Below are 288,358 nucleotides of genomic sequence, written 5' to 3'. Positions count from 1 at the left end.
AACGTACTCGGGCTCCACCTGGATACCACGGCCGAACCCTTACGGAACACGCCGAAGATTTCCGAACGGCGCACTGGCTTTGAGTTGACAATGCAAAAGAACGAACTGTAGGAGATCTGCTGAACGAACGAACGAACTATAGTATAGTGTTTATGAGGTACACTACGAATAGATACGAAGAGAACCGGGCAGTGACGATTTCGTGTTGACAGCAGGAAAGTGTATTTATTGTACGAGTGGTTTGAGAAGAAAATTACGTGTGTATATTTTCGAATATCTACTTGTGCATAGTGTTCGTTACTGTACCTGTGGGATTAGTGTATTTCGTTTGGTGTGCCCAGCTATAGTGTGCATTTAGTTACGTGCCGCGTGTTTATTTAGTTTTTCTTCAGTTTAGGTAGGCCTATTTACATAGCGTTATAATGAGCAACGTTAAGCAATACTCGTGTTCTGAATGTGGTAAAAGCTATGAGTATAATAAAAATCTTAGGAAACATGTTTTTAAGGCCCATCCAGAGAAACTAGATGAAACTGCGCCTTGTTTAAAGGGCGAGACATCTCTTCCGCACCAGTGTAAATTTTGTGATAAACAGTTCACGCACAGTTATAATTTAAAACGGCACGAGCGTCAGTGCCACACAAACTTAATTGGAGGACCTGAGACAGAGGATAAAAAATTTCCTTCTTTCTCAAGCTTTCTAGAGTGGAAACAGCACATTGAAAGCGAAACATATTCACAGTATGTAAAGAAAAGGGGTCTTACACTGCAACAGATAACACTAAGAGACATTACTATGCGTGTCATCGAACAGATAACACGAAGAGACATTACTATGTGTGTCATCGATCAGGCTTTTTTGTGTCTGAAAGTAAAGGCATCAGGCACTTGAAGCTTCCGGGAAGCAACAAAATTGATGAGATCTGTCCAGCAAGTATTCGACTAATTGAACACGAAAATGGAATGATCTAAGCCATCTTGCCCTCACAAATGTAGAGAGGAAAACATTAGCAACAGATATTGTCCCTTTCAAGCTATTCTGGACAAAATTCGCGAATCTGTGACAGACTCGAAGCTTGAAAGAATTCATTTAATCACAAAACAGGATTTGTATAATATTGAGCGTAGTTTTAACTTGAGCTCTAAATCTGTCAAACATCAGGAGGATGGTACAAGTGTTGAGGCCTGGGTCAATGAAGTTAATTCAGGTCACAGTCTCTGTGTATTATTCTATAAACCTCAGGGGACCACCAGTGAAAAGCATCCAAACCTCAGAAGTGATGACTTTATTTTAATTATTATGAACAGTGCTCAGAGTGAAATATTAAAGAAATATGGTAGTGACTGTATATGCACTGATGGAACACATGGGCTTAATAGCTACGGGTTTCAGTTAATAACGCTTTTAGTTCTGGATGACTTGAGACAGGGCTTTCCTCGTGTTTTTCTGATTTCCAATAGAAGTGACCAGGAAATATTGTCTCTATTTTTCACCTACATTAAGAATGAGGTTGGTTGTGTATCCCCAAAGGTCTTCATGCATGTTGACAGAGCATGGAGGAAGAATATTCAGACCAAAGTAAATGGGAAGGAAAAACAAGGAAATGTTTATAAAATTCTGAGAACAATAATGCAATAATATGTAGATTTTTGTGAATTAAATAGGGGTGGTCTTGCACACCTAGTAGCTATGTCAGTGAGTGTATAGTATCATGCAACATTTGATTTAAAGTGACTATGAACATTGTGCTTTGAGTGTTTCAGATCAAAAGCAGTTGTTATTTCAGTTAGTAATGAGTAGTTTGGATTGTTGTGATATGATGATGATGATGCTTGTTTAAAGGGCCCTAACATCTAGGTCATCAGCCCCAAATGTTGTGATATCAGTGTTAGATGAGATATGGGTTTGTGGCCTGTTGTAAAGAAAAGGGTTTAGAATGTTTTGAAATATATAGTCAGTATGTAGGTAAATAATACACAGAATTAAGCAATCACTGTTTTCAGGATTTTAATGCAAAAAGTAGGAAGTTATAAGCATCACTGTAAAACTCTCGTTTGTAACATTGATAATTAATCCTATATGGACTACACACACACAAAAAGAAAAGAAAGAAAAAAAGGAACATGTGATACAGATTTGAGGTTCTTTATTTAATCATGAATAAACACATTTAGGCATATACAAACTACTATTTATTTCTTCCTGAATTGAAATCTTCAGAAGTACTGTTCTGAAGGATCACTAGACATTATGATGGAGGTGGTGCATAACTTGGTGGGTATAATTATTTTTAACTTACTTGCTTTATAGTTGACCTTTCATAGGGCAGAAGGTTGCGAGTTGAAAAAGAGGTAAAGCTTTTTTGTGAGATCTACTTAAGATTGGACCTTTTACGATAGATAACTCGTGGGCTGTACCACTGTCTGTTTAGAGCAAGAGATTATATTCAGGGTGCTGTAGTACAGTACTGTACCACCTTCCTCTACCAAAGTCTTTCTCATCAAAATCAACTGCAATATATCCTATTATGAATACCTAAGTAATTTAGAATAGGTATGCTAGTTAAGAGAAATATAAGTGATGTTTACATTTGTTGAAAGAATCATACAAGGAACAGTATCAGAGTCATGATGGAGGAAATTCAGGAGACAGAACACTTTAAGTCACTTAATAAACTACAGCAGTCGTACTTGGCAGAGGAAGGAAAAACTTATCAGCAGCTCACTGTCGGACCTGTGTCTGGAAGTGGGTGAATAATCTGTACAAAACTCAAGGCTGCCACTCGGTATTGATATACTATTTTTTTTCTAAAATAAAACGAAAAGAAACACATTGCATATCTTCTTTACAAAACGATCTTTACATCACCTCTTACAGCAATCTGTCATTTGCCCTCAATTTCTAATTTTTATCAGAATACTACCATAATACAATAAAAAAGAAGTACTATAATATGAATATTAGATCAATAACTAAAAAGGTTTACTATGAACCATTAAATTGCTATTTTTTCTGGAAAATGTTTGTTATAAGATAAGACATCCATCTAAGTTCTTCTGCATGCATTCTACTTCTTTATATACAAGCTTTCTCTTGTTTCAAAGTTATCATTCCATGAAATTCATTCCCTGAGCAACCTTTATATTGCCAAGACCATTTATTACACAGCTTTCTTTAACTTCAATTTTACTTCTTCAAAAAGCTTGTCACTAGTTGCCATTTCTTCACTTTTATTTCTAAAGTTTCTTGAAATCTTCAAATTCTTCAGTATTTAAGTTGCATTTCTTATTTACTTTTCCAATTTTGATGCACTTTTCTTCCTCTCCATCAAGTTCATTTGGTGCCCATTCTTTCCTTTCTGGATGAGCAGTGTAGCAAGAGTGAGCAGATCTTGTCATTGTCAGTTGCTTCGTTGTGACCAGATCAATTGTGGTTTGTTTTACTGCAGTAATTTTTAAAAGCATCCTGAATATCTATTCTTGTATTTAATATTCCTGGTGACATGGGCGATGCTTTGTCATTGGTCAAATCTTGGCTCATCTGAGAGAAAGCTCCCTACATCTGCACTCCTATAGGGTAGAGTGAAACATATCTTAATTGTATCTGCTACTTCAGGATATTTCCTTTTCAAACATGGAAGTTTTAGGTTGATATGAGGTTTCTGGTTCTTTTAACTTACAGATTTTTAATTTGCCTTAACTTTCTCAAAGTTAAATATCTTCCATTCATCTTGAAGGATAATACTATCCATGGAGGAAGACAGTAGGATTGACTTAATTGGAGACGGCGAACAAATTCGTTATCTTGGAACTAGGTTCAGGGATACTCTAGTGTTCGACGAGACTGCTGGAATGAAAAACCTTCACAATAAGCTCCAACTTCTAACATCGTCGCCACTGCTTAAGCAAGACCAAAAACTCATAGTACAGAACTCCTCAATCTGTTCCACTCTGATGTACCCTTTCCTGACATGCAGTTTCAAGAAAATCGCACAGAAATTCTTATCTGATAGCGATAAAATGATTAAAAGTGCAACAAAGGAGATATTGCAGTTACCGACGGATACTCCAGATGGCATGCTGTACACCGAAAAGAAATACAAAGGACTCACTCTTTTTAAAACCTCGTGGGAAGTTTACCTTCAATGTATTAACGCCTGTAATATCTTGCTTAAGACTAAACACCCACTCGGCGTTGCTTCAAGGGATTCTCATGCGGAGAGTCGGGAATGCGTAGAACGTCTAAAACTAACAAACGCTGATATCCAGAAAATAAGCGCCAAGAACAGCTTGTACGATACTAAGAAGATCCGGCAAGAGCTACGAGAACGTGAATTCACCTCCTGTTGTTCACTGCCGCAAAAAGGACTCTGAGTACAACTGTACAAAGAGTACACACCAGCAAACTCTTGGGTGCGAGATCATACCGGACTGTCTTGTAACGAGTGGAGAGATGACTGCTAATGTTTCTGCGGTGTGCTCGGAGCCAGGAAGATCCCTGGGCAACAACCTCTGTCGGCATTGCCACGGAGAGAAAGAAACTCTTGGTTATGTCCTGGGATTCTGCACACGCGGGGAGCTCCTAAGAAACACGTGGCACCACCAGATCAGATCCCTCATTGTCGAAGAACTAAGAAAGAAGGGATTCAATGTATATGAGTAGATACACGGACTGGCCATAAACAGTAGTTTGCAGAGAATTGCCATCATAGCCTTTAAAAACAGCAGCTCTCAAGGATTCATATTAGATCCAACTGTCAGATTCGAGCACCATAGCGGTCAGCCAGAGGAGGTTAATCTTGAAAAGATTAACAAATACAAATCCACTATCCCTTACTACAAATCTAAATACTACCTTCAGGAAACAGAAATAATGGTCGAGTTCGTGGTACCGTACCTCGTCATTTCGTTGCCACATGGAAGCGCTTCGAACTTCCAATGAAGCTCATCCCTGAAATTGCTCCATCAAAATCCTGAGACACCTTTATAATTTAGAGTTTTCTTCAATTAATAGATCTGTACAGAAATTTGATTTGTTTTACCTTGTCCTTAATGGCAGCCTGTAAATACAGGACGTTGTTCCTAAATAAATGGAAATATTATTATTGTGAAGAATATAAGTCGAAATATCAATGGGAAGAACCTTTGCAACCTTCACCATATCTACACAGCAGTGATGTGAATTTTTCTCCTTAGGTTGTAAAAAACAGATATGTATTAGAAAATATGCAGAAGTAGATTCTCCCCCCCCCCCTTCCTCACAAGATGTTTGCAACTGGTGATATAGTGTTCCTGTACACTTTTCAGAAGAAAAAAGGGCTTCTTTTTCTGGCAAGTCTTTCACAAAGTAGTAACAAGTACTACTTAGCATTAAAGAAGGCTGCATAACAGAAATATCTCCTCCTTAATCCATGCTGTATTCAGCCTCCATAATACATCAGTCTTGCAAACCTACAAATGATATAGTAGCCAAGATTCTTCAGCTCATCATACAGAAACTTGAATAAACATTCTCTTTTTTTTGAAAGTCTCAGAGAGTAATCTAAACACCAAGCTTGATACCTGCAGTCGTTTAAGTGCGGCCAGTATTCAGGAGATATTGGGTTCGAAACCCCACTGTCGGCAGCCCTGAAGATGGTTTTCCGTGGTTTCCCATTTTTATACCAGGCAAATACTGGGGCTGTACCTTAATTAAGGCCACAGCCGCTTCCTTCCCATTCCTAATCCTTTCCCGTCCCATCATCGCTGTAAGACCTGTCTGTGTCGGTGCAGCGTAAAGCAACTTGTAAAAAAAACAAAAAAAACTAAACAAAGGTGCACTAGGCATAAAACTCAATTCACCCTTACATTAAGAAAAAGAAAGTATCGATTAATTTGTAGTTTTCCAGTTGATGTTATGGATCTACAAACTGTACTGGTATGATGTAGATGTTGATTCCCATAGGGAACCTAAAATATTTGTCCTGAATGAGTAAATTTATAATACCAATATAATGGTCCGTTATTGGACATTACAAATTTTCCAGCTAACTCATTCTTGGTTGCCTGCGTTTCGCCCTCGTGTGCTAAGTTAGGCTCGAAAGTTGGGACTTAGCACACCACCCAAGACGCAAGGCTAGTGCATACCGTGGAGGCTATCTATCTATCTATCAAATGCTTTCATTCCCCACCCTGAAGGGGTGGTGCGGGCCACCTAGAGGGTGTCGCCCTCTCTCTGGCCAAGAGATGCGGGCAGGTTGGGGAGATGTGAGGGAAGAAGGAGGTGGATAAGGACTTGAAGAAGTAGGAGATGGGAGAGGATTTGCGTCTTGTCTAAGTGCTTGTATATAAGACTTTATTGATATTTTAGTGAGTTTTACAATTCAGACTGATGGATGAGGTGATACAATTCTTAAGGATGAGTATGATGTGCCTAAGTCGGTCAGACGTAGGGTCCGGGGTAGCTATGGGAGGTTAGGAACTGGAGGGTGGTGGTGATGTTATGGAGAGATAGAATGAGGAGGCGAAGAAGGTCGTATGTTTGGAGAGGTAGAGGGATGGGTCCAGTTGGGAGAGGGAACGGAGTTTGTTGTAGATATGGGGGAACACAGGGGAGGGTTGGCTGGGGGCGGCGGTGTGAATTTTTCGATGGTTGGCGGTTTCGTGGGGGTAGGGGTGGGGAGTGGGAGGGCTCTACTCGATGGCGGCGACCATAGACTTGTGCGCCGGTACTGATGAGGTGCTGGGCGTCTTCTTTACTGGGCATCTGGAGGCGCATCATGAAAGTAGGTCCATGGCTGTTGTAAATTCTTATGGCTCTAAGTACATTGACTCCAGTTTTCCGTAGTTCTTGGATTATATCTTGCTCGGTGACTTCGGGAGATATCCCACGTAGTACGCAGCTGAAGACGGCTGGTGGGGGCGTCTGTTGTTGGTTTGCTGGTGGTGAGACTGCGGCGTCCGGCGGAAATTGCAGTGGTAGGGTGGCTGGGATCTGCTGGGATGATGATATCAGGCAGGATGATGACATTACTGGGGATGGGTGGGAAGTTGTGACGGTGGTGAATATGTCTGGGGAGGGGGTACAAGTTGACGGAGTTATGGTTGTGAGGGTAGGTGTTGTTGTTGTTGTTGTTGTGGGTAAGGTTGGTAGGGGCGATGGGGGCACCTGGATGATGGGGATGTGACAAGGATCGGCTTTTATTTGGTTCAGGATGCATGGGGGGGTTGGCACCACTGCGTAGGTTTTATTATAGATGTTTGCTCCGGTGGTGAACAGGCGGCGTTGGGCTTCTTCTCCTTCTAGTTGGACTAAAACGTGAGTAGATAGTGCTGCGGTCTGGCCGTCCTGTAGTCTGAAGGCGTTGAGAACTGGAACGTTGTCTGCTTGGAGGTCTTCATATATATGGTCTTCGGGAATGTTGAGTTCTACGCTAGGGATGAGGCAGTAGGTCATGATGAGGGTAGGCGACTGCCAACTAGGCGTCTGCCTGTTTGTGTTTATATTGCGCCGTTCCCGCGTCCAGGCGTGGACACAAGAGATCCTGACTAGCTCTAAATTCAAATAATCCGGTGACCAAGTTTTACGGGTGTGAGTTCCGTAATGGAAAAACGTCCAGGTAATGGTAGTTTCTAACTAACGCAGAAAGACGTCTCTAACTCGTAACTAGTTAGATACCATACTCTTATTAGCTCTTAGAGAAATTACCGTCGATTGAAACAACTACAGTCTTACCACTAATTCTTATTCTAAGAACACAGAGAAAGAATGTTTAGGTTTCACCATTCCATATTTTTTTTTTTTATATTAACTCAAACATTCAAGAAAATTATCTCAAACTTTGCCAATAAATTTTTTTGAAGTGAGTGACTCACTGTCATCCCTATAGTCTATATCCGTCAACAACATTTCAGAAAAATTACATCTTCCGAATTCATCCTAAATAAATGTCTTCTCGGATTACACTATTTCCTTTCATAAGTCCATTGATCTCAAAATTATAAATTATTAGAATAAATACTATGTAACATCTGGGAAACTTTTGAAAAAGACATGTTTTCCTTCGCATACAACTCACGAAGTTGGGCGACAATAAAATAAATTAATGTGAATGCAGTTAATTGTATTTACATGTGCCGTACTGGCAAGAAAATAAACATTAAAATCAAGTATACCAAGAATATAGGATGCATCCTCAAAGAAGAAAAATAAAAAATTGTATTAGTTACTATTTACAATATTCCTAGCGATACTCTCTTGAGAAAATAAAGAAACGCTTTTAGAATTGCCGAGTTAATGTTCAGTTCAGGATTGGAGTTCAAGTTGTCTGAATCAATTATTCTTGGAATAAGTAGGCCTATTAGATTCTGTTAGTTACCACCTATTCCTTACTCTTTAAACTGCCGCATTACTTAATTTTCACTGACTGTTTGTCTGGAAGCAGGTTTAAAAATTCTCAATAAAAGCTATCACAAAGTTCTTCTTCCTTTGATCTGACAAGTACTCTCTTGTATGTTTTACAGTTTAAAATATTCACTTCCGCATACTTAGTTGCCTCTTAGTTGCTCATATTTCCCTGTGTCACACACCATAAGCTAAGCTACGTCCATTGTAAGTCGTAATCACCCTTCAAGTAACGTTATTGTAAGATTTAGTTTATGAACTTAAGGTAATGTGGCCTTAGCTTATTGATATTAGACTACGTGCGTATTAGGTTGCAAGAAACGTCACCGCACATATCATACATAGTTATCATAACACATACTACCAATGGAAAATCTACTTGATCAGATGACACTATCTCCGACTAAAAAAAAATAATTCTCTTTTGAAAATCTATGTCACCAGTGATTAGCCTAGTAGGTTGAATTTTGTCCAGAATAATGTTATACACAGTGAGAGTTTTCAAGATCATCCTAAATAAATCAGTGAAGGCTCAAATCTCATCCTGCGTACATATATGATTCTCTAGGTAATCCTAACATGGACAAAAACATTGCACTACACGTCTCGAGATCATATCCTGAGCTAAGTAAAATGCGTAGGATCCAGAACTATTACAAGGAATTGGCGAGAATTCAGTGACACTCTCAGAAACATCATTTGCAATCACGAGATCTCACTTCGCACAACTATGACTATTTCTCTCTCGAAGAAAACAATAAATACAACCATCATAAATCATTAACAACCTTACATCATATCTATAACGCGTTAAATATACTCACATTTCATATATAACAACTCTTTCACTTCATCATATGTAAATCACTCCCTTAACTTGCACATCAACGTGCCGTGACATTCATAAAATGCCTACATTACTTACTACTGTCATAGTGCTAGACTTAACATGAACTCGGAGTAGTCTACTGCCTTATTCCTTCATAAAACACTTCCAATATACGATCTCGAACTGATTGACATTGATCAAATTAGGACACACAGGTATTAATGCCAACTTCACTCTTTACTCTTCACTGATAATAATAATAACTCTAGCTATCTCTCCTCACATATCACTGGAAAACATTACGATCGGAAAATCACTTGGTGACCACGCCTACAAATGGAATTGACATTTCCTTTGGATGAGTACTTACTTCCAATCATCTCAGCTAGACGTTTATCTACGCACTGTCTTCGCACAAAACATCAACATCAACAAACATCAACATACAATAAAGGAAATAATATACTCTTACTTACGAAAACGACTTGGATAATGGACTTAGCTTTGCTCAAGATGGTCTCGGTGTTTCCTCATCTCCGGTCATCTGAGATTAGGATCTCGTCATCTGGTTCCTCCACAAGTGGTCGGGTACATCGTAGCTTCTCAACACTGATTACGGGTCATCCGGGACAGCCAACATCGTATCGCCTCATCAGGATCCAAGTAGCGTTGCCTTGCTTCTTTACCGACTCATGGTTGAAACTCGAGCGTATGAAAGAGAACAATAATAAAATATTTGATTCATTGCTGACATCTTTCAATTAATATATCTCTTGTGTTGCTCAAGTGGTACAGATTTCGTTAGGGTACAGTTGATCCAACAAACTAGTTCCAAATCGACTAAGATAGATGTTCTGTAGGCTATATATTCCAATTTGAAAATAAATCTCTTTCCGCTATCTTTTTATTGGCGTAAATGCACTCAACAACTGATCAGTAGGTGTCCTTCAACATTAAACAGAATCGGGAAAATTTTATTGAGGCCCTGCGCCACTCCGTGACGTAGTTCTACTGTAGTCTATTTATCTCTTCTTTTTACGTATTTAATCTCCCGCGCGGCGTTTAAATCTTGATATCAGCAGATTGGCGTGTAGTCGCGAATTATCTTTCGTTTCCAATTTATAGTATTTAGCTCCGCTGGATAATCCCTTTCAAATCTAGTCTTGCGTCTTCTTAACACATCGAAGTCAGATTATATAATAAGTGATTGGCATTTTTTTTTGAATAATGGTTTTAAATAATGTCCATTTGTCATTTTTTCCTGCGCCTTCTATACGCGGTTATTTCCGTAACCGACCGACGAAAAGACTTACATTTCGGCCCGTACTGACGTTAAATGCATTTTATTTGACATTTTGATGGCAGAGACTCCATCTTTGTTACTACAGCTCTTATAAAGAACTGTGAAACGGCACAATATTGGGCCGACTGAGTGGGCGATTAAAGGTGATGGCCACCCAGCCGAAAAAGTTCGGGCGTGTGTTATGCGTTTTCCCTCTGCTGAGCTCTCTCGATCCCCCGTGGAGGCTGCTGCTGCTTAAATGCTTTCATTCCCCACCCTGAAGGGGTGGGGCGGGCCACCTAGAGGGCCGTGGAGGCCACTGCATAGGCTATTTGAAGCCAACAGCAGTGCCAATGCACTATGAGAGCTATGTCTCATTTCCAAAAATAGATGCCTGCCTGGCCATCAAATGATGTAGATGTTGATTCCCATAGGGAACCTAAACAATTTGTCCTGAATGAGTAAATTTATAATACCAATATAATGGTCCGTTATTGGACATTATAAATTTTCCAGCTAACTCATTCTTGGTTGCCTGCGTTTCGCACTCATGTGCTAAGTTAGGCTCGTCAGTTGGGACTTAGCATACCACCCAGGACGCAAGACTAGTGCATACCGTGGAGGCTGCTGCTGCTGGAGAGCTTTCATTCCCCGCCCGAAGGACGGGGCGGGCCCCCTAGATCGTGTCGCGATCTCTCGGGCCAAGGGAAGCGAAGAGAACTTTGAGGAACAAGGAATGAGTGAGATGGGAAGAGCGATGTGACAAATTTAATGAGGTGGGCTACGGATATGCGAATTTTAGGGGATTTTCGCTAGGATTGAAATTTAGAGAAGATTGCTAGGATAGCATTGAAAGGTGAGGAGATGCAAGGACGTAGTGAGATTATGAAGGGAAGATATTAAGTACCGGATGAGATAAAGTGGCGGAGGTGGGTAAGGAAAGAAGCTATATGGGTGAGGAGGTGGACTGACAGATTGACGAGGTGAGAAGTTGGCTGCCTGGGGGCGGCGGGGAGAATTGTTGGTGGGATGTCTGACAGAATTGGGGGGAGAGATGGACGGTTCTACTCTATGACGTTGGCCATATATGTAAGCTCCGAGGTCGATGAGGTGTTGAACATCTATGGGGCTCGGGACCTGGATGCGTACCATGAATGTTGGCCCTGTTGCATTCTTGATGCGGAAGACTCGGCGGACTGGGATGTCTTCAGCTTGTAGTTGCTGAAATATGGTCCTTTCGGAGAGAGCCGGGTCCACTCCACGGATGACACAGCTGGACATTCTGTGAGAAGTTGTTGGTGGCTGCGAGGGCGATGATGTTGCGGAGGCTGCTGTTCTGGGTGAAGCTGGCGAAGGCGGTGCGTCGACTGTGGTATTCGTTGTTCCAGGAAATACATAGTGATGTGAAGGGATGGGCGAAGTGAGGAGTGAAGAGGTCATTAGTGAAGGTGGGTGGCATGGGACAACTGTTGTAACAGCGATCTGGGAAGTACGGAGGGTAGATGTTGGAGTGGTCGAGGTGACAGTGGTGGTCGTGGTGGTGTAGGTGGTGGTAATGGGAGTGATGTAGAAATTTGACGAAGTCTGTAGTTGTGGTGGTTTCTGTGATGGCGTAGTTGCAGGCTAGGCTGTGGTATAGGCAGTTGGCTGGGCTGATGTAGATGTTACCGGAACTTCTTCTACTCGATGGAGCTACCTTGGATATAAACGCCATTATCAACAGCGTTCCAGAAGTCATCGGCAGATGGAGTATAGTTGATGGTCCTGGGCCAGCGGAAGATCGTATGGCATGGTGGATGCCAATCGTACGGAGTTCTGCTTCAATTTCTTCTTCGGGGATAGCTGGATTGACATTAATGGCGAGACAGACATACAGAGTGGAGAGGCCGACTTCCATCTTGGTGTCAGCCTGATATGCTTTTTTGGGTTCGGCGAGGCAGCAAAGTTAGAGTTGGTGAGCCACCAGGCCGAAGAAAAATTAATTGGAGATGCGCAGAGAATAAGGCAGTCAAGTTTCGAGTTGCGCGAGGAGGTTCCCATGGAGGCTTGCTTGAGAGGTTTTCATTCCCCGTCCGAAGGCGGGGCGGGCCCCCTAGATCGTGTCGCGATCTCTCGGGCCGGGAGAAGGGAAAAGAAGTAGAAGGTGTGATAGAAGAGGAAGATGGGTATAGCGATGTGAACATTCATGGTGAGGTAACGTTGGGTCTTCTTAGCTGGGGAGATGGGAATGATAGGAATTGTGCTCGAGGAGTAAAGTTTGAATGAATGTAGCAGGGTGGAAATGGAATGTGAGGAGTTGCAGAATTGTTGTGATATTGTTAAGGGAAGGGGTGAGGAGTCGGATGATATCTAGCGTTGGAGGTGGTGGGTGGAAGAAACTAGGTGGGGAAAGGCGTGGGCAAACGGGTGTACTAGGTTGGAAAGGAGGAGCTGGTCGGGGGCGGCAATATGGTGGGTTGAAATGTTGGCGAATAGGTTGAGGTGGGGAGAGAGAGGGTTCAACTTTATGACGATGGCGATAGATGATAGCTCCATTGGCAATAAGTCGTTGGACATCTTCGGCAGTTGGAAGGTGTACGCGGACCATATACGTCGGGCCGGAGGAGTTCTTGATCCGAAAGACGCGACGAACTGGGACGCCTGCGGCTTGAAGTTCCTGGAGAATCGTTCGAGCTGAGAGAGCAGGATCCACTCCGCGTATCACACAACTGTACATGGTGTGACAGGTCGATGAGGACTGCGTGGATGGTGGTGCGGCGGAGGCTGCTGCGTCGGCGGCGTGCGTAGATGGTGGTGACGAAGGCAGTGCTGCAGCTGTAGACGGAGATGTCTCAGTGGGTTGGTTCAGGTGTTGAGGTCCTTCAGGGGTAGGGCAGACAGGGAGGAAAGAAGTCATGAGAGGAGAAGGATGGCATGTTATAACAGTTGTGACCGGGACAGAAGGATAGAGAGGGATGGAGGGCGTGCTGGTCGTTGCGATGGTAGTGGTGATGGTGGTGGTGCTGGTGGTGGTGGTGGCGATGGGAGTTGTGTAGAAATGAGAGGAAGATGGTTGGGACGGAGTCCACTGTGGTGGTGTTTCTTTGGCAAAGTACGAAGGACAAGACGTCACTCGGTGGATTTGGCGGTCCAAGTAGATTCCGCTGGCGAGGAAATGTGAAACGGCGTCAGCTGAGTGGAGATGTAGCAGGACCCGACGTGTAGGAACGAAGTCTTGCACCATCCTTGAGACGCTTCGGGCTGGGACGTGTGCCAGTTGGAGTTTGGCAAGTAAGTCCTGGTCAGAGAGAGCGGGATCGATGTCATGGAGCACGCAGCTAGACATGGTGCTGGGGAGGCTGACTACCAACTAGGTGTCGGCCCAATATGCTGATTGAATCGGCGGGAAGCTAAGTTATAGATGGTGAGCCACCCGGCGAGCAAAAATGATTTGAAGGTGCGACGGAATTCGATGCAATCCAAATCAGAGATGTCTTCTTCCGGTGCCGTGGAGGCTTGCTTGCTTGCTTCAATGCTTTCATTCCCCACCCTGAAGGGGTGGGGCGGGCCACCTAGAGGGTGTCGCCCTCTCTCTGGCCAAGAGATGCGGGCGGGTTGGGGAGGTGTGATGGAAGAAGGAGGTGGGTAAAGGATGTGGAGAGTTAGGAGATGGGAGAGGATTTGCGTCTTGTCTAAGTGCTGGTATATAAGACTTTATTGATATTTTGGTGAGTTTTACAATGCAGACTGATGGATGAGGTGATACAATTCTTAAAGATGAGTATGATGTGCCTAAGTCGGTCGGACGTAGGGTCCGGGGTAGCTATGGGAGGTTAGGAACTGGAGGGTGGTGGTGATGTTATGGAGAGATAGAATGAGGAGGCGAAGAAGGTCGTATGTTTGGAGAGGTAGAGGGATGGATCCAGTTGGGAGAGGGAACGGAGTTTGTTGTAGATATGGGGGAACACAGGGGAGGGTTGGCTGGGGGCGGCGGTGTGAATTGATCGATGGTTGGCGGTTTCGTGGGGGTAGGGGTGGGGAGTGGGAGGGCTCTACTCGATGGCGGCGACCATAGACTTGTGCGCCGGTACTGATGAGGTGCTGGGCGTCTTCTTTACTGGGCATCTGGAGGCGCATCATGAAAGTAGGTCCATGGCTGTTGTAAATTCTGATGGCTCTAAGTACATTGGCTCCAGTTTTCCGTAGTTCTTGGATTATGTTTTGCTCGGTAACTTCTGGAGATATCCCACGTAGTACACAGCTGAAGACGGCTGGTGGGGGCGTCTGTTGTTGGTTTGCTGGTGGTGAGACTGCGGCGTCCGGCGGAAATTGCAGTGGTGGGGTGGCTGGGGTCTGCTGGGATGATGACATTACTGGGGATGGGTGGGAAGTTGTGACGGTGGTGAATATGTCTGGGGAGGGGGTACAAGTTGACGGAGTTATGGTTGTGAGGGTAGTTGTTGTTGTTGTTGTTGTTGTGGGTAAGGTTGGTAGGGGCGATGGGGGCACCTGGATGATGGGGATGTGATAAGGGTCGGCTTGTATTTGGTTCAGGATGCATGGGGGGGTTGGCACCACTGCGTAGGTTTTATTATGGATGTTTGCTCCGGTGGTGAACAGGCGGCGTTGGGCTGCTTCTCCTTCCAGTTGGACTAAAACGTGAGCAGATGGTGCTGCGGTCTGACCGTCCTGTAGTCTGAAGGCGTTGAGAACTGGAACGTCGTCTGCTTGGAGGTCTTCAAATATGTGATCTTCGGGAATGTGGAGTTCCACGCCAGGGATGAGGCAGTAGGTCATGATGAGGATAGGCGACTGCCAACTAGGCGTCTGCCTGTTTGTGTTTATAGTGGGCCGACTGAGTGAGCTATTAAAGATGATGGCCACCCAGCCGAAAAATTTCGGGCGTGTGTTATGTGTTTTCCCCTCTCCAACCAGAGCAGGTCTTGTTCCCCGTGGAGGCTGCTGCTGCTTCAATGCTTTCATTCCCCACCCTGAAGGGGTGGGGCGGGCCACCTAGAGGGTGTCGCCCTCTCTCTGGCCAGGAGAGATGACGGGGTTGAGAAGATGTGAGGAAAGAGGGAGGTGGGTAATTTGATGTATGGAATTAGGAGGTGTGTGCTGATAGTAGTGAATGATCGGAGATGTGTGCAAGGATTAAATATTTTGAGGAGAGTGCAATGATTGACAAGTTTTAGATGGGAGGGCTAGGATGGAATTGAAGAGTTAGAAGGTGTAATGTTGCGGTTATATTGCATAATGAGGTGGTGAGGAGTCTGAGGAGTTCAAGTTGCAGAGGAGGTTGATAGAAGAAGTTAGGTGGAGGTAGGGGTGGACGGACGGGTTGACAAGGTTGAAATGGAGGACTGGCTGGCCGGGGGCGACGAAAGGGAGTGTTGGAAGTATGGCGAAAAGGTTGGGGTGGGGAAAGTGAGGGCTCCACTTTGAAGCGACGTTGAAAGATGTAGGCACCAGTGTTGATAAGTTGTTCCACATCATTGGCGGTGGGAAGGTGAATTCGGACCATAAAAGTAGGCCCGGACGCGTTGTAAATCCTGAACGCCCGACGAGCGGGGATGCCTGCTTCCTGGAGGTCTTGGAGAATTTCCCGTTCTGAGATGGTAGGTTCTACGCCGCGGATGACACAGCTTGACATAGTGTCCAGAGGTGGTGGTTGCGACCGTTGCGAGGATGTTGCGGCGGCTGTTGCGGTGTCGTCTGGTGGTGACACGGCGGGGGAGGCTAGGATGTTGTCGGGAATTTGCTGGGGACGAGGTTGTGCAGAAGTCAGGATAGAAGAGAGGGAGGATACCATTACAGGGGAAGGATGGCATGACGTAACGGTAGTAACAGGAATATGGTGGCGAGTAGTGGCTGACATCGTAGTGGTCGCGGTGGTAGTAGTAGGTGGTGTGTGATGAGGGGGAAAAGAGGGCGATGTTTGTTGTAGCAGAGGCTTGTGGTGAGGCGCGTTGACGACAGGCAATGTGGTGGGATCTGCTGTAAGCTGGGCTAATATAGGCTGGCTGGTAGGCTCCACTAGGTAGTATCGGTCGTGAATAGACACTCCCGTGTCAAGGAGGCGCTTCCAGTCGTCCAACGTAGGTAGATAAAGAAGAACCTGCGATGATGGTGATGAAGTTGAGGCATCCAACATCCGGTGGGCATCGTGGACTGGGTAGCCAGCGGTGCGGAGGGCGTAGCAAATCTCTTCTTCGGATATGGCAGGATTAACATCGGGGATGACACAGGTGCGCATGGTGTGGGAACGGCCGACTTCCAACTCGGTGTCAGGCCTATATGCTTGAGAGTCCGGCGGGGAGCTGAGTTAAAGATGTAGAGCCACCCGGCCGGCAACAAAAATAATGAGGAGAGTCTTCGGAGATTTTGAAACCAGCGCTCCTCGAGAATGCAGAGGTAAGATGGATCCCGTGGAGGCCACTGCATAGGCTATTTGAAGCCACCAGCAGTGCCAATGCACTATGAGAGCTATGTCTCATTTCCAAAAATAGATGCCTACCTGGCCATCAAATGGTGTAGATGTTGATTCCCATAGGGAACCTAAAATATTTGTCCTGAATGAGTAAAATTATAATACCAATATAATGGTCCGTTATTGGACATTATAAATTTTCCAGCTAACTCATTCTTGGTTGCCTTCGTTTCGGTATGTTGGTGGTAAAACTCACAAAATATTTCTGAAGAGTGAGACTTAGTTCTCTCTGTTAGAACATGGTAGAAATTATTCAGTTCTCATGATGTTGTATGCAATTTTTATAATTTTTGAGTCAGTAGTTATCAAAGTTCAAAAGCAAAATAATTTTCAGAAAATTTCAGCACTTATACTTCCCATTGAATGTGGCTGTTGACAATCCCAGCGAAAACTTACCTTATTTAAAGTCCACCATTAATGGTACCACATCCAAGTGAAAAATATGTGGCTCAGTTAATGGGAAGTTTGTGTATGTACAGGAGAGTACAGTCTACACTGGAGGTGTGCTCAATGGGTTTGCTTAAATTATCAGCAGCAGCAGCAAATCTGTTGTGGCATCTTTAGTGCCTCTTCATTTACTTCACTTTTTTTTGTATCTGTCTCTTGGCACAGGCCAGAGTAAAGTGTAGCTTCTACCGAAGTTCCAATCTCATCCATGACTGTGACAATATGGAAGCTGCTGGGGTATGGGTCGTGCTGTGTAATGACATTTGGAGCACAACTAGTGTTTGAGTGTTATGAAAGATGTTGCTCATAGGATCAGTCGTGCTACACTAGCAACGTCTGGTCCAGTGAGGAAAGCAATGGCAATAACCACCATAGCAGAAGTAGAAACGGTAATACAAAAACTCCCTAACGAAATTCTGAATGACGTCAGACACGAGGTAAAAAAGTAAATTGCGAACTTAATAAAAGGTTTAAAAGTTTCTCATAATAGAAATAAACCTACTTCAAGCTTGTCACATAAAATAAAACAAGAAAAAATAGTAATTACCAAAGCGGACAAGGGAGGGACAATAGTAGTTTTAGATAAAGAGGAATACATAAAAAAAACAGAAACTTTCTTCAACAATAGCACTTTTTCGGAAATAGAACGAGACCCTACAACTAAAACTCAGAAAGAGTTAAAAACATTATTAAGAAACGCAACTTTTATTTTGAATGAACAGGACGTCCAAAAATTGATAAACATGAATCCCGGCCTTCCAACAGCAAAAGCTTTACCCAAGTTACATAAAGAAGGAAATCCCATAAGACCAATAATAAACTTCCGCAACAGTCCTACTTATAAAACATCGCAATACGTACACACTTTCCTAACCAAACATTACGTTTTTCACAACAAGACATCAATAAAAAATTCCATAGATTTTTGCAAAGTACTCAAAAACTTTAAGTTAACACCACATCAAGTAACATGTTCCTTCGATATCAAAGACATGTACACAAACATTCCAGTGGACGAAACATTAAAAATTATCAGAAAGAATCTCATGGAACATAATCAACTCGGCATTCCAGAAGTAGAGGATTTCATTAACATACTCAAATTCATTACGAAACACAACTACTTCACTTTCAATAACAAAATATATAAACAAGAAGGCCTCCCAATCGGTGCACGCGCTTCGGGCATTTTAGCCAATATTTATCTCGACTACCTAGAACATACCAAAATAATAGGACAAATAGAAGGTCTTAATTTATGGATACGCTTCGTAGACGACATTTTTGCCGTAATAGATCAAAAAGAGAATAACAGTGACGATATCCTCAATAAATTAAATACACTTGATTCCAGAATAAAGTTCACACTAGAAAAAGAAAAAGAAAACTCAATAAATATTTTAGACATAAATGTAACACGAAAAAAGGAAGAGTTCGTCTTCAAGATACATAGAAAACCTACTTTCACTCCCATCACAATAAAAAAAACTACTCATTGAACCCAGAATCGCAAAAAAGGTCAGCTTATTACAGTTACATATACAGAGCGTTTAACATACCCCTTACACGCACAGAAAGAGAAAAAGAACTGCTCTTTATTCGCAAACAAGCCCAATATAACGGTTTCGAACCAAAGATAATAAACAAAATAATCGGTAAATTCAAACAAAAATTACAAACCAATCTAACACCCGAAAAAAAGAAAGATAAATACGCTAAGTTCACATTCAACAACCCCAACCTATACACAGTAGTAGTATAATTGGACAGTTCAGCGGCCGCCTCCGCCTCAGGGCTCCCAGAGGCCCCCTCCGACTCCGCCTCACGGGTGGAACTCCCAGAGGCCGCCTCCGCCTCCCGAGGGGCCTTCCCAGAGGCCTCCTCCGCCTCCCGCGGGAAATTTGAATTGGTAAACAAAGCCACGTGCTTTTTGACAGCTGTCATCGACAACAACACATCGCTAACCTCACTGCTGCAATCTTGACGGGCCTAAACCTCAGTGGTACCAACTTAACCTAACTAGCGCGAGATTTGAATAGGTAAACAAAGCCACGCGCTTTTTGACAGCCACGTGCTTTTTGACAGACAACACATCGCTAACCTCAGTACTGCCATCTTGACGGCCCTAAACCTCAGTAGTACCAACTTAACCTAACTAGCGCGAGATTGGAATCGGTAAACAAAGCCACGTGCTTCTTTAACAACCACATGCTTTTTGACAGCTATCATCGACAACAACGCATCGCTAACTTCAGCGTTAATATCTTGGCGGACCTAAACCTTAGTGGTACCAACTTAACCTAACTAGCGCGAGATTTGAATCGGTAAAGAAATCCACGTGCTTTTTGACAGCTGACATCCGCTATCTTTTATCAACAGAGCACCGTGCTGCCCTCTTTAGCTACTTACCTTTGAAATGTGGTGGCGGATAATTTGAAAAATGCTTTTTGATAGCAGCCATCTCTAATCGAAAGAGCACCGTGCTGCATTCTGGTGACAGACAATTCCACGTGACAGCAGCCATCTTTAATCAAGAGAACACAGGGCTGCACTCTATGTGGTGGCGGCAATTTGAAAAATTCTATGTGCTCTTGTTTGGAAACAAAGCCAGGTGCTTTTTTGACAGCTACCATCCGCCATCTTTAATCAAGAGAGCATCGTGCTGCACTCTTTAGTTGAAATGTGGTGGCGGCAATTTGAAAAATTCCACGTGCTCTTGTTTGGAAACAATGCTACATGCTTATTTGACAACTACCATCCGCCATGTTTAATCAAGAGAGCACCGTGCTGCACTCTCTAGTTGAAATGTGGTGGCGTCATTTTGAAAAAATCCACGTGCTCTTGTTTGGAAACAATGCCACATGCTTATTTGACAGCTGCCATCCGCCATCTTTAATATATAGAGCACAGTGCTGCCCTCTTTAGCTGAAATGTGGTGGCGGATAATTTGAAAAATGCTTTTTGACAGCAGCCATCTTTAATCAAGAGCGCACTGTGCTGCCCTCTTCAGCTAGATACCTGTGGTGGCAGGCAATTCCACGAGACAGCAGCCATTTTTAATCAAGAGAGCACCGTGCTGCCCTCTTTGTGGCGGTGGCACGTGCTTTACAAACTCTCGTGCGTTTTTCTGACAGCTGTCATCCACCATCTTGCATCACAAACCTCAGTGCTGCACTCATTTGCTAGATACCTTTGAAATGTGCTGGCGACAATTTGAAAAATTCTATGTGCTCTTGTTTGGAAACAAAGCCACGTGCTTTTCTGACAGCTGTCATCCACTATCTTTAATCAATAGAGCACCGTGCTGCTATCATGCGGGCAATTTCGTCAGCTGTCATCCGCCATCTTTAATCAAGAGAGCACCGTGCTGCCCTCTTTAGCTAGATACGTTTGAAAAGTGGTGGTGGCAAATTGAAAAATTCCACGTGCTCTTGTTTAGTAAACAAACTCACGCGCTTTTTGTCAGCTGTCATCCGCCATCTTACATCGCAAACCTCAGTGCTGCGCTCTTTAGTTGAAATATGGTGGCGGATAATTTAAAAAGAAAAATTCTACAGCAGAAATTTCTCGACGCTAATTGCGCAAGATGGTGGCTATACATGACTCCTTAAAGGTGCATATGCATGATGGCCGCTATACATAGGTTCTTATGAGACTCCCTTGGGATGCTTGCGCAAGATGGCGGTTATACAAGGCTCCTTAAGAGACGCCCTAGGGATGCTTGCGCAAGATAGCGGTTGCTCTTATGAGGTGGCTTAAGGGTCCTTGCACAAGATGACTAGAGACGCCGTAAGGATGCTTGCGCAAGATGTCGGACGCAAGATGGCGGCTCTACACGACTCCTTATGAGATTCCTTATGGGTGCTTGCGCAAGATGGCTACTGCTCTTAGCTTAGAGGCTAACGTGTCATGCTAGTTCGATTCATTAAATTTGGGGCTTAAATGCAAAATGTTAAATATCTCGAAAACGGTGCATCGTAGAGCAAAACGGACAAAAGTTTTCTGCCCAATACCTCGGTTCGCAGTACGAGGAACATGATAGCATAACAAAAACATAGTCTAATGATGAGATCAACTGTTCGGTTCCTACTTGGGCCCTTTGGCATTCGCTCTGTTTTAGTTTGTATTGAAGAAAGTCTTCGTAACATGATCAGGTCTAGCTATGGTAGAGAGTATAACGTGCCGTGCAGGTTCGATTCATTAAATTTGGGGCTTAAATGCAAAATGTTAAATATCTCGAAAACGGACAAAATGTTTTCCACCGAATACCCAGGTTTGCAGTATCAGGAACATGATAGCATAAGAAAAACATAGTCTAATGATGAGATCGACGGTTCGATCCCTACTTAGGCCCTTTGGCATTGGCAGCTATCTAATTCTACAAGATGGCGGCTATACAAAACTTCTTATGAGGCAGCTTAAGAGCGCTTGCACCAGATGGCTGCTGCTCATATGAGACTCCCTAGGGGTGCTTGCGCAAGGAAGCAGCGACAAGACGGTGACTATACACAGCTCCTTATCATACGGCCTAGAGGTGCTCACACAAGATGGTGGCTGCTCTGATGAAGAAAGCTAGCTTTGCATCGTGCAGGTATCTTTACAGCACTAAACCTCAACCTTTGAAATGTGGTGGCGCGTAATTTGAAAAATTCTACGTGCTTTTCTCTTAACAGCAGCTATCTTTAAACAATAGCGGCTATACATAAGCTGTTAAGACCTCTTCTTATGTCAAGGCATAGCTCTATCGAACAAGTTTAAACCTGCATCGGGATAGCTAGAGTAAGCACGTGCTGCAGTGATGACGTCATTATGCATGTTTAGACTTGCAAATCACTAAAGAAACATAACAAGACTAGAATCGAACACTGCACTCTATGCCGTTAACTTTATCATGTGATCGGAACATTGATTGAAGTGTTTAGAACACTAAATAAGTGATCAAGACTAAAATAGAACACTGTACTCGATACATGTGTTTAGAACATGTCAGGGGATACCTTTGTTCTAAGAAGATTAGGTTACCGCACATTCCCTGTAGGGCTAATAGGCTAAAGGGCTAATGGGAAAAAGGGCTAATGGGCTAATGGGCAAAAGGGCTAAAGGGCTAATGGGCTAAAGGGCTAGGGTGCCTCTCCTCTCTTTATCCGGGCTTGAGACCGGCTCTACAACTAGAGGCGGAGTTAACACTCTAAGGAAGGGAAATTTTGAGAAATAATCTATACGAATATAGCAACTCGATCGACTATATACTACAGATGGATGACTTAGGTGAGGGTAAGCGCTTCCTTAAAATACCTGCACGACGTATTTCATGCTCTATTTCAAAAATATCTTCTTTGTACTGTGTGTAACCAGCATCATGATAGGCTCTTAGCAATTGTAAACGTTTTACGAGTACGTTGGGGTCTTTACAGTATCTTATATCTACATAGGGTAACAGAGGCTTGTTGTGAACTTTGAGTCTATATGCAGACAGTTGATGTGTAGGGACTTGTTTTTGCTGTAATACGTGCTTCAGCAGTAGCGTTTCTAGGTACAAACTTAACTTGTTTCGATAGCGATGAAGCGTTGAAATTTCCTTCTTCTTTACATTGCATCTCTTCTTGAGATGTTTGCACTGCGACAGAACGTGTAGTAGGCTTAGGAAATGAAGTAAAATCATCAAGCTGTAATGGCAGTGAAACATTAAGATTTTCTTCTTCTTCTACTTTCCCTTTACTACTGTTTTGATCAACATCATTATCCTTATTATCATAATCATGATCTTGCCTCTCTTTATCTTGAAGTTTGTGCTTAGTAACAGAACTTGTACCAGGCCTAGACAACAAGGGAGAATTAAAAATCTCTCGCAGAGGTGTACTTTTAAACATAAATCAGCGTTCGCTTGAATATGGTTGAGCTCTTTGTATTTTGTTCCCGATGAAGCTACATTACACGCGGCTTCATGACGTTGAGCGTTGTATGCGTTCTTGAACTCTCTTCTACAATGTTTGCATTGAAAAATTGTCCTACATGATATCTCATGACGTCTCTTGTGATAGTTTCGGGAAAATGCTTTTCCACACTCTTCGCAAATGTACCTAGGAATAGGTTTTTCCATGACGGACTTTCATCTTCTGCTAACAGATTCTTCTTTAAATCTACTTGACATTTGTTACTCTCTACTTCGATGATGCGAACAGCTTAGCGATTAACAGTAAACTAACACAAAAGCGTATAACCAAGGTAGAAACAGTAAGGTTTAAGCCCATCAAGATGGCAAGAGTGAGGTTAGCGACGTTCTGTTGTTGGATTTTAAATTCCGCGCTATAACATGCATAAGGTGGCAGCCTTGAGGTTTACCGCCGTAAAGATGGCAGCAGTGAGGTTAGCGACACTCTATTGTCCTTCAATGTGAGGTTAGGGTCCGTCAAGAAGACAGCTGTCAAAAAAGCACGTGGCTTGGTTTACTAAACAAGAGCACGTGGCTGTGACGTCACGGTCACGTAGTATGCTGCTTCAGGTTTAGGCCCGTCAAAATGGCAGCAGTGAGGTTAGCGATGTGTTGTTGTCGATAACAGCTGTCAAAAAGCACGTGGCTTTGTTTACCAATTCAAATTTCCCGCGGGAGGCGGAGGAGGCCTCTGGAAAGGCCCCTCGGGAGGCGGAGGCGGAGGAGGCCTCTGGGAGGGCCACCCGTGTGGCGGAGGCGGAGGGGGCCTCTGGGAGCCCTGAGGCGGAGGCCGACGCTGAACTGTCCAATTATACTACTCACAGTAACCAATTTATTTAGAAAGCATAATTATAAGATCGCATTTTCAACCAGCAACAACACGAAGCAAATTTTTTTAATCACAACAGTGATTCGTATTTATTTTTTAAATGAATCAATGTATTTGTAAATCTATGCATTTAAATCTTAACCATTCACCTAAGCCACTATTACAGCTGAGGATGTTCCTCAATAAGGAACGAAACATGTACTGTTGACTTATAAATATAAATTTGCCAAAAGGCAAAATAAAGTATCAAAACGATGGAAGAATCTCAATAGTGTAAAATTTAGTAAGTGGTATGTTCCGAGACGCTTGCTCCTTGGGAGGAAGGCAATGGCCAACCTTGATACCGTTTTCAAGAGTAGAGACGTAACTTTAAAAACGAAGATTCGTATAGTGAAGGCTATGGTCTTCCCAGTAGCAATGTACGGAAGCGAAACCTGGACAGTAAGAAAGGCTGAGCGCCGAAGAATAGATGCATTTGAACTATGGTGTTGGAGAAAACTCCTTAGAGCTCCGTGGACTGCGAAGAGATCTAATAAGTCCATATTACAGGAAATCAACCCAGGCTGTTCACTGGAAGGTCAAATACTCAGGCAAAAACTAAAGTACTTCGGTCATATCATGAGAAAACATGATTCACTGGAAAAGACCTTAATGCTGGGGAAGACTGATGGTAACAGGAGAAGAGGGCGACAACGGATGAGGTGGATTGATGACATCAAGGAAGCCAAGGCTCTCAATTTAGAAAGACTTCGGAAAATAGTATACGACAGGAAGAAATGGCGCACTTCGGTCTATGGGGTCACGGAGAGTCGAAAGCGACTAAACGACTAACAACAACAATAACAACAACAATGTTCCGAGCTGTCAGCGGAGAGATGGCATGGAATGACATTAGTAGACGAATAAGTTTGAATGGCGTTTATAAAAGTAGGAAAGATCACAATATGAAGATAAAGTTGGAATTCAAGAGGACAAACTGGGGCAAATATTCATTTATAGGAAGGGGAGTTAGGGATTGGAATAACTTACCAAGGGAGATGTTCAATAAATTTCCAATTTCTTTGAAATCATTTAGGAAAAGGCTATGAAAGCAACTGATAGGGAATCTGCCACCTGGGCGACTGCCCTAAATGCAGATCAGTATTGATTGATTGATTGATTGATTGATTGAACTATACAATCAACCGGTGGTCACTGCCTCCTATAGGAGAGATTCTCACTGTGACTATGTGTAAGTAAGGCAGCATCCTGCTTCACAGAATGTACCAAGCTCAGAATATCTTAAACATGCCTTGAACCTATGGGAGTAACTCAGTCCCACTTCTATTTGACAGGGGAGGGACTCCTTTTAAACTTACGTACTTAGTTATGTCCTTTTACTCTTTCGGAGAGCGTAGGGCTTTGACAACGGAGCGCCAAAGTATCCTAATTTGAGCTAGGGTCTTCAGTTCTCCAAAGGTCTTCCCTTCTTGTTTTGCCTCCTCCATCACACTGTCTCTCCATGACTTTCTGGGTCTACCTCTCTTCCGTTATCCTTGGGGGTTCCAAAACAGAGCCTTTCTCTCCACTGCATCTTGCTGCTTCTGCAGTGTGTGGTCGAACCATTTCAATTTCCTCCGCTTTATTTGTATGCCAATGGGCTCTTCTTCTGTTTGTTTCCAGAGATCTTCTTTTGAAATTACTTTTGGCCAAAAATGCATTTAATTCTCATTTAAAATCTATTTATAAATACCTGTTGTTAATGAGTGATCTCTGATGTAAATTTCCCGGTTTCACCACCATGTAACAGTACTGTTTTTACATTTGTTCGAAAAATGCGAAGTTTGGTTTTCATTGAGATTTCTCTGGCCCTCCACATCGGATAGAGTTGTATGAATGCCACATTTGCTTCGTGGATTCTCATTTTGACATCAGCAGCTGCTCCTCCATCCTGCGTAACCACACTGCCAAGGTATGTAAACTCTTCGACTTCTTGAATGTCTTCATCACTGACAATGAATTTCTGTTTGCTTTTCACGTTGATATTCATTGCTTTTGTTTTCTGGGCATTTACCTTAGAAACTACTTGGGAAATAAAATGGAATTCAATGCGGATCCATCAATATGAATGAGGCTTATGCAAGAAAGAAATTAGAACTGGCAGAGTCAGCAAAGAGTGTGCATCTGGGTGTGCTAGGAGTTAAAGATATTCAGGTAAGTGGAAATAATGAGGAAGAGATAGATTAGAAAGTGTTCTTAACAGGTGTTAAAATGGGAAGGACTGTTAATCAGGAGTTCTATTGTACACAACATAATTTTGGTTAGGCTCGTAAATGAGGAGATGACTTGGGTAGATTTAGCCGTTGGAGGAATTAGGATGAGAACTGTCGGCGTAAACCGTGGCAGCTAATCACACTAACCACTACGCCACAGAGGTGGTCAATTCAATACTATATCATACAATAAAACTTTCACCAAAGGAACAATATTACGGATTTAGTACAATTAAATAAAGTACGGTGTGATTATACAATTAAATCATTTAGTATTTGACTACACACTAAGAAACTAACAGGTACTAAAGAGACTGCCAGACTGAAGAATGCACGCGGCAAGCAGGTGAACCATACCTCAGTGCCCATGACCTTGGCAAAAAATATACCCTTGCTACCCTTCCTCATAGCACATGCAGTGTAGGGCCTACACTACTTGCTGTGGCGGTATACAAATCGATTATCCGGGGCGAACAACATTCTGTGCGTATTTCCTCTAATAATTTTGTTAATAATTAAATAAGATGGGGGAAAAATTAGCCAATAAGACAGGAGGGCTTGTACAAATTGCTTTGTTTAAAAATAATTTCTATAATTCCTAGTTTCAGCTGGCTAAAATGGAATAAAAATGTAATCTTTTATTCACAAAGTGAGGGGGCAACTGCCCCCTCCCCCACCACAATCGCCGCTACTGCCCTGTATAAAAAGGAAGACGGGAGGAAATGCAGAAATTATAGGGGCATCACTCAACTTTCTCAATCAAATTTTGAAGAAGATCATTTGAAAATGAATTAGGAATATAGTTGAACCATTATTGGAGGAGGAGCAACGCGGGTTCAGGAACAACTGAAGCACTACAAACCTGATATTTGCCATCAGAATGATAACGGAGAAGCACTGGGAATAGGCTATGTTAAGAACTTAGTGATGCCTAGAGAGATAATCTGGGAATACCTAGAAGGTATAGGTCTGCCAGACATCCTGATTGATAAAGTAAAGATGCTCTATCAAAAGTGCTTAACCTGTGTCCAAATATTGGATGGAAGATCAGATTGGTTTGAAACCAAAAGAGAAGTCCAGCAGGGAAGTGCCTTGTCACCACTCCTGTTTATCATTGGCATGGATTGGATCATAAAATCCAACAAAGAACATTGCAAAGAGGCTAACACTCTAATATTTGCAGATGATGTTCTGATCTGGGGAGAAAATGAAGCAGGCGTACAGGAGAACCTAAATCCCTGGAATAGCAATTTAAAGAATATGGACTAAAAATCAATAAAACAAAAGCTCTTTAAGTGACTATCAACAGTACAGGCACAGATTCAAACAACTTCCTGGAACCGAGCTCGATAGCTGCAGTCGCTTAAGTGCGGCCAGTATCCAGTATTTGGGAGATAGTAGGTTCGAACCCCACTGTCGGCAGCCCTGAAAATGGTTTTCTGTGGTTTCCCATTTTCACACCAGGCAAATGCTGGGGCTGTACCTTAATTAAGGCCACGGCCGCTTCCTTCCAACTCCTAGCCCTTCCCTGTCCCATCGTCGCCATAAGACCTATCTGTGTCGGTGCGACGTAAAGCAACTAGCAAAAAAAATTCCTGGAGGGAAGTCTATTGCAGTCTGGTTCTAACTTCAAATAGGCTACCTTGGAAGAATCACTTCAAAAGATAACACATTAAATTAAGAAATACTTAACAAGACTCAGAAATCTTCTCAATTTCATTTTCAAGTGAGAAACCTACTCTGGGATTATAAAATACCCCAGAAAGCAAAACTGACCATGTTTCATACCTACTTCATTCCATTTCTCACATATGGACTTGAAACATGTACCACGCATAACAAGGCAAATAGTAAAATCCGTCAACAGAAATGAAATTCACCAGAACAATGAACCAAAAGACCAGGAAGGACAAGATTAAAAATGAAGCAAATAGAAAGGAGGCTGGTATCAAAATGCCTGTTACCGAGCTTTTAGGAAGAGGCAGGCTACAATGGTTTGGACATGTTATGACGATGGACAGCAAGGAATTATTTTGACAGAGAAGTGAAAGGGGGAAGCCAAGGAATTGATGGATAGAGACAGTGAAATCGGAGGTCAGCAAGAGGAATGCCAAGTGGGAAGATATAGAGGAACAGAAACTAAACTTTAACAGGATGAAGTAGCATGCGCTTGTACTCCACACCTGGGAAACTGGAGCTTGAAGATGATGATGTATGGATGGAAGAAATTTGTAAAATTTACTTTGCACAGGAATCCTCTGGAAGCAAATTTCAGTTATGCAAATGACACCTCACTTTTCTTTCAAATTTCTGATCATGGCTTAACAGTTGCAGAACTCTTAATTTGAGCCATCACACACTGATGACTGACACTTTCAGCAGTACTACCATGTACCAACACGGAAGCTGCAAACCAACAATCTTGAGAACAGATTTAGCTGTTACCTACAGCTTTCAGGAAGGTAATTATCATATATCAGTCACACAGTTCATGGAGTGTGATAAAAAATCATACCATAGTACATCATGCTCGAAACTTTCATGTGATTTGACCTTTTTTACAATAGAAACAGGAGTGTACCACTGACCTTTTAGGGTGAGAGATTATCTTTAGTGCTGTCGCCCAGGTGGCAGATTATACTTTCACTAGAAATACTGTTATAAGTCTCAATACAGTATATGGTATTGATAACATTAGCCAAAAGATTAATTATAATACAAGGTAGTGGAACTGAGGCTGTACTTGTATTTTGGTTTTGCTGATCTTGAAGGATAGCGTATATCCATTATGGTAGTGGTTGGTGAATTTGCTTGAATCTTAGTATCTCATGCTTGGCAGAAAAAGAAAGAATACCCTTCAATATCAGCTCACTGTCAGTTCTGCCTATGGAATTACATAACCTCTTCTATAACCTAGAGGTACTGAGTTTGATGGGATTATATTCAACCTTCTCATTGTCACTTTCTTCTGACTTTCTGATATAGATTCAAGCAAATTCACCAACCACTAATGGATATACCCATCAAGGTCAGCAATACTGGAATAAAAGTACAGCCTTAGTTTCACTACCTTGTACTATAATTAATTATCTTTTGGCTAATTTTATCAATCCCGTAGGCCTATACTGTATTAGTTGAGACTTAAAGTGAAAGTATAATCTGCCACCTGGGCAACAGCACCTCATGCATATCACTGATTATTAGTGCAATTCTTATTGATTAATCAAACTGTATATCGGTATCTAAGATAAAATAGGGCATTCATTCCAATATATAATTTGAGGTTATAATACTCGATGCAATATTGAACTGAAATATACAATATAAACGTCAAATATAATATTAAAAGTACACAAAAACTTTTTTTCCACATTTATTTATGTAAAGCCTGTACATTTTAAAAGACTGGGCTTGCTTTAATAATAATAAGAAGAAATTGCGCACAAATGTGCATTACATTTTAGAGTAATCCAATAAGGAAACTGTTCTCTTACTGCATTCACTAAAATGGTACCGATCACATCGTCTGTCACATAACACGCACACGCACTGCACAGATGGGTCATGAAAACCAGGTCGTACGCACAGTTTGTGATGGAAGTCATGTATGGCCAATCTGTTCAGAGCACTCCTCAGTTCGTTGTTCGGCCCAGTCCAGCTTCGATTAATCATTGCGTCCGTCCGGTAGAATTCCAAGTCAATTTCCGCTCGTTTTCTTAGTCTAATATGAAGTAGTTCTTATTCTTGTCGTGTGGAGGGTAATTGTAGTCTCATTCTTATGTCTTCCATAAGGAAGGTTTCTCTGGCTAGCTCATAAGCAAGTCTTGATTGTGACATTTTGGAAATACCTAAAATTCTTTTCAAGAATCTAGCCTTGACATTCTCAATAACTCTAAGGTCAGATAGAGTTAGATGTTCCCAAATTAGCTCCAAACCGTATGTCACGGCAGGTAGAACCTTTGCATAGAACAGTGTCATGGCTGTATTTAGAGACAGTTTAGTGGGTTCCTTCATATCATACATATTTCTGATGGCTGCCAATGACCTTTCTCTTACATGAATTCTAAAAGAAGTAGAAGAGGGTTGGAGCGTAATCTCCAAGTATTTGAATGAATTCACAACTACCAGGGCTGTTTCACTACTTGTTATCCTGTCATTTGCTGCTATTCTCCCTCCTTTCCGGAAAATCATTTGGACTATTTTCTTTCTGTTGATTATGAGACTGTTCATGTCGGCATACTCATCGAGCTTAGCCATTACAGCTTGTAGGTCATCTCTGTTGTTCGATCCTATTGCTATGCCGTCTGCATACTGGTACATCACAACCGATGTGTTGTGGTTGATATTTGTGATATCTGCTAAGGCTATGTTAAATAGTATCGGACTAAGGGGTTCCCCTCGCAATACCCCGTTGCTTTGTATAATGGCTGCTGAGGATGCTTTGCCATCTTGTATCGTGACCCTGTTGTAAGCAAGTATGTTATTTATGGCTAAGGTTAGTGGGTTGTCTGCTCCAATCATATTCGCTAGTTTTCTAAGGAGTATTTCTCTGTTTAAGAGGTCAAAAGCCTTCTTAAAATCCACAAATATTACATAAAATTTCCCCTTTGACCACCTCATTGATTCACGTATATTGCCCAAGAGATTCTTGACTGCATGTAATGTTCCTCTTCCTTTCATGAAACCAAATTGCAGTTCGGGGATCATAGTTCCTGTTTCTGCAATTAGTCTGTTCTCTAGGATCTTGAAATTTTCATTGAAAACTCCATCTGGGCCAACTGCCTTCTTATTTTTCATGGACTGGATAGAAGTTTTGACTTCCTCCTGATCTATAGGTCTTGTTGTACAATATAGATTTTCTCGAAGTGGGATAGCTATGTCAAGATTTTGCTGATTAAGGATCTCCGAGAAATGTTTCTCCCATGTAGCCATTGGGAATTCGGGAGAAGGGCACGTAGCTCGTTGTTTGAGAGCAATGTAAGGGTCTTTCATAGCATCTCGGGCTTGCAACTTAGCTTTTTTTCTAGGTATTGCGCCTTCTTTTTTTGAGTAGATCCTTATATGTTTTCCTTTTCACTGCATACTCAGCATATGTGGATTCCCCACCTGTTTTCCGTGCCTTGTGTAAAAGGTCCAAAGTATCTTGTCTGGCCGTGAAGCACTCCTTGTCGAACCATGGCTTGGCGATCCTCGGAGTCTTCTTGATTTGTGCTTTCTTTATGAGGTCCAGAACACTATCCAGAGCAGCGTCAATCATTCCTTCATTTATCATCTGAGGTACTCGTTCCAAGTTTTCTTTTCCATCCTCTATGATAGACATACACACATTCCTTGTAATGCATAGATTAGGACTCTTCTTGGTTACTGGATTTTGATTTCCTAGCTCAACTTTAATAGCGACAGGTATGTGCTTCCTAAGAACTGCTGTCGGATGTGAGGCCATAACCTCTCGATCAAGAATTGTTAGGCTATGTCCTTTGACAAAAAAAAGATCAACAGTACTTTTACCATTTGGAGCCATGTAGGTTACTTCTTCTGCTTTATTTACTAGTTTATAGCCTTCATCTTGTAGGTAATCAAGAATAATGTTAGTTTTATGATCAGGTTTGTCTAAACGACAGTTAATGTCGCCCCCCAGAATCACATTTCTGTCATCTTTTACCGCTGTTATTGCCTTAACTATATGTTCCATTGCATCGTCTGCTGGCCTAGCTGGGCTAATGTAGATACCGATGATGGTTATTTCTTCCGTCTCAATTATTAGCATATTTTCGTCTTTATGGACTTCCCTTGGTGTGCCTATGCCTTCTCCATACAATATACTAACTTCTCCTTCGGGCCTTCCTCGCTCCTTTGGTGTGGCTAGAACATGTCTGCTGTAAAACTGTGGAAAACTTAGGTGTTCCAGAAGAAAAGTCTCAGTAAGTATGGCTATATCAAACTGTTGCCAGAAATTATCAGGAAGGGAAGAACAAAGAGATTTTAAACCTTCCACATTCCAAAGAATAATGCTCAAATTTAGTGTCTTAGACTTATCGTGTGATCTTATTTTAGACTTACAACTGTACACCGGCTCTTCCTCTTGAGAGACGAAAAGGCCGAACTAAGATTCCCTGAGGCCAGAAGTTTTCGTCCTGTAATGAATCAAGGTATCTCAAATCCACTCCTATTTTGAATGCCTTGTTTGATCCTTTTGTTTGTAATGACTCGCATTCGATATCTCCAAGGATACCATTTGTTCGGAGGAAGTTTATTATAGATTCCGACTCTGTTTCTTTGTGGAGCCTCCCCATATACATCCACGCTTTCTTGGGAGCTGCCTGTAGCTGTCCTAAGTTTGGTTTAGTTCCGATTATTGTGCCCCCTTTTGCATGCCCAATTCTATTCCGTAATGTTGTTGGTCTTCTTCTTTGATGGGTAATCCATGGTCCAGTATTGCTCTGATTGGCATCATCGTTTGTTTTTCCTGCCATATTAGTATTTTCTGTCATATTTTCGTTACAGTTGTCAAGAGAATTCTTGCTGCATTCTTCCTGAGTACCTCGTTTATGATTATGAGAGTGGTCTTCAATTATCGTGTTATCACCTGGTACCTGTAATCGTGGCTTCCCGTGCATTATAGTGCTTGGCACTTGGGAAATGGGAGATTTGGTTTGTTGGTCCGTGCTGCTTTGTGAGAGTTGTGATTCACTTTGACTACAGTATTGTAGTTGATCCCGATTGTGTGCAGAATTTTCATCTATTTTTGGAGTTACAGGATTTCGTATTTCTTTCTGTTTTCTCTTGTTTGGCAGTGAGGGCCAACTCGCACTTTCAGTGTTTTTGAGATGGTCTGCTAGAGTTTCAGATTGTTTCACTTGTACCTCAAATATTTGTGCTAGTTTCGTTAGTAATGTCTTATTTAGGGCATCAATAGAAGATTTAACATCTGCTATTGCACCTTTAATTTCCGATTTGTTCGGAATCATGTCCAGTCTCTGAGCCAGGCTCTCAATTTTGTCCCCTGACACTTGATTTTGTTAATTATCTCATGCTTGCACTTCTTACACATCCATAATAATTTGCAGTTTTTACGTTTCAACATTTCAAATTCACCTGAAGCTTAGCCTACAATGAATACAAGGCCTGCCCAATAGCCACTCATAGCTGTCTGCCCTGTGGATGCTATATTTGCCGCTAGAGGCGCTGCAATTCAACCTCACATGAACACCTCGGTTGGCGGTATTTCTACACGTTGTATGCTTCCTGGTGACGTTTACTACGAAAGTTGAATGCTAATACCGATAGAAATAATGAAACTCAATAATGATTTTGTTTAGTTCGAATCATTGGCTGAATGGTCAGCATTAAGGCCTTCGGTTCAGAAGGTCCCGGATTCGATTGCCGGCCAGATGGGTGATTATAATCACGTCTAAGTAATTCTTCTGGCTCGGGGACTGGTGTTTGTGCTTGTTCCAACACTTCTTCTTTCATATTCAGACAACACACCACACTTCTAACCAGCACAGGAACTTGATATAGTGATTACTAGACCTCGGACATTTAGGTGCTAAAATGTTATTTTAGCTGCCTAAAACAGACTTTCAAATAGGCTCTACAATATTTTTACGCAGCTGAAATTTTACGTACCTTAATATGCATTATTTAAAATACCTTGCTGATTTTGCTAAATTGATTATAATTCGTTACGGGGAAATATAAAACAAGTTTCCCTCTCCTCTTTGCTGCAAACGTCACAGAATATAATTTTACCATCCGATGTGAAATGGGGAAACTCTTGTAAATTGAGGACGACTTGGAACCTGACACTTTCGGCTTAATTCACACACTGACCAAACGGGAAAAATGTATTGTTAAAATACGTCAATTATATTACAATGGTGTACTGCTGTGTACCGTTTTTTAAACAAGGCTCTAGAAATAAAGTTCTCCATGAATTCCCTTGCCAAGAGCCAACTAGGGAATTGTGGATTAAAGCAATAAACAGACAGTGTATGGTACAGAAAATACACAGATCCTGTGACGGCAAAAATTAGGTTACTTATTATTATTGCTCCTGTTCTGATAATAATAATGTCCTTAATCTGTTGTGTAGGTGGTACCAAGTACCAAGGATAAGTTATGGAACACTAGTGACCGCTCCGTCGAGTGCTGCAATGGCATATATTGGAGGGTACTTGGTAAGAGTTGTCGAAGACCACATGCCATGTCAAGAGTGTGTTGATAAAATTAGTAGTATCCAGAATCCATCTCCACTAACGTCATTATTAAAAATCAAAGACAGAGGTGGTCTCACGTCTCAGGTATCCAAAGCCAAGTTTTGTTTCACTGCTGATGAAACTGAGGCAAATAAGGGACAAAATGTTATCGATAACACTGGAAAGTCCAAGAGTAGCACAAACATTAACGGAAATACTGTTGCCACGTGTTGCTAAAAATCCTATTCTACGGTGTAGGAAAAGTGATCATCCTGAGGAACTAAGCAGAATAATACTGCAGAAGTATCTACGCCCCTCTATCACTAACTACGCTAATGGTATCGCAGATGAGTATCGCCGAGAATACTTCTTGACAAAAAAACGATTTATGAGGAGAAAATATCAAGGAAAATGGTTAAAGTCGTTCATTTTCACTGAAAATCTATGGTGCGGCAGTAAAAATATCTAGTGTAGACCTTATGTTCTTTTAAATGCCAGACACAAATTTCGACAGTTAGGTGTGTTATCTGAAATGAAAATCCACAGCTAGGGGTAAAAGGTGAAAATGTATTATTTTCTACTTCATTCTGCTCAGTAACGTATATAATATACAGGAAGTATAGTGTAGAGGTAAATTTGTGCTAGTTTCAACTCCCGTTATCAATGCTAGTGAGTGCTGATGTGAGGTGGTATACTGGCGCTGCAGTGGTCAAGACGCGCACTGCCAGGCGGACACTGTTTCTGAAGAGTGCACTGCGAATGAGCAGGCTTTGTATTCCTTGTAGGCTAAGCCTGAAGTCATTAAAGTGCACTCCTTGTGATGCCATCTTTCGCAAATCCCGTCACACTGTATAGATATATGTTCCTCTCTTACTCTTTTGTTGAAAGTTCCGCAAGTTACCACTTCAACGCTGCACCCTGATGTGGCCATCACTTTCGTACTATCTAAGCTATAACTTCTTTGAATGCAAGATTCTGGTTTCTTGTTTTCACTCGTATGCGGAAATTTGTTACACGATTATCCTGACCATACACATAAATTAGCTCAAGGATAACACTTGTAGCACTTGTTGTATAGATTCTGATGTAATTGCTCTTATACAATACCTGAAAATTCACTTAAATTCACTATTATTCAATACAATTTATGACCATCCAAATTACCGTATCGATATCGCTCTTCTTCTTTTCTTTATAAGTCTGGGCTTGCTTTAAACGGGTTGTAGATCACATCGATACCTTAAAGCACACAAGTGCTATGTCCACATTTTTGGGATATCGACATATTGGTACCACCAGATTGGTCATGAGAAACGGCATTGAATGCACAGTTGTTCTTTGCCCATACCAAGTGAGAAATACGAGAAAAATCAAGAAACCTAAAATTACTATGTCCTCCCCTGTTTTCTTTACAAGCGCACACAAGTACTATGTCCTGATATCTTCCTTGTTGTCAGGTCTCACGTGCTCAGTTGTGCTATGTCCGGACATAGTATCAGTGTGCATTTACTTCACGAAACAAGAATGGACGTAGATCATGTTCTTGATTCATTATTGGCCTTGGCTCGTGTTGTTTCGACGGTCCTGTACAGCAATTTGTGACAGAAATTGCAATTGTTCTGGCTATCATAATAGCTGTAGGTGTTAATCGTGAATGAGTGGCATGGTGTCAATACTGACTGTGAAGACTGCTTTTATATTTGTTATACTACACACTAAATCGGTAAGTTATCATCTTATTAAACTCATTCTTTACCTATGAAAACAATCAAAACCTCATATTTGTACTGAAGGCTGTATTAATGTCTTTATTTTGCATATGATTAGAAATGAGAACAGAGGCAGATCAATTGTGCTGGTGGTTGGATGAGTTGGAATCTGAAAATATGACATTTTGTAGACCCTGCAAACTGGAAGAGAAACGTCAAAAAGGTAAATCGGCAGGCTGGCAAAAGTTACAGCGACGTCAATGGCCGAATTATTCCATCCAAGGCTGTGAAACTGTATGGCATTGCATGTAGGTTCAAATGCCTAACGAACATTACTCGAGAATACCAACAAACACTGTTCGACGAATGTTATGGTTTCGAAAATAACGAACGCCAAAAGAGTATGTTGTGCAACTATGTTAGTGAGCAACCTGTTCATCGGAAGAGGAAATGGCAACCTGATTCGGAATTCAATAAAGAAGTCAGTAGGAAGTATACGTTGCCAAATGTATCTGGAAATGCAGTTCGAGTATGTCAAAGATTTTTCTGAATACCTTTGCTACTTCAACGAGTGTGGTAAGCGCGGCTTTGCAGTATAAGAGCCCTCACGGATTCTACTTAGTGCGAGATCGGAGGGCTGGACGACCAGCTCGAAATGCAACTCCAGAATGAGTTGTTCGCCACGCTCGTGCCTTCATAACTCGTTTCCGAAAGTTCCTGCTCACTACTGTAGTAAGAAGAGCAATCGTCTCTACTTGACACCGGACATAAAAATACGAACCTTACATTACCCGTACAGCAAGGGTGCGAATCGCCCTCAGGTATCAGAATCTGTATTCCGGGCGATTTTTAATAAGTTCGAACCATCCTAAGCCATTTTCACCCCGAAGAAGGATCAATGCTCGATGTGCACCGAGGCGGAACGCACCAAGACAACTACCACCAACTCGGACTACTTGGAGCACATCACTCGTAAGCTTCAAATACGATAAATGAAGGAAGAAGATACCTAAACTGCGGATGACAATCCAAAGTTTGTGTGTGGAAGTTTTGACCTGCAAACGATACTCCAAATACTCTTTGCAGGGGACTTCCAAATTTACTATAAGATAAAACTCTCAGTTTTAACTTTATAGCTTATGATTCATTCAAGAATGGAACCTACTACTTGTGGAATGAGGCTCATGGTAGGAAAGGGAATGCAGAAATTGGCAGCTGCCTGCTGAGTTACATTAAGCAATTGCATCCAGAAATTGAGCATTTATTCCTGTATGTTGATACATGTGGTGGGCAGAACAGGAATTAAATGTACTTTCTGCTTTGCTCTACACAATGAATACCAAAATGCACTCTAACTTGATATGTATGGAGAGTGGCCATAGCTACCTTGAGGCTAACTCAATTCATGCCACAATAGAGAAATGTCGAAAACACAAAACTATTCATACTCCACACGAGTATAAACTTGTAATAGAAATGGCCAGAAAGAAGCCTCGGCCTTATACTGTCATTCAACCGAGCTACAACAGTGTGTACGACTTAGAACAGCTGACAAAACAAGTCATGAAGAATTGAACAAGTGATTCTATGAATGAGAAAGTGAATTGGCTTCACGTAAAGTGGTTTCGTTTCCAAGAAAATTGTTCGACAATTCACTTCAAGTATGGTGTGAAGGACGATTTCCACGAGATTGTGATGAATCCATGTAAAATTGATTGGGCAAACATTTCTCTGAAAGTAAAATACAGTGCTCAGCTGCCCATTTCAATTCAGAAAAAGAAAGATTTGTTGAATCTGGTGAAGAATGGTGTAATCTCATCTGATTAAAAGGGCTTCATCAAAAATTTGCCTTTTGAAAAGGATGTCTGTGTTGAAGCTGTATGGACACCGACAGCGGGCAAGGATGATTAGAACGTACCAAGTGGTGGTCTTTCTGTTCTGTGTCTTTTTTACATTTGATATTCCATTGAACATTTTATTGTATTCAAAGTATCGATATTAAGTGTATCGAGCTCCAAGCTGCAATTCTCGCAGTATCACAGGACAGGTTTTCAAATATCCCACTCATTCCAGATTTTGATCATGACTACTGTACTCATCCAGCATTCGAACAATTGTCCCCATTTGTGAGTGATGTAATGACATATATTGCTGGATTTGTGGTGAGGAAGGTGGAATGCCTTATCAAATGGTATAAATGTTTATCATTGCGGTTAAAATATTGTATTTGTTGAAAATATCCTGTTTACGCCTTTGTGACACATAATAAAACTGTTAGTACTATGTCCAAAAATGGTATACTTGTTAGTGCTCAGTTGTGCCATGTCCCGACTTGAGTGAAAAAAACACATTAAAATAAGAACATTTTGAGAATTTTCACTTAAATTCTTTAGAATTTCGGCTCAGATGCATCATGCTTCATAAAAAATCAGTGTAATAGCATATAGAAGCAATGGATTATAATGAAATATCAATTTCAAGTTTTGTTTTGCGATGTCCCACAACTTGTTAAAAGTGGACATAGAACTAGTGTGCTTTAAGGTATCGACATGTACCACTCGTAGGTATAACAACAGTGACAATCATTGAGCTCCAGAGACCGAAAGCACTATCCAATATCTTCTCACAAGCAACGGGCATTAGATCACATGTACCACTCGGAGATATAACAACAAACAGTAAAAATCATTGAGCTCCAGAGACGGAAAGCACTATCCAATATCTTCTCACAAGACATTCTCAACACACGAGTCACGTTTATATACACATAGCCTATGCTAATACTCTGAGCATAAAATAATAGAAATAGTGCAGTTCAGATCAGTTAGTTATCTGAACTACTCGATTCATGATGGCGGCGTACGCCATTCGGAAAGCTTCGGCTTGCTCCGTAAGGCTTCGGTAAAGCTTCAGAGTGGAGCCGTAATACGTCCCGTCAGGGGCTAACGTCAAGTGGTGATTCATCATATTTGTGTGGTATTCAGTGAGAGTGCTATAGTGGAATACAGTGGTGTGTGTCCCTGTCAATGAATCGGTTTTTCAAGGATTGAAGTGTTCATTTGTATCCAATGTTATTCAGCAAGTAAGGAAGTATAGAGTGATATAGTGGAATTCAGTGGTGTGTAGCTCTTTCAAGACATAAAAGCAGTTTTGCTAGAATTGAAGCGTTCAGTTGTACAAGTGTTACTCCGCACGTAAGGGATTATAGACTGGGTGAAATATCTTAGATAAAGCCCAAAAGCATCACCAACATTATAATTTTACCTTCCACAGCCCAGCACTCGCTACAATGACACAGTCCGTTCGTATGTCTCGTACGGTGCGGATCGTTCTTTGGTTGTAGTCTGGTGTTTGCCTGCGGTGACAAGTAGTGTGTGAACATTTGGCGAGTGTCTGTCTGTGTAAGCTTTGGCGATGGATACTGCTAGTGGAGGAGATGAGGCACCGGATCCCTCATTCAATGCCAATGTTGGTCGTGAAGAAACTGTGCCGATGCAAACCGATTTGATTAATCTCACTTCAAATATGAATTCATTACAGCAGCCTTTACAACCTCAACAGTCTAATGACGCTCAGCCACCTCCCCCACCTCCTGAAGAGTTGGAGGTTTATCAACAGGCTCATTTTGGTCCATTTATTGTCTTCGTTGAATCAACTAAGTCGAAAAATATTGGTGGGCTTCATCCCATGGCGCTTGGGCGCTTGTTTTACGATAATGATATTTTTGTGAAAGGTATAACGCCCAAAGGACGAAATAGATTATTGGTGGAATTTAGTTCCGCGATCCAAGCTAATTCATTTCTACGTCATTTAATACTTGCAACTCACTCTTTGAAAGCATATATTCCTAGTTCCAATATCTTTCGTGTAGGACTTATACGCGGTGTGGAAAAGAATGTTTCTGATTCTGACATTCTTAAATACCTCAAATCTGATGTTCGTGTCAAATCGGTCAAGCGGCTTAACCGTAAGGTTGTGGAGCCCAGTGGAGTGACCTACGTTCCTACTGGAACAGTCAAGATTGTTTTTCGCACTCAGACTCTTCCTCAATACGTCTCTTTGTTTCAAGTGCATTTAGAGGTTCACCCATTCATATTCTTTCCGATTAAATGTTCAAAATGTCAGCGATATGGACACACGATTAAAAACTGTCAGGCTAAGTCACCCCGATGTGGGCATTGTGCGTTACATCACCTTACATCTCAGTGTCAAGAAAATATTCGCCGATGTGTTCACTGTCATCAGGAACATTAACTGGCTCATCAAACTGCCGTACTCATCAACAGCAAACTGCCCTTAAAAAGCTTATGTGTACAGAAAATCTATCCTTTTCCGAGGCGTCTGCTAGACTACCCTCGACCCAATTTGACATGTCCAATGATACCCATCATTTTCCACCTCTTCCTTCTACCAGTTCCTCTTCACCTGTGAAAACCCCCAGGAAACGTAAATTTACTCAGGTGGTTATGAAAGAGCCCGTCCCATTCCAACACCTGGTTTTGATAAGTCTGGGTATCTTAATCTCATCAGACCCACTCCAGTGTCTTCACATACCTCGGTCTTTCCATCCACTTCATCTTCATCCTCCCCGTCCCCGATTCCTTCTACGTCTCGTAATTCTCAGTGTTTACCTTCAGCTCCTTCTCAGTCATCTAGTTCCCCTGTGCTACGCCAAAAGGCATATCTCCAAAGTGGTATTCATCAACTATTTCTACAACTTATTCAATTATTAGGGGACCAGCCACATGTTGCACATACACTTTATAAGCTTCGTGACTGTGTGCACACTATGTTCTCTTTAGATGCTACGTATCCTGCAGTGGAATGCTAGGAGTATTCCTTCTAAACGGTATGAGTTACAATTTTTGATAAACGAAATTTCTCCATTCATTATAGCAATACAGGAGACTTGGTTTTCTCCATCCTCTGAGTTTTATTTAAAGGGCTTTAATGTTGAGCGTTGTGATGGTGTTGGTTACGGTGGTGTTGCTTTATTTATTCACCATAGTTTATCCTATCAACGTCTTCATATCTCGTATTGTCTACCCCATACGTTTGTTATTGGTATCTCATATAATCGCCTTTCCATTATTAACCTTTACTGCCCTCCAGATCTTTCTATTTCTTATATTCCATGGTGTCGATTCTTGCACCAATTTTCTTCTCATAACGAGCTTCTCCTCTTAGGGGACTTCAATCTTCATCATTCTATGTGGGGAAGCAGTAGTGATACTTCCCTGGGTTCTTATTTCCTCACTGCTTCCCAATCGCATGACTTTGTCATTTTAAACGATGGTTCTCCCACGCGCCTCACTCCCCCCGGCTCTCCTCCCAGTGCTGTGGATTTATCATTATGTCGTCCTGCAATGGCTTCGGTTGTAACTTGGCACCGTCTTACTGATACACATTCTAGTGACCATTTCCCTATTATTCTTACGTATGGTCTTGGTAGGCTTCCTAGTTCTTCTTCCACACCTACATGTATCAGTAATGTTCACTCCCTCCGTCACTTTGATAGAGTATCTTTTATTTCTTATGTTACACATCGCATTGAGCTTATTTAGGATACTATTTTGTCCTTTTCTACTCTCTTACAATTTATACAAGATTATCTCGATCTTTACCATCCCTATAAACCTATTTCTTCTCACTCTGCTCGTCCCTCTTCCTTTTTTACGATGGTGGGACTCAGAGTGCCATAATCTGGTTCTTAAACGACGCCATTTATTCCGGATATACAGGAAAACATTAGCCCCCCATCATTATTTCCGTCTTAAACAACATATTGCTTACGCTAGACGAGTTTTTCTTTCTAAACGCCGTGCTGCATGGCGATCCTTTATTTCTTCCCTAAACGCTCATACTTCGTCTTCTCAATTATGGAGTGCAATTCGCTCACTTACCCGAGCTTCTCAATACATTCCACCCTCTGTCACCCCTCCACAGATTCTATCTATCTTTCTCAACTCACTCACTCCTGATTATGTCGTGCCCGACTTTACTATCCCCATGTCTCCATGCTCTTCCCGCTTTTCTGTATTACTCCAACCTATACACCTTTCTGAACTTGAGGCCACCTTGTGTAACGCAAAGAGTTCGTCTCCAGGCTCTGATTATATATCATATGATATGCTCCGGATCCTCCCTCTACGTGCTAAACAAGCTTTATTAGCTCTCTATAATAATGTACTTCTCACTACTTCTGTTCCTATCTCTTGGAATGATTTTTTTTTTTGGTGCCTATCCCCAAACCTGGTCAACTTCACACTGACGCTAACAGCTTTCGAGGGATTGTCCTTGGTTCGTGTATACGCAAGACGTTTTTAAAAATTCTCATTCAACGAATCCTGTGGTCTCTTGAATATTATAATTTGGTTCCCAAATATCAATTCGCCTACTTTAAAGGTCGTTGTGCTCAAGATGCTATTAACATTTTAATTATAGATATCCTATTAGCGCAAATTCGTAAGGATTGTCTTATTGCTATTTTTTGGACATACAAGGAACTTTTGACTCCATACCACTTCATCTTCTCTGGACTAATCTCGCACAGAAAGGTTTTCCTGCTCATTTTCTCCAAATCTTACGTAATTTGTTTACGTATCGGAAAATTTCACTTAAATCTGCTTATTCTTCTCTTCCTTGTCGTCTGTCATCTGTCGGTGTTCCTCAGGGAGACATTTTAAGTGGTCTGCTGTTCGCCCTGTATATGAGTAATCTTGAACAATTGGTTACACAAAAAGCTCGCATTCACTTCTATGCTGATGATATAGTTCTTTATTATTCTCATAGTAATGTCGATGTGTGTTGTCACCATATATATCAGCTAATGGAGCAAGTCATTACATGGCTTACTTTCCATGGTCTTCAACTTTCCACCTCCAAATGCTGTGCAATGTTTTTTACCTCTAAGCGTCGGTTTAACTCTGAGCCACTTGTTTTCGATTCTCATGTTATTCCTTTTTGTTCCTTCCATAAATACCTTGGTGTTATGCTAGACCGCTCGTTATCTTGGAAACATCATATTACTCAGTTACGTAATTCTTCTGATACGCATATTAAAATTCTCCAAGCGGTTACTAGACGATCATGGGGTGCTGACCCTGGCACAGCTCAGTTGTTATATTCCGCTACTATTCGCTCTAGACTCGACTACTGTGCGCATGTTATAGATACCGCGTCGAATTCTTTTCTTAACCACTTAAATACTTTACAATTTAAAGCCCTGAGAACTTGCGTTGGAGCATTGTTGTCTACCCCTACTAATGCTCTCCTTGTCGAGACCGGTGACCTCCCTCTTCCAATTCGCCGTAAAATGATAACATCTAAATATTTACTTAATAGATTTGCCCTGGCTCAACACTCATTGCTTCCTAAATTGCAGTTATTAGATGAATACTCTCTTCTTCCACAGGCCCGCCGTCGTAAGATGCCTGCTTTGTTGTATGCATATCAATTTCTTCTCTCCTATAAAAAAACTATCTTACGCACTGCTTCTTCCCCCTTTTATTCAGTACATTTTGACTGTTTATTTTTGTCCCTTCTATCATTATCTCCCCTAAATCTTCTTTTTCCTCTTCTATTCCTGGTTCTTCGTTGACTGGCCCTCCTTTTAAGAAGCCACGTTTTGCTCTCAGTGATTCTGTCGTCCACATATATACAGACGGCTCAAAAAACTCTTCTGGCGTTGGAGCAGCGTTCTATATTGTCAATACGGTACCAATGTTGCTGAACTCTATCGTTTACCCAGTGACTTTTCTATCTATACTGCGGAAATTTTTGCTATTCGTCAAGCACTCATGTACATTAAGCATCATTCTATATCTAAAGCAGCTATTTATACGGATTCTCTCAGTGCCGTTCAGTCGCTCATTTCCTCTCATCTTTCTTTTAACTGGTATTTGTATCATGTTAAAAGTCTCATTTATACCTTGCATCAATCTGGGGTGGTTCTCACTTTGTCTGGGTCCCTAGTCATATAGGTATCTATGGGAATGAACAAGCGGATTTATTCGCTAAGCGAGCTGCTCGTGATGGAAAATCCCTACTTAAACTTGCAGTTCCTCTACCCGATTTTTACCCTGTTCGTAAACATTCCGCTTATCGTCAGTGGCAAGAAAATTGGACTCGATCAGCTTCTTATAAAGGTCGCTATTATTACAATATCCAGCCTTGTATTCCTCCCTCTCCTTGGTATTTGAAGGGTAACTATTCTCGCCGTCACATTACCAACATTATTCGTCTTCGCTTTAATCATGCTCTTACTCCTCTGTATAAACATCGTTTTAACCTCTCCCCCCACTCCTCCTGTCTATGTGGTACTCTGAGTGCTGATGTAAATCATTTATTATTCCAATGCCCTGTGTATGATTCTTTTCGTCCGGCTTTTATTTGTCGTCTTCTAAGTCTTCAGAAAGCTCTCTCCACCAATGTCTCCTGCTTGCTTACCGATATGTCTCCTGCTCTAATACATGCTATCAATCAATATTTGGGTGACTCTCATATTCATTTGTAAATTACTGTCTTTTTATTGTTCGCACCGTTACATACTCCTGCTTCCACTGTTTTTTTGCTTCTACGCACTTCCTTTATGTTTCGCGTTACTTAAGATGTGTACATAGACCTGATGCTCAACTCTATTCTTGTGACCTTCGTAGTGAGATTCATTGCGTGTGACCTTCGTAGTGGACTAATTGCGTGTGATTTCGCATTATAAGTGTAATATCACGATAATAAGTGTAGTGGCTGGGTGAAATAATAGAGCCCATAACCTCTCCGTCAACAACAACAACAAGCTCTGAGTGATCAGCGGTCTTCGATAGTTAACAGTTGTCGCTCACAGCGGCAGTGATAGTGGTACGGTACACTACTCTACTTGTGCGAGTCAGAGGTGCACGGTAGTGGTAACCACTTGTGTTTTCGTTCAAGTGTGGTGTGGGAGTGACAAGCAATGGAGACCGACAGTGGAGGAACGTCGGCGGTAACCGGGAATTCCTTACGAGTGGAGCGTGAAATAGTAGTACCTATGGATGAGGAACCCATAACCAATTCATCCAGTAATACGACACGACAGCAAGGTTCTCAGTCAACTGAGTCTGATGAACAGAGGCGTAATACATAAGTGGTAGACCGTTCTAATTCCGAACAATCTAACAATCAATCCGAGGCGTCCCAAGTGGCTTCTACCCCGGAATATTATAATCGTTTTCATCATGGACCTTTCTTTGTCTTTGTTGAATCCATAAATGAGCAAAACATCGGCAATTTACACCCTATGGCACTTGGTCGCCGATTTTACGAAACTAAACTCAATGTCAAATCGATCCAACGTAAAGGGCGTATTCGACTACAAGTTACCTTCCATACGGCTTCTCAAGCAAACGCATTTTTGAGTAATCCTATGCTTGAAACCCTCAAAATTAAAGCTTACATTCCATCATCACAAGTGTTAAGAGTAGTCATTATTCGTGGAGTTGAAAAAGGTTTATCGAATGATGATATATTACAGTACCTGGAATCCGAGGCACCAGTTAAAAGCGTGCAATGACTTAATCGCCGTGCAATTCAAGATGGCGAAACCCAATACCTTCCTACGGGTTCAGTAAAAATTGTTTTCAGATCACAAACATTACCCTCCCATGTCGCCTTATACAAGGTGTACATGGAAGTTGAACCTTACATCTTTTCACCCATTCGCTGTCGCAAATGCCAGCGCTATGGGCATACAATTCGGCAATGTCAAGCGAAAAACGCTCGTTGTGGGAAATGTGCGCAACAACATGAAACCCAGGCGTGTACGGAGCAATTTACACAATGTGCGTACTGTAAGAAAAACCATGTCACAGGTTCCTCAATTTGTCCTGAACATAAGTATCAGGTCACCATTAAAAATTAATGAGTACTGAACACATATCTTTTCCCGAAGCTAAAGCACGAATCGCCCTTCCAATTTATCATTCCGAGCAACAAGAACTTCAGTTCCCTTCTCTATCGTCGAATCCCCCATCCTCTGCGACTCCCAACCCGCGTAAGCGTAAGTTCACCCAAGTGATCATGCAATCTCTCCCTCCTAAACCCGAACCTGGTTTCGACCGACAAGGATACATGGCCATTCTGCGAAACGAACCTTCGTTTCCAGTACATTCGATCCCGTCAACAAGTGCCATGCAACAACCTCTGCAACTAGCATATCCCTCAAGTGCGCCCACATCTGCTAGGCAGCAACCCTCTACAACCCTTCAAGATATACATTATCCTCCTTCCAAGGAACGCCTTCAACAAGAAATCCAGCAATTGCTGGTAATGTTAATCCAAAGTATGGGTCACGAACCTCAACACCATGTATTATATAAACTCCGAGACTCTATCATGAACATACTAGCATGATTACTTTACTCCAATGGAATTGTCGAAGTGCCGCCTCTAAAAGACATGAGTTGCTGAATGAAACACGAGCTCAATTTATCTGCTTACATGAAACGTGGTTTCAACCGCATTTCATTTTTCGATTACGAGGTTATCAAGTTTTCATACATGATGGTAACGGCTTTGATGGAGTTGCTACATGTGTTCATACTTCCTTATCAGTTACACATTTCTCTTTACAATATATCATCCCGCACACTTATGCTGTAGGAATAGTACACCATAACACTTGTTTCTTAAACATCTATTGCCCTCCCCACATTTACATTACTCAGAATCAATGGATGCATTTTATTCAACAATTTGACACATTTCCACATCTTTTTCTTCTCGGTGATTTTAAATGCCACCACACTGAATGGGAATGTATGGTGGATACAATCAAAGGTTCCAATTTACTTACTACTTCAACTCATCAGAATTTGTTTCTTTTAAATGACGGCTCCCCGACCCGTTTAACTCCGCCTGGATCTCCACCCAGCGCAGTAGACCTTACTTTCTGCCGCACAACTATGGCCCCTGTCACCACCTGGCATACATTATCTGATACTCACACTAGTGACCACTTCCCAATTCTCATCACATATGGTATTCACCCACCACATTCCCAGTTTCAGACATCCTCCTGTATAAGTAACGTCCAATCTTATAAAAATATCAATGTTTCTAACTATCAATCATACCTCAATTATATCTTGCAGCAGAAACACAAGTCCCCTATTTCCTTTTCCCTCTTACTCCCTTATTTAACCCAATATTTAAACATGTTTCATCCGTGTCGACCATTAAAAGTGACGACCCACCCACAGGAATATGAACTAAAATGGTGGGACAAAGAATGTCACGATCTTATTCATAAGCGCAAACAATTATTCAAACTATATCGCCAATCAATGACGCAGCAGCATTATTTTCAATTGCGAAATCATATTGCGAAAGCAAAGCTCGTCTTTAATGCAAAAAAGCGAAAAGCTTGGCAATCTTTTATTTCTCAATTAACTCCACAACTTCCAGCAACGAAATTTTGGAACGCGATCCGTATGATCACGAGAACTTTCCAATACCAAACTTCTTCTGCTTATCCGCGACAAGTTCTAGAAGATTTTTTATACACCCTTGCCCCTGTTACCGTAAATCCACTCTTTCTACCCACCTCACAGAATAATTCTTGTTCTTTTATTTCCCTTTTGAATCCAATTACATATAACGAATTACACTCTGAATTATGTACCGTCAATAACTCATCACCAGGACCTGATGCAATTACATATCAAATGCTCAAGGCCTTACCCCCCCATGTCCAAATTTATTTACTCAATAATAGTATTTTCGAGACATTACATGTACCAGCATCATGGAACGAGTTTTTCATCACACCCATTCTGAAACCAACAAAACGACCTACCGAACCTGAAAATTTCCGAGGCATAGTTCTGGGATCGTGTATACGCAAAGTCTTTTGTAAAATCCTTATGAAAGGAATGGCGTGGGTATTAGAATATCACTCGCTATTACCCAAGTATCAGTTTGCCTTTCGACGGGGTAATAGTACACAAGACCCTATCATTATTTTCTTACTCGACATCTTGTTAGCAAAATGGCGGAAACAATCTATCGTGGCAGTTTTTTGGATATTAAAGGGGCCTATGATGCTGTGTTATTGCATATCCTCTGGGAGAAGTTATTTAGTGCTGGATTCCCCATCCAATTCCTTTCTATCTTAAATCAACTATTTACTAACCGCCGGTTAACTATTAAATCTCCCCAACACACAATTGATAGCCGTTATACATCACAAGGTTTACCACAGGGTTCGATACTCAGTGGAATTTTGTTTGCCCTTTACATGAAAGAGCTCGAATCTCTTGTGCTACCACACGCTCGTATTCTAGCTTACGCGGATGATTATGTTATTTATTGTGCTGACTACCACATTGACCTTTGTAGAGCCACAATATCTCGGGTTTTAAGTTTAGTCTTTCAGTGGCTAACGGCCCATGGACTTTCCCTTTCTATACCTAAATGTGTAGCGATGATCTTTACACATAAACGAACCTTTGATAAAAGCCCTATTAACTTTGACACCTATAGCATTCCCTTGGTTTCACAACACTTATATTTAGGAATATATATCGATCAAAAACTCACATGGCGAACTCCTATACGACATCTTATTAGGAAATCTGATCGTTATATCACCATCCTACGAACGGTAACGAAACGTGCATGGGGTGCTGACCCCTTGTCAGCACTACAGCTATATCATGCAACCATTCGGTCCATACTTGATTATAGCGCCCACACTATTGATTTAACCTCTAAACATAGTTTATTAGCTTTGGATCGTCTCCAATTTTCCGCACTACGTATCAGTGTGGGTGCCCTCCGCACAACACCAACTAACGCTTTATTAGTAGAAACTACGGAAGAACCACTGTATATTCGCAGGATAAAACTTTCCAAAAAATTCCTACTTAAACGTATTAGTAGAACGAACTCCCTTATTGTCCCTAAATTACAATTATTATATGCATATTATCAACAGCGTCCTCCTCCCAATCATCGGTATCCAGCCATATATATGGCTTATGCTGAAATCACCATCTTACTGAGACTATACTTCGTACACCACGAGTTAATACGTATTCATACTACTATGACATTCAAACATTCCGTCCTTCTATTATCATTGCCCCTTCTGATGCATCAAACCAAGCAATGTCTGCACCTTATCCCACATTATCCGCTCATAAGAAATTTAAAAGTCCCATAACCTCACCAGATTACCACCTATTTACCGATGGGTCAAAATCAAATACTGGAGTCGGAGCAGCATTTTACGATCCACAATTACTCATCAGCTTTAAATATCCGTTACCTAATAATTTAACTATCTTTACCGCAGAATTATATGCCATATACCAAGCCCTCGTATATGTTCAACAGTTGCACTCCAAAAAAATAAATATATTCAGCGATTCTCAAAGTGTTTTACAAGCTCTGCAATCACTCGCCCCTCATACAAATACATATGTCTACGAAGTTAAGGCTCTTCTATTTCGACTTGAAACATCCGATTTTGTTATAACGCTAATATGGATTAAAGGGCATAATCGGCACGAAGGCAACGATATGGCCGATACAGCAGCGAAAGACGCCAGTGCAGATACTGCGAATATATTACAAATCAAAATTCCGATTCCCGACTTCTTTCCACATAAAAAAAACTGCAGCTCAACACACATGGTGCACACAATGGCGATTATCTGCTCGTACGAAAGGCCAACATTACTATCAAATTCAACCGAGTATTCCCACACTGCCGTGGTTTGCAAATGGTACGTATACACGACGTCACATTACCAATATCATCCGACTACGTTTTAATCATGCCTTAACCCCAGTATATTTAACTCGATTTCACATTACGAACGACCCAATTTGTTCCTGCGGAGAATCTGAGGGCGATAGTGATCACTTGTTTTTTCATTGCCCCCAATATGCACATCACCAGGCCATTTTAATGCAGAAATTACTTAAAGTTCAAGTATCTTTCCCTACACGACTTTCAGTTTTGTTGCACCAACCTTCGCCTACGATCATTACTATTTTAAACGAATACCTTGATAACACTCACATAAAATTGTAATTATGATCTAGTTTTTCAGTTGTTTTGTTCCGACATGTTTGTGAGGTGGCACTTCTATATGTTCCTGGTGAGTAGATACTGTATCAAGGTTTTTCTTAGTTTCCGATCTTGTACAGTGTAACACGTTACTCCTATTCCAGCTTACTAAGTTATTTGTGTCTCTGCTCAGTATAGAATGTAATACTTCCATGAACCTACTCATACCCGATAAAATTTTGCTTCTTTAAGTGCATCTATCTACGTGTGATCATGCTAAAATTGGGCATTAGTGATGTAACCGTGTGCTTTCGTGATATAAGTGTAATATATTAATTGTTTCGTGACTGGGAAAGAATTTGTTGAATCCCAAATAAAAATCCCAAGACAAGACAAGACAAGATCAGCGGTCTTCCATAAGAAGAGCATTGCGGAGTGTTCTTAAATCCCGATTTAAGCGTGCTCCTTATGATTAATTGATTTAAACTATTGAATATAGTGATAAATGCAATCCCCTAGGAATATTTCCATTCCTTTTTTGTATGAAAAATGTTAAGTATCATTTTATATGTGTGATATTCTGATGTGTTTATGTATCAGTTAAGCGATACGGTGACGCGAATAGGTCTCACGTTGTTAACCTATTTTAGTTCTCCTAATTTCACAAGTTTAATTTTTCTCCGTAATATTCGTCTGAAATAGTTATTTTTAAAATATTTTCACAGTGCTGCAAATAATAAACTCAACAAACATACCAATAACCTGCATTTCTAATAAGGCCGATTTAATGCTGGTTAAGCCTTATAAATCAAGAAACGTGACCGATAATAACGCAATCGTCCCCTCTGCACCTATAATAATTAGGGTCAAAGAAAGTTTGAAATTACCAATAATGCAGGTGATAACCTCAAGGTTCTGTTATTTAAAAAAACAGCTATCACCATCATCACACTTATTCACAGACCTTCACATTTAGTTTGCAGATGTACATTTAGGCATGATGATAATTATTGTTTTACATGGCCTAACATCTAGGTTATCAGCCGCTATCATGCATGAACGCACATAGAACAACCTAACATCTAGGTTATCAGCCACTATCAGATATGAAAAAGCACACACACACACACACACCAAATGTTGTTCAGCTGTTCTAAATACTCAGGCTATATCAAACTATAACTGAGTTAGTTAAGCCTAATTAGATGTAACATTCACAAAACTATCCTTAAAATGTACAATATGATGAAAGACAGGAAGTCATGTAGGCTACAAGTCACCAAAACAGCTGCAGACAGTTAATACACAAATGTGTGATAGAACACAAAACTATAACTGAGGTAGGCTAGTTAAGCCTAATGAGATGTAACATTCACAAAACTATCCTTAAAATGTACAATATGATGGAAGACAGGAAGTCATGTAGGCTACAAGTCACCAAAACAGCTGCAGACAGTTAATACCCAAATGGATGATAGAACGCAGGAAACAAATATTTACATGTAAGTTATTCACCATTATTCTCCAGGCTGCTGATCAGGAATGTTTTGAAAACCACAGAACTGCATGTCTTCACAATACTGTCCTAAATCACTGATGATTGAACAATATCTAATTTGTTCAATACACTTCTTACTTTTTTTCCTGTCTCTTTTCTCTTCTTCCTTAGCACATTCATGTCGCATTCTGGAATTGACATAACACTTCACAATTAACTTAACCAAGTCAATTTCATGGCTCTGTGCAAGTTCTTGCTCAAGTAAATGGTCCTTTATACAATAAAACAAGGTTCCATTCACTGACCTCAACAAACTTCTTTGCTCCTTAGCACATTTATATTTCTGAGTGCACTTTCAGTCACCTTACACAACACTATCACATCTTAGGAGGGCACGATTAATCCCTCATCTCCAGAGTACATCTTCTCCTTGATTAAAGCGTAGTCTGTGTAGTTCTCTGTGGCACTCCTCAGAGCACCCAAGCATAGTGCATTCCAAATCCAGCAATATACCGGTATGTCACATCACTCACATATGGGGACAACTGTTCAAATGCTGGATGAGTACAGTAGTCATGATCAAAACCTGGAATTAGTGGGATATCTGCAACCCTATCCTGTGATACTGCGAGAATTGCATGACACTGTAAATCTGAACTGGGCTCGGAGCTAGATGCACTCAATATATTAATTTGATCCAAGGCAATGCAGTTGCTTGAATCTGCTCCTTTAACCTCTTGGCGAACCAGCAATCTTTGGTACGCAGCTTTAAACTGAGCAGCAGTAGGGTTATTGATTTCACCACCTCTCCTTCTAATGGCAGAGAACAATACCTCCAAGTGGTCCTGACTGAATTTGTACAATAACAGGTATTTCAATTTATGCTGCTCACTGAGGACTAAATACTTATAGAGGCCAAGGCAACTTCTAATGCACACCAAAAATCCAAGAAATCCAGTCTTCTTCCTTGAGTGAAGAACAGAAGAGTCTAACGAACTTGATTTTAATAGCTGCATGATGTATGATTCTGCCTTGCTGAGGAAATCCTTTATAAAAACCTCTGTTTTGGGAGAGAATGCACACTTAAATCCCTTTTGTAATATATTCCTGCTGTTCAAACTGTCAAATATGTTATTAAAAATGTCTACAAATTCAGCTGTAGCTTCACAGTCTTCAAATAAATCATACCCTGAATTTTTCAAATACCTGAGTAACTGAACCACACTGTTACTCAAAGTTTGGGCTGCTAATTTGACTTTCATCTTTTCCGATTCCCAATTAATATGGCACTTACGAATCTTAGTAGCAAGTGTTAATCCACTACTCTAAGGATGGCCAGTCAGCACCGGAATTAGAACTTTCTATGTCCGGAAATCCGGTTCAGCCGCGTAGTCAGGGTGCTCGACTTACGACTGTGCTGTGAGGTCCAGAAATAAATTTAGGCTACCAAGTAAAACGATTATGTCAAAAAAGTTCAAAGTAAGATATGTCCACGATGTAGTTATAAGTCATAACTAAACTATATGTACCAGGGCCTAATATTTCATTTGGTCCGAACGGTACAAGTAAACATGTTAATATCTATGTATGGGAGAAGAGTACAAGTCATTTTCTGACTTATACTCGTTTTCTCTGGCACCCCAGATACTGTACGAAATCAAGACAGTGTCTTTTCAGTTACAGATTTTAATCTTTACCCGTGAAAAGATATCTTACTCCCCTTTTCAAATCTCCGACTGCAATTATAAGCAGAGCAAGAAGTGACTATTTTTGCTATATTCTTTCAGACTGGTGTAATTCACTTATCACATAAACGAAAATACGTGTTTTTTATGTTTGTAACACATCAAAATTGCATAGAAAAGGTCTGGTTTGTCGACAATGAATCCTTGAAATCTCCCCCCTTACACCGATGGCCCGCGCAATTTACGATACGTGCCCAACATCAGCTGATTTGTATCTTGGTGCCACGTTCTGCTGGCAGCGCCCCCTCTATTTATTTGTATCACCGCCGTCTCGATCCTCTTATACTGCCTGCTCTATACCATTAGTTTAACACAGGAAGGCGCGACTACCAACAGTTCTCCAAATCGCCGTAAGAGTGCAGCAGTAGACGCACAATCTTCGCTGTCAGTGTGGGTGTATAGTAGGGCCCACGAGAGTTGAAGTCTGACAGGTGAGCGGCGAAAGCTGTAACTACGAAGTACGCTGCGTTGTCATAGTTACCTCCATTTGCAGCCTACCACCCTTTCATACAGGCTGAGTGTTTAATAAAACATGTAGGCCTAGGCCTAATACAATTCGTTTACCTTAACCGGTTCCTAAGCTCGTGTTAATAATTCCAGCATTTAAGACAGAACACGACATTATCGATATATATATAAAAGATTTCATAATCACTAACAAAATCATCAGTTTCTGACAATAACCTCAACAAATGCACATGTTAATCACAGAATATAACAACACTACCCACATTGATAGTTTTTTATTATTTAACTTCGATTGTTAACGGTACCTGTACAATTAAAAAATAATCTACGGTATAATAAACACAATAGGAAGACGATACTTCATCGAGAAAAGAAATCAGTCAGAATATGAATGACAAAAGTGACTGAGAGCAAGCCAACCCACGTGGTGATAGCGTCCTAAAATGTTGCAACTCTGTTATCGTTGCCATAGCAACAGGCCATTTTCGAGCAGCGTTAGTCAACTTTTTCTCGCCGGTGGCGCTAAACGTCAGACTTCAACTCTCGTGGGCCCTACTTTAGCACTGTATTATTGGTGCATGAGTGTGTGTGAAAACCTGAGTTATTTTGTATAATGAGTAAACGTGTCTGGTCACTTTCGTTCGTACAAGATATATTTTGAATAGAACTGTGAAATGAATTAATCATGTTATGTTTATAGATATTTCAAAAGTGATTTTAAGGTGTTGGTACCTGTTTCTTTCCGTTCGTGCAAGGTATATTTGTCGTAGAACTGAAACTTCAGATTCTTTCCCCGAAATATTCAACTGTTGTATACCATGTTGCCAATCTCAGCAAGGTTGTTCGCAGCCAGAAAATATACGACTCCATGAAATACAGTCTAGAAGAGAATTGAGAGAAAAGCGGCTGTCGGCTTTATCTAGGCAAGGAAGTAATTGGATATCCTCAGATTACTCTCGCATCTGTGCCTTTACACCTTATTTCAGAATTTGATGGAGCCTCCGCGGCTCAGGCGGTAGACGCCGGCCTCTCACCGCTGCGTTCTGTGTTTCAAATACCGGTCATTCCATGTGAGATTTGTGCTGGACAAAGCGGAGGCGGGACAGGTTTTTCTCCGGATACTCCGATTTTCCCTGTGATATTTAATTCCAGAAACACTCTTGAATATAATTTCCTTTAATCTGTCATTCATTAATCATTGCCCCGGAGGGGTGCGACAGGCTTCGCCAACCGGCACAATTCCTATCCTCCCTGCTAGATGGGGGGCTTAATTCATTCCTTCCTGGCCCGGTCGAATGACTGGAAAGAGGCTGCGGATTTTTTTTCCAGAAGGTGATTAAAGCCGTTGTGGACAGTGGATTCCTTGCGATAAAAATTGTGACGGACAATCACTAAACGCCTTCATGTTTAGAAATTTTGGACAACCTCAGATATCCAGACGATAATATTCCAATCAAACTAGAAACAGGAAATCAAATCCTAGCTTGCGGGTACTAGGTTCGTGTTGTTGAAGGGAGGATGGAGTGTGGCATTTGTGTCAGCAACATCTCACTGCCTAGAGTTTCGACACCTCTAAATGGAACTGATTATACATCAGGAGAGAGGAGGAGTTCGATACCCAAAACCTAGTTTTGTTGCTCTGGTGAAGCATCTCCAGGAGTTCGTTTAAACTGATGTGCCCTATTGTCGAAGTCCTTCAAGCGCATGAGCGTAATACGAGGACTTGCGACGTCTTCCCTTTCAGAATACCGGGCGAGTTGGCCGTGCGGTTAGGAGCGCGCAGCTATGAGCTTGCATCCGGGAGATAGTGGGTTCGAACCCCACGGTTTGCAGCCCTGAAGTTGGTTTTCCGTGGTTTCCCATTTTCACTCCAGGCAAATTCTGGGCTGTACCTTAATTAAGACCACGGCCGCTTCCTTCCCATTCCTAGGCATTTACTATCCCATCATCGCCATAAGACCCATCTGTATCGGTGCGACGTAAAACAAATATTAAAAATCTTTCAGAATGTGTTTTGTTACAGTGTGAGGTCAAAGAACATCAGCAAAATGTTAGTGATATTATCCTAACCAAGTTCGTAAGACCTCTATTATTTGATATTGCGTTGGCAAGAACACAAAAAGTACGGTACCACTCCAAGCCTTCGTGCAGGAAAATCTTTAAATTGTGCATGAAGAGGCCAACTGCGACTTCGTGCAGGTAATATTGCCGATATTTAATATTACTGATGTATTTTACGAGCTTCAGTGAACATATGACCATACTGCATAGTGTTTTGTAGGCTGTCGTCATTAGAATAAGTTTAGACCATTGTGCGTATATGTCTGCCATCTAGCGGAGAAATTTTGTTGCAGCGTAGTCGCAAAAAGGCTCGCATAGAGCAGGCAGTATAGGAGGATCGAGACGGCGGTGATTTGTATGCTCGAAGTTTGCACGCTCCGGTAGAATGTTGTCGGGAGGCGATCGGGGCTGCCAACCTCTGTACATAGGAACTAATGAGTGTTCTTTCTTTCTTTCTTTCTTATAAGGAAGGAAGACAGAAAGAATGTAGAAGACCATTGGTCTGGACAGTTAGGATTCTTGCCGTGGACAAGACCATTGGTCTGGACAGTTAGGAATCTTGCCGTGGACAAGACCATTGGTCTGGATAGTTAGGATTCTTGCCGTGGACAAGACCATTGGTCTGGATAGTTAGGATTCTTGCCGTGGACAAGACCATTGGTCTGGGCGGTTAGAAGCCGCGAAGCGGCGTTAGGCAGCTAGTTTCGTGAGGAAACACAATTGCCGTGGACAAGACCATTGGTCTGGTAAGTATTAAATTAAATTAAATTACTGCTGTGTATTTCACATTGTTTCCTTTACACGGTGTTTTTTCTTTGTGCTTTTATTCAGCCGGGGTTGGTAACACAATGTACCTATCAGCATTGATGGCAATGACGTCACACTCCGTTCGCTTTCACCAATGAGAATGCGAGGAATGCGAGTAGTAACGCTAGCCATGGCCGATGCCGATGGCGACAAGGATCATGTAAGGGATTGCTTCTCTTATTAGGGTATAGTAAATGTACTCTGTGGGGGCGGGATGGTGGGTTCATAGACATCGCAATGAACACATCTCTCCTCTACAAGGTATTCCAAGTAAGATTTGCATTATTTTAGCTTCCTTATAATGTTATGAGCTCTGGGCTGCGGAAGGAAAATTTTGCCTCACCAACAGCAACAACAACAACAACAATCTTGCGTGATGTTTGTATTTTCTTGTATGATTTTGCCCCTTGCCATTTACCTGTTTTGAAGTTGCTTTGTGCTTCTTCTAATTTACCTTCTGTTCTATTGCGACTTGTGAGTTGAGGCCCCGTGATTACTCTATCTGGAATCTAGGTTATCCCTGACCTTGGCTAGAACTCCACGGTTAAAGTCCTTGCTTTAAGTCAAATATTATAAATTAATATTTTAAATAAAGTTATCGAATTTTATCTAGTTTGATGGGGCCTCCATCCATTAATTTAGATCATAGTTAATTCATGTTTTGCAGTGGTCGACCACAATATAGTGTTTAAACTTTTCCTTAGGATGTCATTTAAATTTGAGTTTTTCTTTTACATTTTCTCGTGTTGACGCTTCCCTGATAACTTTTCAAATATTTTAACTAAATAAAACTTATTACTTTTCCTTTTGAAGAAGTTGTTTTTCTTTTGAATAATTGGTAATTGACACCAGGTTTCGCCTTTTCGTTCCACAGTTCCTATATGTGATTCTTCTCATCCTATTAAGGTAAGCCTTTGCTCCTTGCTTGTGTTGTTCGTAAGTGTGTTTTGCCTTTTACGCTTCCTGTTGTTAATCTCCTTATTACCTTGTTCTTGTGTTCCTCCTTAGCTGTTTTAAAAGTGTTTGCTGCCTGTTACCGTAGTATTTTGTTTTTGACTACGTAACGGGACAGTAAAGTGGTAGCAGCTCTTTGGTTATTTGTTTGGGTGTTGTGGCATTAATGTAGGTTGTTTGCATCCTTTCTTGACCTTTATTTTTACCTGGTGTCAGATTCCAATTGATTGAAGGAAGGACATGGTGTTAAACTGGTGTAATATGGTCTTGTAAAAGAAATGCATTCGTCTTGTTTATTTTGAACGATTTTTGTTTCATGTAATGTCAACGCGGAGTTCTTTGCCTTTCCACTTCTTGCTGTTTTGGTGACTGTTTCGGGTCAAGTGTGTGCGGTTGGTAGCCCTGTTACCAGCTGTTTACTCTCGCTGTATGCTGCTGCCTTTGGGTTCTGCTTCTCAGGTGTTGTGTACCTTTTCCTCTCTTGTTTCTTCATAAGTTGGTGAGTACAGATAATTTTTGATATTTGGGATTGTGGTACGTAATTGTACCTTTTGAAATGGTGGTGGATATCTACTTTTGATATAAATCGATTAGCCTTGGGCCATTAGCATACTACAGTGTATCATGTGCTCTCTGTGTTTCATATGGCGTAACTGTTTTAACATTCTCTCTACGTACGCGTGTGTACTGTTTTTTGGATCGGTGTGCATTAATTTTAATTTTTACTTAGTGAGCTCGTGTGATGGGTCCGGTACACAAGCCGGCTATCTCCAGATCGGGTCTCAGGAATTTTTTAACCTAAAGGGCGAATTCTACTATGTCCAAAAAAGGAACTTAGATGCGGAAATTAAGAGTTTTTGCAATTTGTACGTAATTATTAAATGCCAATATGTGCCAAGCGCTACGGCTCTCTTGCCAGGGTAGCCATGTTGATGACGTCATAGTTCATCCCGTCAACCTCTGGAAGGTCAGCCATGATGAAACTATGACGGCACGAGGCAACATCTGACATTTAAATGTACATACAAACAAAACTAAGCATCCCATGGGTTACAGCAGAAAATGAGCACAGCAAATCACAGAATGCACACCTATGATAGAAAGGTACTGGGTAAAACTGTACATTCCGCATCCGAACGTTTATAACAGTATAAGGAAAGGAACACAATGCAAATAGCCGGCGTAAACACAACGCAAACAGCCGGCATACCTATGATAAACATTCACCTTTGGGACAAACTTTACCTTCTGCAGCCCACCCGGTATATAACATTATACGGACGTGAAACGAATATACATTGTACGTGGAATTCCTTGTAGAGCAGGAATGTAGGCCTAGGGCCGCCCCGCCGCTTCGAACCCGTATAAGGAAGGGAACACCATGCAAATAGCCTGCATAAACGCCATGCAACCTGCCGGCATACCTATGATATACATTTACATTTGGGCAAAACTTTACCTTCCGCAGCCCAATGGGTATAACATTATATGGAAGTGGAATTCCCTTTCGAGGAGAGATGTAGGCCTAGGGCCGCTCCGTGGCTTCGACCCCGCTACAGTACATGGCACATGCACACAGTACCAATAGGAAGTAGTGTGTTCTAACGGTACTCACCGATTAATACAGACGGTCCTTTTGGTATCCATTGCAGGTACGGCCGGCCATCGTCTACGAAGCCAGCTAGCATACGTTAATATAACAGCACTCACGAGGTTCGTTCCATCGCATGTTTCGACACAAGAACACACCTACAACACACATAAACCGCCACGGAATGTACGAATCAGTCGTTCCGGGGTTAAGTACACGATATCGCACAATGTGTATATACGAGCCATTAAGGAAATAAATATCCGAAACGTGCATTCACAGTACCGGCACAGGTTTCACGACCACGTGGTAATGGCGACTGGAGCTCCCGCGAATCACCGCCCCTCCACCTTCGATCTACATATCGTCAGAGACGTACCAACCTCCGGAACCTAACCACTTGGCGATAGAGGACATGCCGTGACGACGTATGGAACGGCTGCCTGTTTCAACAGCATTGAAGCAGAATGCACGACGTTCACATAATATAATAAGCAGCGTACTCACCTTCTACTCCTAACAGCACTACTTACCTGTTGATTGGCGACGAACGGACATCATATGATTATTGTTTCCCGAATAGTTTTAGGCCCACATCTCACCTCTACAAGGACTTCCAAGTAGGATTTTCATTATTTCCACTTCCTTATACTGTTATATACGTTGGGCTAGGGAATGTATAGTTTTACTTAAAGTAAATGTATACAATAGGTATGCATTCCCGAATAGTTGTACCTAAACTATTCACACGTTGTATACGCCATGATTATGCATTTTCTGCCATATTCCTTCATGTGCCATGGATATGTACCTATGTCGATGCACCCACACACATCGGGACAGCTGGTGTTTTACGCCCCCTTCGTTACGCGCGGAGGGGTTGGCGGCCCTGTGTGACGGCACAGCTCCCGTCGCCATTACCAGGTGTACCACATGAGTTATCTATAGAGGAACAGGGGAGCGTGACGTCATAATTATGACGTCACGATCATTTTTCTTGTCCACGGTGAAATGCTAAATAATTAAATTGGCGGCGCATGCGCAGTAGCAAAAATTCGGACTTAGTTTTCGGATATTAATTCCCTGTCTCTCTCTTACACCCTGTGACGTCAGGTATGACGTCATCACCCTTCCGTCACCAAGTAAACATGGTCGCCATGTGCTCTACCAGTCCTATATAGTGTCTTCTTCAGTGTTCTATATGGCAGGTAATAATACAAAAACCTAGTATTTTCGCACCTCTACTCCTTCCTTGTACCCTAATGGACATATTTAACAGCATATGTCGGCGCCTACGAGTGAACTGGCGATAGCCGGCTTGTGTACCGTAACCTGAATATTTATGTATAAAATTGACCTTTGGCTTGCTGGTACGGTTTTCATGCTAGCTCTGATTTTTCTAAATTAAGTGAAACCTAACGGTGGTGAACTATTCAAGCTGGTTTTGAATTTGATATGCACTGCGGTGTATGAGGAACCTTGGCCTTGTAGCCTTTTCTACTGTTAACATTTAACCTTTTTATGCAGTGACTTGTGGCCGGTCACGTTATTTACTGGTGTGGTAGCTTGGCAAGCCTGTATGCCTATATTAACCTGTATAGCATTTATTTTAGTCATCTATGGCTTGTGGATGTGATGACTCTGTCCTTGTTTTGTGTTTGCTGATCTGTGCTGACTGTGGGGTAGGTGTTTGCATGAATAGAGAATTCTATTTTTACCCTGTCTCGCGGTTAGTATTGGTTGGCGAATTGCTGGGAAGAAGTTTGAGCATTCACACAACTCATCCTTAATATTGTGTGTTATGGGGAAAGCATAGGCTACGATTGTCTATGGTTAACCTGTGAGCCTTTTACCTGCGTTGTACATCTATACGTGCGGCTGGTACTTGACCTTGGCCTAACTGATATCGTTCTCATGCGCCCTTTGCTTCTTTTAAAGTTTATTGAAATCTAACTGTTGAAAACTATTTAACTGGGTTACAGTTTTGATGTGAGCTGACAGTATTAGTAGCTTTTGAGTTATAATTATTTCTGAAATGGTTTAAATTGTGTATCCTTCAGTGGGAATTTGGGGTTCGGTCATGTTTACTGGTGGTGATATCTTAACTTGGTGTTTGGAATTATTTCTCCTGTATGTTTTACTCTGGTAATCTGGGGGTGTCATTGGTGTTGTGTTCGTGTCCCTGCTGGGCAATTGCTGGCCTATGCTGATTGTGAGACTGGTGTTCGCCTATGGCGTGAATATGTACTATTCTTACCCTGTCTCGCTGTTGGTGTGGGCTAGTGAGTTGGTGAGCGGTGACTCGAGTTATTTCACCAAGGATTCTGTTTGTGTGGGATTACTGGGTAGGCATTCGTTGTTGTTGAATTCTGTCAGGCGGTAACAGTGTGGATGCCTTGTTGACCCTGTGTCTGGACCTATTCAGGTCTTTACTAGTTCATCCGTACTGGTTATTGGTTGCTGGTAGTTTTCTATTTCTGATGGATCCTGTGCCCTCTAATTAATTTTACCTGTTCCCTGGTTATGGTGTAGTCGCCTGATGTGTGGTCTTCCTCGAGTTTCCAGCTCATGTATTTCCTGTCGTGCTTTTGAAACCTAACCTGTTGCATCTGTGAAATTCTGCCTGTTAAACCTCTTGCATTAGTTCTGGCTCATGTGTGGATATTCTTAGGTGACTAGTGATTTTCTTGTGTAGTTTGTGTGGTACTCTGCCGTGGTCATTGTGTTCATGGAATTCCTATGTCGAGGAAATTTCTAATCTATTTGTATTTAATTGCATTCCATTTTGAGTTGTGGATTCCATCGGCGTCCCTACCATATTGGAAATACCATATTGGAAATACTGTATTGGAAATACCCTTCGATGTGGGTCTATTGCTCTGATGGAATCATTTTAACTTGTGTTATGTAACTTGTTGGTTTTGTGTGTCCTGGTTTCTTCGCTTTTGGTCTCACTGCGTTACCTATTGATCTGACGTTATCTTGTGTTCTGTTGCTCTTGTAATGCTCAGTTAATGTTTACCTGTCACTCTTTGACATTTTTTTTCTGTTCAGTGGATCTTATTTGTCTTTTGACAAGGTTGTTTGGTCATCTTACCGTTCTGTGGTGTCATTAACTTGGTATGGGACTCGTTAATGGTCTTTAGGCGGTACCAAAGTCGCCCAACTGTTTGGGGTCTGTCTGTTGTGTTCCTTTATTCTTCATTATCTGTGAGCATTTTTCCAACGTCCTGCCATCTTTTCTGCCATTTATATTTTATTTTACCTTGTTTCCTGGTTGTATGGAAAGGTACCTGCTTAGCGGTAATGCGGTGGTGTGAATCTGCGGATGTCACCTATTATTAGTCCGGTTTCACGGAGGCCTTGTAAAAGGCAACCGGTAGATTATGTTGCGTAGGTCATTGCTCTAATTTCCTGATGGTCACTTAGTTTGAGGTGGATTTTATCGCCTTTTCTTATTTAATCAGGTGTCCTGTGTGAAAGCATATTGTAGTGAATTCAATGAAGTTAGAGGTTATGTGACTTTGGATTGGTTTTCCCTCCTGAATTTCTTTCATCCATTTTCTATTCCGTTATTCCTATGGTGTTAATGAAGGAAACATTATGGATTTATTATTTTCCATCCTTATATTATTCTTGGTTTGGTATTGTTGTTGGTTCGGATGTAGATGACAAACATTTAGCGCACCTCACCATCTTATTGAATCAGAAGTCTCCTTCCGTTCTGCCAACGTTATCTTGTCTCAAAGATTTTTACCTCTAACCCTAGGATATTTTCATTTTCCTAAACTTGCCGTAGGTGTGTGAGATATTCTTGAATTGAAGTACTGTTTCCTTTCAGTTTTCTTGTTCAATCAGGTAATGTGCTGTGATTGGGAATGTTGATCCAGTAATTGTTGCAAATTTTACTTGATGTTTCTGATAAAGTTTTGGAGATTTTGAACATGCATTTGTTTCTCACCGAGCCGCTATATGGAGATTGTTACGTCTAATAATTTGAAATTAATTGTGCTTTCGGAATGTCGGCATCTGTAATGTGTTATGGTTACGAAGGTGTACCTCTAGATATATGGGGGTTATGTTATCTTCACTGTGGTTGGTCTTGACCTAGTTTGGTAAGTACATATGATGTAGACCTTAACGTAGTGTGTTACCTAGTTAAGTGTTCTATGGTGGAACTGTTATTTAATTTGGGGATGTGGATTTTGCTATTGCGGTGATGTTGACTGGAGTCGGACTTGCACCGTGTGGTGAATCTGAACCTGATTATCGCGTTGCTGCGTGAAACGAGTGTCAAATGACCTTTTCCTTAAAACCTTGAATGTGTGCACGCACTTAAATTGTTCTTCATTCTGTGTCCGCGGTATATTTGGGCGTTACTGGAACTTGTGCAGTTTACTCTTGTACTACTCCGTTGGCAAACCATGTTCACATGTGGTATGCTTTAACCCAGGCTCAAACGATGTAAGTTTAATATTTAAATTTAATTGGATCTTTGTATCCGTTGGAATGTATTCACCAATTTAGCCTAACTTTCTTGTTTTCCTTCTTGCTCTTTGCGTCTTGATTTTGGGGTTATGCCTATTTTGATTTTGATTTTGGAACTGAGACAAGAGGCTGCATTTCTTAAAACCTGGAACCTGAAAATCATTGCTTACTATGAAAAGGTAATTTCTGTGTTTAGTGTTGAATGTACAGCCGAGAGAAATCGTTAGGTAAAAATTGCTTGCAAGAAAGAACTACTGTGGACGCGTTGTGTATAACCTTCCATGTAACTCTACAGGTGAATTTATATTCAGAGTGAAATCAACACCGTGTATCCTATAGCGTTCAAAATCCAAAACTATCGCAAATCAACTAAGTTGGAAAATCTGGTTTGAATTGGACTTTGTATTGTGTACTTCTTGGAACCTATTATCCTTCATGCTCAATTTTGAAAACAGAAACTGTAGTGTGTAATTCTTAAAATGGATGTTTAGCGGAAGCTCCTAATGTGGTGAAAAATGGTGAACTCTGTGTTGACGATAAGTAATGCTGTTGAACATGATTTTAATGTTGTGTACCAGGAAAAGTTCTTGGGTAAAGGGCATGAGTAGGACCTCAGGGAGTGGAACTTGGTTTTGGAGCCGATACAGAGTAGGATAGACTCGCAGAGCGAGTAATAGATGGTTACATTTTTTTTTAAAACAATTTATTAATTCTTCACCCTGCAATATGATTATTGGACTCAAATCTGGCATTGAAATTAAAAGTTTGAACGTAATCTTCCTGAATTCTGTTCATGAAAATTAAATGAATATCACTGATTCCAGAGTCGTTCATATGTGAGAATACGAGGTATTAGATTTCCACCTAAAGTCTTTCTAAATATGAGCACACACTTGTAATTGCAAATTGACATGAGAATTTAAATTTCTGTTAAAAGTTTTACAGTTTTTCAGTTTGTAAACCTTGATGTATAGCACACTTGAAAAGCCTAAAGTTCTTCTATGAGACATGAAAATTAAATTTGAAAATTAAATTAATCACAAGAGATGAACTTCTGAAAAATTATGAGAACTCTGAAATATTTGTTCACACGCGGCACTGAAGTTTCCACTGTTCAAAATTAATGAGAAAATTTTAGTCAGTTTGTTACTACTCACTTAATGAAAGAAATGTTGCTACAAATGTTGAAGGATGGACATCTGGAATGTTCCGTGGAGAATCAGGATCGGCGATGTTCCCTTAACACACCATGTTGACGTCCCCTGATGAGGTGATGATAGCTGGAACTGGATCGTGTAGAATTGCAGCTCGTTAAGGTTTTTTTTTCGCACACGGAGAATTCACTTGGTGCGAGTAGTTATCACTGACACTGTCATTTACTGTTGAACACAGTTTATGGCGTAATTTAACTTTAAGACGTTACGTGAATAATCACAGTCCGTCCTGTATGAAATACTATTTAAAGTCGTTACTGAAAACGTCCATAATTACACAGTTCACACTTGAAAAAGGCAAATCATAGTCTATAATCACAGTCTTTGAACACGGTCATTAAGTCACTAAGGATTATTTTCTGATTATCTTGTTATTATAACGTCATATTACCTCAGAAAAAGTTCTCAGTATTCACCCAGATTACTACTGTAAGTCGTATACTAACATGGCATGAACACTACGTGAATAAAGAAACACAGTTCAATACTCGAAAAGAAATGAGTCCTGGTAATTCTACACATTATTTTCTGTTCATTGTAAAAGTTCAATATTATGTGAAGTAAACTAAGTCTACACGTAATGATATATTCTGTGAACGTTAAATATTTGGTATTTGCACTTCAATAAGTTCACTCGTATTATATTCGCAAATGTCTGTAGAATTAGACTGTAGTCGCGACGCAGTGTACTAAATACAGTGCGACGTCCTTTATAATTTTGTCGGCGATATTACTTCGTATTCCGAAAAGCGACGGCAAGTACTTTCACCGTGACTGCGTGGACATACTGTACGAGGGTCGGTCTCTCCTCTATCTTACTCACACACATCTGTGTACTCGTCCTTGTACTGCGCTGCTCTGCTTGTTAGCCTTGACATATATACCGGCGCTGGGATGTGTGGTTTCTCTTGGCCATGTGACCGTGAGTGCATAATTTTCTTAGACTTTAAATTATTATAACTCAACAACCATGGGATGGATTAATTCGAAATTCACAGGGATTAACTTTTATGACATCCGCTACAATTCAGCGTTTGTCCCGTTGAAATTGGTTAAGGCGTTGAAAAGCTTGCGAAAAGAAAATTCTTTTCGAGAAATATCTCTAGGGGAGGTGAGCTTCGAGCGACAGGTGACGTCACTTGACTTTGCCTAGTGCACTCGTGAAGTCTGGCACATGCTGGAACATTCCTTTACTTAAATGTTTGTTCGTTGGACGGATATTTTATGCTGGAATAACGTTTCTTTTGATTGATATGGGCCAGGACCTAGGCTTTCCTGGTACAGTGGTAATAGACTTTAATCTACCTCCTGAAATGATTCTGTCTGATTGGATATTTACTACTTGGACATGTACTTGTGGTCGTTTCGATTTGGATTGAGACAAAAATTTAGTTTACTTCTGACCACAGTGCCGAGGATATGTACTAGATAAGCAAAGCTTCGGAGGGGGAGGCTGACACCGAGGTGTCACATTCATTCGCCTTCTCCCTCTTAACGTTTTTGGACCTGGGCTAATGCCAGTGGAAATTGGTACCTTACAACCTTGATTTTCATTGTTTTCACTTCGCCGCCTTTCCTAACTACTTCTAGTTTTATTTTTCGGTACTACTCTGTGTTGTCGCTCTGGTCTGAGCGGCAGTCTGGATCTAAGATAGGCTCCTTGTACGTACTGATATCTGTGCAGAGAGCTTGAACTACGATGCTCCGCTCCTTGACCAATGAGAGCTCGTCTCGGAGAGAACGATGCCTTGTTGAGCCTTGGGCAAGGCGAGAGAGTCATTCTTGTGCCTGCGACTAGTTGAAGATGGACGCGCGTTGCATGTGTCTCGTGAAGGTGAAGATGTCACCTGGAGCAATAGACTACGGCTAAAGAAAACTGTGAGAGGGCTCCTTCTCTCATGCCCTCAGTTCTTTTTTCGGTGTTATTCATCTTGGGAGCGTCACCAGACTGTATGTTATAAATATTTTATTACTTTTCAATCACTTATGGTAATATTAAAGTGGCGACTTCGCGTCGTTTCAAGTATGGTTTTAATTCTACGATAACGTGCAAAACATCTTCATTCGATTTGGATCTAACTTGAAAACTGAACTGAATATATTGGTTTAGGACTCCTGCTCTCGGCTCAATCTTTTTTTTTTTTTTTTTTTTTGAAAAGGAAATTGTATTTTAAGGTTTACTCGGGTTCCTTTTAGTGTGATGGTTTTAAGCGTGTGATGAAAGTTTTGTAATATTTATCTTGCGGTGAAGTTAAATTTAACAAATTAATCATGTTGTATTTTCTTTTAAAAAAGGGCCTTGTAACGTTCAAATTATTTAACTTTACTAAGTCATCGAAACTAGGCCGACTTTTGAACCATTGGAAGTTCTAACCAAGAGGATGGGTGTTTAATTTAATTTTTGGGGCGTTCTTATTTCATTTTCCTTGGTGATTTGATCTTTTTGTGGAATTTTATGTTTTTCTCCTGCCTTGTTTGGGCTTTAATTTCCGTGGTTACCCTTGTTGAGTGAGTACATGGTGTTGGGGTGTTACCATGCCAATCGGTGATTATTTGAGTTGTTGATTTTAGTTACGTGGGGTTGGATGATGTTTTCTGTATTCCCTGGGCTAGTTATCTTGCGTGATGTTTGTATTTTCTTGTATGATTTTGCCCCTTGCCATTTACCTGTTTTGAAGTTGCTTTGTGCTTCTTCTAATTTACCTTCTGTTCTATTGCGACTTGTGAGTTGAGGCCCCGTGATTATTCTATCTGGAATCTAGGTTATCCCTGACCTTGGCTAGAACTCCACGGTTAAAGTCCTTGCTTTAAGTCAAATATTATAAATTAGTATTTTAAATAAAATTATCCAATTTTATCTAGTTTGATGGGGCCTCCATCCATTAATTTAGATCATAGTTAATTCATGTTTTGCAGTGGTCGACCACAATATAGTGTTTAAACTTTTCCTTAGGATGTCATTTAAATTTGAGTTTTTCTTTTACATTTTCTTGTGTTGACGCTTCCCTGATAACTTTTCAAATATTTTAACTAAATAAAACTTATTACTTTTCCTTTTGAAGAAGTATATGTTGTTTTTCTTTTGAATAATTGGTAATTGACACCAGGTTTCGCCTTTTCGTTTCACAGTTCCTATATGTGATTCTTCTCATCCTATTAAGGTAAGCCTTTGCTCCTTGCTTGTGATGTTCGTAAGTGTGTTTTGCCTTTTACGCTTCCTGTTGTTAATCTCCTTATTACCTTGTTCTTGTGTTCCTCCTTGGCTGTTTTAAATGTGTTTGCTGCCTGTTACCGTAGTATCTTGGGTTTGACTATGTAACGGGACAGTGCCTACCGAGTGAGGTGGCTGCATTCAGTATTTGTGGGTCGCTTTATCTGAGGTTTCCTATTTGCAAAGCAAGCAAATGTTAGAGCCGTGCTTGTTTTCTTCCCAGTTCTAGACTTCCCCACAACATGAGCTGTCTGTGGTGGTCAAATAGCAAACCACGTACCATTGATTTTAGCCTCCATCTTCTCCGAACCTGCATGGAGGTGGCCTTCCTTTTCCCTTATAAGAGAGAATACACATTTTGAATGTATAACAAATACTGTCTATTCTTAATGAATAAATCTTTGGTACAAACTTGAAATAATGCTTTACGTCCATCAACATAACTGTTGATTTAGACAGAGATAAATCGTTTGAGAAATGCCATGATCTCATACTTGATGAAAGGAAAATTCTGACAGAGAAAAAACAGAACAATTGAGCGAGGAAGGGATCCAGTGGAGGCCAGAATGAACTTCCAGTTTCATCTTTATGGTGTAGCAGGGCACGCTCATTCCCTTGGAGTAAGAAAGCGCCCCTGCATAACGGTCAACGGCATGACAACACGGAAGGCAATGGGAAAGATTATGGATATGGTTCAGGATCAAATGATGATGGCCTGTAGTCCAGCAACCCCTTAAGTGGTGAGAGAGTTCGAAAAATTCCCTGGTTAAGAGAGAACAAGAAGGAACATGAGCAAATGTGGTGAAGGAATCTGTTGGTTGAGATGGCGAGGTACAGAAATAAATAAATAAATAAATAAACATACATACATAATCATTATAGACTGTTATGCCTTTCAGCGTTCAGTCTGCAAGCCTCTGTGAATTTACTAAACGTCGCCACAATCCTCGATTTGCAACTAGTGTTGTGGCCTCATTTAGTTCTATACCTCTTATCTTTAAATCGTTAGAAACCGAGTCTAACCATTGTCGTCTTGGTCTACCTCTACTTCTCTTACCCTCCATAGCAGAGTTCATTATTCTCCTAGGTAACCTGTCCTCCTCCATTCGCCTCACATGACCCCACCACCGAAGCCGGTTTATGCGTACAGCTTCATCCATCGAGTTCATTCCTAAATTAGCCTTTATCTCCTCATTCTGAGTACCCTCCTGCCATTGTTCCCACCTGTTTGTACCAGCAATCATTCTTGCTACTTTCATGTCTGTTACTTCTAACTTATGAATAAGATATCCTGAGTCCACCCAGCTTTCGCTCCCGTAAAGCAAAGTTGGTCTGAAAACAGACCGATGTAAAGATAGTTTCGTCTGGGAGCTGACTTCCTTCTTACAGAATACTGTAGATTGCAGCTGCGAGCTCACTGTATTAGCTTTACGACACCTTGATTCAATCTCATTTACTATATTACCATCCTGGGAGAACACACAACCTAAATACTTAAAATTATTGACCTGTTCTAGCTTTGTATCACCAATCTGACATTCAATTCTGTTGAATTTCCTACCTACTGACATCAGTTTAGTCTTCGAGAGGCTAATTTTCATACCATACTCATTGCACCTATTTTCAAGTTCCAAGATATTAGACTGTAGGCTTTCGGCACAATCTGCCATTAAGACCAAGTCGTCAGCATAGGCCAAACTGCTTACTACATTTCCACCTAACTGAATACCTCCCTGCCATTTTATACCTTCCAGCAAATGAGCCATGTAAACTACAAACAGCAAAGGTGAAAGTTTACAGCCTTGTGTAACCCCTGTAAGTACCCTGAACCAAGAACTCATTCTACCATCAATTCTCACTGAAGCCCAATTGTCAACATAAATGCATTTGATTGCTTTTAATAATCTACCTTTAATTCCATAGTCCCCCAGTATGGCGAACATCTTTTCCCTCGGTACCCTGTCATATGCCTTCTCTAGATCTACGAAACATAAAAACAAATCCCTATTCCTCTCGTAGCATTTTTCAATTACCTGGCGCATACTGAAAATCTGATCCTGACAGCCTCTCTGTGGTCTGAAACCGCACTGGTTTTCATCCAACTTCCTCTCAACGACTGATCGCACCCTCCATTCCAAAGATGCCAGTGAATGCTTTGCCTGGTATACTAATCAATGAGATACCTCGATAGTTGTTGCAATCCTTCCTGTTCCCTTGCTTATAGATAGGTGCAATTACTGCTTTTGCCCAATCTGAAGGTACCTTACTGTACCATTTCATTGCCCCGGTCATTTAGAATCGCGACATTGAAATCGTCATTTGCCGAGAATAGCGGTAAAGTTCCGTAAATCGTGCGGCAGAAAGTTCGAAGTAATGAAATACAGACTAATGGAATCCATGTGGCCGCTAACATAAGGGAAAATATACAGGCAAGCGGAATCCAGGTAACCGTGATATAAGAAAAGTTCACTATAAACCAACAGTATAGTAATGGGAAGGAGCAGTTCACCTGTGGGAACTAGTTCATTTACTCTCGCTCCCAAGAAAGAACTACTTCATGAACTACTTCACCAACTACTTCAAAATGTTTAACTTTCCCGCTAGACTACTCTGCAACCGCTGAAGTAGTTCGTCCGCGAACAAGTTCTTTCCAATTCCCTTCACACTCGTGAAGTTCTACAGTTCGAGAAGTAGTTCTCGAGAGACGAGTAAACACGTCACAGTTCATGGGAGTGAAGTAGTTCCCGAGAACTAGTTCGTTCGCGAACTACCCATCACTACAATAGTAGGAACATTCGAAGATCGTAAAAAGGAAGAATATACACAGAAGATTTCAAGAAGCTACTGTATAAAGAAATAGCAGATTTTAGAGAGAAGATACTAACATTATCGGAAGAATTAACAAAAAATACGAAGTCCAAATGTTATATTTCTCGTAAAGATATAGGGTCATAGGCAAATTACACTGCAATTCGTGTTGTTAAAACTGCAATAGTTGAATTTACGTCATCATATTCTCCTCATAAGATCCTAAAGAATATAAGAAGGCTTTATAACTATGGAGACCGTGGAATTAATGTTATATTTATCTATGTTTTTCATGCATGTACGTGAAAACGCTGTGATGGCCTGCTAAATGGAGATGGGATTGGCGACAGACGGGAATCGAACCGGCCTTGCCCGACAACACAAGTCCAGCGATCAAGACTCGGAGATGCCTCAGATATAAACCAGAGATGATCGCCACATAAGAGGACGAAATTACAGCAGTCCCAGCCCAAAACACAGGCAGAATAAGATAAGTTTAAAAGCTGTATTTTTCAAAAGTAGATATTTGTGTAGTATCATGTAGTAATTTGTTGGTTGTGTTGATGTAAGGAATGGATCGATGTATCTTCGAGAGATGACTTATAAAGATAGTTTCATCGCGAACGTATTGATAATGCTGTTCAGATGAAGGTGTTTGGTAATCTTCAAAAGCAGATAAGAACTTCCATATGTAGGAAATGTCGCATTCGCCAATGAAGCACTATAATAACGTCTTGTCAGTCGATTTTCAAAGAGTTATGCCATAATCAAGCCGTTCAAATGTACTTGGAGTAAGTAAATACCGGTAATGCAGATCGAATCGTAGGTTACCTAGATCATCATTAATACCAACTTATTGCCAAACGTGAATAAATATGGGTTATATTTATACATATATATTTTGACAAATCAAGTGCATATTGTCAAAAATAGATGTTGTCGATCCATAATATTGTAATTTCATTGGGATATGGAATTATTCAAATCGAGCGTTACATTGAATAGATCAAATGAAGTTTATGTATGCGGTGATGTAAGGATATGATGGAAATATGAGATAGGGAGTGCGAATAATAAATAATAGATATCCTTGAATATTTGTTTGGGGAATGATAATAAATGGAAGGTCGTTTGAGGAAAGAATCTCACGTATAAGTAATTAATGAGAGTGTATGTAACGTAGTGTAGAATTAAGGTTTTATTTAATGCTTAAAGCGACGTAACCTCGAATAATCTACATGTGACATATTGGCAAATTGAAGATGGGTTTACAGGATGTTAATGAAGTATGGTCATCGGAAATTAATATCAATTAACCTACAACTCAGGCTATTATGGCAACCTCAAAGAAAATTTCCACATCCTATTTGATATTTAAGTTGATTTAAGCTGAAACACTAGATTAGTGTCGGCAGGTATGAAATTAGTGTCATCGTAATGTTAGCTAATCACTATTAATGGCTTAGGAACTGTCATCTAAGGTATTCCTTGACTTATTGCAAACATATAATTGAATTCATTAAGCGGTGCGACATATTATAACCTGAATGCAAATGTGTTGAGTCTATCTTGAAGATTTTACAGGTTTCATAGGAATATTTTGATCACATCTAGTCATGAATAATGATATATATATGTGTGTGTTTATATATATATTAACGTAGGTAGCTATTACGAGCTACAATCATGAAACATTTCTTATTCTGCGTGTGTCTTCTGAAAGATAAAGTTAGTTGAAGAGCCCAGACAGATAATTAAGCTTACTTACCAAAAGTTAAAAAAAAATATTCTCGGATTTTTAAGTTTGAAACTTTGTAAAATATCAATAACCGAAACTGGATGTATGACAGAACTTGACTTTCTGCTGGAATTTCACGAGAATTTGACTTTATTCATGAAAGTTTCACTTTTATTTTACTCTTGTTGTGTCATTTACACAATTTCAAGCTAATTCATTAATCTAATTAATTTCTAAATGTCAATATAAAGAACTATACAATTATAATTTTTTTTCAATAAGAGAATGAGAATATGAAGATAGATTGTAATTCATGAAAAGTCAGGATGAATTCATCAAACAATCTTAATCCATGAAAAATTTTAGGAGAAGAATTATTTGGTAGGATGAGACCATAGGCAATAATGAGGCAGTTTTTTTTTTTTTTTTTGATTAATTATCATGGACTTCAAGGACTAGTTCAAGATTTTTTTGTTTGGATGAAATACCAATGTACATACAAAATATTTAGAAAACATTTAGCTCATCTGAAAATATGATATAATTTTGAATAAATATTAATAATTTAGAATTTAAGCGATTTTATATTATTTATAGATTATAAGATTAATTTAAGGTAATATCTTACCTGATGATGGTAACTAATTGAGTTTGAAACCGAGTCTTCGTGACTAAATATTCCAATCGATGTTCGCATATAATGAAAGGTAGAGAGGGTAATCCCAGTCGGATTCACGGTAAAAAAAAAAAAAAATGCTGATGTAACTTATTCCCTGAGATATTGTTTGAACATTGAAATTTCTTGATTGCTGAGGAGGACCGAAAGGTGAGATAGGCACTGTAGCACGGCTCAAGAAAAAAAATTGTCACCCACTCGTAGAGCTCGAAAGGAGAAAGACGCCGCGGGACTAAGCGTTCGATTCAGGAAAAAGGTAGTCGCCCACTCATGGCAAGAAAATTTTTCCCTAGCTCGGCTCATTACCAACACTCCATGCTAATTTTACTACTCTATGAAGCCATTTCATCCCTGCCTTCCCACTATATTTCACCATTAATTTCATCTATTCCTGCTGCCTTATGACAATGGAGTTTATTTACCATCCTTTCCACTTCCTCAAGCATAATTTCATCAACATCATTTTCCTCCTCCCCATAAGCTTGGCTGTTCACAACACCAGCAGGATGATTTCCTTTTACATTGAGAAGATGTTCAAAATATTCCCTCCACCTCTCCAGTGATTCCCTGGGATCTATTATGAGTTCACCTGAATTACTGAAAACACTGTTCATTTCCTTTTTCCCTCCCTTCCTAAGATTCTTTACTACTGTCCAGAAAGGTTTCCCTGCTGCTTGACCTAGCCTTTCCAGGTTGTTACCAAAATCTTCCCATGACTTCTTTTTGGATTCAACAACTATTTGTTTCGCTCTGTTTCTTTCATCTACATACAAATCCCTGTCTGCCTCGGCCCTTGTTTGGAGCCATTTCTGATAAGCCTTCTTTTTACGTTTACAAGCTGCTCTCACTTCATCATTCCACCAAGATGTTCGCCTTTTCCCATCTTTACACACAGTTGCTCCCAGGCATTCCCTTGCTGTTTCTACTACAGCATCCCTGTATGCCACCCATTCTCTTACTATATGCCGATCCTGCTTACTGTCCACTGTTCGGAACTTCTCCCTAATCATATCCATGTACTTCTGTCTAATTTCCTCATCCAGGAGATTTTCTACCCTTATTCGTTTGCAGATAGATTTCATTTTCTCTACCCTCGGCCTAGAGATACTTAGTTCACTACAGATCAGATAGTGGTCTGTATCATCGAAAAATCCCCCAAAAAACCCGTACATTCCTAACAGACTTCCTGAATTCGAAGTCGATTAAGATATAGTCTATTATGGATCAGGTACCCCTACTCTCCCATGTGTAGCGGTGAATAGCCTTATGCTTGAAGAATGTATTCGTAACAGCTAAACCCATACTAGCACAGAAGTCCAGCAAACGCTTCCCATTCCCATTAGCTTCCATATCTTCCCCACATTTACCAATCACCCTTTCGTATCCTTCAGTTCTATTCCCAACTCTCGCATTGAAATCGCCCATTAGCACTATTCTATCCTTGCTGTTGACCCTGACCACGATGTCACTCAATGCTTCATAAAACTTGTCAACTTCATCCTCATCTGCACCCTTACATGGTGAATACACGGACACAATTCTAGTCCTAATTCCTCCAGCTGACAAATCTACCCACATCAGTCACTCATTTACGTGCCTAACAGAAACTATGTTCCGTGCAATGGTATTCCTGATAAAGAGCCCTACCCCAGACTCTGCTCTTCCCTTTCTAACACCCGTCAAGTACACTTTATAATCTCCTATCTCTTCCTCGTTATCTCCCCTTACCCGAATATCACTTACTCCTAGCACATCCAGATGCATCCTCTTTGCTGACTCAGCCAGTTCTACTTTCTTTCTTCCATAAGCGCCATTAATATTGATAGCTCCCCATCGAATTCCATTTCGTTCGCCAAGTTGTTTCCAAGGAGTCCCTCGCCTGTCAAATGGGAGTGGGACTCCGTTACTCCCATAGCTCCGAGGTTTGCTTAAAATGTCCTGAGCTCGGTCGATTCGTGAAGCAGGATGCTACCCTACTTGCACATAGTCCAAGTGAGGATCTCTCCTCTAACGGGTTATGGACCACCGGTGGATTGTATAGTCCTAGCCGCCTGAGCACAAGGAGGGCCACGACTCAGAATATGTCCGAGATGTCCACTCCCATTCCATAGCAACTAGAACGTGAATAAATAAACAATATCAAAAAGACGGACAATGGTGGATAGTGCCAAGTGAACTGGAGCCCATCACAGATATGTTATGGAAGAAGAGGATCTCTTTCTTTGGTCACATTATGAGGGCACCATACACCAGATTACCAAGAAAAATTATAAAGAAACTCTGGAATCTGAAGCAACAAGTACGGTGGATTAAGGAAGTGACAGAGGATATGAAAGAACTACAAATAACTGGACAATTTGCCAAAAAAAAAAAACACCCAGAAAATTTAAAGAAACTGAAAAACATAAGATATAAACCAAAAATAGACAAACAACATACAATGAAAAGGGTATTTACAGATAAGGAATGGCAGAAAAGATCAGAATGAATGAAGAGCTACTGGGCAATTTGAAAAGAAACCCTATCAAAGAAGATGACCAGAACATGATTGACTGAAGAGGCCATAGAAATCAGTCTGAAGTCTGATAAGTGGTCTCCTGAATATCAGAGTAGAAATTTCTATTCAGTCATTAATTTTACATGCAAGATATTTTGTCATAAAACTTCATACACAGAGTAAGAGAAACATGTAATTTCATTATGTAACAATTTCTTTAATTTTAAAGTATTCCTGCCCTGAGTGAAAGGGTTGTAAGGGTAAGCACTTCTTAAGCTTATATTAGATCATAGTTGTTTCAGGGCTAAAGGCAGTTTATCAAACATCTTCAACCGCATGTGTTAACGCACTATGGCTGTCGAGCCAAGCTCTGAATAAAGGAGGAACCACCTAATGTGCTAGAAGTGTCACTCTCCACAGACAGAGAGAAGTTAAGGTCAAACTCTGGGAGAAAATACATCAAGTGGATACTCAGGACTTTGAAGAAGAAGAAAGGAGAAAATGTTAGAATGATGATGAAATACAATACAAGCAGATCAACTTTACAATTAGGAGAAAAATGAGAGGGGTAAAGGAAAGCTGATTAACAGAACAATGTAATTAATTAGCAAGTGTAAGGAGTGTCATCACAAACCATGAAGACTAAATTTTGCTCTATGTAGAAGACAGGGTATAAAGATGTGAAGGGTACATACAAGATGGGGTTGCAGATAAACAGAGAAATAGTAAGAGTGATCGATAGCACAATGGTTCACCCCATAAAAAGTGAAGAAACATGGTAGGCAGTAAAGCAGATAAAGAACTCTTTGGTCCCGATGAGCATGTTGTTGCTTTAGTCGACCTAATTAATCCTATGTATGATTCAGACAATAACCGAGCATTCAGGAAACGAGGGGGTTCAAGTCCCACTGTCGGCAGTCCCGATAATGGTTTTCTCTTGTTTCCCGTTTTCATTTTCGGGCAAATGCTCAGTTTCAATCACCATCACTAGTTCTTCAACTGAGGCTGAGGGCATTCAGCCATAGAACATGTGACATAATTTCACCTCACCTCATCTGACCCCATATCACCAATATGCCAGGTAATTGGTTGATGTCAACAAAGGGACTATTAGCTTCATGAGCCGTCTTTTAAAGATTTTCCTAAGAGTGATCCAGCCGGGCTGAGCGGCTCAGACCGTTAAGGCGCTGGCCTTCTGACCCCAACGTGGCAGGTTCGATCCTGGCTCAGTCCGGTGGTATTTGAAGGTGCTCAAATACGTCAGCCTCATGTCGGTAGATTTACGGGTGCGTAAAAGAACTCCTGGGGGCCTAAATTCCGGCACCACGGCGTCTTCGAAAACCGTAAAAGAGTAGTTAGTGGGACGTAAAACAAATAACATTATTAAGAGAGATCCATGCATTGTTTGTGTTTGTCCACCCCTTGTCCCGTTGTTCTACGAGGTCGGGTATGACGTGAGATGAATCTGTCGTGATCGGTTTTTATGACCGGGTGCACTTCCTGACGTCAACCTCATCAGAGGAGTTAATGAGATGAAATGAATGACATGATATATGATAGTAGGAAGGGAGAGGGTGAAACCTGGTGCTGGCACTCCTGTCAAATAGCACGAAGGGGTCTGCTCGAGGCTTAACGTCACCGTCCGACGGACGAATCACTGTCAACAGCGTCATATGTCATCACTCCATATGAGCACTGCATAGAGGTTTGGAATTTAAGCCAGGATATTGGCGCGCAATGTAGCGTTTAGAAATTGTATCCCACCACCTCCCCTACTGTGCTGGCCAACATACTGAGGTGAAATTTTTTCGACGAACGGGACTCGAAGCAGCTAACCTCAGTGTCAGACACCGCCTTAATGATCATGCCCACCAGGCAGACTTGATCCAGGAAGTTAGAAGAAAGAACGGGAGACATTTCAATTTAGTACTGATGATGATGATGATGATGTTTAAAGGCGGCCTGACATCTAGGTCATCGGTCCAAAGATGTAAGAATTATTGCTAATCTGTACTGACGTCAAAGAGCAAATCAAAAACAGAAGAAGAAAAGAGTTCGACAAGGGTGTGACGAGTTGCTCAAAGAGGCTCTGGAAGATGCAGAAGATGGCTAACAACTTAGATATGCTGATTTATTTACTTATTCTATGGGTATTAGAGTCCAACACACCCAAACCATATTCTAATTGAATCAGTTCATGCTGAAAGGGGCTTAATCCAAAACAGTCATTTTTTGGGAAAATAAAAATTGTACAGTAGCACCCCGCTTAAACGAAACCCAGCGTAACCGAAATGATCTGGCAAAATTGTTTTTTAATATTTTGTTTGCACCCTCTCGTTCTTAGCCGTCCATGTTATTAATTCTCTTGCTATATGTGCTGAGAGCTACAAGGCGAACCCTATTTTTATATTATGAGTTGTGCCAGAATATCAATCAATCAATACTGATCTGCATTTAGGGCAGTCGCCCAGGTGGCAGATTCCCTATCTGTTTATTTCCTAGCCTTTTCCTAAATGACTTCAAAGAAATTGGAAATTTATTGAACATCTCCCTTGGTTATTCCCATCCCTAACTCCCCTTCCTATAAATGAATATTTGCCCCAGTTTGTCCTCTTGAATTCCAACTTTATCTTCATATTGTGATTTTTCCTACCTTTATAAACGCCATTCGAACTTATTCATCTAGTAATGTCATTCCACGCCATCTCTCTGCTGACAGCTCGGAACATACCACTTAGTCGAGCAGCTCTTCTTCTTTCTCTCAATTCTTCCCAACCCAAACATTGCAACATTTTTGTAACGCTACTCTTTTGTTGGAAATCACCCAGAACAAATCGAGCTGCTTTTCTTTGGATTTTTTCTAGTTCTTGAATCAGGTAACCCTGGTGAGGGTCCCATATACTGGAACCATACTCTAGTTGGGGTCCTACCAGATATGCACTCTCCTATACATCCTTAAGACAACCCCTAAACACCCTCATAACCATGTGCACAGATCTGTACCCTTTATTTACAATCCCATGTATGTGATTACCCCAATAAAGATCTTTCTTATATTAACACCTAGATACTTACAATGATCCCCAAAACGAACTTTCACCCCATCAATGCAGTAATTAGAACTGAGAGGACTTCTCCTATTTGTGAAACTCTAATCTAAATTTTTGATCTGATTTTTGATATGCTCTATTGGTGGAAAAATATCTAATTCCCTCCATGGGAATTTAGAATTTCCATTTGGAATTGCTAGGCGGGCATTAATTCCATTGTGGAGTTTTATCTCCCGTATGCAGCTATCAGACTGTGCCTCATAAAAGGCTTCTGATAAGTTCACCTGCATACACCCCAGCATCAGTGGGTAGGGTCTGACACATCCCACTCTGACGAGTCTAGTGTCAGACCTAAGACGAAATGCTGGGTAATAGAGCAAATGCCTGAAAAGCCACACATCTAATTTTTTGATCTGATTATCCTTGTAACCAACAATCTTTACTTACTGCTGACTGAATACTTCTGCCTTTTGAAGATCCTCACATACACACTCCCCTTGTTCATTAATTATTCCTGGAATGTCCTTCTTGGAACCTGTTTCTGCCTTAAAATACCTATACATACCCTTCCATTTTTCACTAAAATTCGTGTGACTGCCAATTATGCTTGCCTTCATGTTATCCTTAGCTGCCTTCTTTGCTAGATTCAATTTTCTAGTAAGTTCCTTCAATTTCTCCTTACTTCCACAGCCATTTCTAACTCTTATTTCTTTCCAGTCTGCACCTGCTTCTTAGCCTCTTTATTTCTCTATTATAATAAGGTTAGTCTTTACCATTCCTTACCACCCTTAATGGTACAAACCTGTTTTCGCATTCCTCAACACTTTCTTTAAACCCATCTCAGAGTCTGTTTACATTTTTATTTACCGTTTTCCACCGATCTTAGTTACTTTTTAGAAACTGCCTCATGCCTGCTTTATCAGCCATATGGTACTGCATAACAGTCCTACTTTTAAGACCTTCCTTTCTATCACATTTATTTTTAACTACCACAAAAACAGCTTCATGATCACTAATACCATCTATTACTTCAGTTTCCCTATAGAGCTCATCTGGTTTTATCAGCACGATATCCAGGATATTTTTCCCTCTGGTTGGTTCCATCACTTTCTGAATCAGCTGTCCTTCCCATATTAACTTATTTGCCATTTGTTGGTCATGCTTCCTGTCGTTCGCATTTCCTTCCCAATTGACATCTGGCAAATTCAGATCTCCCGCTACAATCACATTTCTTTCCATGTTGTTTCCCACATAGCTGACTATCCTATCAAATAATTCCGAATCCGCGTCAGTGCTACCCTTTCCCGATCTGTACACTCCAAATATATCAAGTTGCCTATTATCTTTAGAAATGAGCCTTACACATAGAATTTCATGTGTCTCATCTTTAACTTTTTCGTAGCTTACAAATTCTTCTTTCACCAGAATGAACACTCCCCCTCCCACCCTTCCTACCCTATCACTACGATACACACTCCAGTGCCGTGAGAAAATTTCTGCATCCATTATATCATTTCTCAGCCATGATTCAACTCCTATTACAATATCTGGTACATATATATCTATTAAATTACTTAATTCTATACCTTTCCTTACAATACTTCTACAGTTCAACACTAACAATTTTATGTCATCCCTACTTGATTTCCAGTTCCCTGTTCCCTTATCACCGCTCCCTAGGCCATCCCGTTTCCCTGAATGTACCTCCCTATTACCCTTCCAAACAAATTTCCTAACTTATACGTACCACTGCGGTTTAAATGAAGGCCATCTGAGCACAGATCCCTATCTTCTACCCACCCATTAGGATCTAGAAATTTCACTCCCAGTTTCTCACATATTCACTCCATAGTCTCATTTAAATCCCCAATCACCCTCCAGTCAGTATCCCTTCTACACAGCATTCCACTAATAACAATCTCCGCTTTCTTAAACTTCACCCGTGCTGCATTTACCAGATCCCACACATCTCCAACTATGTTGGTACTTATACCTGCTTGTCTTACGTTGTTAGTACCAACGTGAAACACTACCACCTTCTCCTTTCCCTCCTCCTTCTCTTCTACTTTCCTCAACATCTGCCTTAAAATAATTCCTGGATAACACTCTAACCTGGTACCCTTTCCTCCACACACTTTCCCCACGTGTCTAACGATGGAATCCCCCATGATCAGAGCCTCAAACCTACCCACCTCATTTGATCCCCTCCCCTTCTGGTCAGCCCTATCTTTCCTGATAGCTGCAGAAGCTACTTCCTCCTCCCTTTTCTCATTCCCATGACCCTGTTCCACCTGTCTTTTCCTATCATCTACTCTACATTTTCCTTTCCTACCTTTTCCCTTCCTGCTACTTCCACACATCTCAGTAACAGTTCCCTGTCCCTCATCTTCCCTCTGTTGTTCTACCTGGAGTGACTCGTACCGATTTCGCACAGACACCTGTCCTGAATTCTGATCCTGAATAGAGCCCTTAGCATGCATTCTCCTTCCCCTTAGAACATTAGACCACCACACGTGTAGCATAGAACAGAACAGTTTCTTACCCTCTAGTTCGTTCCATGATACATTTTTTCTTGAACAAGCAGAAATTATTATTATTATTACTGTATTATTCGTCATGAAGATTATGCACACGACACCGACCTTGACAATAGCAGTTCTGAGAATCGAGTTAACATTAGATGATGGATTTAATGCATTGGAGGTAAGATTGATTTTGAATTTTTCTTAAAGTTCAGTAGCACACGCTTTAATTACAGTACTGTATTACAATTACTGTATACAGTATTCAGTTCAATAGTAACAAAGAAATATTTCATTATTTCAACTTTGCGCTTTGTTGAACGAAGCAATGAATCTACACCAGCTGATGTATAGTTGATTAAACTGTGGCGCGACATAGCTGAACGACTGCGCTGCACCAAGAAAATTCAGAAGAAAATCACTGATTTTATACTATTAGTGACATTATGTAAACATTTTAATGTTAATATACAGTATGCACCTTCGTTAACGAGTTTATGTATTTTGTTTTGACATTTAACTTCCAAAAGTATTCACCATGTGGTCATCCGAAAAAGCGCATCAACCGAAGTGGCTCCGCCCCCTTTATTTCGGATAAACGGGGTTCTATTGTATTTTGAACCAATATGTCACCCAAATCACACCTAAAATGTGTGATAGGTAGTTTCAGCTCAGAGCATGTACATGTTCAACTGCGTAATTTCCATTTAGGGGCAATAAAAATCTCTGGATGCACGCCCCTTCAGCATAGATCATAAATATTTTTACACACAATGAAAATATTGAAAGAATGTCAAGATTAACACAGTCATCTATTTTAAAATGCTAATAGGATATATTAAATTTGATTCACAGTTACAGTTGTTCATTATTGTGAGCTCTCAACTAGGATAGTGGTTCCACCCACAATTCAACGTTGTAAAAATATCACTTTAGAGCAACAATACATATACAGTTTATGTCTGTTTCTTCTATATTTCTGTCTATACGGTTCGTCTTTCGCTGTACCTTGCTTCCCTCGTTTTAATATTCATCTTACTAATTCTTCTTTTTCCTTCCAGATTTCATATCACTCAACATGACCTGATGGCAGTTCATTTATACTCAATGGCCTGGCTGGCATTTAAATGAATTTAATCTACATTTTAAAACTCTGACATTCTAGAAGTTGTTGTACGAAGCAGAACAACAATTTTAATGAACTAAATGTAAATATTTTTATGTGAAACGAATTTTAAGGAACGGAAGAAACTTTAAATTAATATTAATTAATCATCATTGTCATTTATTATCTAGAAGAGCTGACTTCTTCATACTACATCAAACGCTTCTAGAAGCTGGTGATGTTTCAGCATCCACCTATCATATGGATGTAAATGTTTTGCAACTTTCATTCCATGAATTTTAAGTTGAAGTTATTTGTAGACAGCTGAAGATGGCCTAACACAGCCAAAACACGTCATCTTGATCTGATATGATGTTTTTCCAGAGCGCTGAATTGTAAATAAGCTTAAAGCTATTGACTAGGTGGAGCGAATATAGCAGTTTTTCAACTTATATTACATAACTGTCAATACAGATCCATAATTAAATTTATTTCAAGCTCTCAACTGGACTGAGGCCTCTTCTGCAAAAATCACAAACATTCATAAGCAAACAAGTTGAAATATTACAAAAATGTCCACATTAACAGAATATTGTACAGGATGACCCAAAAATCTGCTAACATTTGACAAGACAGTACTTCACGGAGTATCGGAGGTAGAGAATTAATAATGGACACCCACGATTGGCATGACATGAGGTTTGATTGACACCAAAATAAAGCTTCATTAACCATGCCTTTTCTGGTAACGTCAACGTGCCGCGATTGCAGGTGAATATGACGCCTTTCCTCACGACAGGACCTTTAATACTCATGCAGCATCATTCACGTGTTGCTGACCACCGCCATCTGTTGGCCTGTTTGTGCACTCATTGTTGGTGTCAATAAAACCCCATGTCATGCGAATCATGCTGATATTCCGTGAAGTATTACGTGGTCAAATGTTTTGGGTCACAAGTCTAGACAGTGAGATTTATTAAAGAAATCATAAATTGTCCATCCTCCAATGAGGGTGACCGTTTACATCTAGTTACAGTTTCGATAGTACTTAAAAACATCAAAAGGTGGAAATTTATAATTGTTAATGTTGTTTATGTCTTCTTTTTCCAGCGGGGGGTTGCACGCTCTCAGGTAGAGATGTACAGTCCCTCAGAAACTGTATTTCTATTTTGCAGGATGGAATTTTCAAGTTTTGTAATAAGATCAATGGCTGACTAGGGAAGGTGCCTCTTGCTCTGAATAGCAGGCCTCTGAACGATCGATGGTTATTTTGTACTTTGCTGACAGGTAAGGCAAGCATGGTGCATGGTCCCCATCCTGAGCCTGATTTGAGTCTCTTTCAGAGCGAATGGCGGGATCTAGTGTATTTCTGCTGATGGCTATGATGTCACCGGTCCGATTAGGGTCTTTGGTGTAGATGCAGTGAATCTCCTATCCATGCTGTCTCAAGGCTTGGGCAATCAAGGTTCTTACATGCTGGTGGTTATTTTTGCACATTAGCTCAATGCTCCGGCAGAATCCCAGCACATGATGAAGAGTTTCTCCTCAGAGGGAAGGTGTCCCGTGCACAGCTATCAATAAATGAAGAATATCTGCTCTTAGTGAACAAAACATAATCAGTTACTGTTATGTGCATCTGCTGTTAGGTAGATACCAACACCTTTGTTTTATGGAGAACTGGCTCGAGTCTGTGACTGATGACCTTTTATCCTTGAATAGTCCTCATAGACTCTTGGTTTACTGACTGAGAGGAAGCCTTTTCAGCAAGAATACATGCATTTAGGAGTGTACAACATGTGGGCTTGAGGCCCTTTCTGCATGAAGCGGTACAATTGGTGTCTCACTAATCACTTTGTGCTTTGCTGCTCTTTTTTCTGCACGGACCTGGGTTTCATTCCAAGAGAAACAAAACCACCTGTATTTTATGTCACTTTAAAATAAAACTTTGTACAGTATTTTGTTACTACTTGCTAAAAGAGATGTTTGTTTGTTTCTGCAGATGTGAAACTCTATCACGTCTCGTTTGAAAGGTGCGAGGCCAGTTGCCCTTATCCTTAAGCATCTGGAACCTCCATAAACAGCCTCTTTCGTGATTAGTACAGTCTTCAGACTCAGTGGTATTTGACATATTTTAGCACCTATACGATAAAAGGCAGCACACAATTGTCCGAAAGGAATTTGAATTTTACGTTCAGTTTTTCAAAGATGATCTTTCCCTTCACAATGTCGCAGATTGTTTCAGACTGAGAGCTGAAGCACACGAGTATGAAGAAATGAAGTCATATAAAGCGAGATCGGATAAACACAATGATATGTCAGGATGGAAGAGGAGACGAGTACACTCCCCCGCATCAGACCCAGTTCTTCTTCATCCAGTTGCTGTCGGCCCTGAGAGACAAGCTCAGGGGTGTAATGAAAGCAATATGGACCCGCCTGCCAAAATAAAATTTCAGGACCTTAAATAAAATGTAACACCTATGATTAACTTGAAATAAATTTAATTACAGCAGGTAGAATTAATGCAATATATTGTCAAGTTATATGAATGAAAATATTATTTGCTACTGCAAGATTATTGAAAAATACTGTTTAATAGGTTTCATTTGACTGCCTCCGTGGTTTAACGGCTAAGCTGCTGAACTACTTACTTGTTCGTACTTAATGTTAATTGGTTTAATTTTTCACTATACTCTCTGTTACCGAACTCTCGCTTATGATAATTTATTTGATTACAACACAGAAAAATATACAAACAAAATAAAATCAAAAAGTGTCCAAGTAAAGTTTCAAAAATATGAAACCTTACAACTGATAGGTTCCTCGCAAAGAAAGCTCAATCGAAACCGAGTTGACTGATTGTTACTGCTTACCGGCTTTATACGCTGTTGTCGTGGCAAAAGCTAAGTGTTCTGCACAATCTGTAGAAAATACAATCCCCAACAAAAAATGTCATTTTCCAACTAAAATTTGATATTTTGGGATCAGTTTTCATTGCTGTACTGATTTGGTGCAGGTCTTCTCATAGAACCGCTTCACTGTGTTGCGAGAGATGGCTGTGCTGTGTTACACTCAACACAAAGAACTTCTGCTATGTGCAACAAAGTGACAGTTCCTCTACGTACAGACTGTATGTCGTATCGCTTATCAGGCACTCCCGCATTTCATAATTCGTGAGCGAGCAGTTCGAAAATAAATTCGAATGAATGAGTGAGCTTTAAGATAAGAAAGCACTACAGCTGTATTAGTAAACAGCAGAAGTAGATAAGACCTCACAAGCGAAACAAGGTCCGTGCGAGCCAGACCGGACACCCAATGTACACACGTTACCGAAACAGTAGAACTCAAACAGGTACCTCGTCCTTAGTTTTGAAAGGGACGGGATGATTTTGAACGGAACCTTCCTCGCCCGTAGCTGTAAGAAGGGCGAGATGAAATCAACATAAAACGGCACAGTAAACACAGAACTGCTGACTACTCATATTACAATCCATTACTGCCAAAAATACAGCTGAAACCATTAGCGATGGACAGTATTGCACCTGGGGATACCACGAGGATCCAAGACTGGATCTAGGACATAAGAGCGTAGTCTTATGGTACGATTCATTGCAGTAAGAATTCGTACTGGATACCAGTCAATGAACAAATCCTCTATCAGGACAGAAATGTCGATATTGACAGCAGCTATCTGATAACAAGACTCATAAGGAAACATTCTGGTACTTAAATTTACGGTGATGTTACTCGTGGAACGGAACAGCCGTCTTCCTTTTAGGATGTTGAGTACCAGAAGGTGAGCTACTCCTCGGCCGATAGCCACCACCTTAAGGGCCACCCAATATAACCCCTAAAGCTTTAGACTACCTAAAGGTATACCCTAAGTCCTATATCGGACACTGTATGATAAAAGCAGATCCTTCCACACCACAGGTTGTATGTCTCCACCTGACCACAAGACTCCTTAGTGTCATTTCTTCAATATTCCTAACAAGAGCACGGTAATAGATACCCACTCATGGTAATCTCCTGTGACCGTGAGTCACCACTCACGAATTAGTATTATAACGTACCCTTAAACATGCTGCTTAAAAACATACCCTAAGTGCCACAAGGCCGACCCCAGGGATATTGCACACATAAAATTAGTCGCTATACAAAAATTGGACACTGTCATAAGGAAGTGAGGCAAATTAAAACGATCACGCTTAAAAGGTACTGTACACATGTACTACTCACAAACGTTACAACGTAGCGAAGTACATTCTCTTTCTTACAAGTCTCTCTCACGGAACCTTCTAACCCTCGTACCATTAGTCTTGATGTACCCCATAATTATAGTTAATACACTCGATTACCAAGTCACCCCCTATGAAAAGACACCAGGCATTTATTTCAAGAATCAAGGATCTGGAACCTCCATCAACAGCCTGTTTCGTGATTAGCACAGTCTTCAGACTCAGTGGTATTTGACATAATTTAGTACCTATACGATTAAAGGCAGCACACAATTGTCCAAGGGGAATTTGAATTTTACGTTCAGTTATTCAAAGATGATTTTTCCCTTCACAATGTCGCAGATTGTTTCAGACTGAGAGGTGAAGCTCACGAGTATGGAGAAATGAAGTCATATAAAGCGAGATAGGATAAACACAATGATATGTCAGGATGGAAGAGGAGACGAGTACACTCCCCCGCATCAGACCCAGTTCTTCTTCATCCAGTTGCTGTCGGCCCTGAGAGGCAAGCTCAGGGGTGTAATGAAAGCAATATGGACCCGCCTGCCAAAATAAAATTTCAGGACCTTAAATAAAATGTAACACCTATGATTAACTTGATATAAATTTAATTACAGCAGGTAGAATTAATGCAATATATTGTCGAGTTATATGAATGAAAATATTATTTGCTACTGCAAGATTATTGAAAAATACTGTTTAATAGGTTTCATTTGACTGCCTCCGTGGTTTAACGGTTAAGCTGCTGAACTACTTACTTGTTCGTACTTAATGTTAATTGGTTTAATTTTTCACTATACTCTCTGTTACCGAACTCTCGCTTATGATAATTTATTTGTTTACAACACAGAAAAATATACAAACAAAATAAAATCAAAAAGTGTCCAAGTAAAGTTTCAAAAATATGAAACCTTACAACTGATAGGTTCGCGCAAAGAAAGCTCATTTGAAACCGAGTTGACTGATTGTTACTGCTTACCGGCCTTAGACGCTGTTGTCGTGTCAAAAGCTAAGTGTTCTGCACAATCTGTAGAAAATACAATCCCCAACAAAAATATGTAATTTTCCAACTAAAATTTGATATTTTGGGATCAGTTTTTATTGCTGTAATAATTTGGTGCAGGTCTTCTCATAGAACCGCGTCACTGTGTTGCGAGAGATGGCTGTGCTGTGTTACACTGAACACAAAAGAACTTCTGTTATGTGCAACAAAGTGATAGTTTCTCTACGTACATACTGTATGTCGTATCGCTTATCAGGCACTCCCGCATTTCATAATTCGACCGGGCGTGTTGGCCGTGCACGTAGAGGCGCGCGGCTATGAGCTTGCATCCGGGACATAGTAGGTTCGAATCCCACTATCGGCAGCGCTGAAGATGGTTTTCCGTGGTTTCCCATTTTCTCACCAGGCAAATGCTGGGCTGTACCTTAATTAAGGCTACGGCCACTTCCTTCCAACTCCTAGGCCTTTCCTATCCCATCGTCTTCATAAGATCTATCTGTGTCGGTGCGACGTAAAGCCCCTAGCAAAAAAAAAAAAAAAAATTTCATAATTCGTGAGCGAGCGGTTCGAAAATAAATTCGAATGAATGAGTGAGCTTTAAGATAAGAAAGCACTACAGCTGTGTTAGTAAACAGCGGAAGTAGATAAGACCTCACAAGCGAAACAAGGTCCGTGCGAGCCAGACCGGACACCCAATGTACACACGTTACCGAAACAGTAGAACTCAAACAGGTACCTCGTCCTTAGTTTTGAAAGGGACGGCATGATTTTGAACGGAACCTTCCTCGCCCGTAGCTGTAAGAAGGGCGAGATGAAATCAACATAAAACGGCACAGTAAACACAGAACTGCTGACTACTCATATTACAATCCATTACTGCCAAAAATACAGCTGAAACCATTAGCGATGGACAGTATTGCACCTGGGGATACCACGAGGATCCAAAACTGGATCTAGGCAATAAGAACGTAGTCTTATGGTACGATTCATTGCAGTAAGAATTCGTACTGGATACCAGTCAATGAACAAATCCTCTATCAGGAAAGAAATGTCGATATTGACAACAGCTATCTGATAACAAGACTCATAAGGTAACATTCTGGTACTTAAATTTACGGTGATGTTGCCCGTGGAACGGAACAGCCGTCTTCCTTTTAGGATGTTGAGTACCAGAAGGTGAGCTACTCCTCGGCCGATAGCCACCACCTTAAGGGCCACCCAATATAACCCCTAAAGCTTTAGACTACCTAAAGGTATACCCTAAGTCCTATATCGGACACTGTATGATAAAAGCAGATCCTTCCACACCACAGGTTGTATGTCTCCACCTGACCACAAGACTCCTTTGTGTCATTTCTTCAATATTCCTAACAAGAGCACGGTAATAGATACCCACTCATGGTACTCCCCTGTGACCGTGAGTCACCACGCAGGAATTAGTATTATAACGTACCCTTAAACATGCTGCTTAAAAACATACCCTAAGTGCCACAAGGCCGACCCGAGGGATATTACACACATAAAATTAGTCGCTATACAAAAATTGGACACTGTCATAAGGAAGTGAGGCAAATTAAAACGATCACGCTTAAAAGATACTGTACACATGTACTACTCACAAACGTTACAACGTAGCGAAGTACATTTTCTTTCTTACAATTCACTCTCACGGAACAAGATGGCGCAACCAACAGCAAAGGCAACCCACCTTCTAACCCTCGTACCATTAGTCTTGATGTACCACATAATTATAGTTAATACACTAGATTACCAAGTCACCCCCTATGAAAAGACTCCAGGCATTTATTTCAAGGATCAAGGATCTGGAACCTCCATCAACAGCCTCTTTCGTGATTAGCACAGTCTTCAGACTCAGTGGTATTTGACATATTAGAGCACCTATACGATTAAAGGCAGCACACAATTGTCCAAGGGGAATTTGAATTTTACGTTCAGTTTTTCAAAGATGATCTTTCCCTTCACAATGTCACAGATTGTTTCAGACTGAGAGCTGAAGCACACGAGTATGAAGAAATGAAGTCATATAAAGCGAGATAGGATAAACACAATGATATGTCAGGATGGAAGAGGAGACGAGTACACTCCCCCGCATCAGACCCAGTTCTTCTTCATCCAGTTGCTGTCGGCCCTGAGAGGCAAGCTCAGGGGTGTAATGAAAGCAATATGGACCCGCCTGCCAAAATAAAATTTCAGGACCTTAAATAAAATGTAACTCCTATGGTTAACTTGATATAAATTTAATTACAGCAGGTAGAATTAATGCAATATATTGTCAAGTTATATGAATGAAAATATTATTTGCTACTGCAAGATTATTGAAGAATACTGTTTAATAGGTTTCATTTGACTGCCTCCGTGGTTTAACGGCTAAGCTGCTGAACTACTTACTTGTTCGTACTTAATGTTAATTGGTTTAATTTGTCACTATACCCTCTGTTACCGAACTCTCGCTTATGATAATTTATTTGATTACAACACAGAAAAATATACAAACAAAATAAAATCAAAAAGTGTCGAAGTAAAGTTTCAAAAATATGAAACCTTACAACTGATAGGTTCGCGCAAAGAAAGCTCATTCGAAACCGAGTTGACTGATTGTTACTGCTTACCGGCTTTATACGCTGTTGTCGTGGCAAAAGCTAAGTGTTCTGCACAATCTGTAGAAAATACAATCCCCAACAAAAATATGTCATTTTCCAACTAAAATTTGATATTTTGGGATCAGTGTTCATTGCTGTAATAATTTGGTGCAGGTCTTCTCATAGAACCGCGTCACTGTGTTGCGAGAGATGGCTGTGCTGTGTTACACTCAACACAAAGAACTTCTGCTATGTGCAACAAAGTGACAGTTCCTCTACGTACAGACTGTATGTCGTATCGCTTATCAGGCACTCCCGCATTTCATAATTCTTGAGCGAGCGGTTCGAAATTAAATTCGAATGAATGAGTGAGCTTGAAGATAAGAAAGCACTACAGCTGTGTTAGTAAACAGCGGAAGTAGACAAGACCTCACAAGCGAAACAAGGTCCGTGCGAGCCAGACCGGACACCCAATGTACACACGTTACCGAAACAGTAGAACTCAAACAGGTACCTCGTCCTTAGTTTTGAAAGGGACGGGATGATTTTGAACGGAACCTTCCTCGCCCGTAGCTGTAAGAAGGGCGAGATGAAATCAACATAAAACGGCACAGTAAACACAGAACTGCTGACTACTCATATTACAATCCATTACTGCCAAAAATACAGCTGAAACCATTAGCGATGGACAGTATTGCACCTGGGGATACCACGAGGATCCAAAACTGGATCTAGGCAATAAGAACGTAGTCTTATGGTACGATTCATTGCAGTAAGAATTCGTACTGGATACCAGTCAATGAACAAATCCTCTATCAGGACAGAAATGTCGATATTGACAACAGCTATCTGATAACAAGACTCATAAGGTAACATTCTGGTACTTAAATTTACGGTGATGTTACCCGTGGAACGGAACAGCCGTCTTCTTTTTAGGATGTTGAGTACCAGAAGGTGAGCTACTCCTCGGCCGATAGCCACCACCTTAACGGCCACCCAATATAACCCCTAAAGCTTTAGACTACCTAAAGGTATACCCTAAGTCCTATATCGGACACTGTATAATAAAAGCAGATCCTTCCACACCACAGGTTGTATGTCTCCACCTGACCACAAGACTCCTTAGTGTCATTTCTTCAATATTCCTAACAAGAGCACGGTAATAGATACCCACTCATGGTACTCCCCTGTGACCATGAGTCACCACTCACGAATTAGTATTTTAACGTACCCTTAAACATGCTGCTTAAAAACATACCCTAAGTGCCACAAGGCCGACGCCAGGGATATTACACACATAAAATTAGTCGCTATACAAACATTGGACACTGTCATAAGGAAGTGAGGCAAATTAAAACGATCACGCTTAAAAGGTACTGTACACATGTACTACTCACAAACGTTACAACATAGCGAAATACATTCTCTTTCTTACAAGTCACTCTCACGGAACAAGATGGCGCAAGCAACAACAAAGGCAACCCACCTTCTAACCCTCGTACCATTAGTCTTGATGTACCACATAATTATAGTTAATACACTAGATTACCAAGTCACCCCCTATGAAAAGACACCAGGCATTTATATCAAGGATCTGGAACCTCCATCAACAGCCTCTTTCGTGATTTGCACAGTCTTCAGACTCAGTGGTATTTGACATATTTTAGCACCTATACGATTAAAGGCAGCACACAATTGTCCAAGGGGAATTTGAATTTTACGTTCAGTTTTTCAAAGATGATCTTTCCCTTCACAATGTCGCAGATTGTTTCAGACTGAGAGCTGAAGCACACGAGTATGAAGAAATGAAGTCATATAAAGCGAGATAGGATAAACACAATGATATGTCAGGATGGAAGAGGAGACGAGTACACTCCCCCGCATCAGACCCAGTTCTTCTTCATCCAGTTGCTGTCGGCCCTGAGAGGCAAGCTCAGGGGTGTAATGAAAGCAATATGGACCCGCCTGCCAAAATAAAATTTCAGGACCTTAAATAAAATGTAACTCCTATGGTTAACTTGATATAAATTTAATTACAGCAGGTAGAATTAATGCAATATATTGTCAAGTTATATGAATGAAAATATTATTTGCTACTGCAAGATTATCGAAATATACTGTTTAATAGGTTTCATTTGACTGCCTCCGTGGTTTAACGGTTAAGCTGCTGAACTACTTACTTGTTCGTACTTAATCTTAATTGGTTTAATTTTTCACTATACTCTCTGTTACCGAACTCTCGCTTATGATAATTTATTTGATTACAACACAGAAAAATATACAAACAAAATAAAATCAAAAAGTGTCCAAGTAAAGTTTCAAAAATATGAAACCTTACAACTGATAGCTTCGCGCAAAGAAAGCTCATTCGAAACCGAGTTGACTGATTGTTACTGCTTACCGGCTTTATACGCTGTTGTCGTGGCAAAAGCTAAGTGTTCTGCACAATCTGTACAAAATACAATCCCCAACAAAAATATGTCATTTTCCAACTAAAATTTGATATTTTGGGATCAGTTTTCATTGCTGTAATAATTTGGTGCAGGTCTTCTCATAGAACCGCGTCACTGTGTTGCGAGAGATGGCTGTGCTGTGTTACACTGAACACAAAAGAACTTCTGTTATGTGCAACAAAGTGATAGTTTCTCTACGTACATACTGTATGTCGTATCGCTTATCAGGCACTCCCGCATTTCATAATTCGACCGGGCGTGTTGGCCGTGCACGTAGAGGCGCGCGGCTATGAGCTTGCATCCGGGACATAGTAGGTTCGAATCCCACTATCGGCAGCGCTGAAGATGGTTTTCCGTGGTTTCCCATTTTCTCACCAGGCAAATGCTGGGCTGTACCTTAATTAAGGCTACGGCCACTTCCTTCCAACTCCTAGGCCTTTCCTATCCCATCGTCTTCATAAGATCTATCTGTGTCGGTGCGACGTAAAGCCCCTAGCAAAAAAAAAAAAAAAAAATTTCATAATTCGTGAGCGAGCGGTTCGAAAATAAATTCGAATGAATGAGTGAGCTTTAAGATAAGAAAGCACTACAGCTGTGTTAGTAAACAGCGGAAGTAGATAAGACCTCACAAGCGAAACAAGGTCCGTGCGAGCCAGACCGGACACCCAATGTACACACGTTACCGAAACAGTAGAACTCAAACAGGTACCTCGTCCTTAGTTTTGAAAGGGACGGCATGATTTTGAACGGAACCTTCCTCGCCCGTAGCTGTAAGAAGGGCGAGATGAAATCAACATAAAACGGCACAGTAAACACAGAACTGCTGACTACTCATATTACAATCCATTACTGCCAAAAATACAGCTGAAACCATTAGCGATGGACAGTATTGCACCTGGGGATACCACGAGGATCCAAAACTGGATCTAGGCAATAAGAACGTAGTCTTATGGTACGATTCATTGCAGTAAGAATTCGTACTGGATACCAGTCAATGAACAAATCCTCTATCAGGAAAGAAATGTCGATATTGACAACAGCTATCTGATAACAAGACTCATAAGGTAACATTCTGGTACTTAAATTTACGGTGATGTTGCCCGTGGAACGGAACAGCCGTCTTCCTTTTAGGATGTTGAGTACCAGAAGGTGAGCTACTCCTCGGCCGATAGCCACCACCTTAAGGGCCACCCAATATAACCCCTAAAGCTTTAGACTACCTAAAGGTATACCCTAAGTCCTATATCGGACACTGTATGATAAAAGCAGATCCTTCCACACCACAGGTTGTATGTCTCCACCTGACCACAAGACTCCTTTGTGTCATTTCTTCAATATTCCTAACAAGAGCACGGTAATAGATACCCACTCATGGTACTCCCCTGTGACCGTGAGTCACCACGCAGGAATTAGTATTATAACGTACCCTTAAACATGCTGCTTAAAAACATACCCTAAGTGCCACAAGGCCGACCCGAGGGATATTACACACATAAAATTAGTCGCTATACAAAAATTGGACACTGTCATAAGGAAGTGAGGCAAATTAAAACGATCACGCTTAAAAGATACTGTACACATGTACTACTCACAAACGTTACAACGTAGCGAAGTACATTTTCTTTCTTACAATTCACTCTCACGGAACAAGATGGCGCAACCAACAGCAAAGGCAACCCACCTTCTAACCCTCGTACCATTAGTCTTGATGTACCACATAATTATAGTTAATACACTAGATTACCAAGTCACCCCCTATGAAAAGACTCCAGGCATTTATTTCAAGGATCAAGGATCTGGAACCTCCATCAACAGCCTCTTTCGTGATTAGCACAGTCTTCAGACTCAGTGGTATTTGACATATTAGAGCACCTATACGATTAAAGGCAGCACACAATTGTCCAAGGGGAATTTGAATTTTACGTTCAGTTTTTCAAAGATGATCTTTCCCTTCACAATGTCACAGATTGTTTCAGACTGAGAGCTGAAGCACACGAGTATGAAGAAATGAAGTCATATAAAGCGAGATAGGATAAACACAATGATATGTCAGGATGGAAGAGGAGACGAGTACACTCCCCCGCATCAGACCCAGTTCTTCTTCATCCAGTTGCTGTCGGCCCTGAGAGGCAAGCTCAGGGGTGTAATGAAAGCAATATGGACCCGCCTGCCAAAATAAAATTTCAGGACCTTAAATAAAATGTAACTCCTATGGTTAACTTGATATAAATTTAATTACAGCAGGTAGAATTAATGCAATATATTGTCAAGTTATATGAATGAAAATATTATTTGCTACTGCAAGATTATTGAAGAATACTGTTTAATAGGTTTCATTTGACTGCCTCCGTGGTTTAACGGCTAAGCTGCTGAACTACTTACTTGTTCGTACTTAATGTTAATTGGTTTAATTTGTCACTATACCCTCTGTTACCGAACTCTCGCTTATGATAATTTATTTGATTACAACACAGAAAAATATACAAACAAAATAAAATCAAAAAGTGTCGAAGTAAAGTTTCAAAAATATGAAACCTTACAACTGATAGGTTCGCGCAAAGAAAGCTCATTCGAAACCGAGTTGACTGATTGTTACTGCTTACCGGCTTTATACGCTGTTGTCGTGGCAAAAGCTAAGTGTTCTGCACAATCTGTAGAAAATACAATCCCCAACAAAAATATGTCATTTTCCAACTAAAATTTGATATTTTGGGATCAGTGTTCATTGCTGTAATAATTTGGTGCAGGTCTTCTCATAGAACCGCGTCACTGTGTTGCGAGAGATGGCTGTGCTGTGTTACACTCAACACAAAGAACTTCTGCTATGTGCAACAAAGTGACAGTTCCTCTACGTACAGACTGTATGTCGTATCGCTTATCAGGCACTCCCGCATTTCATAATTCTTGAGCGAGCGGTTCGAAATTAAATTCGAATGAATGAGTGAGCTTGAAGATAAGAAAGCACTACAGCTGTGTTAGTAAACAGCGGAAGTAGACAAGACCTCACAAGCGAAACAAGGTCCGTGCGAGCCAGACCGGACACCCAATGTACACACGTTACCGAAACAGTAGAACTCAAACAGGTACCTCGTCCTTAGTTTTGAAAGGGACGGGATGATTTTGAACGGAACCTTCCTCGCCCGTAGCTGTAAGAAGGGCGAGATGAAATCAACATAAAACGGCACAGTAAACACAGAACTGCTGACTACTCATATTACAATCCATTACTGCCAAAAATACAGCTGAAACCATTAGCGATGGACAGTATTGCACCTGGGGATACCACGAGGATCCAAAACTGGATCTAGGCAATAAGAACGTAGTCTTATGGTACGATTCATTGCAGTAAGAATTCGTACTGGATACCAGTCAATGAACAAATCCTCTATCAGGACAGAAATGTCGATATTGACAACAGCTATCTGATAACAAGACTCATAAGGTAACATTCTGGTACTTAAATTTACGGTGATGTTACCCGTGGAACGGAACAGCCGTCTTCTTTTTAGGATGTTGAGTACCAGAAGGTGAGCTACTCCTCGGCCGATAGCCACCACCTTAACGGCCACCCAATATAACCCCTAAAGCTTTAGACTACCTAAAGGTATACCCTAAGTCCTATATCGGACACTGTATAATAAAAGCAGATCCTTCCACACCACAGGTTGTATGTCTCCACCTGACCACAAGACTCCTTAGTGTCATTTCTTCAATATTCCTAACAAGAGCACGGTAATAGATACCCACTCATGGTACTCCCCTGTGACCATGAGTCACCACTCACGAATTAGTATTTTAACGTACCCTTAAACATGCTGCTTAAAAACATACCCTAAGTGCCACAAGGCCGACGCCAGGGATATTACACACATAAAATTAGTCGCTATACAAACATTGGACACTGTCATAAGGAAGTGAGGCAAATTAAAACGATCACGCTTAAAAGGTACTGTACACATGTACTACTCACAAACGTTACAACATAGCGAAATACATTCTCTTTCTTACAAGTCACTCTCACGGAACAAGATGGCGCAAGCAACAACAAAGGCAACCCACCTTCTAACCCTCGTACCATTAGTCTTGATGTACCACATAATTATAGTTAATACACTAGATTACCAAGTCACCCCCTATGAAAAGACACCAGGCATTTATATCAAGGATCTGGAACCTCCATCAACAGCCTCTTTCGTGATTTGCACAGTCTTCAGACTCAGTGGTATTTGACATATTTTAGCACCTATACGATTAAAGGCAGCACACAATTGTCCAAGGGGAATTTGAATTTTACGTTCAGTTTTTCAAAGATGATCTTTCCCTTCACAATGTCGCAGATTGTTTCAGACTGAGAGCTGAAGCACACGAGTATGAAGAAATGAAGTCATATAAAGCGAGATAGGATAAACACAATGATATGTCAGGATGGAAGAGGAGACGAGTACACTCCCCCGCATCAGACCCAGTTCTTCTTCATCCAGTTGCTGTCGGCCCTGAGAGGCAAGCTCAGGGGTGTAATGAAAGCAATATGGACCCGCCTGCCAAAATAAAATTTCAGGACCTTAAATAAAATGTAACTCCTATGGTTAACTTGATATAAATTTAATTACAGCAGGTAGAATTAATGCAATATATTGTCAAGTTATATGAATGAAAATATTATTTGCTACTGCAAGATTATCGAAATATACTGTTTAATAGGTTTCATTTGACTGCCTCCGTGGTTTAACGGTTAAGCTGCTGAACTACTTACTTGTTCGTACTTAATCTTAATTGGTTTAATTTTTCACTATACTCTCTGTTACCGAACTCTCGCTTATGATAATTTATTTGATTACAACACAGAAAAATATACAAACAAAATAAAATCAAAAAGTGTCCAAGTAAAGTTTCAAAAATATGAAACCTTACAACTGATAGCTTCGCGCAAAGAAAGCTCATTCGAAACCGAGTTGACTGATTGTTACTGCTTACCGGCTTTATACGCTGTTGTCGTGGCAAAAGCTAAGTGTTCTGCACAATCTGTACAAAATACAATCCCCAACAAAAATATGTCATTTTCCAACTAAAATTTGATATTTTGGGATCAGTTTTCATTGCTGTAATAATTTGGTGCAGGTCTTCTCATAGAACCGCGTCACTGTGTTGCGAGAGATGGCTGTGCTGTGTTACACTCAACACAAAGAACTTCTGCTATGTGCAACAAAGTGACAGTTCCTCTATGTACAGACTGTACGTCGTATCGCTTATCAGGCACTCCCGCATTTCATAATTCTTGAGCGAGCGGTTCGAAAATAAATTCGAATGAATGAGTGAGCTTTAAGATAAGAAAGCACTACAGCTGTGTTAGTTAACAGCGGAAGTAGATAAGACCTCACAAGCGAAACAAGGTCCGTGCGAGCCAGACCGGACACCCAATGTACACACGTTACCGAAACAGTAGAACTCAAACAGGTACCTCGTCCTTAGTTTTGAAAGGGACGGGATGATTTTGAACGGAACCTTCCTCGCCCGTAGCTGTAAGAAAGGCGAGATGAAATCAACATAAAACGGCACAGTTAACACAGAACTGCTGACTACTCATATTACAATCCATTACTGCCAAAAATACAGCTGAAACCATTAGCGATGGACAGTATTGCACCTGGGGATACCACGAGGATCCAAAACTGGATCTAGGACATAAGAACGTAGTCTTATGGTACGATTCATTGCAGTAAGAATTCGTACTGGATACCAGTCGATGAACAAATCCTCTATCAGGACAGAAATATCGATATTGACAACAGCTATCTGATAACAAGACTCATAAGGTAACATTCTGGTACTTAAATTTACGGTGATGTTGCCCGTGGAACGGAACAGCCGTCTTCCTTTTAGGATGTTGAGTACCAGAAGGTGAGCTTCTCCTCGGCCGATAGCCACCACCTTAAGGGCCACCCAATATAACCCCTAAAGCTTTAGACTACCTAAAGGTATAACCTAAGTCCTATATCGGACACTGTATGATAAAAGCAGATTCTTCCCCACCACAGGTTGTATGTCTCCACCTGACCAGAAGACTCCTTAGTGTTATTTCTTCAATATTCCTAACAAGAGCAAAGTAATAGATACCCACTCATGGTACTCCCCTGTGACCGTGAGTCACCACTCACGAATTAGTATTATAACGTACCCTTAAACATGCTGCTTAAAAACATACCCTAAGTACTACAAGGCTGACCCGAGGGATATTACACACATAAAATTAGTCGCTATACAAAAATTGGACACTGTCATAAGGAAGTGAGGCAAATTAAAACAATCACGCTTAAAAGGTACTGTACACATGTACTACTCACAAACGTTACAACGTAGCGAAGTACATTCTCTTTCTTACAATTCACTCTCACGGAACAAGATGGCGCAACCAACAACCCTCGTACCATTAGTCTTGATGTACCACATAATTATAGTTAATACACTAGATTACCAAGTCACCCCCTATGAAAAGACACCAGGCATTTATATCAAGGATCTGGAACCTCCATCAACAGCCTCTTTCGTGATTTGCACAGTCTTCAGACTCAGTGGTATTTGACATATTTTAGCACCTATACGATTAAAGGCAGCACACAATTGTCCAAGGTGAATTTGAATTTTACGTTCAGTTATTCAAAGATGAACTTTCCCTTCACAATGTCGCAGATTGTTTCAGACTGAGAGCTGAAGCACACGAGTATGAAGAAAAGAAGTCATATAAAGCGAGATAGGATAAACACAATGATATGTCAGGATGGAAGAGGAGACGAGTACACTCCCCCGCATCAGACCCAGTTCTTCTTCATCCAGTTGCTGTCGGCCCTGAGAGGCAAGCTCAGGGGTGTAAAGAAAACAATATGGACCCGCCTGCCAAAATAAAATTTCAGGACCGTAAATAAAATGTAACTCCTATGATTAACTTGATATAAATTTAATTACAGCAGGTAGAATTTATGCAATATAATGTCAAGTTATATGAATGAAAATATTATTTGCTACTGCAAGATTATTGAAAAATACTGTTTAATAGGTTTCATTTGACTGCCTCCGTGGTTTAACGGTTAAACTGCTGAACTACTTACTTGTTCGTACTTAATCTTAATTGGTTTAATTTTTCACTATACTCTCTGTTACCGAACTCTCGCTTATGATAATTTATTTGATTACAACACAGAAAAATATACAAACAAAATAAAATCAAAAAGTGTCCAAGTAAAGTTTCAAAAATATGAAACCTTACAACTGATAGGTTCGCGCAAAGAAAGCTCATTCGAAACCGAGTTGACTGATTGTTACTGCTTACCGGCTTTATACGCTGTTGTCGTGGCAGAAGCTAAGTGTTCTGCACAATCTGTAGAAAATACAATCCCCAACAAAAATGTCATTTTCCAACTAAAATTTGATATTTTGGGATCAGTGTTCATTGCTGTAATAATTTGGTGCAGGTCTTCTCATAGAACCGCGTCACTGTGTTGCGAGAGATGGCTGTGCTGTGTTACACTCAACACAAAGAACTTCTGCTATGTGCAACAGAGTGACAGTTCCTCTACGTACAGACTGTAAGTCGTATCGCTTATCAGGCACTCCCGCATTTCATGATTCGTGAGCGAGCGGTTCGAAAATAAATTCGAATGAATGAGTGAGCTTTAAGATACGAAAGCACTACAGCTGTGTTAGTAAACAGCGGAAGTAGAGAAGACCTCACAAGCGAAACAAGGTCCGTGCGAGCCAGACCGGACACCCAATGTACACACGTTACCGAAACAGTAGAACTCAAACAGGTACCTCGTCCTTAGTTTTGAAAGGGACGGGATGATTTTGAACGGAACCTTCTTCGCCCGTAGCTGTAAGAAGGGCGAGATGAAATCAACATAAAACGGCACAGTAAACACAGAACTGCTGACTACTCATATTACAATCCATTACTGCCAAAAATACAGCTGAAACCATTAGCGATGGACAGTATTGCACCTGGGGATACCACGAGGATCCAAAACTGGATCTAGGCAATAAGAACGTAGTCTTATGGTACGATTCATTGCAGTAAGAATTCGTACTGGGTACCAGTCAATGAACAAATCCTCTATCAGGACAGAAATGTTGATATTGACAACAGCTATCTGATAACAAGACTCATAAGGTAACATTCTGGTACTTAAATTTACGGTGATGTTGCCCGTGGAACGGAACAGCCGTCTTCCTTTTAGGATGTTGAGTACCAGAAGGTGAGCTACTCCTCGGCCGATAGTCACCACCTTAAGGGCCACCCAATATAACCCCTAAAGCTTTAGACTACCTAAAGGTATACCCTAAGTCCTATATCGGACACTGTATGATAAAAGCAGATCCTTCCACACCACAGGTTGTATGTCCCCACCTGACCACAAGACTCCTTAGTGTCATTTCTTCAATATTCCTAACAAGAGCACGGTAATAGATACCCACTCATGGTAATCCCCTGTGACCGTGAGTCAGCACTCACGAATTAGTATTATAACGTACCCTTAAACATGCTGCTTAAAAACATACCCTAAGTGCCACAAGGCCGACCCGAGGGATATTACACACATAAAATTAGTCGCTATACAAAAATTGGACACTGTCATAAGGAAGTGAGGCAAATTAAAACGATCACGCTTAAAAGATACTGTACACATGTACTACTCACAAACGTTACAACGTAGCGAAGTACATTCTCTCTTACAATTCACTCTCACGGAACAAGATGGCGCAACCAACAACAAAGGCAACCCACCTTCTAACCCTCGTACCATTAGTCTTGATGTACCACATAATTATAGTTAATACACTAGATTACCAAGTCACCCCCTATGAAAAGACACCAGGCATTTATTTCAAGGATCGATGATCTGGAACCTCCCTCAACAGCCTCTTTCGTGATTAGCACAGTCTTCAGACTCAGTGGTATTTGACATATTTTAGCACCTATACGATTAAAGGCAGCACACAATTGTCCAAGGGGAATTTGAATTTTACGGTTAATAGAGCAAACGCCGGAAAAGCCGTCCATTTAATTTTTGATCTGATTTTTAATATGCTCTATTGGTGGAAAAGAATCTAATACCCTCCATGGGAACTTAGAATTTCCATTTATACGCTGTTGTCGTGGCAAAAGCTAAGTCTTCTGCACAATCTGTACAAAATACAATCCCCAACAAAAATATGTCATTTTCCAACTAAAATTTGATATTTTGGGGTCAGTGTTCATTGCTGTAATAATTTGGTGCAGGTCTTCTCAAAGAACCGCGTCACTGTGTTGCGAGAGATGGCTGTGCTGTGTTACACTCAACACAAAGAACTTCTGCTATGTGCAACAAAGTGACAGTTCCTCTACGTACAGACTGTATGTCGTATCGCTTATCAGGCACTCCCGCATTTCATAATTCGTGAGCGAGCGGTTCGAAAATAAATTCGAATGAATGAGTGAGCTTTAAGATAAGAAAGCACTACAGCTGTGTTAGTAAACAGCGGAAGTAGATAAGACCTCACAAGCGAAACAAGGTCCGTGCGAGCCAGACCGGACACCCAATGTACACACGTTACCGAAACAGTAGAACTCAAACAGGTACCTCGTCCTTAGTTTTGAAAGGGACGGGATGATTTTGAACGGAACCTTCCTCGCCCGTAGCTGTAAGAAGGGCGAGATGAAATCAACATAAAACGGCACAGTAAACACAGAACTGCTGACTACTCATATTACAATCCATTACTGCCAAAAATACAGCTGAAACCATTAGCGATGGACAGTATTGCACCTGGGGATACCACGAGGATCCAAAACTGGATCTAGGCAATAAGAACGTAGTCTTATGGTACGATTCATTGCAGTAAGAATTCGTACTGGGTACCAGTCAATGAACAAATCCTCTATCAGGACAGAAATGTCGATATTGACAACAGCTATCTGATAACAAGACTCATAAGGTAACATTCTGGTACTTAAATTTACGGTGATGTTGCCCGTGGAACGGAACAGCCGTCTTCCTTTTAGGATGTTGAGTACCAGAAGGTGAGCTACTCCTCGGCCGATAGCCACCACCTTAAGGGCCACCCAATATAACCCCTAAAGCTTTAGACTACCTAAAGGTATACCCTAAGTCCTATATCGGACACTGTATGATAAAAGCAGATCCACACCACAGGTTGTATGTCTCCACCTGACCACAAGACTCCTTAGTGTCATTTCTTCAATATTCCTAACAAGAGCACGGTAATAGATACCCACTCATGGTACTCCCCTGTGACCATGAGTCACCACTCACGAATTAGTATTTTAACGTACCCTTAAACATGCTGCTTAAAAACATACCCTAAGTGCCACAAGGCCGACCCCAGGGATATTACACACATAAAATTAGTCGCTATACAAACATTGGACACTGTCATAAGGAAGTGAGGCAAATTAAAACGATCACGCTTAAAAGGTACTGTACACATGTACTACTCACAAACGTTACAACATAGCGAAATACATTCTCTTTCTTACAAGTCACTCTCACGGAACAAGATGGCGCAAGCAACAACAAAGGCAACCCACCTTCTAACCCTCGTACCATTAGTCTTGATGTAACACATAATTATAGTTAATACACTAGATTACCAAGTCACCCCCTATGAAAAGACACCAGGCATTTATATCAAGGATCTGGAACCTCCATCAACAGCCTCTTTCGTGATTTGCACAGTCTTCAGACTCAGTGGTATTTGACATATTTTAGCACCTATACGATTAAAGGCAGCACACAATTGTCCAAGGGGAATTTGAATTTTACGTTCAGTTATTCAAAGATGATCTTTCCCTTCACAATGTCGCAGATTGTTTCAGACAGAGCTGAAGCACACGAGTATGAAGAAAAGAAGTCATATAAAGCGAGATAGGATAAACACAATGATATGTCAGGATGGAAGAGGAGACGAGTACACTCCCCCGCATCAGACCCAGTTCTTCTTCATCCAGTTGCTGTCGGCCCTGAGAGGCAAGCTCAGGGGTGTAAAGAAAACAATATGGACCCGCCTGCCAAAATAAAATTTCAGGACCTTAAATAAAATGTAACTCCTATGATTAACTTGATATAAATTTAATTACAGCAGGTAGAATTTATGCAATATAATGTCAAGTTATATGAATGAAAATATTATTTGCTACTGCAAGATTATTGAAAAATACTGTTTAATAGGTTTCATTTGACTGCCTCCGTGGTTTAACGGCTAAACTGCTGAACTACTTACTTGTTCGTACTTAATCTTAATTGGTTTAATTTTTCACTATACTCTCTGTTACCGAACTCTCGCTTATGATAATTTATTTGATTACAACACAGAAAAATATACAAACAAAATAAAATCAAAAAGTGTCCAAGTAAAGTTTCAAAAATATGAAACCTTACAACTGATAGGTTCGCGCAAAGAAAGCTCATTCGAAACCGAGTTGACTGATTGTTACTGCTTACCGGCTTTATACGCTGTTGTCGTGGCAAAAGCTAAGTGTTCTGCACAATCTGTACAAAATACAATCCCCAACAAAAATATGTCATTTTCCAACTAAAATTTGATATTTTGGGATCAGTTTTCATTGCTGTAATAATTTGGTGCAGGTCTTCTCATAGAACCGCGTCACTGTGTTGCGAGAGATGGCTGTGCTGTGTTACACTCAACACAAAGAACTTCTGCTATGTGCAACAAAGTGACAGTTCCTCTATGTACAGACTGTACGTCGTATCGCTTATCAGGCACTCCCGCATTTCATAATTCTTGAGCGAGCGGTTCGAAAATAAATTCGAATGAATGAGTGAGCTTTAAGATAAGAAAGCACTACAGCTGTGTTAGTTAACAGCGGAAGTAGATAAGACCTCACAAGCGAAACAAGGTCCGTGCGAGCCAGACCGGACACCCAATGTACACACGTTACCGAAACAGTAGAACTCAAACAGGTACCTCGTCCTTAGTTTTGAAAGGGACGGGATGATTTTGAACGGAACCTTCCTCGCCCGTAGCTGTAAGAAAGGCGAGATGAAATCAACATAAAACGGCACAGTTAACACAGAACTGCTGACTACTCATATTACAATCCATTACTGCCAAAAATACAGCTGAAACCATTAGCGATGGACAGTATTGCACCTGGGGATACCACGAGGATCCAAAACTGGATCTAGGACATAAGAACGTAGTCTTATGGTACGATTCATTGCAGTAAGAATTCGTACTGGATACCAGTCAATGAACAAATCCTCTATCAGGACAGAAATATCGATATTGACAACAGCTATCTGATAACAAGACTCATAAGGTAACATTCTGGTACTTAAATTTACGGTGATGTTGCCCGTGGAACGGAACAGCCGTCTTCCTTTTAGGATGTTGAGTACCAGAAGGTGAGCTACTCCTCGGCCGATAGCCACCACCTTAAGGGCCACCCAATATAACCCCTAAAGCTTTAGACTACCTAAAGGTATAACCTAAGTCCTATATCGGACACTGTATGATAAAAGCAGATTCTTCCCCACCACAGGTTGTATGTCTCCACCTGACCAGAAGACTCCTTAGTGTTATTTCTTCAATATTCCTAACAAGAGCACAGTAATAGATACCCACTCATGGTACTCCCCTGTGACCGTGAGTCACCACTCACGAATTAGTATTATAACGTACCCTTAAACATGCTGCTTAAAAACATACCCTAAGTACTACAAGGCTGACCCGAGGGATATTACACACATAAAATTAGTCGCTATACAAAAATTGGACACTGTCATAAGGAAGTGAGGCAAATTAAAACAATCACGCTTAAAAGGTACTGTACACATGTACTACTCACAAACGTTACAACGTAGCGAAGTACATTCTCTTTCTTACAATTCACTCTCACGGAACAAGATGGCGCAACCAACAACAAAGGCAACCCACCTTCTAACCCTCGTACCATTAGTCTTGATGTACCACATAATTATAGTTAATACACTAGATTACCAAGTCACCCCCTATGAAAAGACACCAGGCATTTATATCAAGGATCTGGAACCTCCATCAACAGCCTCTTTCGTGATTTGCACAGTCTTCAGACTCAGTGGTATTTGACATATTTTAGCACCTATACGATTAAAGGCAGCACACAATTGTCCAAGGGGAATTTGAATTTTACGTTCAGTTATTCAAAGATGATCTTTCCCTTCACAATGTCGCAGATTGTTTCAGACTGAGAGCTGAAGCACACGAGTATGAAGAAATGAAGTCATATAAAGCGAGATAGGATAAACACAATGATATGTCAGGATGGAAGAGGAGACGAGTACACTCCCCCGCATCAGACCCAGTTCTTCTTCATCCAGTTGCTGTCGGCCCTGAGAGGCAAGCTCAGGGGTGTAAAGAAAACAATATGGACCCGCCTGCCAAAATAAAATTTCAGGACCTTAAATAAAATGTAACTCCTATGATTAACTTGATATAAATTTAATTACAGCAGGTAGAATTTATGCAATATAATGTCAAGTTATATGAATGAAAATATTATTTGCTACTGCAAGATTATTGAAAAATACTGTTTAATAGGTTTCATTTGACTGCCTCCGTGGTTTAACGGTTAAACTGCTGAACTACTTACTTGTTCGTACTTGATCTTAATTGGTTTAATTTTTCACTATACTCTCTGTTACCGAACTCTCGCTTATGATAATTTATTTGATTACAACACAGAAAAATATACAAACAAAATAAAATCAAAAAGTGTCGAAGTAAAGTTTCAAAAATATGAAACCTTACAACTGATAGGTTCGCGCAAAGAAAGCTCATTCGAAACCGAGTTGACTGATTGTTACTGCTTACCGGCTTTATACGCTGTTGTCGTGGCAAAAGCTAAGTGTTCTGCACAATCTGTAGAAAATACAATCCCCAACAAAAATATGTCATTTTCCAACTAAAATTTGATATTTTGGGATCAGTGTTCATTGCTGTAATAATTTGGTGCAGGTCTTCTCATAGAACCGCGTCACTGTGTTGCGAGAGATGGCTGTGCTGTGTTACACTCAACACAAAGAACTTCTGCTATGTGCAACAAAGTGACAGTTCCTCTACGTACAGACTGTATGTCGTATCGCTTATCAGGCACTCCCGCATTTCATAATTCTTGAGCGAGCGGTTCGAAATTAAATTCGAATGAATGAGTGAGCTTTAAGATAAGAAAGCACTACAGCTGTGTTAGTAAACAGCGGAAGTAGACAAGACCTCACAAGCTAAACAAGGTCCGTGCGAGCCAGACCGGACACCCAATGTACACACGTTACCGAAACAGTAGAACTCAAACAGGTACCTCGTCCTTAGTTTTGAAAGGGACGGGATGATTTTGAACGGAACCTTCCTCGCCCGTAGCTGTAAGAAGGGCGAGATGAAATCAACATAAAACGGCACAGTAAACACAGAACTGCTGACTACTCATATTACAATCCATTACTGCCAAAAATACAGCTGAAACCATTAGCGATGGACAGTATTGCACCTGGGGATACCACGAGGATCCAAAACTGGATCTAGGCAATAAGAACGTAGTCTTATGGTACGATTCATTGCAGTAAGAATTCGTACTGGATACCAGTCAATGAACAAATCCTCTATCAGGACAGAAATGTCGATATTGACAACAGCTATCTGATAACAAGACTCATAAGGTAACATTCTGGTACTTAAATTTACGGTGATGTTACCCGTGGAACGGAACAGCCGTCTTCTTTTTAGGATGTTGAGTACCAGAAGGTGAGCTACTCCTCGGCCGATAGCCACCACCTTAACGGCGACCCAATATAACCCCTAAAGCTTTAGACTACCTAAAGGTATACCCTAAGTCCTATATCGGACACTGTATAATAAAAGCAGATCCTTCCACACCACAGGTTGTATGTCTCCACCTGACCACAAGACTCCTTAGTGTAATTTCTTCAATATTCCTAACAAGAGCACGGTAATAGATACCCACTCATGGTACTCCCCTGTGACCATGAGTCACCACTCACGAATTAGTATTTTAACGTACCCTTAAACATGCTGCTTAAAAACATACCCTAAGTGCCACAAGGCCGACCCCAGGGATATTACACACATAAAATTAGTCGCTATACAAACATTGGACACTGTCATAAGGAAGTGAGGCAAATTAAAACGATCACGCTTAAAAGGTACTGTACACATGTACTACTCACAAACGTTACAACATAGCGAAATACATTCTCTTTCGTACAAGTCACTCTCACGGAACAAGATGGCGCAAGCAACAACAAAGGCAACCCACCTTCTAACCCTCGTACCATTAGTCTTGATGTACCACATAATTATAGTTAATACACTAGATTACCAAGTCACCCCCTATGAAAAGACACCAGGCATTTATATCAAGGATCTGGAACCTCCATCAACAGCCTCTTTCGTGATTTGCACAGTCTTCAGACTCAGTGGTATTTGACATATTTTAGCACCTATACGATTAAAGGCAGCACACAATTGTCCAAGGGGAATTTGAATTTTACGTTCAGTTATTCAAAGATGATCTTTCCCTTCACAATGTCGCAGATTGTTTCAGACTGAGAGCTGAAGCACACGAGTATGAAGAAAAGAAGTCATATAAAGCGAGATAGGATAAACACAATGATATGTCAGGATGGAAGAGGAGACGAGTACACTCCCCCGCATCAGACCCAGTTCTTCTTCATCCAGTTGCTGTCGGCCCTGAGAGGCAAGCTCAGGGGTGTAAAGAAAACAATATGGACCCGCCTGCCAAAATAAAATTTCAGGACCTTAAATAAAATGTAACTCCTATGATTAACTTGATATAAATTTAATTACAGCAGGTAGAATTTATGCAATATAATGTCAAGTTATATGAATGAAAATATTATTTGCTACTGCAAGATTATTGAAAAATACTGTTTAATAGGTTTCATTTGACTGCCTCCGTGGTTTAACGGCTAAACTGCTGAACTACTTACTTGTTCGTACTTAATCTTAATTGGTTTAATTTTTCACTATACTCTCTGTTACCGAACTCTCGCTTATGATAATTTATTTGATTACAACACAGAAAAATATACAAACAAAATAAAATCAAAAAGTGTCCAAGTAAAGTTTCAAAAATATGAAACCTTACAACTGATAGGTTCGCGCAAAGAAAGCTCATTCGAAACCGAGTTGACTGATTGTTACTGCTTACCGGCTTTATACGCTGTTGTCGTGGCAAAAGCTAAGTGTTCTGCACAATCTGTAGAAAATACAATCCCCAACAAAAATGTCATTTTCCAACTAAAATTTGATATTTTGGGATCAGTGTTCATTGCTGTAATAATTTGGTGCAGGTCTTCTCATAGAACCGCGTCACTGTGTTGCGAGAGATGGCTGTGCTGTGTTACACTCAACACAAAGAACTTCTGCTATGTGCAACAAAGTGACAGTTCCTCTACGTACAGACTGTAAGTCGTATCGCTTATCAGGCACTCCCGCATTTCATGATTCGTGAGCGAGCGGTTCGAAAATAAATTCGAATGAATGAGTGAGCTTTAAGATAAGAAAGCACTACAGCTGTGTTAGTAAACAGCGGAAGTAGAGAAGACCTCACAAGCGAAACAAGGTCCGTGCGAGCCAGACCGGACACCCAATGTACACACGTTACCGAAACAGTAGAACTCAAACAGGTACCTCGTCCTTAGTTTTGAAAGGGACGGGATGATTTTGAACGGAACCTTCCTCGCCCGTAGCTGTAAGAAGGGCGAGATGAAATCAACATAAAACGGCACAGTAAACACAGAACTGCTGACTACTCATATTACAATCCATTACTGCCAAAAATACAGCTGAAACCATTAGCGATGGACAGTATTGCACCTGGGGATACCACGAGGATCCAAAACTGGATCTAGGCAATAAGAACGTAGTCTTATGGTACGATTCATTGCAGTAAGAATTCGTACTGGATACCAGTCAATGAACAAATCCTCTATCAGGACAGAAATGTCGATATTGACAACAGCTATCTGATAAGACTCAGAAGGTAACATTCTGGTACTTAAATTTACGGTGATGTTGCCCGTGGAACGGAACAGCCGTCTTCCTTTTAGGATGTTGAGTACGAGAAGGTGAGCTACTCCTCGGCCGATAGCCACCACCTTAAGGGCCACCCAATATAACCCCTAAAGCTTTAGACTACCTAAAGGTATACCCTAAGTCCTATATCGGACACTGTATGATAAAAGCAGATCCTTCCACACCACAGGTTGTATGTCTCCACCTGACCACAAGACTCCTTAGTGTCATTTCTTCAATATTCCTAACAAGAGCACGGTAATAGATACCCACTCATGGTACTCCCCTGTGACCATGAGTCACCACTCACGAATTAGTATTATAACTTACCCTTAAACATGCTGCTTAAAAACATACCCTAAGTGCCACAAGGCCGACCCGAGGGATATTACACACATAAAATTAGTCGCTATACAAAAATTGGACACTGTCATAAGGAAGTGAGGCAAATTAAAACGATCACGCTTAAAAGATACTGTACACATGTACTACTCACAAACGTTACAACGTAGCGAAGTACATTCTCTTTCTTACAATTCACTCTCACGGAACAAGATGGCGCAACCAACAACAAAGGCAACCCACCTTCTAACCCTCGTACCATTAGTCTTGATGTACCACATAATTATAGTTAATACACTAGATTACCAAGTCACCCCCTATGAAAAGACACCAGGCATTTATTTCAAGGATCAATGATCTGGAACCTCCCTCAACAGCCTCATTCGTGATTAGCACAGTCTTCAGACTCAGTGGTATTTGACATATTTTAGCACCTATACGATTAAAGGCAGCACACAATTGTCCAAGGGGAATTTGAATTTTACGGTTAATAGAGCAAATGCCGGAAAAGCCGTCCATTTAAATTTTGATCTGATTTTTAATATGCTCTATTGGTGGAAAAGAATCTAATACCCTCCATGGGAACTTAGAATTTCCATTTATACGCTGTTGTCCTGGCAAAAGCTAAGTCTTCTGCACAATCTGTACAAAATACAATCCCCAACAAAAATATGTCATTTTCCAACTAAAATTTGATATTTTGGGGTCAGTGTTCATTGCTGTAATAATTTGGTGCAGGTCTTCTCAAAGAACCGCGTCACTGTGTTGCGAGAGATGGCTGTGCTGTGTTACACTCAACACAAAGAACTTCTGCTATGTGCAACAAAGTGACAGTTCCTCTACGTACAGACTGTATGTCGTATCGCTTATCAGGCACTCCCGCATTTCATAATTCGTGAGCGAGCGGTTCGAAAATAAATTCGAATGAATGAGTGAGCTTTAAGATAAGAAAGCACTACAGCTGTGTTAGTAAACAGCGGAAGTAGATAAGACCTCACAAGCGAAACAAGGTCCGTGCGAGCCAGACCGGACACCCAATGTACACACGTTACCGAAACAGTAGAACTCAAACAGGTACCTCGTCCTTAGTTTTGAAAGGGACGGGATGATTTTGAACGGAACCTTCCTCGCCCGTAGCTGTAAGAAGGGCGAGATGAAATCAACATAAAACGGCACAGTAAACACAGAACTGCTGACTACTCATATTACAATCCATTACTGCCAAAAATACAGCTGAAACCATTAGCGATGGACAGTATTGCACCTGGGGATACCACGAGGATCCAAAACTGGATCTAGGCAATAAGAACGTAGTCTTATGGTACGATTCATTGCAGTAAGAATTCGTACTGGGTACCAGTCAATGAACAAATCCTCTATCAGGACAGAAATGTTGATATTGACAACAGCTATCTGATAACAAGACTCATAAGGTAACATTCTGGTACTTAAATTTACGGTGATGTTGCCCGTGGAACGGAACAGCCGTCTTCCTTTTAGGATGTTGAGTACCAGAAGGTGAGCTACTCCTCGGCCGATAGTCACCACCTTAAGGGCCACCCAATATAACCCCTAAAGCTTTAGACTACCTAAAGGTATACCCTAAGTCCTATATCGGACACTGTATGATAAAAGCAGATCCTTCCACACCACAGGTTGTATGTCTCCACCTGACCACAAGACTCCTTAGTGTCATTTCTTCAATATTCCTAACAAGAGCACGGTAATAGATACCCACTCATGGTAATCCCCTGTGACCGTGAGTCAGCACTCACGAATTAGTATTATAACGTACCCTTAAACATGCTGCTTAAAAACATACCCTAAGTGCCACAAGGCCGACCCGAGGGATATTACACACATAAAATTAGTCGCTATACAAAAATTGGACACTGTCATAAGGAAGTGAGGCAAATTAAAACGATCACGCTTAAAAGATACTGTACACATGTACTACTCACAAACGTTACAACGTAGCGAAGTACATTCTCTTTCTTACAATTCACTCTCACGGAACAAGATGGCGCAACCAACAACAAAGGCAACCCACCTTCTAACCCTCGTACCATTAGTCTTGATGTACCACATAATTATAGTTAATACACTAGATTACCAAGTCACCCCCTATGAAAAGACACCAGGCATTTATTTCAAGGATCAATGATCTGGAACCTCCATCAATAGCCTCTTTCGTGATTAGCACAGTCTTCAGACTCAGTGGTATTTGACATATTTTAGCACCTATACGATTAGAGGCAGCACACAATTGTCCAAGGGGAATTTGAATTTTACGGTTAATAGAGCAAACGCCGGAAAAGCCTTCCATCTAATTTTTGATCTGATTTTTAATATGCTCTATTGGTGGAAAAGAATCTAATACCCTCCATGGGAACTTAGAATTTCCATTTATACGCTGTTGTCGTGGCAAAAGCTAAGTCTTCTGCACAATCTGTACAAAATACAATCCCCAACAAAAATATGTCATTTTCCAACTAAAATTTGATATTTTGGGGTCAGTGTTCATTGCTGTAATAATTTGGTGCAGGTCTTCTCATAGAACCGCGTCACTGTGTTGCGAGAGATGGCTGTGCTGTGTTACACTCAACACAAAGAACTTCTGCTATGTGCAACAAAGTGACAGTTCCTCTACGTACAGACTGTATGTCGTATCGCTTATCAGGCACTCCCGCATTTCATAATTCGTGAGCGAGCGGTTCGAAAATAAATTCGAATGAATGAGTGAGCTTTAAGATAAGAAAGCACTACAGCTGTGTTAGTAAACAGCGGAAGTAGATAAGACCTCACAAGCGAAACAAGGTCCGTGCGAGCCAGACCGGACACCCAATGCACACACGTTACCGAAACAGTAGAACTCAAACAGGTACCTCGTCCTTAGTTTTGAAAGGGACGGGATGATTTTGAACGGAACGTTCCTCGCCCGTAGCTGTAAGAAGGGCGAGATGAAATCAACATAAAACGGCACACTAAACACAGAACTGCTGACTACTCATATTACAATCTATTACTGCCAAAAATACAGCTGAAACCATTAGCGATGGACAGTATTGCACCTGGGGATACCACGAGGATCCAAAACTGGATCTAGGCAATAAGAACGTAGTCTTATGGTACGATTCATTGCAGTAAGAATTCGTACTGGATACCAGTCAATGAACAAATCCTCTATCAGGACAGAAATGTCGATATTGACAACAGCTATCTGATAACAAGACTCATAAGGTAACATTCTGGTACTTAAATTTACGGTGATGTTGCCCGTGGAACGGAACAGCCGTCTTCCTTTTAGGATGTTGAGTACCAGAAGGTGAGCTACTCCTCGGCCGATAGCCACCACCTTAAGGGCCACCCAATATAACCCCTAAAGCTTTAGACTACCTAAAGGTATACCCTAAGTCCTATATCGGACACTGTATGATAAAAGCAGATCCACACCACAGGTTGTATGTCTCCACCTGACCACAAGACTCCTTAGTGTCATTTCTTCAATATTCCTAACAAGAGCACGGTAATAGATACCCACTCATGGTACTCCCCTGTGACCGTGAGTCAGCACTCACGAATTAGTATTATAACGTACCCTTAAACATGCTGCTTAAAAACATACCCTAAGTGCCACAAGGCCGACCCGAGGGATATTTCACACATAAAATTAGTCGCTATACAAAAATTGGACACTGTCATAAGGAAGTGAGGCAAATTAAAACGATCACGCTTAAAAGATACTGTACACATGTACTACTTACAAACGTTACAACGTAGCGAAGTACATTCTCTTTCTTACAATTCACTCTCACGGAACAAGATGGCGCAACCAACAACAAAGGCAACCCACCTTCTAACCCTCGTACCATTAGTCTTGATGTACCACATAATTATAGTTAATACACTAGATTACCAAGTCACCCCCTATGAAAAGACACCAGGCATTTATTTCAAGGATCAAGGACTGGAACCTCCATCAACAGCCTCTTTGGTGACTAGCACAGTCTTCAGACTCGGTGGTATTTGACATATTTTAGCACCTATGAGATTAAAGGCAGCACACAATTGTCCAAGGGGAATTTGAATTTTACGTTCAGTTTTTCAAAGATGATCTTTCCCTTCACAATGTCGCAGATTGTTTCAGACTGAGAGCTGAAGCACACGAGTATGAAGAAATGAAGTCATATAAAGCGAGATAGGATAAACACAATGATATGTCAGGATGGAAGAGGAGACGAGTACACTCCCTCGCATCAGACCCAGTTCTTCTTCATCCAGTTGCTGTCGGCCCTGAGAGGCAAGCTCAGGGGTGTAATGAAAGCAATATGGACCCGCCTGCCAAAATAAAATTTCAGGACCTTAAATAAAATGTAACTCCTATGGTTAACTTGATATAAATTTAATTACAGCAGGTAGAATTAATGCAATATATTGTCAAGTTATATGAATGAAAATATTATTTGCTACTGCAAGATTATTGAAGAATACTGTTTAATAGGTTTCATTTGACTGCCTCCGTGGTTTAACGGCTAAGCTGCTGAACTACTTACTTGTTCGTACTTAATGTTAATTGGTTTAATTTGTCACTATACCCTCTGTTACCGAACTCTCGCTTATGATAATTTATTTGATTACAACACAGAAAAATATACAAACAAAATAAAATCAAAAAGTGTCGAAGTAAAGTTTCAAAAATATGAAACCTTACAACTGATAGGTTCGCGCAAAGAAAGCTCATTCGAAACCGAGTTGACTGATTGTTACTGCTTACCGGCTTTATACGCTGTTGTCGTGGCAAAAGCTAAGTGTTCTGCACAATCTGTAGAAAATACAATCCCCAACAAAAATGTCATTTTCCAACTAAAATTTGATATTTTGGGATCAGTGTTCATTGCTGTAATAATTTGGTGCAGGTCTTCTCATAGAACCGCGTCACTGTGTTGCGAGAGATGGCTGTGCTGTGTTACACTCAACACAAAGAACTTCTGCTATGTGCAACAAAGTGACAGTTCCTCTACGTACAGACTGTATGTCGTATCGCTTATCAGGCACTCCCGCATTTCATAATTCTTGAGCGAGCGGTTCGAAATTAAATTCGAATGAATGAGTGAGCTTTAAGATAAGAAAGCACTACAGCTGTGTTAGTAAACAGCGGAAGTAGACAAGACCTCACAAGCTAAACAAGGTCCGTGCGAGCCAGACCGGACACCCAATGTACACACGTTACCGAAACAGTAGAACTCAAACAGGTACCTCGTCCTTAGTTTTGAAAGGGACGGGATGATTTTGAACGGAACCTTCCTCGCCCGTAGCTGTAAGAAGGGCGAGATGAAATCAACATAAAACGGCACAGTAAACACAGAACTGCTGACTACTCATATTACAATCCATTACTGCCAAAAATACAGCTGAAACCATTAGCGATGGACAGTATTGCACCTGGGGATACCACGAGGATCCAAAACTGGATCTAGGCAATAAGAACGTAGTCTTATGGTACGATTCATTGCAGTAAGAATTCGCACTGGGTACCAGTCAATGAACAAATCCTCTATCAGGACAGAAATGTCGATATTGACAACAGCTATCTGATAACAAGACTCATAAGGTAACATTCTGGTACTTAAATTTACGGTGATGTTACCCGTGGAACGGAACAGCCGTCTTCTTTTTAGGATGTTGAGTACCAGAAGGTGAGCTACTCCTCGGCCGATAGCCACCACCTTAAGGGCCACCCAATATAACCCCTAAAGCTTTAGACTACCTAAAGGTATACCCTAAGTCCTATATCGGACACTGTATAATAAAAGCAGATCCTTCCACACCACAGGTTGTATGTCTCCACCTGACCACAAGACTCCTTAGTGTAATTTCTTCAATATTCCTAACAAGAGCACGGTAATATATACCCACTCATGGTACTCCCCTGTGACCATGAGTCACCACTCACGAATTAGTATTTTAACGTACCCTTAAACATGCTGCTTAAAAACATACCCTAAGTGCCACAAGGCCGACCCCAGGGATATTACACACATAAAATTAGTCGCTATACAAACATTGGACACTGTCATAAGGAAGTGAGGCAAATTAAAACGATCACGCTTAAAAGGTACTGTACACATGTACTACTCACAAACGTTACAACATAGCGAAATACATTCTCTTTCTTACAAGTCACTCTCACGGAACAAGATGGCGCAAGCAACAACAAAGGCAACCCACCTTCTAACCCTCGTACCATTAGTCTTGATGTACCACATAATTATAGTTAATACACTAGATTACCAAGTCACCCCCTATGAAAAGACACCAGGCATTTATATCAAGGATCTGGAACCTCCATCAACAGCCTCTTTCGTGATTTGCACAGTCTTCAGACTCAGTGGTATTTGACATATTTTAGCACCTATACGATTAAAGGCAGCACACAATTGTCCAAGGGGAATTTGAATTTTACGTTCAGTTATTCAAAGATGATCTTTCCCTTCACAATGTCGCAGATTGTTTCAGACTGAGAGCTGAAGCACACGAGTATGAAGAAAAGAAGTCATATAAAGCGAGATAGGATAAACACAATGATATGTCAGGATGGAAGAGGAGACGAGTACACTCCCCCGCATCAGACCCAGTTCTTCTTCATCCAGTTGCTGTCGGCCCTGAGAGGCAAGCTCAGGGGTGTAAAGAAAACAATATGGACCCGCCTGCCAAAATAAAATTTCAGGACCTTAAATAAAATGTAACTCCTATGATTAACTTGATATAAATTTAATTACAGCAGGTAGAATTTATGCAATATAATGTCAAGTTATATGAATGAAAATATTATTTGCTACTGCAAGATTATTGAAAAATACTGTTTAATAGGTTTCATTTGACTGCCTCCGTGGTTTAACGGCTAAACTGCTGAACTACTTACTTGTTCGTACTTAATCTTAATTGGTTTAATTTTTCACTATACTCTCTGTTACCGAACTCTCGCTTATGATAATTTATTTGATTACAACACAGAAAAATATACAAACAAAATAAAATCAAAAAGTGTCCAAGTAAAGTTTCAAAAATATGAAACCTTACAACTGATAGGTTCGCGCAAAGAAAGCTCATTCGAAACCGAGTTGACTGATTGTTACTGCTTACCGGCTTTATACGCTGTTGTCGTGGCAAAAGCTAAGTGTTCTGCACAATCTGTACAAAATACAATCCCCAACAAAAATATGTCATTTTCCAACTAAAATTTGATATTTTGGGATCAGTTTTCATTGCTGTAATAATTTGGTGCAGGTCTTCTCATAGAACCGCGTCACTGTGTTGCGAGAGATGGCTGTGCTGTGTTACACTCAACACAAAGAACTTCTGCTATGTGCAACAAAGTGACAGTTCCTCTATGTACAGACTGTACGTCGTATCGCTTATCAGGCACTCCCGCATTTCATAATTCTTGAGCGAGCGGTTCGAAAATAAATTCGAATGAATGAGTGAGCTTTAAGATAAGAAAGCACTACAGCTGTGTTAGTTAACAGCGGAAGTAGATAAGACCTCACAAGCGAAACAAGGTCCGTGCGAGCCAGACCGGACACCCAATGTACACACGTTACCGAAACAGTAGAACTCAAACAGGTACCTTGTCCTTAGTTTTGAAAGGGACGGGATGATTTTGAACGGAACCTTCCTCGCCCGTAGCTGTAAGAAAGGCGAGATGAAATCAACATAAAACGGCACAGTTAACACAGAACTGCTGACTACTCATATTACAATCCATTACTGCCAAAAATACAGCTGAAACCATTAGCGATGGACAGTATTGCACCTGGGGATACCACGAGGATCCAAAACTGGATCTAGGACATAAGAACGTAGTCTTATGGTACGATTCATTGCAGTAAGAATTCGTACTGGATACCAGTCAATGAACAAATCCTCTATCAGGACAGAAATATCGATATTGACAACAGCTATCTGATAACAAGACTCATAAGGTAACATTCTGGTACTTAAATTTACGGTGATGTTGCCCGTGGAACGGAACAGCCGTCTTCCTTTTAGGATGTTGAGTACCAGAAGGTGAGCTTCTCCTCGGCCGATAGCCACCACCTTAAGGGCCACCCAATATAACCCCTAAAGCTTTAGACTACCTAAAGGTATACCCTAAGTCCTATATCGGACACTGTATGATAAAAGCAGATCCTTCCACACCACAGGTTGTATGTCTCCACCTGACCACAAGACTCCTTAGTGTCATTTCTTCAATATTCCTAACAAGAGCACGGTAATAGATACCCACTCATGGTAATCCCCTGTGACCGTGAGTCAGCACTCACGAATTAGTATTATAACGTACCCTTAAACATGCTGCTTAAAAACATACCCTAAGTGCCACAAGGCCGACCCGAGGGATATTACACACATAAAATTAGTCGCTATACAAAAATTGGACACTGTCATAAGGAAGTGAGGCAAATTAAAACGATCACGCTTAAAAGATACTGTACACATGTACTACTCACAAACGTTACAACGTAGCGAAGTACATTCTCTTTCTTACAATTCACTCTCACGGAACAAGATGGCGCAACCAACAACAAAGGCAACCCACCTTCTAACCCTCGTACCATTAGTCTTGATGTACCACATAATTATAGTTAATACACTAGATTACCAAGTCACCCCCTATGAAAAGACACCAGGCATTTATTTCAAGGATCAATGATCTGGAACCTCCATCAATAGCCTCTTTCGTGATTAGCACAGTCTTCAGACTCAGTGGTATTTGACATATTTTAGCACCTATACGATTAGAGGCAGCACACAATTGTCCAAGGGGAATTTGAATTTTACGGTTAATAGAGCAAACGCCGGAAAAGCCTTCCATCTAATTTTTGATCTGATTTTTAATATGCTCTATTGGTGGAAAAGAATCTAATACCCTCCATGGGAACTTAGAATTTCCATTTATATGCTGTTGTCGTGGCAAAAGCTAAGTCTTCTGCACAATCTGTACAAAATACAATCCCCAACAAAAATATGTCATTTTCCAACTAAAATTTGATATTTTGGGGTCAGTGTTCATTGCTGTAATAATTTGGTGCAGGTCTTCTCATAGAACCGCGTCACTGTGTTGCGAGAGATGGCTGTGCTGTGTTACACTCAACACAAAGAACTTCTGCTATGTGCAACAAAGTGACAGTTCCTCTACGTACAGACTGTATGTCGTATCGCTTATCAGGCACTCCCGCATTTCATAATTCGTGAGCGAGCGGTTCGAAAATAAATTCGAATGAATGAGTGAGCTTTAAGATAAGAAAGCACTACAGCTGTGTTAGTAAACAGCGGAAGTAGATAAGACCTCACAAGCGAAACAAGGTCCGTGCGAGCCAGACCGGACACCCAATGCACACACGTTACCGAAACAGTAGAACTCAAACAGGTACCTCGTCCTTAGTTTTGAAAGGGACGGGATGATTTTGAACGGAACGTTCCTCGCCCGTAGCTGTAAGAAGGGCGAGATGAAATCAACATAAAACGGCACACTAAACACAGAACTGCTGACTACTCATATTACAATCTATTACTGCCAAAAATACAGCTGAAATCATTAGCGATGGACAGTATTGAACCTGGGGATACCACGAGGATCCAAAACTGGATCTAGGCAATAAGAACGTAGTCTTATGGTACGATTCATTGCAGTAAGAATTCGTACTGGATACCAGTCAATGAACAAATCCTCTATCAGGACAGAAATGTCGATATTGACAACAGCTATCTGATAACAAGACTCATAAGGTAACATTCTGGTACTTAAATTTACGGTGATGTTGCCCGTGGAACGGAACAGCCGTCTTCCTTTTAGGATGTTGAGTACCAGAAGGTGAGCTACTCCTCGGCCGATAGCCACCACCTTAAGGGCCACCCAATATAACCCCTAAAGCTTTAGACTACCTAAAGGTATACCCTAAGTCCTATATCGGACACTGTATGATAAAAGCAGATCCACACCACAGGTTGTATGTCTCCACCTGACCACAAGACTCCTTAGTGTCATTTCTTCAATATTCCTAACAAGAGCACGGTAATAGATACCCACTCATGGTACTCCCCTGTGACCGTGAGTCAGCACTCACGAATTAGTATTATAACGTACCCTTAAACATGCTGCTTAAAAACATACCCTAAGTGCCACAAGGCCGACCCGAGGGATATTTCACACATAAAATTAGTCGCTATACAAAAATTGGACACTGTCATAAGGAAGTGAGGCAAATTAAAACGATCACGCTTAAAAGATACTGTACACATGTACTACTTACAAACGTTACAACGTAGCGAAGTACATTCTCTTTCTTACAATTCACTCTCACGGAACAAGATGGCGCAACCAACAACAAAGGCAACCCACCTTCTAACCCTCGTACCATTAGTCTTGATGTACCACATAATTATAGTTAATACACTAGATTACCAAGTCACCCCCTATGAAAAGACACCAGGCATTTATTTCAAGGATCAAGGACTGGAACCTCCATCAACAGCCTCTTTGGTGACTAGCACAGTCTTCAGACTCAGTGGTATTTGACATATTTTAGCACCTATGAGATTAAAGGCAGCACACAATTGTCCAAGGGGAATTTGAATTTTACGTTCAGTTTTTCAAAGATGATCTTTCCCTTCACAATGTCGCAGATTGTTTCAGACTGAGAGCTGAAGCACACGAGTATGAAGAAATGAAGTCATATAAAGCGAGATAGGATAAACACAAAGATATGTCAGGATGGAAGAGGAGACGAGTACACTCCCCCGCATCAGACCCAGTTCTTCTTCATCCAGTTGCTGTCGGCCTGAGAGGCAAGCTCAGGGGTGTAATGAAAGCAATATGGTCCCGCCTGCCAAAATAAAATTTCAGGACCTTAAATAAAATGTAACACCTATGATTAACTTGATATAAATTTAATTACAGCAGGTAGAATTAATGCAATATATTGTCAAGTTATATGAATGAAAATATTATTTGCTACTGCAAGATTATTGAAATATACTGTTTAATAGGTTTCATTTGACTGCCTCCGTGGTTTAACGGTTAAACTGTTGAACTACTTACTTGTTTGTACTTAATCTTAATTGGTTTAATTTTTCACTATACTCTCTGTTACCGAACTCTCGCTTATGATAATTTATTTGATTACAACACAGAAAAATATACAAACAAAATAAAATCAAAAAGTGTCCAAGTAAAGTTTCAAAAATATGAAACCTTACAACTGATAGGTTCGCGCAAAGAAAGCTCATTCGAAACCGAGTTGACTGATTGTTACTGCTTACCGGCTTTATACGCTGTTGTCGTGGCAAAAGCTAAGTGTTCTGCACAATCTGTAGAAAATACAATCCCCAACAAAAATGTCATTTTCCAACTAAAATTTGATATTTTGGGATCAGTGTTCATTGCTGTAATAATTTGGTGCAGGTCTTTTCATAGAACCGCGTCACTGTGTTGCGAGAGATGGCTGTGCTGTGTTACACTCAACACAAAGAACTTCTGCTATGTGCAACAAAGTGACAGTTCCTCTACGTACAGACTGTAAGTCGTATCGCTTATCAGGCACTCCCGCATTTCATGATTCGTGAGCGAGCGGTTCGAAAATAAATTCGAATGAATGAGTGAGCTTTAAGATAAGAAAGCACTACAGCTGTGTTAGTAAACAGCGGAAGTAGATAAGACCTCACAAGCGAAACAAGGTCCGTGCGAGCCAGACCGGACACCCAATGTACACACGTTACCGAAACAGTAGAACTCAAACAGGTACCTCGTCCTTAGTTTTGAAAGGGACGGGATGATTTTGAACGGAACCTTCCTCGCCCGTAGCTGTAAGAAGGGCGAGATGAAATCAACATAAAACGGCACAGTAAACACAGAACTGCTGACTACTCATATTACAATCCATTACTGCCAAAAATACAGCTGAAACCATTAGCGATGGACAGTATTGCACCTGGGGATACCACGAGGATCCAAAACTGTATCTAGGCAATAAGAACGTAGTCTTATGGTACGATTCATTGCAGTAAGAATTCGTACTGGATACCAGTCAATGAAAAAATCCTCTATCAGGACAGAAATGTTGATATTGACAACAGCTATCTGATAACAAGACTCATAAGGTAACATTCTGGTACTTAAATTTACGGTGATGTTGCCCGTGGAACGGAACAGCCGTCTTCCTTTTAGGATGTTGAGTACGAGAAGGTGAGCTACTCCTCGGCCGATAGCCACCACCTTAAGGGCCACCCAATATAACCCCTAAAGCTTTAGACTACCTAAAGGTATACCCTAAGTCCTATATCGGACACTGTATGATAAAAGCAGATCCTTCCACACCACAGGTTGTATGTCTCCACCTGACCACAAGACTCCTTAGTGTCATTTCTTCAATATTCCTAACAAGAGCACGGTAATAGATACCCACTCATGGTACTCCCCTGTGACCGTGAGTCACCACGCAGGAATTAGTATTATAACGTACCCTTAAACATGCTGCTTAAAAACATACCCTAAGTGCCACAAGGCCGACCCGAGGGATATTACACACATAAAATTAGTCGCTATACAAAAATTGGACACTGTCATAAGGAAGTGAGGCAAATTAAAACGATCACGCTTAAAAGATACTGTACACATGTACTACTCACAAACGTTACAACGTAGCGAAGTACATTCTCTTTCTTACAATTCACTCTCACGGAACAAGATGGCGCAACCAACAGCAAAGGCAACCCACCTTCTAACCCTCGTACCATTAGTCTTGATGTACCACATAATTATAGTTAATACACTAGATTACCAAGTCACCCCCTATGAAAAGACACCAGGCATTTATATCAAGGATCTGGAACCTCCATCAACAGCCTCTTTCGTGATTTGCACAGTCTTCAGACTCAGTGGTATTTGACATATTTTAGCACCTATACGATTAAAGGCAGCACACAATTGTCCAAGGGGAATTTGAATTTTACGTTCAGTTATTCAAAGATGATCTTTCCCTTCACAATGTCGCAGATTGTTTCAGACTGAGAGCTGAAGCACACGAGTATGAAGAAAAGAAGTCATATAAAGCGAGATAGGATAAACACAATGATATGTCAGGATGGAAGAGGAGACGAGTACACTCCCCCGCATCAGACCCAGTTCTTCTTCATCCAGTTGCTGTCGGCCCTGAGAGGCAAGCTCAGGGGTGTAAAGAAAACAATATGGACCCGCCTGCCAAAATAAAATTTCAGGACCTTAAATAAAATGTAACTCCTATGATTAACTTGATATAAATTTAATTACAGCAGGTAGAATTTATGCAATATAATGTCAAGTTATATGAATGAAAATATTATTTGCTACTGCAAGATTATTGAAAAATACTGTTTAATAGGTTTCATTTGACTGCCTCCGTGGTTTAACGGCTAAACTGCTGAACTACTTACTTGTTCGTACTTAATCTTAATTGGTTTAATTTTTCACTATACTCTCTGTTACCGAACTCTCGCTTATGATAATTTATTTGATTACAACACAGAAAAATATACAAACAAAATAAAATCAAAAAGTGTCCAAGTAAAGTTTCAAAAATATGAAACCTTACAACTGATAGGTTCGCGCAAAGAAAGCTCATTCGAAACCGAGTTGACTGATTGTTACTGCTTACCGGCTTTATACGCTGTTGTCGTGGCAAAAGCTAAGTGTTCTGCACAATCTGTACAAAATACAATCCCCAACAAAAATATGTCATTTTCCAACTAAAATTTGATATTTTGGGATCAGTTTTCATTGCTGTAATAATTTGGTGCAGGTCTTCTCATAGAACCGCGTCACTGTGTTGCGAGAGATGGCTGTGCTGTGTTACACTCAACACAAAGAACTTCTGCTATGTGCAACAAAGTGACAGTTCCTCTATGTACAGACTGTACGTCGTATCGCTTATCAGGCACTCCCGCATTTCATAATTCTTGAGCGAGCGGTTCGAAAATAAATTCGAATGAATGAGTGAGCTTTAAGATAAGAAAGCACTACAGCTGTGTTAGTTAACAGCGGAAGTAGATAAGACCTCACAAGCGAAACAAGGTCCGTGCGAGCCAGACCGGACACCCAATGTACACACGTTACCGAAACAGTAGAACTCAAACAGGTACCTCGTCCTTAGTTTTGAAAGGGACGGGATGATTTTGAACGGAACCTTCCTCGCCCGTAGCTGTAAGAAAGGCGAGATGAAATCAACATAAAACGGCACAGTTAACACAGAACTGCTGACTACTCATATTACAATCCATTACTGCCAAAAATACAGCTGAAACCATTAGCGATGGACAGTATTGCACCTGGGGATACCACGAGGATCCAAAACTGGATCTAGGACATAAGAACGTAGTCTTATGGTACGATTCATTGCAGTAAGAATTCGTACTGGATACCAGTCAATGAACAAATCCTCTATCAGGACAGAAATATCGATATTGACAACAGCTATCTGATAACAAGACTCATAAGGTAACATTCTGGTACTTAAATTTACGGTGATGTTGCCCGTGGAACGGAACAGCCGTCTTCCTTTTAGGATGTTGAGTACCAGAAGGTGAGCTTCTCCTCGGCCGATAGCCACCACCTTAAGGGCCACCCAATATAACCCCTAAAGCTTTAGACTACCTAAAGGTATAACCTAAGTCCTATATCGGACACTGTATGATAAAAGCAGATTCTTCCCCACCACAGGTTGTATGTCTCCACCTGACCAGAAGACTCCTTAGTGTTATTTCTTCAATATTCCTAACAAGAGCACAGTAATAGATACCCACTCATGGTACTCCCCTGTGACCGTGAGTCACCACTCACGAATTAGTATTATAACGTACCCTTAAACATGCTGCTTAAAAACATACCCTAAGTACGACAAGGCTGACCCGAGGGATATTACACACATAAAATTAGTCGCTATACAAAAATTGGACACTGTCATAAGGAAGTGAGGCAAATTAAAACAATCACGCTTAAAAGGTACTGTACACATGTACTACTCACAAACGTTACAACGTAGCGAAGTACATTCTCTTTCTTACAATTCACTCTCACGGAACAAGATGGCGCAACCAACAACAAAGGCAACCCACCTTCTAACCCTCGTACCATTAGTCTTGATGTACCACATAATTATAGTTAATACACTAGATTACCAAGTCACCCCCTATGAAAAGACACCAGGCATTTATATCAAGGATCTGGAACCTCCATCAACAGCCTCTTTCGTGATTTGCACAGTCTTCAGACTCAGTGGTATTTGACATATTTTAGCACCTATACGATTAAAGGCAGCACACAATTGTCCAAGGGGAATTTGAATTTTACGTTCAGTTATTCAAAGATGATCTTTCCCTTCACAATGTCGCAGATTGTTTCAGACTGAGAGCTGAAGCACACGAGTATGAAGAAATGAAGTCATATAAAGCGAGATAGGATAAACACAATGATATGTCAGGATGGAAGAGGAGACGAGTACACTCCCCCGCATCAGACCCAGTTCTTCTTCATCCAGTTGCTGTCGGCCCTGAGAGGCAAGCTCAGGGGTGTAAAGAAAACAATATGGACCCGCCTGCCAAAATAAAATTTCAGGACCTTAAATAAAATGTAACTCCTATGATTAACTTGATATAAATTTAATTACAGCAGGTAGAATTTATGCAATATAATGTCAAGTTATATGAATGAAAATATTATTTGCTACTGCAAGATTATTGAAAAATACTGTTTAATAGGTTTCATTTGACTGCCTCCGTGGTTTAACGGTTAAACTGCTGAACTACTTACTTGTTCGTACTTGATCTTAATTGGTTTAATTTTTCACTATACTCTCTGTTACCGAACTCTCGCTTATGATAATTTATTTGATTACAACACAGAAAAATATACAAACAAAATAAAATCAAAAAGTGTCGAAGTAAAGTTTCAAAAATATGAAACCTTACAACTGATAGGTTCGCGCAAAGAAAGCTCATTCGAAACCGAGTTGACTGATTGTTACTGCTTACCGGCTTTATACGCTGTTGTCGTGGCAAAAGCTAAGTGTTCTGCACAATCTGTAGAAAATACAATCCCCAACAAAAATATGTCATTTTCCAACTAAAATTTGATATTTTGGGATCAGTGTTCATTGCTGTAATAATTTGGTGCAGGTCTTCTCATAGAACCGCGTCACTGTGTTGCGAGAGATGGCTGTGCTGTGTTACACTCAACACAAAGAACTTCTGCTATGTGCAACAAAGTGACAGTTCCTCTACGTACAGACTGTATGTCGTATCGCTTATCAGGCACTCCCGCATTTCATAATTCTTGAGCGAGCGGTTCGAAATTAAATTCGAATGAATGAGTGAGCTTTAAGATAAGAAAGCACTACAGCTGTGTTAGTAAACAGCGGAAGTAGACAAGACCTCACAAGCTAAACAAGGTCCGTGCGAGCCAGACCGGACACCCAATGTACACACGTTACCGAAACAGTAGAACTCAAACAGGTACCTCGTCCTTAGTTTTGAAAGGGACGGGATGATTTTGAACGGAACCTTCCTCGCCCGTAGCTGTAAGAAGGGCGAGATGAAATCAACATAAAACGGCACAGTAAACACAGAACTGCTGACTACTCATATTACAATCCATTACTGCCAAAAATACAGCTGAAACCATTAGCGATGGACAGTATTGCACCTGGGGATACCACGAGGATCCAAAACTGGATCTAGGCAATAAGAACGTAGTCTTATGGTACGATTCATTGCAGTAAGAATTCGTACTGGGTACCAGTCAATGAACAAATCCTCTATCAGGACAGAAATGTTGATATTGACAACAGCTATCTGATAACAAGACTCATAAGGTAACATTCTGGTACTTAAATTTACGGTGATGTTGCCCGTGGAACGGAACAGCCGTCTTCCTTTTAGGATGTTGAGTACCAGAAGGTGAGCTACTCCTCGGCCGATAGTCACCACCTTAAGGGCCACCCAATATAACCCCTAAAGCTTTAGACTACCTAAAGGTATACCCTAAGTCCTATATCGGACACTGTATGATAAAAGCAGATCCTTCCACACCACAGGTTGTATGTCTCCACCTGACCACAAGACTCCTTAGTGTCATTTCTTCAATATTCCTAACAAGAGCACGGTAATAGATACCCACTCATGGTAATCCCCTGTGACCGTGAGTCAGCACTCACGAATTAGTATTATAACGTACCCTTAAACATGCTGCTTAAAAACATACCCTAAGTGCCACAAGGCCGACCCGAGGGATATTACACACATAAAATTAGTCGCTATACAAAAATTGGACACTGTCATAAGGAAGTGAGGCAAATTAAAACGATCACGCTTAAAAGATACTGTACACATGTACTACTCACAAACGTTACAACGTAGCGAAGTACATTCTCTTTCTTACAATTCACTCTCACGGAACAAGATGGCGCAACCAACAACAAAGGCAACCCACCTTCTAACCCTCGTACCATTAGTCTTGATGTACCACATAATTATAGTTAATACACTAGATTACCAAGTCACCCCCTATGAAAAGACACCAGGCATTTATTTCAAGGATCAATGATCTGGAACCTCCATCAATAGCCTCTTTCGTGATTAGCACAGTCTTCAGACTCAGTGGTATTTGACATATTTTAGCACCTATACGATTAGAGGCAGCACACAATTGTCCAAGGGGAATTTGAATTTTACGGTTAATAGAGCAAACGCCGGAAAAGCCTTCCATCTAATTTTTGATCTGATTTTTAATATGCTCTATTGGTGGAAAAGAATCTAATACCCTCCATGGGAACTTAGAATTTCCATTTATACGCTGTTGTCGTGGCAAAAGCTAAGTCTTCTGCACAATCTGTACAAAATACAATCCCCAACAAAAATATGTCATTTTCCAACTAAAATTTGATATTTTGGGGTCAGTGTTCATTGCTGTAATAATTTGGTGCAGGTCTTCTCATAGAACCGCGTCACTGTGTTGCGAGAGATGGCTGTGCTGTGTTACACTCAACACAAAGAACTTCTGCTATGTGCAACAAAGTGACAGTTCCTCTACGTACAGACTGTATGTCGTATCGCTTATCAGGCACTCCCGCATTTCATAATTCGTGAGCGAGCGGTTCGAAAATAAATTCGAATGAATGAGTGAGCTTTAAGATAAGAAAGCACTACAGCTGTGTTAGTAAACAGCGGAAGTAGATAAGACCTCACAAGCGAAACAAGGTCCGTGCGAGCCAGACCGGACACCCAATGCACACACGTTACCGAAACAGTAGAACTCAAACAGGTACCTCGTCCTTAGTTTTGAAAGGGACGGGATGATTTTGAACGGAACGTTCCTCGCCCGTAGCTGTAAGAAGGGCGAGATGAAATCAACATAAAACGGCACACTAAACACAGAACTGCTGACTACTCATATTACAATCTATTACTGCCAAAAATACAGCTGAAACCATTAGCGATGGACAGTATTGCACCTGGGGATACCACGAGGATCCAAAACTGGATCTAGGCAATAAGAACGTAGTCTTATGGTACGATTCATTGCAGTAAGAATTCGTACTGGATACCAGTCAATGAACAAATCCTCTATCAGGACAGAAATGTCGATATTGACAACAGCTATCTGATAACAAGACTCATAAGGTAACATTCTGGTACTTAAATTTACGGTGATGTTGCCCGTGGAACGGAACAGCCGTCTTCCTTTTAGGATGTTGAGTACGAGAAGGTGAGCTACTCCTCGGCCGATAGCCACCACCTTAAGGGCCACCCAATATAACCCCTAAAGCTTTAGACTACCTAAAGGTATACCCTAAGTCCTATATCGGACACTGTATGATAAAAGCAGATCCACACCACAGGTTGTATGTCTCCACCTGACCACAAGACTCCTTAGTGTCATTTCTTCAATATTCCTAACAAGAGCACGGTAATAGATACCCACTCATGGTACTCCCCTGTGACCGTGAGTCAGCACTCACGAATTAGTATTATAACGTACCCTTAAACATGCTGCTTAAAAACATACCCTAAGTGCCACAAGGCCGACCCGAGGGATATTTCACACATAAAATTAGTCGCTATACAAAAATTGGACACTGTCATAAGGAAGTGAGGCAAATTAAAACGATCACGCTTAAAAGATACTGTACACATGTACTACTTACAAACGTTACAACGTAGCGAAGTACATTCTCTTTCTTACAATTCACTCTCACGGAACAAGATGGCGCAACCAACAACAAAGGCAACCCACCTTCTAACCCTCGTACCATTAGTCTTGATGTACCACATAATTATAGTTAATACACTAGATTACCAAGTCACCCCCTATGAAAAGACACCAGGCATTTATTTCAAGGATCAAGGACTGGAACCTCCATCAACAGCCTCTTTGGTGACTAGCACAGTCTTCAGACTCAGTGGTATTTGACATATTTTAGCACCTATGAGATTAAAGGCAGCACACAATTGTCCAAGGGGAATTTGAATTTTACGTTCAGTTTTTCAAAGATGATCTTTCCCTTCACAATGTCGCAGATTGTTTCAGACTGAGAGCTGAAGCACACGAGTATGAAGAAATGAAGTCATATAAAGCGAGATAGGATAAACACAAAGATATGTCAGGATGGAAGAGGAGACGAGTACACTCCCCCGCATCAGACCCAGTTCTTCTTCATCCAGTTGCTGTCGGCCTGAGAGGCAAGCTCAGGGGTGTAATGAAAGCAATATGGTCCCGCCTGCCAAAATAAAATTTCAGGACCTTAAATAAAATGTAACACCTATGATTAACTTGATATAAATTTAATTACAGCAGGTAGAATTAATGCAATATATTGTCAAGTTATATGAATGAAAATATTATTTGCTACTGCAAGATTATTGAAATATACTGTTTAATAGGTTTCATTTGACTGCCTCCGTGGTTTAACGGTTAAACTGTTGAACTACTTACTTGTTTGTACTTAATCTTAATTGGTTTAATTTTTCACTATACTCTCTGTTACCGAACTCTCGCTTATGATAATTTATTTGATTACAACACAGAAAAATATACAAACAAAATAAAATCAAAAAGTGTCCAAGTAAAGTTTCAAAAATATGAAACCTTACAACTGATAGGTTCGCGCAAAGAAAGCTCATTCGAAACCGAGTTGACTGATTGTTACTGCTTACCGGCTTTATACGCTGTTGTCGTGGCAAAAGCTAAGTGTTCTGCACAATCTGTAGAAAATACAATCCCCAACAAAAATGTCATTTTCCAACTAAAATTTGATATTTTGGGATCAGTGTTCATTGCTGTAATAATTTGGTGCAGGTCTTTTCATAGAACCGCGTCACTGTGTTGCGAGAGATGGCTGTGCTGTGTTACACTCAACACAAAGAACTTCTGCTATGTGCAACAAAGTGACAGTTCCTCTACGTACAGACTGTAAGTCGTATCGCTTATCAGGCACTCCCGCATTTCATGATTCGTGAGCGAGCGGTTCGAAAATAAATTCGAATGAATGAGTGAGCTTTAAGATAAGAAAGCACTACAGCTGTGTTAGTAAACAGCGGAAGTAGATAAGACCTCACAAGCGAAACAAGGTCCGTGCGAGCCAGACCGGACACCCAATGTACACACGTTACCGAAACAGTAGAACTCAAACAGGTACCTCGTCCTTAGTTTTGAAAGGGACGGGATGATTTTGAACGGAACCTTCCTCGCCCGTAGCTGTAAGAAGGGCGAGATGAAATCAACATAAAACGGCACAGTAAACACAGAACTGCTGACTACTCATATTACAATCCATTACTGCCAAAAATACAGCTGAAACCATTAGCGATGGACAGTATTGCACCTGGGGATACCACGAGGATCCAAAACTGGATCTAGGACATAAGAACGTAGTCTTATGGTACGATTCATTGCAGTAAGAATTCGTACTGGATACCAGTCAATGAACAAATCCTCTATCAGGACAGAAATATCGATATTGACAACAGCTATCTGATAACAAGACTCATAAGGTAACATTCTGGTACTTAAATTTACGGTGATGTTGCCCGTGGAACGGAACAGCCGTCTTCCTTTTAGGATGTTGAGTACCAGAAGGTGAGCTTCTCCTCGGCCGATAGCCACCACCTTAAGGGCCACCCAATATAACCCCTAAAGCTTTAGACTACCTAAAGGTATAACCTAAGTCCTATATCGGACACTGTATGATAAAAGCAGATTCTTCCCCACCACAGGTTGTATGTCTCCACCTGACCAGAAGACTCCTTAGTGTTATTTCTTCAATATTCCTAACAAGAGCACAGTAATAGATACCCACTCATGGTACTCCCCTGTGACCGTGAGTCACCACTCACGAATTAGTATTATAACGTACCCTTAAACATGCTGCTTAAAAACATACCCTAAGTACGACAAGGCTGACCCGAGGGATATTACACACATAAAATTAGTCGCTATACAAAAATTGGACACTGTCATAAGGAAGTGAGGCAAATTAAAACAATCACGCTTAAAAGGTACTGTACACATGTACTACTCACAAACGTTACAACGTAGCGAAGTACATTCTCTTTCTTACAATTCACTCTCACGGAACAAGATGGCGCAACCAACAACAAAGGCAACCCACCTTCTAACCCTCGTACCATTAGTCTTGATGTACCACATAATTATAGTTAATACACTAGATTACCAAGTCACCCCCTATGAAAAGACACCAGGCATTTATATCAAGGATCTGGAACCTCCATCAACAGCCTCTTTCGTGATTTGCACAGTCTTCAGACTCAGTGGTATTTGACATATTTTAGCACCTATACGATTAAAGGCAGCACACAATTGTCCAAGGGGAATTTGAATTTTACGTTCAGTTATTCAAAGATGATCTTTCCCTTCACAATGTCGCAGATTGTTTCAGACTGAGAGCTGAAGCACACGAGTATGAAGAAATGAAGTCATATAAAGCGAGATAGGATAAACACAATGATATGTCAGGATGGAAGAGGAGACGAGTACACTCCCCCGCATCAGACCCAGTTCTTCTTCATCCAGTTGCTGTCGGCCCTGAGAGGCAAGCTCAGGGGTGTAAAGAAAACAATATGGACCCGCCTGCCAAAATAAAATTTCAGGACCTTAAATAAAATGTAACTCCTATGATTAACTTGATATAAATTTAATTACAGCAGGTAGAATTTATGCAATATAATGTCAAGTTATATGAATGAAAATATTATTTGCTACTGCAAGATTATTGAAAAATACTGTTTAATAGGTTTCATTTGACTGCCTCCGTGGTTTAACGGTTAAACTGCTGAACTACTTACTTGTTCGTACTTGATCTTAATTGGTTTAATTTTTCACTATACTCTCTGTTACCGAACTCTCGCTTATGATAATTTATTTGATTACAACACAGAAAAATATACAAACAAAATAAAATCAAAAAGTGTCGAAGTAAAGTTTCAAAAATATGAAACCTTACAACTGATAGGTTCGCGCAAAGAAAGCTCATTCGAAACCGAGTTGACTGATTGTTACTGCTTACCGGCTTTATACGCTGTTGTCGTGGCAAAAGCTAAGTGTTCTGCACAATCTGTAGAAAATACAATCCCCAACAAAAATATGTCATTTTCCAACTAAAATTTGATATTTTGGGATCAGTGTTCATTGCTGTAATAATTTGGTGCAGGTCTTCTCATAGAACCGCGTCACTGTGTTGCGAGAGATGGCTGTGCTGTGTTACACTCAACACAAAGAACTTCTGCTATGTGCAACAAAGTGACAGTTCCTCTACGTACAGACTGTATGTCGTATCGCTTATCAGGCACTCCCGCATTTCATAATTCTTGAGCGAGCGGTTCGAAATTAAATTCGAATGAATGAGTGAGCTTTAAGATAAGAAAGCACTACAGCTGTGTTAGTAAACAGCGGAAGTAGACAAGACCTCACAAGCTAAACAAGGTCCGTGCGAGCCAGACCGGACACCCAATGTACACACGTTACCGAAACAGTAGAACTCAAACAGGTACCTCGTCCTTAGTTTTGAAAGGGACGGGATGATTTTGAACGGAACCTTCCTCGCCCGTAGCTGTAAGAAGGGCGAGATGAAATCAACATAAAACGGCACAGTAAACACAGAACTGCTGACTACTCATATTACAATCCATTACTGCCAAAAATACAGCTGAAACCATTAGCGATGGACAGTATTGCACCTGGGGATACCACGAGGATCCAAAACTGGATCTAGGCAATAAGAACGTAGTCTTATGGTACGATTCATTGCAGTAAGAATTCGTACTGGGTACCAGTCAATGAACAAATCCTCTATCAGGACAGAAATGTTGATATTGACAACAGCTATCTGATAACAAGACTCATAAGGTAACATTCTGGTACTTAAATTTACGGTGATGTTGCCCGTGGAACGGAACAGCCGTCTTCCTTTTAGGATGTTGAGTACCAGAAGGTGAGCTACTCCTCGGCCGATAGTCACCACCTTAAGGGCCACCCAATATAACCCCTAAAGCTTTAGACTACCTAAAGGTATACCCTAAGTCCTATATCGGACACTGTATGATAAAAGCAGATCCTTCCACACCACAGGTTGTATGTCTCCACCTGACCACAAGACTCCTTAGTGTCATTTCTTCAATATTCCTAACAAGAGCACGGTAATAGATACCCACTCATGGTAATCCCCTGTGACCGTGAGTCAGCACTCACGAATTAGTATTATAACGTACCCTTAAACATGCTGCTTAAAAACATACCCTAAGTGCCACAAGGCCGACCCGAGGGATATTACACACATAAAATTAGTCGCTATACAAAAATTGGACACTGTCATAAGGAAGTGAGGCAAATTAAAACGATCACGCTTAAAAGATACTGTACACATGTACTACTCACAAACGTTACAACGTAGCGAAGTACATTCTCTTTCTTACAATTCACTCTCACGGAACAAGATGGCGCAACCAACAACAAAGGCAACCCACCTTCTAACCCTCGTACCATTAGTCTTGATGTACCACATAATTATAGTTAATACACTAGATTACCAAGTCACCCCCTATGAAAAGACACCAGGCATTTATTTCAAGGATCAATGATCTGGAACCTCCATCAATAGCCTCTTTCGTGATTAGCACAGTCTTCAGACTCAGTGGTATTTGACATATTTTAGCACCTATACGATTAGAGGCAGCACACAATTGTCCAAGGGGAATTTGAATTTTACGGTTAATAGAGCAAACGCCGGAAAAGCCTTCCATCTAATTTTTGATCTGATTTTTAATATGCTCTATTGGTGGAAAAGAATCTAATACCCTCCATGGGAACTTAGAATTTCCATTTATACGCTGTTGTCGTGGCAAAAGCTAAGTCTTCTGCACAATCTGTACAAAATACAATCCCCAACAAAAATATGTCATTTTCCAACTAAAATTTGATATTTTGGGGTCAGTGTTCATTGCTGTAATAATTTGGTGCAGGTCTTCTCATAGAACCGCGTCACTGTGTTGCGAGAGATGGCTGTGCTGTGTTACACTCAACACAAAGAACTTCTGCTATGTGCAACAAAGTGACAGTTCCTCTACGTACAGACTGTATGTCGTATCGCTTATCAGGCACTCCCGCATTTCATAATTCGTGAGCGAGCGGTTCGAAAATAAATTCGAATGAATGAGTGAGCTTTAAGATAAGAAAGCACTACAGCTGTGTTAGTAAACAGCGGAAGTAGATAAGACCTCACAAGCGAAACAAGGTCCGTGCGAGCCAGACCGGACACCCAATGCACACACGTTACCGAAACAGTAGAACTCAAACAGGTACCTCGTCCTTAGTTTTGAAAGGGACGGGATGATTTTGAACGGAACGTTCCTCGCCCGTAGCTGTAAGAAGGGCGAGATGAAATCAACATAAAACGGCACACTAAACACAGAACTGCTGACTACTCATATTACAATCTATTACTGCCAAAAATACAGCTGAAACCATTAGCGATGGACAGTATTGCACCTGGGGATACCACGAGGATCCAAAACTGGATCTAGGCAATAAGAACGTAGTCTTATGGTACGATTCATTGCAGTAAGAATTCGTACTGGATACCAGTCAATGAACAAATCCTCTATCAGGACAGAAATGTCGATATTGACAACAGCTATCTGATAACAAGACTCATAAGGTAACATTCTGGTACTTAAATTTACGGTGATGTTGCCCGTGGAACGGAACAGCCGTCTTCCTTTTAGGATGTTGAGTACGAGAAGGTGAGCTACTCCTCGGCCGATAGCCACCACCTTAAGGGCCACCCAATATAACCCCTAAAGCTTTAGACTACCTAAAGGTATACCCTAAGTCCTATATCGGACACTGTATGATAAAAGCAGATCCACACCACAGGTTGTATGTCTCCACCTGACCACAAGACTCCTTAGTGTCATTTCTTCAATATTCCTAACAAGAGCACGGTAATAGATACCCACTCATGGTACTCCCCTGTGACCGTGAGTCAGCACTCACGAATTAGTATTATAACGTACCCTTAAACATGCTGCTTAAAAACATACCCTAAGTGCCACAAGGCCGACCCGAGGGATATTTCACACATAAAATTAGTCGCTATACAAAAATTGGACACTGTCATAAGGAAGTGAGGCAAATTAAAACGATCACGCTTAAAAGATACTGTACACATGTACTACTTACAAACGTTACAACGTAGCGAAGTACATTCTCTTTCTTACAATTCACTCTCACGGAACAAGATGGCGCAACCAACAACAAAGGCAACCCACCTTCTAACCCTCGTACCATTAGTCTTGATGTACCACATAATTATAGTTAATACACTAGATTACCAAGTCACCCCCTATGAAAAGACACCAGGCATTTATTTCAAGGATCAAGGACTGGAACCTCCATCAACAGCCTCTTTGGTGACTAGCACAGTCTTCAGACTCAGTGGTATTTGACATATTTTAGCACCTATGAGATTAAAGGCAGCACACAATTGTCCAAGGGGAATTTGAATTTTACGTTCAGTTTTTCAAAGATGATCTTTCCCTTCACAATGTCGCAGATTGTTTCAGACTGAGAGCTGAAGCACACGAGTATGAAGAAATGAAGTCATATAAAGCGAGATAGGATAAACACAAAGATATGTCAGGATGGAAGAGGAGACGAGTACACTCCCCCGCATCAGACCCAGTTCTTCTTCATCCAGTTGCTGTCGGCCTGAGAGGCAAGCTCAGGGGTGTAATGAAAGCAATATGGTCCCGCCTGCCAAAATAAAATTTCAGGACCTTAAATAAAATGTAACACCTATGATTAACTTGATATAAATTTAATTACAGCAGGTAGAATTAATGCAATATATTGTCAAGTTATATGAATGAAAATATTATTTGCTACTGCAAGATTATTGAAATATACTGTTTAATAGGTTTCATTTGACTGCCTCCGTGGTTTAACGGTTAAACTGTTGAACTACTTACTTGTTTGTACTTAATCTTAATTGGTTTAATTTTTCACTATACTCTCTGTTACCGAACTCTCGCTTATGATAATTTATTTGATTACAACACAGAAAAATATACAAACAAAATAAAATCAAAAAGTGTCCAAGTAAAGTTTCAAAAATATGAAACCTTACAACTGATAGGTTCGCGCAAAGAAAGCTCATTCGAAACCGAGTTGACTGATTGTTACTGCTTACCGGCTTTATACGCTGTTGTCGTGGCAAAAGCTAAGTGTTCTGCACAATCTGTAGAAAATACAATCCCCAACAAAAATGTCATTTTCCAACTAAAATTTGATATTTTGGGATCAGTGTTCATTGCTGTAATAATTTGGTGCAGGTCTTTTCATAGAACCGCGTCACTGTGTTGCGAGAGATGGCTGTGCTGTGTTACACTCAACACAAAGAACTTCTGCTATGTGCAACAAAGTGACAGTTCCTCTACGTACAGACTGTAAGTCGTATCGCTTATCAGGCACTCCCGCATTTCATGATTCGTGAGCGAGCGGTTCGAAAATAAATTCGAATGAATGAGTGAGCTTTAAGATAAGAAAGCACTACAGCTGTGTTAGTAAACAGCGGAAGTAGATAAGACCTCACAAGCGAAACAAGGTCCGTGCGAGCCAGACCGGACACCCAATGTACACACGTTACCGAAACAGTAGAACTCAAACAGGTACCTCGTCCTTAGTTTTGAAAGGGACGGGATGATTTTGAACGGAACCTTCCTCGCCCGTAGCTGTAAGAAGGGCGAGATGAAATCAACATAAAACGGCACAGTAAACACAGAACTGCTGACTACTCATATTACAATCCATTACTGCCAAAAATACAGCTGAAACCATTAGCGATGGACAGTATTGCACCTGGGGATACCACGAGGATCCAAAACTGTATCTAGGCAATAAGAACGTAGTCTTATGGTACGATTCATTGCAGTAAGAATTCGTACTGGATACCAGTCAATGAAAAAATCCTCTATCAGGACAGAAATGTTGATATTGACAACAGCTATCTGATAACAAGACTCATAAGGTAACATTCTGGTACTTAAATTTACGGTGATGTTGCCCGTGGAACGGAACAGCCGTCTTCCTTTTAGGATGTTGAGTACGAGAAGGTGAGCTACTCCTCGGCCGATAGCCACCACCTTAAGGGCCACCCAATATAACCCCTAAAGCTTTAGACTACCTAAAGGTATACCCTAAGTCCTATATCGGACACTGTATGATAAAAGCAGATCCTTCCACACCACAGGTTGTATGTCTCCACCTGACCACAAGACTCCTTAGTGTCATTTCTTCAATATTCCTAACAAGAGCACGGTAATAGATACCCACTCATGGTACTCCCCTGTGACCGTGAGTCACCACGCAGGAATTAGTATTATAACGTACCCTTAAACATGCTGCTTAAAAACATACCCTAAGTGCCACAAGGCCGACCCGAGGGATATTACACACATAAAATTAGTCGCTATACAAAAATTGGACACTGTCATAAGGAAGTGAGGCAAATTAAAACGATCACGCTTAAAAGATACTGTACACATGTACTACTCACAAACGTTACAACGTAGCGAAGTACATTCTCTTTCTTACAATTCACTCTCACGGAACAAGATGGCGCAACCAACAGCAAAGGCAACCCACCTTCTAACCCTCGTACCATTAGTCTTGATGTACCACATAATTATAGTTAATACACTAGATTACCAAGTCACCCCCTATGAAAAGACACCAGGCATTTATATCAAGGATCTGGAACCTCCATCAACAGCCTCTTTCGTGATTTGCACAGTCTTCAGACTCAGTGGTATTTGACATATTTTAGCACCTATACGATTAAAGGCAGCACACAATTGTCCAAGGGGAATTTGAATTTTACGTTCAGTTATTCAAAGATGATCTTTCCCTTCACAATGTCGCAGATTGTTTCAGACTGAGAGCTGAAGCACACGAGTATGAAGAAAAGAAGTCATATAAAGCGAGATAGGATAAACACAATGATATGTCAGGATGGAAGAGGAGACGAGTACACTCCCCCGCATCAGACCCAGTTCTTCTTCATCCAGTTGCTGTCGGCCCTGAGAGGCAAGCTCAGGGGTGTAAAGAAAACAATATGGACCCGCCTGCCAAAATAAAATTTCAGGACCTTAAATAAAATGTAACTCCTATGATTAACTTGATATAAATTTAATTACAGCAGGTAGAATTTATGCAATATAATGTCAAGTTATATGAATGAAAATATTATTTGCTACTGCAAGATTATTGAAAAATACTGTTTAATAGGTTTCATTTGACTGCCTCCGTGGTTTAACGGCTAAACTGCTGAACTACTTACTTGTTCGTACTTAATCTTAATTGGTTTAATTTTTCACTATACTCTCTGTTACCGAACTCTCGCTTATGATAATTTATTTGATTACAACACAGAAAAATATACAAACAAAATAAAATCAAAAAGTGTCCAAGTAAAGTTTCAAAAATATGAAACCTTACAACTGATAGGTTCGCGCAAAGAAAGCTCATTCGAAACCGAGTTGACTGATTGTTACTGCTTACCGGCTTTATACGCTGTTGTCGTGGCAAAAGCTAAGTGTTCTGCACAATCTGTACAAAATACAATCCCCAACAAAAATATGTCATTTTCCAACTAAAATTTGATATTTTGGGATCAGTTTTCATTGCTGTAATAATTTGGTGCAGGTCTTCTCATAGAACCGCGTCACTGTGTTGCGAGAGATGGCTGTGCTGTGTTACACTCAACACAAAGAACTTCTGCTATGTGCAACAAAGTGACAGTTCCTCTATGTACAGACTGTACGTCGTATCGCTTATCAGGCACTCCCGCATTTCATAATTCTTGAGCGAGCGGTTCGAAAATAAATTCGAATGAATGAGTGAGCTTTAAGATAAGAAAGCACTACAGCTGTGTTAGTTAACAGCGGAAGTAGATAAGACCTCACAAGCGAAACAAGGTCCGTGCGAGCCAGACCGGACACCCAATGTACACACGTTACCGAAACAGTAGAACTCAAACAGGTACCTCGTCCTTAGTTTTGAAAGGGACGGGATGATTTTGAACGGAACCTTCCTCGCCCGTAGCTGTAAGAAAGGCGAGATGAAATCAACATAAAACGGCACAGTTAACACAGAACTGCTGACTACTCATATTACAATCCATTACTGCCAAAAATACAGCTGAAACCATTAGCGATGGACAGTATTGCACCTGGGGATACCACGAGGATCCAAAACTGGATCTAGGACATAAGAACGTAGTCTTATGGTACGATTCATTGCAGTAAGAATTCGTACTGGATACCAGTCAATGAACAAATCCTCTATCAGGACAGAAATATCGATATTGACAACAGCTATCTGATAACAAGACTCATAAGGTAACATTCTGGTACTTAAATTTACGGTGATGTTGCCCGTGGAACGGAACAGCCGTCTTCCTTTTAGGATGTTGAGTACCAGAAGGTGAGCTTCTCCTCGGCCGATAGCCACCACCTTAAGGGCCACCCAATATAACCCCTAAAGCTTTAGACTACCTAAAGGTATAACCTAAGTCCTATATCGGACACTGTATGATAAAAGCAGATTCTTCCCCACCACAGGTTGTATGTCTCCACCTGACCAGAAGACTCCTTAGTGTTATTTCTTCAATATTCCTAACAAGAGCACAGTAATAGATACCCACTCATGGTACTCCCCTGTGACCGTGAGTCACCACTCACGAATTAGTATTATAACGTACCCTTAAACATGCTGCTTAAAAACATACCCTAAGTACTACAAGGCTGACCCGAGGGATATTACACACATAAAATTAGTCGCTATACAAAAATTGGACACTGTCATAAGGAAGTGAGGCAAATTAAAACAATCACGCTTAAAAGGTACTGTACACATGTACTACTCACAAACGTTACAACGTAGCGAAGTACATTCTCTTTCTTACAATTCACTCTCACGGAACAAGATGGCGCAACCAACAACAAAGGCAACCCACCTTCTAACCCTCGTACCATTAGTCTTGATGTACCACATAATTATAGTTAATACACTAGATTACCAAGTCACCCCCTATGAAAAGACACCAGGCATTTATATCAAGGATCTGGAACCTCCATCAACAGCCTCTTTCGTGATTTGCACAGTCTTCAGACTCAGTGGTATTTGACATATTTTAGCACCTATACGATTAAAGGCAGCACACAATTGTCCAAGGGGAATTTGAATTTTACGTTCAGTTATTCAAAGATGATCTTTCCCTTCACAATGTCGCAGATTGTTTCAGACTGAGAGCTGAAGCACACGAGTATGAAGAAATGAAGTCATATAAAGCGAGATAGGATAAACACAATGATATGTCAGGATGGAAGAGGAGACGAGTACACTCCCCCGCATCAGACCCAGTTCTTCTTCATCCAGTTGCTGTCGGCCCTGAGAGGCAAGCTCAGGGGTGTAAAGAAAACAATATGGACCCGCCTGCCAAAATAAAATTTCAGGACCTTAAATAAAATGTAACTCCTATGATTAACTTGATATAAATTTAATTACAGCAGGTAGAATTTATGCAATATAATGTCAAGTTATATGAATGAAAATATTATTTGCTACTGCAAGATTATTGAAAAATACTGTTTAATAGGTTTCATTTGACTGCCTCCGTGGTTTAACGGTTAAACTGCTGAACTACTTACTTGTTCGTACTTGATCTTAATTGGTTTAATTTTTCACTATACTCTCTGTTACCGAACTCTCGCTTATGATAATTTATTTGATTACAACACAGAAAAATATACAAACAAAATAAAATCAAAAAGTGTCGAAGTAAAGTTTCAAAAATATGAAACCTTACAACTGATAGGTTCGCGCAAAGAAAGCTCATTCGAAACCGAGTTGACTGATTGTTACTGCTTACCGGCTTTATACGCTGTTGTCGTGGCAAAAGCTAAGTGTTCTGCACAATCTGTAGAAAATACAATCCCCAACAAAAATATGTCATTTTCCAACTAAAATTTGATATTTTGGGATCAGTGTTCATTGCTGTAATAATTTGGTGCAGGTCTTCTCATAGAACCGCGTCACTGTGTTGCGAGAGATGGCTGTGCTGTGTTACACTCAACACAAAGAACTTCTGCTATGTGCAACAAAGTGACAGTTCCTCTACGTACAGACTGTATGTCGTATCGCTTATCAGGCACTCCCGCATTTCATAATTCTTGAGCGAGCGGTTCGAAATTAAATTCGAATGAATGAGTGAGCTTTAAGATAAGAAAGCACTACAGCTGTGTTAGTAAACAGCGGAAGTAGACAAGACCTCACAAGCTAAACAAGGTCCGTGCGAGCCAGACCGGACACCCAATGTACACACGTTACCGAAACAGTAGAACTCAAACAGGTACTTCGTCCTTAGTTTTGAAAGGGACGGGATGATTTTGAACGGAACCTTCCTCGCCCGTAGCTGTAAGAAGGGCGAGATGAAATCAACATAAAACGGCACAGTAAACACAGAACTGCTGACTACTCATATTACAATCCATTACTGCCAAAAATACAGCTGAAACCATTAGCGATGGACAGTATTGCACCTGGGGATACCACGAGGATCCAAAACTGGATCTAGGCAATAAGAACGTAGTCTTATGGTACGATTCATTGCAGTAAGAATTCGTACTGGATACCAGTCAATGAACAAATCCTCTATCAGGACAGAAATGTCGATATTGACAACAGCTATCTGATAACAAGACTCATAAGGTAACATTCTGGTACTTAAATTTACGGTGATGTTACCCGTGGAACGGAACAGCCGTCTTCTTTTTAGGATGTTGAGTACCAGAAGGTGAGCTACTCCTCGGCCGATAGCCACCACCTTAACGGCCACCCAATATAACCCCTAAAGCTTTAGACTACCTAAAGGTATACCCTAAGTCCTATATCGGACACTGTATAATAAAAGCAGATCCTTCCACACCACAGGTTGTATGTCTCCACCTGACCACAAGACTCCTTAGTGTAATTTCTTCAATATTCCTAACAAGAGCACGGTAATAGATACCCACTCATGGTACTCCCCTGTGACCATGAGTCACCACTCACGAATTAGTATTTTAACGTACCCTTAAACATGCTGCTTAAAAACATACCCTAAGTGCCACAAGGCCGACCCCAGGGATATTACACACATAAAATTAGTCGCTATACAAACATTGGACACTGTCATAAGGAAGTGAGGCAAATTAAAACGATCACGCTTAAAAGGTACTGTACACATGTACTACTCACAAACGTTACAACATAGCGAAATACATTCTCTTTCGTACAAGTCACTCTCACGGAACAAGATGGCGCAAGCAACAACAAAGGCAACCCACCTTCTAACCCTCGTACCATTAGTCTTGATGTACCACATAATTATAGTTAATACACTAGATTACCAAGTCACCCCCTATGAAAAGACACCAGGCATTTATATCAAGGATCTGGAACCTCCATCAACAGCCTCTTTCGTGATTTGCACAGTCTTCAGACTCAGTGGTATTTGACATATTTTAGCACCTATACGATTAAAGGCAGCACACAATTGTCCAAGGGGAATTTGAATTTTACGTTCAGTTATTCAAAGATGATCTTTCCCTTCACAATGTCGCAGATTGTTTCAGACTGAGAGCTGAAGCACACGAGTATGAAGAAAAGAAGTCATATAAAGCGAGATAGGATAAACACAATGATATGTCAGGATGGAAGAGGAGACGAGTACACTCCCCCGCATCAGACCCAGTTCTTCTTCATCCAGTTGCTGTCGGCCCTGAGAGGCAAGCTCAGGGGTGTAAAGAAAACAATATGGACCCGCCTGCCAAAATAAAATTTCAGGACCTTAAATAAAATGTAACTCCTATGATTAACTTGATATAAATTTAATTACAGCAGGTAGAATTTATGCAATATAATGTCAAGTTATATGAATGAAAATATTATTTGCTACTGCAAGATTATTGAAAAATACTGTTTAATAGGTTTCATTTGACTGCCTCCGTGGTTTAACGGCTAAACTGCTGAACTACTTACTTGTTCGTACTTAATCTTAATTGGTTTAATTTTTCACTATACTCTCTGTTACCGAACTCTCGCTTATGATAATTTATTTGATTACAACACAGAAAAATATACAAACAAAATAAAATCAAAAAGTGTCCAAGTAAAGTTTCAAAAATATGAAACCTTACAACTGATAGGTTCGCGCAAAGAAAGCTCATTCGAAACCGAGTTGACTGATTGTTACTGCTTACCGGCTTTATACGCTGTTGTCGTGGCAAAAGCTAAGTGTTCTGCACAATCTGTACAAAATACAATCCCCAACAAAAATATGTCATTTTCCAACTAAAATTTGATATTTTGGGATCAGTGTTCATTGCTGTAATAATTTGGTGCAGGTCTTCTCATAGAACCGCGTCACTGTGTTGCGAGAGATGGCTGTGCTGTGTTACACTCAACACAAAGAACTTCTGCTATGTGCAACAAAGTGACAGTTCCTCTATGTACAGACTGTACGTCGTATCGCTTATCAGGCACTCCCGCATTTCATAATTCTTGAGCGAGCGGTTCGAAAATAAATTCGAATGAATGAGTGAGCTTTAAGATAAGAAAGCACTACAGCTGTGTTAGTTAACAGCGGAAGTAGATAAGACCTCACAAGCGAAACAAGGTCCGTGCGAGCCAGACCGGACACCCAATGTACACACGTTACCGAAACAGTAGAACTCAAACAGGTACCTCGTCCTTAGTTTTGAAAGGGACGGGATGATTTTGAACGGAACCTTCCTCGCCCGTAGCTGTAAGAAAGGCGAGATGAAATCAACATAAAACGGCACAGTTAACACAGAACTGCTGACTACTCATATTACAATCCATTACTGCCAAAAATACAGCTGAAACCATTAGCGATGGACAGTATTGCACCTGGGGATACCACGAGGATCCAAAACTGGATCTAGGACATAAGAACGTAGTCTTATGGTACGATTCATTGCAGTAAGAATTCGTACTGGATACCAGTCAATGAACAAATCCTCTATCAGGACAGAAATATCGATATTGACAACAGCTATCTGATAACAAGACTCATAAGGTAACATTCTGGTACTTAAATTTACGGTGATGTTGCCCGTGGAACGGAACAGCCGTCTTCCTTTTAGGATGTTGAGTACCAGAAGGTGAGCTTCTCCTCGGCCGATAGCCACCACCTTAAGGGCCACCCAATATAACCCCTAAAGCTTTAGACTACCTAAAGGTATAACCTAAGTCCTATATCGGACACTGTATGATAAAAAAAGATTCTTCCCCACCACAGGTTGTATGTCTCCACCTGACCAGAAGACTCCTTAGTGTTATTTCTTCAATATTCCTAACAAGAGCACAGTAATAGATACCCACTCATGGTACTCCCCTGTGACCGTGAGTCACCACTCACGAATTAGTATTATAACGTACCCTTAAACATGCTGCTTAAAAACATACCCTAAGTACTACAAGGCTGACCCGAGGGATATTACACACATAAAATTAGTCGCTATACAAAAATTGGACACTGTCATAAGGAAGTGAGGCAAATTAAAACAATCACGCTTAAAAGGTACTGTACACATGTACTACTCACAAACGTTACAACGTAGCGAAGTACATTCTCTTTCTTACAATTCACTCTCACGGAACAAGATGGCGCAACCAACAACAAAGGCAACCCACCTTCTAACCCTCGTACCATTAGTCTTGATGTACCACATAATTATAGTTAATACACTAGATTACCAAGTCACCCCCTATGAAAAGACACCAGGCATTTATATCAAGGATCTGGAACCTCCATCAACAGCCTCTTTCGTGATTTGCACAGTCTTCAGACTCAGTGGTATTTGACATATTTTAGCACCTATACGATTAAAGGCAGCACACAATTGTCCAAGGGGAATTTGAATTTTACGTTCAGTTATTCAAAGATGATCTTTCCCTTCACAATGTCGCAGATTGTTTCAGACTGAGAGCTGAAGCACACGAGTATGAAGAAATGAAGTCATATAAAGCGAGATAGGATAAACACAATGATATGTCAGGATGGAAGAGGAGACGAGTACACTCCCCCGCATCAGACCCAGTTCTTCTTCATCCAGTTGCTGTCGGCCCTGAGAGGCAAGCTCAGGGGTGTAAAGAAAACAATATGGACCCGCCTGCCAAAATAAAATTTCAGGACCTTAAATAAAATGTAACTCCTATGATTAACTTGATATAAATTTAATTACAGCAGGTAGAATTTATGCAATATAATGTCAAGTTATATGAATGAAAATATTATTTGCTACTGCAAGATTATTGAAAAATACTGTTTAATAGGTTTCATTTGACTGCCTCCGTGGTTTAACGGTTAAACTGCTGAACTACTTACTTGTTCGTACTTGATCTTAATTGGTTTAATTTTTCACTATACTCTCTGTTACCGAACTCTCGCTTATGATAATTTATTTGATTACAACACAGAAAAATATACAAACAAAATAAAATCAAAAAGTGTCCAAGTAAAGTTTCAAAAATATGAAACCTTACAACTGATAGGTTCGCGCAAAGAAAGCTCATTCGAAACCGAGTTGACTGATTGTTACTGCTTACCGGCTTTATACGCTGTTGTCGTGGCAAAAGCTAAGTGTTCTGCACAATCTGTAGAAAATACAATCCCCAACAAAAATGTCATTTTCCAACTAAAATTTGATATTTTGGGATCAGTGTTCATTGCTGTAATAATTTGGTGCAGGTCTTCTCATAGAACCGCGTCACTGTGTTGCGAGAGATGGCTGTGCTGTGTTACACTCAACACAAAGAACTTCTGCTATGTGCAACAGAGTGACAGTTCCTCTACGTACAGACTGTAAGTCGTATCGCTTATCAGGCACTCCCGCATTTCATGATTCGTGAGCGAGCGGTTCGAAAATAAATTCGAATGAATGAGTGAGCTTTAAGATAAGAAAGCACTACAGCTGTGTTAGTAAACAGCGGAAGTAGATAAGACCTCACAAGCGAAACAAGGTCCGTGCGAGCCAGACCGGACACCCAATGTACACACGTTACCGAAACAGTAGAACTCAAACAGGTACCTCGTCCTTAGTTTTGAAAGGGACGGGATGATTTTGAACGGAACCTTCCTCGCCCGTAGCTGTAAGAAGGGCGAGATGAAATCAACATAAAACGGCACAGTAAACACAGAACTGCTGACTACTCATATTACAATCCATTACTGCCAAAAATACAGCTGAAACCATTAGCGATGGACAGTATTGCACCTGGGGATACCACGAGGATCCAAAACTGGATCTAGGCAATAAGAACGTAGTCTTATGGTACGATTCATTGCAGTAAGAATTCGTACTGGATACCAGTCAATGAACAAATCCTCTATCAGGACAGAAATGTCGATATTGACAACAGCTATCTGATAAGACTCATAAGGTAACATTCTGGTACTTAAATTTACGGTGATGTTGCCCGTGGAACGGAACAGCCGTCTTCCTTTTAGGATGTTGAGTACCAGAAGGTGAGCTACTCCTCGGCCGATAGCCACCACCTTAAGGGCCACCCAATATAACCCCTAAAGCTTTAGACAACCTAAAAGTATACCCTAAGTCCTATATCGGACACTGTATGATAAAAGCAGATCCTTCCACACCACAGGTTGTATGTCTCCACCTGACCACAAGACTCCTTAGTGTCATTTCTTCAATATTCCTAACAAGAGCACGGTAATAGATACCCACTCATGGTACTCCCCTGTGACCGTGAGTCACCACACACGAATTAGTATTATAACTTACCCTTAAACATGCTGCTTAAAAACATACCCTAAGTGCCACAAGGCCGACCCGAGGGATATTACACACATACAATTAGTCGCTATACAAAAATTGGACACTGTCATAAGGAAGTGAGGCAAATTAAAACGATCACGCTTAAAAGATACTGTACACATGTACTACTCACAAACGTTACAACGTAGCGAAGTACATTCTCTTTCTTACAATTCACTCTCACGGAACAAGATGGCGCAACCAACAACAAAGGCAACCCACCTTCTAACCCTCGTACCATTAGTCTTGATGTACCACATAATTATAGTTAATACACTAGATTACCAAGTCACCCCCTATGAAAAGACACCAGGCATTTATTTCAAGGATCGATGATCTGGAACCTCCCTCAACAGCCTCTTTCGTGATTAGCACAGTCTTCAGACTCAGTGGTATTTGACATATTTTAGCACCTATACGATTAAAGGCAGCACACAATTGTCCAAGGGGAATTTGAATTTTACGGTTAATAGAGCAAACGCCGGAAAAGCCGTCCATTTAATTTTTGATCTGATTTTTAATATGCTCTATTGGTGGAAAAGAATCTAATACCCTCCATGGGAACTTAGAATTTCCATTTATACGCTGTTGTCGTGGCAAAAGCTAAGTCTTCTGCACAATCTGTACAAAATACAATCCCCAACAAAAATATGTCATTTTCCAACTAAAATTTGATATTTTGGGGTCAGTGTTCATTGCTGTAATAATTTGGTGCAGGTCTTCTCAAAGAACCGCGTCACTGTGTTGCGAGAGATGGCTGTGCTGTGTTACACTCAACACAAAGAACTTCTGCTATGTGCAACAAAGTGACAGTTCCTCTACGTACAGACTGTATGTCGTATCGCTTATCAGGCACTCCCGCATTTCATAATTCGTGAGCGAGCGGTTCGAAAATAAATTCGAATGAATGAGTGAGCTTTAAGATAAGAAAGCACTACAGCTGTGTTAGTAAACAGTGGAAGTAGATAAGACCTCACAAGCGAAACAAGGTCCGTGCGAGCCAGACCGGACACCCAATGTACACACGTTACCGAAACAGTAGAACTCAAACAGGTACCTCGTCCTTAGTTTTGAAAGGGACGGGATGATTTTGAACGGAACCTTCCTCGCCGTAGCTGTAAGAAGGGCGAGATGAAATCAACATAAAACGGCACAGTAAACACAGAACTGCTGACTACTCATATTACAATCCATTACTGCCAAAAATACAGCTGAAACCATTAGCGATGGACAGTATTGCACCTGGGGATACCACGAGGATCCAAAACTGGATCTAGGCAATAAGAACGTAGTCTTATGGTACGATTCATTGCAGTAAGAATTCGTACTGGGTACCAGTCAATGAACAAATCCTCTATCAGGACAGAAATGTCGATATTGACAACAGCTATCTGATAACAAGACTCATAAGGTAACATTCTGGTACTTAAATTTACGGTGATGTTGCCCGTGGAACGGAACAGCCGTCTTCCTTTTAGGATGTTGAGTACCAGAAGGTGAGCTACTCCTCGGCCGATAGCCACCACCTTAAGGGCCACCCAATATAACCCCTAAAGCTTTAGACTACCTAAAGGTATACCCTAAGTCCTATATCGGACACTGTATGATAAAAGCAGATCCACACCACAGGTTGTATGTCTCCACCTGACCACAAGACTCCTTAGTGTCATTTCTTCAATATTCCTAACAAGAGCACGGTAATAGACACCCACTCATGGTACTCCCCTGTGACCGTGAGTCAGCACTCACGAATTAGTATTATAATGTACCCTTAAACATGCTGCTTAAAAACATACCCTAAGTGCTACAAGGGCGACCCGAGGGATATTTCACACATAAAATTAGTCGCTATACAAAAATTGGACACTGTCATAAGGAAGTGAGGCAAATTAAAACGATCACGCTTAAAAGATACTGTACACATGTACTACTTACAAACGTTACAACGTAGCGAAGTACATTCTCTTTCTTACAATTCACTCTCACGGAACAAGATGGCGCAACCAACAACAAAGGCAACCCACCTTCTAACCCTCGTACCATTAGTCTTGATGTACCACATAATTATAGTTAATACACTAGATTACCAAGTCACCCCCTATGAAAAGACACCAGGCATTTATTTCAAGGATCAAGGACTGGAACCTCCATCAACAGCCTCTTTGGTGACTAGCACAGTCTTCAGACTCAGTGGTATTTGACATATTTTAGCACCTATGAGATTAAAGGCAGCACACAATTGTCCAAGGGGAATTTGAATTTTACGTTCAGTTTTTCAAAGATGATCTTTCCCTTCACAATGTCGCAGATTGTTTCAGACTGAGAGCTGAAGCACACGAGTATGAAGAAATGAAGTCATATAAAGCGAGATAGGATAAACACAAAGATATGTCAGGATGGAAGAGGAGACGAGTACACTCCCCCGCATCAGACCCAGTTCTTCTTCATCCAGTTGCTGTCGGCCTAAGAGGCAAGCTCAGGGGTGTAATGAAAGCAATATGGTCCCGCCTGCCAAAATAAAATTTCAGGACCTTAAATAAAATGTAACACCTATGATTAACTTGATATAAATTTAATTACAGCAGGTAGAATTAATGCAATATATTGTCAAGTTATATGAATGAAAATATTATTTGCTACTGCAAGATTATTGAAATATACTGTTTAATAGGTTTCATTTGACTGCCTCCGTGGTTTAACGGTTAAACTGCTGAACTACTTACTTGTTCGTACTTAATCTTAATTGGTTTAATTTTTCACTATACTCTCTGTTACCGAACTCTCGCTTATGATAATTTATTTGATTACAACACAGAAAAATATACAAACAAAATAAAATCAAAAAGTGTCCAAGTAAAGTTTCAAAAATATGAAACCTTACAACTGATAGGTTCGCGCAAAGAAAGCTCATTCGAAACCGAGTTGACTGATTGTTACTGCTTACCGGCTTTATACGCTGTTGTCGTGGCAAAAGCTAAGTGTTCTGCACAATCTGTAGAAAATACAATCCCCAACAAAAATGTCATTTTCCAACTAAAATTTGATATTTTGGGATCAGTGTTCATTGCTGTAATAATTTGGTGCAGGTCTTCTCATAGAACCGCGTCACTGTGTTGCGAGAGATGGCTGTGCTGTGTTACACTCAACACAAAGAACTTCTGCTATGTGCAACAAAGTGACAGTTCCTCTACGTACAGACTGTAAGTCGTATCGCTTATCAGGCACTCCCGCATTTCATGATTCGTGAGCGAGCGGTTCGAAAATAAATTCGAATGAATGAGTGAGCTTTAAGATAAGAAAGCACTACAGCTGTGTTAGTAAACAGCGGAAGTAGAGAAGACCTCACAAGCGAAACAAGGTCCGTGCGAGCCAGACCGGACACCCAATGTACACACGTTACCGAAACAGTAGAACTCAAACAGGTACCTCGTCCTTAGTTTTGAAAGGGACGGGATGATTTTGAACGGAACCTTCCTCGCCCGTAGCTGTAAGAAGGGCGAGATGAAATCAACATAAAACGGCACAGTAAACACAGAACTGCTGACTACTCATATTACAATCCATTACTGCCAAAAATACAGCTGAAACCATTAGCGATGGACAGTATTGCACCTGGGGATACCACGAGGATCCAAAACTGGATCTAGGCAATAAGAACGTAGTCTTATGGTACGATTCATTGCAGTAAGAATTCGTACTGGATACCAGTCAATGAACAAATCCTCTATCAGGACAGAAATGTCGATATTGACAACAGCTATCTGATAAGACTCAGAAGGTAACATTCTGGTACTTAAATTTACGGTGATGTTGCCCGTGGAACGGAACAGCCGTCTTCCTTTTAGGATGTTGAGTACGAGAAGGTGAGCTACTCCTCGGCCGATAGCCACCACCTTAAGGGCCACCCAATATAACCCCTAAAGCTTTAGACTACCTAAAGGTATACCCTAAGTCCTATATCGGACACTGTATGATAAAAGCAGATCCTTCCACACCACAGGTTGTATGTCTCCACCTGACCACAAGACTCCTTAGTGTCATTTCTTCAATATTCCTAACAAGAGCACGGTAATAGATACCCACTCATGGTACTCCCCTGTGACCGTGAGTCACCACTCACGAATTAGTATTATAACTTACCCTTAAACATGCTGCTTAAAAACATACCCTAAGTGCCACAAGGCCGACCCGAGGGATATTGCACACATAAAATTAGTCGCTATACAAAAATTGGACACTGTCATAAGGAAGTGAGGCAAATTAAAACGATCACGCTTAAAAGATACTGTACACATGTACTACTCACAAACGTTACAACGTAGCGAAGTACATTCTCTTTCTTACAATTCACTCTCACGGAACAAGATGGCGCAACCAATGACAAAGGCAACCCACCTTCTAACCCTCGTACCATTAGTCTTGATGTACCACATAATTATAGTTAATACACTAGATTACCAAGTCACCCCCTATGAAAAGACACCAGGCATTTATTTCAAGGATCAATGATCTGGAACCTCCCTCAACAGCCTCATTCGTGATTAGCACAGTCTTCAGACTCAGTGGTATTTGACATATTTTAGCACCTATACGATTAAAGGCAGCACACAATTGTCCAAGGGGAATTTGAATTTTACGGTTAATAGAGCAAACGCCGGAAAAGCCGTCCATTTAATTTTTGATCTGATTTTTAATATGCTCTATTGGTGGAAAAGAATCTAATACCCTCCATGGGAACTTAGAATTTCCATTTATACGCTGTTGTCGTGGCAAAAGCTAAGTCTTCTGCACAATCTGTACAAAATACAATCCCCAACAAAAATATGTCATTTTCCAACTAAAATTTGATATTTTGGGGTCAGTGTTCATTGCTGTAATAATTTGGTGCAGGTCTTCTCAAAGAACCGCGTCACTGTGTTGCGAGAGATGGCTGTGCTGTGTTACACTCAACACAAAGAACTTCTGCTATGTGCAACAAAGTGACAGTTCCTCTACGTACAGACTGTATGTCGTATCGCTTATCAGGCACTCCCGCATTTCATAATTCATGAGCGAGCGGTTCGAAAATAAATTCGAATGAATGAGTGAGCTTTAAGATAAGAAAGCACTACAGCTGTGTTAGTAAACAGCGGAAGTAGATAAGACCTCACAAGCGAAACAAGGTCCGTGCGAGCCAGACCGGACACCCAATGTACACACGTTACCGAAACAGTAGAACTCAAACAGGTACCTCGTCCTTAGTTTTGAAAGGGACGGTATGATTTTGAACGGAACCTTCCTCGCCCGTAGCTGTAAGAAGGGCGAGATGAAATCAACATAAAACGGCACAGTAAACACAGAACTGCTGACTACTCATATTACAATCCATTACTGCCAAAAATACAGCTGAAACCATTAGCGATGGACAGTATTGCACCTGGGGATACCACGAGGATCCAAAACTGGATCTAGGCAATAAGAACGTAGTCTTATGGTACGATTCATTGCAGTAAGAATTCGTACTGGGTACCAGTCAATGAACAAATCCTCTATCAGGACAGAAATGTTGATATTGACAACAGCTATCTGATAACAAGACTCATAAGGTAACATTCTGGTACTTAAATTTACGGTGATGTTGCCCGTGGAACGGAACAGCCGTCTTCCTTTTAGGATGTTGAGTACCAGAAGGTGAGCTACTCCTCGGCCGATAGTCACCACCTTAAGGGCCACCCAATATAACCCCTAAAGCTTTAGACTACCTAAAGGTATACCCTAAGTCCTATATCGGACACTGTATGATAAAAGCAGATCCTTCCACACCACAGGTTGTATGTCTCCACCTGACCACAAGACTCCTTAGTGTCATTTCTTCAATATTCCTAACAAGAGCACGGTAATAGATACCCACTCATGGTAATCCCCTGTGACCGTGAGTCAGCACTCACGAATTAGTATTATAACGTACCCTTAAACATGCTGCTTAAAAACATACCCTAAGTGCCACAAGGCCGACCCGAGGGATATTACACACATAAAATTAGTCGCTATACAAAAATTGGACACTGTCATAAGGAAGTGAGGCAAATTAAAACGATCACGCTTAAAAGATACTGTACACATGTACTACTCACAAACGTTACAACGTAGCGAAGTACATTCTCTTTCTTACAATTCACTCTCACGGAACAAGATGGCGCAACCAACAACAAAGGCAACCCACCTTCTAACCCTCGTACCATTAGTCTTGATGTACCACATAATTATAGTTAATACACTAGATTACCAAGTCACCCCCTATGAAAAGACACCAGGCATTTATTTCAAGGATCAATGATCTGGAACCTCCATCAATAGCCTCTTTCGTGATTAGCACAGTCTTCAGACTCAGTGGTATTTGACATATTTTAGCACCTATACGATTAGAGGCAGCACACAATTGTCCAAGGGGAATTTGAATTTTACGGTTAATAGAGCAAACGCCGGAAAAGCCTTCCATCTAATTTTTGATCTGATTTTTAATATGCTCTATTGGTGGAAAAGAATCTAATACCCTCCATGGGAACTTAGAATTTCCATTTATACGCTGTTGTCGTGGCAAAAGCTAAGTCTTCTGCACAATCTGTACAAAATACAATCCCCAACAAAAATATGTCATTTTCCAACTAAAATTTGATATTTTGGGGTCAGTGTTCATTGCTGTAATAATTTGGTGCAGGTCTTCTCATAGAACCGCGTCACTGTGTTGCGAGAGATGGCTGTGCTGTGTTACACTCAACACAAAGAACTTCTGCTATGTGCAACAAAGTGACAGTTCCTCTACGTACAGACTGTATGTCGTATCGCTTATCAGGCACTCCCGCATTTCATAATTCGTGAGCGAGCGGTTCGAAAATAAATTCGAATGAATGAGTGAGCTTTAAGATAAGAAAGCACTACAGCTGTGTTAGTAAACAGCGGAAGTAGATAAGACCTCACAAGCGAAACAAGGTCCGTGCGAGCCAGACCGGACACCCAATGCACACACGTTACCGAAACAGTAGAACTCAAACAGGTACCTCGTCCTTAGTTTTGAAAGGGACGGGATGATTTTGAACGGAACGTTCCTCGCCCGTAGCTGTAAGAAGGGCGAGATGAAATCAACATAAAACGGCACACTAAACACAGAACTGCTGACTACTCATATTACAATCTATTACTGCCAAAAATACAGCTGAAACCATTAGCGATGGACAGTATTGCACCTGGGGATACCACGAGGATCCAAAACTGGATCTAGGCAATAAGAACGTAGTCTTATGGTACGATTCATTGCAGTAAGAATTCGTACTGGATACCAGTCAATGAACAAATCCTCTATCAGGACAGAAATGTCGATATTGACAACAGCTATCTGATAACAAGACTCATAAGGTAACATTCTGGTACTTAAATTTACGGTGATGTTGCCCGTGGAACGGAACAGCCGTCTTCCTTTTAGGATGTTGAGTACCAGAAGGTGAGCTACTCCTCGGCCGATAGCCACCACCTTAAGGGCCACCCAATATAACCCCTAAAGCTTTAGACTACCTAAAGGTATACCCTAAGTCCTATATCGGACACTGTATGATAAAAGCAGATCCACACCACAGGTTGTATGTCTCCACCTGACCACAAGACTCCTTAGTGTCATTTCTTCAATATTCCTAACAAGAGCACGGTAATAGATACCCACTCATGGTACTCCCCTGTGACCGTGAGTCAGCACTCACGAATTAGTATTATAACGTACCCTTAAACATGCTGCTTAAAAACATACCCTAAGTGCCACAAGGCCGACCCGAGGGATATTTCACACATAAAATTAGTCGCTATACAAAAATTGGACACTGTCATAAGGAAGTGAGGCAAATTAAAACGATCACGCTTAAAAGATACTGTACACATGTACTACTTACAAACGTTACAACGTAGCGAAGTACATTCTCTTTCTTACAATTCACTCTCACGGAACAAGATGGCGCAACCAACAACAAAGGCAACCCACCTTCTAACCCTCGTACCATTAGTCTTGATGTACCACATAATTATAGTTAATACACTAGATTACCAAGTCACCCCCTATGAAAAGACACCAGGCATTTATTTCAAGGATCAAGGACTGGAACCTCCATCAACAGCCTCTTTGGTGACTAGCACAGTCTTCAGACTCAGTGGTATTTGACATATTTTAGCACCTATGAGATTAAAGGCAGCACACAATTGTCCAAGGGGAATTTGAATTTTACGTTCAGTTTTTCAAAGATGATCTTTCCCTTCACAATGTCGCAGATTGTTTCAGACTGAGAGCTGAAGCACACGAGTATGAAGAAATGAAGTCATATAAAGCGAGATAGGATAAACACAAAGATATGTCAGGATGGAAGAGGAGACGAGTACACTCCCCCGCATCAGACCCAGTTCTTCTTCATCCAGTTGCTGTCGGCCTGAGAGGCAAGCTCAGGGGTGTAATGAAAGCAATATGGTCCCGCCTGCCAAAATAAAATTTCAGGACCTTAAATAAAATGTAACACCTATGATTAACTTGATATAAATTTAATTACAGCAGGTAGAATTAATGCAATATATTGTCAAGTTATATGAATGAAAATATTATTTGCTACTGCAAGATTATTGAAATATACTGTTTAATAGGTTTCATTTGACTGCCTCCGTGGTTTAACGGTTAAACTGTTGAACTACTTACTTGTTTGTACTTAATCTTAATTGGTTTAATTTTTCACTATACTCTCTGTTACCGAACTCTCGCTTATGATAATTTATTTGATTACAACACAGAAAAATATACAAACAAAATAAAATCAAAAAGTGTCCAAGTAAAGTTTCAAAAATATGAAACCTTACAACTGATAGGTTCGCGCAAAGAAAGCTCATTCGAAACCGAGTTGACTGATTGTTACTGCTTACCGGCTTTATACGCTGTTGTCGTGGCAAAAGCCAAGTGTTCTGCACAATCTGTAGAAAATACAATCCCCAACAAAAATGTCATTTTCCAACTAAAATTTGATATTTTGGGATCAGTGTTCATTGCTGTAATAATTTGGTGCAGGTCTTTTCATAGAACCGCGTCACTGTGTTGCGAGAGATGGCTGTGCTGTGTTACACTCAACACAAAGAACTTCTGCTATGTGCAACAAAGTGACAGTTCCTCTACGTACAGACTGTAAGTCGTATCGCTTATCAGGCACTCCCGCATTTCATGATTCGTGAGCGAGCGGTTCGAAAATAAATTCGAATGAATGAGTGAGCTTTAAGATAAGAAAGCACTACAGCTGTGTTAGTAAACAGCGGAAGTAGAGAAGACCTCACAAGCGAAACAAGGTCCGTGCGAGCCAGACCGGACACCCAATGTACACACGTTACCGAAACAGTAGAACTCAAACAGGTACCTCGTCCTTAGTTTTGAAAGGGACGGGATGATTTTGAACGGAACCTTCCTCGCCCGTAGCTGTAAGAAGGGCGAGATGAAATCAACATAAAACGGCACAGTAAACACAGAACTGCTGACTACTCATATTACAATCCATTACTGCCAAAAATACAGCTGAAACCATTAGCGATGGACAGTATTGCACCTGGGGATACCACGAGGATCCAAAACTGGATCTAGGCAATAAGAACGTAGTCTTATGGTACGATTCATTGCAGTAAGAATTCGTACTGGATACCAGTCAATGAACAAATCCTCTATCAGGACAGAAATGTCGATATTGACAACAGCTATCTGATAAGACTCAGAAGGTAACATTCTGGTACTTAAATTTACGGTGATGTTGCCCGTGGAACGGAACAGCCGTCTTCCTTTTAGGATGTTGAGTACGAGAAGGTGAGCTACTCCTCGGCCGATAGCCACCACCTTAAGGGCCACCCAATATAACCCCTAAAGCTTTAGACTACCTAAAGGTATACCCTAAGTCCTATATCGGACACTGTATGATAAAAGCAGATCCTTCCACACCACAGGTTGTATGTCTCCACCTGACCACAAGACTCCTTAGTGTCATTTCTTCAATATTCCTAACAAGAGCACGGTAATAGATACCCACTCATGGTACTCCCCTGTGACCGTGAGTCACCACTCACGAATTAGTATTATAACTTACCCTTAAACATGCTGCTTAAAAACATACCCTAAGTGCCACAAGGCCGACCCGAGGGATATTGCACACATAAAATTAGTCGCTATACAAAAATTGGACACTGTCATAAGGAAGTGAGGCAAATTAAAACGATCACGCTTAAAAGATACTGTACACATGTACTACTCACAAACGTTACAACGTAGCGAAGTACATTCTCTTTCTTACAATTCACTCTCACGGAACAAGATGGCGCAACCAATGACAAAGGCAACCCACCTTCTAACCCTCGTACCATTAGTCTTGATGTACCACATAATTATAGTTAATACACTAGATTACCAAGTCACCCCCTATGAAAAGACACCAGGCATTTATTTCAAGGATCAATGATCTGGAACCTCCCTCAACAGCCTCATTCGTGATTAGCACAGTCTTCAGACTCAGTGGTATTTGACATATTTTAGCACCTATACGATTAAAGGCAGCACACAATTGTCCAAGGGGAATTTGAATTTTACGGTTAATAGAGCAAACGCCGGAAAAGCCGTCCATTTAATTTTTGATCTGATTTTTAATATGCTCTATTGGTGGAAAAGAATCTAATACCCTCCATGGGAACTTAGAATTTCCATTTATACGCTGTTGTCGTGGCAAAAGCTAAGTCTTCTGCACAATCTGTACAAAATACAATCCCCAACAAAAATATGTCATTTTCCAACTAAAATTTGATATTTTGGGGTCAGTGTTCATTGCTGTAATAATTTGGTGCAGGTCTTCTCAAAGAACCGCGTCACTGTGTTGCGAGAGATGGCTGTGCTGTGTTACACTCAACACAAAGAACTTCTGCTATGTGCAACAAAGTGACAGTTCCTCTACGTACAGACTGTATGTCGTATCGCTTATCAGGCACTCCCGCATTTCATAATTCGTGAGCGAGCGGTTCGAAAATAAATTCGAATGAATGAGTGAGCTTTAAGATAAGAAAGCACTACAGCTGTGTTAGTAAACAGCGGAAGTAGATAAGACCTCACAAGCGAAACAAGGTCCGTGCGAGCCAGACCGGACACCCAATGTACACACGTTACCGAAACAGTAGAACTCAAACAGGTACCTCGTCCTTAGTTTTGAAAGGGACGGTATGATTTTGAACGGAACCTTCCTCGCCCGTAGCTGTAAGAAGGGCGAGATGAAATCAACATAAAACGGCACAGTAAACACAGAACTGCTGACTACTCATATTACAATCCATTACTGCCAAAAATACAGCTGAAACCATTAGCGATGGACAGTATTGCACCTGGGGATACCACGAGGATCCAAAACTGGATCTAGGCAATAAGAACGTAGTCTTATGGTACGATTCATTGCAGTAAGAATTCGTACTGGGTACCAGTCAATGAACAAATCCTCTATCAGGACAGAAATGTTGATATTGACAACAGCTATCTGATAACAAGACTCATAAGGTAACATTCTGGTACTTAAATTTACGGTGATGTTGCCCGTGGAACGGAACAGCCGTCTTCCTTTTAGGATGTTGAGTACCAGAAGGTGAGCTACTCCTCGGCCGATAGTCACCACCTTAAGGGCCACCCAATATAACCCCTAAAGCTTTAGACTACCTAAAGGTATACCCTAAGTCCTATATCGGACACTGTATGATAAAAGCAGATCCTTCCACACCACAGGTTGTATGTCTCCACCTGACCACAAGACTCCTTAGTGTCATTTCTTCAATATTCCTAACAAGAGCACGGTAATAGATACCCACTCATGGTAATCCCCTGTGACCGTGAGTCAGCACTCACGAATTAGTTTTATAACGTACCCTTAAACATGCTGCTTAAAAACATACCCTAAGTGCCACAAGGCCGACCCGAGGGATATTACACACATAAAATTAGTCGCTATACAAAAATTGGACACTGTCATAAGGAAGTGAGGCAAATTAAAACGATCACGCTTAAAAGATACTGTACACATGTACTACTCACAAACGTTACAACGTAGCGAAGTACATTCTCTTTCTTACAATTCACTCTCACGGAACAAGATGGCGCAACCAACAACAAAGGCAACCCACCTTCTAACCCTCGTACCATTAGTCTTGATGTACCACATAATTATAGTTAATACACTAGATTACCAAGTCACCCCCTATGAAAAGACACCAGGCATTTATTTCAAGGATCAATGATCTGGAACCTCCATCAATAGCCTCTTTCGTGATTAGCACAGTCTTCAGACTCAGTGGTATTTGACATATTTTAGCACCTATACGATTAGAGGCAGCACACAATTGTCCAAGGGGAATTTGAATTTTACGGTTAATAGAGCAAACGCCGGAAAAGCCTTCCATCTAATTTTTGATCTGATTTTTAATATGCTCTATTGGTGGAAAAGAATCTAATACCCTCCATGGGAACTTAGAATTTCCATTTATACGCTGTTGTCGTGGCAAAAGCTAAGTCTTCTGCACAATCTGTACAAAATACAATCCCCAACAAAAATATGTCATTTTCCAACTAAAATTTGATATTTTGGGGTCAGTGTTCATTGCTGTAATAATTTGGTGCAGGTCTTCTCATAGAACCGCGTCACTGTGTTGCGAGAGATGGCTGTGCTGTGTTACACTCAACACAAAGAACTTCTGCTATGTGCAACAAAGTGACAGTTCCTCTACGTACAGACTGTATGTCGTATCGCTTATCAGGCACTCCCGCATTTCATAATTCGTGAGCGAGCGGTTCGAAAATAAATTCGAATGAATGAGTGAGCTTTAAGATAAGAAAGCACTACAGCTGTGTTAGTAAACAGCGGAAGTAGATAAGACCTCACAAGCGAAACAAGGTCCGTGCGAGCCAGACCGGACACCCAATGCACACACGTTACCGAAACAGTAGAACTCAAACAGGTACCTCGTCCTTAGTTTTGAAAGGGACGGGATGATTTTGAACGGAACGTTCCTCGCCCGTAGCTGTAAGAAGGGCGAGATGAAATCAACATAAAACGGCACACTAAACACAGAACTGCTGACTACTCATATTACAATCTATTACTGCCAAAAATACAGCTGAAACCATTAGCGATGGACAGTATTGCACCTGGGGATACCACGAGGATCCAAAACTGGATCTAGGCAATAAGAACGTAGTCTTATGGTACGATTCATTGCAGTAAGAATTCGTACTGGATACCAGTCAATGAACAAATCCTCTATCAGGACAGAAATGTCGATATTGACAACAGCTATCTGATAACAAGACTCATAAGGTAACATTCTGGTACTTAAATTTACGGTGATGTTGCCCGTGGAACGGAACAGCCGTCTTCCTTTTAGGATGTTGAGTACCAGAAGGTGAGCTACTCCTCGGCCGATAGCCACCACCTTAAGGGCCACCCAATATAACCCCTAAAGCTTTAGACTACCTAAAGGTATACCCTAAGTCCTATATCGGACACTGTATGATAAAAGCAGATCCACACCACAGGTTGTATGTCTCCACCTGACCACAAGACTCCTTAGTGTCATTTCTTCAATATTCCTAACAAGAGCACGGTAATAGATACCCACTCATGGTACTCCCCTGTGACCGTGAGTCAGCACTCACGAATTAGTATTATAACGTACCCTTAAACATGCTGCTTAAAAACATACCCTAAGTGCCACAAGGCCGACCCGAGGGATATTTCACACATAAAATTAGTCGCTATACAAAAATTGGACACTGTCATAAGGAAGTGAGGCAAATTAAAACGATCACGCTTAAAAGATACTGTACACATGTACTACTTACAAACGTTACAACGTAGCGAAGTACATTCTCTTTCTTACAATTCACTCTCACGGAACAAGATGGCGCAACCAACAACAAAGGCAACCCACCTTCTAACCCTCGTACCATTAGTCTTGATGTACCACATAATTATAGTTAATACACTAGATTACCAAGTCACCCCCTATGAAAAGACTCCAGGCATTTATTTCAAGGATCAAGGATCTGGAACCTCCATCAACAGCCTCTTTCGTGATTAGCACAGTCTTCAGACTCAGTGGTATTTGACATATTAGAGCACCTATACGATTAAAGGCAGCACACAATTGTCCAAGGGGAATTTGAATTTTACGTTCAGTTTTTCAAAGATGATCTTTCCCTTCACAATGTCGCAGATTGTTTCAGACTGAGAGCTGAAGCACACGAGTATGAAGAAATGAAGTCATATAAAGCGAGATAGGATAAACACAATGATATGTCAGGATGGAAGAGGAGACGAGTACACTCCCCCGCATCAGACCCAGTTCTTCTTCATCCAGTTGCTGTCGGCCCTGAGAGGCAAGCTCAGGGGTGTAATGAAAGCAATATGGACCCGCCTGCCAAAATAAAATTTCAGGACCTTAAATAAAATGTAACTCCTATGGTTAACTTGATATAAATTTAATTACACCAGGTAGAATTAATGCAATATATTGTCAAGTTATATGAATGAAAATATTATTTGCTACTGCAAGATTATTGAAGAATACTGTTTAATAGGTTTCATTTGACTGCCTCCGTGGTTTAACGGCTAAGCTGCTGAACTACTTACTTGTTCGTACTTAATGTTAATTGGTTTAATTTGTCACTATACCCTCTGTTACCGAACTCTCGCTTATGATAATTTATTTGATTACAACACAGAAAAATATACAAACAAAATAAAATCAAAAAGTGTCCAAGTAAAGTTTCAAAAATATGAAACCTTACAACTGATAGGTTCGCGCAAAGAAAGCTCATTCGAAACCGAGTTGACTGATTGTTACTGCTTACCGGCTTTATACGCTGTTGTCGTGGCAAAAGCTAAGTCTTCTGCACAATCTGTACAAAATACAATCCCCAACAAAAATATGTCATTTTCCAACTAAAATTTGATATTTTGGGATCAGTGTTCATTGCTGTAATAATTTGGTGCAGGTCTTCTCATAGAACCGCGTCACTGTGTTGCGAGAGATGGCTGTGCTGTGTTACACTCAACACAAAGAACTTCTGCTATGTGCAACAAAGTGACAGTTCCTCTACGTACAGACTGTATGTCGTATCGCTTGTCAGGCACTCCCGCATTTCATAATTCTTGAGCGAGCGGTTCGAAATTAAATTCGAATGAATGAGTGAGCTTTAAGATAAGAAAGCACTACAGCTGTGTTAGTAAACAGCGGAAGTAGACAAGACCTCACAAGCGAAACAAGGTCCGTGCGAGCCAGACCGGACACCCAATGTACACACGTTACCGAAACAGTAGAACTCAAACAGGTACCTCGTCCTTAGTTTTGAAAGGGACGGGATGATTTTGAACGGAACCTTCCTCGCCCGTAGCTGTAAGAAGGGCGAGATGAAATCAACATAAAACGGCACAGTAAACACAGAACTGCTGACTACTCATATTACAATCCATTACTGCCAAAAATACAGCTGAAACCATTAGCGATGGACAGTATTGCACCTGGGGATACCACGAGGATCCAAAACTGGATCTAGGCAATAAGAACGTAGTCTTATGGTACGATTCATTGCAGTAAGAATTCGTACTGGATACCAGTCAATGAACAAATCCTCTATCAGGACAGAAATGTCGATATTGACAACAGCTATCTGATAACAAGACTCATAAGGTAACATTCTGGTACTTAAATTTACGGTGATGTTACCCGTGGAACGGAACAGCCGTCTTCTTTTTAGGATGTTGAGTACCAGAAGGTGAGCTACTCCTCGGCCGATAGCCACCACCTTAACGGCCACCCAATATAACCCCTAAAGCTTTAGACTACCTAAAGGTATACCCTAAGTCCTATATCGGACACTGTATAATAAAAGCAGATCCTTCCACACCACAGGTTGTATGTCTCCACCTGACCACAAGACTCCTTAGTGTAATTTCTTCAATATTCCTAACAAGAGCACGGTAATAGATACCCACTCATGGTACTCCCCTGTGACCATGAGTCACCACTCACGAATTAGTATTTTAACGTACCCTTAAACATGCTGCTTAAAAACATACCCTAAGTGCCACAAGGCCGACCCCAGGGATATTACACACATAAAATTAGTCGCTATACAAACATTGGACACTGTCATAAGGAAGTGAGGCAAATTAAAACGATCACGCTTAAAAGGTACTGTACACATGTACTACTCACAAACGTTACAACATAGCGAAATACATTCTCTTTCTTACAAGTCACTCTCACGGAACAAGATGGCGCAAGCAACAACAAAGGCAACCCACCTTCTAACCCTCGTACCATTAGTCTTGATGTACCACATAATTATAGTTAATACACTAGATTACCAAGTCACCCCCTATGAAAAGACACCAGGCATTTATATCAAGGATCTGGAACCTCCATCAACAGCCTCTTTCGTGATTTGCACAGTCTTCAGACTCAGTGGTATTTGACATATTTTAGCACCTATACGATTAAAGGCAGCACACAATTGTCCAAGGGGAATTTGAATTTTACGTTCAGTTATTCAAAGATGATCTTTCCCTTCACAATGTCGCAGATTGTTTCAGACTGAGAGCTGAAGCACACGAGTATGAAGAAAAGAAGTCATATAAAGCGAGATAGGATAAACACAATGATATGTCAGGATGGAAGAGGAGACGAGTACACTCCCCCGCATCAGACCCAGTTCTTCTTCATCCAGTTGCTGTCGGCCCTGAGAGGCAAGCTCAGGGGTGTAAAGAAAACAATATGGACCCGCCTGCCAAAATAAAATTTCAGGACCTTAAATAAAATGTAACTCCTATGATTAACTTGATATAAATTTAATTACAGCAGGTAGAATTTATGCAATATAATGTCAAGTTATATGAATGAAAATATTATTTGCTACTGCAAGATTATTGAAAAATACTGTTTAATAGGTTTCATTTGACTGCCTCCGTGGTTTAACGGCTAAGCTGCTGAACTACTTACTTGTTCGTACTTAATGTTAATTGGTTTAATTTGTCACTATACTCTCTGTTTCGGAACTCTCGCTTATGATAATTTATTTGATTACAACACAGAAAAATATACAAACAAAATAAAATCAAAAAGTGTCCAAGTAAAGTTTCAAAAATATGAAACCTTACAACTGATAGGTTCGCGCAAATAAAGCTCATTCGAAACCGAGTTGACTGATTGTTACTGCTTATCGGCTTTATAGGCTGTTGTCGTGGCAAAAGCTCAGTGTTCTGCACAATCTGTAGAAAATACAATCCCCAACAAAAATATGTCATTTTCCAACTAAAATTTGATATTTTGGGGTCAGTGTTCATTGCTGTAATAATTTGGTGCAGGTCTTCTCATAGAACCGCGTCACTGTGTTGCGAGAGATGGCTGTGCTGTGTTACACTCAACACAAAGAAATTCTGCTATGTGCAACAAAGTGACAGTTCCTCTATGTACAGGCTGTACGTCGTATCGCTTATCAGGCACTCCCGCATTTCATAATTCGTGAGCGAGCGGTTCGAAAATAAATTCGAATGAATGAGTGAGCTTTAAGATAAGAAAGCACTACAGCTGTGTTAGTAAACAGCGGAAGTAGATAAGACCTCACAAGCGAAACAAGGTCCGTGCGAGCCAGACCGGACACCCAATGTACACACGTTACCGAAACAGTAGAACTCAAACAGGTACCTCGTCCTTAGTTTTGAAAGGGACGGGATGATTTTGAACGGAACCTTCCTCGCCCGTAGCTGTAAGAAGGGCGAGATGAAATCAACATAAAACGGCACAGTAAACACAGAACTGCTGACTACTCATATTACAATCCATTACTGCCAAAAATACAGCTGAAACCATTAGCGATGGACTGTATTGCACCTGGGGATACCACGAGGATCCAAAACTGGATCTAGGCAATAAGAACGTAGTCTTATGGTACGATTCATTGCAGTAAGAATTCGTACTGGATACCAGTCAATGAACAAATCCTCTATCAGGACAGAAATGTCGATATTGACAACAGCTATCTGATAACAAGACTCATAAGGTAACATTCTGGTACTTAAATTTACGGTGATGTTGCCCGTGGAACGGAACAGCCGTCTTCCTTTTAGGATGTTGAGTACGAGAAGGTGAGCTACTCCTCGGCCGATAGCCACCACCTTAAGGGCCACCCAATATAACCCCTAAAGCTTTAGACTACCTAAAGGTATACCCTAAGTCCTATATCGGACACTGTATGATAAAAGCAGATCCTTCCACACCACAGGTTGTATGTCTCCACCTGACCACAAGACTCCTTAGTGTCATTTCTTCAATATTCCTAACAAGAGCACGGTAATAGATACCCACTCATGGTACTCCCCTGTGACCGTGAGTCAGCACTCACGAATTAGTATTATAACGTACCCTTAAACATGCTGCTTAAAAACACACCCTAAGTGCCACAAGGCCGACCCGAGGGATATTTCACACATAAAATTAGTCGCTATACAAAAATTGGACACTGTCATAAGGAAGTGAGGCAAATTAAAACGATCACGCTTAAAAGATACTGTACACATGTACTATTCACAAACGTTACAACGTAGCGAAGTACATTCTCTTTCTTACAATTCACTCTCACGGAACAAGATGGCGCAACCAACAACAAAGGCAACCCACCTTCTAACCCTCGTACCATTAGTCTTGATGTACCACATAATTATAGTTAATACACTAGATTACCAAGTCACCCCCTATGAAAAGACACCAGGCATTTATTTCAAGGATCAAGGATCTGGAACCTCCATCAACAGCCTCTTTCGTGATTAGCACAGTCTTCAGACTCAGTGGTATTTGACATATTTTAGCACCTATACGATTAAAGGCAGCACACAATTGTCCAAGGGGAATTTGAATTTTACGTTCAGTTTTTCAAAGATGATCTTTCCCTTCACAATGTCGCAGATTGTTTCAGACTGAGAGCTGAAGCACACGAGTATGAAGAAATGAAGTCATATAAAGCGAGATAGGATAAACACAATGATATGTCAGGATGGAAGAGGAGACGAGTACACTCCCCCGCATCAGACCCAGTTCTTCTTCATCCAGTTGCTGTCGGCCCTGAGAGGCAAGCTCAGGGGTGTAATGAAAGCAATATGGACCCGCCTGCCAAAATAAAATTTCAGGACCTTAAATAAAATGTAACTCCTATGGTTAACTTGATATAAATTTAATTACAGCAGGTAGAATTAATGCAATATATTGTCAAGTTATATGAATGAAAATATTATTTGCTACTGCAAGATTATCGAAATATACTGTTTAATAGGTTTCATTTGACTGCCTCCGTGGTTTAACGGTTAAGCTGCTGAACTACTTACTTGTTCGTACTTAATCTTAATTGGTTTAATTTTTCACTATACTCTCTGTTACCGAACTCTCGCTTATGATAATTTATTTGATTACAACACAGAAAAATATACAAACAAAATAAAATCAAAAAGTGTCCAAGTAAAGTTTCAAAAATATGAAACCTTACAACTGATAGGTTCGCGCAAAGAAAGCTCATTCGAAACCGAGTTGACTGATTGTTACTGCTTACCGGCTTTATACGCTGTTGTCGTGGCAAAAGCTAAGTGTTCTGCACAATCTGTACAAAATACAATCCCCAACAAAAATATGTCATTTTCCAACTAAAATTTGATATTTTGGGATCAGTTTTCATTGCTGTAATAATTTGGTGCAGGTCTTCTCATAGAACCGCGTCACTGTGTTGCGAGAGATGGCTGTGCTGTGTTACACTCAACACAAAGAACTTCTGCTATGTGCAACAAAGTGACAGTTCCTCTATGTACAGACTGTACGTCGTATCGCTTATCAGGCACTCCCGCATTTCATAATTCTTGAGCGAGCGGTTCGAAAATAAATTCGAATGAATGAGTGAGCTTTAAGATAAGAAAGCACTACAGCTGTGTTAGTAAACAGCGGAAGTAGATAAGACCTCACAAGCGAAACAAGGTCCGTGCGAGCCAGACCGGACACCCAATGTACACACGTTACCGAAACAGTAGAACTCAAACAGGTACCTCGTCCTTAGTTTTGAAAGGGACGGGATGATTTTGAACGGAACTTTCCTCGCCCGTAGCTGTAAGAAAGGCGAGATGAAATCAACATAAAACGGCACAGTTAACACAGAACTGCTGACTACTCATATTACAATCCATTACTGCCAAAAATACAGCTGAAACCCCTAGCGATGGACAGTATTGCACCTGGGGATACCACGAGGATCCAAAACTGGATCTAGGACATAAGAACGTAGTCTTATGGTACGATTCATTGCAGTAAGAATTCGTACTGGATACCAGTCAATGAACAAATCCTCTATCAGGACAGAAATATCGATATTGACAACAGCTATCTGATAACAAGACTCATAAGGTAACATTCTGGTACTTAAATTTACGGTGATGTTGCCCGTGGAACGGAACAGCCGTCTTCCTTTTAGGATGTTGAGTACCAGAAGGTGAGCTTCTCCTCGGCCGATAGCCACCACCTTAAGGGCCACCCAATATAACCCCTAAAGCTTTAGACTACCTAAAGGTATAACCTAAGTCCTATATCGGACACTGTATGATAAAAGCAGATTCTTCCCCACCACAGCTTGTATGTCTCCACCTGACCAGAAGACTCCTTAGTGTTATTTCTTCAATATTCCTAACAAGAGCACAGTAATAGATACCCACTCATGGTACTCCCCTGTGACCGTGAGTCACCACTCACGAATTAGTATTATAACGTACCCTTAAACATGCTGCTTAAAAACATACCCTAAGTACTACAAGGCTGACCCGAGGGATATTACACACATAAAATTAGTCGCTATAAAAAAATTGCACACTGTCATAAGGAAGTGAGGCAAATTAAAACAATCACGCTTAAAAGGTACTGTACACATGTACTACTCACAAACGTTACAACGTAGCGAAGTACATTCTCTTTCTTACAATTCACTCTCACAGAACAAGATGGCGCAACCAACAACAAAGGCAACCCACCTTCTAACCCTCGTACCATTAGTCTTGATGTACCACATAATTATAGTTAATACACTAGATTACCAAGTCACCCCCTATGAAAAGACACCAGGCATTTATATCAAGGATCTGGAACCTCCATCAACAGCCTCTTTCGTGATTTGCACAGTCTTCAGACTCAGTGGTATTTGACATATTTTAGCACCTATACGATTAAAGGCAGCACACAATTGTCCAAGGGGAATTTGAATTTTACGTTCAGTTATTCAAAGATGATCTTTCCCTTCACAATGTCGCAGATTGTTTCAGACTGAGAGCTGAAGCACACGAGTATGAAGAAAAGAAGTCATATAAAGCGAGATAGGATAAACACAATGATATGTCAGGATGGAAGAGGAGACGAGTACACTCCCCCGCATCAGACCCAGTTCTTCTTCATCCAGTTGCTGTCGGCCCTGAGAGGCAAGCTCAGGGGTGTAAAGAAAACAATATGGACCCGCCTGCCAAAATAAAATTTCAGGACCTTAAATAAAATGTAACTCCTATGATTAACTTGATATAAATTTAATTACAGCAGGTAGAATTTATGCAATATAATGTCAAGTTATATGAATGAAAATATTATTTGCTACTGCAAGATTATTGAAAAATACTGTTTAATAGGTTTCATTTGACTGCCTCCGTGGTTTAACGGTTAAACTGCTGAACTACTTACTTGTTCGTACTTAATCTTAATTGGTTTAATTTTTCACTATACTCTCTGTTACCGAACTCTCGCTTATGATAATTTATTTGATTACAACACAGAAAAATATACAAACAAAATAAAATCAAAAAGTGTCCAAGTAAAGTTTCAAAAATATGAAACCTTACAACTGATAGGTTCGCGCAAAGAAAGCTCATTCGAAACCGAGTTGACTGATTGTTACTGCTTACCGGCTTTATACGCTGTTGTCGTGGCAAAAGCTAAGTGTTCTGCACAATCTGTAGAAAATACAATCCCCAACAAAAATGTCATTTTGCAACTAAAATTTGATATTTTGGGATCAGTGTTCATTGCTGTAATAATTTGGTGCAGGTCTTCTCATAGAACCGCGTCACTGTGTTGCGAGAGATGGCTGTGCTGTGTTACACTCAACACAAAGAACTTCTGCTATGTGCAACAGAGTGACAGTTCCTCTACGTACAGACTGTAAGTCGTATCGCTTATCAGGCACTCCCGCATTTCATGATTCGTGAGCGAGCGGTTCGAAAATAAATTCGAATGAATGAGTGAGCTTTAAGATAAGAAAGCACTACAGCTGTGTTAGTAAACAGCGGAAGTAGATAAGACCTCACAAGCGAAACAAGGTCCGTGCGAGCCAGACCGGACACCCAATGTACACACGTTACCGAAACAGTAGAACTCAAACAGGTACCTCGTCCTTAGTTTTGAAAGGGACGGGATGATTTTGAACGGAACCTTCCTCGCCCGTAGCTGTAAGAAGGGCGAGATGAAATCAACATAAAACGGCACAGTAAACACAGAACTGCTGACTACTCATATTACAATCCATTACTGCCAAAAATACAGCTGAAACCATTAGCGATGGACAGTATTGCACCTGGGGATACCACGAGGATCCAAAACTGGATCTAGGCAATAAGAACGTAGTCTTATGGTACGATTCATTGCAGTAAGAATTCGTACTGGATACCAGTCAATGAACAAATCCTCTATCAGGACAGAAATGTCGATATTGACAACAGCTATCTGATAAGACTCATAAGGTAACATTCTGGTACTTAAATTTACGGTGATGTTGCCCGTGGAACGGAACAGCCGTCTTCCTTTTAGGATGTTGAGTACCAGAAGGTGAGCTACTCCTCGGCCGATAGCCACCACCTTAAGGGCCACCCAATATAACCCCTAAAGCTTTAGACAACCTAAAAGTATACCCTAAGTCCTATATCGGACACTGTATGATAAAAGCAGATCCTTCCACACCACAGGTTGTATGTCTCCACCTGACCACAAGACTCCTTAGTGTCATTTCTTCAATATTCCTAACAAGAGCACGGTAATAGATACCCACTCATGGTACTCCCCTGTGACCGTGAGTCACCACACACGAATTAGTATTATAACTTACCCTTAAACATGCTGCTTAAAAACATACCCTAAGTGCCACAAGGCCGACCCGAGGGATATTACACACATAAAATTAGTCGCTATACAAAAATTGGACACTGTCATAAGGAAGTGAGGCAAATTAAAACGATCACGCTTAAAAGATACTGTACACATGTACTACTCACAAACGTTACAACGTAGCGAAGTACATTCTCTTTCTTACAATTCACTCTCACGGAACAAGATGGCGCAACCAACAACAAAGGCAACCCACCTTCTAACCCTCGTACCATTAGTCTTGATGTACCACATAATTATAGTTAATACACTAGATTACCAAGTCACCCCCTATGAAAAGACACCAGGCATTTATTTCAAGGATCGATGATCTGGAACCTCCCTCAACAGCCTCTTTCGTGATTAGCACAGTCTTCAGACTCAGTGGTATTTGACATATTTTAGCACCTATACGATTAAAGGCAGCACACAATTGTCCAAGGGGAATTTGAATTTTACGGTTAATAGAGCAAACGCCGGAAAAGCCGTCCATTTAATTTTTGATCTGATTTTTAATATGCTCTATTGGTGGAAAAGAATCTAATACCCTCCATGGGAACTTAGAATTTCCATTTATACGCTGTTGTCGTGGCAAAAGCTAAGTCTTCTGCACAATCTGTACAAAATACAATCCCCAACAAAAATATGTCATTTTCCAACTAAAATTTGATATTTTGGGGTCAGTGTTCATTGCTGTAATAATTTGGTGCAGGTCTTCTCAAAGAACCGCGTCACTGTGTTGCGAGAGGTGGCTGTGCTGTGTTACACTCAACACAAAGAACTTCTGCTATGTGCAACAAAGTGACAGTTCCTCTACGTACAGACTGTATGTCGTATCGCTTATCAGGCACTCCCGCATTTCATAATTCGTGAGCGAGCGGTTCGAAAATAAATTCGAATGAATGAGTGAGCTTTAAGATAAGAAAGCACTACAGCTGTGTTAGTAAACAGCGGAAGTAGATAAGACCTCACAAGCGAAACAAGGTCCGTGCGAGCCAGACCGGACACCCAATGTACACACGTTACCGAAACAGTAGAACTCAAACAGGTACCTCGTCCTTAGTTTTGAAAGGGACGGGATGATTTTGAACGGAACCTTCCTCGCCCGTAGCTGTAAGAAGGGCGAGATGAAATCAACATAAAACGGCACAGTAAACACAGAACTGCTGACTACTCATATTACAATCCATTACTGCCAAAAATACAGCTGAAACCAATAGCGATGGACAGTATTGCACCTGGGGATACCACGAGGATCCAAAACTGGATCTAGGCAATAAGAACGTAGTCTTATGGTACGATTCATTGCAGTAAGAATTCGTACTGGGTACCAGTCAATGAACAAATCCTCTATCAGGACAGAAATGTCGATATTGACAACAGCTATCTGATAACAAGACTCATAAGGTAACATTCTGGTACTTAAATTTACGGTGATGTTGCCCGTGGAACGGAACAGCCGTCTTCCTTTTAGGATGTTGAGTACCAGAAGGTGAGCTACTCCTCGGCCGATAGCCACCACCTTAAGGGCCACCCAATATAACCCCTAAAGCTTTAGACTACCTAAAGGTATACCCTAAGTCCTATATCGGACACTGTATGATAAAAGCAGATCCTTCCACACCACAGGTTGTATGTCTCCACCTGACCACAAGACTCCTTAGTGTCATTTCTTCAATATTCCTAACAAGAGCACGGTAATAGATACCCACTCATGGTACTCCCCTGTGACCGTGAGTCAGCACTCACGAATTAGTATTATAATGTACCCTTAAACATGCTGCTTAAAAACATACCCTAAGTGCTACAAGGGCGACCCGAGGGATATTTCACACATAAAATTAGTCGCTATACAAAAATTGGACACTGTCATAAGGAAGTGAGGCAAATTAAAACGATCACGCTTAAAAGATACTGTACACATGTACTACTTACAAACGTTACAACGTAGCGAAGTACATTCTCTTTCTTACAATTCACTCTCACGGAACAAGATGGCGCAACCAACAACAAAGGCAACCCACCTTCTAACCCTCGTACCATTAGTCTTGATGTACCACATAATTATAGTTAATACACTAGATTACCAAGTCACCCCCTATGAAAAGACACCAGGCATTTATATCAAGGATCTGGAACCTCCATCAACAGCCTCTTTCGTGATTTGCACAGTCTTCAGACTCAGTGGTATTTGACATATTTTAGCACCTATACGATTAAAGGCAGCACACAATTGTCCAAGGGGAATTTGAATTTTACGTTCAGTTATTCAAAGATGATCTTTCCCTTCACAATGTCGCAGATTGTTTCAGACTGAGAGCTGAAGCACACGAGTATGAAGAAAAGAAGTCATATAAAGCGAGATAGGATAAACACAATGATATGTCAGGATGGAAGAGGAGACGAGTACACTCCCCCGCATCAGACCCAGTTCTTCTTCATCCAGTTGCTGTCGGCCCTGAGAGGCAAGCTCAGGGGTGTAAAGAAAACAATATGGACCCGCCTGCCAAAATAAAATTTCAGGACCTTAAATAAAATGTAACTCCTATGATTAACTTGATATAAATTTAATTACAGCAGGTAGAATTTATGCAATATAATGTCAAGTTATATGAATGAAAATATTATTTGCTACTGCAAGATTATTGAAAAATACTGTTTAATAGGTTTCATTTGACTGCCTCCGTGGTTTAACGGTTAAACTGCTGAACTACTTACTTGTTCGTACTTAATCTTAATTGGTTTAATTTTTCACTATACTCTCTGTTACCGAACTCTCGCTTATGATAATTTATTTGATTACAACACAGAAAAATATACAAACAAAATAAAATCAAAAAGTGTCCAAGTAAAGTTTCAAAAATATGAAACCTTACAACTGATAGGTTCGCGCAAAGAAAGCTCATTCGAAACCGAGTTGACTGATTGTTACTGCTTACCGGCTTTATACGCTGTTGTCGTGGCAAAAGCTAAGTGTTCTGCACAATCTGTAGAAAATACAATCCCCAACAAAAATGTCATTTTCCAACTAAAATTTGATATTTTGGGATCAGTGTTCATTGCTGTAATAATTTGGTGCAGGTCTTCTCATAGAACCGCGTCACTGTGTTGCGAGAGATGGCTGTGCTGTGTTACACTCAACACAAAGAACTTCTGCTATGTGCAACAGAGTGACAGTTCCTCTACGTACAGACTGTAAGTCGTATCGCTTATCAGGCACTCCCGCATTTCATGATTCGTGAGCGAGCGGTTCGAAAATAAATTCGAATGAATGAGTGAGCTTTAAGATAAGAAAGCACTACAGCTGTGTTAGTAAACAGCGGAAGTAGATAAGACCTCACAAGCGAAACAAGGTCCGTGCGAGCCAGACCGGACACCCAATGTACACACGTTACCGAAACAGTAGAACTCAAACAGGTACCTCGTCCTTAGTTTTGAAAGGGACGGGATGATTTTGAACGGAACCTTCCTCGCCCGTAGCTGTAAGAAGGGCGAGATGAAATCAACATAAAACGGCACAGTAAACACAGAACTGCTGACTACTCATATTACAATCCATTACTGCCAAAAATACAGCTGAAACCATTAGCGATGGACAGTATTGCACCTGGGGATACCACGAGGATCCAAAACTGGATCTAGGCAATAAGAACGTAGTCTTATGGTACGATTCATTGCAGTAAGAATTCGTACTGGATACCAGTCAATGAACAAATCCTCTATCAGGACAGAAATGTCGATATTGACAACAGCTATCTGATAAGACTCATAAGGTAACATTCTGGTACTTAAATTTACGGTGATGTTGCCCGTGGAACGGAACAGCCGTCTTCCTTTTAGGATGTTGAGTACCAGAAGGTGAGCTACTCCTCGGCCTATAGCCACCACCTTAAGGGCCACCCAATATAACCCCTAAAGCTTTAGACAACCTAAAAGTATACCCTAAGTCCTATATCGGACACTGTATGATAAAAGCAGATCCTTCCACACCACAGGTTGTAGGTCTCCACCTGACCACAAGACTCCTTAGTGTCATTTCTTCAATATTCCTAACAAGAGCACGGTAATAGATACCCACTCATGGTACTCCCCTGTGACCGTGAGTCACCACACACGAATTAGTATTATAACTTACCCTTAAACATGCTGCTTAAAAACATACCCTAAGTGCCACAAGGCCGACCCGAGGGATATTACACACATAAAATTAGTCGCTATACAAAAATTGGACACTGTCATAAGGAAGTGAGGCAAATTAAAACGATCACGCTTAAAAGATACTGTACACATGTACTACTCACAAACGTTACAACGTAGCGAAGTACATTCTCTTTCTTACAATTCACTCTCACGGAACAAGATGGCGCAACCAACAACAAAGGCAACCCACCTTCTAACCCTCGTACCATTAGTCTTGATGTACCACATAATTATAGTTAATACACTAGATTACCAAGTCACCCCCTATGAAAAGACACCAGGCATTTATTTCAAGGATCGATGATCTGGAACCTCCCTCAACAGCCTCTTTCGTGATTAGCACAGTCTTCAGACTCAGTGGTATTTGACATATTTTAGCACCTATACGATTAAAGGCAGCACACAATTGTCCAAGGGGAATTTGAATTTTACGGTTAATAGAGCAAACGCCGGAAAAGCCGTCCATTTAATTTTTGATCTGATTTTTAATATGCTCTATTGGTGGAAAAGAATCTAATACCCTCCATGGGAACTTAGAATTTCCATTTATACGCTGTTGTCGTGGCAAAAGCTAAGTCTTCTGCACAATCTGTACAAAATACAATCCCCAACAAAAATATGTCATTTTCCAACTAAAATTTGATATTTTGGGGTCAGTGTTCATTGCTGTAATAATTTGGTGCAGGTCTTCTCAAAGAACCGCGTCACTGTGTTGCGAGAGATGGCTGTGCTGTGTTACACTCAACACAAAGAACTTCTGCTATGTGCAACAAAGTGACAGTTCCTCTACGTACAGACTGTATGTCGTATCGCTTATCAGGCACTCCCGCATTTCATAATTCGTGAGCGAGCGGTTCGAAAATAAATTCGAATGAATGAGTGAGCTTTAAGATAAGAAAGCACTACAGCTGTGTTAGTAAACAGCGGAAGTAGATAAGACCTCACAAGCGAAACAAGGTCCGTGCGAGCCAGACCGGACACCCAATGTACACACGTTACCGAAACAGTAGAACTCAAACAGGTACCTCGTCCTTAGTTTTGAAAGGGACGGGATGATTTTGAACGGAACCTTCCTCGCCCGTAGCTGTAAGAAGGGCGAGATGAAATCAACATAAAACGGCACAGTAAACACAGAACTGCTGACTACTCATATTACAATCCATTACTGCCAAAAATACAGCTGAAACCATTAGCGATGGACAGTATTGCACCTGGGGATTCCACGAGGATCCAAAACTGGATCTAGGCAATAAGAACGTAGTCTTATGGTACGATTCATTGCAGTAAGAATTCGTACTGGGTACCAGTCAATGAACAAATCCTCTATCAGGACAGAAATGTCGATATTGACAACAGCTATCTGATAACAAGACTCATAAGGTAACATTCTGGTACTTAAATTTACGGTGATGTTGCCCGTGGAACGGAACAGCCGTCTTCCTTTTAGGATGTTGAGTACCAGAAGGTGAGCTACTCCTCGGCCGATAGCCACCACCTTAAGGGCCACCCAATATAACCCCTAAAGCTTTAGACTACCTAAAGGTATACCCTAAGTCCTATATCGGACACTGTATGATAAAAGCAGATCCACACCACAGGTTGTATGTCTCCACCTGACCACAAGACTCCTTAGTGTCATTTCTTCAATATTCCTAACAAGAGCACGGTAATAGATACCCACTCATGGTACTCCCCTGTGACCGTGAGTCAGCACTCACGAATTAGTATTATAACGTACCCTTAAACATGCTGCTTAAAAGCATACCCTAAGTGCCACAAGGGCGACCCGAGGGATATTTCACACATAAAATTAGTCGCTATACAAAAATTGGACACTGTCATAAGGAAGTGAGGCAAATTAAAACGATCACGCTTAAAAGATACTGTACACATGTACTACTTACAAACGTTACAACGTAGCGAAGTACATTCTCTTTCTTACAATTCACTCTCACGGAACAAGATGGCGCAACCAACAACAAAGGCAACCCACCTTCTAACCCTCGTACCATTAGTCTTGATGTACCACATAATTATAGTTAATACACTAGATTACCAAGTCACCCCCTATGAAAAGACACCAGGCATTTATTTCAAGGATCAAGGACTGGAACCTCCATCAACAGCCTCTTTGGTGACTAGCACAGTCTTCAGACTCAGTGGTATTTGACATATTTTAGCACCTATGAGATTAAAGGCAGCACACAATTGTCCAAGGGGAATTTGAATTTTACGTTCAGTTTTTCAAAGATGATCTTTCCCTTCACAATGTCGCAGATTGTTTCAGACTGAGAGCTGAAGCACACGAGTATGAAGAAATGAAGTCATATAAAGCGAGATAGGATAAACACAAAGATATGTCAGGATGGAAGAGGAGACGAGTACACTCCCCCGCATCAGACCCAGTTCTTCTTCATCCAGTTGCTGTCGGCCTGAGAGGCAAGCTCAGGGGTGTAATGAAAGCAATATGGTCCCGCCTGCCAAAATAAAATTTCAGGACCTTAAATAAAATGTAACACCTATGATTAACTTGATATAAATTTAATTACAGCAGGTAGAATTAATGCAATATATTGTCAAGTTATATGAATGAAAATTTTATTTGCTACTGCAAGATTATTGAAATATACTGTTTAATAGGTTTCATTTGACTGCCTCCGTGGTTTAACGGTTAAACTGCTGAACTACTTACTTGTTCGTACTTAATGTTAATTGGTTTAATTTTTCACTATACTCTCTGTTACCGAACTCTCGCTTATGATAATTTATTTGATTACAACACAGAAAAATATACAAACAAAATAAAATCAAAAAGTGTCCAAGTAAAGTTTCAAAAATATGAAACCTTACAACTGATAGGTTCGCGCAAAGAAAGCTCATTCGAAACCGAGTTGACTGATTGTTACTGCTTACCGGCTTTATACGCTGTTGTCGTGGCAAAAGCTAAGTGTTCTGCACAATCTGTAGAAAATACAATCCCCAACAAAAATGTCATTTTCCAACTAAAATTTGATATTTTGGGATCAGTGTTCATTGCTGTAATAATTTGGTGCAGGTCTTCTCATAGAACCGCGTCACTGTGTTGCGAGAGATGGCTGTGCTGTGTTACACTCAACACAAAGAACTTCTGCTATGTGCAACAAAGTGACAGTTCCTCTACGTACAGACTGTAAGTCGTATCGCTTATCAGGCACTCCCGCATTTCATGATTCGTGAGCGAGCGGTTCGAAAATAAATTCGAATGAATGAGTGAGCTTTAAGATAAGAAAGCACTACAGCTGTGTTAGTAAACAGCGGAAGTAGAGAAGACCTCACAAGCGAAACAAGGTCCGTGCGAGCCAGACCGGACACCCAATGTACACACGTTACCGAAACAGTAGAACTCAAACAGGTACCTCGTCCTTAGTTTTGAAAGGGACGGGATGATTTTGAACGGAACCTTCCTCGCCCGTAGCTGTAAGAAGGGCGAGATGAAATCAACATAAAACGGCACAGTAAACACAGAACTGCTGACTACTCATATTACAATCCATTACTGCCAAAAATACAGCTGAAACCATTAGCGATGGACAGTATTGCACCTGGGGATACCACGAGGATCCAAAACTGGATCTAGGCAATAAGAACGTAGTCTTATGGTACGATTCATTGCAGTAAGAATTCGTACTGGATACCAGTCAATGAACAAATCCTCTATCAGGACAGAAATGTCGATATTGACAACAGCTATCTGATAAGACTCAGAAGGTAACATTCTGGTACTTAAATTTACGGTGATGTTGCCCGTGGAACGGAACAGCCGTCTTCCTTTTAGGATGTTGAGTACGAGAAGGTGAGCTACTCCTCGGCCGATAGCCACCACCTTAAGGGCCACCCAATATAACCCCTAAAGCTTTAGACTACCTAAAGGTATACCCTAAGTCCTATATCGGACACTGTATGATAAAAGCAGATCCTTCCACACCACAGGTTGTATGTCTCCACCTGACCACAAGACTCCTTAGTGTCATTTCTTCAATATTCCTAACAAGAGCACGGTAATAGATACCCACTCATGGTACTCCCCTGTGACCGTGAGTCACCACTCACGAATTAGTATTATAACTTACCCTTAAACATGCTGCTTAAAAACATACCCTAAGTGCCACAAGGCCGACCCGAGGGATATTGCACACATAAAATTAGTCGCTATACAAAAATTGGACACTGTCATAAGGAAGTGAGGCAAATTAAAACAATCACGCTTAAAAGATACTGTACACATGTACTACTCACAAACGTTACAACGTAGCGAAGTACATTCTCTTTCTTACAATTCACTCTCACGGAACAAGATGGCGCAACCAATGACAAAGGCAACCCACCTTCTAACCCTCGTACCATTAGTCTTGATGTACCACATAATTATAGTTAATACACTAGATTACCAAGTCACCCCCTATGAAAAGACACCAGGCATTTATTTCAAGGATCAATGATCTGGAACCTCCCTCAACAGCCTCATTCGTGATTAGCACAGTCTTCAGACTCAGTGGTATTTGACATATTTTAGCACCTATACGATTAAAGGCAGCACACAATTGTCCAAGGGGAATTTGAATTTTACGGTTAATAGAGCAAACGCCGGAAAAGCCGTCCATTTAATTTTTGATCTGATTTTTAATATGCTCTATTGGTGGAAAAGAATCTAATACCCTCCATGGGAACTTAGAATTTCCATTTATACGCTGTTGTCGTGGCAAAAGCTAAGTCTTCTGCACAATCTGTACAAAATACAATCCCCAACAAAAATATGTCATTTTCCAACTAAAATTTGATATTTTGGGGTCAGTGTTCATTGCTGTAATAATTTGGTGCAGGTCTTCTCAAAGAACCGCGTCACTGTGTTGCGAGAGATGGCTGTGCTGTGTTACACTCAACACAAAGAACTTCTGCTATGTGCAACAAAGTGACAGTTCCTCTACGTACAGACTGTATGTCGTATCGCTTATCAGGCACTCCCGCATTTCATAATTCGTGAGCGAGCGGTTCGAAAATAAATTCGAATGAATGAGTGAGCTTTAAGATAAGAAAGCACTACAGCTGTGTTAGTAAACAGCGGAAGTAGATAAGACCTCACAAGCGAAACAAGGTCCGTGCGAGCCAGACCGGACACCCAATGTACACACGTTACCGAAACAGTAGAACTCAAACAGGTACCTCGTCCTTAGTTTTGAAAGGGACGGTATGATTTTGAACGGAACCTTCCTCGCCCGTAGCTGTAAGAAGGGCGAGATGAAATCAACATAAAACGGCACAGTAAACACAGAACTGCTGACTACTCATATTACAATCCATTACTGCCAAAAATACAGCTGAAACCATTAGCGATGGACAGTATTGCACCTGGGGATACCACGAGGATCCAAAACTGGATCTAGGCAATAAGAACGTAGTCTTATGGTACGATTCATTGCAGTAAGAATTCGTACTGGGTACCAGTCAACGAACAAATCCTCTATCAGGACAGAAATGTTGATATTGACAACAGCTATCTGATAACAAGACTCATAAGGTAACATTCTGGTACTTAAATTTACGGTGATGTTGCCCGTGGAACGGAACAGCCGTCTTCCTTTTAGGATGTTGAGTACCAGAAGGTGAGCTACTCCTCGGCCGATAGTCACCACCTTAAGGGCCACCCAATATAACCCCTAAAGCTTTAGACTACCTAAAGGTATACCCTAAGTCCTATATCGGACACTGTATGATAAAAGCAGATCCTTCCACACCACAGGTTGTATGTCTCCACCTGACCACAAGACTCCTTAGTGTCATTTCTTCAATATTCCTAACAAGAGCACGGTAATAGATACCCACTCATGGTAATCCCCTGTGACCGTGAGTCAGCACTCACGAATTAGTATTATAACGTACCCTTAAACATGCTGCTTAAAAACATACCCTAAGTGCCACAAGGCCGACCCGAGGGATATTACACACATAAAATTAGTCGCTATACAAAAATTGGACACTGTCATAAGGAAGTGAGGCAAATTAAAACGATCACGCTTAAAAGATACTGTACACATGTACTACTCACAAACGTTACAACGTAGCGAAGTACATTCTCTTTCTTACAATTCACTCTCACGGAACAAGATGGCGCAACCAACAACAAAGGCAACCCACCTTCTAACCCTCGTACCATTAGTCTTGATGTACCACATAATTATAGTTAATACACTAGATTACCAAGTCACCCCCTATGAAAAGACACCAGGCATTTATTTCAAGGATCAATGATCTGGAACCTCCATCAATAGCCTCTTTCGTGATTAGCACAGTCTTCAGACTCAGTGGTATTTGACATATTTTAGCACCTATACGATTAGAGGCAGCACACAATTGTCCAAGGGGAATTTGAATTTTACGGTTAATAGAGCAAACGCCGGAAAAGCCTTCCATCTAATTTTTGATCTGATTTTTAATATGCTCTATTGGTGGAAAAGAATCTAATACCCTCCATGGGAACTTAGAATTTCCATTTATACGCTGTTGTCGTGGCAAAAGCTAAGTCTTCTGCACAATCTGTACAAAATACAATCCCCAACAAAAATATGTCATTTTCCAACTAAAATTTGATATTTTGGGGTCAGTGTTCATTGCTGTAATAATTTGGTGCAGGTCTTCTCATAGAACCGCGTCACTGTGTTGCGAGAGATGGCTGTGCTGTGTTACACTCAACACAAAGAACTTCTGCTATGTGCAACAAAGTGACAGTTCCTCTACGTACAGACTGTATGTCGTATCGCTTATCAGGCACTCCCGCATTTCATAATTCGTGAGCGAGCGGTTCGAAAATAAATTCGAATGAATGAGTGAGCTTTAAGATAAGAAAGCACTACAGCTGTGTTAGTAAACAGCGGAAGTAGATAAGACCTCACAAGCGAAACAAGGTCCGTGCGAGCCAGACCGGACACCCAATGCACACACGTTACCGAAACAGTAGAACTCAAACAGGTACCTCGTCCTTAGTTTTGAAAGGGACGGGATGATTTTGAACGGAACGTTCCTCGCCCGTAGCTGTAAGAAGGGCGAGATGAAATCAACATAAAACGGCACACTAAACACAGAACTGCTGACTACTCATATTACAATCTATTACTGCCAAAAATACAGCTGAAACCATTAGCGATGGACAGTATTGCACCTGGGGATACCACGAGGATCCAAAACTGGATCTAGGCAATAAGAACGTAGTCTTATGGTACGATTCATTGCAGTAAGAATTCGTACTGGATACCAGTCAATGAACAAATCCTCTATCAGGACAGAAATGTCGATATTGACAACAGCTATCTGATAACAAGACTCATAAGGTAACATTCTGGTACTTAAATTTACGGTGATGTTGCCCGTGGAACGGAACAGCCGTCTTCCTTTTAGGATGTTGAGTACGAGAAGGTGAGCTACTCCTCGGCCGATAGCCACCACCTTAAGGGCCACCCAATATAACCCCTAAAGCTTTAGACTACCTAAAGGTATACCCTAAGTCCTATATCGGACACTGTATGATAAAAGCAGATCCACACCACAGGTTGTATGTCTCCACCTGACCACAAGACTCCTTAGTGTCATTTCTTCAATATTCCTAACAAGAGCACGGTAATAGATACCCACTCATGGTACTCCCCTGTGACCGTGAGTCAGCACTCACGAATTAGTATTATAACGTACCCTTAAACATGCTGCTTAAAAACATACCCTAAGTGCCACAAGGCCGACCCGAGGGATATTTCACACATAAAATTAGTCGCTATACAAAAATTGGACACTGTCATAAGGAAGTGAGGCAAATTAAAACGATCACGCTTAAAAGATACTGTACACATGTACTACTTACAAACGTTACAACGTAGCGAAGTACATTCTCTTTCTTACAATTCACTCTCACGGAACAAGATGGCGCAACCAACAACAAAGGCAACCCACCTTCTAACCCTCGTACCATTAGTCTTGATGTACCACATAATTATAGTTAATACACTAGATTACCAAGTCACCCCCTATGAAAAGACACCAGGCATTTATTTCAAGGATCAAGGACTGGAACCTCCATCAACAGCCTCTTTGGTGACTAGCACAGTCTTCAGACTCAGTGGTATTTGACATATTTTAGCACCTATGAGATTAAAGGCAGCACACAATTGTCCAAGGGGAATTTGAATTTTACGTTCAGTTTTTCAAAGATGATCTTTCCCTTCACAATGTCGCAGATTGTTTCAGACTGAGAGCTGAAGCACACGAGTATGAAGAAATGAAGTCATATAAAGCGAGATAGGATAAACACAAAGATATGTCAGGATGGAAGAGGAGACGAGTACACTCCCCCGCATCAGACCCAGTTCTTCTTCATCCAGTTGCTGTCGGCCTGAGAGGCAAGCTCAGGGGTGTAATGAAAGCAATATGGTCCCGCCTGCCAAAATAAAATTTCAGGACCTTAAATAAAATGTAACACCTATGATTAACTTGATATAAATTTAATTACAGCAGGTAGAATTAATGCAATATATTGTCAAGTTATATGAATGAAAATATTATTTGCTACTGCAAGATTATTGAAATATACTGTTTAATAGGTTTCATTTGACTGCCTCCGTGGTTTAACGGTTAAACTGTTGAACTACTTACTTGTTTGTACTTAATCTTAATTGGTTTAATTTTTCACTATACTCTCTGTTACCGAACTCTCGCTTATGATAATTTATTTGATTACAACACAGAAAAATATACAAACAAAATAAAATCAAAAAGTGTCCAAGTAAAGTTTCAAAAATATGAAACCTTACAACTGATAGGTTCGCGCAAAGAAAGCTCATTCGAAACCGAGTTGACTGATTGTTACTGCTTACCGGCTTTATACGCTGTTGTCGTGGCAAAAGCTAAGTGTTCTGCACAATCTGTAGAAAATACAATCCCCAACAAAAATGTCATTTTCCAACTAAAATTTGATATTTTGGGATCAGTGTTCATTGCTGTAATAATTTGGTGCAGGTCTTTTCATAGAACCGCGTCACTGTGTTGCGAGAGATGGCTGTGCTGTGTTACACTCAACACAAAGAACTTCTGCTATGTGCAACAAAGTGACAGTTCCTCTACGTACAGACTGTAAGTCGTATCGCTTATCAGGCACTCCCGCATTTCATGATTCGTGAGCGAGCGGTTCGAAAATAAATTCGAATGAATGAGTGAGCTTTAAGATAAGAAAGCACTACAGCTGTGTTAGTAAACAGCGGAAGTAGATAAGACCTCACAAGCGAAACAAGGTCCGTGCGAGCCAGACCGGACACCCAATGTACACACGTTACCGAAACAGTAGAACTCAAACAGGTACCTCGTCCTTAGTTTTGAAAGGGACGGGATGATTTTGAACGGAACCTTCCTCGCCCGTAGCTGTAAGAAGGGCGAGATGAAATCAACATAAAACGGCACAGTAAACACAGAACTGCTGACTACTCATATTACAATCCATTACTGCCAAAAATACAGCTGAAACCATTAGCGATGGACAGTATTGCACCTGGGGATACCACGAGGATCCAAAACTGGATCTAGGCAATAAGAACGTAGTCTTATGTTACGATTCATTGCAGTAAGAATTCGTACTGGATACCAGTCAATGAAAAAATCCTCTATCAGGACAGAAATGTTGATATTGACAACAGCTATCTGATAACAAGACTCATAAGGTAACATTCTGGTACTTAAATTTACGGTGATGTTGCCCGTGGAACGGAACAGCCGTCTTCCTTTTAGGATGTTGAGTACGAGAAGGTGAGCTACTCCTCGGCCGATAGCCACCACCTTAAGGGCCACCCAATATAACCCCTAAAGCTTTAGACTACCTAAAGGTATACCCTAAGTCCTATATCGGACACTGTATGATAAAAGCAGATCCTTCCACACCACAGGTTGTATGTCTCCACCTGACCACAAGACTCCTTAGTGTCATTTCTTCAATATTCCTAACAAGAGCACGGTAATAGATACCCACTCATGGTACTCCCCTGTGACCGTGAGTCACCACGCAGGAATTAGTATTATAACGTACCCTTAAACATGCTGCTTAAAAACATACCCTAAGTGCCACAAGGCCGACCCGAGGGATATTACACACATAAAATTAGTCGCTATACAAAAATTGGACACTGTCATAAGGAAGTGAGGCAAATTAAAACGATCACGCTTAAAAGATACTGTACACATGTACTACTCACAAACGTTACAACGTAGCGAAGTACATTCTCTTTCTTACAATTCACTCTCACGGAACAAGATGGCGCAACCAACAGCAAAGGCAACCCACCTTCTAACCCTCGTACCATTAGTCTTGATGTACCACATAATTATAGTTAATACACTAGATTACCAAGTCACCCCCTATGAAAAGACTCCAGGCATTTATTTCAAGGATCAAGGATCTGGAACCTCCATCAACAGCCTCTTTCGTGATTAGCACAGTCTTCAGACTCAGTGGTATTTGACATATTAGAGCACCTATACGATTAAAGGCAGCACGCAATTGTCCAAGGGGAATTTGAATTTTACGTTCAGTTTTTCAAAGATGATCTTTCCCTTCACAATGTCGCAGATTGTTTCAGACTGAGAGCTGAAGCACACGAGTATGAAGAAATGAAGTCATATAAAGCGAGATAGGATAAACACAATGATATGTCAGGATGGAAGAGGAGACGAGTACACTCCCCCGCATCAGACCCAGTTCTTCTTCATCCAGTTGCTGTCGGCCCTGAGAGGCAAGCTCAGGGGTGTAATGAAAGCAATATGGACCCGCCTGCCAAAATAAAATTTCAGGACCTTAAATAAAATGTAACTCCTATGGTTAACTTGATATAAATTTAATTACAGCAGGTAGAATTAATGCAATATATTGTCAAGTTATATGAATGAAAATATTATTTGCTACTGCAAGATTATTGAAGAATACTGTTTAATAGGTTTCATTTGACTGCCTCCGTGGTTTAACGGCTAAGCTGCTGAACTACTTACTTGTTCGTACTTAATGTTAATTGGTTTAATTTGTCACTATACCCTCTGTTACCGAACTCTCGCTTATGATAATTTATTTGATTACAACACAGAAAAATATACAAACAAAATAAAATCAAAAAGTGTCCAAGTAAAGTTTCAAAAATATGAAACCTTACAACTGATAGGTTCGCGCAAAGAAAGCTCATTCGAAACCGAGTTGACTGATTGTTACTGCTTACCGGCTTTATACGCTGTTGTCGTGGCAAAAGCTAAGTGTTCTGCACAATCTGTAGAAAATACAATCCCCAACAAAAATGTCATTTTCCAACTAAAATTTGATATTTTGGGATCAGTGTTCATTGCTGTAATAATTTGGTGCAGGTCTTCTCATAGAACCGCGTCACTGTGTTGCGAGAGATGGCTGTGCTGTGTTACACTCAACACAAAGAACTTCTGCTATGTGCAACAAAGTGACAGTTCCTCTACGTACAGACTGTAAGTCGTATCGCTTATCAGGCACTCCCGCATTTCATGATTCGTGAGCGAGCGGTTCGAAAATAAATTCGAATGAATGAGTGAGCTTTAAGATAAGAAAGCACTACAGCTGTGTTAGTAAACAGCGGAAGTAGAGAAGACCTCACAAGCGAAACAAGGTCCGTGCAAGCCAGACCGGACACCCAATGTACACACGTTACCGAAACAGTAGAACTCAAACAGGTACCTCGTCCTTAGTTTTGAAAGGGACGGGATGATTTTGAACGGAACCTTCCTCGCCCGTAGCTGTAAGAAGGGCGAGATGAAATCAACATAAAACGGCACAGTAAACACAGAACTGCTGACTACTCATATTACAATCCATTACTGCCAAAAATACAGCTGAAACCATTAGCGATGGACAGTATTGCACCTGGGGATACCACGAGGATCCAAAACTGGATCTAGGCAATAAGAACGTAGTCTTATGGTACGATTCATTGCAGTAAGAATTCGTACTGGATACCAGTCAATGAACAAATCCTCTATCAGGACAGAAATGTCGATATTGACAACAGCTATCTGATAAGACTCAGAAGGTAACATTCTGGTACTTAAATTTACGGTGATGTTGCCCGTGGAACGGAACAGCCGTCTTCCTTTTAGGATGTTGAGTACGAGAAGGTGAGCTACTCCTCGGCCGATAGCCACCACCTTAAGGGCCACCCAATATAACCCCTAAAGCTTTAGACTACCTAAAGGTATACCCTAAGTCCTATATCGGACACTGTATGATAAAAGCAGATCCTTCCACACCACAGGTTGTATGTCTCCACCTGACCACAAGACTCCTTAGTGTCATTTCTTCAATATTCCTAACAAGAGCACGGTAATAGATACCCACTCATGGTACTCCCCTGTGACCGTGAGTCACCACTCACGAATTAGTATTATAACTTACCCTTAAACATGCTGCTTAAAAACATACCCTAAGTGCCACAAGGCCGACCCGAGGGATATTGCACACATAAAATTAGTCGCTATACAAAAATTGGACACTGTCATAAGGAAGTGAGGCAAATTAAAACGATCACGCTTAAAAGATACTGTACACATGTACTACTCACAAACGTTACAACGTAGCGAAGTACATTCTCTTTCTTACAATTCACTCTCACGGAACAAGATGGCGCAACCAATGACAAAGGCAACCCACCTTCTAACCCTCGTACCATTAGTCTTGATGTACCACATAATTATAGTTAATACACTAGATTACCAAGTCACCCCCTATGAAAAGACACCAGGCATTTATTTCAAGGATCAATGATCTGGAACCTCCCTCAACAGCCTCATTCGTGATTAGCACAGTCTTCAGACTCAGTGGTATTTGACATATTTTAGCACCTATACGATTAAAGGCAGCACACAATTGTCCAAGGGGAATTTGAATTTTACGGTTAATAGAGCAAACGCCGGAAAAGCCGTCCATTTAATTTTTGATCTGATTTTTAATATGCTCTATTGGTGGAAAAGAATCTAATACCCTCCATGGGAACTTAGAATTTCCATTTATACGCTGTTGTCGTGGCAAAAGCTAAGTCTTCTGCACAATCTGTACAAAATACAATCCCCAACAAAAATATGTCATTTTCCAACTAAAATTTGATATTTTGGGGTCAGTGTTCATTGCTGTAATAATTTGGTGCAGGTCTTCTCAAAGAACCGCGTCACTGTGTTGCGAGAGATGGCTGTGCTGTGTTACACTCAACACAAAGAACTTCTGCTATGTGCAACAAAGTGACAGTTCCTCTACGTACAGACTGTATGTCGTATCGCTTATCAGGCACTCCCGCATTTCATAATTCGTGAGCGAGCGGTTCGAAAATAAATTCGAATGAATGAGTGAGCTTTAAGATAAGAAAGCACTACAGCTGTGTTAGTAAACAGCGGAAGTAGATAAGACCTCACAAGCGAAACAAGGTCCGTGCGAGCCAGACCGGACACCCAATGTACACACGTTACCGAAACAGTAGAACTCAAACAGGTACCTCGTCCTTAGTTTTGAAAGGGACGGTATGATTTTGAACGGAACCTTCCTCGCCCGTAGCTGTAAGAAGGGCGAGATGAAATCAACATAAAACGGCACAGTAAACACAGAACTGCTGACTACTCATATTACAATCCATTACTGCCAAAAATACAGCTGAAACCATTAGCGATGGACAGTATTGCACCTGGGGATACCACGAGGATCCAAAACTGGATCTAGGCAATAAGAACGTAGTCTTATGGTACGATTCATTGCAGTAAGAATTCGTACTGGGTACCAGTCAATGAACAAATCCTCTATCAGGACAGAAATGTTGATATTGACAACAGCTATCTGATAACAAGACTCATAAGGTAACATTCTGGTACTTAAATTTACGGTGATGTTGCCCGTGGAACGGAACAGCCGTCTTCCTTTTAGGATGTTGAGTACCAGAAGGTGAGCTACTCCTCGGCCGATAGTCACCACCTTAAGGGCCACCCAATATAACCCCTAAAGCTTTAGACTACCTAAAGGTATACCCTAAGTCCTATATCGGACACTGTATGATAAAAGCAGATCCTTCCACACCACAGGTTGTATGTCTCCACCTGACCACAAGACTCCTTAGTGTCATTTCTTCAATATTCCTAACAAGAGCACGGTAATAGATACCCACTCATGGTAATCCCCTGTGACCGTGAGTCAGCACTCACGAATTAGTATTATAACGTACCCTTAAACATGCTGCTTAAAAACATACCCTAAGTGCCACAAGGCCGACCCGAGGGATATTACACACATAAAATTAGTCGCTATACAAAAATTGGACACTGTCATAAGGAAGTGAGGCAAATTAAAACGATCACGCATAAAAGATACTGTACACATGTACTACTCACAAACGTTACAACGTAGCGAAGTACATTCTCTTTCTTACAATTCACTCTCACGGAACAAGATGGCGCAACCAACAACAAAGGCAACCCACCTTCTAACCCTCGTACCATTAGTCTTGATGTACCACATAATTATAGTTAATACACTAGATTACCAAGTCACCCCCTATGAAAAGACACCAGGCATTTATTTCAAGGATCAATGATCTGGAACCTCCATCAATAGCCTCTTTCGTGATTAGCACAGTCTTCAGACTCAGTGGTATTTGACATATTTTAGCACCTATACGATTAGAGGCAGCACACAATTGTCCAAGGGGAATTTGAATTTTACGGTTAATAGAGCAAACGCCGGAAAAGCCTTCCATCTAATTTTTGATCTGATTTTTAATATGCTCTATTGGTGGAAAAGAATCTAATACCCTCCATGGGAACTTAGAATTTCCATTTATACGCTGTTGTCGTGGCAAAAGCTAAGTCTTCTGCACAATCTGTACAAAATACAATCCCCAACAAAAATATGTCATTTTCCAACTAAAATTTGATATTTTGGGGTCAGTGTTCATTGCTGTAATAATTTGGTGCAGGTCTTCTCATAGAACCGCGTCACTGTGTTGCGAGAGATGGCTGTGCTGTGTTACACTCAACACAAAGAACTTCTGCTATGTGCAACAAAGTGACAGTTCCTCTACGTACAGACTGTATGTCGTATCGCTTATCAGGCACTCCCGCATTTCATAATTCGTGAGCGAGCGGTTCGAAAATAAATTCGAATGAATGAGTGAGCTTTAAGATAAGAAAGCACTACAGCTGTGTTAGTAAACAGCGGAAGTAGATAAGACCTCACAAGCGAAACAAGGTCCGTGCGAGCCAGACCGGACACCCAATGCACACACGTTACCGAAACAGTAGAACTCAAACAGGTACCTCGTCCTTAGTTTTGAAAGGGACGGGATGATTTTGAACGGAACGTTCCTCGCCCGTAGCTGTAAGAAGGGCGAGATGAAATCAACATAAAACGGCACACTAAACACAGAACTGCTGACTACTCATATTACAATCCATTACTGCCAAAAATACAGCTGAAACCATTAGCGATGGACAGTATTGCACCTGGGGATACCACGAGGATCCAAAACTGGATCTAGGCAATAAGAACGTAGTCTTATGGTACGATTCATTGCAGTAAGAATTCGTACTGGATACCAGTCAATGAACAAATCCTCTATCAGGACAGAAATGTCGATATTGACAACAGCTATCTGATAACAAGACTCATAAGGTAACATTCTGGTACTTAAATTTACGGTGATGTTGCCCGTGGAACGGAACAGCCGTCTTCCTTTTAGGATGTTGAGTACGAGAAGGTGAGCTACTCCTCGGCCGATAGCCACCACCTTAAGGGCCACCCAATATAACCCCTAAAGCTTTAGACTACCTAAAGGTATACCCTAAGTCCTATATCGGACACTGTATGATAAAAGCAGATCCACACCACAGGTTGTATGTCTCCACCTGACCACAAGACTCCTTAGTGTCATTTCTTCAATATTCCTAACAAGAGCACGGTAATAGATACCCACTCATGGTACTCCCCTGTGACCGTGAGTCAGCACTCACGAATTAGTATTATAACGTACCCTTAAACATGCTGCTTAAAAACATACCCTAAGTGCCACAAGGCCGACCCGAGGGATATTTCACACATAAAATTAGTCGCTATACAAAAATTGGACACTGTCATAAGGAAGTGAGGCAAATTAAAACGATCACGCTTAAAAGATACTGTACACATGTACTACTTACAAACGTTACAACGTAGCGAAGTACATTCTCTTTCTTACAATTCACTCTCACGGAACAAGATGGCGCAACCAACAACAAAGGCAACCCACCTTCTAACCCTCGTACCATTAGTCTTGATGTACCACATAATTATAGTTAATACACTAGATTACCAAGTCACCCCCTATGAAAAGACACCAGGCATTTATTTCAAGGATCAAGGACTGGAACCTCCATCAACAGCCTCTTTGGTGACTAGCACAGTCTTCAGACTCAGTGGTATTTGACATATTTTAGCACCTATGAGATTAAAGGCAGCACACAATTGTCCAAGGGGAATTTGAATTTTACGTTCAGTTTTTCAAAGATGATCTTTCCCTTCACAATGTCGCAGATTGTTTCAGACTGAGAGCTGAAGCACACGAGTATGAAGAAATGAAGTCATATAAAGCGAGATAGGATAAACACAAAGATATGTCAGGATGGAAGAGGAGACGAGTACACTCCCCCGCATCAGACCCAGTTCTTCTTCATCCAGTTGCTGTCGGCCTGAGAGGCAAGCTCAGGGGTGTAATGAAAGCAATATGGTCCCGCCTGCCAAAATAAAATTTCAGGACCTTAAATAAAATGTAACACCTATGATTAACTTGATATAAATTTAATTACAGCAGGTAGAATTAATGCAATATATTGTCAAGTTATATGAATGAAAATATTATTTGCTACTGCAAGATTATTGAAATATACTGTTTAATAGGTTTCATTTGACTGCCTCCGTGGTTTAACGGTTAAACTGTTGAACTACTTACTTGTTTGTACTTAATCTTAATTGGTTTAATTTTTCACTATACTCTCTGTTACCGAACTCTCGCTTATGATAATTTATTTGATTACAACACAGAAAAATATACAAACAAAATAAAATCAAAAAGTGTCCAAGTAAAGTTTCAAAAATATGAAACCTTACAACTGATAGGTTCGCGCAAAGAAAGCTCATTCGAAACCGAGTTGACTGATTGTTACTGCTTACCGGCTTTATACGCTGTTGTCGTGGCAAAAGCTAAGTGTTCTGCACAATCTGTAGAAAATACAATCCCCAACAAAAATGTCATTTTCCAACTAAAATTTGATATTTTGGGATCAGTGTTCATTGCTGTAATAATTTGGTGCAGGTCTTTTCATAGAACCGCGTCACTGTGTTGCGAGAGATGGCTGTGCTGTGTTACACTCAACACAAAGAACTTCTGCTATGTGCAACAAAGTGACAGTTCCTCTACGTACAGACTGTAAGTCGTATCGCTTATCAGGCACTCCCGCATTTCATGATTCGTGAGCGAGCGGTTCGAAAATAAATTCGAATGAATGAGTGAGCTTTAAGATAAGAAAGCACTACAGCTGTGTTAGTAAACAGCGGAAGTAGATAAGACCTCACAAGCGAAACAAGGTCCGTGCGAGCCAGACCGGACACCCAATGTACACACGTTACCGAAACAGTAGAACTCAAACAGGTACCTCGTCCTTAGTTTTGAAAGGGACGGGATGATTTTGAACGGAACCTTCCTCGCCCGTAGCTGTAAGAAGGGCGAGATGAAATCAACATAAAACGGCACAGTAAACACAGAACTGCTGACTACTCATATTACAATCCATTACTGCCAAAAATACAGCTGAAACCATTAGCGATGGACAGTATTGCACCTGGGGATACCACGAGGATCCAAAACTGGATCTAGGCAATAAGAACGTAGTCTTATGTTACGATTCATTGCAGTAAGAATTCGTACTGGATACCAGTCAATGAAAAAATCCTCTATCAGGACAGAAATGTTGATATTGACAACAGCTATCTGATAACAAGACTCATAAGGTAACATTCTGGTACTTAAATTTACGGTGATGTTGCCCGTGGAACGGAACAGCCGTCTTCCTTTTAGGATGTTGAGTACGAGAAGGTGAGCTACTCCTCGGCCGATAGCCACCACCTTAAGGGCCACCCAATATAACCCCTAAAGCTTTAGACTACCTAAAGGTATACCCTAAGTCCTATATCGGACACTGTATGATAAAAGCAGATCCTTCCACACCACAGGTTGTATGTCTCCACCTGACCACAAGACTCCTTAGTGTCATTTCTTCAATATTCCTAACAAGAGCACGGTAATAGATACCCACTCATGGTACTCCCCTGTGACCGTGAGTCACCACGCAGGAATTAGTATTATAACGTACCCTTAAACATGCTGCTTAAAAACATACCCTAAGTGCCACAAGGCCGACCCGAGGGATATTACACACATAAAATTAGTCGCTATACAAAAATTGGACACTGTCATAAGGAAGTGAGGCAAATTAAAACGATCACGCTTAAAAGATACTGTACACATGTACTACTCACAAACGTTACAACGTAGCGAAGTACATTCTCTTTCTTACAATTCACTCTCACGGAACAAGATGGCGCAACCAACAGCAAAGGCAACCCACCTTCTAACCCTCGTACCATTAGTCTTGATGTACCACATAATTATAGTTAATACACTAGATTACCAAGTCACCCCCTATGAAAAGACTCCAGGCATTTATTTCAAGGATCAAGGATCTGGAACCTCCATCAACAGCCTCTTTCGTGATTAGCACAGTCTTCAGACTCAGTGGTATTTGACATATTAGGGCACCTATACGATTAAAGGCAGCACACAATTGTCCAAGGGGAATTTGAATTTTACGTTCAGTTTTTCAAAGATGATCTTTCCCTTCACAATGTCGCAGATTGTTTCAGACTGAGAGCTGAAGCACACGAGTATGAAGAAATGAAGTCATATAAAGCGAGATAGGATAAACACAATGATATGTCAGGATGGAGGAGGAGACGAGTACACTCCCCCGCATCAGACCCAGTTCTTCTTCATCCAGTTGCTGTCGGCCCTGAGAGGCAAGCTCAGGGGTGTAATGAAAGCAATATGGACCCGCCTGCCAAAATAAAATTTCAGGACCTTAAATAAAATGTAACTCCTATGGTTAACTTGATATAAATTTAATTACAGCAGGTAGAATTAATGCAATATATTGTCAAGTTATATGAATGAAAATATTATTTGCTACTGCAAGATTATTGAAGAATACTGTTTAATAGGTTTCATTTGACTGCCTCCGTGGTTTAACGGCTAAGCTGCTGAACTACTTACTTGTTCGTACTTAATGTTAATTGGTTTAATTTGTCACTATACCCTCTGTTACCGAACTCTCGCTTATGATAATTTATTTGATTACAACACAGAAAAATATACAAACAAAATAAAATCAAAAAGTGTCCAAGTAAAGTTTCAAAAATATGAAACCTTACAACTGATAGGTTCGCGCAAAGAAAGCTCATTCGAAACCGAGTTGACTGATTGTTACTGCTTACCGGCTTTATACGCTGTTGTCGTGGCAAAAGCTAAGTGTTCTGCACAATCTGTAGAAAATACAATCCCCAACAAAAATGTCATTTTCCAACTAAAATTTGATATTTTGGGATCAGTGTTCATTGCTGTAATAATTTGGTGCAGGTCTTCTCATAGAACCGCGTCACTGTGTTGCGAGAGATGGCTGTGCTGTGTTACACTCAACACAAAGAACTTCTGCTATGTGCAACAAAGTGACAGTTCCTCTACGTACAGACTGTAAGTCGTATCGCTTATCAGGCACTCCCGCATTTCATGATTCGTGAGCGAGCGGTTCGAAAATAAATTCGAATGAATGAGTGAGCTTTAAGATAAGAAAGCACTACAGCTGTGTTAGTAAACAGCGGAAGTAGAGAAGACCTCACAAGCGAAACAAGGTCCGTGCGAGCCAGACCGGACACCCAATGTACACACGTTACCGAAACAGTAGAACTCAAACAGGTACCTCGTCCTTAGTTTTGAAAGGGACGGGATGATTTTGAACGGAACCTTCCTCGCCCGTAGCTGTAAGAAGGGCGAGATGAAATCAACATAAAACGGCACAGTAAACACAGAACTGCTGACTACTCATATTACAATCCATTACTGCCAAAAATACAGCTGAAACCATTATCGATGGACAGTATTGCACCAGGGGATACCACGAGGATCCAAAACTGGATCTAGGCAATAAGAACGTAGTCTTATGGTACGATTCATTGCAGTAAGAATTCGTACTGGATACCAGTCAATGAACAAATCCTCTATCAGGACAGAAATGTCGATATTGACAACAGCTATCTGATAAGACTCAGAAGGTAACATTCTGGTACTTAAATTTACGGTGATGTTGCCCGTGGAACGGAACAGCCGTCTTCCTTTTGGGATGTTGAGTACGAGAAGGTGAGCTACTCCTCGGCCGATAGCCACCACCTTAAGGGCCACCCAATATAACCCCTAAAGCTTTAGACTACCTAAAGGTATACCCTAAGTCCTATATCGGACACTGTATGATAAAAGCAGATCCTTCCACACCACAGGTTGTATGTCTCCACCTGACCACAAGACTCCTTAGTGTCATTTCTTCAATATTCCTAACAAGAGCACGGTAATAGATACCCACTCATGGTACTCCCCTGTGACCGTGAGTCAGCACTCACGAATTAGTATTATAACGTACCCTTAAACATGCTGCTTAAAAACACACCCTAAGTGCCACAAGGCCGACCCGAGGGATATTTCACACATAAAATTAGTCGCTATACAAAAATTGGACACTGTCATAAGGAAGTGAGGCAAATTAAAACGATCACGCTTAAAAGATACTGTACACATGTACTACTCACAAACGTTACAACGTAGCGAAGTACATTCTCTTTCTTACAATTCACTCTCACGGAACAAGATGGCGCAACCAACAACAAAGGCAACCCACCTTCTAACCCTCGTACCATTAGTCTTGATGTACCACATAATTATAGTTAATACACTAGATTACCAAGTCACCCCCTATGAAAAGACACCAGGCATTTATTTCAAGGATCAAGGATCTGGAACCTCCATCAACAGCCTCTTTCGTGATTAGCACAGTCTTCAGACTCAGTGGTATTTGACATATTTTAGCACCTATACGATTAAAGGCAGCACACAATTGTCCAAGGGGAATTTGAATTTTACGTTCAGTTTTTCAAAGATGATCTTTCCCTTCACAATGTCGCAGATTGTTTCAGACTGAGAGCTGAAGCACACGAGTATGAAGAAATGAAGTCATATAAAGCGAGATAGGATAAACACAATGATATGTCAGGATGGAGGAGGAGACGAGTACACTCCCCCGCATCAGACCCAGTTCTTCTTCATCCAGTTGCTGTCGGCCCTGAGAGGCAAGCTCAGGGGTGTAAAGAAAACAATATGGACCCGCCTGCCAAAATAAAATTTCAGGACCTTAAATAAAATGTAACTCCTATGATTAACTTGATATAAATTTAATTACAGCAGGTAGAATTTATGCAATATAATGTCAAGTTATATGAATGAAAATATTATTTGCTACTGCAAGATTATCGAAATATACTGTTTAATAGGTTTCATTTGACTGCCTCCGTGGTTTAACGGTTAAGCTGCTGAACTACTTACTTGTTCGTACTTAATCTTAATTGGTTTAATTTTTCACTATACTCTCTGTTACCGAACTCTCGCTTATGATAATTTATTTGATTACAACACAGAAAAATATACAAACAAAATAAAATCAAAAAGTGTCCAAGTAAAGTTTCAAAAATATGAAACCTTACAACTGATAGGTTCGCGCAAATAAAGCTCATTCGAAACCGAGTTGACTGATTGTTACTGCTTATCGGCTTTATAGGCTGTTGTCGTGGCAAAAGCTCAGTGTTCTGCACAATCTGTAGAAAATACAATCCCCAACAAAAATATGTCATTTTCCAACTAAAATTTGATATTTTGGGGTCAGTGTTCATTGCTGTAATAATTTGGTGCAGGTCTTCTCATAGAACCGCGTCACTGTGTTGCGAGAGATGGCTGTGCTGTGTTACACTCAACACAAAGAACTTCTGCTATGTGCAACAAAGTGACAGTTCCTCTATGTACAGACTGTACGTCGTATCGCTTATCAGGCACTCCCGCATTTCATAATTCTTGAGCGAGCGGTTCGAAAATAAATTCGAATGAATGAGTGAGCTTTAAGATAAGAAAGCACTACAGCTGTGTTAGTTAACAGCGGAAGTAGATAAGACCTCACAAGCGAAACAAGGTCCGTGCGAGCCAGACCGGACACCCAATGTACACACGTTACCGAAACAGTAGAACTCAAACAGGTACCTCGTCCTTAGTTTTGAAAGGGACGGGATGATTTTGAACGGAACCTTCCTCGCCCGTAGCTGTAAGAAAGGCGAGATGAAATCAACATAAAACGGCACAGTTAACACAGAACTGCTGACTACTCATATTACAATCCATTACTGCCAAAAATACAGCTGAAGCCATTAGCGATGGACAGTATTGCACCTGGGGATACCACGAGGATCCAAAACTGGATCTAGGACATAAGAACGTAGTCTTATGGTACGATTCATTGCAGTAAGAATTCGTACTGGATACCAGTCAATGAACAAATCCTCTATCAGGACAGAAATATCGATATTGACAACAGCTATCTGATAACAAGACTCATAAGGTAACATTCTGGTACTTAAATTTACGGTGATGTTGCCCGTGGAACGGAACAGCCGTCTTCCTTTTAGGATGTTGAGTACCAGAAGGTGAGCTTCTCCTCGGCCGATAGCCACCACCTTAAGGGCCACCCAATATAACCCCTAAAGCTTTAGACTACCTAAAGGTATAACCTAAGTCCTATATCGGACACTGTATGATAAAAGCAGATTCTTCCCCACCACAAGTTGTATGTCTCCACCTGACCAGAAGACTCCTTAGTGTCATTTCTTCAATATTCCTAACAAGAGCACGGTAATAGATACCCACTCATGGTACTCCCCTGTGACCGTGAGTCACCACACACGAATTAGTATTATAACTTACCCTTAAACATGCTGCTTAAAAACATACCCTAAGTGCCACAAGGCCGACCCGAGGGATATTACACACATAAAATTAGTCGCTATACAAAAATTGGACACTGTCATAAGGAAGTGAGGCAAATTAAAACGATCACGCTTAAAAGATACTGTACACATGTACTACTCACAAACGTTACAACGTAGCGAAGTACATTCTCTTTCTTACAATTCACTCTCACGGAACAAGATGGCGCAACCAACAACAAAGGCAACCCACCTTCTAACCCTCGTACCATTAGTCTTGATGTACCACATAATTATAGTTAATACACTAGATTACCAAGTCACCCCCTATGAAAAGACACCAGGCATTTATTTCAAGGATCGATGATCTGGAACCTCCCTCAACAGCCTCTTTCGTGATTAGCACAGTCTTCAGACTCAGTGGTATTTGACATATTTTAGCACCTATACGATTAAAGGCAGCACACAATTGTCCAAGGGGAATTTGAATTTTACGGTTAATAGAGCAAACGCCGGAAAAGCCGTCCATTTAATTTTTGATCTGATTTTTAATATGCTCTATTGGTGGAAAAGAATCTAATACCCTCCATGGGAACTTAGAATTTCCATTTATACGCTGTTGTCGTGGCAAAAGCTAAGTCTTCTGCACAATCTGTACAAAATACAATCCCCAACAAAAATATGTCATTTTCCAACTAAAATTTGATATTTTGGGGTCAGTGTTCATTGCTGTAATAATTTGGTGCAGGTCTTCTCAAAGAACCGCGTCACTGTGTTGCGAGAGATGGCTGTGCTGTGTTACACTCAACACAAAGAACTTCTGCTATGTGCAACAAAGTGACAGTTCCTCTACGTACAGACTGTATGTCGTATCGCTTATCAGGCACTCCCGCATTTCATAATTCGTGAGCGAGCGGTTCGAAAATAAATTCGAATGAATGAGTGAGCTTTAAGATAAGAAAGCACTACAGCTGTGTTAGTAAACAGCGGAAGTAGATAAATCCTCACAAGCGAAACAAGGTCCGTGCGAGCCAGACCGGACACCCAATGTACACACGTTACCGAAACAGTAGAACTCAAACAGGTACCTCGTCCTTAGTTTTGAAAGGGACGGGATGATTTTGAACGGAACCTTCCTCGCCCGTAGCTGTAAGAAGGGCGAGATGAAATCAACATAAAACGGCACAGTAAACACAGAACTGCTGACTACTCATATTACAATCCATTACTGCCAAAAATACAGCTGAAACCATTAGCGATGGACAGTATTGCACCTGGGGATACCACGAGGATCCAAAACTGGATCTAGGCAATAAGAACGTAGTCTTATGGTACGATTCATTGCAGTAAGAATTCGTACTGGGTACCAGTCAATGAACAAATCCTCTATCAGGACAGAAATGTCGATATTGACAACAGCTATCTGATAACAAGACTCATAAGGTAACATTCTGGTACTTAAATTTACGGTGATGTTGCCCGTGGAACGGAACAGCCGTCTTCCTTTTAGGATGTTGAGTACCAGAAGGTGAGCTACTCCTCGGCCGATAGCCACCACCTTAAGGGCCACCCAATATAACCCCTAAAGCTTTAGACTACCTAAAGGTATACCCTAAGTCCTATATCGGACACTGTATGATAAAAGCAGATCCACACCACAGGTTGTATGTCTCCACCTGACCACAAGACTCCTTAGTGTCATTTCTTCAATATTCCTAACAAGAGCACGGTAATAGATACCCACTCATGGTACTCCCCTGTGACCGTGAGTCAGCACTCACGAATTAGTATTATAATGTACCCTTAAACATGCTGCTTAAAAACATACCCTAAGTGCTACAAGGGCGACCCGAGGGATATTTCACACATAAAATTAGTCGCTATACAAAAATTGGACACTGTCATAAGGAAGTGAGGCAAATTAAAACGATCACGCTTAAAAGATACTGTACACATGTACTACTTACAAACGTTACAACGTAGCGAAGTACATTCTCTTTCTTACAATTCACTCTCACGGAACAAGATGGCGCAACCAACAACAAAGACAACCCACCTTCTAACCCTCGTACCATTAGTCTTGATGTACCACATAATTATAGTTAATACACTAGATTACCAAGTCACCCCCTATGAAAAGACACCAGGCATTTATATCAAGGATCTGGAACCTCCATCAACAGCCTCTTTCGTGATTTGCACAGTCTTCAGACTCAGTGGTATTTGACATATTTTAGCACCTATACGATTAAAGGCAGCACACAATTGTCCAAGGGGAATTTGAATTTTACGTTCAGTTATTCAAAGATGATCTTTCCCTTCACAATGTCGCAGATTGTTTCAGACTGAGAGCTGAAGCACACGAGTATGAAGAAAAGAAGTCATATAATGCGAGATAGGATAAACACATTGATATGTCAGGATGGAAGAGGAGACGAGTACACTCCCCCGCATCAGACCCAGTTCTTCTTCATCCAGTTGCTGTCGGCCCTGAGAGGCAAGCTCAGGGGTGTAAAGAAAACAATATGGACCCGCCTGCCAAAATAAAATTTCAGGACCTTAAATAAAATGTAACTCCTATGATTAACTTGATATAAATTTAATTACAGCAGGTAGAATTAATGCAATATATTGTCAAGTTATATGAATGAAAATATTATTTGCTACTGCAAGATTATTGAAAAATACTGTTTAATAGGTTTCATTTGACTGCCTCCGTGGTTTAACGGCTAAGCTGCTGAACTACTTACTTGTTCGTACTTAATGTTAATTGGTTTAATTTGTCACTATACTCTCTGTTACGGAACTCTCGCTTATGATAATTTATTTTATTACAACACAGAAAAATATACAAACAAAATAAAATCAAAAAGTGTCCAAGTAAAGTTTCAAAAATATGAAACCTTACAACTGATAGGTTCGCGCAAAGAAAGCTCATTCGAAACCGTGTTGACTGATTGTTACTGCTTACCGGCTTTATACGCTGTTGTCGTGGCAAAAGCTAAGTGTTCTGCACAATCTGTACAAAATACATTCCCCAACAGAAATATGTCATTTTCCAACTAAAATTTGATATTTTGGGATCAGTTTTCATTGCTGTAATAATTTGGTGCAGGTCTTCTCATAGAACCGCATCACTGTGTTGCGAGAGATGGCTGTGCTGTGTTACACTCAACACAAAGAACTTCTGCTATGTGCAACAAAGTGACATTTCCTCTACGTACAGACTGTATGTCGTATCGCTTATCAGGCACTCCCGCATTTCATAATTCGACCGGGCGTGTTGGCCGTGCACGTAGAGGCGCGCGGCTATGAGCTTGCATCCGGGAGATAGTAGGTTTGATTCCCACTATCGGCAGCCCTGAAGATGGTTTTCCGTGGTTTCCCATTTTCTAACCAGGCAAATGCTGGGGCTGTACCTTAATTAAGGCCACGGCCGCTTCCTTCCAACTCCTAGGCCTTTCCTATCCCATCGTCTTCATAAGACCTATCTGTGTCGGTGCGACGTAAAGCCCCTAGCAAAAAAAAAAATAATAAATTCATAATTCGTGAGCGAGCGGTTCGAAAATAAATTCGAATGAATTAGTGAGCTTTAAGGTAAGAAAGCACTACAGCTGTGTTAGTAAACAGCGGAAGTAGATAAGACCTCACAAGCGAAACAAGGTCCGTGCGAGCCAGACCGGACACCCAATGTACACACGTTACCGAAACAGTAGAACTCAAACAGGTACCTCGTCCTTAGTTTTGAAAGGGACGGGATGATTTTGAACGGAACCTTCCTCGCCCGTAGCTGTAAGAAGGGCGAGATGAAATCAACATAAAACGGCACAGTAAACACAGAACTGCTGACTACTCATATTACAATCCATTACTGCCAAAAATACAGCTGAAACCATTAGCGATGGACAGTATTGCACCTGGGGATACCACGAGGATCCAAAACTTTATCTAGGCAATAAGAACGTAGTCTTATGGTACGATTTATTGCAGTAAGAATTCGTACTGGATACCAGTCAATGAACAAATCCTCTATCAGGACAGAAATGTCGATATTGACAACAGCTATCTGATAACAAGACTCATAAGGTAACATTCTGGTACTTAAATTTACGGTGATGTTACCCGTGGAACGGAACAGCTGTCTTCCTTTTAGGATGTTGAGTACCAGAAGGTGAGCTACTCCTCGGCCGATAGCCACCACCTTAAGGGCCACCCAATATAACCCCTAAAGCTTTAGACTACCTAAAGGTATACCCTAAGTCCTATATCGGACACTGTATGATAAAAGCAGATCCTTCCACACCACAGGTTGTATGTCTCCACCTGACCACAAGACTCCTTAGTGTCATTTCTTCTATATTCCTAACAAGAGCACGGTAATAGATACCCACTCATGGTACTCCCCTGTGACCGTGAGTCACCACTCACGAATTAGTATTATAACGTACCCTTAAACATGCTGCTTAAGAACATACCCTAAGTGCCACAAGGCCGACCCGAGGGATATTACACACATAAAATTAGTCGCTATACAAAAATTGGACACTGTCATAAGGAAGTGAGGCAAATTAAAACGATCACGCTTAAAAGGTACTGTACACATGTACTACTCACATACGTTACAACGTAGCGAAGTACATTCTCTTTCTTACAAGTCTCTCTCACGGAACAAGATGGCGCAACCAACAACAAAGGCAACCCACCTTCTAACCCTCGTACCATTAGTCTTGATGTACCACATAATTATAGTTAATACACCAGATTACCAAGTCACCCCCTATGAAAAGACACCAGGCATTTATTTCAAGGATCAGTGTGTAGTGCAACTTACCACTACCGAATGGAAATTAATTACCTACGTAAACCTAACGAAACTCCACACAGCACTTACAATCGTTTGAAAGAATATTCAGAAAACACAAACACTATGTTATCGATTACCACAATCATTAAACCATACGTGTCAACACAAGGTTCAATTAAAGTTAATTAGAATACAAAAGATTCAAAATCTCAAAAATATAATCAAATGATTTTCTAGAGGACAAAACCAGAGAACCAAGAGAGGTCTTTTCAATTTTATTGGCACAGTATTTAAATCATTATTTGGAACGATGGACCAAGACGATGCAGATTTTTATCAGGATAAAATATCCGAATTAGAAAAAGAACAGGTGTCAGTGATTAAAGTTGCGAAAGAGCAAATGCTGGTCGTACGTTCGACACTCCAATCAATGAATAATACACTATATGACGTCACTAACATTGAGCTTAGAGCAAATTAAAAGTTTTATTAAAAATGGAACCCTACAATTAGAACAAGCCTACAACCAACTTAGCAAGGAAGTTAACATTAATCAACATTTAATAGAAATTGAAGACTTATTAGTCCAAATACACGATCAGTATAATGTAATAACCTCAGCCATTACATATGCTGAACTAGGAATTATTCATATCCAAATATTAAGTCCTGCAGAAATAGTTAAGGCTTATAAAAAAGCATTAGGGCAACTCCCTCAGAAGATGACCCTACCATTTAAATTGGGCACAACTCATGAGTGCCTAATTTATAAGATAGCCAAGTTACAGGCTGTCATTAACCAAGAAGTCTTAGAATATGTACCCACAACTCCTCTCAGTGATGAAAAGAATTTTATGGTGTACAAAATTCTTCCTTTCCCCACACCAATGACAAATGAAGATCATCAGTTTATAATAATAAGACCAACATCAGAATTCATTATGATAAGTGAAGAACAACAATTGTAAACTTACGTGTCCAAGGACCAAATGCTTAAATGTAATACAATCTCTGAAAATACAAATGTAGCCTATGTCCAGTAGAATTTCCCGTGAAAATTACTCATGGAGAAAATGATTGTGTTTTAACTTTATTAACTGGTACTAGCTCCATACCATTAAACTGTCCTAAAGATATAGTGCAAGTGCAACAGTAATTTTGGATGTCAATTAATAGAAATAAATATATATATGTAGCTACAGAACCAACTAAATTAACAGTGGTATGTCATGAAACGAGTGATGTAACAATAAAAGGAGTAGGTATTCTTACCTTTTATGAAACTTTCACTGCCTGTGGGCCAAATATAAAATTAAAATCTTCAAATCAAGTGAATACTACTAATAAAAAGGACATAGTTTCTGATATCTTTTTAACATATGATTGTTGCGAACATTTGAATGTAAACTTAAAATTACCAGATTTAGATTTAAAAGAAGCTCCCTTACGTAACATACTAGTACAAGAAAATGACGTAAAATATGCCACTAGGAAAGTGGAAGATGTAAAAAAACTTATTACTGAAAAGGAAAAGGAATTGCAGTTTAATCAATTGTATTCACATTTCAATGTCTACAAGATTATAGTATGGACAGTTGTAGCAATAATAATACTGGTAGGAATTTTCACTTGTTGTAAATGTTGTCCCTGTTATTTAGGTTCAACATATAAAATGTGTTGGAAAAATACCGCAGGGTGTTGCACTAAAATCCGCCTAACCCAAAAGATTATAAATGAAAGTAAAGTTAAAGCTAAAATTTCAGATGATGACTTAGTAGTACACTTTGATAGAAGTAGACCTGTCACAGGTCGTGTCAGTATTCATGAAGTGGAAAGTGAGGATGACACTATTAGTCAGGTGCAACCACCCCTAGGTAAGAAGTCATGCACAAGAATATAAGAGTAAAATTAAACATGATTATTAAGAAAGAAATTTAGAAACATGAACGAGTATCCTATAAGCAATGTCCTTACAAACAAGGAGCGAGAAGAAGTGCCTGCGTCATGTGGACGCACACACTTCTTTTCCGAAGGGAGAGGTGTCGTATCACTGATGAGGCACTCCCCCATTTCATAATTCGTGAGCGAGCGGTTCGAAAATAAATTCGAACCACGACCTCACAATGCAGGAATAAAAGTAAATATAAGAAATTTCGAGTCAGAAAATTAATTAGAACTTCAAGGTGTCAAGATAAAATAATTATTGTGTAAGAAAATGAAAATCAAATATACATTGGGAATAATTAAAGAGATGCAGTTCTGAGCCGAAGAAGTCTTTCAGACATGCTGAAATATTTGAACAAACATAGGATATTTGTCATTTCTTATCACAGTATGTACATTGTCAAAAGAATGACAGGGCATAGCTTGAAGTGCACGTAGTCCAAGGAAATTTCCGATATTCGTCATTCTGGAACAATTGAGAAGGTTTAGAATTCCCTCAGGGAAGGGATGCTGCTAGCCAATGAGAATAGGACAAATCAGAAGTACACAGGGTTCAAAGTTCGGCAGGGCATAGCAACAGCGAAATACGAAATTAACTTAAGGGAATTCCTAACATTATGCTAACAGACATGGGTAGTAATTTTATGAGCCAAACATTCAAGAAAATGTGTAGAATGTTAAAAATAGAGAAAAGTGCACACAACTGCTTTTCACCCACAATCTAATGGTAGTATAGAGCGAGCACATCGCACCCTAGTAGAGTATTTAAGGCATTATATATGCCCAGAACAGAATGATTGGGATAAGTACCTCACTACTGCTACATTTGTGTACAACACCACTCCACATACAAACACAGGGTTCACACCCTATGAGTTAATTTTTGGTCGTAAGGTAAATATTCCGGGTATACTACAATGAAAACCAGAAGCTACTTATAATGAGTATCAGAATGTGATTGAAGAGCTAACGCATAGGTTACAAGAAAACCATGAAATAGCTAGGAAAACCCTTATTAGTTGTAAACAGAGAGAGAAGGAAAATTATGATCATAAATCACATGAGGTAACTTTTCAGATAGGAGATAGATTACTCCTTAGAGAGTCTTGACAAGCAGTTGGAGCACATAATCTCTACTGCTAGCAAGGACTTAAATTAAAGGGAGAACGGTAAAAGACTTGACCGTTCATTAATATGAGATGAAGGTCTCTGGAGGAGCCCACTCAATAGTCGCTAAACTACACGGGTGAGACTCAAGGGAATTCACCACAGTGTTGAGCAAGGATAAGAACTGTACAAGATTGGACCGGATAGTTGGGAAGAGGTAACCACGGTGCGGCAGGTTCCAGCATATCCTGTGAGATCAACATACATATTGGGGCTATAAGCAAGACGATGAAAATGGAACTAAGGTTTCAGAATGGGCTGAAGTAAACAATCTTGCACTGATATATGACCCCAAAGATAAGGGAACGTTTCACTCAGGCCGTTGGAAATGTGAACTCACACCAGACCTTTGCTTTGTTTCGCACAGTTTTATGTCACCATCTTGCCGTGTTAGGAGACAAGTGCTCAATAACTTCCCGCACAGCCAGCACAGACCCATAATCTACCAAATAGGAATTCAGATCCCAGTTATACGATCTGTACCCAGACCTCGCTGGAACTTTCAGAAAGCAGACTGGGTTGCTTATGCCAAGTCTACTGATGCCGACATCAGATGGATTAAACCTGTCCCAGAGAACTAATGAGGTTTGTTGGCTTAATAAAATCAGCAGCAAAAACATGTATTCCTAGAGGATTCCATAAGAACTATATACCGGGATGGAGTGAAGAGTCCAGCAGACTGAGTAAGGAATTCGAAGAAGATAGCAGTCACGAGAAAGCAAGAGATTTACTACAATCACTTGATCTTGCTAGAAAAGAGAAGTGGGTAAAGACTGTAAAAGACATGAATTTCACCCATTCTAGCAGAAAAGCATGGTCACTTATTCGGAAATTAGATTCCACATCCATACCACCAAAGCAACATTCCCCAGTCAAAGTAGAAGCAATAGCAAATCACCTTGTTTCTACCTCTAAAACAACAAAGAATAAACTGACCACAAAATGGGTTAAAACTGAGCTTAAACAGGCAAAACGAGAAACACTACCGAACGCGAACTATTCACAACCTTTCACATTACAAGAGGTTGATGAGGGATTAAAATCACTCCGAAATGGCAAAGCTGCAGGACTAGATGGAATCTACCCAGAGCTACTAAAAAGCTGTGGTCCAGCTACAAGAAGATGGCTCGCTGCATTCTTCAGCTCCATACTTCAGTCAGGAAGACTTCCCCCAATCTTCAAGAAGTCAAAAATTATTGCCCTTCTGAAACCAGGAAAGGATCCAACTCTCCCACAAAGCTATCGACCTATAGCTCTACTCTGCTTCACCTACAAGTTATTAGAAAGACTGATACTAAACCGAATAGCACCAGCCATCGAAGCATTCCTTCCAGTTGAGCAAGCAGGATTTCGACCCGGCCGTGACTGCAGTGACCAAGTACTGTCCTTGACCACATATCTGGAGGTTGGTTTTGAGAAGAAATTGGAAAGCGTCTCTGTCTTCTTAGATCTTACAGCTGCATATGACACAGTCTGGAGGGAAGGTCTTATGCTTAAACTGAGTAAAGCTGTTCCTTGCTTAAAAATCACTACACTAATTGACAGAATGTTAAGCAACTGACTATTTCAAGTTCACTCAGAACACAACATAAGCAAATTCCACAAAGTCAACAATGGTCTGCCTCAAGGGTCGATTCTATCTCCTACGCTCTTCAACTTATACATATACGACCTGCCTGAAACAGTGTCCCGAAAGTTCATATATGCAGACGATATTTGCCTTACAATTCAACGACCCAACTTTGCAGAAGCTGAAATACTTCTTAACCAAGACTTTGAACTGTTGGATGACTACTTTCGAAGATGGCATCTTCATCCCCACCCACAGAAAACAGTGACATCTACATTCCATCTGAACAACGCAGAAGCAAACTACCATCCAAGGGTATTCTTCAAGGGTCGTGAACTACAATATTGTGCCAATCCCAGTTACTTAGAAGTAACATTGGACAGGTCTCTTACGTACAAAAATCACCTGCAGAAAACCGCCAACAAACTAAAAAGTCGTAATAACATTCTCCAACGACTGGCTGGAACTTCTTGGGGAGCGGATGGAAACACATTAAGGACATCATCTCTGGCTTTGGTCTATTCTGCAGCAGAATACTGCTCTGGTGTCTGGCTTAACAGTGCTCACACACAGCTAGTAGATTCACAACTTCGTCAAACCATGAGGATCATAACTGGTACACTTCATGCTACACCAACCCAATGGTTACCGGTTCTCAGCAATATACTACCTCCACATATCAGGAGACAGAAGGCCCTTTTTCAGCTATGGACCAGAATGCTGAAGAATGAACATCTACCTGTTCATGAGGATATCAGACAGAAATGCACACGCCTTAAGTCTCGCCAGCCTGCTTTGAAGACTGCCGTGAAGATAACATCCAGTGACTTCAACCCCACCTCCAAATGGTTAACAGAGTGGTCTTTACCCCACCTCGGGCAATAGTGGATATTAATAACCCATCCACAAAACTGGCAGGCTTCGATCTGCCACGCTGCACCTGGAGTAGAGTAAATCGCATCAGATGTGGAGTAGGTAGAACAGCATCTACTTTACAGACCTGGGGCTGGTCAGTTTCTCCATACTGTGATTGTGGGGAGGTTCGACAAACAATGAAACATGTAGTGCAGGAATGTCCACTGCGTGCTTTCACTGGCACCATGGAAGATCTCAACTCAGCAACACCTGAAGCAGTGAAGTGGGTGGCGGGTTTGGACATTTACATTTAGTGAGATGTACATCATTCACACTCAATGTGTATATACAAACTGTTAGAGTTAATAGGTGGATAGTGATGTAGATATATTGTGTTTTCTTCTTAACTTTGTAAATTGTTTTCTTTGACTGTATAGATATGATAATTTGTATTTGCTTTGTACTCATCTTTCACTGGTTGTGTAAATAGTTTATAGGTTGTCATTATCCATCATACGCCAAATGAATAAATAAATAAATAAATAAACACTAAGGGAACCACAAAGGCAGTAGCACATAGAAGTAACAGAACTGCATCTCTTGGGAACTAGTGAAGGGAACCAGTGATTGAGCGTGTGTTAACTTGTACAAGTGGAATTAAGCTTTAAGAAAGAAGACGTCGTGGAAGTCCTCTTGGAAGATAAGTATTATCTAGTAATAACTGGACTAACTAGGGAACCAAGGACTCATTAGCTAGACAAGATATTGTGTAGAATATTAAGTTCCCTAAACTCAAGATCAATTTAACATTCAAGATGTGTATAAATGTATATACTTGTACAGTGAAATAATTTGGGAAATTCAATATAGTGATTCTTGGCATTAAGCCACCTTAACTTGGTGTTCTTATTATAGAGTTGAGTGCATTCTAGAACCCATTCCAGTCCCCAGCTTTCCATTATCCTTAGGATATGAGACGTAAATCTATACACACTGATCCTACAAAATACCCAGATCATTTCCGTACAGGGTGACATTAGGCTAGATATATATATTTCTTTTTACGATGAGTCTGTGGGGCCCCTTAAAGGCATTTCAGGCCTTGAGCAAGCTGAGAAACATCTACCAGCAGTGTATGAATATTGTCCTTCACCATTAGTGTTTTCATGTTTATTGTCTTCTCCTGTCTCTAATGCTCCCTATTCCCCCACTCGTCATGTTCCTGTCTCTCTCTCTATGACTGAATTTGTTTTATAATAATTTAAAATTTGTGAATAAATTGAGTTCTAATATGGGAAGGAGAAGTGAGTCAATGTTACTGCCCGGGAACTCAGAATGAAAGGTGGAGACAGACACTGTGGTGGTATCAGCAATACCGGCTGTAGTATTGTGCAGTAACATGACGACTGCAGAGCGCTTAGGAATGTGTCTCTCCTACATTCAGGGCAATAACGCGATAAGCGAGAGGAATATGAAAGTAATCTGGGGCTCTACGACTCATTCCATTCTTTTAAAGATTCTTTATACAACCAGCAGACTCTGTTGGGTTCCAGCTTCTCAAGCTGCTGCTTTGAAAGCTTTTTAGAGTTGCAGTTAAAGATATCGAAGCTCTTTCTCCTACCACATGTTTTAATTAATGAATAAACCTACCTTCCTGCTCACATTGGCTAGAAATAACTAAGACTGTTCTGTTGTGAGAATATGTGTTAAGTGTATAAAGACACAGGCTCTCTCAAAGTGTCCTTCATCTAGCATTTTTATGTGAAGCAAATTTTGAAAGAGGACAACTGTATTTTATTATGTTGCTAAAAATCAATGTGCAACCATTCAATGATTTCTTATGTGTTTACGTGTTGTCCCAGTTCTTATATTGTATATCGACGGCCCATTATTTGACAGTGCCAGTCCTATCCATTATATTATAACCATATCGACGACGCCCGTGGTTTTGACGCCAGGACATGTAAGTCCATGCTTAGGAAACGTCAAAACACAATACGTTCTTATAGTTTTGAACTTTTTGTTTATAAAAAAAAAACGAGCAAATCATATCACCTTATCATAGATTCACAGCTAAATTTACAGAGTCCAGGTTGGAAAATGAGGACGCCATCCCTATGGCGTCAGAGTGCAGGATGTCCCGTGATGATGAGCTCCTTCCCCTCACCATTGAACACCTCCCTGCACCATCAAACCGCTTAATCCCTCGGTGGTCGACGGCTCTGTAAGTTCTGGTAGAGAGGGTCGAACCAAGGATTCTGCTGACAGGTGAAGTGCAGCGTGTAATGTATAGTTATTGATTGAATTCCACTTAAGTCCCAAGAAGGGAATATAGAAGCGGGTAACACCAAACAGATTGTCAAAATCTGAACGACACTTCCTTACAGCACTGCACTGGAGATAATAGCACAAGACTGTTCATATGAGTTACGAGTTCCATTGTTTGTAAACTTTAGCACACATAAATAAGTTTCAAGCGATGCTTTCATCAAGGTGATTAAATCAGTTTTACAATCTATGACAAAAGGTAAATAAACATAGTTCAAAAGTGAAATAATAACTGTCCAATTCGTTCGTCAGAAAAGTAGAAATTAATGGAATAATGTAAAAAACACAGTTCTTAACCTTCTCCATCACTAAGGTTAATGCAATGAATTTAACACTGTGTTTTTTAAGCACAGTCTAATGAAAATCAAAGAATGTCATTGAGATGTAGTTTTATAGAACACTTGTAATGAAGTAGAGTCCTATTAACATAATACTGGCTCTGTTCATGAAAAGAGAACGATCGCTAAGACAAGAAAGTAAAGTTCTTTCTCGATACACCGTCTTTCGAAGTTTCTTAAAGCACACAGTCTTTCAAAGCACAATCTCATAAAATTAACACAGTTCTTTCATTGAGAATAGTCATTCAAAATTAAAACAGGTCTTTCATTTAGCAGTCCATCAGAACAGTTTTTATTGTGATCATTTTTCTATGCTATAGTGTAAATACATTATTCTGTAGGAGTGCATATATACGCCATTCAAACACCATTTCTACAGTACTATAGCTAGAGCCCTGCTAGTGCCTTGGCAGATGCGAAGTGCATGGCAGTGCGGATACTGTTGTTGATAATTTCTAAATAATGACGTTTATTGATTCTCTCTAAGGTGTACACTTGTGGTTAGGTGAGCCTTAACAGTGGTATGGGAGTATAGGGATGTATAAAGAACTTTGGGACAATAAAGCCTTAAATCTCCTAACTAGCTCCTACCCGCATTTAATGGAACGAAGGAGCAAAGGTCACTACGTCGCTCATAAACCTTTCACTGTAGGAGTTGTGGTGCCTATCGTGTAATATGCTGTTATTAAATGTTTACAATATCAATTCGTGGAAGCGGATGAAGGAAGTGAGGATGCGGAGCAGATAGTATTTTGTATATCCGCGGAGGGCTTTAACTATAGCATAGGAAAATGAACACAACAAAGATTGTTGTGGTGGACTGCATATCTAAATGTATGATCAATGTAAAGGGAAATAATGGATAGGAAGATCATTGTCAGATACTAGGCCGTCGATATATCTTCCGGCAGAGTAAGTCTACTAGGTACGTGTTTCACAGTCGACTGATGTATTGTCGGCTAGTTAACAATGTATGAGCAGTGCTCACACTTGTTTCCCATTGCAGGAATGCATGTTAGAACTATGAGAGATATTCGATGGTAATGCTTAACCAGCATGTTGGGTAGAAGTGTCACTGCTACTTAACACAAGACTTACAAGCATGTTTCTGTGCTGCCTATTTTACATCATTTAATGCAGGTCAATATGGGACATGTTGAATTCAATGATAATTCGAATTATTTCAATTTATGGTATTGCTTGTAATGTAACTTTGAGATCATTTCATGGATAATAAAACAATGATTTCTATTCACATATCATTTTATTGATCTTACAATTGACAGTAGCTTTCAAATGCATCAAGTGGATTTATATTGCTAGGGGCTACCTGCCCGTGCTCGGTTTGCCCAGAATGGTGTGGGTTCGTATCCCCATCAGGAAGTGAGAAAATTTAAGAAAGAAGATTTCTTCTTGTGGAGGGGTAGATGGTCCTGAGGTTCACTCACCCTACACCAAAAAATCAGTATGATGTTAATTTGTGGGGCAGAAGCACTCTACCTTCCACCCCACCCAGGGAGATAACTTTGCTTTTGGATTTGTATTGCTCCGGAAGGATATAACACGGTTGATAATCATGTTGAAAGTTTGTTATCAACATTTGCACCAATCCTCTCAGATGTTTGTGATAGAAATGGAGCTCATGGTCTCACAGGCACACTTTTCTTAGAAACTAATGAAACCTATAGACATAATATTTGTTGTGGGTATCCACAGGGATTGCCTTTCCATGCATGGCCATCATTATTGTTTTTTAGAGTTACTGTAGACGTTTCTTCTTAACTAAACAGACCGATTCTCACATGCAACATACTTGTTTGGGTTTCGTAGAGATTTCTTGTGTGTCATTTGGCCTTTTCACATGCACGCATAGTAGTAGAGAGCATGCGCGATCTTACCTTAAGACGAGCCTACCTTGTTGGAATGATAGTGGATAGGCATGACATATCAACACTGAGGATAAAGGAAGCTTTCAGAGGGTCTCTCTTTCTTCATCATTAATGAAGTGTGTCATTGTTGCAGTATATCGCTGTAATATCAGCTTGGATGTGTGCAATAAATGCAGGAAAAGGGAAAACAGAAGAAATAAAGATAAATACAGGTGGTGCACAAGCATATTGACCTGCGAAGAACTGCGATTCATGAGGTGAGAGAAGATCTGTGTGGAGATTGTCCTTGTTCCTATCTTTAACAGCCTGGGGAAAACGCTGACTTGTAGGACGTGTTCTTCACATTTCGTCAATCTAAACTTCACCGAAGAAGGGACAGACTCTTTCAGAGTATACAGAAAATGGAAATGGAACAGCCAAGGATAAAATAGGAAAGAGGATACTAGTGGTGACATCTTGATTTTCTTCTTCTTTACTGGACATATCTGCGTCTTTCAATTAGGTTCTCCCAAATCTACTTGGAGTCACCTTGTCTTTCTGTAAGTTGGATTCAAGCCGTCTGCTTTGATCAGTTCCTCCATGTCCAGTGAAACTGCTTCTTGCTGATACTAGTGACGCCACTAGACCCTCACAGTGTTTGCATCTCCATCACATGCACTTGTTGACTATGTTTTTAACTGTTTGGCCCATCATTCAGTGCTATAGAGAATAAAAAGCCAGATGGTAAATTTATAATTTTTTTGATAATAGATCCTAGATACCTTAATTTCTCTGTCAACACTAGCTATTTGTCAAGCAAGAAAATGGTCTTAACTTTAATGAGAAATAGGTGTCAGTTAATGTATCAAGCCACAGGAGCCTTGCTGCTGGGGTCAGATGTTCCAGGGGAGCATAAGTTGGCGACCACGGACTGCTTAGCTGAATCCTGGCACTGCTTCCACTTACTTGGGCTAGACTCCTCACTTGCATCTATCCTATCCAACCTCCCTTGGCCAACTCTTGTTCTCTTCCTACCTCGATGGTACTGTATTAGAGCATTCAAGGCCCAGGGGTCTTTTATTTTCTTGCCTTACTTTGACCGATACCTTCATTTTTCAAAATGTCGGCCCCCTCCATTTTTCTTTTTTCCTACTCTGATGAGTGTTAACAGAGGATGGTTGCCCAGTTGTACTTCCTCTTAAAAAAGTAATCACCACCACCTGGAGACAGAAACTCGGCTGCTGTAGACAACACGCTCTTGTTGTACTCCTTCATCCACACAGTGAGTAAGGACATGTTTCATACTGCTGTTGCGTTCTGTTCAGTCCCCTATGACGAACATTGTGTTGAACTACTTCACTCACTGACATGTTGGTAGAAGGTACATTTTGCTCTGGCCTGTGCCAAAAGACAGTATCCATCAAGAAAAGGCACCAGGCAGTTGTTGAGAGTAGTGCTAATTTAATTTTAAAAATATGTTGTGTCTTTCACAACAGAACACTAGACAAGAAATTTATTACACTTAAGTTCAACGCATTGTAAAGTTGGACCATCAAGAAAGCAGCCGATAAGCATAGCCATCTAGATAATCTAACCAAACAATTCCACCTTTCAGTCATGAACTTGTCGAAAATGCCATTAACAGAAGAGGAAAATGCAATACTTGCAAAAGGTCCAAAACACAACTGGCCAAATGTAAATAAAATGAATGCAGCCACCAATTTAGTTACAGAGTCAGAAATAGCCATTAAAAGTGCCCCTAGAATTACAAGATGAAATTAGATTAGATGTGAGAAGAAAATTAGATAAAATCCATACTTCAAAGGAAATCCAACAGCCACTAACAATATCAACAATGAACAACCTTTTGTCGAACGCGAACACATTATCAAACTCAGAAAGAAAATCAAGGACAGTAATCTTGTAATCACAAAAGCAGACAAAGGGAACACAACTGTGGTAAGGGGAAAAGCCGAATATATCGAAAACACTAAAAACTTTTTCAATAAGTGTTCCTTTTCTATAGTCAAGTAAGATCCGACTCGGCAGATCCAATGCCTCTTGAAGCAAACCCTGAAAAACACGTTTCTATTCACAGAACAGGAAAAAAAAACAAGACTAACCAGCACGAATCCTGGTCTGCCCGCCGCGAAAGCTTTACCTAAGATCCATATGACCGGTGTCCCCATCTGCCCCATCATTAACTACAGACCTAGCCTGTTATACAAACTAACACAATTTATTCAGAAATTTCTCGAGAAATAATATAAATTCTTGTCTAGTAAATCCATAAGAAACACTATTAAGCTAATTGAAAAACTAGATAAATTTGAAGTACCACCCTTTCACTCCCTTCACTCTTTTGATATAACTAATATGTATCCTAGCATTAACTCACAAAAACTTTTCCCATCATCCAAAATGATCTGAACACATATAGTGGTCTTAGTAAGCTTGAGATTCAAGACTTCATAACAATCTTAAAATTAGTAGTTAACAACAATTTCTTCTCCTTTGACAACTGTATATACCAAAAAGATGGTTTGGCTGTGGGGTCACCAGCCTCAGGGATCCTAGGGAGAATATACATTGACTCTTTAGAACACAAGGCTATTAATAACAACAACAGTTTTGCAAATGTACAGTTTTGGGCAGGTATGTAGACGATACCTTTGTTATCCTTGACGATAGAATCGCTGACACGAATTCCACTCTTAATAACTTAAATAATCTAGACCCCCATGTCAAATTTACCTTGGAATTGGAACCTAAAAAAGAAATATATTTTTTGGACCTCACGATAAACAGAATACCTTCCTTGTTAGATTATAATATATATAGGAAACCAACTCAAACAGCAACTACCATGAGAAAGGATTTTTCACATCCTAACGCACATAAATGTGCTACTTATAATAGCATGGTAGACCGAGCCTTTAAAATACCATTATCTAAAGAAAACCTAAACAAAGAATTGAACACTATCAACTCCATTGCCAAATTCAATGGATACGATAATTCGTTCATAGAATGAATCAATAAATTCAAACACCCACCAAAGTCAACGTTAGCAGAGGAAATATTTAACCCTGTTTCTTATTCAACCTTCACCTTCAACGAAGACATATAGTATTGTCATATTATTCATACCACTAAAATCTCATACTGTACCATAATAACAGGATCATGGAAATCAGGTCAATAAATAAAAAATAACATTGTTTAAAGTCAGATGTCTACCAATTCAAATGTAACAACTGTGATTCCTCGTACATCAAAGAGACGGGAAGGAACGTTAAAATTGGTAAATGGAGCATCTCCATGTCGTCAAATACAACAGGTTTTCGGCAGTTGGTCAACATTTCAACATTATAGATCAGCACATCAAAATTCTCAGAAATATAGGCAAAGACCAACCACACTCTTGACGTTCCGGAGAACTGCTTTATTCATTTGGGCCAGTTTTTTAATCCCAACTTTAACCTCAATGAAATTTCGGATAAAGCTAACATCCTCTTCGACTTTTTATTTAAATTATCCAGAAACATCAAAGTTCCCAACAGGCGTTCGATATTTCATGCTATGCGCAATACCCTATCACACTACAAACTCCCACCATATTGCCCACCTTATCTGCCTTAAGCACCTCCCTCTCCTGTTATCCCTCCCCTTCCCTCTCCACTCCCAATTACCTGCTCTGGCCAGGCCTACACACTTGTGTCTCGGGAACGCAGGATGAGGAACCATTCGGAACATCTCGGAACACTTCGGCTCTCTTCTGTTCCATGAACTTTTTTTTTTGCTAATTGCTTTACGTCGCACCGACACAGATAGGTCTTATGGCGACGATGGGACAAGGAAGGGCTAGGAGTGGGAAGGAAGCGGCCGTGGCCTTAATTAAGGTACAGCCCCAGCATTTGTCTGGTGTGAAAATGGGAAACCACGGAAAACCATTTTCAGGGCTGCCGATAGTGGGGTTCGAACCTACTATCTCCCGAATACTGGATGCCGGCCGCACTTAAGCGACTGCAGCTATCGAGCTCGGAACCACGAACTATAGCTGGGAGCGGCTCTCTTCGGTTCATGAACTAGGCTCTGTTCGGTTCCATTCGGGATGTGGCGCTTGCAGGTTGCTTAGCGCGGCATGTTTTTAAGTATGAGATTCTAATCCCGCATAATTATTTCTTCTGGCTCAGAGATTGGCTGTTAGCGTTTGTTCCGCCACTTTCCTCTTAATAATATTCAGACAACGCACTGCACTTCCAACCACCGCAGAAACATGCAATAGTGATTACTAGGCCTCGGATCTTTTGGTGTTAAAAGGTTATTTTAGCTGCCTAAAATACCCAAGTAGGTTCTAAAATACTTTTAGGCAGCTTCATTTGTACGTATTTTAATATGCATAAATTAAAATACCATACTTATTTTGCTAATTGATAATAACTCGTTAAGGGGATATAAACAACTTTACTCACCTCTTTGCTACAAACGTCACAGGAGCAACTCCTGTAACCACTTTTAATTAAAGACGAGTTGGAACCTGACACTTTCGGCATAATTCACACACTGAACAAACGAGAATACCAAAATGTGCTCACAAAATGAAATACAGTTCTTTTCTCCAGCAGATCAATGGCTACTGTCTCCTGCCTCTTGACAAACTATGGGAGTGTTGGAGGTTTTAAGGCATTTCAGGGAGTGTGGTTTACAGCTTCCCTTTTGTAATTTTGTTTAAGGTACTGAAAACGAGTCAGCAAATATTTTATTTTCTCGGAATATACTGAAATGCATTTTTAACCAATTTAGGGATAAAAATACGACTTATAGATTTTAACGCCAGTTTGGACCTTTTTAGGCACTATAGGACCACAGTTTCTAACCTTATAAATACATGAAATGTGTAAATACAACTTCATTTTAATTCGTTCCTTCAAGAACAAAATAGGTCTTTCTCTAAAATCCGAGGGCTGGTGATTACATCCCCCCATATAGAGTTGGCGTCAAGAAGGGCACTCAGTCGTAAATTAGGGTCAAATCCATGTGCGAGCCAGGTTGCACCCCCTACTCCACATATATGGGAAAAGCAGTAGGATGATGAGAAAATTAAGAATTTGGTTTGTTTTACGTATTTTATTTTAATTTTTTTATCAAATAATATATTAACACAAATTTCTTCATATTCACAAACAATAGGACAATAAAAATATGTATATCAGTAGCTAACACACAATTTGACCACCTAAAACAAAAAATCAAGGACAACTTACATAAAGGCAATACTACTGAACAGTAATCATGGATAAAACTGAAGACAGAGCATTTTTTCACAGATACTAACAGTAGTATAATAGGACAGTTCGGCGGCCACCTCCACCTCAGGCTCCCAGAGGCCTCCTCCACCACCACCACAGCCAGAGGCCTCCCAGGGGCCTCCACCACCACCACCACCCGGGAGCCTTCCCAGGGGCTTCCTCCACCTCCCGCGGGAAATTTGAATTTGTAAACAAAGCCACGAGCTTTTTGACAGCTGTCATCGACAACAACGCATCGCTAACCTCACTGCGACCATCTTGACGGGCCTAAACCTCAGTAGTACCAACTTAACCTAACTAGCGCGAGATTTGAATAGGTAAACAAATCCACGTGTTTTATGACAGCCACGTGCTTTTTGACAGACAACAACGTATCGCAAACCTCAGTGCAGCCATCTTGACGGACCTAAACCTCAGTGCTACCAACTTACCTCACTAGCGCGAGATTTGAATTTGTAAACAAATCCACGTGCTTTTTGACAGCTGTCATCCGCCATGTTTAAACTACAGAGCACCGTGCTGCCCTCTTTATCGCAGTAGCTGCAAATTCGTCACTTGTCATCGGCAGTGCTGCCATCTTGGCGGGTCTAAACCTTAGTGCTACCAACTTAACCTCACTAGCGCGAGATTTGAATCGGTAAACAAATCTACGTGCTTTTCTGACAGCTGTCATCCGCCATCTTCAATCTATAGAGCACAGTGCTGCCCTCTTTAGCTACTTACCTTTGAAATGTGGTGGCGGATAATTTGAAAAATGCTTTTTGACAGCAGCCATCTTTGAGCACCGTGCTTCCCTCCTTAGCTAGGTACCTTTGAAATGTGGTGGCAGACAATTCCACATGACAAGCAGCCATCTTTGAGCACAGTGCTGCCCTCTTTGTGCTGGCGGGAAATTCCACGTGCTCTTGTTTGGAAACAAACTCACGTGCTTTTTTCTGACAGTTGTCATCCGCCATCTTGCATCACAAACCTCAGTGCTGCACTCTTTAGCTAGATACCTTTGAAATGTGGTGGCGGCAATTTGAAAAATCTACATTCTCTTGTTTGGAAACAAAACTATGCGCTTTTTGACAGCTATCATCCGCCATCTTTCATCCAGAGAGCACCGTGCTGCCCTCTTTTGCTACTTACCTTTGAAATGTGGTGGCGGCAAATTCTACGCGCTCTTGTTTGGAAACAAAACCATGTGCTTTTCTGACAGCTGCCAACCGCCATCTTTAATCCAGAGAGGACAGAGCTGCACTCTTTAGTTGAAATGTGGCGGCAAATTCCACGTGCTCTTGTTTGGAAACAAATTCTACGTGCTCTTCAGCTGTCATCCACCATCTTTAATCAAGAGAGCACCGTGCTGCCCTCTTTGTGGTGGCGGATAATTTGAAAAATTCTTTTTGAAAAGCAGCCATCTTTAATCCAGAGAGAACAGTGCTGCACTCTTTAGCTACTTACCTTTGAGGCGGTTAATTTGAAAAATTCTATTTGACAAGCTGCCATCTTTAATGAAAAGAGCATCGTGCTGCTATCTTGCGGGTAATTTTTACGTCACAGCTGTCATCCACCATCTTGCATTGCTAACCTTAGTGCTCCCCTCTTTAGCTACTTACTTTTAAGGCGGACTATTTGAAAAAAATCTATTTGAGTGACAAGCTGTCATCCGCCATCTTGCATCGCAAACCTCAGTGCTGCACTCTTTAGTTGAAATGTGGTGGCGGATAATTTGAAAAAATCTTTTTGACAAGCAGCCATCTTTAATCGACAGAGCTCCGTGCTGCCATCTTTAGCTACTGCATCTTACATCGCCTACCTCGGTGCTACACTCTTTAGTTGAAATGTGGTGGCGGTAAATTCGAACAAGTTTAATCATACATCGGGGAAGCTAGAGTAAGCACGCGCTGCAGTGATGACGTCATCATGCAGGTTTAGACTTGCCCGTTTTCTTAAGAGTAAGTCGGTGTAAAGGAATGTGGTGGCGGTAAATTCGAACAAGTTTAAACATGCATCGGGAAAGCTAGAGTAAGCACGTGCTGCAGTGATGACGTCATTGTGCATGTTTAGACTTGATCGTTTTTCTTAAGAGTAAGTCGGTGTAAAGCAATGCAATTACAACATTTTTGAATGCGATCAAATATTTATTTACAAATGTACTACAACAGTGTTCGTTTTTGCTGCTGACAAGGTTGGTATGCTTCTTAACAACGTATGCTTCTGAAATGCCTCCTGCAACATTCATATTATACTAAGTATACTATTCGTTATACTAAGTATGTTATGCTTTACAGAGAAGATCATATACTTCTTACCTTGTTGTTATTCCTTTTCGGAATCATCATCATCATCATGAGGTACTAGAGAAAGTTCATTCATACACTGTGTACAGTATTCAATCGTCGGATTTGGTCCATCCCAATCATCATCACCATTTTCTCCTCGATGCTTGTAATGTCGTTGACAAGTTCTGCATAAAGCTACTTCGATCGACATCTTACTGTGTAGAGGAAGGATGCCCCAAAAATTATGTACGTAAGAGGCAGCGTACGTAGATAAAAATCCTGGTGGTAAGTATTGAATAAGATGTTTCGGGATCGACGATCTATGTTTATAGAACATCTTCATAGCCTCACTCACTCGTGTAAGATAAATAAGATGTTGCGTATGAGCATGCAAACAGCATGCACATTTGCAGTTTTGTTCCATAGCGTACGATGTCGAAGCACACACTAATGAAAATGATAAAAAGCTATTCTTATTTATAGTCTCGTAACAATATTCGTTAGCGGATGGTAGGTAACATCACTCATATGAATAATAAGACAATAGGCTGCTGTGTTAGCAGGAATGTTTTCAGATGTTTCAAATTCTAAACGAATATCAACTGGAGATTCGTTTATAGATTCTTCATGATAAGAGCAGTCTATAACTACAATCGGTGCTTTATTTTTAAATTCTTGAGGTGTAAATAGCGGACGATCTTCTTTCTGATAATACGATGATTGAAATTTACAAAACATGTCATAGAGCATCCCAAACTTATTTTTCTCAAAGTTAATGTCTATGTTTTCGTAGGGATACGTAATTCCGTTGAGATATAATCTAACGTGTCTTAATTTACAGTGATCAAACCGTGAGCTATCTTTTTCGTGATTGAATTTACGATTAGTTTGAAATCCAAAAATAATGTACAAGGGCTTCTCAGTAAAACGTGATGTTTTAACAGCCCAGCTATGCTTGTTTGTAGGTGGTAACACAGGATATTCATGCAGCTCCCAACTTCTAAAACGTATAGGTAATGGTGTATCATTTTCTACAATCTTGAGCAATAGAAGTTTTTCACGATCAGATAAGGTTACATGTGGAATCCTCCACAGTATACGATGCAGTGTTATTTTCGATTCTACTGGTGTTTCTACTGCTTTAAGAGAATTGTAATCACTTCGATCATGGATTAGAATAAGCTCTTGTTTTGCGTTGATTATAATACATGTAAAGTCTTCTGCGAATCCAAAAATATGTTTCAGTGATAACATACCCGTAAAAGTTCCATCCTCATTAATCATCCAGTTGTTAGTAACTTTTGGACACCATCCAGCCATCCGCAAAAGATTACTTTCTTCATCACAGAAAGAAGGGTAGAGTTTCATTGCACTTGTAATACCAACATTCTTCGTTCGATCTATTTCAACATTATTTACTTCATATCGCGCTTCAGAAAAGAGAAAATCTAGAGCATGGTTGTTTAGTTGTGAAGTGCTTGGTCCACTTCCATCCGACTTTTCTAGTCGTCCTTCAATATAGAGGTAGCTTTCGTGTTGTAAGGTGTATACATCTTGCTGATTAATAATAAAATGAATTTCATCATTGTTATTTAATCCAAACGTAAAAGGTTGATAGGAATGAAGCTCACTTCGTACTACACCTTCACGACTTTCTACTGTATTCGTAATGTTTAGCATTTCTTCCATTCTGTTGTAGTAGTGTATATCCTAAATCTTGGAGTATCTGCTTATGGGTATCTGTTAACTCGATGAGTCTCTGCACACATGTAGTATGTCTTCGGAATGTACACCGTGTTTTATAGATGGTTTTCATACTGGTTTAAGATGTAGTTTGTAAGCTACGTACGCGTGCTGATCTAAATGAATAAGCTGATTATGTTTATTTACAAGTCTAAGAGTAATGTTGCTAATGTGTTTTACAGACACAGGATGATAAAGAACTACTGCTGGTTTCTCACAAATAGTATATCCACGTTCTTCTGTAACACTAAAGTCGTGCAGGACGTGCGAAGGTTGTAGATTACTATTCAAGTCTGTAAAAATATTACAAGTAATGTTCACATTATAATCATCGAAGAGTTTTATAGGTTGATCAGACTCGTAACGTACGTTCGGTAGGAGCTTCCTCGATGAAAATCCAAGCAGTGGTCCAATCGAATCAGGTTGTGATTTGAAGTCAATTTTAAATGATGATTCATTAACACATTTATGTGTAATGTTGCTTATAGTGATTGAGAACTTGTAATTATGATTACTAAAACTATCTTCCCCAAACTGATCAATTAACGTACTTTCAATATAGTCGTGAATATCGTCTACTGTATAACTACCTGAGGGTAGTGTTAGCACATACTCATCATAATATAACTTGTTTACACCATCACGCACATTATAGATTTCATTGTAGCTTTCAAACGATACTAGTCCAAGACTATGCGGCTGATAACCAAGTTTGATTGGTGGATTAAAATAGACGATTTTTTGAGGTCCTTCTCCACGTACAGCAAACGTTCTTTCACTGTTCGTCATCACTAGGGCCCGGATTTATATGCACTAAAAAACCTGAAAATATGCATGCAAATATGCACTAAAAAGTTACAATATATGCACGGAAAATAAGGAAATATGCTCCTAAAAACATGCAATTTTATTCACTTACCTATTTACAGGTTTATTGCAAAAAGAAGCATCACAATAAGTAACTAGTAGTCTTTCAATGTTTTCTGGAGACAAACTATGTCTGTTGTCCGTCAAAATGAGTTTATAGGCTGAAAATGATCGTTCTACATCAACTGACGTAATTGGACAGTACTTATACATGGGCACCAACGTTTCGGAGCATACATCTGGCAAGGATACCCTAGTTACACTCAAGTATTGACTAATTAACTTAATCTTCTTCAGTCCTGGGTTCGAATTCAACACCTTTTCTAACTTGCATTTAATCTTCTCTCCAATTTCGCCTGGAGCGTAATTCAACGAAGATACAGCTTTTTCAACGAGATCAAGTGATTCATGGAGGGGAGTACCAGATGATTCTAAGCTCTCAATGGCTTTTGGAAGTTTAGAAAAATGTGCATGAATGAAATTCACATCTTAATAAACAGTAGCGGTTTCAAACACACCTTTTGCATCACAGACACACACAATATGCTCATCTTCAAGTTTTGTAACCACTTCTTTCACTTCACTAAATGTTCCTGATAAAATGATACTGCAGATAATCATGTCCCCCACCTAGTCAGGTCAGGTTCAGGTGGCAAAGGAACTTCAGGTAGACAATCTTTGTAGTGCTGGACACGAGCTGGTGCTTTCAGAAACAGTTTCTTCCCACATCCAATTAAATTGTTAACAGATGGAAACTGTGCGCGTATTTCTTCTGCAATGCGGTGTAATCCGTGCGCTAAACAGGTTACGTGTATGAGTTTTGGATAAAATACTTGGAGGGCCTTTGCTGCTTTCAACATATACGAAGCTGCATCTGTGAGTAGTGCAAGCACTTTACAACAATTAGTCTCAATTTCAGATGGCCACAATAGTCGCAGAGAATCATTTACAAATCTTGCTATTGTGCTATGGTTGGTTTTCTCTAGTACTTTACAAGCAAGAAGATGTGGCTTACCGGGAACGTCTGGATGTAATTTACCAACCACGTAATTTGCTATGTAACGGCCACACGAATCCGTTGCCTCATCCACCGATATCCACACACAGTTCCTTCCGATATCAGAACGGATCAATTCCAGGGTAGATTCATATAGCGGAGGTAGGTAATTTTTCCTAAGAGTTGATTCATCTGGGATTTTTTGATTTACGCAATATTTCTCGAGAAATGATCGCAGAACTGGATTGTTTAATTTATTCCATGGAATGTTGCTGCATACGAAAGCCCTACTAAGATCATTTGAAAATGTATTAAGACTACAGGACTTGGGCTTTACCTGTGTAAAAAGTAGTTGTTGTGGTGTGCTGTTCTTCTCCTCCTTTGCTTTAATATGTGCAGTTTTTGAATGCTGTTCAAGCTGAAATTTCTTTTCACATTTCACTTCCTTTGAGCAAACTTGACAGTACACGATAACACCATCTGTTGAATAGTCCCTATTACCCAACACCCACTGATTTAGTAAATCTCTTCTGCTGCTCTTTTCCTTAGGCATTTTTTAAAAACTAACACTTTTAGAAATGAGATGCAGGGCACTAAAATGGAACGTAACTAGTGAACTGAAGATACTTCTGTCCTGACCAAGTGCCCAGCCCCCTGAGATTATTATCTGCTGTGGTAGAGAAAGGAATTCAGGGAAGTCCAGCCTGCCTACTCACACCTAAGCTATCTGTTGCCATTGTCAGTTGTGAAAGTAAAGTGCCGTTACACAGACAGTCGAAAATACCAACTAGCGAGGGATGCACATAAAATAGGCAACTAGCTAGGGATGTATAAAACAGATTTATTTTAGTAGTTCTTGTAATTATCCTTAAATTCAGACATTATATACCGGAATATGCTGTTACGTCTAGAATATGCACTAACCCTCAAAACATGTCAAAATATGCAATTGCATATGCGCATATGCATTTTTAAAAAATCCGGGCCCTAGTCATCACGTAGACACTAATGCACTTTCTCTACTGTCTGGGATTGATATAAGAACATAAGACATAATCGTCCGCATATGCGTTTATTAAAGTTTTGCACACGGTTTTTATTGTAAACAATGTCTGCACTGCTTACGAAATAACGTATGAGCTCAAAAGGAGGAGGTAAGTCTCCATAGCTATCAAAATACCATACTTTAGATTTACGTTTTACATAAGCAACGTAATGAGTTCCAGGTCCACGACTGTAGTCCAAGTTAATTACGGCACTTTCACGTTCACGTGGGCGCGCTGGTAGTTGATCGCGCATATAGACTTCTCGAAAATAATTAATTCCTAGTTGTTTAGCAAACGTAAAAACTTCATCATGCGTTAGAGCTCGATGTGGCAGTGCATTCAGTAGACGTTTTTTGTAGAAATGTAGATACCAAGCCCTTTCTTGTATGGCGCTAGCTTCATGTTCACACCTTTGCCTCGTAACGCAATTGCCTCCATCGTCTTGTTATGACGTTCACTCTCTTTCAACTCTTGTTTCGCTTCTTCTACAGCTTTGACAGTTCTCGCTACAGCACTAGCACCACCTAGCAATGAGCCTAAAGCTGCTAAGCCAGCAAACAGCGCAGGAAGAAATCCTCCTCGTTTTGGTACAGGAATAATTCGTGCACGTTTACTAAATATTGCTCTGCACTTTGGAGAAATTCTCGCTCTTGCTGCGCGTACCGCCTTAGTAATAGCTACACGAAATTGTATTCCCCTCGAATAGCTTTTTGCGCAGCCTTTATAACATCTTTCCATCCAACAGTTTTTACTTTCTTCTTCTTCTTCATGTCGTTTGGATATCGTTGTTTCACCATGCTGTACACGACTTTACTAGTCAAGAGCAAATCATAAACTAACCGTTGCCTCTTGTTTCGTTTAATATATATATTACTATTACGTACTTTATGATTCAGTTATCATGAAGATTATAAAGCAGCAAGACACACTACCTGTTACCGACATTGTACCACATCTCTTACCTAGTTCTAATACAACTACAAAAAAACGTCATGGAACGTTGTTTCCTTTTACTGTTCGATGTATTATATCAGGTCCGTCGGGATGCGGGAAAACAAATCTTTTACTCACACTTATTACATCTGTAAATGGTGTACGCTTCGAGAATATTTACGTTTTCGCAAAGTCACTCTATCAGCCGCTATATACTATTCTACAAACTGTAATGCACGATCTAGTTAAAGATGGAATAAGATATTTTAAATTTAATTCGCATGAGCAAGTACCATCACCAGACGATGTGCTTCCTAATTCTCTTATGATCTTTGATGATGTCGCAACAGAACAGCAAAACGTTATTCGTGCATTCTTTAGTATGGGTCGGCATAAATATGTTGATTGCATCTATTTGTGTCAAACCTATTCTCGTGTGCCTAAGCAGTTGATACGCGACAACGCAAATGTTATTGTGCTTTTTCGACAAGATGAGCGCAACATGCGACTTGTGTATAACGATCATGTTAACACTGATATGACATTCGATGACTTTAAACGTATGTGTGCTAAATGTTGGTCATTACACCGTTACAGCTTTTTAGTTATTGATAAAGAAAGTAATGTTCAGCATGGACGATATCGCATGGGTTTCGATCATTTTATATGCATTAACACAGAATTACAGTAACTACTTGATTAAAAACCATCACCATGTTAACATCTAGCAAGGAGATTACAAAACATATCATCCAAGCTCGAAACAATATTCGACGAAAATTTAAAGAGCTTAAACGTATTCAAGCAGACACGGATTTATTTTTAAAAACACAACTAAGTACACCACTCAAAGAAATTTTTAATTCTACTTCATTACCGCAGTCTACTTCAAGTTTCGCTTCTATGCAAACATCATATCATAAAGAGAGGCATGAAGAAGAAGAAAAGCATGAACAAGATAAGGAAGAGAAGAAGCAGGATGTAGATCAAGAAGAGGAAGAGGAAGATAAGGAAGAAGAAGAAGAACTTAATGATACATCACCATCTAAGCGTGTCGAGTTTTTAACTACAGATGTTATTGCTGAAACACCTACTACATCGACGCAAAATCTACCATCTTTGTCTGAGGTTATAATTACACCAGAGTATCGCCAATCAGTTTAGAACTTTTATTCAAGATACCTATGGATCTCTCTTTGCACCTTATGTAGAAGAACGTTTTACAGGACAAACTGACACTACCTACGGGATTCGCTACGAAGATGATTGTTTCAGGATAGGAAATTCAAATGTTAAGATTAATAACAACAAACTCATTGTGAAAGGTGTTACCTATAAACCTACGAAAGGACTCTTAGAACTTCTTTTCTCACGAATACCTGACAAGGATATAATGTTACAAGATGATCTTAAAAAATATAAAGCAGTACTTTTCGCTACTGACGCAACACGACGTAATTACAAGAGAACAGAAGCTGTAAATGCGAATAAGAGTTACAAGTATCGTGAATTTATTTCTAAGCTGTTTCCGACTGCACGTAGTCTTGATGTTATCTACAAGCCTTTGTTGCCGTATTCGGATGTAAGATACTGGAATGACCCAAACTTACTCGTTGAACGATTACAACTTTTAAGAGCATCGCAAGAGGCTGGTCACACAGGTCACGGATCAGAAATTCTAAAAATAGAAAGAGAACTACGTTATGCCGGTATTATTTTGTAATGGCTCATCAAGAGAAGATCTCACCTGTAAAGGTAAACATCGCACATGAGTTACATAAACCAGCACGTCGCACCTACTGTCGCAGACGCGTTACTACACGAGTAAAAGATGATCTCTGGCAAGCAGACTTAGTAGAAATGATTCCATATGCCTCTAGTAATAAGGGGTATAAGTATCTACTTACTGTTATCGATGTATACTCGAAGTTTGCTTTTGCACAACCCGTGCGTTCTAAAACAGCAGCTCAAGTTAAAGAAGCATTTAAACATATTGTTGAAGAATCGAAACGCTGCCCAAGGCTTCTTCAAACTGATCAAGGTAAAGAGTTTTACAACAAGGATTTTTCTTCTTACCTCAAGTTACTTGGCATTCAACACTACTCCACGTTCAGCAATCTCAAGGCAAGTGTTGTAGAACGCTTTAATCGTACACTCAAAACAATGATGTGGCGAGAATTTACAGCACAAGGTTCATATCGTTGGATTGATATGCTACCTAGACTTTTATCTACCTACAACGATACACCTCATCGCACTATCGGAACAAAGCCACGTCTTGTTACAAAGAATACACCTCGTATAAATGCTATTCATCTTGTAATTAAAACAGCTGATCCACGTCGCCATCGCTTTAAAGAAGGTGATTTTGTTCGCACCAGCAAACACAAGTCTATCTTTGCAAAAGGGTACACACCTAACTGGAGCACTGAAATTTTTCAAATCAGAAGTGTTAAGCTTACTAATCCAGTTACGTATTTACTTCGCGATCTCAGAGGACAGCCTATTGAAGGAGGATTCTACATCGAAGAACTGCAGAAAAAAAAAATATCCTGATCACTATTTAGTTGAACGTGTTATTCGACGTAGTGGGAATAAACTGTATGTAAAATGGCTTGGTTTTAATAACAGCTTTAATTCATGGATTAATAAAGAGGATGTACTTTAAATGTTATGTGTGTTTTCTTTTAATCCTTTACGTTTCCTTTCTTCTAAGTCACTAGTACATGCTGTAGGATTAAACAACACCTGTAATATGTTTTGAAAATTCATATTTATTTTGGAATATATATACATTTTATCCTTTGTTTATTTTACTGTCTTTGTCACTCAGTTTTCGTTTTATTGCACCAACAACGACAAGTGGTGCTATCTTCTTCTGAGCAGCTGAAGCACTAGGTAATAACACACATACACACAGCATAACTTTACGAAGCAGATTTTAACAGCTACACGACATACTCTTTGCAGGCAGCATGTAACTGCGTGTCAGGCGAACGTGTTCTAGGGCCGCAGGGGAGATGAAGCACGAAGGAAAGAAGGTCAATCACTTTATTAATGAGTCCAAGCCCAACATGCTTCCTCATCTTTTTCCCAGCACGTTTCTTCACCTTTCCCTTGTTTACTCTCTCCACAGCCATGATAAGTGTTTATAAGCGAAGACAACTCGTTAGTTTTAGGTCCGTGATACAGTTTAATTAGTTGACATGTACGGCACTGTCTCACAGAAGGTCTTCTACCTAAACTCACGTGTTCATGATGTAAACTACACGTTTGAAGCTCTGACAAAACAGGATCTTGAGTCCACTCACGAGGCACCTTATCCCAAATCTTCTTTACAGCATTCGCAGCTACATTAACCAAAAATGCTTTTGGTAATGCATTTAACTCTTCTTCAGTAAAAGTGTTTAGTTTCTTTTTGCATGCATAAAACTTTACGATCGCCTTTTCAACTGCGTTACTCTTAGTATCTGTTAGAAATGACATGATGTCTTCACTCCACAAATGTTTCTTTTACACTAAGGTTATTTCGACACTGCAGTTTACATATGTTGTTCACTTCCCGGCATGCACTGCTACACAACCAATCAAAGAGCATGCATACATGTTGTAAAGACTTTTACTTGTTTTTCTACTATGCTCTTTCGGAAGTGTTTTAAATGATGGACACCCCAATTCATGCATGTCGATAATTTCACACGATGGTGGTAGATAATCACGCAACAATTCTTTCTTTTCACAACCCTTTAAAAGAACAAGATCCGCTCTTGACAAATGTGCATTCATCATTAAAGGTAGAAAACGATAAGGTATTCCTTTTTCTTCCCACTTCAAACCTAAATTGTTTTCAATCCATTGAGTCTGCTTTTTATCATCATCTGTTTGCAAACAGTAAGGGAACGGTGGGCTAAATACTAAACTAACAAGTTTTGGTGCCCACAACACACTGCAATCTAACACAGCCACCTCTTTAAACACAAATTTGTTGCCGTTTACTTTAAAGCCTTGCACATCAACTATTAATGTCTTCGTCATGTTTGCACTCCACTCTCTATCACTGCTTCTCGAAGACTAAAGCTTTTAGTCAACGAACGGGTTTAAACATGCACGCCTGCAATAACGTCATTGCTGCAGCACGTGTACACTCTTGCTTTTATGATGCATGTTTAAACTTGTTCGAATTTACCGCCACCACATTCCTTTACTCCGACTTACTCTTAAGAAAACGGACAAGTCTAAACATGCATGATGACGTCATCACTGCAGCGCGTGCTTACTCTAGCTTCCCCGATGTATGTTTGAACTTGTTCGAATTTACTGCCACCACACTTCAACTAAAGAGTGTAGCACCGAGGTAAGCGATGTAAGATGGCAGTAGCTAAAGATGGCAGCACGGTGCTCTGTCAATTAAAGATGGCTGCTTATCAACAAGAATTTTTCAAATTATCCGTCACCACACTTCAACTAAAGAGTGCAGCACTGAGGTTTGCGATGCAAGATGGCGGATGACAGCTGTTAGAAAAGCATCTAGATTTTAAATTGCTCGCTACTACGATAAAGATAGCAGCACGGTGTTCTGTTGATTAATGATGGTGGATGACAGCAGGTGGAATTACCCGCAAGATAGCAGCACGGTGTTCTGTAGTTTAAAGTTGGCTGCTTGTCAAAAAGAATTTTTCAAAATATCTGCTACCACATTTCAACTAAAGAGTGCAGCACTGAGGTTCGCGATGCAAGATGGCGGATGACAACTTGTCACTCAAATAGATTTTTTTTCAAATAGTCCGCCTCAAAAGTAAGTAGCTAAAGAGGGCAGCACTAAGGTTAGCAATGCAAGATGGTGGATGACAGCTGTGACTTAAAAATTACCCGCAAGATAGCAGCACGATGCTCTTTTCATTAAAGATGGCAGCTTGTCAAATATAATTTTTCAAATTAACCGCCTCAAAGGTAAGTAGCTAAAGAGTGCAGCACTGTTCTCTCTGGATTAAAGATGGCTGCTTTTCAAAAAGAATTTTTCAAATTATCCGCCACCACAAAGAGGGCAGCACGGTGCTCTCTTGATTAAAGATGGTGGATGACAGCTGAAGAGCACGTAGAATTTGTTTCCAAACAAGAGCACGTGGAATTTGCCGCCACCACATTTCAACTAAAGAGTGCAGCACTGTTGTCTCTGGATTAAAGATGGCGGTTGACAGCTGTCAGAAAAGCACATGGGTTTGTTTCCAAACAAGAGCGCGTAGAATTTACCGCCACCACATTTCAAAGGTAGTAGCAAAAGAGGGCAGCACGGTGCTCTCTGGATTAAAGATGGCGGATGATAGCTGTCAAAAAAAGCGCATAGGTTTGTTTCCAAACAAGAGAATGTAGATTTTTCAAATTGCCGCCACCACATTTCAAAGGTATCTAGCTAGAGAGTGCAGCACTGAGGTTTGTGATGCAAGATGGCGGATGACAGCTGTCAGAAAAAAGCACGTGAGTTTGTTTCCAAACAAGAACACGTGGAATTTCCCGCCACCACAAAGAGGGCAGCACTGTGCTCAAAGATGGCTGCTTGTCACGTGGAATTGTCTGCCACCACATTTCGAAGGTATCTAGCTAAAGAGGGCAGCACGGTGCTCAAAGATGGCTGCTGTCAAAAAGCATTTTTCAAATTATCCGCCACCACATTTCAAAGGTAAGTAGCTAAAGAGGGCAGCACTGTGCTCTATAGATTGAAGATGGCGGATGACAGCTGTCAGAAAAGCACGTAGATTTGTTTACCGATTCAAATCTCGCGCTAGTGAGGTTAAGTTGGTAGCACTAAGGTTTAGACCCGCCAAGATGGCAGCACTGCTGATGACAGGTGATTAATTTGCAGCTACTGCGATAAAGAGGGCAGCACCGTGCTCTGTAGTTTAAAGATGACGGATGACAGCTGTCAAAAAGCACGTGGATTTGTTTACAAATTCAAATCTCGCGCTAGTGAGGTTAAGTTGGTAGCACTGAGGTTTAGGTCCGTCAAGATGGCTGCACTGAGGTTTGCGATACGTTGTTGTCTGTCAAAAAGCACGTGGCTGTCAAAAAACACGTGGATTTGTTTACCTATTCAAATCTCGCGCTAGTTAGGTTAAGTTGGTACTACTGAGGTTTAGGCCCGTCAAGATGGTCGCAGTGAGGTTAGCGATGCGTTGTTGTCGATGACAGCTGTCAAAAAGCACGTGGCTTTGTTTACAAATTCAAATTTCCCGCGGGAGGTGGAGGAGGCCCCTGGCTGTGGTGGTGGTGGAGGAGGCCTCTGGGAGCCTGAGGTGGAGGTGGCCGCCGAACTGTCCTATTATACTACTACTAACTGCAAGAGGACTTCTTAAAATACACAGAATTAACATACTGGTACCTACGAGGCCCATTATCAGTTTTAGGAACAGTCCCACCTACAGAACTTCAATTTATTCAAAAACTTCTAATCATTTTGCAGTTACCTCATTTTTCCATTTATTACCACGATATCACCAACATGCATTTCAACGTGCCGATAGCTGAATCTCAATAATAATAGCAAACTGAGTAAAATCGAAAGAATTATTTTATGACTCCTTAAATTTGCTATTGACAACAACTACTTTTCTTTTACGAATACCATTTATGAACAGGATGGTCTTCGCATGGGATCCCTTTTCCAGCATATTAGCTGGTATTTATCTTCATAAATTGTTTTTCTTACAAGTTGCTGTACATTGCGTCGACACAGATAGGTAATGGCGACAATGGGGTAGGAAAGTGTGGGAAGGAAGCGGAATTGTCCCAGCATTTGCCTGGTGTGAAAATGGGAAACCATGGTAAGACATCTTCAGGGCTGGGAGCAGTGGGGATCGAACCCACTCTCTTCCGAATGCAAGCTCGCAGCTGAGTGCCCCTAACCACAGGCAAGTCACCCTTGGAAGCATTATTTTAAGAAGTAGTACAAGTACAACTGGGCAATTACCCCTTCTTAACACTAATCAGAAGGAAAATAAAGTAGTGGTTTGATTCTTCGAAAAATGAGCAAAAGAATTAGGATTGATTAAGGGGGGTGAGGGTAAAAATATACTCTGCGTATTCCAAGCGTGATAACATTACAAGGAATTAGAAATTATGCAAATGTTACGCGGAATTCCTTTCAGAGAACAGATGTGATAATTGCGATATCCAGGAACACATCAATACGCCCCCAGAAGTACATTTACTTTTTATTACATAATAAAGAGCAGCACTCGCCATTCTCCATTCCTTTAGAAGCTAGTAGCATTGGAGTATGAAATAATTCCCAGCAATGATAAGAATTACGTACCGTCATCAACCAGCGCATAATAAAAGCACAAGTAAATACACCCTGTAAAGGAGTATACTGTCCGCACGCCAAGACAGAAACGTCATTTAGTAACTGTAACCTAGTTTTGCACATCCAGGCCAATCTCTGTATGAGAACAGTGGCCCTTTTGGGGCCACACTCCCTTTGAGAGGATTTTTTCTATGGACGCGGTGGATAATCTCTGTACGGCAAGAAAAAGCAAAAACATAATTCTCTGCTTGTCTTAGTTCCCAAGTAGACAAGGTGGCAGTCTTGTGCACCACCCGATCACGCCGTCCATGAGAGGTCCGCCAACCCGCACGGATCAGTAAATATATACTCACCACAACACGAATACTTACCTTGTGGACTCTACAGGAACAGGCTGAAAACTGCCTGGATCTGAACTCGTGCCTCTTAAATTACAGGGAGGAAATGATAGAGGCATAACCACCAATAAAAGAAAAGTGATCCAATAAAAGGGTTTATTAACATAAAAATGAAATGAAATGAGTCAATGAACAAAAGCTGGGGATATAAATAACAAATCATTTACATATTCTGCCCAAGGAATAACATGTGCATAGTCAATTTCCTTTCAATTACAAACACTAACAGAGTTGTCATGGAAGCGTTGCGATGGGTGAGAATTACATCAATAAAACAAACTTTTTCACGAAACAGTAAGTCAAAATAGGAAGCACCCCCTTTCTCTCTGTGAAAAGTAGAACAGCTGCAAAAGAACACATATAACTCAGAAAGTTGCACAATGGAGTATACAGCAATGATAGGCTTCAACAGCCATGTCCATTCAAAAGATGCAGGCCACTATAACAATAGCTCCATTGAGACTCACATTCCTAGCTATCAGAAAGGCACCGAGAAGCAAAACCCCGGCCGGAAAAAAAACAAGAAAAAACTAGGAAAATGATAGATCGCCATAGTTACCGAGATCAATCAATATCTCAAACAATGAAACATGTTAACTGAAAGAAAATATTTTTAAAATAAGCCGAAAGAAATGCAATAAAGAAAATAAGGAAGGCACAAAAATAATATTGACGAGATGCGGAAACCAACACAAATCTCATCCATCAATGCACACACTCACACGCACACACAACCTAGAGACCAATATGAGCAAATCTAAATAAGTATAGGGGTCAAGCTAGGATACGAGAATGCTCGCACTGCATGACAAATAAAACCACAGGCTTGTGAGCTTGAACAAGATACACATATCACAATGTCGGATGGCCGCGCAGCAACCCAGGCTCACCCCAAATACAATAGTGATCCACACACATATAACGCATGATACATTCCATACTCATATCACCTCTCTTTTCGTGAACATGAGATGTGTATCATTAACGTCAAAACATATAAAAATTTATAATGTCCAATAATGGACCATTTATATTGGTATTACAAGCTCAGCCAGTCGTAGACTCGAAGAGAATTAAACAGGGTCTCAAATCAAGGTCACAGGTACACACATAATTTACACAGATCGGTGTCAATCTCCACTCTCGCATATAGTAAAGATACACACGGAACAAGCAATATGTAAATTAAAACATGAGGTCTGCAGCGAGCAAAAAGATAGGGGTCTGCAGAATAGAATCTCAGAACGCAAGATCACAATAACTATGACAAACCCAAAAGAAAAATGTAAATAAATACCTTAAAAGTTTTGTAGAATGAAATCTGCAGATTATGTAATAATCAACATTACCCCAGCGACAGTCATTCTGCGTGTAGATGTTTGCGATACAAGTGGTGACCCGGAGCACTAATGTTCAGGTGCACAAGATATAGTTTCAATGAATTCGGATAGGGAAGGAAACCTGTCGCAAATATCTTTTTCATTTACCTGTTATCTATGACGATATTAAATATGTTACATTATTTTAAAAAAGAAACACCTTTGTACCAATATCTTTGAACATACAGACACCACAAAAATTTACAGTAAGTGTGATTACTGAAAGTACTTTAAAGAACTCTGCAAACTGTGATGTGTTAGTCTCACACATATGTACATTCAGCTGAATAACTCCATATATAAAACAATGTCCTGAATGATTCATCTTCGTCGAGCCAAATATTTTTTATGCAATTATTTACATATGCATGATCTTCTTTGCTTTAATGTTTCTATCTCAATTCCCATTCCTTTTTTCATTTTCTTCATTCAGATAATATTTAATTAAAACATTTAATTCTTTATAAATGAACACATCTCTACAATTTACACATACAAGAGGGAGTGACACTTTTGTCTCGAGAACACGGCGTGTGGAGCCGCTCGGAACGTTTCAGCTCTCTTCGGTACATCACGCAGTGCGTGGAGCCACTTGGATTGTTTCAGCTCTCTTCGGTACAACATGAACCAGGCTAGACTTGGCTAGCATAAGGCGCCACTGCGAAGTAACGCGCGGGGGAAGGTTCACGCACAGTTGTGGTGTGTCTGTATTCATGTTTTCTAGGCTTTATTAAAGTTTTCCTGTGATTAAGGGTGCCGGGGGCCGATGACCTCGATGTTAGGCCCCTTCAAACAACAAGCATCGTCATCATCTAAGAGTGCCGTAGTGAGTTGAAGGTATTAATACTGAAGGGGTGGATAGGCGTAATTATCTTGTGTTTGTCTTCAGGTCCTCTAGGCATTTTACAGTTTTCCTGCGATTTATAAGTGTCGTAGTCAGTTGAAGGTATTATTACTGAAGGGGTGGATAGGCGTAATTATCTTGTGTTTGTCTTCAGGTCCTCTAGGCATTTTAAAGTTTTCCTGCGATTTATAAGTGTCGTAGTCAGTTGAAGGTATTAATACTGAAGGGGTGGATAGGCGTAATTATCTTGTGTTTATCTTCAGGTCCTCTAGGCATTTTAAAGTTTTCCTGCGATTTATAAGTGTCGTAGTCAGTTGAAGGTATTAATACTGAAGGGGTGGATAGGCGTAATTATCTTGTGTTTGTCTTCAGGTCCTCTAGGCATTTTAAAGTTTTCCTGTGATTTATAAGTGTCGTAGTCAGTTGAAGGTATTATTACTGAAGGGGTGGATAGGCGTAATTATCTTGTGTTTGTCTTCAGGTCCTCTAGGCATTTTAAAGTTTTCCTGTGATTTATAAGTGTCGTAGTCAGTTGAAGATATTATTACTGAACGGGTGGATAGTCGTAATTTATCTTGCAATAATGGATAGGTATAATTGTAATTTCTGCAGCGAGTCATTTAGTGTACATAAAAACTTACTGGAGGCACATCAGTACCAAACACCGTGGCAACCAAAATGAGAGTTTTAAGTGCAACTTGTGTGATTTCTCCACTGCAAGATGTGACAATCTTAAGCGGCATGCATTCAGCATGCATGAAAAGGTTTCCGCAAAATTTGGTTCAAAAATACTTTCCCCATTAGGTAAATATGACTGTGCATCACGAAGCGAGATGCTTCGGCATTACTCGTCGCAACATGATATAGACGTAGTTAATGAAACTGTGGAATTTTCTAGTGAGAGTGATTTCTATAACTGGAAATCTAAGGTCGAAAAAGATAATCTATGCGAGTTTGTATGCAGCAGGTGACGTTGGGTTAGAAATACAGATAACTGCTCAAAATTGTCATTTCACTGTCATCGTAATGGTGTTTATAAATCAAGAGGGCAAAACGAGCGCCACCAGAAAATATTGGGAAGTAACAAAATTGATGGATACTGCCCAGCTGGCATGGATGTCACATGTCATCCTTCTGGCAAAGTTGAGGTTTCATTCTGCAAAACGCATGTAGGTCATCAGGCTGAGCTAGGCGGGTTAAGACTTTCAAAATCAGAAAGGGACGAAATTGCAAGGAAAATATCACTGCAGATTCCCTTTGACTGCATTTTAGACTCTGTTAGGTCTTCAATTAAAAGCAGCGAATTAATATCAATAAAGATCTTCACAACATAGCGAGAGATTATAACTTAAAAGCCGATGCAGTTAGACATGCGAATGACAGCACGAGTGTGGACTCTTGGATGAAAGAAATGCAAGAAATAGATTCTGTAGTCCGATTCTACAAACCTAGGGGAGTTAGTTTGGAAGCCCATCCACAGCTGCGCGAAGAAGACTTTGTCTTAATTGTAATGAATGAGGCGCAGATTGAAATGTTACGCGATTATGGAAATAATTGTATTTTCATGGACAGCACACATGGGCTTAATTCTTACGGATTTGAACTGACAACTCTTCTTTTGTTGGACGAGTTATTTCAAGGCTTTCCTTGCTCGTTCATGTTTTCGAACAGAGGAGTTCTTCCGATTATTGAGATCTTCTTAACAGTTGTTCTGGATACTCTCCGTGCTCCACTTCAACCAAATGTACTTATGTCTGATATGGCAGAAGTATTTCATAATGCCTGGTTGAAAGTTTTGAAACCACCTCAACATCGACTGTTCTGCCCGTGGCATGTAGATCGAGTTTGGAGGAGAAATCTCTACAAGATTAAAGGACGTGAAAAACAAGCCGAAATCTATAAAACCATTAGAACGCTAATGCAGGAGAGAGATGAAGAGGCCTTTCGAAAGATGTTTGACGAGGCTCTACGTCTTCTGAAAGAAGACCCAGACACCTTAGAATTTGGTATATATTTTGAAAATAATTATCGGGCATCTGCTCCAAGCTGGGCGTATTGTTATCGTCAACACTCAGGTCTCAATACAAACATGCACTTGGAGAGAATGCATGGAGTAATCAAACATATATATCTAAAGGGAAACAAGCCCAAACGTTTAGATATTGCCATCCATGCTCTAATGAGGTATCTAAGGGACAAACTCTGTGATAGACTTATTCATCTGAATAAAGGTAAAGTGACCTCAAAGCTTTCGGTCATAAGACAACGCCACAAATCGTCATTTCAGCTCGACTCTGAAGATGCAATATATGACAATAATGTGTGGATAGTGCAGTCAAAACATTCCAACGAACTCTACGAAATAAGGCGAATGAGTGAAAGCTTGTGCAAGTGCGAATTGCTTTGTACTGAGTGCGAGACATGCCTCCACGCATTTACTTGCAGCTGTGCAGATTCATCAATCAAGTTCAACATGTGTAAACACATTCATTTGATATGCAGAATAGCAAGTAGAGAGCCTTCGAGTGCAACTGAATCTACAGACAGTAATTTAATCATCCACGAGGCATCCACTACAGATCGAAAACAACCTGCAATGATCCAAGAACTACAATGCCCTGGAGCAGCAAAGGCATGTGACAGTAAAGCGAAGAGGCGAGAAATGTTACTGGATAAATTCAGCCACATCCTAGATGAGGCTGAATCCGATGAAGACTTCGACATTATTGACAAACGTCTGCAAAATTTATTGCCAACCATTCAGGCCCGCAAATCTGCATCTTCACTACCTCCAGTTTCACCAGCAAAAAAATCTAAATTTGAACCTCAGAAAGATTTAAGCCAACCAAGAAATCTCATAAAAAGATGTCGTTATCCATCGCAAAGCCCACAGCCACAAAAGAGCAAGACATTGCAATAAAATTACTGTTACGTAAATCTGAACGGTAGTGATCAATCATGGGTCTTCTAAACACAGTAGATGGTGATAAATAGCAATATTTATATTATAATTATTGGCAGGAGTGTACTCCAAAAATAGTTCTCAATTATCTACTAATAGACTGGTAATTAAATTAGTGAAGTGTGTGATTTGTGAATTTAAAGCTCAAATTCATACATACATACATACATACATACATACATACATACATACATACATACATACATTATCATTATAGACTGTTATGCCTTTCAGCGTTCAGTCTGCAAGCCTCTGAGAATTTACTAAACGTCGCCACAATCCTCGACTTGCAACTAGTGTTGTGCCCTCATTTAGTTCTATACCTCTTATCTTTAAATCATTAGAAACCGAGTCTAACCATCGTCGTCTTGGTCTACCTCTACTTCTCTTACCCTCCATAACAGATTCCATTATTCTCCTAGGTAACCTATCCTCCTCCATTCGCCTCACATGACCCCACCACCGAAGCCGGTTTATGCGTACAGCTTCATCCATCGAGAGTTCAATCCTAAATTAGCCTTTATCTCCTCATTCCGAGTACCCTCCTGCCATTGTTCCCACCTTTTTGTACCAACAATCATTCTTGCTACCTTCATGTCTGTTACTTCTAACTTATGAATAAGATATCCTGAGTCCACCCAGCTTTCGCTCCCGTAAAGCAAAGTTGGTCTGAAAACAGACCGATGTAAAGATAGTTTCGTCTGGGAGCTGACTTCCTTCTCACAGAATACTGCTGATCGCAACTGCGAGCTCACTGCATTAGCTTTACTACACCTTGATTCAATCTCACTTACTATATTACCATCCTGGGAGAACACACAACCTAAATACTTGAAATTATCGACCTGTTCTAGCTTTGTATCACCAATATGACATTCAATTCTGTTGAATTTCTTACCTACTGACATCAATTTAGACTTCGAGAGGCTAATTTTCATACCATACTCATTGCACCTATTTTCAAGTTCCAAGATATTACACTGCAGGCTTTCGGCACAGTCTGCCATTAAGACCAAGTCGTCAGCATAGGTCAAACTGCTCACTACATTTCCACCAAACTGAATCCCTCCCTGCCATTTTATACCTTTCAGCGGATGATCCATGTAAACTACGAACAGCAAAGGTGAAAGATTACAGCCTTGTCTAACTCCTGTAAGTACCCTGAACCAAGAACTCATTCTACCATCAATTCTCACTGAAGCCCAATTGTCAACATAAATGCCTTTGATTGATTTTAATAATCTACCTTTAATTCCATAGTCCCCCAGTATGGCGAACATCTTTTCCCTCGGTACCCTGTCATATGCTTTCTCTAGATCTACGAAACATAAACACAACTGCCTATTCCTCTCGTAGCATTTTTCAATTACCTGGCGCATACTGAAAATCTGATCCTGACAGCCTCTCTGTGGTCTGAAACCACACTGGGTTTCATCCAACTTCCTCTCAACGACTGATCGCACCCTCCCTTCCAAGATGCCAGTGAATACTTTGCCTGGTATACTAATCAATGAGATACCTCGATAGTTGTTGCAATCCTTCCTGTTCCCTTGCTTATAGACAGGTGCAATTACTGCTTTTGTCCAATCTGAAGGTACCTTACCAACACTCCACGCTAATTTTACTACTCTATGGAGCCATTTCATCCCTGCCTTCCCACTATACTTCACCATTTCAGGTCTAATTTCATCTATTCCTGCTGCCTTATGACAATGGAGTTTATTTACCATCCTTTCCACTTCCTCAAGCATAATTTCACCAACATCATTTTCCTCCTCCCTATGAGCTTGGCTGTTTGCAACACCACCATGATGATTTCCTTTTACATTGAGAAGATGTTCAAAATATTCCCTCCACCTCTCCAGTGATTCCCTGGGATCTATTATGAGTTCACCTGAATTACTCAAAACACTGTTCATTTCCTTTTTCCCTCCCTTCCTAAGATTCTTTATTACTGTCCAGAAAGGTTTCCCTGCTGCTTGACCTAGCCTTTCCAGGTTATTACCAAAATCTTCCCATGACTTCTTTTTGGATTCAACAACTATTTGTTTCGCTCTGTTTCTTTCATCTACGTACAAATCCCTGTCTGCCTCGGCCCTTGTTTGGAGCCATTTCTGATAAGCCTTCTTTTTACGTTTACAGGCTGCTCTCACTTCATCATTTCACCAACATGTTCGCCTTTTCCCATCTTTACACACAGTTGTTCCTAGGCATTCCCTTGCTGTTTCTACTACAGCATCCCTGTATGCCACCCATTCACTTTCTATATCCTGAACTTGCTTACTGTCTACTGTTCGAAACTTTTCACTAATCATATCCATGTACTTCTGTCTAATTTCCTCGTCCTGGAGATTTTCTACCCTTATTCGTTTGCAGACACATTTCACTTTCTCTACTCTAGGCCTAGAGATACTTACTTCACTACATATCAGATAGTGGTCTGTATCATCGAAAAATCCGCGAAAAACTCGTACATTACTAACAGATTTCCTGAATTCAAAGTCTGTTAAGATATAGTCTATTATGGATCTGGTACTTAGCCTCCCATTTGTAGCGGTGAATAGCCTTATGCTTGAAGAATGTATTCGTAACAGCTAAACCCATACTAGCACAGAAGTCCAGCAAACGCTTCCCATTCCCATTAGCTTCCATATCTTCCCCACATTTACCAATCACCCTTTCGTATCCTTCAGTTCTATTCCCAACTCTCGCATTGAAATCGCCCATTAGCACTATTCTATCCTTGCTGTTGACCCTGACCACGATGTCACTCAATGCTTCATAAAACTTGTCAACTTCATCCTCATCTGCACCCTCACATGGTGAATACACGGACACAATTCTTGTCGCAATTCCTCCAACTGACAAATCTACCCACATCATTCGCTAATTTACGTGCCTAACAGAAACTGTGTTGCGTGCAATGGTATTCCTGATAAAGAGCCCTACCCCAGACTCTGTCCTTCCCTTTCTAACACCCGTCAAGTACACTTTATAATCTCCTATCTCTTCCTCATTATCTCCCCTTACCCGAATATCACTTACTCCTAGCACATACAGATGCATCCTCTTTGCTGACTCAGCCAGTTCTACCTTCTTTCTTCCATAAGCCCCATTAATATTGATAGCTCCCCATCGAATTCCATTTCGTTCGCCAAGTTGTTTCCAAGGAGTCCCTCGCCTGTCAAATGGGAGTGGGACTCCATTACTCCCATAGGTCCGAGGCTTGCTTAAAGTGTTCTGACCTCGGTAAATTCATGAAGCAGGATGCTACCCTACTTGCACATAGTCCAAGTGAGGATCTCTCCTCTATCGGGTTATGGACCACCGGTGAATTGGGAACATGCATCATTTTCAAAAATATTTTTTTTTAAAAGTACACCAATGAAATAGTACGTAAACGTATTACATTGTGGTATGTTGCCTTGTTTTCTACCATTAAAAAAATATTTAATAGTGCCTTTCCGCAAGGCGAGTGAAACGGCCTCTGACGTAAGCGGCGCGCTGTGACGTCACGATCCAGTACCGCATGGAGCTCTACCAGCCGTTGTGCATCAGCCGTTGCTAAAAGCCGATCGTTTATTATTCATGATCGCGAATAACTTCGAAATGACAGAAGAAAGGTTCAAAACAGCACAGTCAGACAATCTACCATGTGTAGATGTCATCATTCTTGAAAAATGTGACTTTTGTGGCCGCAGAAATTAGCGGATAACAAGCAAGTTTGTAAGTGGCGTCTTTTATATATGTGCAATGTACTGTAACCCATAGCATTAGGATAACAACGAACCTGGATAGATATCACATCACTTTCAATATTTCCTTCTGGACTGATTCCCCTATTAAAGAATAACATTACATTTTCGGGCTTTCAGCATTAGTAAAGTAAGAAATCGGATTTCAGCACTAACATAAACATATAGGTAGCATTATAGTACTAGTCCGCTTCTGTGGTGTAGTGGTTAATGTGTGCCACTTCCGGAGGCCCGGTTTCGATTCCCGGCTCTGCCATGAAAGTTGAAAACAAATAGTACGAGGGCTGGAACGGGGTCTACTCAGCCTCGGGAGGTCAACTGAGTAGAAGGGTTTCGAATCCCACCTCAGCCATCCTCGAAGTGGTTTTTCGTATTTTCCTACTTCTCCTCCAGGCACCTAAGGCCACGGCCGTTTCCTTCCCTCTTCCTTGTCTATCCCTTCCGATCCTCCCATCCTCCAACAAGGCCCCTGTTGAGCATAACAGGTGAGGCCGCCTGGGCGAGGTAATGGCCCTCCTCACCAGTTTCATCACCATACTCAAAGTCTCACGTTCCAGGACACTGCCCTTGAAGTGGTAGAGGTGAAATCCCTCGCTGAGTCCGAGAGAAAACCAACCCTGAAGGATAAACTGATTAAGAAAGAAAGAAAGAAAGAAAGAAAGAAAGAAAGAAAGAAAGAAAGAAAGATCATAGTACTGTAGGTCTATAACCTATCATTTCTAAAAAAATATATATTTATATGAAAGAGAATTAAATATCTTGGTGGAGGGAAAAAGTTAAACATGATGAAGATAAATATGACTTCATCTAGTTTTCACAAGTTGGGCTGAGTGGTTCAGACGGTTGAGGTGCTGGCCTTCTGACCCCAACTTGGCAGGTTCGATCCTGGTTCAGTCCGGTGGTAGTTGAAGGTGCTCAAATACGTCAGCCTCGTGTCGGTAGATTTACTGGCACGTAAAAGATCTCCTGCAGGACTAAATTCCTGCACATCGGCGTCTCCGAAAATCGTAGAAGTAGTTAGCGGGGCGTGAAGCCAATAACATTAATTACATTTGGCTTTTAACAAGCTGAGCATATCAGGAAAGAAAAGTGTCCTGGTGACATTTTAGTCGCTCAATACAGGAATGTCTTTGGGTGCTGTGACTTTTTTTTGTTTTTGCTGTCTGCTTTACGTCACACCGTCACACATAGGTCTTATGGCGACGATGGGACAGGAAAGGCCTAGGAATGGGAACAAAGCGGCCGTGGCCTTAGGTACAGCCTCAGCATTTGCCTGGTGTGAAAATGGGAAACCACGGAAAACCATCTTCAGGGCTGCCAGCAGTGGGGTTCAAAACCTTCTATCTCCCGGATGCGAGCTCACAGTTGCGCGCTCCTAACCGCACGGCCAACTCGCGCGGTATTTTTACCCTTCGGTTTATTGACTTGGCTTGTATAACCTAAAACTTAGGCCAAGTTGGATAATATTTTAAACACCTACATCACTATTTTCACCTGTGTGCAATTATGTTATTTATTTCATTAATATTATGATAATTATTATAATTGGGCATTGTTAACTTATAAGACCCCAACAAACAAGCATTGGTTTTGTGTAGAGTTATACATTTGTTAAATTCACGTTGTTTCCTTTCATGATGTACACGCCTATTCTTTGTTACATTATAGACTATTTAGATATAGCCTAAATTTCTTTACCAATTAAGCTCTTCAATAAAAAGACACACATAACTGTCCCATGCCAAGATATATTGGTAGAATTAGAGCTGTCAAAATGGTTCATAACCCCTTTGATTTATTATCTTGACATGGATCACCCAAACATAGGTTAGGTTTGGAGAATACTTTAATAATCAGCATTATTTAATGCACTGTTTATTACTTTCATATTCCAAGATGTAATTGAAGCATTTAAATAAAGCATCATACATTAAAATTTAAAGTTTTACCACTAGAACAGCTGACATGGAAAAATGATTTGAAAATTCAAACAAATTCATCTTACGTTAAAATCTTCAAAAAAATAAACTGTAGACTTTTCCGATATATCACCAGCATTTTTCCGGCTCGCCAAAATCCATTTCTCCCTAGTTTTAGCGTCTTTGGAACATGTATAAACAATTTGTTTGGTATGGTATGCGATGTGCTATTGCACATCGGAACTCTACACCATTTATAAGTTTTCTGCCTCACTGTCTGCGCAGGATTCATTTTAAGTCTAAAATATACCACTCAGATTATTATCCGATGTATAGACCTCGAATTTAATCATACTAGACACTAACGTAAAGTAGAAATACGCGAAGTGTATCCTGCTTCTCACAGCGCACTATGTGTTATTTCGTCTGCTAATTCAGTCAATCTGTACGATGACGTCAGACCAATGAGATCGCGTACTTGCGTGAGGTGACATTTTCGTAGATTTTTATCATGTTTGGAGTTATTATTTGTACATTCTGATCACATTTTTGAATTCTGCACGAAATTTTGAATCAGATTAGCATGTTTTTAATTAAAACCCCGGATCATGCATGTTCCCTATTGTATGGTCCTAGCCGCCTGAGCACAAGGAGGGCCACGACTCAGAATATGTCCGAGATGCCCACTCCCATTCCACAGCAACTGGTATCCCGACTCTCAGGACCACTTACTACGCCACTCAGCCGTTGCCCATGGTTCACGAACTAGGACGTGACTACAGTAACCCACAAACATGTTAACATTAATCAGAGGGGAAAATGGAAGGGATACAGCACTTCGAAAAGTGAAGATATCGACCGAAAAAAGGCAAGGGCCACGAAAGGCATGAAAATCGAATATTCTCTTGGCCTCCCATACCTAACACCGTCGGGACCAGAAAAGAACGAGAGTTGACCAAGGGAGGTCAGATAGAGTGAGGAGCTTGGTACAAGTAAGTGGAAGCCATGTCAGTACCCACCTAAAGGTCCCGTGGTCGCCAATCGACGGTCCTAAGAGCCCTGGGATCCCCTTTAGTTACCTCTTACGACAGGCAGGTGATACCGTATGTGCAATTCTACCACCCACAGCGAGGTGTACGTTGTCGCTATGTACATCATGGAATGTGCGAGTAAAACTAAAGTAGGATTGAGAGGTTATGGTTGTCTATGTGTACTTCAAAACGTCTACGGTAATAATAATTAGGGACCAAATACAAAAAAAAAATCTTAATTGCTCTTCAAACAATAATCACCACACCACCACCACCTTACTTATTGAATATTTGTAGTAATAATAAGTGTTACTTTCCTGCATACTGCCAGTTGCATGAAATCTTAGAGCAGTCAATAATTTGATAGGTTCTGGCAATGGCAGTCTTCCGCTGTTATGATATCCAACATGTTCAGGCATCACCAGCGGCGTTATAATGTTATTTACACATTCTTTAGAGAATCTATATCGTATTTTGAATTCACGATCTGTGAGAGTATCGAAGGGATTTACACCATTTCTCACATATATTCCGTGGTACCAGCAAATTATCTTCGTAAACGTAATCCATGAATTCTTGGAAATCATCGTCTTCGAAATCCATTTCAATCCTAATCGTACCGAACAGATGTTATTTAGGCAAGCTATAGCAAGAAAGTGATGTGTAAGGTTGGTCTTCAGCTGTCTTGAATCTCACTAACTTTTGGCTAAGTTAACACTTAAGTGTAAGTTAAGTTTGACCTCTGAATACCAACTCAGGCTTTCCTACACGTGAAAGTAAGATGCAAGTGAAAGTTAAGTTGAAGTGATGTCTCTGAATACGGCCCCTAAGTCTCGATTTTTCTCGGGATGTCTCGAGACTAGCGCACGCACTGTTTCTCGCGAGTAATTTCGAGAGATCTCGAGAGCGTTGCCCCGCATTGTGCGGCGAGCAGCGTGTCGTAGGCCTACAGGTAGTCGGAGCTGAACGTTGTTTGTGCCAAGTATGCGAATAGCCAACCACGGGCCTTCTACATTTCGTAAATACGTGTCAACAAGCGACTAAGGCGTTAAATTCTACCGAGGTCTATTTTGACGCAGTATGATATAATTGTGAAGGATACGCATTCTGACATTGTATGCACTGGTAGGTACACGAATGAGTGGTTTAAGTACAGAAGTTGACGGCTACTGTAGGAACGCGTACCTGGATAATAGAGGCGTGCATTATTCGAACTCGAGACGAGGCATTATGCGCATTGCTGCATATGCAACCACCATTACGCATGAGTGGAATGTGTAATCTAAAATGCTTCAGTTTGTTCCAATTCTTTCAACAGGTAGGGGTACATAGATATCAGACCCCACATTCAATATCATATTATAACCACTGCTTGTGTTTACCGATATTTTGGTGACGAAGAAATAGTTCCTTACAATGTTATAAGGTATTTGCGTCGTATGTAAAGTTAGCATAATTACACAACAACAACAACAACAACTAGAGTACAACAAGCAATTCCATGGAAAGGAAATATTACAAGAAATACTACTAATTTACCATTCTAAATCCAGCATCATCATACACAAATACAGTATTTCCAGTGCTCAACACACCGCTTACAATACTATAGGTTGAGCTTCCTACTAGCTGAACATTACAAGTGATAATAAAGTGAAGTTAAACCATTATTTCCAGCCCCGTGGTATACGGGTAGCATGCCTGCCTCTTACTCGGAGGCCCCGGCTTCGATTCCCGGCCAGGTCAGGGACTTTTACCTGGATATGAGGGCTGGTTCGAGGTTTACTCAGCCTACGTGATTAGAATTGAGGAGCTATCTGACGGTGAGATAGCGCCCCCGGTCTAGAAAGCCAAGAATAACGGCCGAGAGGATTCGTCGTGCTGACCACACGGCACCTCGTACTCTGCAGGCCTTCGGGATGAGCAGCGGTCGCTTGGTAGGCCAAGGATCTTCAGGGCTGTAGTGCCATGGGGTTAAACCGTCACTACCCTACAACTATAATGACAACAACAATGAAAGAAAATACGACAAGAAATACTAAGAGTTAAACTTTCTAAATCCAGCATAATTATACAGAAATTCACACACAACCTATGTTTTTTCATTACTTAACACTATGACTTACAATACTATAGGTTGAACGTACTACTAGCTTAACACTACAAGTGATGTTAAAGTTAAAACAAAACTACCCAACAACTACAAGAACAAGAGTACAACAAGCAATTCCTGAAGAGAAAATACAGTATTAGGAGAAATACTACTAGTTTAATGTTCTAAATCCAGCAGGAAATCACAAATTCAGTGTCCGTCGTTTACAGCTTTTACTTTTTCACTTTACACTAGCACTAATCATCCACAATGTTAAACGATTTGATATCGGAAGAGAATCTATCAAAGGCTGCTGCAGGTAATTTATTCCAATCCCTTATGGTCCTGTTTACGAAGGAAAACTTGCCCACATCAGTATGCTGGTTATTATTACACTACTGTAAGTGACAATTGCCAACGGGATATTTCCCATTTACGATGCATTTGTTAATAATAATAATAATAATAATAATAATAATAATAATAATTATAATATACTTCGGTATATGACAGTGCAATGTGTAATTGTGTCTACTGTAGTTGTACGCGACAACTTGAAGACGATGTTCGAAATGCAACGTAAGTCATGGATGTCGGTTATTTTGAAGAGATGCCACATAGCACAGCCCGCTGTGTTGTTTATTCAAAAGAAGTAAAATACGTCGGCAGAAAAACTTCTGGGATGATCCGACACATAAAACATATAGGCCTATTATAAATGTGGAATAGTCACAGAACACCTCTGGCCCGGTCTGAATCACAAGAAGCTATCCTGCAGACGATTGTGAGGCATCCAGGTAGGTCTACATCCTAATAACAGTTATTAACACATATACGGGTTATTCAGCTAAGAAGTCCACCTGAAATAACTCGTGAACAGTTTAAGATACTGGCATTCTGTCTTCACTTTCGTTAATGGTATTAATGAGCTCCTAGTTCAACATATGGTGCTTTCCTAGACTTTTGACAAAATTTAGCGTCACACACGTTTCCATATGAGAATTGCTGATGATAAGTATCAAGCTTACACTTGTAGTTACTGGGACGTCGCACAGCTCGCTGCACACGATAATCAGTGTCGAGAGCGTTGCCCATCTCCCCTGCCGAAAGAATTGGAGCAAAGTCGGGCATTTTAGATTACACGTTCCACTCATGTGTAACGGGGGTTGCATACGTAGCAAAGCACATCTTTCCCGTCTCAAGTTCGAGTAATGCACGCCCCTAATATCCAAGTAGGTGTACATCCTATCTACAGTTATTCACAAATTATGCAGTGTTATTCAGTTAAGATGTCCTCAAATAAGTCGTGAATAGTTTAAGATATTGAAATTCTATTTCAACTTTCGTTAATGGTATTAAGGGGGCCATTGCTGAACATGTAGTACTTTTCCAAGCTTTTGACAAAATTTATCGGCTTACACATTTCCATATGAAAACGTTATTTCACGCAATAACTGCTCATGGTATACTATAAAGTTTACACTCGCAGTTACTGGGACGTGGCACAGATTGCAACACAGGAGAATCGGTCTCGAGATTCTCGCGAGAGTCTCGAGATCCGTGACGTCAGTCTCGAGAGTATCGAGCGAGAGCGTTGCCCATCACTATTGTAAGGAATTATTTCCCCTGTCACCAAAATATCGGTAAACACAAGAGTGATCATATGTTATTGATTGTGGGGTCTGATAACGATATACACCTACCTGTCGAAAGAATTGGAGCAAACTAGCATTTTAGATTACACATTCCACCCATGCGTAATGGTGGTTGCATATGCAGCAAGGCGCATCTTGCCTCGTCTCGAGTTCGAATAATGCACGCCTCTAGTATCCAGGTACGTGTACCTGCAGTACCCGTCAGGTTCTGTACTTACACCACTCATTCGTGTACCTACCAGTGCATACAATGCCAGAATAGGTATCCTTTATAATTATGTTATACTGCTTCAAAATAGACCTCGGTAGAAATGAACGCCCTAGTCCCTTGTTGACACGTATTTACGAAATGGAGAAGGTCCTTGGTTGGCTATTCGCATACTCGGCGAAAACAACATTCAGCTCCCACTACCTGTAGTCCTACGACACGCTGCTCGCCGCGCAATGCGGGGACAACGCTCTCGAGATCTCTCGAAATTTTTCGCGAGAAATAGTGCCTGCGTTAGTCTCGAGAAATCCCGAGAAATCTCGAGACCTCTTCTCAGACTGCCCATCACTACTATTAGGCAGTGCCATATGGCTGATAAAGCAGACATGAGGCAGTTTTTAAAAGTAATTATGATCGGTGGAAAAGGGTAAATAGGAATGGAAACAGACTCTGGGATGGGTTTAAATAAATTTTTGAGGGATGGGAAAACAGGTTTGTACCTTTAAAGGTGGCAAGGAATGTTAAAGACTCACTTTGTTATAATAGAGAATAAAGTGACTAAGAAGGAGATGCATATTGGAAAGAAATAGAGTTAGAAATGGCTGTGGAAGTAAGGAAAAATTGAAGGAACTTACTAGGAAATTGAATCTAGCAAAGAAGGCAGCTAAGGATAACATGATGGCAAGCATAATTGGCAGTCATACAAATTGTAGTGGAAAATCGATTGGTATGTTTTGGTACTTTAAGGCAGAAACCGGTTCCAAGAAGGACATTCTAGGAATAATTAGTAAACAAGGAGAGTGCGTATGTGAGGATCTTCAAAACGCGGAGGTATTCAGTCAGCAGTATGTAAACATTGTTGGTTACAAGGATAATGGATGGCACCTGACTGCCGCTAACCGCTGAGGTCCTCTCCTGATTGGCTCCTTAGTCTACTGCTGTCCTGGGAGCAGTCCTGGGTTGCGGCTGGGTGGCCCGGTCCTGGCGGGCCTGCGTCGTCTTCCTTCTCCTGGTCCTGTGGCGGCGTCTTCTTTCCGGGGGTCTCTTCTCGGCAGGAGAAGATGCCTCGTCCTGATGGCCCTCCTCCCTTCCTGGTGGCCCCGGGGTACCTGCTGGTCCCGCTGTGTTTCCGTCTTCTTCCTCCTCCTGGCTGGTGGCGGTGGCATCGGTCGGTGCTGACACCCGACTGCGTTCCCTGTCGTGTGGGGCGCACGTCGATGTCTGCTGCTCGACAGACACGCTGGCAGGCTGGGCCTAGGTAGCACGCTCCGAACGCCAGGGGGCGTCCTGCTCTACTGGTGTGCTGCTGTCCGCCGTCGGGAGCGTCTTCCTGGATTGCGGACTAGTGATAGGCCTTCCTGGCAGGCCTTCGTCTGCGTGCACCTCCGGCAGGTGGTCCTTGGAGGAGCGGTCTGTGTCCACTTCAGTGCGCTGAGCCGCTCAGCCTGGGTCGCACAGTCGTGGCGCCAAGGGGCGGCATGCTCCACCTCCGTGGTGGCGTCGCTGGTCTCCGGCTGGGTGGCTTGGACTAGGTCGGTGTAAATCGCCCTATGCCTTAGCCTCCTTGGCGTCTGGGTGGTGGCCTCCCTGATCTCCATCTCGGCCCTCCTCCTGAGAGCGCCGGCGTTCACCCCTGGCACGCCGTCCCTTCCTGGTAGATGGATGGCATGGAACAGAGTAGAGAGCTCCTTCTCTGCGTCACGCATCCGCTCCTGGTCGTGATGCCTGATGATGAGGCCTCCTGGTAGAAAGCTCTCCACGGACATTGTCGTCAAGATGATCCTGCCTAGGACTAGGCCCCCGTTCAGAAGGTATTGGGCGCCGCGGCCTGTAGTAGACAAGCAGCGACTCGCACTCCGGGTCTTTGTAGCCCTCGAAGAAGAAAAAGCCATTAGGGGGGTCGCACCCTTCCCTGTAGAGCTCCGTCTTCACCTCGATCTCCGGCGCTTCCTGCTCCAGCTCCGGCTCGGGTTCTGGCGTCTGCAGCTCTGTGTTGCTCTCCGGCGCTGGTGGCACTTAGCGGAAGAGGCTTCGGACCATGAGCCCGAACTCTCTCGCCCATTTTTCGGGCGTCTTCGGTTCCATCTGGCTGCCCTCTCTGTTGTCCACCGTAGTCCTCCTGAAGTAAATCTCCTAAAATAGAAGGTGAGCACTGAGAAGTGCTCAGCTCAGGCAAAAGCTTTTTCGGAAGTGTTCCAACAAGTACAGGTGCCTGACTGGTACTGGGAAGTACCGACCGCCTGACGAGGAGAGATGAGTCAGCGGGAAGCGCATACGTCCTTTCGCTGCGACTGCCAAGCTCGTCCTCATGTTTTGCCTTGAGAAATGGCCCTCCTTATATATACTCAAATCTTGAAGAGAACAGCAATTGTATTACAATGAATATCTCCCTTGGTTTATGTTGGATCACGTCAAAATTGGTAGAATTGGAGATAAAAAGTCGGGCAACACGATGATGTTATTTCCATAATCTAATTATTCTTCAGAGAGAAGTTATTAAGCGTAGAACATTTCGAATGTTCTCTGGCTGATGCAATCTCTCAGCCACAAGGAGGGGTAGCTGTTATATCACTCGCCCTACGTCACATATGAACTGCATGCTGTCACTCGCTGTTGAGCCGGCGCGCAGCGCGGAATTCAAGTTCAAAGTGCGAGGATTTTAGCTTGGACCAGCGTTCCTGGTACATTATAATAGTCAATGCGTGTCTGTGCGTGTTATCTGTATTCAGTTATAACTCGAGATCAGCTAGACATGTTTTCAGTGTTGCGTGGAGGTAGAAATCCCATTTTTGAACTTAAAAGCCAGGAGATTTCCAGTGCAAGTTGTGTGGCCTCTTAGAATGTAGGAAACTGCAAGATTGAAATATTTTTAAAAATGTGATCAAATGGTATTTGTTTTACAAATACTAGAAATTTCGAGCGATTGCAATTTTTCTGCTTAGTTTACATAATTTTAGCCGGCCCGTAGTGTAGGGGCAGCTTGCCTGCCTCTCACCTAGAGGCCCCAAATTTTATTACCAGCCAGGTCATTAATTTTTACATGGATCTGAAGGCTGGTTCGAGATTTAATCAGCCTACATGATTACAATTGAGGAGGTATCTGACAGTGAGATGGCGGCCCCAGTCTAGAGAGCCAAGAATAACGGCTGAGAGGATTCGTCCTGCTGACCATACAACACCTCGAAATGTGCAGGCTTTCGAACTGAGCAGTGTTCGCTTGGTAAGTCATGACCCTTCGGGGCTGTTGCAAAATGGTTTTTTATTACATTATTTTACTTACCTAAAGTGCTTGCTTCCTCAACATGAATTTTCTTATGCACTTTGTGCAGCAGGGACACGTTTTGTACCATATCGTTAATATCCTATAGGAAGATTTAATTTTATTGCTTGAAACTTGGACAGATACTGCAGTTCTTATTGTTTTAATATTGTTTTATGCTGATAATTACCTGCACTCATTTTAGGCTGTTGTTACGATGGGGTTGCCGCTCCCAAGGGCATTTTAGAGCTCTTGCCAGCAATTACTCAGTCTTCCCTTTACATGGGGAACAGATGTCCTTGCAGCTGCAAAGAAAAGGATGTGGAATGCAATCAAGGGAATTAGTGAAAGCAGTGTATAAGAATTGTTCCAGTTGTGTCCAGACTCCGGCGGGGAGAACAGATTTGTTTAGAAACCAAAGTGGACTAAGACTGTCTCCACGTATGTTTATAATGGTTATGGATGAAATTCTAAAGGAAAGAAAGCCAAAAAAAGGAGGAGATATGAAAATATTGTTGTTTGCAGATGACGTAGTGATCTGGGGAGTGCAAATCCAAGTAGAGGCTTTAAATGACAATATTCAGATTCCCTGTCTGCCGCAACTTAAGTACTAATCAAGTACTTGAGAAGCTAAAACTCAAAACTTTCTGCTTGGTGGAAAGAATCCCCACACCACGTCGCATCCCGCAGACCCTATTCTACATTCCTTACTCCCGGCTTTCTCTCGCCCAAAGGTCCTTTTCTGCAAGTTTTCCAGAACACAGATATCTTCCTATTGTATTCTTCCTTCTGTCATAATATGTCTCACTTACTCACTCAGTGTATAGGCTTTTGAGGGACGTGAAGTTCCCGTGCCGATCTCACAATCCTATTCCATCCTTTGTGATCTTGAGCCTGCTCTTCCCAGTTATCAATTTGGAGGGTCTGGCATGCCTTGTTGATCTCCTTCTTCCAGGTGCTTCGGGGTCTTCCTGAAGGTATTTTCCCATTAAGAGATCCCTTGTATAGATCAACTGCTGCTCTGGTATTCTGCATCCTCAGTACATGTCCAGCCCAGCGTAGTCTGTTGGATTCTATCACACCCATTATAGTGTGTTGTTGAGAGAGGGTGTTAATCACATAATTAGATATTTTCTGCCAGCTTTGAGAGATAGGATCAAACCATGGGCCAAGTATTTTTCTATAAAGTTTATTCTCAAAGACTTGCAACTGCTGCTGCTCTTTCTTGGCTATACTCCATGTCTCGGAACCATACAGAAGTACTGGTCGAATGATTGCATTGTAGATAATAATTTATGCATTCTTTGTTAAAAACTTGGAGCCTAATTTAGGGCTCATAGAGTAAAATACATTATTTGCATTCTTATTTCTAGTTTGGTGTTCCTGCTGCCTTCGGTTTTGCTCATCGATTAATACACCAAGGAATTTAAACTACTCTACTCTTTTAAATATATATTTCCCAATCTTCAAAGGCAATCTGTCAACTTCCTCATGATTCGGTCTCTGTACAACCATGTAATGTGTCTTTTTATCATTTACCCGTACACCAATTTTTTCTGTCATTTCCTTTAGTTCCACAAATAACTGCTTAATTTCTAATTCATTGCAGCCAATAAGAACAATATCATTTGCATATGCAAGGACCTTATGTTGTCTCCCCAAAATGATGGCAACAGGTACAAGAGCTAATCTTCTCCAGTGCAATGCTGAATACAAGAGGAGAGAGTGCATCCACTTGTCTCAGGTATGCTCCGTAAGTTGTTATGGGTATATAATACATCTTGTACATAGATACTTTGCTTCCATTGGAACATCTTTTTCCCATAACATGTTTCTTATACTATGATAGAAACAGCTTAAAGCTTGAATCATCTTACTAATTTCAGCCTTCCTGTTAATCTTAAATTTCTACCAAGAGTTAAAACCTGGGCGTGGGCAGCTTATCACGCTAACAGTGCAGACAGAGTAGGAGAGATGATAGTGATGGTATTTTTTTTAAGTTGTTGTAAAACTTGACAACTGTCCCCTCTTAACCATTAAAAGCACAGCACTTCACATATGCAAATGATAATTTACTTAGTCGTACGTTCTCTTAGACAGTTGAGTATTGTTATTTCTGCTTTATTAGTTGGCAAAATTGTGCGTTTATATCTACCTTGCAGATGAACTCGCTAGGTACCGCTGGTGAGGGTGTTTAGGGGTTGTAGTAAGGATGTAAAGAAGAGGGCATATAAGTCTCTGGTAAGACCCCAACTAGAGTATGGTCTCAGTGTATGGGACACTCACCAGGATTACCTGATTCAAGAACTGGAAACAATGCAAAGAAAAGCAGCTCGATTTGTTCTGGGAGATTTCCGACAAAAGAGTAGCGTTACAAAAATGTTGCAAAGTCTGTGTTGGGAAGAACTGAGAGAAAGAAGAAGAGATGCTCGATCTAAGTGGTATGTTCCCAGCTGTCAGCGGAGAGATGGCGTGGAATGACATTAGTAGACGAATAAGTTTGAGTGGCGTTTATAGAAGTGGGAAAGATCACAATATGAAGATAAAATTGGAATTCAAGAGGACAAACTGGGGCAAATATTCATTTATAGGAAGGAGAGTTAGGGATTGGAATAACTTACTAAGGGAGACGTTCAATAAATTTCCAATTTCTTTGAAATCATTTAGGAAAAGGCTAGGAAAACAACAGATAGGAAATCTGCAACCTGGGTGACTGCCCTAAATGCAGATCAGTAGTGATTGATTGTGAAGTAGTGATGAGGATATTCAATTTTACTGAATCAACACATTAATCCGATTCGCCATTCCTATTACATCTGTGTACTGATGGACAACATCAACAGTATTCACTGCCCACTGCTGCCACCAGCTTTCAGATTCAGGTTTCTTCTGCATGGCCTATCCCCCACAGCGGCAACTCCATTAAATAAGATAGTATGCAGAATTAGATGAAACACAGTCATCAATGATCAGCATTTAGGGATGGCACCCAGATGGCAGAAGAGCTTGGAAATGCATCGAACGTTTCCCTTGATAGACTATTCCAGTCACGTATTCCTCATGGAATTCCAGCTTCATGTTTCTACTTTACTTTTAAGTTCCACTCAAGTTTAATTGTCTACTGGTGTTGTTTCATGCCATCTGTTTGGAACATACAACTTGTCTCCTTACTCCCAAGTCCTCCCAACTCTTCTGTTTGGCTGCTCTCAGGGATATGTTGGACTAAACTGATAATGATGAAACAGGAAAAATTATACAGATAGTAAGAAAAAATAATATTCTTAAAAATTCCCTCTGTGATAAATGTTTTTATTAATTGCTAATACACTGAATGTGTGCAATGTTACTTTGAGTGAAAATGTGTGAAAATATTTTTAAAGATCCCATATTCTTTCCGTAGTCTCTGTGTTGGCTTACGTTTCCCTCCAGGGACTGCCTGTGGGTGGCGGTGCTAGGAAACCTCCATGGTAGGCCTCTCCTGTGCCTGTCATGAGCAGTCATTGTTGGCGTTCATAGGTCTCTTGTAGGGTTGCCAGATATCTTTCTTAAAAGCTGGGAAATTCTGTAATCTTTTGCCAGAAATGAGGGTTACCACCACTTCATAGCAATGGAAATTTCGCATTGGTTGGTTCTGTTGTGAAAGACATAACATATTTTTAAAAATAAATTAGCACTACTCTTAACAAATGCCTGGTGCCTTTTCTTGATGGATACTGCCTTTTGGCACAGCCCAGAGCAAAATGTACCTTCTACCAACATGGCAGTGAGTGAAGTAGTACAGCACAATGTTCGTCATAGAGGACTGAGCAGAACGCAACAGCAGTATGAAACATGTCCTATCTCACTGTGTGGATGAAGGAGTACAACAAGAGCATGTTGTCTACAGCAGCCGAGTTTCCGTCTCCAGGTGGTAGTGATTACTTTTTTAAGGGGAAGTACAACTGGGCAACCATCCTCTGTTAACACTCATCAGAGTAGGAAAAAAGGAAAATGGAGAGGGCCGACATTTTGAAAAATGAAGGTATCGGTCAAAGTAAGGCAAGAAAATAAAAGACCCCTAGGCCTTGAATGCTCTAATACAGTACCATCGAGGTAGGAAAAGAACAAGAGTTGGCCAAGGGAGGTTGGATAGGATAGATGCCAGTGAGGAGTCTGGCCAAAGTAAGTGGAAGCAATGCCAGGATTCAGCTAAACGGTCCGTGGTCGCCAACATATGCTCCCCTGGAGCATCTGACCCCAGCAGCAAGGCTCCTCTGGCTTTACACCTTAATTGACACCCATTTCTCATTAAAGTTAAGACCATTTTCTTGCTTGAGAAATCGCTAGTAGCGACAGAGAAATTAAGGTAACTAGAATCTATTATCAATAACATTATAAATTTATCTTCTGGCTTTTTCTTCTCTATAGCACTGAATGATGCACCGAAATGTTAAAAACATAGTCAACAAGTGCATGTGATGGAGATGCAGACACTCACTAGTATCAGCAAGAAGCAGTTTCACTGAATGAGGCTGGACATGGAAGAACCTAATTGAAAGGCACAGATATGTCCAGTAAAGAAGGAGAAAATCAAGATGTCACCACTCGTATCCTCTTTCCTATATTATCCTTGGCTGTTTCATTTCTATTTTCTGTGTTCTCTGAAAGAGTCTGTCCTTCTTCGGTGAAGTTTAGATTGACGAAATGTGAAGAATACGTCCTACAAGTCAGCATTTTGCCCAGGCTGTTAAAGATAGGAACAAGGACAATCTCCACACAGATCTTCTCTCCCCTCATGAATTGCAGTTCTTCTCAGGTCAATATGCTTGTGCACCACCTGTATTTATCTTTATTTCTTCTGTTTTCCCATTTCCTGTGTTTATTGCACACATCCAAGCTGATAAAGCTCTTACTGTTACAGCGATATACTGCAACAATGACACACTTCATTAATAATTTGGTGGATGAAGCAACAGAAACCCTCTGAAAGCTTCCTTTATCCTCAGTGTTGATATGCCATGCCTATCCACTATCATTCCAACAAGGTAGGCTGGTCTTAAGGTAAGATCACGCCAAATGTGCTGCATGCTCTCTACTACTATGCGTGCATGTGAAAAGGCCAAAGGACAGACAAGAAATCTCTACGAAACCCAAACAAGTATGTTTCATATGAGAATCGTCCCGTTTAGTCAGGAAGGAACATGTATAGTAACTCTAAAAACCAATAATGGAAAGGCAATCCCTGTTTCATTAGTTTCTAAGACAAGTGTGCCTGTGAGAACATGAGCTCCATTTCTATCACAAACATCTGAGAGGATTGGTGCAAACAAACTTTCAACCGTGTTATATCCTTCCGCAGCAATACAAATCTAAAAGCAAAGTCATCTCCCTGGGTGGGTTGGAAGGTAGAGTGCTTCTGTTCCATAAATTAACATCATACTGATTTTTGGTGTGGGCTGAGTGAACCTCACGACCATCTACACCTCCACAAGAAGAACTCTTCTTTCTTAAATTTTCTCACTTCCTGACGGGGATACGAACCCACACCATTCTGGGCAAACTGAGCACGGGCAGGTAGCCCCTAGCAATATAAAACCACTTGATGCATTTGAAGGCTACTGGAAGGTGTCTGTCAATTGTAAGAGCAATAAAATGATAGGTGAATAGAAATCATTATTTTATTATGCATAAAATGATCCAGAGTTACATTATTACATTACAAGCAATTCCATAAATTGAAATGATTCGAATTATGATTGAATTCATCATGTCCCATATTGACGTGCATTAACTGATGTAAAATTGGCAGCGCAGATACAGGCTTGTAAGTCTTGTGTTAAGTACCAGTGAAACCCCAACCCAACATTACCATCCAATATGTCCCATAGTTCTAACATGCATTCCTGCAATGGGAAACTGCTCATACAGATGCTTAAGGATAAGGGCAATTGGCCTCGCACCTGTCAAACAAGACGTGATAGATTTTCACATGTCCGTAGATATATAGCCTTGAGATACATTCATATGGAATAACATGTCCAAAGTTCCAGCGGTGGACACCATTCACAGCAATCTGTAGAAGCAAACAAACATCTCTTTTAGCAAGTAGTAACAAAATACTGTACAAAGTTTTATTTTAAAGTGACATCAAATACAGGTGGTTTTGTTTCTCTTGGAATGAAACCCAGGTCAGTGCAGATAAAAAAAAGAGCACCAAAGCACAAGGTAATTAGTGAGACACCAATTGTACCGCTTCATGCAGAAAGGGCCTCAAGCCCACGTGTTGTACACTCCTAAATGCATGTATTCTTGCTGAAAAGGCTTCCTCTCAGTCAGTAAACCAGGAGTCAATGAGCACTATTGAAGGATAAAAGGTCATCAGTCACAGACTCGTGCCCGTTCTCCATAAAACAAAGGTGTTGGTATCTACCTAACAGCAGATGGACACAACAGTAACTAATTATGTATTGTTCACCAAGAACAGATATTCTTCATTTATTGATAGCTGTGCACGGCACACCTTCCCTCTGAGGAGAAACTCTTCAACATGTGCTGGGATTCTGCCGGAGCATTGAGCTAATGTGCAAAAATAACCACCAGCATGTAAGAACATTGATTGCTCAAGCTTTGAGACAGCAAGGATAGGAGATTCACTGCATCTACACCAAAGACCCTAATCGGACCGCTGACATCATAGCCATCATCAGAAATACAGTAGATCCCACCTTTCGCTCTGAAAGAGACTCAAATCAGGCTCAGGATGGGGACCATGCACCATGCTTGCCTTACCTGTCAGCAAAGTACAAAATAACCATCGAACGTTCAGAGGCCTGCTATTCATAGCAAGAGGCACCTTCCCTAGTCAGCCATTGATGTTATTACAAAACTTGAATATTCCATCCTGTGAAATAGAAATACAGTTTCTGAGGGACTCTACATCTCTACCTGAGAGCCTGCAACCCCCCGCTGGAAAGAGAAGTGAAAAACAACATTAACACTAATAAATTTACACCTTTTGATGTTTTTAAGTACTATCAAAACTGTAACTAGATGTAAACGGTCACCCTCATTGGAGGATGGACATTTTATTATTTCTTTAATAAATCTCTCTGTCTAGACTTGTGACCCAAAACTCTTTAACATTTGACCAGGTAATACTTCACGGAGTATCGGCGGTAAAGAGGTAATAATTGACACACATGATTCGCATGACATGGGGTTTTATTGACACCAACAATGAGCGCACAAACAGGCGGTGGTCAGCAACACGTCAATGATGCTGCATGAGTATTAAAGGTCCTGTCGTGTGGAAGGGCGTCATATTCACCTCGAATCACAGCATGTTGACGTTACCAGAAAAAGCATGGTTAATGAAGCTTTATATTGGTGTCAATAAACCCTCATGTCATGCCAATCATGGGTGCATTAGGCCATCTTCAGCTGTCTACAAATAACTTCAACTTAAAATTCATGGATTGAAAGTTGCAAAACATTTAGTATGAAGACGTCAGCACTTCTAGATAATAAATGACAATGATGATTAATTAATATTAATTTAAAGTGTCTTCCGTTCCTTAAAATTGGTTTCACATAAAAATATTTACATTTACTTCATTAAAATTGTTGTTTTGCTTTGTACAAAAACTTCTAGAGTGTTGGAGTTTTAAAATGTAGATGAAATTCATTTAAATGCCAGCCAGACCATTGAGTATAAATCAACTGCCGTTAGGTCATGTTGTGTGATATGAAATCCGGAAGGAAAATGAAGAATTAGTAAGATGAATACTAAAACGAGGGAAGCAAGGTACAGCGAAAGACGAACTGTATAGACAGAAATATAGAAGAAACAGACATAAGCTGTACATGTACTGTTGCTCTAAAATGATATTTTTACAATGTTGAATTGTGGGTGGAACCACTATCCTAGTTGAGAGCTTACAATAATGAACAACTGTAACTGTGAATCAAATTTAATATATCCTATTAGTATTTTAAAATAGATGATTGTGTTAATCTTGACATTCTTTCAACATTTTCACTGTGTGTGTATAAATATTTATGATCTGTGCTGAAGGGGCGTGGGTCCAGAGGATTTTACTGCCCCTAAATGGAAATTGCGCAGTTGAACATGTACATGCTCTGAGCTGAACCTACCTAAAACACATTTTAGATGTGATTTGGGTGATATATTGGTTCAAAATACAGTAGAACCCCGTTTATCCGAAATAAAGAGGGCGGAGCCACTTCGGTTGATGCGCTTTTTCGGATGACCACATTGTAAATATTTTTGGAAGTTAATTGTCGAAATAAAATGCATAAACTCTGTTATGCAAAGGTGCATACTGTATATTAACGTTAAAATATTTACATAATGTCACTAATTGTATAAAATCAGTGATTTTCTAATGAATTTTTTTGGTGCAGCGCTGTCGTTCAGCTATGTCGTGCCACCGTTTAATCAACAATACATCAGCTGGTGTAGATTCATTGCTTTGTTCAACAAAGCGCAAAGTTGAAATAATGAAATATTTCTTTGTTACTATTGAACTGAATACTGTATACGGTAATTGTATTACAGTACTGTAATTAAAGCGTGTGCTACTGTATTTTAATAAAAATTCAAAATCAATCTTACCTCCAGTGCATTAAATCCATCATCTGATTTAACTCGATTCTTAGAACTGCTATTGTCAAGGTCGGTGTTGTCTGCATAATCTTCATGACGAATAATACAGTAATAATAATAATAATAATAATAATAATAATAATAATAATAATAATAATAATAATAATAATAATAATAATAATAATTGCTGCTTGTTCAAGAAAAAATGTATCATGGAACGATCCAGAGGGTAAGAAACTGTTCTGTTCTATGCTACACGTGCATTCTGGCTTAACTCATATTATATAAATAGGGTTCGCCTAGTAGCTCTTAGCACAAATAGCAAGAGAATTAATAACATGGACGGTTATGAACGAGAGGCTAAAAACAAAATTTTAAAATACAATTTTGCCAGATCATTTCGGTTAAGCCGGGTTTCGTTTAAGCGAAGTTCGGTTAAGCGGGGTGCTACTGTAGAATTTTTATTTTCCCAAAAAATGACTGTTTTGGATTAAGGCCCTTTCTGCATGAACTGATTCAATTAGAATATGGTTTGGGTGTGTTGGACTCTAATACCCATAGAATAAGTAAATAAATCAGCATATCTAAGTTGTTAGCCATCTTCTGCATCTTCCAGAGCCTCTTTGAGCAACTCGTCACACCCTTGTCGAACTCGTTCCTTCTTCTGATTTTGATTTGCTCTTTGACGTCAGTACAGATTAGCAATAATTCTTACATCTTTGGACCGTTGACCTAGATGTCAGGCTGCCTTTAAACAACAAGCATCATCATCATCATCATCATCATTATCAATCCTAAACTGAGATGTCTCCCGTTCTTTCTTCTAACTTCCTGGATCAAATCTGCCTGGTGGCCATGATCTTTAAGGCGGTGTCTGACACTGAGGTTAGCTGGTTCGAGTCGCATTCGTCGAAAATTTTTCACCATCAGAATGTTGGCCAGCAGAGTAGGGGAGGGGGTGGTTTACAATTTCTAAACACTAGATTGCGTGTCAAAATCCTGGATTAAATTCCAAACCTCTGTGCAGTACTCATATGGAGTGACGACATATGAGGCTGTTGACAGTGATTCGTCCGTCGGACGGCGACGTTAAGCCTCGAGCAGACCCCTTCGTGCTATTTGACAGGAGTAGCTATGTGCCAGCACCAGGTTTCACCCTCTCCCTTCCTACTATCATATATCATGTCATTCATTTCATCTCATTAAGTCCTCTGATGAGGTTGATGTCAGGAAAGGCACCCGGTCATACAACCCGCCACGACAGATTCATCTCACGTCATACCCGACCTCGTAGAACAACGGGGCAAGGAGTGGACAAACACAAAGAATGCATGGATCACTCTTAGGAAAATCTTTAAAAGATGTCTCATGAAGCTAATAGTCCCTTTGTTGTCAGTAGATAATATGGAGAATTCTACCGCCACCACTGCCACCAGGCTCCCAGGGCCCTCCTCCACCGCCACCATCCCGGAGGCCTTCCCAGTGGCCCGCTCCTCCTCAGCCAGGGGCCTCTTCCAGTGCTGCCAACTTAACCTCACTAGCATTAAATTTGAATTGGTAAACAAAGCCACATGCTTTTTGACAGACAACAACGCATCGCTAACCTTACCGCTGGTATTTTGACGTGCCTAAACCTCACTGCTGCCAACTTAACCTTACTTGCACGAAATTTCAATTGGTAAACAAACCCACGTGCTTTTTTGACAGCCACCTGCTTTTTGACAGACAACAACGCATCGCTAACCTCAGCGCCACCATCTTAACGGGCCTAAACCATAGTGCTGCCAACTAGCGCGAGATTTGAATCGGTAAACAAAGCCACGTGCTAGCTGTTATCCGCCATCTTTAATCAACAGAGCACCGTGCTGCGCTCTTTAGCTGCATATCTTTGAAATGTGGTGGCGGATAATTTGAAAAATGCTTTTCGATAGCAGCCATCTTTAATTGACAGAGCAGCGTGGTGCACCATTTAGCTACATACCTGTGGTGGCAGGCAATTCCACATGACAGCAGCCATCTTTAATCAAGAGAGCGCCGTGCTGCCATCTTTAGTTGAAATGTGGTGGCGGCAAATTCCACGTGCTCTTGTTTTGGATACAAAGTCACGTGCTTGCTGTCATTCGCCATCTTGCAACACAAACCTCAGTGCTGCACTCTTTAGTTGAAATGTGGAGGTGGTAAATACTACGTGCTCTTGTTTGGAAACAAGGCCACGTGCTAGCTGTAAGCCGCCATCTTTAATCAACAGAGCACCGTGCTGCTATCATGCGGGCAATTTCGTCAGCTGTTATCCGCCATCTTTAATCAACAGAACATCGTGCTGCTATCTTTATCGTAGTAGCGGGCAATTTGAAAAATTCCATATCCTTTTCTAACAGCTGATATCCGCCATCTTTAATTAACAGAGCACCATGCTGCCTTCGATAGTTGAAATGTGGTCGCGGCAATTTTTAAAACATTATATTTGACATGCGGCCATCTTTAATCAACAGAGCACAGTGCAGCTGTCATCCGCCATATTGCATCGCAAACCTCAGTGCTGCACTCTTTAGTCGAAATGGGGTGGCGGATAATTTTAAAAATTCTACAGCAGCTATCTCTCGATGCTAACTGCACAAGATGGTGGCTATACATGACTGCTTAAGGGTGCTTACGCAAGATGGCTGCTATGCATAGGTTCTTATGAGACGCCCTTGGGATGCTTGCGCAAGATGGCAGCTATACATGACACCTTGAGACGTCCTAGGGATGCTTGCGCAAGATGGCGGCTGCTCTTATGAGACGGCTTAAGGATCCTTGCACAAGATGGCTTGAGACACCCTAAGGATGCTTGCGGAAGATGGCTGCTGCTCTTATGCAGAAAGCTAGCCTAGAGGCTAACGTGCCGTGCTAGTTCGATTCATTAAATTTGGGGCTTAAATGCAAAATGGTAAATATATCGAAAACGGTGCATCGTAGAGCAAAACGGACAAAATTCTTCCGCCTAATACCCAGGTGCAGAGTATGAGGAACATGATAGCATAAGAAAAACATAGTCTAATGATGAGATCAACGGTTCGGTTTCTACTTAGGCCCTTTGGCATTTGCTCAGTTTTAGCTTGTATTGAAGCAAGTTTTTTCAACAGGATCAGGTCTAGCTATGCTAGAGAGTATAACGTGCCGTGCTAGTTCGATTCATTAAATTTGGGGCTTAAATGCAAAATGTTAAATATCTCGAAAACGGTGGATCGTAGAGTAAAACGGACAAAATTTGTCCGCCTAATAGCCAGGTTTGCAGTATGAGGAAAATGATGGCATAAGAAAAACATAGTCTAATGATGAGATCAACGGTTCGGTTATTACTTAGGCCCTTTGGCATTAACGGCTACCTAATTCTACAAGATGACGGCTACTCTTATGAGACAGCTTAAGGGTGCTTGCACAAGATGGCTTGAGACGCCCTAGGGATGCTTGCGCAAGATGATGGACACAAGAAGCCGGCTATACATAGCTCCTTATGAGACGGTTTAAAAGCGCTTGTACAAGATAGCTGCTGCTCTTATGAGACGCCCTAGGGGTGCTTGCGGAAGATAGCAGCGACAAGATGGTGACTATATATAGCTCCATATATATGGCCTAGGGGTGCTCGCACAAGATGGCGGCTACTCTTATGAAGAAAGCTAGCTTAGAGGCTACTGCGCAAGATGACGGCTGCTGTAATGCATGCGGTGGAGGGAAATTTGTGACAGCTCTCATCTTTAATCAACAGAGCATCATGCTGCTATCTTTTCAGCACTAAATCTCATACTTTTAAAATGTGGTGGTGGGTAATTATAAATAAATCCGTGCTTATTTGACAGCTAACAGCGGTCATCTTTAAACAATAGCGGTTATACACAAGCTGTTAAGGCCTCTTCCTATGTCAAGGCATTGCGAAGGCATGTGTGTGCAGCCGTAACATCATTGTGCATGTTTAGACTTGCGAAACATAACAAGACTAGAATCGATGTCGTTAACCTCAACATGTGACCAGAACATTGATTGATGTGTTCAGAACACTACATAAGTGATTAAGACTAGAATCGAACACTGTATTCGATACAACATGTGTATAGAACATGTTAGGGGATACCTTTGTTCTAAGAAGATTAGATTGAAACATAACAAGAATAGAATCGATGCTGTTAACTTTAACATGTAATCAGAACATTGTTTGATGTGTTCAGAACAACAGTACAATTTCAATGATTTGCCTACTGTAAAAATAAAAAACATACTGCGCACATATTGCGTAGCTAACTCGCTCAGTAAACGATATTGCAAAAGTACTACTTCAATCATTTGCCTAGTGTAAAAATAAAAAACACACTGTGAACATACTGCGTAGCCAACTTCCTCGGTATACGATATAGCAAAAGTAAAACTTATGATATTCGTCTTGTGCGAAAATCAATATCTACAGAAAAAACTATACTGCGTAGCCAACTCGCTCGTTAAACGATAATCTGATTTAGTTACAATAGAAAAAACATAGATTTAAACCCTGTTCTATTATCGCAAACACGGAGAGTGAAATTAAACGGAACGATTAGTGATATAAGAAATACATTGGTTACATTTAAGTGCCTAGCAGTCGAACAAGTTATCGCATAAACATGTAACATGAAATATTAGTCAATCTGTTGGCATGGGTTACAAGCATGTAACTCATGCGGAACGATACAACATGTGTTTAGAACATTGCTTGGTGTGTTCAGAACACTAAATATGTGGTCATGACTAGAATAGAACACTGTACTCGATACAACATGCGTTTAGAACATGTCACGGGATACCTTCGTTCTAAGAAAACCAGATTGAAACATAACAAGACTGTACTCGATGTCATTAACTTCAACATGTGTTTAGAACATTGCTTGATGTGTTTAGAACACTAGATAAGTGATCAAGACTAGAATAGAACACTGTACTCGATACAACATGTGTTTAGAACATGTTACGGGATACTTTTGTTCTAAGAAGTACAGATTACAAAAGAAGTGATTAAGACTAGAATCGAACACTGTACTCGATGTCGTTAACTTCAACATGAGATTAGAACATTGATTGATGTGTTCAGAACAAAAGGACTTTTCCTCCACCTTCTCCTCCTCCTGACTGCGTCCTCCTCCTCCTCCTACGGCTAAAGGGCTGAAGGGCTAATGGGCAAAAGGGCTCCTCCACTACCTCACCATGCCCTTCTCCTTCCGTAAGGAGTTAGCTGAAGTAAGTACATTTTTATCACCCTCATCTATCGCTATCAGCAAGAACTCTTCTACTTTGTTAATTGTAGAAAATTAATCGTTATTGGGAAATGGTTTTTCTTTCAGAACAAGGAATGGAACCCGAGGGTCACGTCTTATAAGAATTATCTAATAATAAAATCCCCGAGGTAGGATGAGTTGCGTTTTCCTAACAGAAATCAGCAGTGAGGTTAGCAATGTTCTGTTCTTGGATTTTAAATTTCGCGCTACAACATGCATAAGGTGGCAGCCTTGAGGTTTATCACCGTAAAGATGGCAGCAGTGAGGTTAGCGATGTTCTGTTGTTGGATTTTAAATTCCGCGCTACAACATGCATAAGGTGGTAGCCTTGAGGTTTAGCACCTTAAAGATGGCGGCAGTGAGGTTAGCGATGCTCTATTGTCCTTCAAAGTGAGGTTAGGGTCCGTCAATATGACGGCTGTCAAAAAAGCACATGGCTTTGCTTACCAACAAGTGCACGTGGTCGTGACGCCACGGTCACGTAATCAATTCCTATGTCCACGTTGTTATACCAGCATTAGGATTAGCTATGTTTAAAAATCTTGGTGAACAGAGCAGCAGTAAGAATAGCCATGTTTCAAAGCGTGTACACATCACCTATCCAGCGTGTACATATCACCTATCGATTATGCTTGCATCAAATATCGTACTAATCTTCTTCCGCTAGCTTGTGCTGCTATCTTAGCATAACCTATACGTATAAACTTAAAGTACAAAGGATAGCCGTGTTTCAAAGCGTGTACCCATCACTTATCGATTATGCTTGCATCAAATATCGTACTAGACTTCTTCTGCTAGATTGTGCTGCTATCTTAGCATAACCTATACGCATAAACTTAAAGTACAAAGAGTAGCGTGTACCCATCACCTATCGATTTTGCATGCATCAAATATACGTCCTAAACTTCTTCCGCTAGATTGTGCTGCTATCTTAGTATTACTTATACACATTAACTTACAGTACAAAGAAAACCCATGTTTCAAAGCGTGTACACATCACCTATCGATTATGCTTGCATCTAATATCGTACTAATCTTCTTCCGCTAGACTGTGCTGCTATCTTAGCATAACCTATACGCATAAAATTAAAGTATAAAGAATAGCCATGTTTCTAAGCGTGTACACGTCACCTATCGATTATGCTTGCATCAAATATCGTACTAATCTTCTTCCGCTAGATTGTGCTGCTATTTTAGCATAACCTATACGCATAAACTTAAAGTACAAAGAGTAGCGTGTACCCATCACCTATCGATTTTCCGTGCATCGACTCTCGTACTAAACTTCTTCCGCTAGATTGTGCTGCTATTTTAGCATAACCTATACGCATGAACTTAAAGTACAAAGAATAGCCATGTTTCAAAGCGTGTACACATCACCTATCGATTTTGCATGCATCGACTATCATACTGAACTTTTACCACTAGATTGTGCTTGTGCTGATATCTTAGCATAACCTTTACGCACGAACTTGAAGCAGAAAGAATGACGATGTTTAAAGCGTGTACGCATCACCTATCGATTTTGCATGCATCGACTATTTTTTCCGCTAGAGTGTACATCGATCGCAATTGTATGCTACTAACCTATGTGCATAAACTTAAAGCACAAAGAGTAGCATGTACACATCACCTATCGATTTTACATGCATCAACTATCGTATTAATCTTCTCCCGCTAGATTGTGTTGCTATCTTAGCATATTCTATACGCACGAAGTTAAAGCACAAAGAATAGCCATGTTTTAAAGCGTGTACACATCACCTATCGGTTTTGCATGCATCGACTATCGTACTAAACTTCTTCCGCTAGATTGTACAACGTTCGCAATTGTGTGCTGCTACCTATGTGCGTAAACTTAAAGCACAAAGAATAGTTATGTTTTAAAGCGTGTACACATTACCTATTGATTTTGTATGCATCGACTATCATACTAAACTTCTTCTACTAGAGCGTGCTGCAATGTTAACATAACCTATGTACACGAACTCAAAGCACAAAGAATAGCAATGTTTCAAAATCTTGCGGACATAGCAGCGGTAAGAATAGCAAGGTTTAAAAGCATGTACACATCACCTTTTGATAATGCATACATCTTCTACTAGAGTGTGCGACTATCGCTTGTAGGTGTGCTACCATCTTAACATAACTTATGTGCACGAACTTAAAGCATAAAGAATAATTATGTGTAAAATCTTGTGAACATAGCAGAGTTCTAACTACGTAGGCTGGGATCTTAAACTTCGAGTCCTGACGTAGCATACTACGTGCCCCTGACGTCATGACCGCTTGCACTTGTTGGTAAACAAAGCCATGTGCTTTTTTGACAGCTGTCATCTTGACGGACCCTAACCTCAATTTGAAGGACAATAGAGCATCGCTAACCTCACTGCCGCCATCTTTACGGCACTAAACCTCAAGGCTACCACATTCTGCATGTTGTAGCGCGGAATTTTAAAATCCAACAACAGAACATCGCTAACCACACTGTTGCCATCTTTACGGTGTTAAACCTCAAGGCTGCCACCTTATGCATGTTGTAACGCGGAATTTAAAATCCAACAACAGAACATTGCTAACCTCAGTGCTGATTTCTGTTAGGTAAACGCAACTCATCGCACCTCGGGGATTTTATTATTAGGTAATTCTGATAAGACGTAACCCTCGGGTTCCATTCCTTGTCCTGAACGCAAAACCATTTACCAATAAAGATTAATTTTCTACACTTAACAAAGTAGAAGCGTTCTTGCTGATAGCGATCGATGAGAATGTTAAAATGTACTTACTTCAGCTAACTCCTTCCGGAAGGAGAAGGGCATGGTGAGGTAGTGGAGGAGCCCTTTTGCCCATTAGACCTTAAGCCAATTAGCCCTTTAGCCCATTAGCCCTTTAGCCCTAGGAGGAGGAGGAGGAGGACGCAGTCAGGAGGAGGAGGAGTAGGTGGAGGAAATGTCTTTTTGTTCTGAACACATCAATCAATGTTCTAATCACATGTTGAAGTTAACGACATCGAGTACAGTGTTCGATTCTAGTCTTAATCACTTCTTTTGTAATCTGATCTTCTTAGAACAAAGGTATCCCGTTACGTGTTCTAAACACATGTTGTATCGAGTACAGTGTTCTATTCTAGTCTTGATCACTTATTTAGTGTTCTGAACACATCAAGCAATGTTCTAAACACATGTTGAAGTTAACGACTTCGAGTACAGTCTTGTTATGTTTCAATCTGGTTTTCTTAGAACAAAAGTATCCCGTGACATGTTCTAAACCCATGTTGTATCGAGTGCAGTTTTCTATTCTAGTCATGATCATTTATTTAGTGTTTTGAACACATCAAGTAATGTTCTAAACCCATGTTGTATCGTTCCGCATGAGTTACATGCTTGTAACGCATGCCAACAGATTGAATAATATTTCATGTTACATGTTTATGCGATAACTTGTTCGACTGCTAGGGACTTAAATGTAACCAATGTATTTCTTATAGCACTATACGTTCTGTTTAATTTTACTCTCCGCGTTTGCGGTAATAGAACAGGGTTTAAATCTATGTTATTTCTATTGTAACTAAATCAGATTATCGTTTACCGAGCGAGTTGGCTACGCAGTATAGTTTTTCTGTAGGTTTTGATTTTCGCACAAGACGAATATCATAAGTTGTACTTTTGCTATATCTTTACTGAGCAAGTTGGCTACGGAGTATGTGCACAGTGTGTTTTTGGTTTTTACACTAGGCAAATAATTGAAGTTGTACTTTCGCAATATCGTTTACTGAGCGAGTTAGCTACGCGATATGTACACATTGTTTTTTCGATTTTTGCACTAGCCAAATGATTGAAGTTGTACTTTTGCAATATCGTTTACTGAGCGAGTTAGCTACGCAATATGTGCGCAGTATGTTTTTTATTTTTACAGTAAGCAAATCATTGAAATTCTACTTTTGTTCTGAACACATCGAACAATGTTCTGATTACATGTTAAAGTTAACAGGAACGATTCTAGTCTTGTTATGTTTCAATCTAATCTTCTTAGAACAAAGCTGTCCCCTAACATGTTCTAAACACATGTTGTATCGAGTAGTGTTCGATTCTAGTCTTCATCACTTATGTAGTGTTCGAACACATCAACGAGGTTAACGACATCGATTCTAGTCTTGTTATGTTTCGCAAGTCTAAACATGCACAATGATGTTAGCGCTGCACACACTTGCCTTCGCAATGCAGCTTTAAACTTGTTCGATAGAGCAATGCCTTGACATAGGAAGTGGCCTTAACAACTTATGTATAACCGCTGTTGTTTAAAGATGACCGCTGTTAGCTGTCAAAAATCCACGAAAAATGTTTTAATTAACCACCACCACATTTTAAAAGTATGAGATTTAATTCTGAAAAGATAGCGGCATGATGCTCTGTTGATTAAAGATGAGAGCTGTCACAAATTGCCCTACACCGCATGCATAACAGCAGCCGTCATCTTGCGCAGTAGCCTCTAAGCTAGCTTTCTTCATAAGAGTAGCCGCCATCTTGTGCGAGCACCCCTGGGCCATATCATAAGGAGCTATGTATAGTCACCATCTTGTCGCTGCTATCTTGCCCAAGCACCCCTAGGGCGTCTCATAAGAGCAGCAGCCATCTTGTAAAACCGCTTTTAAGCTGTCTCATAAGGAGCTATGTATAGCCGCCTTCTTGTGTCCATCATCTTGCGCAAGCATCCCTAGGGAGTCTCAAGCCATCTTGTGCAAGCACCCTTAAGCTGTCTCATAAGAGTAGCCGTCATCTTGTAGAATTAGATAACCGTTAATGCCAAAGGGCCTAAGTAATAACCGAACCGTTGATCTCATCATTAGACTATGTTTTTCTTATGCTATCATGTTCCTCATACTGCGAACCTACGTGTCAGGCGGAATTTTTTTTGTTTTTCTCTACGATGCACCGTTTTCGAGATATTTAAGATTTTGCATTTAAGCCCCAAATTTAATGAATCGAACTAGCACGGCACGTTAGCCTCTAGGGTAGCTTTCTTCATAAGAGCAGCAGCCATCATGCGCAAGCACCCTTCAGGCCTCTCATAAGGAGTCGTGTGTAGCCAACATCTTGTGTCGCCATCTTGCGCAAGCATCCTTAGGGTGTCTCAAGCCATGCTGTGCAAGGACCCTTAAGCCGTCTCATAAGAGCAGCCGTCATCTTGCGCAATCATCCCTAGAGCGTCTCATAAGGAGTCATGTATAGCTGCCATTTTGCGCAAGCATCCCAAGGGAGTCTCATAAGAACCTATGCATGGCAGCCATCTTGCGTAAGCACCCTTAAGCAGTCATGTATAGCCACCATCTTGTGCAATTAGCGTCGAGAGATAGCTGCTGTAGAATTTTTTAAAAATTATCTGCCGCCACATTTCAACTAAAGAGTGCAGCACTGAGGTTTGCGATGCAAGATGGCGGATGACAGCTGCACGGTGCTCTGTTGATTAAAGACGGCAGCATGTCAAATAGAAATTTTAAAAAATTGCTGCCACCACATTTGAACTAAGGATGGCAGCACGGTGCTCTGTTAATTAAAGATGGCGGATGACAGCTGTTAGAAAAGGATATGGAATTTTTCAAATTGCCCGCTACTACGATAAAGATAGCAGCACGATGTTCTGTTGATTAAAGATGGCGGATGACAGCTAGCACGTGGCTTTGTTTCCAAACAATTGCACGTAGTATTTACCACCTCCACATTTCAAATAAAGAGTGCAGCACTGAGGTTTGTGTTGCACGATGGCGGATGACAGCTAGCACATGGCTTTGTTTCCAAAACAAGAGCACGTGGCATTTGCCACCACCACATTTCAACTAAAGAGGGCAGCATGGTGCTCTCTTAATTAAAGATGGCTTCTGTCACGTGGAATTGCCTGCCACCACAGGTATCTAGCTAAGGAGTGCAGCACGGTGCTCTGTCGATTAAAGATGGCTGCTGTCAAAAACATTTTTTAAATTATCCGCCACCACATTTCAAAGATATGCAGCTAACGAGCGCAGCACTGTGTTCTGTTGATTAAAGATGGTGGATAACAGCTAGCACGTGGCTTTGTTTACCGATTCAAATCTCGCGCTAGTTGGCAGCACTGAGGTTTAGGCCCGTTAAGATGGTGGCGCTGAGGTTAGCGATGCGTTGTTGTCTGTCAAAAAGTACGTGGCGTCAAAAAAGCACGTGGATTGGTTTACCAATTCAAATTTCGCGCTAGTAAGGTTAAGTTGGCAGCACTGAGGTTTAGGCCCGTCAAAATACTAGCAGTAAGGTTAGCGATGCGTTGTTGTCTGTCAAAAAGCACGTGGCTTTATTTACCAATTCAAATTTCGCGCTAGTAAGGTTAAGTTGGCAGCACTGGAAGAGGCCCCTGGCTGAGGAGGAGCGGGCCGCTGGGAAGGCCTCCCGTGCGGTGGCCGTGGAGGAGGCCCCTGGGAGGCCTTTGGCGGTGGTTGCGCTATAACTCTCCATATTATCTACTTTTGTCATCAACCAATTACCTGGCATATTGGTGATATGGGGTCACAGATGAGGTGAGGTGAAATTACGTCACATGTTTTACGGCTGAATGCCCTCAAGACGCCCGCCTCAGTTGAAGAACTAGTGATGGTGATTGAAACTGAGCATTTGCCCGAAAATGAAAACGGGGAACAAGAGAAAACCATTATCAGGACAGCCGACAGTGGGACTTGAACCCCCTCGTATCCTGACTGGTCCGTTATTGTCTGAATCATACATAGGATTAATTAGGTCGACTAAAACAACAACATGCTCATCAGGACCAAAGAGTTCTTTATCTGCATTACTGCCTTCCATGTTTCTTCACTTTTCATGGGGTGGAGCATTGTGCTTATTATTTCTCTGTTTATCTGCAATTCCATCTTGTATGTACCCTTCACATCTTTATACCCTGTCTTCTATATAGAGCAAAGTTTAGTCTTCATGGTTTGTGATGATACTCCTTACGCTTGCTAATTCATTACATTGTTCTGCTAATCAGCTTTCCTTTACCCCTCTCATTTTTCTCCTAATTGTACAGTTGATCTGCTTGTATTGTATTTCATCATCATTCTAACATTTTCTCCTTTCTTCCTCAAAGTCCTGAGTATCCACTTGTTGTATTTTCTCCCAGAGTTTGACATTAACTTCTCTCTGTCTGTCATTCAGAGTTTGGCTCCACAGCCATAGTGCATTAACATATGCGGTTGAAGATGTTTGATAAACTGCGTTTAGCCCTGAAGCAACTATGATCTAATATAAGCTTAAGAAGTGCTTACTCTTACATCCCTTTCACTCAGTGCAGAAATACTTTAAAATTAAAGAAATTGTTACATAATGAAATTACATGTTACACTTACTGTACTCTGTGTATGTAGTTTTATGACAAAATCTATTAATGACCGAATAAAAATTTCTACTGTGTTATTCAGGAGACCACTTATCAGACTTCAAACTGATTTCTATGGCCTCTTCAGTCAATCATATTCTGGTCATCTACTTTGATAGGGTTTCTTCCAAATTGCCCAGTAGCCTTTCATTCATTCTGATACACTGAAGAAAATGGAAATTGCAACACCCAGAAGGAATGGTGCTACGTTGCTGTAATTGAACATATAGGACGAGTGTTCGGTTGTGATTCAATGATTACACTTTCAGGTCCCTCTGACCGCAAGTTTCGACAACAATCAATACAGGATATGCCCACCACGAGCTGCAATACATTGATGAATTCGTCGAGGGAATTGTGGCCCATGCTTGCTGCACAGCACGGATCAGTTGTTCCAGAGTTGTGGGTTGCTGAGAACGGTTGGTCAGTTGTCGACCCATCATGTCCCACACATGCTCAATAGGACTGAGGTCCGGGGATCTGGCTGGCCATTCTAAGGTTGTGATGTCGCGGAGAGCTTCTCTGGAGATGCGTGCAGTGTGAACCCGGGAACTGTCCTGCTGAAACATCAAATTAGCAATGTTCGCCATGATAGGGACAACCACTGGATTCAGTACACTATCAACGTACTGTCGAGCAGTCATAGTGCCCTCAACAAGCACTAATTGTGATTTCACATTAAAGCCAATAGCTCCCCAGACCATAATGCTTAGTGTTGGCCCTGTGTGCCTCTCGACAATAAGATCTGGGCGGCCCCTCTCCCCGGTACGTCGGCGCACACGATTGCGGCGATCACTGCGGGCAAGTAAGAAGCGCTATTCATCAATAAAGACGACCCTATGCCATTCGTCGACCCACGTCGATCTTTCTCGACACCAGGCCAGTCTTACACGTCGCTGTTGTGGGGTCAATAGAACACATTCTGCAGGCACACGGGCTCGTAAGCCAGCAGCACGCAGGTGATTACCAACTGTTTGTTGTATAACGTGGGGTGCCAGTGCTGCACGAATTTGCGCTGCTGTTGCATGGGGTCCCATCCGGGCCATCCGAATGATGCGGCGATCCTCTCTCACAGTTGTCTGTCGCGCTGGGCCTGTGCCAGGTCTACGAGTGTGGGTACCTTTATTTGACCACTGCTGCCATACACGTTGTACCGTAGATGCCTGTCGGCCAACACGTGCAGCGACTGTCCTTAGCGATAATCCAGCCTCACACAGCCCAATAATCCGAGCCATCTCAAACGGCGACAGTTGTTGATACCGTGCTCTTCTCTGGCGTCGAGGCATGTTTGACGGAGAACACTTCACTGCACAGACTGCAAGTCAACTACGGTACATCAGAGTCCGTATACTGGAGTTGATTCCTCCACAACTAATCACGTGGGGAGACCTGCAGCAACAATCCAATGGGTCTTAAACTTTGATCGTTTACATACCTACGTGGCATCGTTCCATATCTTGAAAATCAACACAAACGACCAATGCCTTCATGCTGTTGCAATTTCCATTTTCTTAAGCGTATGTTTTAACTTAAATACATGATTTTACTGTTATATGACTTGTAAAATATTACAAGATTTTTCAGTCAGCTTTACAAGCATAATTTAATCCAATAGAATAGATTCATGATCTTATATAACCTTAAGTAAATTATAATTGGCTGATGATGCTCACGAAAAAGGAGCGAAACATGTACCACATCAACAACTTAATAAATATATAAGTTTTTATTGTATTGAATAGGTGGTATTTAACAAAATTATAAGAATTTGTATCACAAGTAGATTTTCAATAGGGACAAAAAATGAAATTTATAGCCTGCAATAGGTGGTATGTTCCGAGTTGTCAGTGGGGAAATGGCGTGGAATGACATTAGTAGACGAATAAGTTTGAGTGGTGGTTTTAAAAGTGGGAGAGATCACAATATGAAGATAAATTTGGAATACAAGAGAAAAAATGGAGCAAATATTCATTTATAGGAAGGGTAGTTATGGATTGCCCGTCTAGAAAGCCAACAATAACGGCCGAGAGGATTCGTCGTGCTGACCACACGACACCCCATAATCTGCAGGCCTTCGGGCTAAGCAGCGGTCACTTGGTAGGCCATGGTCCTTAGGGGCTGTCGTGTCATGGAAGGGGGCTTATGGATCGGAATAATTTACCAAGAGAGATGTTCAATAAATTTCCAATTGCTTTAACATTCTAGACCGGGAATCTGTAAATCCCGTTCCTATAAATGAATATTTGCTCCAATTTGTTCTCTAGAAAAACAACAGATAGGGAATCTGCCACCTGGAAAACTCCACTAAATACAGTTCAGTGGTGATTTATTTATTTATTTATTTATTTATTTATTTATTTATTTATTTATTTATTTATTTAATTATTTATTTATTTATTTATTTATTTATTTATTTATTTATTTATTTATTTATTTATTTATTTATTTATTTATTTATTTATTTATTTATTTATTTCTGTACCTGGCTATCTCAACCAATAGATTCCTTCACCACATTTGCTGATTTTCCTTCTTGGAACTTCCTACATCGTTCTCTCTTAACCAGGGAGGTTTTCGAACTCTCTCACCACTTAAGGGGTTGCTGGACTACAGGCCATCATCATTTGATCCTGAACCATATCCATAATCTTTCCCGTTGCCTTCCGTGTTGTCATGCCGTTGACCGTTATGTCCATACTTCCACCTTCAGGGGCACTTTCTTACTCCAAGTGCATGAGTGTGCCCTGCTTCACCACAAAGATGAAGCTGGAAGTTCATTCTGGCCTCCAATGGATCCCTTCCTCTCTCAATTGTTCTGTGTTTTCTCTGTCAGAATTTTCCTTTCATCAAGTATGAGATCATAGCATTTCTCAAGCGATTTATCTCTGTCTAAATCAGCAGATATGTTGATGGACGTAAAGCATTATTTCAAGTTTGTACCAAAGATTTATTCATTAAGAATAGACAGTATTTGTTATACATTCAAAAGATGTGTTTTCTCTTTTATAAGGGAAAAGGAAGGCCACCTGCATGCAGGTTCGGAGGAGAAGAAGATGGAGGCTAACATCAATGGTACGTGGTTTGCGATTTGATCAGCACAGACAGCTCATGTGGTGGGGAAGTCAAGGACTGGGAAGAAAACAAGCACGTCCTTGATTAAGGTACAGCTCTAACATTTGCTTGCTTTGCAAATAGGAAACCTCGGATAAACCGACCCACAATTTGTGGAATGCAGCCACGTCACTCGGTAGGCACTGAGACAGAAATTAACCCGATAGTCACATTTGGTGTAGTTTAGAGCGAACCTGAGGGTAATAGGCCTCTGCGGAGAGGAAATTTGTTTCTCAATGTTTTTAACTTCCTGATGGGGAATTGAACCGAGCACGCCTTGGCTGGGTAGCCTGTATAAAAAAGATAATTTTATCGTTGAAATCAACAGTCTTTCGTGAAGTCATCAGCACAATTTGTTTTTTGGACATGTTATTGGTAACACCAGGAACTTTCAGTAGTATGTAAATGTACTACCTGACCTTGAATTGATCACGTTCACAAAGGATTAACATCTCAAAGAATTGATCAGGACGTAGACTCGAGATTTCAGTTCTCTGCTTTGTGTACGTTCCTTTCCTCTTAGTGTAGAATATGACCTCGTTGGAAGAAAATAGATAATCTATGTTCAGAGGCACGTCTGCTCCCTGTCCGCACTCCAAGTTGATCGCAAATCTGTAATCGGTAAAGAAAAAGAACATTTTAATGATTATAGCTTGAGATACATAGGTTGATGTTTTAATAGTGGCAACATCGTTGTCACACCGTCATGAAACGGAGCTAGGCAACGTTGTTTGTATCACAGGTACCCTCCTTCTGAGCAGTGATTACAGGAACAGAGCAGTTGTGGTCACGGAACACAGTCGCAATGTTCCCGAAGCAGGATACAAATTGAATGTGTAGATGTTGCAATGCACGACAGAGTCACCAGGCACTGAAAGAGGCTTGTAGTGCAACCGAACAGTAGCAAGCCTCGGTCTGGTCATCCACCGGTAAGTGACAATGGTATGTGTACCGGAAGGTACACCCCAACGCCGCGCATTTATATCTAGCGCCTAAAAGAACCCCTCTACTGGTGAAACAGTGAAATTAAAACTATACCTACTTAGAACTTCAATCAGAAGATGTCACCACTAAAATCTGATGTATTTTTGTTATTGTGAAGTTTCCTGAACTGACTGTATTTCTACTTGTTTTGTTTGCCATTCATCAAGAAGTTTGGACATTCTTCCACAGATGTCACTACTAAAAACTATGATCATGCACCCTGGTGCGAAGTGAAAGAACTGGATTTAAAGAAGTTTTGTAATCATAAGTTTTTTTTACTGACTGATATTCATTTATTTTTGGGTTGGTAATATTTATCCTTTCCTTCCGCCAGTTTTGAATCCAACCAATCAATAATTTCTGTAAATAATTTTCTACCAATCATAGGCTTCTTCTCAATTCTGAGTGTCACTTTTGAACTCAACCAATAAAATTCTGTGGGTGTGTCTTGATTATTCCTGAATGATCTCGAACCTTCCCCAAGGGTTTAAAAACTGCGGCTTTCACGTCTCTTGGCCATTTGATCGCCATCTTACTAGTGTGTGTGTCGAAGCCGGAGGCGGGAGGCTTCTTTCATTAGGCAGCAGAATTTCGACAAGGTAATGGCCACACAACATCTTTCTTTCTCGCTATCTCCGCAGTTTAAACCCGACGGAAAGGTCCGAAATATCTATTATGTAACCACTTTTCTAAAAGTGTAACTTCTGCCGGCTAAAGTAATAACTTCATGAAATCTTTATCTGTAAATCGGGGATAGAGAGTGATGTACCTTCTCGAGCTCCCCTTCATCTTGGTTTTAGGTGCCACGTTTTTGTTTCTCCAATGTATTATAGTTATTTCCATGCATGCTACCTAAGTAGTCTTGGAATAGCCCCTGTTTCGTCGGCGAAGCGCCCTATAGGTTATAAATTTTTGGAGCGCAGTCTTCGACACCATTCAAATTGTAATCGGGCCGTTTATTTAACCTGTTCTTTCTCACTAAGGCCATGTAGGTTGGGTACTAGATACCTGTGTGTAATAAGATTTATATTTGTAAATAGTGCCTTGTAAGGCCAGAGATTATTAGAGTTTCATGCTATGTTGCCTTGAGTAGGCTTGGAAAACTGAGAGCACGTTAGTTCTTTTTTTCAAGTGGTAAAAGTGCCTCTGGGAGGCCTGATATTGTTATTTAGGGAGCAAGTGCTCCATGTATCAGGGGATTTCTGCCCTTGTATAAATTTGTGCTTTTTTTGGTAAATTTGATCTAGGAGCTCAGGAAAAGTAAAGCGAGGGGTTTGAAGCGCACGATCTGTTAAAACGACTAATATTGTCTTTCCTAGACGTGTTCAATGATTGCTACTTGTACCCGTAAAATTGTTAAATTTTGTGTCTTGAAAGTATAATCTTCCATTTTAATTTTAAGTTCATTCTTGACATTGTAGTTGGACCCATTCATCCCGCATCTTCTTTCACCTCTGCGATCCACGATAAACCGCGGAACAATATGCAGACTGTGCCCACATTGGTGGAGACAGATCAGAACTCCACGATTTGTAAATTAATCTAAGACACCAGGGTGTGTTTCACATCCTGAAGAACCACCTGGGAATGTGAAAAGTTGCCTCCAGACAATTTAACGGAAATGCAGAAATGACTACGACATGACACTTACAGAGCTATGAGTGTGAAGGACAGCGCAGATCATTGATAGGACCTGGGCCGGATCTTATGAACAAAAGCTGAGTGCTGTCACACAGTTTTGCAGACCCCACTAATGACTGGGATGGTGCTATCATAAAGCAGTGTTCTACTGTAATCCGCGATCAGCGCTGAGACGAAAACGACAAAACATAACCAACCATGCATGGGTACGTTCACAGGAGCGATGTTTGACTCGTTCAATCGCTGCACCTCACACTCTCCTGGGACTTCGACCTAATCCCGAAGATGATATGGATACATATTCCCTTAGGGGATCTGAATTATTTCTTCCGAATGAGTACATTTATAATACCAATATAATGGTCTGTTATTGGACACTACCCATGTTCAGCCTAACTCGTTCCTGTTGCCAATGTTTTGCCCCACTGTTCTAATTTCGGCTCGTCAGTCTGTAAATAGCACACCTACCAAAACATATAATGTGGAGGCCACCGAGTTAGCCTGAAAATATAAAATGTCCAATGATGGACCCATTATAACGGTAATAATCCCTAGGATGAAGGAAGCAGTGTATGGGTTTCACTTCCAAACAGCTTAGGATGTGCTGATGGCAATCATTTGCTCCCTTCTTACCATCCAGAGGGTGGGAAGTGTCAACGGTTCTTGCTGGCAACACGTTGTACGCTACATCGAAATCCTATAAAGCTGAGAATCTTATATGTATCTAGAAATTAAATCGTTGCCACTACTAAAAGAATCAACCATTGTATATTGATACATACATCTTTGCAACCTTACCAAAAGAACACTAAACATCAAAATGAAAACAGCACAAACAACAAGAAGAAAACAAGCACAATACTTACCGTAAGGGCAGTAGCACAAAATATGAAGCGTGGAGGGCATAGCATGAATGAAAGGGCTGGATCTTATCATTAACGGTTGACAGGTTGCCAGGTAAATATTGCTAACTACCAAATGAGAGACCAGATTAAATTGAAAATGAAGAAATTTTAATAAATAAATAAATAAAAATGAAAATTTAAAATAGGTTGGAAACAATTAAGTTTACATATATTCTTCTCTTTTAAAAATCATAACGCAATTAAAACTCAAAGGTGAAACACCATTTTATAATGAATTTTATATTAATGTAAAATTAATCTGCTAACAAGATAGGGTTTCTCAAATAAATACTGAATTACTCAAAACGGACATCACTGAATAAAATTCTCAATAAGATTTACTTAAAATATGGGAAAAAAATATTAAAATAGGTTGCAACCTTTTCAAATAAATTTAAAGATAAACACTAGAAAATGAGTATATAGAAATTCATCGTTATTTTTAGAGTGATGATCATCATTATACGGGCCCGCAATTACCAATATAGCTTAAAATTGAAATTTACTACACTACAAAATAGTTAATTACAAGTCACACACAAGGACACACGAAAAGAGAAAAATAGTGGCTCCAACCGCGAATTAAAATTACATTAAATAACCGAACAAGATGAAAATACAATGAAATTAAAGTCGATAGCAGTCTCAACTAAATGAAGTACAGTATATCAAAGGAAAATTACAATGAACGTTCCTCACAAAAAATAATAGAACACGGAAGCACACCCAAGGAGCTACCAGTACCGACGCCAAGCCATAATCCAGTAATAGTCATCAAAGCCACCAAAATTAGAGGTGTTCATCAGATAAGATAAGAAGGGATAATTACGTAATCAAAACAAAGGCAGGGAGCCCAAAACAATAAGCAGAAGGTGACAGGAAAACGTTAAGAAATTGGCATATTTAAAGTTAAATATCAACCAGCAAATTTCAATCTTAAGATTTGACGGAATTAAAAATTATAATAATAATTTATCCAAGAGGTATTAGTACCAATTTACATGAGCTTTAGTTAATCAGTTTGCCTACGACTTACATATACATACTTTAGAACTGAGGGGGCCTTGGATTGAGCTACAATGCGTACATGAGGTGTCATTAATTAACGCCCCGAATAATGCAAATCACGGTCACATACAAATAATCAGCCACGAAGGCAATAGGAACACAATCAGACACCAAATGCAAGCAGCGAAGGAAAATAAGGGAGAAAAACACACCTCAACATAAGTATCATAATAATAATAATAATAATAATAATAATAATAATAATAATAATAATAATAATAATCCACATCATGAAGTGCAGTAGGCAATAATGCACAACGCCAAAACAATAAGATAAAACAACCTACACCAAATACCACCTCATAAACGCATAATTAGCGATCCCAAACTCCCTACATTACATTTGTTTTGTTTTTCCCAACTGATTCAGTCCAAAGATGATACCAGATTTTGTTTACAAAAGTTACGCGATACCGAAAGGGTTCATTTATGATGTTGGTCAAATCCACGATGAAATTACTCACTTTTAAATGTCTGCTCCTACGAAATCCCTTCAATAAATTTTAATTTCCAGTACTTACTTGGAGTTAGGGTATCCAATTTAAACGCATTTAAAACCTTTCATACCGTTAACGGTTGACTCACAACACCAAGTTCACATCTACATCAAGAAAATATTACGGTTGGAGCACACTGTAAAACCTTCAAAGGGTAAAAGGGCATAGCCCTAATGTCTTCACTTAACCACCAGAGTCAGGTTCCATTACGGTAACTTTCCCTTTGCGCCAAGCAGTCCACTTGCAAGCTGCACTTAATACAGCCATCTTAGATCCCAGCAGCGAAGACACTGTCCGAGCTCACACTAAGCAAGCAGGTAGAAGCTACTTCCCATGATTCAAAGCGTGTACGGCGTGATGCGCACACCACTCAAACGATAATCCCGCGAGTCAAGTTGATCCACCAAATACGTAACAATCGGGAAAGGTTATTTGAATTAAATTTGCCTGGCGATTTCCACAGTTAGGTAACAGTTCCAACAATGGCCGATAATGTAGATAACGTCCCCACACACAAGTATATATGTCCAACGAATGAGAGTATCGTAAATTATTGTCTCAATCTTCATTATGGACCATTCAGCTTCCGGTCTGCAAATATCTGTCAGTTAACTAAGCGCCTCCTCAATTCTAGTTCTTGGTTAGTTCCACAACTCATATTGTAAACTGAGTCCGAACACTGCCATCTTGCTCTCCCTCTGCTTTTCTTAGCCTGCATGGTTGAGTCCATTATCATCCTCCTCCATTTGCAGCAGATGACCCCACCATCGAAAACGGTTTATGCATAGAGCTTCATCCATCGAGATCTATTCCTATTAACCTTCATCTCGTCCAACCATTGATCCCATCTGTTTTTTTTTGCTAGGGGCTTTACGTCGCACCGACACAGACAAGTCTTATGGCGACGATGGGATAGGAAAGACCTAGGAGTTGGAAGGAATCGGCCGTGGCCTTAGTTAAGGTACAGCCCCAGCATTTGCCTGGTGTGAAAATGGAAAACCACGGCAAACCATCTTCAGGGCTGCCGATAGTGGGATTCGAACCTACTATCTCCCGGATGCAAGCTCACAGCCGCACGCCTCTACGCGCACGGCCAACTCGCCCGGTCCATCTGTTTGTAACAGGTGACCTTCTTGCTACTACTTCTAACTTATGAATAGGGTATCTATAAATTAATACAAAACCCTGTGACCATAGCCAGCAGTGAAGTTCCACCTTGAAACAGACCGAAAAGGAATATATTACTCAGTACATTTCAATGTACAGGTTGGAATGAAGGATGCTTTATGCACAGAAACAAATTGTTTCCACAAACCAGCCACATGGTGCGCTCTTTTATTTTTGGGATGTAACTTATACGCTTATGTCGGTGTTCAGATCTGTACCATTACGTTACAGTCGAGATGATCGTTGACATGCAGATGTAGCGGATAAAATGGCGCGGAGTAGCTTCAAACAGCGCGAACATCTATGAGATGAATTCAAGATGCGAATTGACCGTAATTAGAAGGCGTAGACTTATGAAACCGGCGAGAAAAGAGGTTCTTTGATGAAACAACTATGGTCCAAAAAATAGTTGAATTCATGCTATTCTTAGCTACTTTGTAACTGTAGATCGAGTTTGAAAAAGATAGTAAAATTGTATTGCAAATCAAGAAGAGTTGAGTCAACGTACGGAAAGAAAACCGAGAGATAATATTCATCTTAGCGCTGGATTTAGCCATTTACGCGTGCAAGGTAAACCGAGAATAAGGAAATACGCATACATCGCATTTTAAAAGTATCGGAGACAGAGAAATATACGATCCAGTATAAAGCTGAGAAAGTAAGCGGCAAAATACCATCAAGAAAAACAGAAATATGAGTTAGGAGCATTAGTCAACACTCAGCTGACGATATATTTTATGAGAAAAAGCCTTATTGTATATATATTTAGAGAACATTTCTGAAGCATTAAGGAATACCAATAACCATTCATATATGTTAGAAGACTTATAATTGAAGATCTAACTGTTCATTTCGCCCAACTAATATTATCTTCTTATTGCATGGAAACCGGCGATATGATGATGGTACCGTATGCTTAAACTGGTGGAGGAAGGCCGCCCGTGATGCCGCAGCTCAAGCCGAGATGCCCAGACCATTGCCAAGCTGTGAAGTAGACGGAGACGGGAGCTGACTGCGCAGAGCTGGCGTGAAACCAGCAGAAGCAAGCAGATGACACAATTGGGTCGAGATAAGTAATAAGATTCCCAGATTTTCATTCTAAATTTATTCGTAGTTGATGAGATAAAATGGTAGGAGTGTGAAATTGCCTACACATAAAGTGTATGTGCCATTATGTGATTAACAATGCTAGATTTTGAGAAGTTAACCGCAAACGTGTGCCAATTTGAGTGATAGTAATATCCCTAATGTGAATTTAGGTTATTGTAAGCTTGAACGGAATGTGTATAATGATAGTTATGTATGAATCTACTCGGAAAGGTCATTAGCGTTGAACTAGGTGAGATTAGCATCGGAATAATTGCATTGCACAGTAAAACCTACATATTGAAGAGACCGGATCGGTAGACGAGGCAATTATGACTCTACTGTAACAAGAAATGTTTTGTATATAGGGAATTCGCAATTAAATAAGAAGAATATGACGTCGATGGATTTGAATACCGTAACAGAGATGTCATTTTAGAAGGAATGAGTTGAGAATTATGAATACGAATGAACTTATCAGAAGAGATATAAGATAAATGGGAAATAATGATGGTATGGGAAAATATTATATTTTATTGTGTGAGTAATGGCAGGAAGTAGTTGTTATGGATTCATATGTCAATTATGGATGTTGTATGGTAAATAAGGCGCTAGCTGCAAGGTTAAGTTATGTTTATATGAGTATGTAGGTACAGTCGAAATGAATTAATGTCGAATGGTAGTATGTTATGAAAGTTTGATGATGATGATGCTTGTTGTTTAAAGGGGCCTAACATCGAAGGTCATCGGCCCTTATGAAAGTTTGCGAAAGCTGAAATGAGTCTCACATATTTAACGGAGTAGGTGTAGGGATAGTAAGAGACATCGCCGTACTGAATGATTGTTTTCCAATGAGAAGGTAGATTGGCAAATTGAATGATAATATAGTAATGGCACAGCGGTAAATAATATGAGTGTTATTCAAAGATAGTAGCACATGAATATGTGACTATACAGCACGAATTGCATAATTTATACTGATTGATAATTCTATGAATGGCACTTAATGATAAGATATTTGATTTTCACTTGCGTAAATGTATAAATATGACTATATTTACTTGGTATTACTATGAATATAGTAATTTAATGTGGAAGGTCAGTTGTTACCACATATAAGGGAACTTATTAACTATCTCGTATTCCGAAATGCTAACGCAAAAATCCAACAAAAATAAACATGAAGAATACCCTATCCTCATATAATAAATAATCAAACCTCATTTACCCCCTTGAACTATTTTTGTGTAATAATGATGGATTGTAATGAGTTAACAAGTTATTAACGGGAAGTTATGGATTAAAGATGAAAGAAATCCCAACTTCAATTATGTTAATTGAGAAAATACTGTATTTGAAACGAAATATGCAACCTAATATGTTTTTCTTTTCTCTACGGTTTCCAAGTCAAGATAATTTTGTTTCATACCGCTTTAGCATGCTAAAAACTAGTATTAGGGCAATTCCTGCGTTTTCTTTTTGAAAGTAGGTAATGATATGTAGTATTAAGATAGGATATATGATTATAGTAACAATTTCTGAGATGGTATAAGAGATATTGGATTATCTGCTATCATTTGGGAGTTAGATTGGCTTACAAGCGATTATGCTCACTCTTCAGCGGAACCTACGGATATTTTAAACCGTATTCATGAAAGAAATTGTCATATTCACCCTGAGAACCTAAATTTAACCACCCAACCGACGGGTGTAGTTAAAATTGGCGCCTCAACTCTGGAGCAAGTTTGAAGAGGAGAGATAAACGTTGGGCCTGGATATATGTAAATTTTGGAGCACAACTACGGAGCTAGATTGAAGAGAAAGATGCCGCGGGAAGTTGGAGATTGGAAAGAGAAGGGAGCTAACATGGTCCAGAGAAGAGAAACGTACCCCAATTAGAAGATAGCCTTGGTGTGATTGATGTACAGCTATGAGACGAGATTGGAGAGAGAGAGTGCCTAGTAGATTTCAAGAAATAGATGTGGCATACAATGAAGAATGGATTTCCAATCATGAGAATTGAGGAAGGAGACGACCAGTTCGTAGAGAATTGATGTCTGTGGATGGAAAAGAAGAAGTAGCAAGGAATTGGATACGAAGTTTTCAATATATTAATGATTTTAAAGGAGGAGAGAATTCATTATACAACCGTTAAGGTTGCATGAAAGAACTTTAATGCATGAATGGCAGTGAAGACAGAGTAATAGAATATCATTTTAATTTATAGTGAAATAAGTATGGATTAAGCAAATAGAGAAGAAACATAGTTGAAATTGGGATTCACATATATAAATTTAAATGTTTGGATTTTTGTGTGATGTTTAAATGTGTTGTCTTGGCTGAGTTATGGTAGTCTTGGGTGGTCTTTCCCAACTAAGTAAGATATAGGTGAAAAGAAAACAAACTTTCAATTGTTCAGATAAGCAGATATATGTCTGATAGACTATTTTTATATTAAGATTTGGAGGTTGAACTGTTGAAAGTTGAAGGATATATAGAGAGAGTTAGGCTTGTAGACAACTTGACAGGAATAGTAGAGCATTTTAAACGATATATTAAGGAAAATGTCGAATGTTGAAATCAGAATTTGAGAGTTACCAGAAGGAAATTGAGCAGGAAGCCAAGAAGAGAGATGAAGCGATACGCAATAATCAAGAACAAATACAGAAAACCAAGGAAGAACAGATTGGGATCTTGGAGATGTTCAGAGAAATGATCAGCAGGCAGGAAGAAAAATTCCAAGAAATGATTAATAGACAAAATGAGGAAGCAAGAAAAAAAGACAGGAGGAAACATGGAAGCAGAATGAAGAAACAAGAAGACAAAATGAGGAAGCAAGATAAGAAAGTCAGGAAGAAGCAAGAAGGTAAAATGAAAAGCTTCAACAAATGATTAGTAGACAGGAAGGAAAGCTCCTGGAAATGATTAATAATCAGGAGGAAAAACAGAGGCAAATGATCGAAGGGAAATTTCTAGAAATGATCGACAAGCAGGAGGAGAAGCAGCAAGAAATGATGAAAGAAATGTGAGAGGCTGTAAGGACCTAAATTGAGAAAGTATGAAGCGA

At 40.6% G+C, this 288,358-nt stretch overlaps 1 long non-coding RNA gene across 1 annotated transcript; it reads left to right on the top strand.

Moving 5' to 3' along the window:
* Positions 1-57,089: 57,089 nt before the first annotated feature.
* LOC137502943 (uncharacterized) lies at positions 57,090-277,948 on the top strand. Its single transcript, XR_011018936.1, has 3 exons — positions 57,090-57,117; positions 255,160-255,294; positions 277,843-277,948. It is a non-coding gene; the product is annotated as an uncharacterized lncRNA (long non-coding RNA).
* Positions 277,949-288,358: the final 10,410 nt, after the last annotated feature.

This window comes from Anabrus simplex, chromosome 13 (genome assembly GCF_040414725.1).
Source record: "Anabrus simplex isolate iqAnaSimp1 chromosome 13, ASM4041472v1, whole genome shotgun sequence".
In the NCBI taxonomy this organism is placed as follows: domain Eukaryota; kingdom Metazoa; phylum Arthropoda; class Insecta; order Orthoptera; family Tettigoniidae; genus Anabrus; species Anabrus simplex.
The sequence above is the reverse complement of the archived record's forward strand: the minus strand, read 5'-3'. Positions and strand labels throughout refer to the sequence as shown.